Source organism: Stegostoma tigrinum, chromosome 16, assembly GCF_030684315.1.
Source record: "Stegostoma tigrinum isolate sSteTig4 chromosome 16, sSteTig4.hap1, whole genome shotgun sequence".
Classification (NCBI taxonomy): Eukaryota; Metazoa; Chordata; class Chondrichthyes; order Orectolobiformes; family Stegostomatidae; genus Stegostoma; species Stegostoma tigrinum.
Genome location: NC_081369.1, coordinates 17,957,799 through 18,246,156, shown reverse-complemented (window position 1 = coordinate 18,246,156; position 288,358 = coordinate 17,957,799). Strand labels below are relative to the sequence as shown.

The window sequence follows — 288,358 nt, the reverse complement described above, 5'->3', positions numbered from 1 at the left end:
CTTTAATTAGGGTGCGCATCGTCATATCCTCAGGTAAAGAATCCATTTCTTGTGTGTTGAAAATGTCTGCAGAAATAAAACCATAAACATAAATCATTTTCACCAGCCTGTGACCTGTATCAGAAAATTTGAAGATTCCTCATATCTTCTTGGAATTTAGAAGCATATTGGATTTTCACTAAAAACTCTGCATCAGCACTACTTCTATCAGATCACTTGCCTAATTTGCTGATCTGGAAACCATATTTTCAATCCTGTCATTTATTCATCATAAATGGACTGCACTATAAAAAGTAGCAAAAACACAAAACACAATCCATGTATAGACTGTTCTTTCAAGGCTTAAACTTGCTTAATTTTCAGATTATCCAGTTTGTCTTGATACCCACCAAAATAAAACTGAAATGCCTTTATTTTTGTCACTTAAAGGTATTTTGACACCTGATATTATTATGCCGGAGAAATATTTTAACTGACAAAAATAAGGCAAAGATACAAAAATCTAACTCAGCCTGTAAGATAGGTGAAAAAAAAACTGCTCGCACCTCCACTGCTCATCATTATCTAGTGAGTGCTGTTAGGAGTGCTCTTGGATGGGATTTACATCCTAATAATTCTACTGTAAGGTCATCATATTTGAAATTCTACCACCATTCTCGTTTCTTGCTCCAAACAAATAGGCAGTTAAATGAAGCAAAGTCAAGGAGCACTCATGAAATTGAACTTAAAGTTCCCTGATTGGAGAACAAAAGGTTTGATTTGAAGGGGCAGTATTTTAAACAAAATAAATCTGCAAATATACTGGTAAAAGAACACAATGTCTGAAAAAAAACATTCTAAACTGCCATAGTTTTTGAATATTTGAGAAACTAATTACTTTGCATTGAAATTACCTGCCCTCTGTAAACATGCCTGCAAACAGGAATTTTCTGTAATAACAGATCTGATCTTTAATGCAATACTGGCCAAAGAATAGGCAGCTAATTTCAAGTCATTTTCATGAAAATGTTACCATTTATCTCCTGCATAATTGGAGGAATGTCTGAAGTTTCTGTACAGTTATTTTGGAAGAGCAGCTAATTGTGATGGTAAACACTGCAGTCAATTTTTGTGAAGTAAAGATTAAAAAACACTTTGGCAGTAGTCAGTGCCCATTCACTGATTGGTCAAAGCCTGTTTTGTGGCATTAGTTCATTGAGTCAGAATCCAAAACGTGCAGTCAGCTCCTTGGGGTGTTTGTTTTGGTGCCCAAATTGTGTGTTGCAAACTGGAACACAGTGGGGAAAGTCAACCAGCTAAGATCTTTTGGCCAAAGTATAACAAGGGAATATTCAGTTGCCAGATCCCAAATTGACTCAAACTAAAAGTAAATAGGCTCCTGTATAAGTAGAAAACACCTTTGTTTTGCAACCCGCAGGGAAACTCTAAAGAATGTCAAATTCTGACGTATTGTGTCTCTTTTTTGCTCTGCGAACACTGCACAGAACTGTTTTTAGGGTCTTTTGTATGTACTTGTAGACTTTTTTCTAAATAAAGTACAATGTTGACATAAAAATTTGGTGCCAGAATCAGAGAATCACTAGGACACTATTACACAATAAATGCCCAGGTGAGAATTAGCTCAGTGGGCCCTGGGTATTATTCAGCGGCAAGATTACCAATTCACACTTTTTTACAAGATCACTACCACGGTTACACAGTTGGCTTTCAGCTCCGAGGTTAATTCCCTAATCACAGGTTTGGTGGTAACAAAGTGTGGAACGGGACGAACACAGCAGGCCTAGCAGCATCTTAGGGACACAAAAGCTGACATTTCGGGCCTAGACCCTTCATCAAAGTTTGCTTGGTGCGCAGGTTGACAAGGTCAATTCTCTCAGTCAGGGTACTGGTTATCAGGTTAGTTTACCCACTTTGGGAGTCATGACTTGGCTACTGGGTCAGTCCACAGGATCAGTGTCTGCCGAGCAGTGAGATAAAACAAAGAGCTGCGGGTGGGCGCTGGAGAAGCCATTGAGAGAAAACGGTTCCGAAGAAGGGTCACTGGACTCGAAATGTCAACTCTGTTTTCTCTCTCTCTCCACACGTGCTGTCAGATTCTGCTGAGTTTCTCCAGCAATTTCCATTGAGCAGTGGTTGCATCCTCCAGGCTCACCCCAGTAACCTATACTCTTACAGGCTGCACACGACATGAATAGCAATAGTAACATTCACACGGTGAACAGCCAAAGATAATCACCGTCACTGTTTCAGTTCAATGGCCCCGACTTTGTAATGCGGTGAGTTTCACTGGTAACGAAAAACACAACTGTCCTCAGGAGCTGCCATTCACCATATGGAGTCCGCTCAGCCATTCAATGAGATCACCACTGCTCGGATAAATAGCTTGGCCTGCTGTGTTCATCCAGCTCTACACCTTATTATCTCAACTCCACTTTCCTGCTTTTCCTCCAATAACGTGAGAAAAAGTCGAGCCTGAGTACAACATCGTATATTCCCGTCATTTTTCGGAAGTTTAGATTACTTTAACGACCTGCGCGTATTTGCAGGAAATTGAATAAAACGTTCAATCTGAACTCTCCGTAAATTAAGGGATTTTGAATCAGTTACAATCTAGCCCGTGTTTTTTTTTTAATTCACCTGCTCTGCGCTGTCAAATATAAACCGGGTATTAACGAGGCCCAGTAACGCCTGCTGATAACGGCCGAGCCCCGAACAACCGCCCGTCCCGCCTCAGCGTTCAACTACTTGTCGCGATAGCCTGCAACCGGAAGCACAAGGTCACGATACCATCTATTCCCGCAATGGCCATTGGAAAATGTAGTTCATTTCCTGAAGTTTCCGCCAGCGACCCAAATCATTTCTGCTCATCCAAGATTCTCTATCAGTGTTCAGGCCCATTTTCCCTTCAAGAGGCTATCAGTTGTCAATCAGAAGTTCTCTTCGCTCTTAGCGAAAGACACTGGTTGACTAACCGTTTTAGATACTTGGGAGCAGAATGGCAGAAGTGGCACAATTTAGAAACTTAACATACTGAGCTACGTCAGATTTTAATAAAGTTCTATAGCTTTTTATACGTGTGTCTTATGAATACACAATTGCCAAGTTAGTTGAAGAGCTGTTAGAACTCTGGGTTGATGTCACATTCTGTGTATTGCAGCAAAAAATGTTTTTTTTCCAAAAATATGCTTTTTTAATCAATTATAAGTACAGCACAAAACAGGTTTTAAGTCAGACATTTCAGAAAATACAAAAAAAATTTCTCATTTGTGAATTGCAATTTTAGGTGCCCTCACCCAAATGCAAAATTGGAACATTTACCAAATATGACAAGGAACTATTTACATACCTAATACAAGTCATGAGGGTTTCTATATGTTAACAGACCCTCAGGATAACATGGCAATAAAAGGCCTGAGACAGTGGCCTTTTCCCACAATGCTTTGGCAGCAGCTGCTTTAAGCTTTAGTGCATCACCCAGTAGTTAGGTTTTGAAATGTGCCAGTGCCACAATACTTGGTCGAGGACAACACTACACTGGAAGTTCAACAGGTTTCAGACAGGACAAAGTGCATCTTTCAACAAGTTGGTGGTCCTCCAGGTGCAGGTGATGTTTACCTCAGCTGTCCAGGGAACAGCCGCGAGAGGACAAATTCCTACATTACAGATCTGAAGTGGTAATTTGCTGCCTTGCAAGCAGTCAAATTATTATCATCCCTATGTAAGCACTCTAGCTGAGGACTACTTATCTGTTTAATACTCATTAATATTCACTAAATAATGCAATTAACTCATTCCATTGGAAAGGACTTATAGATTCTACCCATGACAAAGAACATGTTCTAACTATCGTCGCTGTTAAAAGAAATACTCTTCATATTGGGCCACTCCCTCACCTATTTCACACTACTTTAATTAATTTCCCAAAACTGCAGGATCTAGGATTGCTGGCTTTTGTTGGACATATTCCAGGAGGGATCAAGAGCTCTCACCTCGCAATGGTCCACTCAGTAAAACAATCCTTTCCTCCAATTCGTTACCTTTTTAATTAATAAATTAAAATGTTTAAAGAAAATGTGAAAATAATTCTTGCATCTGTGACATTTTCTTGCATGTTCCTTGAGCCAGTCTTGAGGAGATTAATCTTTATTTCCTGGAAACCTCAGGACAATGATGAAGGATTGACAACCCAATTTTAAAAATTATACTTTTATAAGGATTGAGATTGTTAAAAATGACCAATATGCTTTAATGTGGGTTTGACCAAATTCATTAAATTATACCTGCAACTCAATAAACTTCTTTCATTTTCTTTTAATAGGGCAACGCGGCAGCTCAGTGATTAGCACTGCTTCCTCTTAGTGCCAGACACCTGGGTTTGATACCATCCTCTGGCGACCATCTGTGTGGAGTTGGCAAGTTCTCCCTGGTGTCTGTATGGGTTTCCTCCAGGTGCTCTGGTTTTCTCCTAGAGTTGAAAGATGTGCAGGTTAGGTGGATCTGTCATGCTAAATTGCCTATAGTGTCCAGGGGTGTGTAGGTTAGGCGGACTAGCCATAAGAAATGCAAGGTTACAGGGATAAGTTAGGGAATTGGTCTGGTGGAATGCTCTTCAGTGTAGATTTGATGGGCCAAATGGTCTGCTTCCATGCTGTAGGGATTCTGTGATTCTAGGCATCCACACCTGGCAGAAGTACTGCTTCATCATTCAGGACATCAACCCAGAAGCTGGAACGACTTAATGAAGGTTATTTTCCAGGATGCACAATGGTATACCATATTCCAAGTGCAAAACATCATGTCAAGATGGATACCTCAGTGCCAGTTGATTGTCTTTTGTTGTTGCTGGGAAAATTAAAGTTCAGAAGTGTCATGATTTCAATTTATGTCCAATGCCTTTATCAACATGTTACATCAAGTCTTCTACATTGCCTTTGACTATATATAGAATGGAACAAACTAAGAGATGATGTAGTATGATGTGTGCGTACATCTGACCTTATACTCCCGGAAACCTAACTTACAGAATTCAGGGAACTTGAATGTACAACCTAGGATAATGAGTGAATAAAAACAGAATTGCTGAAGAAACTCAAAGAGTTAGCAGTACCACTGTGGAGAGAGATGGGGTTAACATTTCAAATCTGAAACCCTTCTACAGAACCTGAAAATGGAGTGCTGCATTCTGGAAGCTGCTGCATTCAGATGGGATATTATTCTGAGAACTCAACAATATGCACAGTGCTCTGTCCAATTTTTAACTTAGATTAATTGTGACTTATCCAGGCTGATAACACAATAGGAGTTGAGGCACAAGAGAGTTGGTGAAATGGTACATTTAGGATTGCTGGAATTATTTTATCTAGCGAGTTTTGAGAAGATTTGTAGCTCAGGTTGAGGTACTGGTGACGAAACGTCTGAAAACGAACCTTCCAGCTCAGCAAGCAAACCTACATCCAGATTATTTCATCTGTGTGGTAGAAGTTCAATGTTAAAGCCATTGGGCTGTCGGGTCCTGAGGCAGAATATGTGTTGCTCCTCTAGTTTGTGTGTGGTATCATTGTGACACCGGAGGTGGCCCAGGATGGACATGTCACCCAGGATTGGGAGGTGGAGTTAAAAGGCAGATAGGGGTAAGGAGGGAAAAAAACTCTTTGGTCGTGGGGTTGGATTGTAGGTGGCGGAAGTGGTGGAGAATGATATGTTGGATGCAGAGGTTGGTGCGGTGGTATTTGAAGACTAGGAGGACTTGTCTTTATTTTTGTTTGGGGGGGAAAGAGGGTTTTACGGCAGCAGTGTGGGAAATGCAAGAGATGTGGTTGAGGGCATTTTTAATCACAGGGAGGGGGGTGTGGTGTTGCAGTCCTGAGGACATCTGGGATGTCCAAGAGTGGAACGCTCCATCCTGGCAACAGATAAGGCGGAGGTGGAGGAATTAGGTGTAAGGGATCACATTCTTATATGGGGGGCATGGGTGAGAGGAGACCCCTATCTGCGTTTTGTAGAGACCGCTCACCCGCGACTCCCTCATCCCCTCCACACACTCTCCACTACACCAGCACCTTTTCCTGCAATCACATGAAGTGCTACACCTGCCCTACACCTCCTCTCTCATCTCCATCCAAGGCCGAAAGTGAGCTTTCCATATCAGACAGGAGTTCACTAGTACATCCTCCAGCCTGGTCTACTGTATTTGTTGCTCCTGCTCCACATCGGAGAGACCAAGCACAGACTTTCATGGAGCATCTGCGCTCTCTATATGTGATTATGGACAACACTTTCCAGTTGCTAACCATTTTCACTCCCCCTTCCACTCCCTTGATGACATATTCATCCTGGGCCTCTTCCAGTGCCACAATGACACCACACGCAAACTGGAGGAACAAAAGCTCATATTCCACCTCGGGAGCCTACAGCCCGACGGCCTGAACACAGACTTTACCAAGTTTAAAATCTCCCCAGCCCTGACCTCATCCCATGTCCAAACCTCCCTCTCATCCCGACCTCCATGTCCTGACACAACTGGCCCATCTTCTTTCCCACCCTTCCCACTGATCAATCCCAACTCCCCCACTTGCAACTACCTACCACCATCCCACCTATCATTCCCCAGCCCCATCCTTCCTCCCTCTATTTATTTCCCAGCTCCCTTCTCCCTCCCCAGTTCTGAAGAAGGGTCCCGAACTGAAATGTTGACTTTCCTACTCGTCTGATGCTGCCTTACCTGCTATGTTCCTCCAGCTCAACTGTGTTGACTCTGACTCCAGCATCAGCAGCTCTTGCTATCTCTGATCTTACAGTAACCCGAGCTTTATTTGATAGAGGCATGGAATACAACAGCAGGGGCAATTTGCTGAAATTATACAAGATACTTGTTCAACCCCTGATGAAGTAATTTTGCAGTTCTAGGTACCTACCTGTAGGAAGGGTGTGAATGCACATGAAGAAGAATGCAGAACATCATTACAAAAATGGTTCCAGGGAAGAGAAACTTCAGTTATGAGTACAGCTCGGAGAATTTGGGACTGTTGTCCTTGGAGGGAAGTAGGCCAAGCGGAGATCTAACTGAAGCTTTCAAAACCGCAAGTGTATGGATACAATAATTAGGAAGAAACTGTTTCCATTTGTAAAGGATCAAGAATGACAGGGCACAGAGTTAAAGTGATTTGCAAATGGGAAGTGAGGAAAAGACTTTTACTCAATGAGTGGAATGCACTGCATCAAAGTATATTAGAGCAGGTATAAGAAAAGCATTCAAGAGACAATTAGCTGATTATTTGAATAGAAACAATGTGAAGTGTATGGAAAAAAGTGAGAGAATGGCACAATGTCATAATGCTCATTTGAAAAGCAGGCATAGGCATAATGAGGAAAATCACTTCCTTCTGTGCTGCAGAATATCCGTGATAGGAAGATTAGACGAATGCACATACCCCCAACCTTGGAGGCGTATAAATGAAGCCAAGTATTGAGATTTTGCAGTTCCCTCATTTTAACCTTTTGTTTCCATCTTGTTGCAATGAGACAAAATTTGGCGATAAAAACAAAGGGCCCATTATGTCTGTTGGCATCTCAGTTAAAATAATTCCATTACAAAATGACTTATTTAAATCTCAAGGCAAATTTTAAATATTCAGTATCAATAATTGTAAAAACTGATTCTCCAGAATTAATTTTTGTGTAAATTAAAAATATTAAAACAATTACTGGTTCTGGTTTTAGCTTGAACAATACTGTCTGACAATGTGGAGCTAATGTTAAGCCGACTAAGCAACGACGTGCAAAATATTGTGATCAAATTGTGAATCCATGGGATGCTAGCCTGCTGGCAGTCCTGAATGGTTATCATGATCACAGTAAATAAATATTTCCACTTCTTTGACAGACTAGTATTAAATATATAGTATATACATAATTTGTCCTCAGAATAGGAGCAATGTTACATTTTTCACCTAGTCATAGTTGCCCTCAAAGCAACAAATGTATGGATCCAGACAGAACATGAGTGTTATTAGAATTCTTACAATAATGCAGCATTTTCATGATTATTTCATTTGGTGCCAGCCTATAAATTGTCACACTACCTATACTTAAATTCCAATGAGTTACAGTGAGATTTGAAATCAATGTGATATGCACTGTTAAAAAGTTCCATGCATACTCAGAATAGATTGTTTAAAATTATACTGCGGGATACTTGTCCTTCTACTAATAAAATAATTTTCAAACCCAAGGGCTCTGCACATCCTGTAAACAGCAGGTGGATGAACATACAGCCTCATGTTTATTCATCTTCTTTGTTATTTGTAAGAGACGGGAGTGTTTTCTTATAAAATAAAGAAGTTTTTTATCAGATGATGGCATACTTAAAAATTTAATTTTTTTTCAATTATGTTAATTTCAGGATGCACAATTATCTTCAACAACTATGCATTAACTTCATCTTCCATTGGCAAATCTACCATTTGAAGTTGGTGAGCTCAGTCGTTTGGATAACTGGTTTATCATGCATAGTGTTACCAACCACGTCAGTTTAATTCCTGCGTCAGCTTAGATCATGTGAAGGTTCCACCTTCCTGAACTGACCCTTTGACTGAGGCATGGTGACCCTCAGGTTAAACGCACCAATAGTTGTCTCTCTCTCTCTCTAATGAGAGTCTGGGACTGTGGCCACTTCACCTGATTTGTGATTTCAAATAAACCTATCGTGTGACTTCTGACTTTGTTCATCCAGTCCAACACCGGCTCACCCACATCATAGTCACTTTCACTGATATCACTTCTACTGTTGGCAGAAATTGACTTTTGTAACTTTATTGGCGGTGGATGAGTTCAACCACAATTTTCAAAATTTCAATCGGAAAAAAGCTTTGAGATAACACCTTAAATGTGATAAACATCATCAGTAAAACTAATTAAAAACCAAAAGAACTGTGGATGCTGTAAATCAGGAACAAACACAAAGTTGCTGGAAAAGCTCAGCAGGTTGGTAGCATCTGTGGAGGAAAAACACAAGAGTTAACTTTTCGGGTCCAGTGATTCTTTCAAAATGATCCAATTCTGAGGAAGGGTAATCGGAACCTAAACATTAACTCAACTTTTTCCTTAACAGATGCTGCCAGACCTGCTGAGCTTTTCCAGCAATTTTGTTTTTGTATCAGTAAAATTAATTTATTGATCAATTTTCAAACAGGATTGTCATGTACCTCCTGTGAACAAAATAGATAAAATATACGGTCTGGTTTACATCATTTATAAATGCAGTTTTTAGCTATTTCTGTGAACTTTGGTAGCAAGCTCTCGCTTATTTTCGTATAATAAAATGCTATTGCTTTGGGTGCAGAGTGACAGTAACACAAAAATGCGATGGTACGATGCAAAATATATAATAAAATGGAAACACTAAGTGGAATTTGTGAGTGTTGATTGCTGTAATAATAACTATATACAAATCAGCAGAAACGTGCGAAGATGTTTCAACGATGCATTCATTATTTTTGAAAGTTAATGCTCCTTTTTCGCAGCAGTTTCTTTGTTTGACCGGAAGTGGCTGTGTGTGTCGCGCTGCACCCTGGGAGATGTAGTTCCGCCGCGCGGCCTGCGCTTTGCAGCCAACTCGGTGTTTGGGGGGAAAATAAATAAACCCGGGGGGATTTGAGTGGGGAAGAGGGGGCATTGTGTGAACAGGAGAGTCCGGGGAGCCAGGCCTGCGATTAAAGAGGCCTCTCGGGCAGCGCTGGCCCTGGGGATCGTAGCGGCAGGATGCCCGGCTTCACCTGCTGCGTGCCCGGCTGCTACAACAACTCGCACCGGGACCGGGAGCTCCGCTTCTACACTTTCCCCAAGGATGAGGAGCAGCGCCGACTCTGGCTTCAGAACATCTCCCGCACCGGAGTGTCGGGCTGCTTCAGCACCTTCTACCCTACCACCGGACACCGGGTGTGCAGCGCCCACTTCCCCGGGGGCAGGAAGACCTACTCAGTCAAGGTCCCGACCATCTTCCCGCTCCGAGGGGTCAACGAGAGGAAGATCAGGCGCTCCCGCAAGAAGCTGCCGGCAGCCGCCGCCGGCCAGGAGGACGTCAAGCCCATCGACCTGTCCGGACCTTACTTCTTCTCGTCCTCGTCCTCCTCGTCCTCGCCTTCCCTCCCGGCCGCCGCCGCCGCTGTCCCTCGCCCCGAGGCTCCCGAGTGCCTAGATCACTCCTACTCACTCTCCTCCACCACCACCTCCGAGGAGCTGCTCAGGAAACTCAACGAGCAGAAGGACATTATCGCCCTGATGGAGGTGAAGATCAAGGAGATGAAAGGCACCATCCGGCAACTGAAGGTCAGCGAGGCCATCCTGCGGGAGGAGCTGAGGAATAAGGAGAAATTACTGTCCATGTCGGTCATCAGGAAGAAACATGGAATGTGACTGCCTGTTTTATAAATAATATATATATTATATATATTACACAAACATTTCGCAGCTACCGAACCCGAGGAAGAATAGAATTTAACAAAAAAAGACAAATACGAGGATCATGTGCCGTCATGGCACAGGATGTTAGGACTTTTCGTGTGATATTTCAGATGTGATAAAATAGTGTGAGACCACTTGCTTAATCTGTGTGTGTGTGTGTGCGCGCATCCCAAACGATATGCACCCCTAGTTACCGGGTGTTTCATACGACAGGTCAAATCCGAGGGACATTCTGCATGGATGCAGTACTAAAATTAACTTTAGGAAGTAGTGAAGCAACAAGGCACCACAAAAGGTCCAAATTCCACTCGAGCAACAGTGCATTCACAATCCAATGTATTCTGTGTTACGAATCAATGTTTTTGTTCCATTATAATGATGCTATAAATTTAGTAGTTCCCTATTATTTTGTATATTGCCCTCTACATTAAGTTACTGTACAACAATAACCATAAAAAGTATAATAAATCCTCTCATGGTTACACTTTGTAAATTGATTTAAAAGATTTTTACTTTTTTAGTGTTTTTAATACAATTGTGAGACTTTAAACACAAACAAACAAAGAGATAGAACAATACTTAAATACTCTCAAACAGTTATATTGGTTAGGCTGGTGTTGGCATTCTCTTCCTCAACCTCTCCAACTGACCTTCCTCATCTAAATCCCTCCTTTAAACATAGGTCTAAAAAACCTTTCAGTCACCCCTTCTAATACTTCCTTCTTTTGCTCTGTATCCATTTTTTACGTCACCTCTATAAAGCACTATAACTATAAAGTGAAAACTTTTCAGTCATTTACTGTTTGAAAAACACAATTCTAAATGAAATTTCACAGAAATACATTCCAAAAGTTAAACAGAATGCTGAATAAGTAATTTATCATGTAATCACTACAGAAAGTTCTTCACAATAATGTACTAAGTTTATTCAAACAGGTCAAATAATGCCAACGTTGCTTTCATCTCTCATACTGAAATAAACAACAATTTCATAAACCTACAAATAATTAAAATGGTTATCAGTTGTTGGCTAGATCTTAAATGATTCCCAAATATTACAACAGTACACTACTTAATCTGCATAGTGAACACCTTGCACCTTGAAGAATTACTGTAAAATTGCAAATAATTATTTCAATAACCTGACGCTATAAATAGCATTAACAGATATCTGCTGATGAACACAAATCATTACCCTTAATGAGAATTTGGATAACAAGATTGAAACAAAGTTCAAATAATTTTATCTTCCTGCCCCGGTAACTACATCAGACACAAAATATTGCTGGAGAGAAGGATTTTTTAAGTTATAATTTTCAAAGTTGCAGTGGTTTTCAGTAGAAATATTTACATCTTTGAATGCAAATTTTGGAAAGCACTGAAACATTCAGATGAAGGGTCTAGGCCCGAAACGTCAGCTTTTGTGCTCCTGAGATGCTGCTTGGCCTGCTGTGTTCATCCAGCCTCACATTTTATTATCTTGGAATTCTCCAGCATCTGCAGTTCCCATTATCTCTGAAACATTCAGAAAGTCAGTTCCAGAGAGGTTCTATTCATCAATGGCTAATTTTATTGTTCTCTTTCATCCTGTTGGCCAACTCATTTGGACTCATGGACTAGCTCATTTGTGATAGTGTTATTATTATTCAGAAAAAATGGCATCTATCTGACATATCAGAATCTGCTTTTTCTCTTTTCAAATGCAATCTTGAGCTACTGTGTATTCTGAGCATCTTCTGTTTTTATTTTAATGACTTAAAATACTGACTCCAGTGGCGGTAATTGTTAAGTGAGGAGTCTCACTTTGAAGGATTAATGATTGTGACATCATTACTGCAGCATTAGTCTGAAATAATCTGTAGCTGATTACCTGGATGTTTCATGGTGTGCCAAATGCCATGAGTATAACCATCACAATCAACTTTATTAACTTTTGACCTATATTGTTCTGCCTCTTAATTCTCAATGTATTCATCATTGGTTGTAAAATGCTTTGGGATGTCCAGAGCACTTTAAGGTGCTATGTAAATAAAAGTCATTTTTCTACCATGCCAGCAACAGTGATAAATTGAATATATATCATTTAAAATAAACAGTTGCTGCCAGTGAGTTCAATTTAAACTGACAGTGTCTCTAAAGCTAACTAATCACTTGCTGTAATTAAGTCCTGTTCAAATAAAACAAAGTCTCTATTTCACTGTTACCCCTCTTTGATTCTGGTTATAATACACAGTTTTTACAGCTCTCATTCTGTTTAGAGTTTACATTTTGATAACAACTAACATTCATTAAGTTCTGATAACATTCACAAAAGGATAAGAATACCAAATGATAGAGACACAAAGTCCATCAGCATGGAAACACTCCGTTTCCCCCAAACTGGTCCATGCCAACCAACATGTCTGTCCACGCTAACCCCATTTCCTGCACTTGGCCCATATCCTTCTACACCTTTTCTATCCATGTATTCATCCAAATGCCTTTTAAATGTTGTGAACATATCCGCCTCAACCACTTATGCTGGCAGCTCGTTCCACATGCACATCATCCTCTGTGTTAAAAAGTTGCCCCTCAGGTTCCCATATATTCTTTCCCTTTTACCTTAAACTGATGCCCTCCAGTCCTCAATTTCCCAATCCTGGGAAAAAGACTGAGAGTGTGTTCACCCTATCCATGTATCTCACAATCTTATACATTTCTATAAGATCATCCCTCAATCTCCTACACGCTAAATAAAAAAGTCGTCCCTTGTCCAACCTCTCCCTATAATTCAGTTCCTTCAGTACTGGCAGCATCCTTGTAAATTTATATATACATTTAAATAAATGATGATGACTAAGAGAAGAAACATATTTCTGTACTGGGAGCAGAACAACCTAGTAATTAACTACAAGTTAATTCTTCATAAGCATGCAGCAGCATTGTCACAAATATTGAGCTTTCACTGTCAAACATCACGTATCAACAGTATGAAACATGGTAATTATAAAGATTTCTCACCAATATGTGAAGTATAATATTAACATGGTGAATATGCAGGTTGGGATAAGATTTTTTTTAAGGTCCCCTTCTCCACTTGATGTGGTCACAATGACGAGGTAGCCTTTGGGTTAACTTTCACTATTCATTTCTGTAATAATAAAGACTCACTGAAGTAAAGTGGCCCACAGTTTGACAAAGCCAATACACACACTGAAATAATAAATTTTGAATCTTATTCAGGGTTTGAGTGACCAATTTAAAAGACTAAACCTTTCGGTGTCTTAATTTTGTAACTATTGTATTACTGTAATCACCTTTATTTTAATATAATCACGATTGATTATAAGGGTTACTTCAACATACAAACAAGGAACAAGAGTAGGCAATCAGTAGTAGTCTGCTCTGCCATTTAATGAGATTGTGGCTAATCTAATTTTAACCTCAAATGCACATTCCTGCAAACTCCTGACAATTATCACTGCTGAGGTTGTTGGCTTGTTGCTAACATCAACATGTTACCCAACATGGTGCCAAAACATCTGTACAATAACCAGCCAGCTTGGCGAGCAATCCAATAACCTCATCCACAACCCGAGCTACAAATCTTCACAAGAACCCCAGTTAATCATTGCTGCTTTGAAAAATCTTGAAAGATTTTGCATCTACAGCTTTTTGATAAAGGCAATTCTAAAGTTGACAAACTTTGCAGAGAGAAAAAAAATCCTCATCTCTGTTTTAAATGGATGAACCCTTGTTTTTAAATAATGACCCATTTTCTAGATTCTCCCACAACAGGAAACACTACTGCACATTCACCTGTTGAATCCCCTCAGAATCTTGCATACTTCTATTAAGCCACCTCTGACTCTTCTAAACTCCATAAGAATCCACAATCAGATCAACTACAACCTTATTGAATAGCAGAGCAGATGAATGAGGCCAAGAGATCTATTACTGTTTCTAATTGTAGCCTCATAATTAGTACCTTCATTCTTGATATCCTTTAAAGGAGAGTGTTGTCTAAGGCTGTGTTTATTGTGAATTCCATCGCTTGGTGCTGTAGTACCCATACATGTATAGGAGCATTGATTTGCAGTGCCAAAACAGCAGATGCCACAAACATCACTTGCATTTTCTGTTTAAAGTTATTTTCTGGGATTTGTGACCCACAAGTTTCCAAAATTGCATTGTCCTGCCGCTCACTCTACCTGACCAAAAACACCAATAATGGATCTGACAAATGAGTGACTGTCCATTGTCAGCACTCTCACTGTGCATGTTACAAATGCTGTTGGGCACTCCACCTGTGCAAAGCCATCTGCTGTGGCAGATGATGGTTGAGGGCAAGGCAGAAGAGCACTATTCCATCAGGGAATGGAAGCTCCACCTCACCTCCATCCCCCGTACCTGTCTCCTCCCACACCTCTACTCCTCTACCCCCATGATAGGTGTCACCTGCATGTGTGCAGGTGATGTTACAGAACCTGGAATATGGTGATATCAGCAACACATATACAGATGCAGTCATAGCCAGTTGATGTCACAACCGGTTTCTGAACATGCACAGGAGGCCACTTTGACTTTCAGAGTAATCACTCCAGCTGTATAATAGTGCCCCACAAGGCACATCTCAAAATAACAATGTGTGGAGCTGGATGAACACAGCAGGCCAAGCAGCATCTTAGGAGCACGCAAGGTGATGTTTCAGGCCTAGACCCTTCAAACCCTTTTCTGATGAAGGGTCTAGGCCCAAAACATCAACTTTTGTGCTCCTAAGATGCTGCTTGGCCTGCTGTGTTCATCCAGCTTCACACTTTGTTATCTTGGATTCTCCAGCATCTGCAGTTCCCATTATCTCTCTTACATCTCAAAATAAATTCTGCCCATCAGGATATAAAAGATTGTTCCTGGGAGGAGTGAGCCAGTTCTCTAAGAATTGTAAAGAGTTGTTAAGAGTTATGTGTTTGTTATCCGTGTTGAATGAGAATGTATTATGGACCCATTCATAGCTTGGGTCTAATGTCTCACAAATGACTGTCATTCAAATGCAGTGTAAGTAGCTGTTAATAAATACATAATCAACCTATTCACTGCTCTGTCTCAGCTGCCTGTGGGCATTCTACCTCACATAGTAGCAGTAGCCCAGACTAATGCAGTACTAGCAACAAGAATAGTGGCAACAAATCTACCCAAGATATCCTAGATGGTTCAAGCAGAAATCAATATGTACAAAAAAGGACAACCCCCCAGAATGCTGCTAGCTGAATGAAGGGTTAGCAGTTCTGCAGCCCTGTCCAGATGAGAACGCAGAGGCATCCTCAGGGGCATATATTCAAGGCGAAAATTCAAACTGTTGAGCAGGTAGGGCCCTCTGGCCACAATGTTTGGACTGCAAATGCAGCCTGAGTGACAGGGAAAGTACTTTGAGCTGGCAGCTTCCCTACATCAGGCAAAATGCCGCCAAGCCCTCGAGCTCATGGTTAGTTGGCACCTTAGATATATAATTTCAATATCCACCTCTGGTGAGCAGACAAAAAATTTTCCTAGTTGTGGTAATGTGTTGGGGAGCCATTCCTTCTCTTGTATTTTCTGACTCTGCCATTTCAGCCACATTAGGGCTGGAAAAATATCATACCATATAATGCCTGAGTATTGATAATAGTAGACACAGAGACTACTGAACAGAAACTGCTCACATTCACTGAATGCCTCATTCTGTTCAAACTTTCGCCTCCATCAAAATATTACTTGTCAGCCTTTATAAAGGCTGCTATGCAAGACCATCCATGTCAATGTTAAAACGTGTCAGAAACTTTCCTGAACAGTTATAAGAACTGTGACATATGGTATGGAGAGTGGATTAGTGTGACACTTCCCAAATGTTGGTAATCTGGGCCAAAGTTTGAAAACATAAATTTAATCTCTCTGTTGTAACACCACAGGCTGCAATTGCAATTCTAATTTCAGTCTGGTGCGAACGCTTCTAACGTGCAGCAATGCATGAACAAGAATTAGTCAATGTTCCGAGTTTCCAAATACTCAAATAAGAAATGCAAAATCGTCTCATGTGGGCAATCTCAAGAGTGGTTAGGATTAAGCAACTACGGCATAGCTCTAATTTAGCGGGAAGTTGCATTTTAAAAACACCCCGGCAAGCCTTCGACTTCCTGTGTAGCATTAAGTTCGTTCTGGGCGTGTCGAAGAAGCAGATACTCTTGCTTTGTTCCTAAAATTGAACAATAACCGTTAGACCGTGGATTCTGCACATGGAATTATGGAGCGGTATTGTCACTAAAAAAAATGCAATGCTGAATAACTGGGTATATTGTAGATTAAATAGATAGAACTTGGAGACCAGTACGGCTGGACAAATCAGTCATGTAGTGCCGTCGATTGAAAACCTGAAAGATTTTTCATTCAGAAGAAAGATGGTTGAGAGGAATCTTATAAAATGCTAATTGTAAATTACAATGACAGTATGATCGCGCGAAGAACGCTGTGGGTTGAGCACGAAAACCCCAAGGAAAAAAAAGTGTTTGTGCATATTTCCGGCAGTTCGAGAACACAGTAACTTTTCTGAGATGGTAGGAACTGCAGATGCTGGAGAATCTGAGATAACAAGGTGTAGAAATGGACGAACACAGCACGCCCAGCTCTACACCGTGTTACCACAATAACTTTTCCCACTCGTTGCGCAGCGACGCATAGAGAACCGGTTGGCTTAGAAACGGTGTGTGATTTATTTTTAAAATTGCGTTCTCTCCTTTATTCTAAATTAAGCTCAACAGAGGACTAGGAGTTCACCGTTCAGGCCTTGTAACCTATTCCACTATGCAATCAGATTAGAGGCGTTGAGCTGTACAGAATGGAAACAGACCCTCTTCAGTTCAAGAGATAGTAGGAACCTGCAGATGCCGGAGAATCTGACATAACACGGTGTAGAGCTGGATGAACACAGCAGGCCAGACAGCATCAGAGGAGCAGGAAAGCTGACCGTTTAGATTGGGACCCTTCTTCAGAAAATAGGGGAGGGAAACGGGATTCTGAAACAAATAGTGAAGCGAGGCGAATGGAAGATGAATGAAGGAGCAGATAGGTGGAGCGGAGGCGGGGATGGAGCCAGAAGAGGTGAGTGTAGGTGGGGAGTTAGAATGGGCGTGGGTCAGTCAAGGGAAGATGGACAGGTCAAGGAGGCAGGATGAGGTTGGTAGGTAGGAGGTGGGGGGTTGGGGACTGAAGTGAGAGGAGCTGATAGGTGGGAGAAAAGCTGGGCTGGTTTTGGAATGAGGTGGGGGGGCACAAGGGAAGAGAGATTTTGAAGCTTATGAAGTCCACATTGAGACCATTGGGCTGAAGGGTTCCCAAGCAAAATATGAGATGCTGTGCCTTCAACCTTCGGGTGGCCTCACTGAGGCACTGGCAGAGCCCAAGATGGACATGTTGTCCGAGGAGTGAGAGGGAGAACTGAATTGGTTCGCGACTGGGAGATGCAGTCATTTGTCGCAAACCGAGCGTAGATGTTCCACAAAGTGGTCTCCAAGCCTCCACTTGGAATCCCCAATGTAGAGGAGGCCACATTGGGAACAGCAGATACAACATACCACATTAGCAGATGTGCAGGTGAACATCTATTTGATGTAGAAGGTTTTCTTGGGGCCTGGGATGGGCATGGGAGGGGGGGGGTGGCAGAGGGGAGGTGTAGGGGCAGGTACAGAATTTCCTGCAGTTGCAGGGAAAAGTTTCCAGGGAGTGTGGAGTGCACAAGGGAGTCACGGAAAGATTGGTTCCTTGGGAAGGCAGATAAGAGTGGGAAGGGAATAACGTCCTTGGTAGTGGGGTCAGATTGCAGGTGGTGGAAGTTGCGGAGGATGATGTGTTGAATCCGGAAGTTGGTGGGGTGGTACATGAGGACAAGGGGGATTCTGTTTTTGTTGTTATTGCAGAGGGGGTTGTGAGGGATGAGTTGCGGGAAATGCGAGAGATGCGGTTGAGGGCATTTTCGATCACTGGAGGGGAAGTTGTGGTCCTGGAAAAATGGGGACATCTGGGAAGCCTGGGAGTGGAATGCCTCAACCCGGGAGCAGATGCGGCAGAGGCAAAGGAATTGGGAATAGGGGATGGCATTCTTGCAGGAAGTTGAGTGAGAGGAGGTGCATTCTAGGTAGCTGTGGGAGTCGGAAGGCTTGAAATGGATATCGGTTTCCCGGTGGACTTCACAAGCTTCAAAATCTTCCCACCCCTGACCTCATCCTAAAACTAGCCCAGCTCGTCCCCACCCCGACCTCATCCCAAAACTAGCCCAGCTCGTCCCCGCCTCCTTGACCTGTCCATCTTTTCTCCCACCAATCCTTTTATCTCACATCAACCCCCACCCCACCCTCACCTCCTACCTCCCAGCCTAATCCCTGCCTCCTTGACCTGTCTGTCTTCCCTTGTCTGACCAACCCCCATCCAAAACTCCCCACCTACACTCACCTTTCCTGGCTCCATCCCCACATCCTTGACTTGTCTGTCTCCTCTCCACTTATCTGCTCCTTTATCCACCTTCCATCCGCCTTCCCCTCTCTCTCTATTTATTTCAGAATCCCCTTCCCCTCCCCCATTTCTGGAAGAAGGGTCCAGACCTGAAACGTCAGCTTTCCTGCTCCTCTGATGCTGCTTGGCCTCCTGTGTTCATCCAGCTCTACACCTTGTTATCTCTTCAGTTCAACTCATCTGCGCCAACCAACTGATCTAGTGCCATTTGCCAACATTTGGCTCATACTCCTCTAAACCCTTCCTCTTCTTATACCCATCCACATGCCGTTTAAATGTTGTGATGGTACCAATCTCCACCACCTCCTCTGGCAGTTCATTTATTACACCCTCTGTGTAATAAAGTTACCCTTCAGGTCCCTTTCAAATCCTTGCCCTCTTACCTTAAAGGCATAGTTTTGAGTTTTGGACTCCTCTGCCTTGGGTAAAAGATCTTGTCTATTCACCCTATCCCAGCCCTTTACAATTTTATAAACCTCTATAAGGTCACTATTTGGAACTCAGTGAGCTATGAGCTCACCTATGAGCTGCTTCCCCCTTGAATGTGAATAAACTGCTTAGAACATGAACTCAGACTGCTCAGTGTCAGCTCTGATTTTTAATACTGTAGACTTAGTCCTTCAAAGTGATGGCTTGAAGAGCTGCTGTTGTGAACTCACCTGTTTGGCGTCATGTACCCAAATCCAATTTCTGTATTCTTAAAGTTGAAGTCAGAGACCAGCAACTTTGAGATTCATTCCATCTACGTAATTACTTGGTGCTGATACTTCCTGTCTCCCAAGTAAATGCTAAGGATCAGAAGATAATATGGGAGCTTATTTGACCTTTATAGTAGTTTGGGAGGTGCTGAGCTCATTATTAGACACTACATAAATGCCTGTCCTCTCCTTGCAGTCTTCCATAGCGGGACAGAATTCAGAGCCAGTAAATGTAAAATCTTTCAAGGGCAGTGGTAGAATGCACTCACACTGGTCAAATATTTTAAAGAGAGTTTCTATAAAGTGACTAGTGCATTTTCCAGTACCTCCTTCAGTTTCTCACTCACTCAGCTCTTCAGTCAGTTTTGAATCTGATTCCCAAGCTGCAGGAGCCCAGTACCACTTCCAGGCTGGTGCTCTAGCCTAACAAGGATCAAGCCTGTCTAAGAGGGGTAACAGTTAGCCTTAGCTGATGTTAGCTGCCAGGCCTCATTAGATCGCCAAGGCAACCCAAAAGTGGGCTGTCAAGTGATTACATGGCAATTGGAGAATGTTTCTGTGGAAGTGGGGGAGGTAATGATCACTGGCGTAATGTGAGGAGCATCAGGGATGGCCTTGAGGTGAGCAGAAGGTGGCCGACTGAGAAATGGGAAGCCTAAGAGTTTCTTTGTGGTGTCTCCTGGCCCTTGATGAATCTGGTCGAAAGTTAAAAACTCTTTACCGACTATTTTGCACCTTCTTTTGCCAAATTTGCAAGTTGTCGAGGTCAAAACATTGAATGTTTTCAAGAAGGTGGTAGACAAATTTTTTTAGAGCAAAAGGGGTCAAAGAATATGAGGAACAAGAGATTGAATTGGACGATGAGCTATGACCATATTCAATAGTCATGCTGGCTTGAAGTGCTGAATGGCCTACTATTGCTCCTATTATCAGTGTTGGCTTATTGGTTTGTGGTGCGGCTGTTACCTTTGGTGACTACATCTTAGATACGGAGGTGAAGCAATGAAATCAACTTTAACCCCACAAACACACATGACACAACCCATTAGGGGACACAATAGCCTAACAATTTTTAAAATTTAAAATGTATTTACTTTATTTTTCTCTCCCTCTTTAGCCTCCAACCACCACGTTACATAGAATAACATCCCCACATTGTGGAAACAGGTCACTTGGCGTGAGTCCACATGGACCCATCACCTACCCTATACGTGTAACCCTGCATTTCTCGTGGCTACTCCACCTAGCCTTCGCGCTCCTGGACACTGGGCAATTTACCACAGCCAATCCACCGAACCCGCACATCATTGGACTGTGGGAGAAAACCAAAGGATCCGGAGGAAACCCACGCAGACATTGGGAGAATGCACAAACTCTACATAGCCTGAGGCTAGAATCGAACCCGGGTCCTTGGTGCTGTGAGGCAGCAGTTACTAATCAATGAGCCACCATGCCACCCATTTATCACGTTCAGGTGACAGAATGGGCTGACACAGTTACCAATATAAGTGAAGAAGTGACAAAGGAAAGTTCCCTGGACTGACCTATCCCCTCCCTACCTCCTCACCACCTATCTTGTTTTCTCTCCATCTTCGGTCCGCCTCCCCCTCTCTCCCTATTTATTCCAGTTCCCTCTCCCCATCCCCCTCTCTGACGAAGGGTCTAGGCCCGAAACGTCAGCTTTTGTGCTCCTGAGATGCTGCTGGGCCTGCTGTGTTCATCCAGCTCCACACTTTGTTATCTTGGATTCTCCAGCATCTGCAGTTCCTATTATCAAGGAAAGTTATACTTTGTTTTAATTGTTGTGGGAAGCTGTGCAGTCTCCATGACTTAAAAACCCAAAAATTGGCATGTGTAGAATTGACCAGCAATTCATATATTACAGTAGCAACATGTCATGTTGTACTATGGTGTATATTACGTTTATGTATTTATTTTACAATGGTGACATTATATCATCCAACCAGTTTGTTTTAAAAACTCCATTGCATTACATCTTATTGCTTTATAAAAATGAATTTGGAGAGATTTATAAAACCAGGTTAGAAATAAGAAACATGTGTAGACCTAACTTTTCACAATGCAGGACAACTCAAAGACTTTCAGAGTCCTCCAGTGTAGTCATTGTTATAATGAATGGATCAACAACCAATTCGTGCACAGTAAGAATCTCAAAAGAGCAAAGGTATATGACAAGATAATCTATGTCTGCCTATCTTCAGTTACTCTTATCAGTAATCAGATAAACGTAAATGTTGATTTCATTGTTCATTTGTTATTTTGTTATAGTAGGACTCTCTAGAAACCTGCCACAGTTGTCCAAATTAAATGTGCTGGTATTCCAACTGCACCATTTCTCACTGTTTACTACTGTAAATTTGTTTTGGTGTAAAGCACAGACAGATCATGTTCGTCACATAGCACTTGAATGTTACTTATTTGCAAATCCTTTCTCTAGGATTTACAACAATAGATGTGATTCCTATATTGTGTTAGGTGAAATGTTTTGTATCCAATGAAATCTGTTTTCTCCGTCCAGCTGGTGCATTTTTCCATGTGACAAACCATATAGGTGGTGACCCTCTGCATATCCATTCTTTGATATTAATGCTGAAGTCATCATCTACCTAGGTTCGGCACAGTAACATTAATTTGTTCAGGAGGAGCTGCTCTTGATTCAGATTTTGTGAGCAAGTCACTAGTCAGATAATGAAGTAAGCAACATGTTACAGAGGCAGATGTCCCAAAGATAGGATTCCTCTAACACATCCAAATGTGGATTACAGGAGTCAGTATCAGGTAAGGCCTCACCTTAGGTGCAGTTACATCTGGACTGTAAGGCCTGTCATAAACATCTCTTCTTCATTTTGTTGACACAATGTATAGAGTCCACAGGATTGCATCAGTCCTTTACTCCTTGTATAGTGCTGTATTAATACAAACAGAAATAAAAGAAATGGAAACAAGAACTGAGTGGCAAATCTTTACACAAGTTGAGGCTGATGGAGGCAATCCTAGACAAACCAAAGATATGTGAATATACAATTGAGGGAAATGAATCCGACACAAAAACAAATTAATGTATTGTTCTCAAATAAATTACCTGGACCCTTAAAGGGACCTCCTATAACTGGTTAGCATGTCAAGGCAAACTTTAAAGATTGAGAACAGAATCATGGTAGTGTTAAAAAAAAACTCAGTGCAGGGTTATTATGGCATTATCTGAAAGAAATTAGGAATCCTGCACTGGTTGTTAACATAAGACAACAACTACACTGCTCAGAAACTCTAGTGAAGTACACCTTAGGCAATCTGCAATCTACTCCCGTTTCAGATTTTTCAATGGCCCATGGTGGAAAGTGACAGCTTTGAGGTAATACAGGATTTCACAAATGAGGGCCATATCATTTAATTCTTATGTAGCAAAGAAAATTAACATAATTAATGGCTCAAAATAATGGCATGAAAATGTAGGACACCAAATTAAGATTTTTTAAAATATGTAACAGGTTATTGCTGGTTTTACGTTTGATGAAGAGTACCTATTCTTAAAATGTCAAACTGTCGTTTCTCTTGAAATGCTGACTCACATGTGGTGCTTTTTCTCCCCCAGTGTTTCCTATTTTCTATTACTAGAATGGTTACAACACAAAGGGAGAATATTTGGCTATTGTGTCTCTGCAACAGTAACTCACTTGCCCTCAGTCTCCCACCCTGTTATGTAGCCTTACAAATTCTTCTCTTCTGATAATTATCAAATTCTCCTTTGAAAGTCAAGACTAAATTTTCTTTAACCATACACACAGATAATACATTCCAGACCCTAATCACAACCCACTTAAAATAACTTTTCCTCATGTTACATAGAAAAGTACAGTACAGGCCCTTCGGCCCACGATGTTGTGCCCTGGAATAATCCTAATCCAAAAATAAAATAAGCTAACCTACACTCCCCTCAATTCACTGCTGTCCATGTGCATGTCCAGCAGTTGCTTAAATGTCACTAATGACTCTGCTTCCACGACTTCCACTGGCAAAGTATTCCATGCGCTCACAACTCTCTGGGTGAAGAACCTCCCTCTGATGTCTCCTCTATACCTTTCTCCTAACACCTTAAAACTATGATCCCTCATGGCAGTCAATCCTGCCCTGGGGAAAAGTCTCTGGCTATCGACTCTATCCATGCCTCTCATTACCTTGTACACCTCGATCAGGTCACCTCTCTTCCTCCTTCTCTCCAGAGAGATAAGTCCAAGCTCAGTCAACCTCTCCTTGTAAGACAAGCCCTCCAGTCCAGGCAGCATCCTGGTAAACCTCCTTTGCACCCTCTCCAAAGCCTCCACATCTTTCCTATAATAGGGCAACCAGAACTGGACACAATAACTTTGCTTCCTTTGCTTCTTTTGACAATCACCTAAAATCAGTGCCCTTTGATTCTCAATCCTTCCACCAGTGGGAACAGTTTCTCCCCATTTTTGCTGTTCAGATCTCTCATGGTTTTGAACATCTTTATCAAATCTTTTCTCAATGTCTCTTCTCCAAGGAGAACAGGTACAGGTTCTCCAATCCATCAACATAATTGTAGTTCCTTACCCTGGAACCATTCTCATGACTAATTTCCGAACCATATCGAATGCTTTTACATCTTTCGTAAAATGTGTGCAGGAATTGACAAAACACTTGAGACCAATCCAGTATGTTATACCACTTCCTGCTTTTGCTCTTTGTGACTACACTAGAAGGCCCAGAAATCGAAATGTTCGCCCACGTCTTTCGCAAACTGCCTTGACATTTTCAGCAATTTTCAGATATATACCCCAGAGTTCTCTGCTCCAGCACTGTATTTAGAACTGCAACCTTTAATCATATTGTTTCTCCTTTCCTTTTCTACCAAAATGAATCATTTTGCAATTCTCTGCATTTCGTATTTCATCTGCCACTTGTCAGACTAGTCTTGGTGTCCCAGACTTAAATGAGTTGACAAAGAAACATCAGAAATAATTAGTGCCATGACATACACATTATTAGAAATGAGGTGGGTAAGAAAAAAAAGTAAAAAAAAAATCAGTCTCTGCATTGTTCAGAAATAGTGAATCAATGAATGTTGGGGCTGTTGCAGTGGAGGTTACCAGTAGCATTGACGTTGGTAGTTGATCTAGGTCCGAAATGTCAGCTTTCCTGCTCCTATGATGCTGCTTGGCCTGCTGTGTTCATCCAATCAGTCACTTACACAATCCTTCCTTTTACAAGTTGCTGGAGATGCTGTTCTTCTGATTTCTATTGACCAGGGCGTTTTTCATTGAAGCGTGAGAGGTTGAGAGATGACCTTATAAAAGTTTATAAAACCATGAGGGGTATAGATAGGGTTAATAGTAGTTGCTTTTTCCTAGCATGGGGGATTTGAAGACTCGGGGGCACATTTGTAAGGTGAGAGGAGAGAGATTTTTCTCTCTCCTACAATTGTGTGGGCCCGAAACGTCAGCTTTCCTGCTCCTAAGATGCTGCTTGGCCTGCTGTATTCATCCAGCTCTACACCTTGTTACCTCAGAGTGCATGGGGAAGGTCTGTTATCCATCACTGACAGCTCAATTGCTAGGTAGTTGAGGCAGAAACCCTCAATTCATTTAGAAGAAATTGGGAACTGCCCTGAACCACTGTAGCTTACAAGGGTATGGCCCAGGTGCTAGGAAGAGGGATTTAAACAAACCGCTAGTTTATTCAGCCAGCACAGACACAGTGAGGTGAATGGCCTCTTTTTGTGGTTCTAAGATCTAAATGGAACCATCAATCCCAAAAAACAACTTCCAGAAGTGGGTACTAAAGTCAAATATTTATCAGAACTGGCTCAGCTGTGGAGAAATAGAATTATTATAAGTAGAACAGAGCAGGCCACTAGAAAATAAAGCAAAAAAGGGTGGCATGGTGGCTCAGTGGTTAGCACTGCTGCCTCACAGTGCCAGGAACCCGGGTTCAATTCCACCCTCGGACGACTGTCTGTCTGGAGTTTGCAGGTTCTCCCTGTGTCTGCGTGGGTTTCCTCTGGGTAGTCCGGTTTCCTCCCACAGGTTATACAGGTTAGGTGGATTGGCTTGGACTTGTTGGACCGAAGGGCCTGTTTCAACACTGTAGGGATTCTATGATTCTATGAATTGGTTCAATGTACAGGAGGAGGAGCAGGAGATTAGACCCAGAGATTAGAAACATAAAATCCAAAAATAAAACGCAAGCAAATGTGGTATAAACTCAGACAGCGGCTCTGGTGGCACAGGTGGCAAATAGAGGCAACCTGCCCTATTACATCAGTGGACAGACACTGAAAAGATACCTCCTGATGGACTTACACGGCTAAAGCAAGGCTACTGGCACCACTATGCACCCTACTGTCATGTTTTAGGTTAAAGCAGACTGGATTGGAAATCAGGTAGAATGGATTAAGTGTCAATTTACACTAGCTATCTTATTTTGGAAAGGTTAGTCCTTTGCTAGTCATCAAAGTAGTGTTTCATAAGATGAGGATGCATTGTCCAAAAATATATTGGAGAAATTACAAAATGAAAAATCCCAATGTGGAAGATATTATTCTAGTGGCCAAAACATTAAAAATTTTCAAAATGGACATTGTGCTTTGAACTTTCCATCGCTGAGAGATGCCAGAAACAAAAACCTTTTGCTTTTGGTGACCTTTCTTATGCAAATGGTGATGGGATTTTTTGTTGCAGGAGAACTTATAATTTTTCTTTGACGAGAGGGAGGTAAATATTTCACTTTAACTTGGGAAGCTGAAAAGATCAGAAGAGTAGCAAAAAGTACCTTTGTGGCAAAATCATCTCTATCATTTTGTAGGGTCTGGCCTATGACCTCATAAGACCAGTGATGAATATATATTAATTAAGCAGTAATTGGGTGCAACCTGGGATTGTAAATATAGACAGCCAGCAATGAGTGTGGTTGAAGTTTGTGGCATGTTTGAATGAGAAATAAAGCTCTGACTAACATTTTTTCATTCATGAGACGTGGGCATCGCTAGCTCAACCAACATTTATCACCCATCCCTAATTGCCTGTGGACAATTAGTTAAGAGCCAATCAGACATTGCTGCAAACATGGAGTCACATGTAGGCCAGGATGGCAGATTTCCTCTCCTAAGGGCCACTAATGACCCAGATGAATTTTTACAACAATAAACAATAGGTACATGTTTGCCATTACACAAGCATTTTTATTGAATTCGAATTTAGCCATGTGCAAACATGAGATTCAAACCCATAACCCTAGAACGTTATCTTATCGTTCTGGATTTGTAGTGCTGTAACACTGTTACTCCCCTAAACAAACATCTGTGAGGAGTACATTGAAATTAATATTTTGGCTTGTCTTGTTTATCTTGGCAAAGATCATAACTAAAATTTGAATTTCTTCCTTCACTTCACAAAATGTACTTCTCTCAATATTATGTGATTTTGTTTACATTTTACACATTCCAGCTGACTATATAAGATATTGCATTTCTAAGTTAAAATGGATGTTGTGCATTATAGGTAATGTGAGCTATTTCCTGGATGTGTCTCTATCGTATCTGATGACACCACTTCCATACCAAGATTTCTGAAATATTTTTTCCTCAGCAGAACAACCCCCTTGATTGGGTCGTTGCCCTAGATCCATCCCATTTCTCCACACTTCTGCTAGCTCCCTACCACTTTCTTGCAGAAATAGGACTTGGATATTGTTTGTACTTAATTTTATATCACCAGCACCTGCATGTATCAGATAATTGCTTGGAGAAATATAGTTATATGCTGATGCATTGGCAGGTTTGCTGCAGTCATGTGACTCTACCTTCGCTGAAAGTGCATGTGTGTGCAATTGGTGAGAACCATTAAGCACACTTTACTTGTGTCATGGTGTTAGAGTGCTGCTTCTTAAAGTGTGTGCAAATTCAGAGCTGTAAGAAAACCAACTCCTGTGAAAAAGACAGAAAGCAATGTCTGGCTGAAAATATTTGCTGAAGGAAACAGCAAGGAAGAAGTAAAATAAAAATAGCCTATAACTTTGAATTACCAGCTGAGCCAAAATGGTGGAAAGTTATCCATTGCCTGCTGCTGTAGAAATGAAAGGAGCATTGGAATTTTTTTCAGTCACATTGGCGAAACAATGATATAGCCATGGAATTAATTTATCACATGAGCATAGAAGAGAAGCAACCTGCTATCAGTTCTGGGTAGAATGTTACAAGCTGCCTGAAAAATGGTTTGTGACTTTTAGAATTTATGAATGTAGGTGGACAGCATCAGCGAACATGAAGTGTCAGACACCAGTACGTAGTGCAACATCATGCGTTTCACAATCATGCGTGAAATAACTCCAACTGGTGCCCTGAACAAAAAGACCTCTGATGTAATGTTGTAACCATATATGACAGAATGATATTCATGCCTAGAGAACAAATCAAACTGAGAGTCCAATGCAATGCAAAGAATGATTATCTGGAGTTCCAGTTGTTAAACACTAAACAAAATCCACTTTTCTCAGCTGAGGGAACTCTAAAGCTTAGGTTTGATTTTTGACTTGATTTGATTTATTATTGTTACATGTTATGAGATACAGTGAAAGTTTTGTTTTGCATGCTAACCGGATAAATCATACCTTACATAAGTACATCAGGGTAATAGGACAGAATGCAGACTATTGTGTTACAGGTGCAGAGAAAGATCAACTCTTACATATGAGAGGTCTGGTCATAAGTTTGATAACAGTGGGGAAGACGCTGTTGTTAAATCTGTTAGTACATGTTTTCAAACTTTTGTATCCTCTGTCCGATGGAAGAGGGTGGAAGTGAGTATAACTGTGTTGGGAGGGGTATTTGATTATGTTGGTTTCTCGAGACAGCGGGAAGTGTAGACGGAGTCAATGGAAGGAAGGCTGTTCACAACTTTCTGTAATTTCTTGTGGTCACGGATAGGGCAGTTGTCCTTCCAAGCTGTGATGCATTTGGATGGGATGCATTCTTCGGTGCGTCGAAAACAATTGGTAAGAGTCACTGTGGACATGCCAAATTTCCTTAGACTTCAGAGGAAATAGAGGTGTGGAGTGCTTTCTTGACTGTAGCATTGATGTGTATGGACCAGGATAGATCGTTGGTGACATTTACTCCTAGGACCTTGAAGTTCTCAACCACCCCAACCTCAGCACCATTAATACATACAGGAACGTGTCGTCCATTCCACTTCCTGAAGTTGATGATCAGCTCCTTCGTTTTGCTGACATTGAGAGAGGCATTATTGTCTTCACACCATGCACTAAATTGTCTACCTCTTTCAGGTACTCGGTCTCATTGCTGGTTGAGATCTGACCCACTATGGTGGTGTCATTAGCAAATTTGTACATGGAATTAGAGCTGAATTTAGCCACACAGTCATGAGTGCATAAGGAGTATAATAAGGGGCTGAGCATGCAGGCTTGCAGGGCACAGGTATTGAGGATTATTGTGGAGGAGATGTTTTCACCTATCCTTAATGATTGTGGTCTGCGGGTCAGGAAGTTGCAGAGTGGGGCACAGAGTCCTAGGTCTCGGAATCTGGAAGAGTGCTGGCGTCCTAGGTGATGTGGACTGGAAGCCCTAATTTTCCTGAAAAGCTTTGCACTGTTCTGCAGTCCACTATGTCATTAATTACTGAACAGATCTGAGAAGATAACAAACATGATTTTACAGGTCTTGGATATCTTCCCAGCGAATACCATCCCCAAATGGATGACAGTGAGACTAACACAGCGTTTGCCTACGAGAATTCCAGCTGCTCTCAAATCCAGCCCAAGAAACAAGACAACTGGAAAAGAAAGCTCTTATAGACTGGATTAGCAGCATGGTAGAGGTGTAATAAACTTGGAGAACTCAGGATATGTGTAGATTTAATGAATCTCAAAAAAGCTTTGCACAATTTTCACTATCCTAAGTCAGACATCAAAGAAATTTTGCATCAACCTGCCAAGGCAATGGTCTTTACTTAATGCAAAGGATAGTTACTGGCAAATGAAGCTGGATGAAAGCAGTCTTCTTACTGCATTCTGGATGCTATTTGGTTGATAATACCATTTGGCATTTCTACTGCTCCAGAAGAACATCAATACAGACTGCTACACAGCTTGTCAGATGAACTCGAAACTGAACAAGGAAAAGATGCAATTGAAGATGCTTGAAGTCAAGTGCATAAAGTCATGTGCTATCAACAAAAGGATTTCCTTCACACGGAATCTGAAAAGGTAAAAGCTGTAATCAATACACAGCAACCAACAGAGGTGAAAACAGTAAAACAATTTGTTGGATTGGTGAATTGTTTAGTCAAGTTCTTGCCTAATTTATCAGAATATGAATCTCCATGCAAGCTCACTGCTAAGGATGTGCGGTGGTATGAGCAGAGTACAAGAAATAGCTTTCATTAAAATCAAATAACTTGTGATGACAACATTTGTGCTGAGGGGCTATGATGTCAATGATGAAGTCCCCAAGTAGAGAGATGCCAGCGAGACAGGCCTTGGAGATACCCTTATGCAGCCAGGACAACCAGCTGCATTTGCAACCTGGATGTAAAACGGAACAAAGGTACATCCAGAGCAAACGTGCCTATCTGTTCACTTTGATGGTGAGCATTCTACTTAATGCCTGTTTGCGAGGGACAAAGTACGAGTGGAATCAAACACACAAGCAACTTCAAAGCATATTCCTCTAAATGCTTTTATCTACTCCAAAATGTCATGAGGAATGTTAATTTGATTGCTGAAATATTATCTGAACATGACATACAGGATTGATATTGCGAAAGTGCTGTTGAGAGCAGAACTCCCTAGTAAAGTTGAGGATACTAAGCTAATGAATCAGATGAGATTTCACAACAGGGAGCCACAGCTCTGTGCGCTCTGGAAGTCACCAGTCTAGCAGATACATTGAATCTGAAAGGCAAGTAATTTTGCAACTAAAGGCAAGCAACTAATCAAACAAACCATGCAACACAGTGCAACTCTATGGCAATCCTTATGAAGAAATATATCCACTGATGGCATGGAAAACAGTCCAGTTCATATACTGGTGTCATTGCTACACCCGAACCAATTTTCTTATAGCAAAAATGGAACTAACTCAAGAAATAGTAACACTTGGGTACCAAAAATAAATAAATAGATGGAAATAAGTAAAACCAAATTTAGTTTTGATGAAATTATTAAGTCATTGTTGAAGCTGAGCAGCGGACAGCGAGTAAGAGTGCAAACATTCAAAAAAGGTCAACTATGTGGCAATTTGGAGCCTGTATAAGTAATTGTCATCTCAATCTTACTGATAAATGTAAACCAACATATATTGCATTCAACTAGTGAAATGTGTCTTCAATACAAGTGCTGGATCAGGAGGAAGTGATCTCACCATTGCACAGAATAGAGAATAATCTTCAGTCCCAAGTGGCTACTGTTCCCCAGAAATTGTAACATCTCCATAGGTGTAGAAATCAGAGGGACATCCATAGACAATGTGTGTACTTAATAATTAGGTGCACTGTGCAATTTAAAGACTATGTTTGGAACGCATATGCAGAGATTGACAAAAATGGAACTAACTAGAGTTAATACACTGTTTTGTTAAAGAATGATAATTTTCCTTGTGACCATTTGTAATGAGTGACATTTCTAATACAAATGATAATGCAGCAAATTTTGTGTGTTTGTCTATAAAAGAGGGGATATTTGGAAAAATGCAATTGTATCCTTTGTATACTGGCAGGTTTGCCAAAGGCATGTGACCTTTACCTCTGCTAGAAGTGCTTTTGGTGTGCAGTCTGTGGAAGCTATTAAATGCACATTGGTTGTAACAATCATGTTCCACTGTTTTTGCCAACTACATGAGAGCATCATCAAACATGTCCTCTTCTCCCTCCCCTAATTTTGGAAATAACTATTCCTTCTGAACCCGATTCATTCTTGTACTGAATTGGTCTCCACCTCCCTTGCATTTGCACATAAATATGGTTATTGGATTAGCGATCTGGACCAATCTAGAGAGTTCAAACTCAGCCACAACAAGAAGAAAGTTTTGAAATTTACAATTTCTGGAAACAATCTGGTTAAAATACCCTTTAGTTCATCAGTGATGAAGGAAATCTGCGACAGTCCTGTGTCAAAGTGATTAATCCACTTGTCCAAACCTTTGTTAGGTTACCACTCTACTCCCACTTTTCTGCACTATGATGAGTTCCAGATTTCTGGTCAGGTGTTCCAAACCCAGATAGGGTTGGGAGAGGTTGTCAGGATAAGCCAGCTTTGTAATCACCTAGGAGTTGTCTAGGATTTTCTGTCTAATATTTCCTGGGTGACTATATAGGTAAGTAACTTGATTTTGCCTGAAGTCTGTGATTCAAACTCAGAGGCTGACATTGTGTGTGTTTTCAGCTTTTTATATTTTTGTTCCTAAATACTGCTACAAATTATTGATGATGGTAAAAGCTCATCGGGGGATTTAAATTTTGGTAATCCATTCAATCAAGAGCCAATAGAGAAATAAGGTGCCTCCCACAACAAACTTCAGTGAAAAGGTTAATGTGATGTATACGTAGCTGTAATTGCACTTTGGATCATCCTCATCTTCCACTTCTGGAAGCGATAGTCACATCGTTCATGCCCTGTGGATTCAGTTGAGCACTATCTACTATCTTTGAGAGAGAGACCAAAGCCTGGGATCTGTGCTGCTTCATCGGCAATGAGGCGTTTGTTGTTATTCTGTCTGCATTCCTTTGATCTGTCTATTTGGATTGTGAATTGATACCAACTGCAAGAATACTGGCCGCAGCTTCCAATGGGTGCTGGTGCAAATTCAAGCTCTTCGTTGGTCATGTTTCTTTTCCAAGCTTTGCAATTAGGAAAGTTAGTACATCTCACAACTTGCCAATCTCTCACAAGGCACCTGGAATAAGTCTGACTGTAGTTCCACTTTCTGGCCACCAAGTGGCTCCACAGAAGTTTTCTTTTCCCTCCACAGGAAATTATTAGAAGTGGGAAAACCATAGAAATGATGTAGCACAGAAGGAGACCATTCAGCCTATCTTGTCTATACTGGCCCAAAGGCATCCCAGATGCCCCTTCTGGTCCCATCTTCTTGCACATTGACGAGTGCCCTACATCTTATAGCACTTAAGCTGCTGATCCAGGTACTTAAAGAGTCTAGGGTCTCTGTTTCTGCCACCAACTCAGGCAACGAATGAAATAATTTAACCCTTTTCAGATCTGATTCAATGACATTCTCTGTTGATACTTGAATAATTGCCTTTGACATCTGATCACACTGCTCTTACTTGTCCCTTATAATCTGGATGCCATAAGGATCTTTATTCAGATACTTCATATCCAATGTTAATCTACAGGGAAAGAAAAATACACCTGCTCTAATCCTCTGCCAGATAGTCTAGTCCAGGAGTAACTAATAACTATGAAAGGTTAGAGGTTGGGAATTCTGTGGTGGGTAACCAGCCTCTTGTCTCCCCAAAGTTTGTTCACCATTGAAGAGGCACAAGTCAGCAGAATGGTGGAATACTCTTCAATTGGCTGGATCACTGCAGCTCAACAACACTCAAGAAGCCCAACACCATTCAGGACAAAGCGGCCCCTTATTCGCACTCCATCCACCACTTTAAACATTAACTCCTTCCATGATTGCTGCACCATGGCTGCAGTGTGTACCATTTACAAGGTACACAGCAGCAATCCACCAATGCTCTTTTAACAGTATCTTCAAAGCTCTACAACCTAGAAGGACATGGAACACCACCACCCTGAAGTTCTCCTCAAAATCACATACCATCCTGATGTAGAACCATATCACTGTTCCATCACTGTCCCAGTGAAAAAATTCTGGAACTCCTTTCCAAATACACTGTGGGTGTACCCACACCATATGAACTGCAACGGCAAAACAGCACCCTCTAGAGGGCAATCAGAGATGGGAAATAAATTCTAACTTTGATGATGATACACAGTTCCCATAAACGAATAAAGAAAAAGAGTCCAGGAGATCACACTGACTTGCACAACATTGTTCAGTGAAAAGGTTAATGTGATGTATACGTAGCTGTAATTGCACTTTGGATCATCCTCATCTTCCACTTCTGGAAGTGATAGTCACATCGTTCATGCCCTGTGGATTCGGTTGAGCACTATCTACTATCTTTGAGAGAAAGACCAAAGCCTGGGATCTGTGCTGCTTCATCGGCAATGAGGCGTTTGTTGTTATTCTGTCTGCATTCCTTTGATCTGTCTATTAGTTAGCTAACAGGGGGTCGCAGAATTAAGGTAATTGACAAAAGAGCAAGAGACAGTCTGTGTGCTTTTACACAATGAGTTGTGATCTGGAGTACATTGCCTAAGAGTAGTGGTAGCAGATTCAATAAAAAAATTTAAAGCAAATTGGGTAAATATTTAAAAGAAAAAACATGAAACAGATGTGGGATGGGAATGGGCACAATCATGATTGACCTGATACAATGATCAAAATTGTTCATTGCAGCACTATTCTATGACACTTGGTACCCTTCTCTTGCACAACATGGTCTGTGCCCCAGCCAGGAACTGATCCTGGTCTATTTTGCAAATCAACATGATGCATGTTTGCTTGCGGCTAGCTTGAGAACACAGAAAAGGGCATGGAGAGAAGTTTGGTGTCAATGAAAGTCAAAGTGACGAAGAGGAGCTTCACTGGCTGAGATGAGTTGCACTTGGAATGTGTTGGAGAGAAATAAAGAAGACATTATGGAGAAGTCCAGCATAAGAGTGTTGTAATGTTTACATATTGGGGCAGGTGACGGTTGTGGTGCAGAAAGGGGATGCAGCAGGAGCAGTAAGATGGATTGTCTCTGCTTTGGTGGTGAATAAACCCCTGACCTCACTTGTTAAGATGAAGGGCATATAAGTGAGGGGTTTTGGAAAGCAGTCAGTAATAGAGAGAAAAGAAAAACTCAAAGATATCACAAAGATGTCTTTTCCATCAAGGGTAATCCTTAGATTGTGGTTGGCTTTGGCAAGGTAGAGCTGGTGCAGTTTTATACACGATGAAAAAGATCTATCTTCCCCCTTTCCGATTGTAGATGTTGGATATATTTTCTATATTAAAAGAACGAATTTGCAATTTTATCACAAAGTGCATGGAACAAAACTCATAGATCATGGTAAATTGACATAAACTACTGCAGAGAGATCAATGCATATCTACTTAAAACAAGTTTGTAGGTTTCCATTGTAATATTGTCACATTAACAGAAATATACTACAAGTGTCAATAATATTAAAGGCTTCAACATCACAGCATTATCATGGAGCAGAACGAGATTATTCTAGCCCATCGTGTCTGCGCTGGATTTCTGAGCATTCTAAATCGAATCTTCTACCTTTTCCCCACAACCCTGCAAATTGTAAATATTTAAATAATCATCTAATACGCACTTGAATGTCCTAATTGAAACCATCCACACCATACAGTCATAGACCTATACAATGTGGGAACAGTCTTCGGTCCAATTCATCCATGCCAACCAGATACCGAAATTAATCTAGTCCCTTTTGCCAGCATTTGGCCCATATCCATCTAAACCCTTCCATTCATGTACCATTGAGATGCCTTTTAAATGTTGTAACTGTACCCACCTCCATCATTTCCTCTGGAAGCTCTTTCCCTACATGCACCAGCCTCCGAGTGAAAAAATTGCCTCTTAGGTCCCTTTTAAAACTTTTCTCCTCTCACCTTAAACCTGTGCCCTCTAATTTTGGACTCCCCAACCCTAGGGAGAAGACCCTGGGTATTCACCCTATGCATACCCCTCATGATTTTTTAAACCTCTATAAGATCACCCCTCAGCCTTTGGCACTCCAGGGGAAACAGCCCCAGCCTATTCAGCCTCTCCCTCTCACTCAAGCCCTCTAACCCTGGGAACAATCTTGTAAATCTATTCTGAACCCTTTCAAGTTTCACAACATCCTCTCTATAGTAGGGAGACCACAATTACACGCAATATTCCAAAAGTGGCCTAACCAACGTCCTGTATAGATGCAACATGACCTCCCAACTCCTATGCTCAGTGCACTGACTAATAAAGACAAGCATACCAAATGCCTTCTTCATTACTGTGTCTACCTGAAACTCCACTTTCAAGGAACTATGAACCTGCACACCAAGTTTTCTTTGTTCAGCTACCCTCATCATGACCTTACCATGAAGTGTATAAGACCTGCCCTGATTTGCCTTTCCAAAATGCACCACCTCACATTTATCGAAATTAAACTCCATCCGCCACTCCCCAGTTCAGTAGCCCATCTGATCAAGGTCCTTTGTATTGAGAGGTAACCTTCTTCGCTGTCTATCACATCTCCAATTTTAGTGTCATTGACAAACTTACTAACCATACCTCCAGTGGTTCATATCCAAATCATTTTCTATCTGTGTAATTCCTAACTATTGCTGTCTGAAAAAAAGATCTTCCGCAACCTCACACTTGCTTCATTTTGCAAAACATTTTAAAACCATGCTCTCTATTTTCTCATCTACTTCCAATCAAGTAAAGTTTCTTCTAATCCACTCAAGAGACTCCTCATGATTTCGAGAGCTTTGATCAATCCTCAGCCTTCTTCTTTCTCAGGAAAATAGTCTCAACTTCTTCCAATCTTTTCTCATAACTGAAATATCTCATCCCTGGAACCATTTTCATAAAATTCTTTACACTCTTTCCAATGTATTCACTTTCGTCCCATAGTGTGATGCTCAGAACTGCACACAGTACTCCAGTTGAGATCTAATTAGTCTCATATAAAATCATAACCTCTCTCATATTCTATACACGTATTTATTCAGCCTAGGATCCTGTATGGTCTATTAACAGCTCTCTCTCTCTGTGACCATCTTTAGTAAGTTACATGCATATACGCCCAGATCTCTGGGCTCTGGCATAGCCTTTAGAACAATATCATTTGTTTTACACCAGATCTTCAATTTTTTTGTACCAAAGTGTATCAGCTCAAACTTCTTTGCATTGAACTTAATCTGCCAATCGTCCAGCCACTTCACCAATATGCCATTGCCCTTTTGAAGTTCTACACTGTTCACTCCACAATTTAGAAATTTCCAAGTTTTGTGTCGTTTGCAACCTTAGGCATTTATATATATCAGGCAAAGCAGAAGTCTCAATACTAACTCTTGGAGAGGTCCTTTTCAAGCCTTCTTCCAGCTTGAAAAAAAATCCATTAACAATTACTATGTTTCTTACCCCTCAGTTAATTTTGTAGACAAGTTGCTACTGTCTCTTTTGTTCTATAACCAATAAATTTCCTCTAGCCTGTTGTGTTGCGCCATATTGACAGCCTTTGGGAAATTCATGGATACCACATCAACAACACCTTTCTCTTTATCAACCTCTGTTACCTGTTTAATGACCCTTCCACCATTTGGTTGATGGTTGAGAATAGTGTTCTTCAGCAGTAATTGGCCAGCTTGGATTTGTCCTGCCTTTTTCTGCACAATACATTTGCAGATAATTTTTCATATTATTGGGTGTTGGTGTTGTGGCTATACTGGAATAGCTTGGCTACGGGCATTGCTAGTTTTGGAGAACAAGACTGCAGTACTATTGCCAGAAGGTTTTCAGGGCCTATAGCCTTCCATGTATCCAGTGTCTTCAGTTATTTCATGATACTACACGAAGTGATCAAATTGGTCGCATACAGGCATCTGTGATGTTGAAAATTTTAGGAGGAGGCCAAGATGGATCATTCACTTGACACTTCTGGCTGAAAATGGATGCAAATATTTAGCGATAGCAGGAACTGCAAATGCTGGAGAATCTGAGATAACAAGGTGTAGAGCTGGATGAATACAACATGCCAAGCAGCATCAAAATGATTTTCTGAAGAAGGGTCTAGGCCTGAAATGTCAGCCTTCCTGCTCCTCTGATGCTGCTTGGCCTGCTGTGTTCATCCAGCTCTACACCTTGTTGTTGCAAATACTCAGCCTTGTCTTTTGCATTAACATAATTAGATCCTTTATCATTTGAGGATTTGGATATTTGTACAACCTCATCATTTGTGATTGAACTCACCAAGTTGGATAAGTCAGTTCCACAGCAAGAACTTAATGTAGACTGAAAATGAGATGGTACAAATAGTTTAAAGCCCAAAACCATGAACCATGATGTTCTTCTGATGTTTATTGGGGAAATGATGACCTCATGGTATAATCGCTAGACCATTAATCCAGAGACCTGTAATGGTTTGGGGACCCGGGTTTGAATCCTGCCATGGCAAATAGTGGAGTCTGAATTCAACAGATATCTGGAATTAGATATCTAATGATGACGATGAAACTATTGCTAATTGTCAGAAAAATTCATCTGGTTCACCAGTATCCTTTAGAAAAGGAAACTGCTGTCCTTACCTGGCCTGGCCTATGTGTGACTCTTGACCCACAGCAATGTGGTTGAGACTTATCTGCCCTCTGGGCAATTAGGGATGACTTGAAAATAATAGACTGGCCAGAGACACTCAGATTTGGTGAATGAAAAAAAATTGAGTAGTCGTGAGAGAGGACCCGAGTTTGAAGGAACAAGATGTAGAAATAAGAAATGTAAGAGGTCACTTGTAGAGTAGTTTAAAAGTACACAACCAGTAGTTTGCAATTTAAATCTCAAGTAATTTTTTTCTGTGTAAACAACAAGCTATCATTTTATTTGAAATGCAACATCAGTGTACATTCAGTTCCAAGCATTGTTCATTGTCAACATTCGATTCTGCCCAGACATAGGGAAGAGGCCTGTTGCGATGTTTTGTGAATTAGGACAGTTCCAAGGTCACAAAAAAGTGGTTCAAAAGATTACAGAGACCAAACGTCAGTAAGTATGTGAAAGAGCGAGGGAAGACTTCCATTTGACATAGACTGAAACTGTGTAGTTGGTACTCAGTAATAAGTTAAAGACGGCTTGGGTAGTGCTTTACTTTTAGAATTCAAGCCAAGTTATAGGATTATTAGGCAGCTAATATCAATATTCAGGACAGGAGGGAAACAGGAACTAGGCAAGCTCGCTTAATAGCAGTCATTGGGAAATTGCTAGAATCAAATATTAAGCAGGTTATAGCAGGATTCTTAGAAAATCATGACATGGTCAGATGGTATCAACACGATTTGACAAAAGAAAAATAGTACATAATTTTCTGAGGTTTTCAAGAAGTAAAAATTAGGGTGATAAAGGGGAAATCTATTGCTGTGGTACACTTGGATTTAGCAGAGAAAAGAGATTGGTTACCAGCCAGGAAGGAATAAATGGATAGCTCTTTGGTTGGCAAGATGTAACTAGTGGAGTACCTCAAGGATAAAATCTGGGACTTGAACTATTTGCAAACAACAATCAAACATAGGAACCAAATGTATGGTAGAGTCACAGAGTCATACAGCATGGAAGCTAAACCTTCGGTCCAACTAGTCCACATCAACCATGTTCCCAAACCAAACCTTTCTTATTCGTGTACTTATTCAAGTCTTTTTAAAATGTTGTAACTGTATCTGTATCCACCACTTCCTCTGTCAGTTCATTCCACATATGAACCACACCCTGCATAAAAAGGTTGCCCTTCATGTCCTTTTAAAATTTTTCTCCTCTCATCTTAAAGACACGCCCCCTAGTTTTGAACTTACCCAGCCTAGGGAAAAGACCCTTGATAGTCACCTCATATTTACACTCATGATTCTATAAACCACTGTAAGTTGACCCCTCAACCTCCCACATTCTAGTGAAAAAAGTCCCAATCTATTCATTCTCTCTTTATATCTCAAACCTTCCATTCCTGGAAACATCCTGATAAATCTTTACTGAACCCATCCAATTTAATAGTATCCTTTGTATAACAGGGTGACCAGAACTATACACAGTACTCCAGAAGAGGCCTCACAAATGTCTGGTACAACCTCAACATGACATCCCAATTCCTATTCTCAAAAGATCTGAGCAATGAAGGCAAGTGTGCTAAATGCTTTCTTAACCACTGTGGCTACATGTAATGTAAATTTCAAAGAATTACATACCTGAATCCCTTAGTCTTTCTGTTCCACACTACTCAGGGTTCTACCATTAATTGTATAAGTCCTGCCCTCGTTTGTTTTACCAAAATGCAACACTTCGCATTTATCCAATTAATCTGCAACAGCCACTCCTCAGCCCATTGACCCAATTGATCAAGATCTCTTTGCAATCTCAGATAACCTTCTATAACAATATAATATCAGGGAGATGGCTGTAGAATAAAATGCTCCAGCCAGAGTTCCTCTGCTCTGCCCATCTTTTTTCTTTCTTTTTCTTTTTTTCCCTCTCCTTCCTGCATTTTCTCGCTCCAACCAATGACTTTTCACACACCCAGAGGAGAATGGAGGAACTGGTGAGCCGAATAGGCGAGTACCGGGGTGGAGGCCACCGTGGGGAAGCAAGCCCTGGAGTGGAGGCTGGTGTGGGGAGGCAGTCCTGGGCTGGAGGCTTGTGCAAGGAACCAGTGCCAGAGTGGAGGAGCAGTTCTGGAGTGGAAGCTGGTGCAGGGAAGCAGTCCTCAGTGGAGGCCACCAAGGGGAAAGCAGTCCTGGAGTAAACCTACCTCAGAGCAGCTGAGAGACTGTGTGGAGCGGACTGCAGGCGTGGAACGGAGCAGAGTGAGGATGTTTGTTGGAGTGGGGTCTGGCATGGGTGGTCAGACCATGTGTGGAAGCTCCTGTGCTGAGTTACTGCAGTGTAATGTTTATTTGTAATGTGATTATCTGACTGTAATGACTATCCTTTTAACTATGTCGTATTTGTAACTATAGTATGCATTACTGTAAAGTAATGCAACAACTTTTATTTAATTCCTCTTTTTGTATCCAAGATTTGTACCAAGGTACTTTGTATTTAAGATGTACTTGTGAGCATGTGACAACAAAGGATATCCTATTCTATTCATTGTCCAAGGTACCACCAATTTTGGTATAATCTGTAAACTTTCTAACCATGTCTTTTAAATTCTAATCCAAATTGTTTATTTAAATGATAAACAAAAATGGACTGAGTATTCATCCCTGTGGGACACTGCTGGTGACCAGGCCTCCAGATTGAAAAGCAACCCTCTACCATCACCCTCTGTCTCTGACCATTGAGCCGATATGTTGATGACATCAAGGAGGCAAGAAAGTGAGTTGTCAAAAGGAGTGGAAAACCTGTTAAAGGATATGGAAAGATTAAGTGAATGGGAAGAAAAATTGGCAGATGGTTGTAATGTGAGGAAATGTGACGTGATCCATGTTCTGTGTCATGGTCAGTCTGCATTAAGAGGGATTTGTTCATTACGTGTTCATATTTACTCCATAACAACATGTGAACTGGTAAATCTCATAATCCACCTTACCATGATCACTTGAAGCGTGATACTCTGCTGAAAGGATGCTACTCTGTTGTAACTTGTAACTCTGTTGTTATATTAGTCCAAACATTTGTGGGCCTGAGTAATGTAATGTTTGTGCATAATAATTAATTGTTATCAAAATAAGTAAGATTCATCAATACCCCAATATCCACACCCAGTTTCTGACATTACAGAGACAATATTGGCATTACCACATCAGTAAAACACCGTGTTGGAGGCAACCAGTGATGTCATGTCACGTTGGTGGTAAATATTTGGAAACTAATTGAAGACTAATAAACAGCACCTTTGGACAACATAGTATTTGGACAAAAGGATGTCAGTTTACCCTTAAGCAGCAGCAGAGGTTTCTAAGAGTATAGATGGCTGTGCAGATCTGAAAATAGGGCATAACCGACAAGAAAACTTGAGCTATTTTCTTCATGATTAAAATCTAATTTAGATCACCATAAAATAAATCTCTAAGATGACCTTAATTTAATGAAAACTACAAAAAGTGGTGGTGTACACTCAAGCTGCAGAGCACTGCAGTAAAATGCAGAAAGGGAGAATGCTAGAATGCTCTGTTCCTGATAAATAATACAGAAATAACAGCATGTGGAGCTGGATAAACACAGCAGGCCAAGCAGCATCTTAGGAGCACAAAAGCTGACGTTTCGGGCCTAGACCCGTCATCTGTTAACAGCAGTTGCAAAATAATAGTTATTAAGGAAGAAGAACATGAATACTACTGCATCCACTACCCTATTGAATGCAAACTAGCATTGTCAACTTTGGCAAGAAGAATAGCAAAGCATATCCTATTCCAGTGAAGATTGCAGAAATTGGGGAGAAATTTGTGTGCCCTGGTACATGAATCATAAAATGTTAGTTTACATGGACAGCAAGTGATTCAGAGCGCAAATGGAATGCAAATTGGCTTATTGCAAGGTGAATGGAATATAAAGGTAGAGAAATTTAACTGCAGTTGTATGGGCCTGATCACATAAAGAATACAGTGCATAACTTTGGTCTCCTTATTTGAGAAAGGATATAAGTTCATTAGAAGAAGTCCAGAAAAGGTCCACTAGTCTCATTGCTGAGATGAAAAGATTATCTTTTGAATAAGAATTGAACAGTTTGGGCCTTTATCCATGCAGTTTAGATGGTTGAAAGGTGATATTACAGATACACACAAGATTCTGTGGGGACTTGATAGAGTGGATACAAGGAGAATATTTTTCTTTGTGGAAGAGACTGGAAATAAGGGACAGAGTTTGAGAATAAGAGATTCTTGGAATTCTGTTCAACAGAAAAACAGTGAAAGCAAGTTAGATTTTTAATCGCAAGGGAGTCATGAGTTTTGAGGAATTGCTGAGATGATTGAGTTGAGTTGAGATTGTGCTACATGATTTGGGAGCACATCCTAATGGCACCAGTTGTACCAAGACACTGCCACCTCTGGATTTCATCTGTGCCCATGGCAAGGGGTGTGTTTGTCTGAAGTTTTGTCTGATTTTAATCCATTCCAAGTGGAGACACACCTCAGTTAGATTCTCAACACATTGGACAGAATGCTCAGGTCACATTGAACCTTTATTTGAATTTTCTCGGATAAAATTGGAAGCATAAATCAACATAACACAGTAAAAGTGCTGTTCAACATAAAGCTGCAGTAGTGAACAGTATCAAATATCGCCTTAATTGCTGAAATGAAAATGCATGTGAAAATCTGAGATTTGAAAAAAGTGAATTCACAAGATGTCAATCAATATTGATGACTACGCTCATATTGCTCATTGGTAATTGCCCAGAGAATAGTTCAGAGTGTTTTCCCGTCGGTGATATGTAGATCAAACCCAGTAAGGATTGCAATTTCCCTCCCTAAAGGACATTAGCAAACCAGATGGGTTTTTCCTGACAAGCAACAATGGTTTCGTGGTCATCACTGGACTCTAGATTTTTAATGAAGTCAAATTCCATCATATGACACAGCAGGATTCAAACACAGGTGCCTAGAACATTACATTGGTCTCCGGATTAACAACCTAGCAATAACACTGCTAGGTTACCATATCCCCCAGTCTGGAAAATATCAAATAAATTGAAGAATTCTTTGTGTTTATTTTGCAGCAGTTTTATGTAAAAAAACCACATACTTAATTGATTTGTGGATTTCATCTACTCCTACATTCTCATTATGTTATGATTTGTATATTTACTTAAATACATCCTGCACAAGGCCATTTCTATTTTAACATAATTCTGCCATCAATCAGTACTTGAGAAGGAAACATGAGGTGAAATTATGTAAAGTTTGTAAAGGCAGTTAATTGGAATTCCATTTCTTCTGGTATTTTCAATTGGTATTTTAAAAATTAATTGGCTTTTACAAAAGTTAATCACAAATACATCTCATTCAATTGGCACCAAAAATAAAGTGCATACTTCAGCTTATCAATGTACGCTATAATCAACAGCCCCTTCCGGTTGCAAACCATTTTAACTCACCCTCCCACTCCCTTGGTGAAATTTCCATCCTGACCCTCCTCCAATGTCACAATGATGCCACATGCAAACTGGAGGAACAACATCTCATATTCCACGCAGGAGCCAACAGCCCGTTGGCCTAAATGTAGAATTCACCAGTTTCAAAATCTCCCCACCCCAGGCCTCATCCCATGTCCAACCTTCCCTTTCATCCCCACCTATTCCCCCACCCTTCCCACTGACCAATCTCCACTACCCCTTACCTGCATCCACCTATCACCATCCCATTTATCTTCCCCTAGCCCCACCTCCCCATTTATTTCTGAGCTCCTGTCGCCCTCCCCAGTCCTGATGAAGAGTGTAAACCTGAAATGTCGACTTTCCTGCTCCTCTGATGCTGCTGGGCCTGTAGTGTTCCTCCAGCTTCACACTATATTCACTCTGACTCCAGTACCTGCAGTTCTTGCTATCTCCAGCTATCTTGCCATATTTGACTGCAGTACAATACTCAGTACCAGTGTAATGCCAGCTACATTTGCTATACATCCCAACATCTGGTGGATTGTATCAAACAACATGTCCCACCAACATATTCTGAGGAAGGGTCACAGGACCCGAAACGTTAACTCTGTTTTCTTCCCCACGGATGCTGCCAGACCTGCTGAGCTTTTCCAGCAACTTTGTTTTTAAACCTGTCCCACCAACTATGTGCAACAGGCAGAATACTGGCCATACTCAACCAATCTCTGCTTGCAAAGCTCAGAGCATCTATTTCGAATTAGACATGAAGCCATGATTTGACAGCATGTACTGAAGAATTCTGAGTATGCTAAAAATTACACCAAGAACCAATTTAAAATCATCAGTCAGGCTTACAAAGTGGTTCACCCACCTCACTTCAAAGCTACATGTACTCCCGCTCAGGGGCCTTTGTCTTCTGCAGCACACATGAACATATCCAAGCACTGCAACCTTTCGAATGTAGGATACAATAGTTCCTTAGTCCCTTCTCTGTAGCAATGCCTCAATCAATTAGAATTGATGTGCCAGTGAGTCAGCACCCTTATAAGGAATAAATGATTGTTTTCTTTGGCATTCTTGTTCTGTCCTAATGACTGCAAAGTGAAAAACTTCCATGCATATCTCTTAATTTAGTAATCTGAAAATAGAATAGTGACCTAACTGTCCTCCACATTGCCGATTTCTTCGTCTAGTCAGAAGTCCTCATTGTTTGTCCTGTTTAAAAACTGACTGCTGTCAAATCTATGGCTGAACCTAATTCTGTTTCACCTCCTCTATTTTTATCTTTCTCAGTTCAGGCTTGCTTTACTCCATCCACTTTTTGGAACAAACAATTTAGCCATATAGTATTTAGCAATTACTGAATTAATTTTTATCCCTTATTATTTTCAATGTTTGCAGAAGTCAGCTTTAGCTCAAGTATTTAATCATTATGCATTTGGTTACTTTTTAATGAAAGTTTAAAAACATATTCAAAGTAATTATTTTCCAAAATCTTTTCTGCAGAAAAATGAACAAAAATAATCATGAACTGCGACATGGATGCTTGGAAGAGGTACTGTAGTAACCACAGAATATACTCTATGTGAACTTGAATGCCAATGATAAAGAGTGGCTCAGTAACAAGAGCTCTCAGAGTCCTGAAGGACACACAATTGACAGATGTACCACACAGCAGGTGAAAAAGAGAATAATCATGGGACAAAAACCTAATTAGTGATACAGTATCCATCAATGCTCTCAATGCCTTAAGAGAGAGGTGGGCACTGCTGGATACAGTGCTTTATTTCCTCCTCCATTTTGATTTAGTTTCCACATCCTCCCCTTCTCCCCACTTTTCGATGTTAGTGTTTCCCTTAACAAGCTTGGCTTGCAAATACCCAATTACGGGTGTTTTCCTGGTGGTGGAAAAGAAAGGAAAAACCTGATTCATCTTGTTCTCACCAATCTACCTGTTACAGATGCATGTGTTTGTGACAATAGCGACATGGGAGTGACCATGGCATCGTCCTTGTGGAGACAAAGTCTCGTCTTCACATTATGTGATTGGTATGACAATAATGCTGCATGGGATGGATTAAAACTAATTGTGAGTGATCCAGCAGCTACAAACTGGCACCATGGGGCATCATTAGAAACAGAATTGTATCTAACCACAATCTGTAACCTAATACTTGGCCCAGACTCATATTTAAGAGAGGAGCCAAAACTTGATTCAACATGCGGTGTGGAAGATTTACAAAGTCAGTATAAAAATGAAGTGCCTACACAGAACAATAACACGAGTGCCATGTTATACTGAATCTTTTGAAATCATCTTCCATCAAGAGAATTGATTTTATGACATATTCAGCATCCCCTGAAGATTACAGCATCACACATCCCATGCTTTAGCCAATTCGACAATCTCAAAAAATGACTGAACAAACTGAATACAGTAAAACTATGGGCCCTGACAACATCATAGTTGAAATTTTGGAGATTGTGCCCCTCCAAGTTGTTCTAATGCAAACACAAAACAGGTATACGGCTGAGAAGTGAGTGCCCTACTGAAAATTTAATGCTTAAAGAATACGTATTTATGAAATAGAATGTTAATGGTAAATTATAGTTTTTTTTATATGGTTAATAGAGAGGGTGCCCAGGCACAAGGGTTATGATGGCAATGTGTTATGATGGGGATGTACAATGGGTGCATTTGAAGGTGTGAAAGGATCAAATGGTTCCCTTTTCTCAGAGCAAAGTAAACAAAACAAAGCTGTGTCTGTGTGTAAATGTGTGTTTGGGGGAGACAGGAGTAGAATGTATGAAAAGATTCAGACAAGGTTATGCTCTGAAGTTGCGGAGTCTGTAAAGTACCTAAGTGGAAAATTAAATGCTGCTCCTCAAGCTTGCATTGTGCTTCACAGAAACACTGTAGCAGGCCCAGGACAGTAATATTAGCCTGGGGACAAGATAGTTTACTGAAGTGGCAAGCAATTGGTAGAGTGGAGTCATTCCTACAGCCAGAATGGAAGTATACTGCAAATGTTCTCTTAGTCTGCATTTGGTCTTGTCAATGTAAAGGAGACCACATTGTGAGCAGCTAATACACTTATAACAATGTAGACTACTGTAAGTAATACAGTGCTTTGCCTGGAAATTCTCTTTGGGATCTTGGATGGTAAGGAAGGAGGAGGTCAATGGGCAAGTGTTACATGCTCCGCGATGGCATGAGAAGGTGCCATGGGGGAGTGAAGAAGTATTAGGAATGATGGTGGAATGCATCAGGATATCGCAGAAGGAATGGTCCCTGTAGAATGGTCACAGTGGAGGGGAGAGGAAGCTGTATTTGGTGGTAATATCCTGCAAGAGGTGGTATAAGTGGTAGAATTTAATCCTTTGAAACCTAAACTCTTGCAACAACAACTTCCAAACCTCTACATTCCAATTAGAAGAACAGCAGTGCATGTGACCAATATCATCACCATGTCTAAGTTCCTCTTGGAGTAATACAGCAAATTGTTATTTCATAATTTCTTGATTGCCACTGGTTCAAAATCCTGAAAATCCGACCCCAACAGCAATGTTGGTGTCGCGATGCTAGATGGACTTTCTCAAGGGATTTTTTGGATAGGCAATGTCATAGCAGTGACACCCATATTCCATGAACAAACAAAATAATGCGAAATGTTGTATTTAAATTTCCTTTCCTTGACAACCTTTTGACACGGCAATTTCCTTTCTTCATTTCTGTGTGAACTGATATTGTTAACAGTTCCCTCTTTTCATGAACCACCTCTTTTCCCTCATATCTGCCATCAACTCCTCTTCAAAACAATCTTATCCTTAACTGTTCTGCACTCACTAAATACTGCTTCATCTCCAACCTCCCTTTACTATCCAAGGTGCTTGACTTCATTTTCACCTCCCAAATCTGCCATCTTTCCATTCTTAATTTCCGACAGTTAGGTTTCCACCTGTCCACATTACTAAATAGTTCAGAAAGAAGTCATACATTACATACAATATAACTGTGACTGCCATAACTATTCCTTGTCATCTTTCCTGACCTGTCTGCAGCTTTTGACATTGTTGAACATGGCATCTTCCTCTAGCATCACCTGACTACTGTCAAGCTTTGCAGGACTGGCCTTGCCTGGTTACATTCCGATTTAACTAATCATAGCCAGGAAATCATTGATAATAGCTTGTCTTTTGCTTCCTTACAGTTTTAAAAGTATCAAAATGATGTATTTTCGGCTACCTTTGACTTCCCATTTACCTGCAATTTCTCAGTGACATGTACGCTGATGCCCAGCTTCACCTCACTACCACCTCTCACAAGGTGTCACCATCTCTGATTTTCACTTTGCTTGTATGAGATTCAGTGCTGGATGTGCAGAAATTCTTCTCTGGCAAAATACCAGTTGGACTGAAGAGTTGTTATCGGATCCTCACCAAAAAAGAACTATGTCGTGTACCCGGGATTCCGTTCCTTGCCCTGGCAACTGTTCAAGGCTGAATCAAATTGTTTGGTATGGTGTTCACCTGATGAGCACCCAGAGCACATATCCATCATCAGCAACATGACCTTTTCCATCTTTGTCACTTTATGAATCCATCTGTCGTTATTGCTGGAACCTAGATTGATAGATCACATCTGGATTTGTTTTGATTTTAATGAAATCATCTCTTGCTGAAACATGTGTGTGCAATGCTGTTGATTTTGCTTCATCAATAAAATGGAAATGTATTAGTAAAGGTAAAATAGAATAATCCAAGTGATCTACTTAGAATACAAATTCATATAAGCACAGATTTTAAGGTAAAGTATAATCCCATTAAATCTAAAACTCCTTTATTAATTGAAAAGAAACAAAACAGCTTTTGTTTAGAACCCAAAATAGATCACTGGTACAGCTGCCAAAACACACAACTCATCATTCTCACACCAGTGTCCCTGTATCTAGCACCTTGGTAGGTTCAGGTCATTTGTGATTTCACCTTTTAGATTGGTACTGCAACTGTCTTCTTCCTGGAGTTATCGTACACCTGAGCTTGGTTATACTCAGCTTTAAGTAACCACTTGGGGTTTTGTCTGGGGCTAACACCAACTCTCAACTCTAAGGCAACGTAGTTTACTCTATATTCTCTCCTCAGGAGCACTATTCTAATCAGTCATCTTATTTCAAGAGCTTCACAGGATTGCCCCACTCAAAAATCAAAAGTCTCTCTCAGTTGGACATTTCCTTTAGCCAGTATCTATGGCCATACGCATCAGAAGATGTCTGATCATGGAAGCTAAGCAGGCTGAGTTTCATACTTGGCTGGCAGGCCGCCTGGGAATGCTAGATGCAGTAAACTTTCTCTTTATGACATTTTCATGACCAGATGGCTCCCGCTAAGAAAGGTGGGGAGAAAGAGAAGGGCTGTTCTATTATCAACAAGATGATTATGAGGGAATATACAATAAATATCCACAAGCATGTCAAAGGATTGGGTTGGAAGAGATATACTTCTCTGAAGATCCATAAATTTGTAGTGAAGGAAATGAGTACTCCCAGTTTCCTGAGAGATACTTGTGTGATCAAGGCTATTTGTACTAAAGGCATAATGCTTTTATTCAGAAAACACAATGAAAATGAGGACTCCCCTAACAAACTCCATAGATTGGTAACCCTTGTTCCTGGCATATCATACAATGATAGCAAAGAATCAAATTTGATTAAAATTAAACTGCAAATGCTTTGTTTAAAAGAAACTGTAAAAAGTAAGACATTTCCTTTAAGCTTAAAAGAAGTTCCTGAACTGATTAACAAAATTTGAAATCCCATTATTTACCAGGCTGGATAGCAAAAGAATCTACAATTAAAGTCCATTACTGGTGCTCAATATCCATTAATTTTAAGGCCAGGCTTCAAAAACAGTTTTAAAGAACACACCCTGGCTATAAAAATACTTACAAGTTAATAATTAACTTTAGCCACACAAAAGTTTAGACCAGTTATTGATTCAAAAACCAGAAACCCAAACTCCAAAATGTACATCACAGACCCTCTCCCTCCTTCCTCAATGCTCACTAGCCTTCATTGCCACCTCGATGTCATGTGGATTTTCAAATTCTGATTCTTGTGTTCAATCCTCTGTGTTTTGTCTCTCAATTTCTGGAACCTTGTACAATTGTTTAAGATCTGTGTTCCTCCAGTTCTTGTGGATTTCCAATTTTATGGGGTGCACCATTGGCAGTCATTCCGCGTGTGTTGGCTCCCTGGTGCCAGGGTCAAGGATGTGCCAGAGATGGCACAGAATGTTCGCAAATGGCAGAATGACCAGCAGGTGATCATTGTACGCGTTGGTATCAATAACATAGGGAAAGAAGGGATGAGGTTCTAAGGAGAGAATAAAGGAAATTAAGCAGAAGGTTAAAAAGTAGGGCTTTGAAGGTAGTAATATCTGTATGACTCCTGGTGCCACATGCTAGTGATAGTAGAAATAGGTGGATAGAGCTAAAGAATGTATGGCTGAGGATTTGGCACAGGGATTTACATTTTTGAATCATTGGAATCTCTTCTGGGATAGGCGCAACCTTTTTAAGGAGGAGAGGTTGCACTCCAACTAGGAGGGGACTGATATACTGGTGGGGAGATTTGCTAGTGCTGTTCAGGAGGCTTTAAATGGGGGTGGGGGGGGGTGAAGAGGAGGAGGAGGAGGAGGAGGAGAAGGCCCAAAGAGATTTTGAGAAAAGAGACAAATTTGAGGTTGGTACAGTTGAAAAGAGGAGTACATCAAATTGTCAAGGCAAGGCAGATAATGAGATACAACTGAGAAATTAAACTACATTTATTTCAATGCAAGAGGCCTGACAGGTAAGGCAGATGAACTCCTGATGTGGTCGGGAACATGGGACTGGGATATCATAGCTTGTACAAAAACATCGTTCAGGGCAGGGTATGACTTGCAGCTCAATGTTCAGGGTATAGATGCTATAGGAAGGATAGAAAGGGGAGGATCAAGAGAGAAGGGTGAGTGGCGTTTTGGTTAGGGTTAAATCTATGTCTGTACTTAGGGAGGATATTTCTGGGAGAACATCCAGTGAATTTATTTGTGTGGAACGGAGAAATAAGAAAGGGATGATCATCTTATTAGGATTGTATTACAGCTCCCCCAACTGTCAGCAGGAAATTGAGAAGCAAATTTGTCAGGAGATCTCAGATATCTATAAGAATTAGAGTTGTAATGAAATTGGATTTTAACTTTCCATTGATTGGGAGTGCCGTAGTGTTAAGGGCTTGGTTGGAGAGGAATTTAGGTGTGTACAAGAAAATTTTCTGATTCAGTATGTGGATGTACCTACTGGAGAAGCAGCAAAACTTGGCAGGGCAAGTGACTTAGGTGTCAGTGTGGGAACACATTGTGGCCAGTGATCATAATTCTATTAGTTTTAAAATAGTTTTGGAAAAGGATAGACCTGATCTAAAAGTTGGAATTGTCCGTTGGAAAGTGGGGGCAACTCGGTGGAAAAGAAACTGGGCCGGTTGTATCAGTTCAAGAAAGCAGAGATGAGAGAGAGGGTTGGACATGGCATATGGCTGGGGATGGGGAGATTTTGAAACCGGTGAATTCTACGTTCAGACCATCGGGCTGTCGACTCCCAAAGAGGAATATGAGGTGTTTTTGCTCCTCCAGTTTGCGTGTGGCACCTTTGTGGCACTGGAAGAGGCCCAGGTGGACATGTCGTCAAGGGAGTGGGAGACAGCATTATAAAATGTTTAGCAACTGGAAGGTGTTGTTGATCATAACGTACAGAGCTCCGCGAATCAGTCACCAAGTCTGCGTTTGGTCTCACTGTTGCAGAGGAGGCCACATTGGGAGCAATGGATACAGTAGACCAGGTTGGAGGATGTACTGATGAACCTCTGTTAGATAGGGAAGTTTATTTCGGGCATTGGATGGAGGTGAGGGGGAGGCGTAGGTGCGAGTGTGACACCTCCTGTGGTTGCAGGGAAAGGTGGCAGGTGCAGTGAGGTTGGTGAGGAGTGTGGAGCAGATGAGGGAGTCGCAGAGTGAGCGGTCCCCATAAAAGACAGATAAAGGTGGGGGCGGAAATATCTCCTTGGTGATGTGGTTGGATTATAGGTGGTAGAAGTGGCAGATGATGTCCTGGATGCCAAGGTTGGTGGGGTGGTATGTGAGGACCGGGGGACTTTGTCCTTATTTTTGTTGGGGTTGGGGGTTTCAGGGGAGAAGCGCGGGAAATGCAGGAGATGCAGTTGAGAGCATTTTGGATCAACGGAGGCAGGAAGTTGCAGACATTGAAGTAGGAGGAGATCTACGATATCTGGGAGTTGTAATGAAATTGGAGTACAATGCTCCATCCTGGGAGCTGATGGGGTGGAGATGGAAGAATTGGGAGTAAGGGATTGTATTCTTGCAGGAGGATGGGTGAGAGAAGGTGCAATCAAGGTAGCTATGAGACCTGGTGGGTTTGAAACAGATGTCAATGCTGAGATGGTTACCAGAGTTGGAGGTGGAGAGGTCCAAGAAGGGGAAGCAGGTATCGGAGATGATCCAGGTTTATTTGCGATTGGGGTGAAAGGTGTTGGTAAAGTTAATGAACTGTTCAAGCTCCTCATGGGAGCATTAGGCAGCACAGATACAGTCATCAGGGTAGCGGAGGAAGAGGTGAGGGATAGTGCTAGTCTAGTAGTGGAAGAAGGACTGTTCTATTAGTGTAGCAGCAGAAGAGGGACTATTTTGCCCTAGTATTTACTGTGGAGTAGGATATGGAGGATAGAGAAATTAGGGAAATAGATAGTGATATCTTGAAAAGTGTCTAAATTACAGAGGAGGAAACATTGGATGTCTTAAAATGCGTAAAGGGTGAAGAAAACCCTAGGACCTCATCGGATGTGTCCCAACTCTTTGTGGGAAGCCAGACAAGCAACTGCTGGCTCCTTGCTGAGAACATGAACAGCCATGGCTAAGGTGCTAGAAGGCTGCAGGGTGCCTAATGTGATGTCATTATTTCAGATAAGTGGTAAGGAAAAGCCAGGGAATTGTAGGCCAGTAAGCCTGACGTAAAGGGTGGGTAGGTTGTTGGAGGGGATTTTAAGAGACAGGATTTACATGTACTTGGAAAGGCAACATGTGATTAGGAATATTCAACATAGCTTTGTGTGTGGGAAATTGTCTCACTAATTAGTTTTTCAAAGTGACAAAGAAGATTGATGAACATAGAGCAGTGGACATTGTCTATATAGACTTCAGCAACATGTTCAACAAGGTTTCACATGGTAGGCTGGTTAGCAAGGTTAGACCACATGGAATCTAGGGACAGCTAGCCGTTTAGATACAAAATTGGCTCAAAGGTTGGAGCTAGATGGTGGTGGTGATGGAGGGTTGGTTTTTAAGACTGGAGACCTGTGATCAGCGACATGCTGCAATGACCAGTGCTGGATCCACTGCTTTTGTCATTTATAACTGATTTGCACATGAGCATGACAAGTATGGTTATTATGTTTGCAGATGACATCAAAATTGGTGGTATAGTTGACAGTGAAAAAGGCTATCACAGACTACAACAGGGCCTTGGTCAAATGGGTGGAGGAGTGGCAGATGCAGTTTAATTTAGGTAAATATGAGGTGCTGCGTTTTGGAATTGAAATTCAGGACAGGACTAACACACTTAATGGTAGAGCCCTGGGGGTTTTTGCCGAACAAAGAGACCTTGGGCTGCACTTTCATTGATCCTTGGAAGTGGAATCACAGCTAAAGGAGGTAGTGAAGGAAGTTTTTGGTATGCTTGCCATTATAGGTCAGTACATTCAGTATAGAAATTGGGATGTCATGTAGCGGCTACACAGGACATTGCTTAGGCCACTTTAGAATACTGCATGTAATTCTGGTCTCCCTACTATAGGAAAGATGTGATGAAACTTGAGTGTTTCCAAGGATATTGCCAGGGTTGGAGGGCTTGAGCTATAAAGAGAGGCTGCATAGGCTGGGGCTACTTTTCCTGATGCATCGGAGGCTGAGGGTGATCTTATAGAAGGGGATGGATAGACTGAATAGCAAAGATCTTTTTCCAAGGTGGGGGTAGTCCAAAACTAGAAGGCATAGCTTTAAGATGAGAAGGCAAAGATTTAAAAAGGACCTAAAGGGCACTTTTTCCACACAGACCATGGTGCATGTATGGAACAAGCTGCCAGAGGTGGTGATGGAAGCTGTTGCAATTACAACATTTAAAAGGCATCTGGATAGGTATAGGACTCAGAGGTGTTTAAGAGGGATATAGGCCAAATGGGACTAGATTAATTTAAGATAGCTAGTCGGCACGGACAAGTTGCACTGACAGGTCTGCTTCTGAACTGTATAACACTGTTACTCTATGCGTTCAGCTCTTTAAGCCCTGAACTATTGAACTAACCTCAATAATACCACTCTCTTCTCCTTTAAGATATCCCTTAAGGCCTAGTTCTTTGGAAGAAAACTTTGGTCACCTGCCCAAATATTTTCTTCTTCTTCGGTTCATTGAAGCATGTTTACTTGATAGCACTTGTCAAAGCACTTTGGGATGTTTATCTTCATCATTGGGAATAACTTCAGTCATTCTGAGGTTTAAGAAAGGCTCTATATAAATTTCAATCTTTTCATATTGAAGACCTTATGTCCCACTTTAGTATTTTTTGGTCGATATAACCATTCAACACAGAGGCAAAGGTTTTCATATGGACCAAAACTGCACTGACATTATTTATCATTCATATATACTTATTTGACACTACAGCAACACAATACATTTAATTTTTAAAAACAGTTTCCAGTATGACTTTCTTCCTATGTCTCCTAAATAAGTTGACTTATACTGAGTTGCAGATGCCCATTATTCTCCTCCATTTTCTCCATATATAAAATATATAAAAACCACATTCAAAATTAGCGACTTGCCATTTCTGTATGATTCAAGCAGCAGTTTGCTATTGAAACATAACAGACTTCATTAAAATTGAAATCACTGAGGGCATTTTTCGGAGAAGATTGGACTGAGGGACTTTACAAAAACCCTCAAATCTTACATACGCAACTCGGACGTTCACTGGGTTACCAGGATGAGCTGCACTGAATTTAAAGTACATAAAACGGAACAGCTTTCATTTGCTTTTAAGGCTATTCGATTGAAACTGATGAAAATAACTCGGCACAGATTCTTTAACGAAGTGAAAATAAAAAGATACCGGAAATTTAAGATTCAAATGTCCTCTACAATACATACAAAGGCATCAAATATTTAGCTGCTATGCCATACAGGCCTGTAACTATCCCCAGTTTGTATTTACTAGGTTATGAATTGTTGAGCACGGTGAAATTCAAAGGGATCGATTGGGACAAAAGCTTAAAAACAAGGTTGACTCTACATGCTTCCAAATATTTATTTCTTGAACGTAAAAGGTTAAAATCAAGTCTACTCCCAACTTAACACTTACACCATCCAAATCTATCCCCCACTTTCTTACAAACGCTCCCACATACGTGCACTTGTATTGCACTGTAGATATTGTAGTTCCTTCACTCACCCAGTCTCGACTCTGAGGTTTTGACAGGACTACAGATACCGTGGTGCAGTGCGCTGCGTCCCGCCACGAGCATGCGTCCTCCCGCAGCGGCCCCTTTGGTTCCACCTACTTCCCCTCCCCCCAACGCAGGGGCTGGGAGGGGCCTGGAGCCGTTGGTCGCCATACTGCGATCAGCCGGAGTTTGGGGCGCTTTGGGGGTAAGTGTTTGTTCCCCCTCCCTTCTTTTCGATAATTCGCCGAAGCGTTCTGATGGTCAGGATCTGAAATGGCGGCGAAGCGGGGGAGGGTCCGGAATGAGAGTCGTGCAGGCGGATTTATTGGGTGCGCTGCGCACATGACAATGCGGTGTGAGGCGGCCGCTGTGTCGACTCGAACGGATGGAGGGGGGCTTTGGGCCTGGCTTGATTAAGGGGCGGGTGCTGTAAATGGAAGAAAAAGGCAGATATCTTTAGGCTAAATGATGGCGGCATGCACCTTGGTCGGGAGTCTATGCGCAGTGATCTCTCCCCGGGATCCAGGTGCGAGAAAGACAGGCGGGCCACCAGTAACAGGCTGCCGGCGGTAATGACGCTGCGCTTTTCGCTATTAAGTTTGAATTTCTTTTGAAAGAACCGGACGAACGTGAGGGAACGGCCTCTTGCGCCTTCCCTGTGGTTTGTCGGATGGAGAAAGTGACTTAGGAGTTATCCCCGTTCAAACCTGGGCTCATCTCAGCTCTCAATTTAAATTCCCCCACCCTTTCCCTTATTGCAATGCTGCCCTCTTACTCGTCCTGTTTAAGGGAATGATTTAGACAATCTTACCTCTGTTTGACGATCGAAGACTAGACTCTCCGATTTTTCAGTCTCATCGCCAATCGCTATCTCGCTCAATTCCCCCTCCCCACCCCGCGGTTCGTTTGTTTAAAACCAATTATTTAATGCTGAAATAAATGAATAAGATTCTGCTGATTTTTATTAGAACTTTTATTTTCCTTTTAGCGTGATCACATCACTGCAAGAAGCCTGCCGTTCATACTCCCGTGGGCTGTTGCTGAATTTTCACTTTCCCATCTGTAATTCGTTTTATTTTAAAGTACAATGCATTGAATGTACTCTAATGCTTAGGGGTTTTCTTGCGCACTTTGTTTTTCCAGTTATCGACAATTCACCCGAAGTCTACAGTAAACTTGGATAAGTGAAGTATGTTTAAATATCTGTAGTTGTAGCTTCCTCTTGATCTTCGGAAGTTCTACGCCGCTCAGTATAATGTGACTTTTTTCAGGGTTGGTTGCCTGACGTTGCTTATTAGAAGACAACTGTCGAGACAAGAAATAGTTAATGGCGAAGAACAATAATTTATCCATTTTGATCTTATTCTGTAAATGATTCCTTGATGATTTTTCTAAAAAAAATGACTATTTGACCTTTTTTTCCTCTACTCAGAACTAAAAGTTAAATGAGGGCATTATCAGTGAATTTAATTAATTAGATTTACATTTTATTTCAGGTAGTATTTGCCTATTACCACCTATCAGCTACTTTCTGACTAGTAATATTCGTAATTTCCTCTGGAATTCTTTGACTTTTGTCATATGTTTTCCTTTTACCAGTTTCACTACTTTACCATTTTGCTCTAGTATCTAGCTAGACTGTAAAATTTGTAACCGGTAGGTTAATTATTACTTTTGGGCTTTGGTTTAATTTGGTATAGGCAAATGTGTAAGCATGAGATTTCAGAAGGATGAAAAAGGATGCTTGCAAGATCAGAAGTTAGAGTTATGAAATGGGAAGGAATAGATGGACTGTTTCAAATTTGAAGCTGCGTTTGGAGCATATGCACATAAATGTGTGTAGTGATGCTCTGAGGAAATTTGTCTTGGTTCCAGATTTTTTGTGATAATGTTAGGTGAATAAATCCTTTTGGATGGATTCAGCATTTAGAGATAATAGCATTTCCCTGTTCACTATCATGACTGACATTTGTTGCCTATCTTTAATTGACCTGTGGTGATGGAACTGTTTGAGTTGGAGTTCACATTAAGCTGCTGGAGTGCTGTATCGGTGGGATCTGTGAATGAGAGACTACCCTCACTCAGGGATTCTCTGATTCTAGTCCAAGATGGTGGCAGAGTAGGATGCTCAGCTGGAGCTTCTGTGCCCCGCCTGTTCTTTTTCTTTCTTTTCTTTTTTCAAGCTTCTAACAACTTTCTCAGGTGAATGGAGGTGCAATTCCTGAACCGGAGGGCGGCGCGGGAAGACGGATCCCGATTGGAGGCTGTTGTGGGGTGGGAGATGTAGCCTTGAGTTTTAAAACTTGGTGTGGTCAGGCGACTTTGCCCAGTGTGGTTTGGAGGCCAAGTGCTGGCATGGACTTGGGTGAAAAGGACTGTAATACAAGTTAACAAAGTGTGGAGCTGGATGAACCCAGCAGGCCAAACAGCATCTCAGGAGTAAAAAAGCTGACATTTTGGGCCTAGACCCTTCATCAGATGGGCCTTCTGATGAAGGATCTAGGCCTGAAACGTCAGCTTTTGTAATCCTGAGATGCTGTTTAGCCTGCTGTGTTCATCCAGCTCCACACTTCGTTATCTCGGATTCTCCAGCATCTGCAGTTCCCATTATCACTAATACAAATCCTTTTTTATTTCTTTGTTTTATTCTTATGTGGACTTTTATTTATTCTTTCAGTTTTGTACTAAATACTTAAGTATCTGGACCTAGGTATCTTGTACCTAAGACGCATCATAAGTTGTGACATTTCAAACTTTCATTGTGTTCCTTTTGAGTGCACGTGACACTAAAGGTGATTCTGATTGTAATTGCTTTCAAAATGGGTGAATCACAAATGAGTCACTGTCTGGGCCTGTACGTCGGTAATCCACATGACTCTGAGAGTGGAGTTTTAGGGCCCTTAATCTTCCTGACATTTGAGAAAGATAGGGATAGAATATAAAGTGGGGAGGATAACGACAGAATAAATCCAATATGCTAATTTAGCTCTGGAGGTGGATGATGCATTTGAGCAGGCAAAAGGCTTTTAATAGTTTAAAGCTGAGGAACTTTGCTGTATATAATGTAGGCCTTCAAATGGTGGAAATCAAATTTATTGAGGAAAGTTTACGCAATGAAAAGGTTACTGAAGGCTTGTTAGAATAGTGTCTATTGGAAGAAGTTGGAATCAATTATTACACAAGTAATTGTGCATTTCAGAGAAAAATAATCAAGCAGAGTCAGCATGGCTGCATGATTATGTCAGACTAATTGAGACGTTTCTCAAAAAAACTCAATCAGTGGATAAAGGGGAAACCAGTAGATATATTGCATTTGGATTTTTAGGAAGCCAATCAACCCTTGAGGTTAAGACGTAAGATGAGAGCCATTGGTGTTGGAGGTAGAAAATCTGTGGGTGGAGATTGGATAATGGGCAGAAAACAGCTAGTGGGGATAAAGGAATCTTTCACAGGTTAGCAACTTGTGACCAATGGGTTCCAAATGGATTAGTGCTGGGACCATGACTATATTTACAAGATATAAAAATGATTTGAAGGAAAGAAGCAAACTTACTCTGGCCAAATTTGCAGATTGCACAAAAATAGATGGTAAGGCAAGTTATGAGAGGGGCACAGTTTACAGAGAGATTGGTAGGTTAATTTGAGAAATTAAGTATTTTGTGGGCAAATGTGAAGTTCACTTTGGAAGGGACAACAAAGGAATAGGGTATTATTTAATTGCAGAACGCAACAATACAAAGGGACTTGTGTTACTTGTGCATGAAACAGAAAGATAGCACAGGTGCAGCAGATAAATAGGAAGGGTAATGGTATGTTGGCCCTTCTTTCAACAGTGTTTGGAGTATGAGAGTAGGGAGTCTTGCTGTAACTAGTACATGGTGCTGGTGAGACCATATGTGGAGTACTGTCAGCAGTTTTGGTCCAATTATTTAAGGAACATGTTTTCATGGGAAACAGTGAAGGTTCACTCGGATGATCCCTGAGTATGGAGGAATTGTCTTATGAGCAAAGGCTAAACAGTTTGGACTCTATTCACTAGAGTTTAGAAGAATGAGAGGTGATCTCATTGAAACTTGGGATTCTTACGTGGCTTGACAAGACGTTTCACATGGCAGTATCTAGGATCAAAGGGGTACCAATTTAACAATCAGATGAGGAATTTGTGCTCTGAGGATTGACACTTTGGAACCCTTTGCAATAGAGTTGTGTGGGCAGAGGCTGTATATTTCAGGTTTAAATAGGTTTTTGAGGGTATTAGGGGTAACTCTAAGGAAGATGGAGATGAGGCTTGTTAGATCAGCTGTGATCCTATTGAATGGTGGCAGAGGTTCAAGGGACTGAGCAATGTACTTCTGTTCCTATTTCAAGTCCAGTATCCTTGAAGTTTCTATTTTTGTTTTGCATGAAATTGGACTTGGGGCTATCTTTTGCAATAGGCAAAACACTGGGTACCAATAAAAGGAATAGGATTAAAATTTGGTGCTTCCTGAGCAATTATGTTGTTAAATCACAAACTGATCCTCCTTTTAGTTCAAAAACAGAAGTTGTTGGAAAAGCTCATCAGGTTTGGCAGCATTTGTTTTTAAAAAAAATCAGAATTAATGTTTGGTGACCCTTCCTCAGTACTCCTTTTTCTTGTTTATAATTACTGTATAGTATATAACTGATACATGTAGTTTTCTATTAGTATACACTATCTGGTGTTTGCTTGTTCTGTCATTGTTTCAGCTTGTCAAAAATTTTTAGAGTGCAAGAGTGTCACCTTGCATGCATGTGTTGTGCTTCTGTCTGTCACCTGTGCCTTTGCAGGTAAAACGTTTACCTGAACTGGAAAGTAATGAATGTAGTGCCATGCCAGATATGCAAGCAGAGTCTAGGCTTTACACTCAATCTAAAAGGAGTATTTTTCAAGCAAGCATGAGAGCTTGGAATACTGTCTGCAAAACTGGTAAATTGAATAGAGCATTCAGCAAACTTAACTGATAAGTAACAGCTGATAAGTAACAGTTAATAATCAATGTATAAGCTTGACAGGATAAAGCAGAAAAGTGAACCTCTGTGGCCTGGCTGCTTCCTTTATTCGTCATCTTCTGGCTCTACAACTGTCCTTCGCAAATTCTGGCATGTCTTTTTTTTTAAAAATAACTCCACTGATGTCTGCAGTTCCACTCCCTGGATCCTCACTCAACTCCGGAACTCTGTTCATTAGCCTCACCTCCTCTTGTCTACTACTGTCTTCAAATACCACACAATTGAATTTTTTGCCACTTGTTCTGTTATTTGGCTTCTTGTCAGGTTCTGTGAGGTAATGTAGTTCAGACTGGGACCTGGAGCGTTCCTGTGGTCCATAAAGTATTGGAATGCAAGGCTATAATGGAATGAGGCCATCACATGCAGTATAAAGTCAGTTGACTGTCACTTTGGAGTGAAGCATGAAGTGACAGACTGCAGTAAGAAGCAAATGTGCATCTTGCTGATCTTGAAGTAAACTGAAGTAATTGGTGTAGGGTCAAGCAGGTTAGAGAATTAAAATGTGGCGTAGATAGCAGTCTCCTAGACCTGATGAAATACATGCCAGGGCACTAAAAGAGGTGATGGGGGAAATAGCATAATTATTTACCAAAATTCACTGGACTCTGGGAACGTTCCCGCAGATTGGAAAACAGCCGATGTGACGCCACTGTTTAAAAAAGGAAGTAGACAAAAAGCAGGTAACTGCAGGCCAATTAGCTTAATTCTGGTGGTTGAGAAAATGCTTGAATCTATCATTAAGGAAAAAAAATGCAAGACATCTGGATATAAATTCTCCCATTGGGAACACCCAGCATAGGTTCATGGAGGGTAGGTTATGTTTAACTAATTTGGTGGAATTCCTTGAGGACGTTACTTGCACGGTGCACAATGTGGAACCTGTGAATGTGGTTTATCTGGATTTTTGAGAAGACATTTGACAAGGCTGCTACGTAAGATAAAGTTGCATGGTATTACAGGTAATGTATTGGCATGGATAGAGGATTGGTTGAACCGTAGAAAACAGGGGTAAATGGTGTGCCTCAGGGATCACTGTTGGGACTACAATTGTTTACAATTTACGTAGATGATTTCGAGTTGGGGACTAAGTGTGGTGTGTCAAAATTTGCAGATGACATTAAGGTGAGTGGTAGAGCAATGTGTGCAGAAGACACTGTACAGACGGATACTGATAGTCTAAGTGAGTGGGCAAAGGTCTGGCAGATGGAGTACAATGCTGATAAATGTGAGGTCATCCATGTTGGTAGGAATAACAGCAAAATGGGCTACATTTTACATGGTAAGAAATTGCAGCACGCTGCTCTGCAAAGGGACTTGGGAGTCCTTGTGCATGAATCACTGAAGGTGGGATTGCAGGTTCAGCAGGTGATTAAAAATGCAAATGGAATTTTGTCTGCCATTACCAGAAGGATGAAGTTTAAAAACAGGGAGGCTATGCTGCAGCTGTATAGGGTCCTGGTGAGGCCTGGAGTACTGTGTGCAGTTTTGGTCTCCTTACTTGAGAAGGTATATACTAACACTGGAGGGGGTGCAGGGGAGATTCGCTCAGTTGATTCCGGAGTTGAGAGGGTTGGATTATGAGGAGACTGAGAAGGCTGGGATTTTACTCATTGAAATGCAGAAGAATGAGGGGATATCTTTTAGAAACATATTATGAAGGGAATAGATAAAGTGGAGGCATGGAAGTTGTTTTTGCTAGCAGGTGAAACTGGGACTAGGGGCATTACCTCAAAATAAGGGGAAGCGGATGTAGAACTGAGGTCAGAAGGAACTTCTTCACCCAAAGGGTTGAGAGTCTGTGGAATACCCTACCCAGTGAAGCAGTTGAAGCTACCTCACTGAATGTGTTTAGGGCAATGCAAGATAAAGTTTTGACCAGTAAACAAATTAAGGGTTATCGTGCACAGCCGGGTAAGATCATTGGCCCTGGGGAAAGAGGGAACTGTTGCTTTGAGATTGGATTCATATCTTTGAAAAAAACACAAGCATTCTGCAAAAAGTTGAGGGACCCTGTTGATGAAGCATGATATAAGGAAAGTAGTGGGAGGGATCTTGACTCAAGATCAGCAAGTCAAATTTATATGGGTGTAGATTAGGAGTAACAGCACTCAGTAATGTTGGGAATAATTTGTAAACCCCCTCAATAGTGTTGAACAAAGGTATTTGGAGCTTGCAACAAAGGCATACCCATGGAAAAATCAACTTGGCAAAGATGATCTTAATGAATTTGCACAATTCCTTTGTGACTTTCCTGGAGAAATAATTTATGGAACCAAGTAAGGATAAAGTTTTTTGGAATACTTCACAATCCAATTTGGATCACTCTGTGCATCTGAATATCTATATTAGTTATTATAACATATAATGTAAATTGGTGATCAAATATTGAGTCTTTCAAGCATCCCCCCCTCCCTACATAACTCCCATACTAAGCAGCATTATATTTCTGAAGCTTATGTGAGGTGGCACTTCAGGTCTTAGAGCTAGTGTACAATTTGGATGTGTTGAGTGAAATACAGCTGGCATTGGAAGCAGCATTATTGAACAGATTTCATTCACATTGTCAGGTTAGGTATTATAGCGATATAACAATGAAGGTTGCATCTAGACTCGTCCATTGGACTAGTGATTCTGTTTCACTGCTGTGCTGTCATGTCCAGGAAACAACATGTAGAGAATTGTTAGTAATTGACGCAGAAAAGTAGAACAGCAAACCTATTTACGGATTGTATATTTCTTTCGACTAACATGCCAGCTTCGTGATTTCTTAGCTCTTGGGTAATAAACTCCATGTTTGTAGGGGATCTGAAAATGAATGTGCTTTTAATATTTATTTGGGCGCAATTTTTTTACATAAAGCATTTCAACCCAGTTTAGAAAAGAGACTGTGTAAATACTCAGCTGATCTGATAACATCAATGGAGTGAGAAACAGCAAGTTATTGTTCCAAGTATATATCTTGACATCTGTTTAATCATAATTGTTCCGTCACCTTGATTTGCTTTTTTTATATTGTTGTTAATGAGGTTCTTAGTTCATCTTGGGTACCATACAATGGAAAACTGTTTTACATTCTTCCTTGAGTCTATTCCTGTGAGAACACTCTTCATAATAGAAGAGTCAACACAGGAACAGGCTTGTTTCTCTGGCACACCATGTTTGTACCAGCCATGATACTATTCTAAAGTAATCCCACCTGCCTGCACCTCGTCCATATCCCTATATTCTCTGCTTTTTCATGTGTCTGTCAAAATGTCTCCTATCCCTCGCACCTTAAACCAATGCTCCCTAGTATTTGCCAATTTCGCTCTGGAAATGAGACCCTGGCTATTCCCATCATATTTTATATACTTCTACCAGGTTGCCCCTCGGCCTCCACTCAAGCACAAACTGTCCAAGTTTGTCCAGCCTCTTCTGGTGAATGCACTCCAGTCTGGGCAACATTCTTGTATACCCTTTATGTACCGTCTCCAAAGTCTCCATGTTTTTCCTTTGGCATGGTGCCTGGCACTCCAAATGTAGCCTGACCAAAGTCCTATCTGGTTGTCCACTTTTACACTTAATGAAGGTGAGCCTAATATATACCTTCTTTATCCACTTGGGTTGCAGCTTTTAGGGAGCTGTGGATTTGGACGACAAGAACTCTATCAATGTATCTAAAGGGTCTGGCTGTTTATGGTCTCCTTGTCCCTTGTGTTAGATCTCTCAAAATGCATCACACCAGTCTTGTCTGGATTTAACTCCATCTGCCATTTCTCCGCCCAGCTTTCCAGCTGACCCGTATTCTGCACCCTTTGATAACCTTTCTCACTGCTAACAATTCCTCCAATTTCATGTCATCTGCATGCCATCAACTTAGTCATGAGACCACCTACGTTTTCATCCAAATCTTTAAATATAAACACAAATGATAGAGATCCCAGCACTGATAGAACATCACTAGTCACAGACCTCCAGTCAGAAAGGTACACCTTCACAACTATTGTCTGTCTTCTGTGATGAAGCCAGTTTTGTATCCAACTTGCCAAATCATCATGGATTCCATACAATTTGATCTTCTGGACAAAACTGCCATGAGGCAGACCTTGTCCAAGGCCTTGAAGTCCATGTTGATATTGTCCACTGCCTCGCCCTCATTAATTATCTTTGGCACTTGCTCAAACAACGCAATCAAATTTGAGACAAGACTGCTCCTGATTAAAACCATGTTGACTATCCCTAATAACTTTATTCTTCTCCAAATGCAAGTAAATCCTGTCCTTACAAATCTTCTCAAACACTTTCTTACTACAGATGTGAGGCTCACTGGCCCATAGTTTTCAGGATTATCCCTATCCCCTTCTTAAACAAAAGAACAACATTGGCTATTCTCCTGCGATAGGCTTAGGGTCACCCAGTATTTTTCCCTGCAACTGCAGGAAGTGCTACACCTCCCTCTCACCCTCATCCCAGGCCCCAAGAAGATTTTCCACATCAAGCAGATGTTCATCTGCACGTCTAATGTGGTATACTGTATCTGCTGTTCCCAGTGTGGCAGTCTCTACATCGTGGAAACCAAGTGGAGGTTTGGGGACGGCTTTGTGGAACACCTGTGCTCGGTTCACAACAAACAACTGCACCTACTCGTGAACCATTTCAACTCTCCCTCCCACTCCTTAGATGACGTGTCCATCCTGGGCCTCCTGCAGAGCCACAACGATGCCACCTGAAGGTTGCAGGAATAGCACCTCGTATTTCGCTTGGGAACTCTGCAGCCCAATGGTATCAATGTAGACTTCACAATCTTCAAAATCTCCCCTCCCCCTACTGCATCCCAAAACCATCCCAGCCTGTCCCGGCCTCCCTAGCATGTCCTTCTTCCCACCTCAAGCCCAAGCCCCACCCCCATCTCTGACCTACCAGCCTCATCCTGCCCCCTTGACCTGTCCATATTCCTTGGACTGACCTAGCCCCTCCTTAACTCTCCACCTACTCGCACCTTTACTGGCTCCATCCCCGCCTCTCTGACCTGTCTGTCTCGTCTCTACCTACCTTCTCCTTTATCCGTGCTCTATCCGCCTCTCCTCCCCCTCCCCCCCACTTATTTTAGAATCCCCTTCCCCTCCCCCATTTCTAAAGAAGAGTTGAGGCCCGAAATGTCAGCTTTCTTGCTCCAGTGATGCTAGTTGGCCTGCTGTGTTCATCCAGCTCTACACCTTGTTACCATGGCTATTCTGCATTTTCTGGCACCTAGCCTTTGACTAAAGAAGACACAAAGGTCTAGCAAGGCGTTGGCAACGTCCTCCCGTGCCTTCGGTATCTTGGGATAGATCCCATCCAGCCTGAGGAACTTATCTACCTTTTTAATGTTTTTCAAGACGGCTGACCCCTCTGCTGCCTCAGTGTTGGTGTGTCCTAGAGAATCATCAAACCTCTCAAACTTACCATCATCCATGTCTTTCACCTTAATGAGCGCCAGTGTGAATGTTTCATTAAGGACCTCACTGACTTCAGCTGGCTGCACACAAATTTCCTTCTTTGTCCTTGAGTGGACCTACTCTTTCCTAAGTTACACTCTTTTGCTCCTTATGTATGAATAAAATGCCTCGGGATTCTGCTTAATCCTACTTGTCAAGGACATTTCCTGGCCCTTGTAGCCCTCTTTTTTTAACAAACAAAAAAAGTTTTTTCACCCTTCCTTTGTACTCCTCAAAGGCTTTGTTTGATTTCTGTGTCTCAAACTTTTATATATGCTTCCTTTTTAACCAATCTTGCGATCTTTTGTCATCCAAGGTTTCTAAATCTTGCCATCCTTGTCTTTCGTCCTCACAGGAATGTGCTGGCCCTGAACTTTGGTCAATAAGGAGTGGTAATTAGGGGAGGTGATGGCTAGTGGTATTTGCTGGACTGTAATCCAGAAACCCAGAAAGCGAGCATTCCAGGGACATGGGTTCGAATCCTTCCTTGGCAGGTGGAATTTGAATGCAGTATCTGGAATTAAGAATCTGATGATGAATGTGAATCCTTTTTTGATTGTCAGAACCCATCTGGTTCACTACTGTCTTTGAGGCAAGGAAGCTGCCACCCTTAGCTGGTCTGGCTGACATGACTCCAAACCCAGAATCATGTGCTTGATCCTGAACTTCCCTTGGGGCAATTAGGGATAAGCAATAAAGCCAGTGATGCTCTCATTATCTTAATGAATAAAGAAGTAAAATTGGAAGAACTGTGGATGCTGTAAATCTAGTTCTGAGGAAAGATCACTCCATCTGAAACACCAACTGTGATTTCTCTTCAGATGCTGCCAAACCAGTTCAGGTTTTCCAGCAATTTCTGTTCAATTTTCTCAGGTCCTGACCTATACCATCGCCCCCCCCCCCACTTTTGCACGTACGGAATTATGAGCACTTTCCAAAGTGAAACATTCCACTGAAACTTCGGTCACCTGGCCAGGCTCATTCCCCAATACAAGGTCCAATATGATCCCTTCCCTAGTTGGATTATCTTGTGTTGTTTTAAGAATCACTTAACAAATTCTGCCTGATGGCATGATGCTAGTCCACAAATATTGGGGAAATTAAAATCACCCACTACCCCAACCCTGTACGTATTTTGCATCTTTCCATGATCTACTTACAAACCTGTTCCTCTAATTCTTGTTGACTATTGGGAGACCTATTGTATCAGCCCACCATGTTCGGTGATCTAGCCCTCCAGTTTCTTGATTTAGCCCCTCCACATACTTACTGTGGCTCCCATCACCCTGCCACACTAGTTTAAGCCCTCTGAGGGGCACTAGCAAACCTTCTTATGATATAATTTTTGCTCCTCCAGTTTAGGTACATAGAACATAGAACATTACAGCGCAGAACAGGCCCTTTGGCCCTCGTTGCGCCGACCTGTGAACTAATCTAAGCCCATTCCCCTGCACTATCCCATCATCATCCATGTGCTTATCCAAGGGCTGTTTAAATGCCCCTAATGTGGCTGAGTTAACTACATGGGCAGGCAGGGTGTCCATGCCCTTACCACTCTGAGTAAAGAACCTGCCTCTGACATCTGTCTTAAATCTCCCACCCCTCAATTTGTAGCTATGCCCTCTCGTCATTATCCTCGGAAAAAGACTCTCACTGTCCACCCTATCTAATCCTCTGATCGTCTTGTATGTCTCTATTAAATCCCCCTTAGTCTCCTTCTCTTCATTGAGAACAGACCCAAGTCCCTCGGCCTTTCTTCATAAGGCCTTCACTCCAGACCAGGGAATATCCTGGTAAATCTCCTCTGCACCTTTTCCAATGCTTCCACATCCTTCCTGTAATGGGGCGACCAGAACTGCACGCAATATTCCAAGTGAGGCCGCACTAGCGTTTTGTACAGTTGCAGCATGACATCACTGCTCTGGAACTCAATCCCTCCACCAATAAAACCTAACACACCATAAGCCTTCTTAACAGCCCTATCAACCTGGGTGGCAACTTTCAGGGATTGATGTACGTGGACACCAAGATTCCTCTGCACATCCACACTATCAAGAATCTTTCAATTGACCCAGTATTCTACCTTCCTATTATTCTTCCCAAAGTGAATCACCTCATATTTATCTGCATTGAACTCGATTTGCCATCTTTCAGCCCAATTCTGCAGCCCTCCTTCTCGTACAGGTCCCATCTGCCCTAGAAGAGATTTGAATGATCCACAAACCTGCTAGCTTGATGTCTGTAGTTGATAACTTTCAAAAAGGTAGGATAACTCAACCCTTACACCAGCTGCTTAACCACACATTCAACTGTATTATCTTTCTATTTATGGCCTCACTAGCATGTGGCACAGGGAGTAATCCTGCAGTAGTATCCAAATTAGTATACCTGTTGTGGAGAGGAATTGCCCCAAGGCACTGTCCGCCCATACTTGGTAGTTTTTGTAGTGGTCTTCCAAGTCTCTTCTGTCTGTGTTGCTTTTAGTGGTATGACCAACTTGCTAAACATGTTATTCAATGTTCTCATGTCTCATGGAAGCTCCGTGCTGAGTCCACCTGCAACTCAGGCATTCCATGTTGTAAATTGGGAGCTGCACATGAATACATCCTACATACATAATCGCTGAAAGTGACCTGATTTTCCACATATTGCAGGAGGAGCATTCCAAGGGTTGAGTTATCCTGCCTTTTTGAAAGTTATCAACTACAGACAATAATCTAGCAACCAATTGCACAACCTTGCCCACTTCTCCCCAGATTTCTCCTCTTGCTGTCTATTCCTAACAAACTAAGATGACAAAAGTAAATGCTCTATCTCTTGCTTGATGATACTCTGTCAGTAGACATGGTTCCCAAGCAGCCAACCCTCTTTCTCAATTTGAGTCATGAAATCCACCTCTGGATTCACTCTGCTTCCATCACCACCAATCTGACTGTCCTCTGCTACCGCTCTGACCCTGTTCCTCGGGTATTTATCTGGTAGCTTCTGCTACTCTTCACTCCCAAATTTGCTCTGTGTTGTGGTTCTGCTGCTCTGAATCACTCCACACCTCAGGTATTTATCAGTATTCATTCTTTACTGTTTTATCCATTCTTGCCTTTTTAATAGTCTAATTTGCCTGTCCGGTTTTATTCGCATTTTTTCTTTAATTCATTGGAGCTCTTGGTATTTGCTGCTTTGTTTTTCATTTCTGTTTTGATTTTCATAAACTGATGTTTGGATTAGCTAGTATTTAAAAGATATTTTTGATCAGTGTAAGAATTTTCTCCATGCATTTGTTGACTATATTGAACTCCCGACAGCTTCTGGTCAGTCAGGATTAGGGGTTAGAGTTCACTTGACAAAAACTGTTCAAAACACAGTCAATACTTCTGGTAAATGGATCTTGACAGAACTGATCAAGGCCGTATCTGGAGTATGAGATCAACCTGCTATGTACTGCAGGCATCCTATCGTTTGAAAGAAAATGATAACATTTCTGAAGAAGGAGTCACTGGACCTGAAGCATTAACTCTGATTTCTCTCCACAAATGCTGCCAGACCTGCTGAGATTATCTGGCAGTTTCTGTTTTTGTAATGACATAATTCTGTTTTCTAATTATTTGCATTTTGCACGAACGAGGAGGCATTGACAGGTCTCAATGCTGGCACATCTTGTCCATCTCAATGTTCTTCAATTGTGTCTTCCTCCTTCAAAATTCATTTGCTATTCAAAGCTTTTGATGGTTTGTCTGGACAAGTTACTCTGACATGGTGAGCTGATTGCAAAATGTAACTAACTATTTATTTGTTGAAACTTTGGAATCCATTATCTACCGCAGGTATGATGAGAAAAGTTGGAAATCTTCCATTGTGTTACTTAGAACATATAGAACATAGAACGTTACAGCACAGTACAGGCCCTTTGGCCCTTGATGTTGCGCTGACTTGTGAAAACAATCTGAAGCCCATTTAACCTACACTATGCCATTATCATCCATATGTTTATCCAGTGACCATTTAAATGCCCTTTAAAGTTGGCAAGTCTACTGTTGCAGGCAGGGCATTCCATGCCATTACTGTCTGAGTAAAGAATCTACTTCTGACATCTGTCCTACTTGTTCAAATGATGCTTGATTGGTAACCACTTGTAATTTGTGAGTATTCCTATGTTTGCCTTATTAAGTTCTGGAGTCCTGCAGTTGATACCTTTGCTCATTGTTTCACCCTGAATGCTTTGGCAACCCTTGTACTTGAAGCCTGAGCACTTGTAACTTGAATTAATTCGGTCATGTAAAAATAGTTTTTATTGTGAAATGTAAAAAAAAGTTTAAATCAAAGTGCGATATTTTCAAATTTCTTGGTATGGGTTGCTAGATGAGGGGCGAGGAGAAAAGACTGAAGGGACAAGTGCCCTGGACTTATAATTTTGAGGGAATAAGTGGTGCAAAATCCATGTATATGTTGGATCTTGCATAACGTGTGTTAATGGCTTTGGTAAATTTGCTCACCCATTGCAAAACTTTGAAGCTGCACTTTTGAGCATAGTTTAATTGCAGTTTCCTTATGACTTATTGATTCTATTCCATCTGTTTGTAGCTTTGCATGGAGGTGCGTCTGGACCACACTTCTGAGGTTCCCAGAGCAATGAATGATTAGCTCCCAAAAAAAAACAGCAGCAGAGAATGGCTGGGAACTGAAAGTAGTTGCAGAAGGGTCTGGAGCAGGACTTTGGGGATGGAAATATATCAGGTCAACAGCATTGCAGCCTAATTTACATGGTGTTGCATCAAGAATTTATGTATTTGAATTACGTGGAAATTAGAACATTGCGTAGGCCAAATGACCCAAGCAGTCTGCTGTTCCCTTGCAATCCTAATCTTCTGCTTTTTATGTTTTAAATACCTTTTTCCTTCAGTCACTAACTTTATCTGTTTGTTCAATTTTGACTTTGTGTCAGCTACAGTTTACTACCTCTGTGTGTACCCCAACTATTGCTCATTCTTTTAGAAGAAAGTTCAATGTATCCTATGCATTGGAGTGCTGTTAATGCATTGTAAACATGAACCCCAATCTTATGGTTTTTGATGTCACCTATGCTTCTATTATTCTTTTCAAAACTAATGTATAACTCCCATCTGGGTGGATTCCATCTGATATTTTGCCATTTCATCCTATGCAGCTGTTTTTGATCCTCAAATTACTTTGTGATGCCTTTTATTATTTCTGAATTTAAACAATCCTTTTAACTTGCATCTAAATCATTATTCACAGAAATGATTTCTGAGCCCTAAACTTCTGTTACCTGTTTTTAATCCACTTTGAGAGACTGCCTGTACATTCTACTTTCTTTTGTATCCTAACCAGCTTCACCCCACCCCCACCCAAACAAAAAGGAGCCTGAGGCTTTGAACATTATGATCCTATGTGAGCTAGTGCTGATCCATGTGTAGATATGTTTTGAGTGTGATGTAAATCTGCTGAGAAGAATTGGAAATAATGAAGACTAATTCTGTTTTCCCTATCCTAAAAAGTGTCTGCAAATCTTTTGAATAAAATCAAGAATTCAACTGAGTCTTCCTTGTGCACGTCTGGATCTAACTTGTAGGGATGTGTTTTAATTGAAGCAGATTTCACTTTACTAAAAATAAAACTCAAACTTTTTTTCCAGGTGAATTTCCATGTAATACCACTTGCTACTTCAACATTCTTTTACTGTTAGCAATGGCTCAGTGGTAGCGTTCTCCACCTTTTGAGTTAGGAAGTTGAGTTACGTTAACACTCGAGATTTGAGCAGAAATATCTTGGCTTACAATACAATGTAGTATAGACAATGCTTTACTGTTTAATGTGCAGTAAGTTGTGATGTTGAATTTGAGGTCCTTTCTGCCATCTCGAGTTCATATAAATTGTCCAGCACAGTTTTGAAGCTGAGTTGTGGAGTTATTCTGGTAAGGACATGCTTACCCTTCAGTCATCAAACTAAAATATCTGGCCAGTATTGTTTTATTGTTAGAGCTTACGGCGCAATGGATGTCATGGGTGGAGGGAAAGACTGGGATGGCAGATGGCCATTGTCAGCACGCTTCTCTAAGATGATCCTTTAACCTTGACAGGAACTGCTGTTCCCTTATCTTTGCTCTCCAGGACGTTTTGCTTGCAGGATGCACAGAATGCTTGGGTTACAGTTGTAACGTCTGACTTATTGGTTCAGGGCAACAGCTTGCAGCAGTTGATGAGAGGAAGTAAACTTGCTTTGGTCAGACTTGTATTTTCACTGCAGCTAAGTACATCTCCTTCATTACTGGAAATTCAGCTGCTTCTGCCAGTGCCCACAAACTGTTCAGCTGCCTGGGATCCAATCCATCCTTGGCAGACAAAAGGCTTTTGAACAGCCTTTGAAGTTCTGAAGAACTTTCTCTAAGCAGATGCTGTTAGACTTCCCAGCAATTTGTTTTCGCATCTTAATGTTCCCTTCTGAGACATGGTGTCAAATACTTGTTAATGCTTGTGCATAAATACGATGGACTAGATTTAAAACACCACACTACTACAATATCAATCTAATTATTGCTGAGCCAATCGTTCCACAGATTTTCCAGTGAGGATGTCCTCCCCTTATGTCTGCATGTGTTGTAGATAAATAATACCATTCAATGTTTATCAATTAGTAAGCAATTTTATTACCACAGTATCCTGCAATCAACTGGATGGAAGGAGCAAACTTTTTTCAGGAAAAAACTCTTGGTTTCCTCAACTTTTTCAAATTTTTCTTTTCTAGGGATTATATTTTTGATTTCAAATCTTTTTATTTTTCTCATACACAGTGAACATTTTCAAATCCCTCATTTTAAAATGAGGTGATTCAGCAGTGCACAGGTGTCCATTATTAAATTAAGCATCATCAATAGTTAAGCAATATACTATACAAATGCTCTTCCAAGTTTTTAAACCCTATTCGTAATATACCTTTGAAGACACTTTTTCAGTTACCTGAAGTTCTCAGCTAATCTATACTGTATGCACCAGTGCTTTCCAAAGTATTTTTCTGGGAGCTCACTTTAACACATCACTCCATTTGCATGTATTTTTATGCGTTCCCTCTGCAAATTAAATACTGGAATTATATCTCTTTTCTGATTTGTTCCTGGGGCCTTGTTGGTTACAAAAATGAAATTGGCACCAGCTGTCTGGGAGTGGTGGTTCACTCACCCATACATTTCAATGCAAAGTCTTCGCAATTTTAACTTGTGGGATTTTCAGTTCCTCTTCAGGTTTGCTTGTCTGATCTACAGATATGTTTGTTTATAGGTCTGCCGTTGAAGGTGCTGATTTTTAAAAGTTCTTTTAAAAAGCACATGGGTCGGTGGGTCAAGCAAAACAGAGGGCAGTCTGGCGAAAAGAATCGTAGCTAGTGGTTCAATGTATCAAAAACCCCGGCGTATTTCCAGTTGTTAGTCCCTTGAATTTGTTTTTTTAAAAATAAGGAAGCATAGTAACAAAAAATCAATGTGATTAATAATAGTATACTGAATCTTTGCTCTAATCTCGTTTCAGTGCCTGTGGCTGAGTTGTCAGAATGGGTGACAAGCCTCTCTGGGAGCAGATTGGAAGTGGCTTTGTTCATCATTACTATCAAGTTTTTGATGCAGACAGGAGCCAACTAGGATCATTATATGTAAGTATGAAAAATGTCATGCCTCATTTTCTATGATTTCTTTAATGTGACTTTTTAAAAATGGAATCTTCTCAACATTTTTGCATTGATGTTTGGAAAATGTGTTAAAATCATAGAATCCCTACAGTGCAGAGAGAGGCCATTTTGCCCATTGCACAACCCACTTCGGACCCAGCCCCCTACCCTATCCTCATAACTCTGCATTTACCGTGCCTAATCCACCTGGATGCTATGGGCAATTCGGCATGGCCAATCCACCTAACCTGCACGTCTTTTGATTGTGGGAGGAAACTGGAGCGCCTTGTAGAAACCCACTTACACATAGGGAGAACGTGCAAACTTCACAGTCACTCGTAGCTGAAATTGATCTCAGGTCTCTGGCACTGAGGTGGCAGTGCTAACCAGAGAGTTACCTTGCCGCTATATTGTTCCATCATTATGAATTAATGCTGCACTATTCGATTTAATTGTAATTTACTTTTAAGTCAACCCTCATTCTAAAGAAAATATTCTCATTGTTACTTTGACACTCTTGCTGTACTGTTTCTGTAAGATGTAACAATGTGTTTCTGATTTGGAAGATATAGCAGGAGCGAGTTTTGAGAAGATTTGTAGCTCAGGTTGTGGTTCTGGATGTGAGTTTGCTCGCTGAGCTGGAAGGTTAGTTTTCAGATGTTTCGTCACCATTCTAGGTAACATCATCAGTGAGCCTCCGAAGCGCTGGTGTTATGTCCCACTTTCTATTTATCTGGTTAGATGTGTTGGTGGTGTCACTTCCTGCTCTTTTCCTCAGGGGATGGTAGATTGATTTGGAGGCAATGTGTTTGTTGATGGAGTTCCAGTTGGAATGCCATGCTTCTAGGAATTCTCGTGCGTGTCTCTGTTTGGCTTGTGGGACAACACCTCCATCCTAGGACAAGCCAAACAGAGACACGCACGAGAATTCCTAGAAGCATGGCATTCCAACTGGAACTCCATCAACAAACACATTGCCTCCAAATCAATCTACCATCCCCTGAGGAAAAAGACCAATGCATGAAATGGGGACATAACACCAGCGCTTCGTCGGAGGCTCACTGATGTTACCTAGAATGGTGACGAAACGTCTGAAAACTAACCTTCCAGCTCAGCGAGCAAACTCACATCCAGATATAGCAGTCCACTGTTTTGATTCTAAGGTAAAGTGTGAAGCTGGATGAACACAGCAGGCCAAGCAGCATCTCGGGAGCACACAGGCTGATGTTTTGGGCCTAGACCCTTCTTCAGAGAGGGGGATGGGGAGAGGGCTCTGAAATAAATAGGGAGGTGGGGGGGAGGCGGACCAAAGATGGATAGGGGAGGAGAGGTGGGGAAGGGATAGGTCAGTCCGGGGAGGATGGACAGGTCAAGGAGGCGGGATCAGGTTAGTAGGTAGGAAATGGAGGTGCGGCTTCAGGTGGGAGGAAGGGATAGGTGAGAGGAAGAACAGGTTAGGGAGGCGGGGGACGAGCTGGGCTGGTTTTCGATGCACTGGGGGAGGCGACGAGCTGGGCTGGTTTTGGGAGGCATCCCATAACCAGCCCAGCTTGTCCCCGCCTTCCTGACCTGTTCTTCCTCTCACCTATCCCCTCCTCCCACCTCAAGCCACAACCTTCATTTCCTACCTACTAACCTCATCCCACCTCCTTGATCTGCCCGTTCTCCCTGGACTGACATATATCCCCTCCCCACCTATACACTCCTCTCCACCTATCTTCTCCTCTATCCATCTTTGGTCCACCTCCCCATCCCCCTCTGATGAAGGGTCTAGGCCTGAAACGCCAGCTTTTGTGCTCCCAAGATGCTGCTTGGCCTGCTATGTTCATCCAGCTTCACACTTTATCTTGGATTCTCCAGCATCTGCAGTTCCCATGATCGCTTCTCTTGATTCTAAGCAGTTTAGTGCAAAATATTTTGAATTATACAATAAGCCATGTAATTTGTGAAGATTTATTGCTAAAATTGCCAAATAAGTATAATTGAGCAATTTGATCTAAGGAGTAGATTGTACCTTTGAAACTAAGTTATTTTGCTTAGGCAGGAAACGTCACTGTGGCAGTTGGACCCTTGAATTTATACAGTTCGGGTTAAAGTGAACAATATATTTTATTCAGTGTTTGGTCTAGGAATATTGTGTTGACTGTTGAGTGACAAGTGAAATATCCACTTTCTAAGTTCACTACCTCTTTCCAAAAAGAGATGGTTTAACCACCGATTATCCATATATTTATCTCGGCTGCAAGCACCATTTTTTTATTCCCATCTGTTTCCATGTATTCGTAATTCAAAATTGAATCGAGTTGGAGATTCATTAAATGAGGTGCAAAGTGATGAATTACAGTATATATTTGAAACAGCCGATGTGGGTGAATTTATTATAGTACAGCCATATACTTGTTTGTCTCTGCCATTTATATAAACATGATTCTTGCATCGTCTACATAATGGTATGTTTGATAAGTTTTGAAATACCATCATATGACTAGAACAGTGAGAATCTAACTTGATGCCAAAACCCCTCTGCTTAAACTAGAATACTCTTCTGAGGTTTCCAGATAGGTGCCTGGTGGCTCAGTGGTTAGCACTACTGCCTCAAGCACTAGGGACCCACACTCGATTTAAGCCTCTGATGATTCTGTGTGGAGTTTACCCATTGTGTTCTGTGTGGATTTTTCTCCAGCTGCGGGGATAGAGTGGGGGTTTTGGTCTGGATCTGTGCGGGATGCTGTTTGAAGGGTCACTGGAACCCAGTGGGTCAAATGGTCTCTTTACACACTGTACGGATTCTTTAATTACTTGATTCTATTTTCAGGAATATAGAAAGCAAGTGTTTCAGACCTCCTCAAATTTTGGATGCTTCTAATGTTCTGGAAAGTTTTTTTTAGTTCTGAGAACAACTGTTTGAGGGAGAAAGAATTCATGAAGTTGTTTTCATGCGTGGATTTTTGTTTCAGATTGATGCATCGTGCTTGAGTTGGGAAGGACAGCAGTTTCAAGGTAAAACTGCTATTGTGGATAAAATAACAGTAAGTATTTTGGAGGGGGTGTTGGGGAAAAGCTCTGTTCAGCAATGTCCTGTTTGAATGATCTTCATTTGGACAATTGTAACTTGGAATTCAAATACATAGAAATGTTCACTTGTGCTTCAGATTAGTCCATACTAAACCACACTTTTCTTTATATACTTGTGTGGCTTCTATGATGATTAAAAATGGATTGCCACCTGGATTAGAAAATGATTAGTTTTTTCCTGTTGAATTTTACTGCAAAATTTCAGTCAAGCAGTATGTGTTTCTCATTCTTAGTATCCAAGTGATGGGTGATTGCAGGCAATTGGTGTTCAACTGAACATGTTCGACCTCCTGGTTATCAGGATGACTCCTCAAATGCTCATGTGTGTATGTTGAGAACTTGATCATGTTTGTTTTCCAATCAGTTGCTTTTCTCTGTAGGCTTTTGTATGAAGAGGAGCTATCTAAAATTATTAGCTGTCTTTTTTAAATAGAGTTTTCCATCAGTAATCTTGGTTTAAATTTTTGAAGGTCACTGCTGTAGTTCAGTTTCTTCCAGGGTATTGCGATTTTATTTCTTTTCCAAAATTGTACTCTACTTGGAGCCAAGAAAAATCTGCCAGATTTCCCATGTCTGATTTTCTGTCAAATTAATCTGTTGTATTGTGGATGTCAGACAAGATCAAGATTGCTACTGATTACTCTGGCATAATAGTCTAATGGTGCCTGTTGTTGATAATCGTGTGTGATCATTGACCTCTTAGCCCGTAGAATGTATGTACGTATGTGTGGAACCCTTCCTTTTGAGAGAGAAAGTTATTGAGAAAATGACAATCAGGAAAAAAAAATCATCATTTGCAGTTGCAAGGCAACAAGCTGGAGTTATCCTACGTTGGTTCAACTTGCCCACACTTGTTTGAACCACAATTATATTGTGTGTCAGTGAGTGAAGCAAATAGCTTGTATCTGAGTGAACAGCGCAAACACCTTACCGGCTAGATTCAAGGATTGTGAAATCAATGGTGCAAAAACTGAGAAGTACATAGAACATAGAACATTACAGCACGTAAATTAGAATGCTTGAATTCAATGTGCCAGATTGGATGCAGAAGAAAAACAAAAGAAAATTGGATAGAGGTAAAAAGAAAGAGACAAAGGAAGAAAAATACAAATGAATTCACCTGTTTTAAAATCTTCAATTAAAATTGAAAGAGATGGAGTTACACATGTGATGTTTTAATATTCAGCTCTTGTGTTTTAACAACACAAAATGTTTTTGTGGACAGAAATGACAAGAGTTCAACTTTTGGCTTTGAACTTGAATGTACCATATTGATTTATTAACATCACATCATTCAGTACTAGGCCGGACAGCAGGATGCAACCAAAATATCTTAAGCATCAATTTTTGGATTTGTATAACCTTGCCTTCATCTGAATTTGATATTGCATTTACACAGTTGTCAGTGTCAAATGTTTTTTTAAGTTATAATTTGCTACGATGTTAATGGAAAGACAGTTAATAGGAGCAGGAGTAGGCCATTCAGTCCACTTGAGCCTGCTGTCATTCATTATGATCATGGCTGTTCATTCAACTTAATATCCTATTTCTGCTTTCTCTCTATACTCTTTGAACCCAAGAATTGTATCTAACTTCTCTTAATCTTAGAATGTTTTGGTCTTAGCTGCTGTCTGCTGTAGAGAACTCTACAGGTTTAGAATGATTTTCTTTCATCTCAGTCCTGAACAACCGAACTCCATTTCCTTCGACTGTAACCTCTGGTTCTGAGCGCCATGCTCGTTTGGAAACATACTTCTGGCATTTACCATGTCTAGTCCTGTTAGATTTTTATTGGTTTCTATGTAATCCCTCTTCAATCATCTAGACTCCAAACTAGAATATAGTTCTAAACAGTCTAAAATCTCTTCATATGTCAGTCCTGTCATTGCAGGAATCATTCTGGTAGAATTAGAAATTTGTTGACCTACAACATATTTGTATCCTTTGAGAACATCCATAGGTATACCACCTCTGCCTGGACTATTACATCTCGTGGCAACAAAGAACAGGCTGGTTCTTTAGGGCATTACTGATCCTGATCATTGAAAGTATATGTCACAATGTTGCCTTAATATTGGATATTTGGAATTTGAGGAAGCTTCATTCATTTGTGGTCTGTAGTATACAGTAGTGTCCATGATATAAAGAACAAACGACAAACTTTATACAGAATTGTACGTGTAAGTTTTTAGCATGGACCCAGCTTACAGGCAAGCTTTAGGACATGAAACCAACTGGTTTTCAGCAAAATCAGTGATTGTCAGATTTGAGTTTTTCACTGCCCTAGGATGGATTTTGGGTATTTCTTGTTCAGATTGCACGTTAATGTTTATTCAGCTCAAAAACATTGAGTCTGTATGTTCTTGCATATCATATTAGCCTTTGTTAAGGTTCATTTGACATATTCAAGAGAAAATTGAGGGATGAAAGGACTTCATTCAAATGAATCTCGAAGCAAGGGTGCGAGTGAGATGCAGTGCAAGAATTGAGATTTGCCAGGCTAGCCCATTAAGAGTTTGTTTGATTAGCATCTTAGTTGACTAATCCTGATTATAAAGAACTCAAATAAGATCAGGGGTTGTCTTCTGGCTTCATGTCAAACCGGAGCAAAGTTAGAAGACACTTTGCAGGTTTTGGAATTCAAGTCAGTCATTTGAGTAAGTGTTCATCTTGAACTGAAATTGAAAAGCAAATTTGTAATGAGATCTCAGTTACCGGTAAAAATAATAGGGTTGTAATGGCCGGGAGGTTTTTAACTTAAAGATAGACTGGGATTGCCCCACTGTTAAGGCCTTGGGTGGAGTGAAATTTTAAGCGCATATAAGAAAATATTCTTATTCAGTACGTGGATGTACCTACTAGAGAAGGAGTGTAACTTGGCTTTCTTTTGGGAAATAAGGCAGGGTAAGTGACTGAGGTGTCAGTGGGACAGCACTTTGCGACCAGTGATCATAGTTCTTTCAGTTTTAAAATAATTAAAGAAAAGAATAGACCTGATCTAAAAGGTCAAGTTCTAAATTGAAGTAAGGCTGGTTTTTGATGGTATTGGACAAGAACTATCAACAGTTGATTGGGTGTGGATATTTGCAGGTAAAGGGACACCTGGAAAGTATGCAGCCTTCAAACTGAGGTAACGAGAGTCCAAAGACAGTATGTTACTGTTGGGGAGAAAGGCAAAAGTGATAGATGTAGGCAATGCTGGGTGACTAGAGAAATTGAGACTCTCCAAGAAAAGAAGGAAGCATGCTATGTTAAAAACAGCAAGGATCAAGTGAATCCTGAGAAGAGTATAAGGGTAATAGGAGTACACCCATGGGGGAAATCGGGAGGGCAAAAAGGAGATGTGAGACAGCATTGATGGATAAGGTTAAGGAGGATCCAGATAGATTCTACAAATACATTAAGGACAACAGAGTAACTAGGGAGAGAATAGGGCCTCTTAAAGATCAGCAAGGCTGCCTGTTTGTGGAACTGAGGAGATAGGTGAGATACTAAATGTGTGTTTTGCAGAGATAATGGGAACTGCAGATGCTGGAGAATTCGAGGTAACAAAACGTGGGGCTGGATGAACACAGCAGGCCAAGCAGCAGCTTAGGAGCACAAAAGCTGACATTTCGGGCCTAGACCCTGCTTCATTTTCTGATGAAGGGTCTAGGCTCGAAACGTCAGTTTTTGTGCTCCTGAGATGCTGCTTGGCCTGCTGTGTTCATCCAGCCCCACGCTTTGTTATCTGTGTGTTTTGTATCAGTGTTTGCTGTGGAGAAGGATTTAAAAGCTAGAGAACTTGGGGAAATAAATAACGATCTCTTGAAAAAATGTCTATACCACAGAGGAGGAAGTGTTGGACATCTTAAAATGCATAGAGATGGATAAATGCCCAGAATTTGGTCAGATGTACCCTCGAACACTGGGAAGCTAGGGAAGTGATTGCCAGGCCCCTTGTTGAGATATTTGTATCATCAATAACCACTGAACTGCTAGAAGACTGGAGGTTAGCTAATGTGGTGGCATTATGTGAAAAAGGTGATAAGGAAAAGCCAAGGAACTATGGAGCAGTGATGCCTGACATTAGTGCTGGGGGAGTTGTTAAAGGGAATTCTTGAGGAACGGGGTTTACATACTTGGAAAGGCAAAGACTGCTTAGGGATAGTTAGCATAGCTTTGTGCAAAGAAATTGTGTTTCACTAACTTTGTGAAGTGATGATGAAGGTTGAACATAGAGCAGTGGACGTTGTTTGTGTAGACTTCAGTAATGTGTTCAACATGGTTCCTCATGGTAGGATGGTTAGCAAGGTTAGATTACTTGGAATCCATGGAGAGCTAGCTATTTGGATGTAAAATTGGCCAGAGGTAGGAGCTAGAGGGTGGTAGTGGCTGGCTGGCTTTCAGACTAGAGGCCAGTACCAGCGATGTGCTGGAAGAATTGGTGCTGGGTCTGTTGTCTTTTTTGTAATTTATCTAAATGATTTGGATGTGAACATTGTAAGGATTGTTAGTAAGTTTGCAGGTTACACCACCAATTTTGGTTTCATGAACAGCGAGGAAGGTTAGCTCTGAGTACAACTGGACCTTGATCAGGTGGGCAGATGGGCCAAGGAGTGGCAGATGGAGTTTAATTTGGATGAATGAGGTGCTGCATTTTGGGAGGGCAAATCGGGGCAAGACTTTTTTACATTTAGTGGTAAGGTCTTGGAGTGTTGCCGAACAGAGACCTTTGACTCGGGTTCTTGAAAGCAGAGTTGCAGGTAGACAGGATAGTGAAGCAGGAGTTTAGTATGCTAGCCCTTATTGGTCGGTGCATTGAATGTAGGAATTGGGAGGCCGTGATGTGGTTGCACAGGAGATTTAGTTAGGCCACATTTGGATTACTGCATGTAATTCTGGCCTTTCTGCTATAGGAAAGGTGTTGTGAAACTTGAAAGGATTCAGGAAAGATTAACACGGATGTTGCAGGGTTGGAGGTTTTGAGGCTGAGGGAGAGGCTGAATAGGCTGGGGCTATTTCCCCCAGAGTGTCAGAGGCTGAGGGGTGACCTTGAGGCTTTTAAGATCATGAGGGGCAGAGTGAATAATCGGGTCTTTTCCCTGGGGTAGGGGAGTCCAAAACTAGAAGGCATAGTTGTAAGGTGAGAGTGGAAAGATTTAAAGAGACCTAGGAGCAGTTTTTTTCATGCGGAGGACTGTCCATGTATGGAACGAGGTGGCAGAGGAAATGGTGGAAGCTAGTACAAGTAGGACATTTTAAAAGGCATCTGTTTGGGTCTATGAATAGGAAGGGTTTAAAAGGATAGGGGCCAAATGAAACTAGATTAATTTAGGATAACTGGTTGGCATGGACATGTTTGTTGGAAAGGTCTGTTTTCATGCTGTACATCTGACCGTAAGACTATAAACGGATATACTGTGCTTTCTTTTTCTATTACATCACTTTGAAATAGGTTAAAATTCTGAAAAAAATTGTAAACAATTTTTGTTTGTTCAGTCTCTCATTTTCATGTTATGAAAGTTCATAAATTTGACCCCTGTCCTGTGTTAGACTTTGTGCTTATGTTCAGGTGTAAAGCGCAATTACTGGATTGGTAGTACAAGAATACTTGTTTATGCTGAATTTCGATAACTAGCACTTGAAATTAGTAATAGAAATTTTTTCTTGAGGGGAAGAGTTTCTATGTGCAAATTATCATTATTTGCTTAAAAAGAATGTTTTGACATATTACAAAAATACTGTGTGATCCATATTGAGTTAATGCCTTTTTCTCTGTACCATCCTCCATTGGCTTGTTCTGTTGATATCAGATACATTTCAATGAAGTAGAAGTGAGTGTAACGTGGTAACGGGAGACCCGCTGAGCACTCTGATAACCCCCAACTTGATGTGCATCAAATGACATATCAACTTTCATTTTTGTCTGTTTGATCAAGTATCTCTTGCTAGCTGTACAGCAAAACCTTGAACAAAAGTAAAATTTAATACAAAATTTCAAGTTGACCTTGACGTGCACATTTAAGAAAGAATAAATGGAAAGTTTAGTGTTCAGCTCTGAAAGTGACCTTCTTCATCACCTGAGGCTTCAAAGACCATACACAAGCATTTCTCTCCTGTCTGCAACCACCACTCGTAAAAATAAGCAAGCTGTCAATATTGATCTTAATTGAAGCCGTGGATTAAATGAGTAGGTGGAGTTGCTGCTGGCCAAAGCAAAATGTTATCATGTTGCACTTCCTTTCCTTGTATTTACAAGGCTGGTAACCCTGAATCGAAAGTCAGCCACTTAAGTTTTAAAAATGAATGAAATTTGGCATATCATTTTAATAAATATTCAAGGCAATGTAGGCTTTCCAGGGCTAGGAGAAAGTGCAGAATACCTACCGTAACATTGATGTAATGGATGAAGAATGGTCCTCTGATTTTATTTTTTTGGGTTTGCCGAAACCTTAATCTTTTTTTAAGACTACAGTTTCCTTCGGTATGATCAGCTTTTGAGCAGAAATGTTCTTGTCTTTAGGTTGCCTAGAATGCATTAGTTACATCCTGAAACAGAAGAGAGAACCTTTTAATATGGGAGATCCTTTTTAATTGAACATTAAAAGCGCAGGCATTTATAAGTAAAGTTATGCTTGAATTTAAGAATGGTGACAGTATAACATTCTACGAAAACATTCTACAAAATTTGGGATCACCTGCAATCTGAAGTATATTTTTCCTGTTTATTCACCACATAGTACTGAGGCTTTCTTAAACAGCAATTGCCTGAAAACATTTGAAACTTCACAATATAATGGCTAGCAAATGATACGTTAAACACGTGATTGTTTCAGAAAATAAACTTTCAATGTATTCAGATGGTACTGTTTTATTAAAAAAAAGCTTGTTAGAAGCGAGCAATATCCAAGCACTTTTTTTTGTTTGTCTTAAACTGTCGACAAAATGTAATGCATTGCTGTTCTGAATTATGATGAATTGCTTGCATTTGAAACACCAGTCCAGTTGAAAATAATACTGATGTTGGTTCAGTGAATGCTATGAATGAGTGAGTTTTATCCAAGAATAAAATATTAGTGTTGTTCTTTTCATTGAGTTTGTCTTTTTAAACACAGGGCCTTCCATTTCGAAAAATACAACACAGCATAACTGCACAAGACCACCAGCCTACCCCAGACAGTTGCATCCTGAGTATGGTAGTGGGCCAACTTCAGGTAAGTGTTTCTGTTTGTGGTCTTGAATTTTATTCACATCTCTTAAACTGAGCTGATCTTGACTAAACTTATTTGTTCTGCTGTATATATTTTCCTATTATGCAAGCAGAATGGTGTCTAATTTATTTTAAATAAATTACATTCATATGTATGGATGCACAGTTAGAAATCCACCCAAAATAGCAGAAAATACATGGGAAGTAGGAATAGAAATATGCTGCCTTGGCCCACAGAGTCTCCTTTGCCATTCAATTAGATGACTGATCACCTACCTTAACCCTATTTTCCAGCACTGATCCCTTGATGTCTTTAATATTTGCAAGCTGTCAAACTGTCTTGAATATACTTGGCTGAACCTCCACAACCCTTTAGGTAGAGAATTCCATAATTTACCACCCTCTGAAGAAATTCCTCCTCCTCCACTGTCCGAAATGATGGCATCTTAATTTGAGACTTCTATACTGGCTGTAGACTCCTGACCAACACCTGTGCCTCTCAAAGGTCAGAGGAAGTGTCTTTCCTGCATCTACCATATTGAGCCCTGTAAGAAGATAAAGTTAGCTGTAAGAGCCCAGGAGTGATGCTTCATTGCAATTTTTTTTCTAAGCTAATGAATGTGAGCCCCAATCTCAGTCTCTCCTGATGGGACAATTCCACCATCGCAGGAATCTGTCAGGTAAATTTTTGTTACACTCGTGGTATGTGTATTCTTCATTAGCTAATGAGACAAAAACAATGCACAATGCTCCACTCTCCCAGGGTGCAGTCTCATCCAATCTCATAAAACTGAATCCAGATTTTTAAAAATTCCTTTGCTCAAATCCCCTTGTAAAAAAAAGTATAATTAAAACTTGCATCCCATCTTGAGTTAAATTACTTAAAAACTAATGGTAATTGATTACCTATTCGTTGATTGAACATTTTTTAAAGCAGTTTTATAGATCTTTCTTTGGGTTCTTGAACCCTGATGGACACCCCTGCCATTGCCATTTAGGAACACACTCTCCCTTTTTCACATCAGGGAAATATGAGCAGAATTATGACATTATGTATTTGAACATTTAATTCACCAGTAAGTTTCTGATGAACTTGCAGAAGTTGAATGTTGCAACTTTTGTTATAGCTGGCTTTCATGTGACAAAGGACAAATGGAAATAGTTCGTGTAAAATTAACTAGTTATGCACCGTAATTAGTTCTGTAGGTATACTGGGGGGAGAAAAAGTAACTGAAAGAGTTGCTGACTTTCTGGTTGTGCAATGGAATTGTCGCTGAACCTGTACTGACACAATGTTATGGTGGTAGAAGTAGTTATAGGAGCAGACATAGGCTATTCGGCCCCATGAGTCTGCTCTGCCATTTAGTGAGAACATGGATGACCTGATGATCTTCAAATCCATCATCCTGCCTTTTCCCCATATCTCTTGATTCCCTTAGTGATTACAGATCTGTCTATCAATCTTGAGTTTTCTCAATGACCTAGTTTCTGCAGCCTTCTGTGGTAAGAATTCCATGTTCACTGCCATCTGAGAGAATAAAAATTTTCCTCATCAGTGTCGTAAACAGGTAACCCCTAACTCTAGGACCAGTAAGCATAACCTCGGTCTCGTTGCTGGGAGTGTACTCTGGGTCTCTATCAACCCCAGAGAAATAGTAAATTTCAGTCAAGTGTAAAAGTGAGAGGGTAGTAATGAAGGATTTCACTTTCCCCAAAAGCAGTAGTCATTATGTGAAAGGCTTTGAGGGAGCAGAGGTCTTAAAACATGTCAGGAGATCTGTGTAAGTCAGAATGTAGAAGTCCTTCCAAGAGAGGTCCTGGTGGCGCCCCAGGACTTAGTTTTAAGTAATGAAGCTGGGCAAATGATTGTACTGTCACTGGGGAAGGGGAGAGATTTTACACCGATTTGTTGCATTAAAGGCTATTATAGAATCGGACCAGGATGGGCCTGAAATCCCAAGTTTTCAATTTGAACTTACTAATAAGAGACATGATTTGGCCAGAGTTGACAGGGAGCAGATATTTTCAGTAAGCCTATCTCCAAACTGTGGGGTGTATTCAGAAAGGAAATGTGGAAAGGCCAGCGTCTCCCAATAAAGAAATCAGTGGGACTTCTTTCTTGTGCAGCATTCGCAAGATTTGGATAAACAGCATTGAATTAAGAGGAAAAGGGAGGCCTGTGGCAAATACTGAGAGCTCAAAACAGCAGACTCCTGAGAGGAGTATGGAATGTGCAAAATAGAACTTAAAAGGGAAAGTGGGAGAGCTAAAAGCTGGTATGAAAGGATTCTGGCTGGTAAAATAAAGCAAAATCTGAAGTTATTTTACAGCTACATTGGGCCAAAAGAGTGAGGAGGGAAAGAGTAGGGCATGTTAAGGGCCAAATTGATAATTTGTTGAGCCAAAGAATGGGGGTTGGATTCTAAGCAAAACACTTCTGGTTGGTCTTCTCTAGTGAGAAGAACAGTATGGGTATAGAAATCAGGGAGATGCTCTATGATACAGTTAAAGAAATAAGCACAATGGACAGAAGGTTCTGCATGGTCTGGCAGGCTTAAAATTAGATATATCTCTCAGCCTAGACATACTGTTTTTCAAGCTGTTTAGTGAGACAACGGAGGAAAGAGTGGGGCACTTGAAAAAGTTTTCAGTTCCTCTGAAGAAAGTCACAGGAGAGGTGCTGGAGGACCGGACGTCACCCAGTGTGATAACATTAGTCAAGAAGGACGCAAGGGACAAACCAGGAAACTGCAGGCTGGTCAGTCTAAATTGTTAGGGAAACTATGGAAGCAATCCTGTGGGACAGAATTCATGTGCATTTGGAGAAGTGTGGATTAATCCAGAACAGTTAGTATGGTTTTGTTAAGGGGTGGTCATGTCCAACTGCTTGAAAGAATTATTTTGAAGAAGTAATCAAATGTCGCTGAGGGCAATGCTTTTGAAGTTATTTGAACTTCAGCAAGGCTTTTGATAAGGTCGTGCAAGTGATCATGATAGCACAGATGAGAGCCCATGGAATCTCAGGAAATAAGGCTAATTGTTTGCACAAGTGGCTGAGTGGCAGGAATCTGAGGCAATGGTTGGGTGTTTTTATGACTAGAAATCTGTGTTCAGTGGATATCTGCAGGGATCGGTGTTGGGCTCTTGCTGTTTGTGGTATATTACAAATGATTTGGTTTGAATGTAGGAGTATTTATCACTAAGTTTGTTGAAATGAGAAACATAGGTGGATGGTAAATAGTGAGGATGGTAGACTTTGACTCCAAGAGAATACAGATGGGCTGGACATATCAGCTGATCAGTGGCAAATGGAATTTGGTCCAGATGTCAGGGAATGCACTTGGGCAGGTCAAACAAGGCAGTGAAATATATGATAAATGGTAGGCCCCTGGGAAGCACTAATGATTGGAGGGACTGTGAATGTGCACCTTGTCCCTTAAGATGTCAGGACAGGTGGATAAAGTGTTTGAGAAACCATGTGATAGGCTTGTCTTTATTAGCTGAGGCATGGATTTTAAGAGTAGGCAGCTGGAACTGTGTAAAATGTTTGTTAGGCGACAGAGTATTGTGTGCAGTTCTGCAATCTGTGATTTAGGAGGGGTGTGATAGCACTGGAGACAGTGCAGAGCAGATTTACCAAGATGTTCCCTGGGTTGGAAAGCTCATTTAGAAGAGAGATTGGTCAGACTAGGATTGTACTCCTTAAAGCAGAGGCGACTGGAAGGGATTCAGATGTATAAAACTGGCACAGGGCAGACAGGAAATTTTTTTCTTGATGAAGTGATCAGTGACTGGGGACTTAAATATAAGATAAGGGACAGAAGGTTTCAAGGAGATAGGAGTTAAAAACCTTTACACCCTGTGGGTGGTGAGAATCTAGAACTCACTGCCTGTAAGAGTGGTAGGGGCAGCAAACCTCATTACATTTCAGAAGTGGAACTGAGTTGAAGACCCAAAAAAGAAATTAATCCAGCTTGTTCAAGTATGGATGTTTGATATCCTGCAAATGTTGTTTTAACTGGCACCTTATGAACGGATGTTCTTGATAAACTGGCAAAAGTTATACACCTGAAATAGGGGAGGTTTACTGTATTATGATGGCAGAGTAGTCAATTGTGGGTGCAAGTGAGAAGATCTCTGAGGTTTATTTAAGGCAAATTTGTATTATTATTTGAGATTTATGCTGCACGTAAAATAGTGTGTATACCCTGTGCATTATGTTAGTGTGTTTCTACATTGGACCTCTTCAATCGGAATATTTGATCAACTGGCACACTTGATTCCCCATAGGTTCCAGTTGTTGAACTTGTTGCTACATTTAACATTTTATAGTAGTCTGTCAGTTAATGGAACTGAGCATTTCTGTTTTCTCCAAAATGACTCAACTTGATATCCTACAAACCTGCAAGTAGAAATGACTGGAACAAGAAGAGCAACATGTAATTAGAGGACTGCAGCACCCAGTCTGGGGGTGGGGGGGGAACTGTCTTAGCGAGTGAATTTTGCATGTTGAAGAAATCAGTTGAGGGAGTGCATTTGAGAGGTAGTTGTAATTTTTAAGTATCAGAACTGGAATGGAATGATTTAACTTGAGGTGAGTGAAAACTTAGTGTCATCTTACCTGACCATGATGAGCAGTTTTCATTTAATTAGTTGTTTAATGATAGATATTGTAAGTTTAGATGCAAGATCACTGACATATAATTTAATCTCAAATACATGTTCAATATTTAAGTTGTACAGTTAGCAACAACTGAATCACTCAAGGGTTTAATTGAGAAGTTTCTGGTTTCAGTTGGTAAATTCTGCTTAATGTAATACTTTTAATAGCACGTGAAAATTATTTTTGTTACTTAAACTTTGATTTCACTTATGTAACTGCGGTGTCACTCAAGGTGAGCTCACAGTTCCATGTTGAAAATGTTCTTGATTGTACCATAAGTGTTTATGCCAAGTGAAGTATTTGCGCTCTGTTTTTGTCATATTTTCTGATCTGGTTAGTGGAGCACTTTGATGTAGAAAGAATGGAATCAAAATGGCTTGGTTGATTCTGAAATAGTTTTATTTTGCTATTTCCTGTGGCTAAAATTTCAAACCAGGCTGTTCAGTTCTTTTGAGTCACTTTTGTAATAACAGTTACTGTGTTTGTTTTGCTTTGTTTTGAAATTGTGTGTAGTTACCTTGATTTTTTTTTTAAACGGCATGGTCTTCTGGCCAGGCACGCTGACTTGATCTCAGTTGATACATAATCTTAGAAATTTCAGAACAGAGACATTTTGATGCCTCCTTTTTTGTTTACTGGTGCAATCTCAGAGCCACGTTTTCTTCTTTCCCTGTATACTTTCACATTCTTTCATTTTTCAAGAATGCATTGTAATGCAATTCCAACATCTCATATGTTCATGGTAAACCATTCACGCTTAAGCTATTGTGAGATAAAAGTTGTGATTTGCCTCTTGTAAATAATACAAGTTGATTTTTTTCCCCCGATGGTTAACTTCTGACCAGTAGAAACCTCTTATTATTTAGCCCCTCAAACATTTCTAATTCACGTAAATCACATGAGACTTCTGTCAGACTCTTTAAAGCTTTGAATTGTGAAACAAGGCCGAGCATTTTGACTTTTCTTTAAGTCTATAGTCTTTCATTCAGAGTGTCATTAGAATGAGTCTTCCGTGGCAGGCATATTTTTTAATAGCATGCCTAGAACTGCTTGCAGTGTTACCAATTCTGTGGTTTAACCATGCTATTTTGCACAAATTGAATTATATTCATTTGTTTCCATGTTTACTGTAGCTAAATAGAAAACTGAATTTTTTCTGGTTTTTTTGCGTACGTTCCCCATTTTAAATGATCATTTCATCTCTGCATCTTGCATCCTGTTACGAATTTGCGAACATTAGATAATGTTGTTTTACTGACCTGAAATTTTACACCTGAACACATAAAATTTTATTCTGAACTTTACCGTTTCTGAATTTATGCTGCTTGTAAACATTGAGAAAAATTACTTGGTTTTTTTTTCAGTTACAGCAGCTGGAATTGGCGAAGGTAGCAAATTGTCTAGGGCTGGTCCAACAATCCAGATTCATTCTTGACTGCCTGTCAGATTATTATTGTATGCACATGATATCCATAGATCAATTTCTGCCAGTTTAGTGTGCATATGTTGGCTGAAGTTTACTAGATTTAGGTCGTACGGACTTCAGAAACCATAATTTTTCATATAGTTAAACTGAACACTTGCAGGCTTAACACTTATTTGTTTCTGCTTTGGATTATTATTGGTACTTGGTAATCTATTTTATTGCTTTAGAGGATAGAATCATTAAACCTTTAGTCTTCAGGGAATTTTCTCAGATGGTTGGTTTTTAAAAATGCAGGAATATGAAATCACTTTCTGTAACAACCTGTTATTTCATCTTTTGTTCAGGCAGATGACGATCAAGTTATAGGCTTCCAACAAACATTTTTGTTGAAATGTCTTAGTGATACCTGGGTGTGCACCAATGAGGTCTTCAGGCTAGCACTTCACAACTTTTAATAAACAATCATCTTTCTCTTCTCCTGTCTTTCCTCCTCCCCAGTAAGCATTACATTTTGCAGTTTTGCATGTGTGTGATCTTTGCAGGAATTTGCTTGATGCTGGTGTGGGCTTTGTTTGTCTTGTCTTGATCTTTAATAGTTTTATTGGAGCTAGTAAAATGCAAAGCATAGTGTAAATTTTCAAACTTTTCGATCTGTATATTTTCATTTGAATACCAACACATCAAAGCAATTCTGTCCAGTTCAACTAACTTGCAAGTGTTTGTTCGATGCTTGTTAACTATTAATTGCTAATTAGTGTGTCATTCATTTTGCATTAATCTAAATCCTTGATCTGTTGCAGGTATGTTACATTTTAGTTTGTGGATGGTGGGAGAATTTTGCAGGCATGCAGTAATTTGATCTGTATTGTCTGAGCCCGATTGTGACTATTCTAAATTCAAATAAGCTTGTTAAATGGTTTGCTATTTGCAACATGTCAAGTATTGCCTACAGTGTTCTGGAGTTTCCTTTTTGGACACAACCTGGAGATGTGCCCTTTTTAATGTCAAGTGGCATCCAAACATTCTCTCAATTGCAGTGGAATATACTCCAAAGCTTTAAAATTGCATAGATCAGCATTGCTAGCTGCACATCGGTATAGATTCACAGGTTGTGGCTGTTTCTGGAAAGCTCCATATTTTTCTACATCGATCCCGAATTATCTCGGCGCTGGAGGTGAAACACTGCAGTTTAGATGGTGATTGTATGCCCTCGGTGCTGAAATGTGCACAGTGTTTAGGAGTTTGACTAGGTGTGATTAAGGAACAATGACTGACATAGGATGGTGAAAGATTTGGGATGGAAATTTGGAGGTGTTCTCATGCACCTGTTCCTCTACCTCCAAGGAAGTAGTGGGCATCGGTTGGGAGGTTTTGAATGAGTTGTAAGGTATGTTGTAGGTGGTATGCACTTTACCACGAGGACACCAAGGGCTGTAGCAAGTGAATATTTAAGCTGCGCATGGAGTGCCTATCAAGCACACTACTAATGTTAGCCTTTGGAGTGGTGTTAAAGCTGCACTCATCTGGGCAAGTCTAAGGTATTCCAGAATATTCCTGGTTTTTGTGTGGATAATGGAATGGCTTTGGGCAATTAGGGGAGTCATTTGTATATTATTGATTCTGTCTGCTTTTGCAGCCTGGATATTTACAGTTGAGTTTCTAGATAATGGTAACACACTTCAGCATGTTGATGGGGCCATGATGGTGACGACATTACATGTCAAGGGGAGGTGGCTAGATTCGCTCTATGTAGTCAAATGCTTAAAATGAAACATCACAACCCATTGAACTGTCAATTATGCACAATAGTCACATATTCGTAAGAACCTGTAATTGGAAGCTTCTTAATTTTTAATGCGATGTGGCCAGATTGTTGTTACAAGCATTTCATTCTGCCCACAATTCCACTATCTTTGAAACCATATAGTTAGTTTTACGAATTGATGACTGTGAATTTGAGCAAGCGTGTGGAGGAGATGCTGGGATGATACAGAAAAGTCATTCTTGAAATAACCTTCTAGCCTTTCTGAAGTAGAATGTTATGTCATCCATGGAACTGTTTGCGGGGGCGGGGGCGCAGTTCAGTGCGTGGAAGTGGGAGTAACTTGAAAGCACTTTTTCAATATTCTATTTGATTTATATTGTCCAGCAATTTGTAGTGCCTACTGCTGTTTAGCATGATGGCAATGACTTTCTGGGAATACTGTAATAGCATTGACTTCAGGGGTAAGTGGTCAAATGTATATCAGAACTGTCAGGTACTCAAAGACCATTTGTTTTTCTTCAGTTATCTCCCTTAGATTCTCAATTATCTGGAGTAGAGTTGCCATGGAACCAACTGTTCTTCAGTTACATAGTAGTTTCTCATTGGAGCCTTGGTGATTGACCTTTGTGATGGCGAGCAGAATTCAGCCTTTTCCACCTGTTTGTAAGATAAATTGCATGATAAAATGAGGGTCCTCATTGACCCAAGATGGCTAAAACCATTTGCAGAATTCCTGCTGCCTCAAGTCAAAAAAACCATACGGATTAGGAGTCTGAACTTGGAGCAGCTTGTGGTACAACCCACTAGGGAACAGGCAATACTGGATTTAGTGTTATGCAGTGAGGCAGACTTGATAAGGGACTGAAGGTAAAGGAATCCTTAAGAGGCAGTGATCATAAGATGATAGAAATTACTCTGCAATTTGAGTGGGAGAAGATAGAATCAGAGGTTACAGTATTAAAGCTGAATAAAGGTTACTACAGAGGTATGAAGGACGAGCTGGGCAGAATTGACTGGAAGAAGAGCCTAGCAATGGTAGGATTTTGTGGGACTATTTCAGCAGATGCAGCAAAACTTCATCCTAGGAAAAAGAATCATGGTAGAGGGAGCAGGAGGCAACCATGGCTGACTAAGGAAGTTAGGGATAGCATAAAAGCAAAAGAAAAGCATATAATGTGGTGAAGGGCCGTGGGAAACCGGAGGACTGGAAAGCTTAGAAATACCAACAGAGAACAACAAACAAAGTAAATAAGGAGAGAGAAGATTAAATGAGGCGAAGCTGGCCAGTAATATAAATGAAGACTGTAAGAGTTTCTTAAGATATGTCAGTGGCAAAAGTGGACATTGGACCACTGAAACTGACAGTGGAGAGATAGTAGTGGGGAACAAGGAAATGGCTGAGGAACTGAATAATTACTTCGCATCAATCTTTGCAGTGGAAGACACGAGTAATCTACCAAAAATTCAAGAGTCAGGGGGCAGAGCTGAGTATGGTGGCCATCACCAAGGAAAAGGTGCCAGTAAAACTGATTGGCCTGAAGGTGGACAAATCACCTGGACCAGTTGGACTACACCCCAGAGTGCTAAAGAAAATAGCTGAAGAGATAGTGGAAGCGTTAGTGGTGATCTTTCAGGAATCCCTAGAATCAGGGAGGATTCCAGAGGACTGGAAAATTGCTAACGTGACATCCCTGTTTAAAAAGGGAGGAAGGCAAATGTTGAAAAATTACAGGCCAATTAGCCTAAACTTAGCCGTGGGCAAGATTTTGGAATCCATTGTAAAGGATGAGATTTCTGAATATTTGGAACTGTGTAGTGAAATAGGGCAAAGTCAGCATTCGTCAGTGGGAGGTCGTGCCTGACAAATCTAGAATTCTTTTGAGGAAGTAATGAGCAGGGTAGACCAAGGAGAGCCAATGGATATTATCTACCTGGACTTCAAGAAGGCCGTTGATTAGGTGCCATATGGGAGGATACTGCATAAGATAAGGGCCCATGGTAGGTGGAGAGACAGGTGGTATTGAGGAGGTGGCGAGGCTGCAGAAGGACTTGGACAGGTTAGGACAGTGGGCAAAAAAGTGGCAGATGGACTACAACTTTAAGTCTGAGGCCATGTAAGAAGAGCAAAAGGATGGACTATTTTCTAAATGAGAAAATTCAGAAGTCTGAAGTGCGGAGAAATTTGGGAGTTATAGTCCAGGATTCTCTCAAGGTAAACTTGCAGGTTGAATCGGTAGTCAGGAAGGCAAATGCAATGTTGGCATTTATTTTGAAAGGACTTGAATATGAAAGCAGGAATGTACTACTGAGGCTTTTTAAGGTGCTGGTTAGGCCATGTTTGAAGTATTGTGTGCAGTTTTGGGCCCCGTATCTTGGGAAGGATATACTGGCCCTGGAGTAGGTTCAAAGGAGGTTCATGAGAATAGTCCCAGGAATGGAAAGCTTAACATTTGAGGAACATTTTGAGGACTCTGGGACTATACTCACTGGAGTTTAGAAGGTTGAGGGAGGATCTAATTGAAACCTTCAAAATACTTAATGGCCTGGACAAAGTGGATGTTGGGAAGATGCTTCCATTGGTACGAGAGTCTAGGACCCAAAGGCACAGCCTCAGTAAAGGGAAGATCTCTTAGAACAGAGATAAGGAGAAACGTCTTCAGCCAGGGAGTGGTGAATCATGGAATTCACTGCCACAGAAGGATGTGGAGGCCAGGTCATTGAGTACATTTAAGACTGAGATAGAGAGGTTCTTGATTATCTGGGGATCACAGATTATGGGGAGAAAGCAGAAGAATGGGGTTGAGGAACTTATCAGCCATGATTGAATGGCAGAGAAGACTTGATGGGCTGAATGGCCTAATTTCTGCTCCTATGTTTTGTTTTATGAACCAGCTGAAATTGTTAAGCAATCATACTATTGATGTTCTGACTTTTGAGGACATGGGTAGGCTAAGGGGAAGCATTTGGAAATGCAGAACAGCTTATTCAAGCAGGATTGCTGAGTTTTGAGACTTGTTGGTCAGCTGATCCAGTCTGGCTCTATTTCAAAGAATTGTTTTAAAAACAGTGCTAATAGTTCTCTTGATAATATTTGAAGTGGTGAATCATCAGAATATGGTAATGGTATAACACTTGTGATTTCTCATTCTGAAATTAGGGAATTTGTAGTGCAAATAATAAGCTGTGGTTGTTGTGCTTGGGGTTTCCACTCTTTCCTGACATCTTAAAGTAAAAGAAAATTAGAACGGAGCACAAGACATTTTTAGAAGCTATTTAACATGGAGCTAGCCAACACACTGGAGAGAGGCTGCCTGAGATAGAGGAACATTGCTTTATTCCTTATGATTCATTTCTAATATATTGAACAGAGTCCTACCATTTCTGTGTCCTCCAGATTGTCATTCTGAACTAATCCCATTCTGAACTGCTCCCCTCTGCCTGCACATGTCCGTGTTCCTCTGTTCCCTTCCTGTTCATGAGTCTGTTTAAATGCTTCTTAAAGATTACTGTGGTATCTGATTCTACCACCTCCCCCGGCAGCATGTTCCGGGCCCTTATTACCCTCTGTACTTAGACTCTTGGTTAGAAATAATTTATTGACAGATGATTTGGTTTTCAGTAGTAATGTGAAGTTCTCTTCTTGTGTAGAATGTGTTGAGCGCTGGTATTTCGGAGGGATTGAATGCTATTGATCCACCAATCCTGTCTCCTAGAACATAGAACAGTACAGCACAGAACAGGCCCTTCAGCCCACAATGTTATGCCGACCATTGATTCTCATGTATGCACCCTCAAATTTCTGCGACCATATACATGTCCAGCAGTCTCTTAAATGACCCCAATGACCTTGCTTCCACAACTGCTGGCAACGCATTCCATGCTCTCTCAACTCTCTGCGTAAAGAACCTGCCTCTGACATCCCCTCTATACTTTCCACCAATCAGCTTAAAACTATGACCCCTCGTGTTAGCCATTTCTGCCCTGGGAAATAGTCTCTGGCTATCAACTCTATCTATGCCTCTCATTATCTTGTATACCTCAATTAGGTTCCCTCTCCTCCTCCTTTTCTCCAATGAAAAGAGACCGAGCTCAGTCAACCTCTCTTCATAAGATAAGCCCTCCAGTCCAGGCAGCATCCTGGTAAACCTCCTCTGAACCCTCTCCAAAACATCCACATCTTTCCTATAATAGGGCGCCCAGAACTGGACGCAGTATTCCAAGTGCGGTCTAACCAAAGTTTTTTTTAAAGAGCTGCAACAAGATCTCACGACTCTTAAACTCAATCCCTCTGTTAATGAAAGCCAAAACACCATATGCTTTCTTAACAACCCTGTCCACTTGGGTGGCCATTTTAAGGGATCTATGTATCTGCACACCAAGATCCCTCTGTTCCTCCACGCTGCCAAGAAAGAAAGGATTCTGAGGGATAAGATTTATGACCATCTGGAAGAGCATGGCTTGATCAAATACAGTCAACACGGCTTTGTGAGGGGTAGGTCATGCCTTACAAACCTTATCGAGTTTTTTGAGGATGTGACTAGAAAAGTTGATGAGGGTCGAGCTGTGGATGTGGTGTATAAGGACTTCAGTAAGGCATTTGATAAGGTTCCCCATGGTAGGCTCATTCAGAAGGTCAGGAGGAATGGGATACAGGGGAACTTAGCTGCTTGGATACAGAATTGGCTGGCCAACAGAAGACAGCGAGTGGTAGTAGAAGGAAAATATTCTGCCTGGAAGTCAGTGGTGAGTGGGGTTCCACAGGGCTCTGTCCTTGGGCCTCTACTGTTTGTAATTTTTATTAATGACTTGGACGAGGGGATTGAAGGATGGGTCAGCAAGTTTGCAGACGACACAAAGGTCGGAGGTGTCGTTGACAGTGTAGAGGGCTTTTGTAGGCTGCAGCGGGACATTGACAGGATGCAGAGATGGGCTGAGAGGTGGCAGATGGAGTTCAACCTGGCTAAATGCGAGGTGATGCATTTTGGAAGGTCGAATTTGAAAGCTGAGTACAGAATTAAGGATAGGATTCTTCTGTAGAATATATCCTTTTTTACTCTGTTTTTATTGGGGGATGTTACTCTTTAAAGTGCCTAGTATGCATCTGGGCAGCGATGTTCTCCTGGTGTCCAGGTCAATATTTTCCATCTGTCAAAATGATTTTTAATAAAACATACTGATTGTGCCAATGTGGGACCACTTTATGGGTAAGTTTTCCTGTGTTTCAAAAGCTCATCTGCTATGCAAGTACCTTGGCCCTGTTTTAAACCTTTGGGTGCTCTTTCAGGGCTAGGTTATGGAGAAATCTTCTGAGTGTTGTGCTACTTTAAAACTCAGCCCTCCGCCCTCTTCTGAGGTAGAGTCATTGAAAATGCTTAAGTTGTTAGGGTAATTGAGAGTTTATCAGGGGTAGGTGGGAATGTCGAATTCAAAACTCAATCAGATCACACGTAGTCTTACTGAATGCAGAGCAGGCTCGAGGGTCCATATAGTCCAGTTCCCCTAAGAGTGTATTTTTTTTTTGTCATGTAACCAGAATGCCATATAAATAAAGTGAAAGTTCTAGGAAGATCTTAAGTCCATGCACTCGTGGCAGTGAAAAGAAGCACCAGAAAGGCATTTGATGACTTGTCTTAGGATTTAAATTTTGACATCCAATCCTTGGAAATTTGATAAGATTTGCTACAATTGGCACAACAGAAAAAACAAAAAATTGGCCCCATTATGAAAGGAAGTGCACATCAGAGGGAGAGAGAAAAGTAATGAAATGTGAGGCTGGATGAACACAGCAGGCCCAGCAGCATCTCAGGAGCACAAAAGCTGACGTTTCGGGCCTAGACCCTTCATCAGAGAGTGGGATGGGGTGAGGGTTCTGGAATAAATAGGGAGAGAGGGGGAGGCGGACCGAAGATGGAGTCCAAAGAAGATAGGGAGGGGATAGGTCAGTCCAGGGAAGACGGATAGGTCAAGGAGGTGGGATGAGGTTAGTAGGTTGGAGATGGAGGTGCGGCTTGGGGTGGGAGGAAGGGATGGGTGAGAGGAAGGACAGGTTGGACTAGTTTTGGGATGCAGTGGGTGGAGGGGAAGAGCTTGGCTGGTTGTGTGGTGCAGTGGGGGGAGGGGACGAACTGGGCTGGTTTTGGGATGCGGTGGGGGAAGGGGAGATTTTGAAGCTGGTGAAGTCCACATTGATACCATTGGGCTGCAGGGTTCCCAAGTGGAATATGAGTTGCTGTTCCTGCAACCTTTGGGTGGCATGTGTGGCACTGCAGAAGGCCCATGATGGACATATCATCTAAAGAATGGGAGGGGGAGTGGAAATGGTTTGCGACTGGGAGGTGCATTTGTTTATTGCGAGCCGAGCGGAGGTGTTCTGCGAAGCTGTCCCCAAGCCTCCGCTTGGTTTCCTCAATGTAGAGGACACCACACCGGGTGCAGTGGATACAGTATACCACATTGGCAGATGTGCAGGTGAACCTCTGCTTAATGTGGAAAGTCATCTTGGGGCCTGGGATAGGGGTGAGGGAGGTGGTGTGGGGGCAAGTGTAGCATATCCTGCGGTTGCAGGGGAAGGTGCCGGGTGTGGTGGGGTTGGAGGGCAGTGTGGAGCGAACAAGGGAGTTACGGAGAGAGTGGTCTCTCCGGAAAGCAGACAGGGGTGGTGATGGAAAAATGTCTTGGGTGGTGGGGTCGGATTGTAGATGGCGGAAGTGTCGGAGGATGAAGTGTTGTATCCGGAGGTTGGTGGGGTGGTGTGTGAGAACGAGGGGGATCCTCTTTGGGCGGTCGTGGCGGGGGTGGGGTGTGAGGGATGTGTTGCCGGAAATGCGGTTAAGGGTGTTCTTGACCACTGGGGGGGAAGTTGCGGTCCTTGAAGAACGTGGACATCTGGGATGTGTGGGAGTGGAATGCCTCATCGTGGGAGCAGATGTGGCGGAGGAATTGGGAATAGGGGATGGAATTTTTGCAGGAGGGTGGGTGGGAGGATGTGTATTCTAGGTAGCTGGCTTGAAATGGACATCAGTTACAAGCTGGTTGCCTGAGATGGAGACAGAGGTCCAGGAAGGTGAGGGATGTGCTGAAGATGGCCCAGGTGAACTGAAGTTGGGGTGGAAGGTGTTGGTGAAGTGGATGAACTGTTTGAGCTCCTCTGGGGAGCAAGAGGCGGTGCCGATACAGTCATCAATGTAACGGAGGAAGAGTTGGGGTTTGGGGCCTGTGTAGGTGTGGAAGAGGGACTGAGAAAAGTGCTGGGGGAGGAAATACTGACCTGTAAGTGGTCCAAAACTCTCAACAGCATCTGCTGCAGCATTGTCATATTTGCAGCAGATCTTTATGGATAGGTATTGGTTCAGCAGTCACCTCCATACCCATTGGCACCAAATCAAACACCCAAATACTGAACGTGGTCATTTTTGTTGGAATCATGAAGGACAACCATGAAAGCAATCAAGACTGTATTTTGAGTTTGGATATGAATATGTGCATAACTTAGGTCTGTTTTGTTAAATTCTTGGTTGAATATTATTCGTATATTAGTCGTATGATTGTTTGAACAACATTTGATGGGAATATGTGAGTTTTAGTTTTGTCTTCCAAGCGTTCAGTAAAATAGTTGAGTATTTGAAATATCCTGCTCAGTCTGCTGAAATTTTGTGGCAGATTGGCTCAGTGATGTTACATTCACTACTTGATCTGAAATGTACAGATTCAAACTTGTTAAACTGTGGTTTATTCCTTCCAAAGAAGGAGAATTGGTTCACTGCATCTGCTCAGTTAACTGAGGAATGTCTTGCAAGAATGCCAGTGGCTCAAGAACTGGTTTTTATAAATGCAGTTTGCCATGTATAATTTTACACTGTTGTTTGACCAGACACAATTGGAGACTGACAAACAATTTTGGCTGACCTCAGTCAGTTTCATTGTTGAAGCAGCCAGTTAAGTACTGGGGACAATTGTAAAACAAGTTTTAATACCTTTTACTAAAAAGCTATTATAAGATAACTAAAACAACTGAAATGTGCTGTATTAAAACAGGTCATGGGATGCATTTACTTTGTGAAAAATCACTTTGTTTTTTGTGGTTCTGATGTTATTGTTGAGCTGACTGTTTATAAGGATACTGTGTGCATAATACTGAAGGGAACAGCATATTGCTAAATTTCTGTGATCTGATGTATTTTCAGGTTTAACGGTAAACCTGTTAAAAGCTTTGGCAAAATTTTGTTTTGATACATCAGAAGCTGACTGAAGATTCATGTCCCAAGTACTCCAGCATAGCTTCACAGTAATGGTAAAGAATTTTGAGGCATCATCAATACCAAATTGAAATGAGAATTAAGTGAGTTGCTTGCAGATTGAGTTTGTCAAACAACTAACTAAAAAAAATAGATTATAGGCCTTGAAGCCACCATGCCCTTCAGTTGAACTGAAAATCTACAAACGTGTAAACTCTCAGCATAGACCCTGAATTAATGTATTACTACTTGACATAACTTGAAGATGAGAAATGCACTGTTGCTTTTGGACTTAATTAAATAATTAACGTTTAGATTTTGACACTTCTTAAAGTGCTTAAGGAATAAGAGGAGGTTATTTGAGTCCATGTGGTTCTGAGTGCAACATTCTTGTCAGATTGTTCTCTTGCAGTGGCCCTGCAAGTCTATTTTCCTCAAATGCACATTGAATTTCCTTTTTGAAATTATTTATCACCCGCATTACAGACTGCTGCATAAAGGAAGATCAATAACTTGTGAATAGCCAAAAAAATTGATTTCTTCTCTGTTAAAAAGAAGTCGAGCAGTTTCTTATTTAGTGAGATGTTATATTACAATTAGGTTTAAAATGCAAAATGTTGTAATCTGTGTACATTTCAAAAAATCAGGACAGGGAACTTTTTTAAAACAATGCAGCATCAACATGGACAATCATTATAGGCTGTCAGTAGCACAGTGGATGTTTCTGCATTCAAGGATTTCAGTGACTCACCTTCTCTGGAGTATTTGGGAATCGTCAATAAAGCCTGGCCCAACCAGTGATGCCAGCATCTCTAGGAGAGGGGCTTCACTGCATCTTAAGCCACCAAAGAACACACAACTTGGCTGAAACCTGCAAGTGTATAAAATAATTTGTGTACTTTAAAAACAGTGTATTATTGTGTGATCAATAATACAGATGTTTAGTTATACACTAGATGTTGCTATTTTGCTTTATTGTTGTGCAGTTTTTACTGATGTCAAGGGTGATATTAATTTTCAAGACACAAATATTGTTTATGGAATGTGACCATCACTGGCAATGCTAATGATGTTGCCCATCCCTAACTGATTTCAAAATGGTGAGTTAAAATGGATCCCCACTAGAAATACTTGCCAAGCACTGCCATGGTCCTTTGCTTCACTTTGCATGTGTATGATCCAGCGTGGTCTCTTAGACTTCATCCTGTATTATACGTTCCAACTGTTTTGAATGCTGAATTCTTGATAATTTAAACCTTAAGCATATTGCTGAAAACTGATACTTTTTACCCACTTGAAGTCCAATAGTTCTACGTATTTTGAAGTGCCTGAAAATATTTGCATTCAGGACAAAGGCAAAAAAGGTTTTCAAACTTAGCAGACTTGGCTGATTTGTTTTTTGGTTTGGGACCTCCTTGTCTTTGACCACTTTAATTCTCTCTTTATTTAAACCTCATTAATATGCAGTTTCCTATCAAATCTCCTTTGCTTCAGGATGAACATCCCAGCTTCTCCAGCTTCCCCTTGTCAAAATCCCTCATCCCCAGAGCCAGTCTGGTAAATCTCCCCTGCACACACTCTTGAGTACCCTTGGATTATTCTGAAAATGTGGTGACCAAAATGGAGGGCAATATCATAGGTGTGCTCCAATCAGAACTTTGTAAAGTGTTGACATGCCTTCTCTGTTATACTCGAGGCATCTATCCTCTCTTGATCCATTCTGTCAAATTGCATCATCCAAACAGGTGCTTCTCGCGATTAAACTGCATCGACCATTTGTTTGCCCATTGTAAATCTGTTGCGATTTGTATCGCCCTCATCTTTTGCCACACTTTCAAGTGAGATAGCATTGACAAATTTTGAACATTGATATAGATTTTCAAATATATACAAAATGTACATTTGATTCTATGTACTTGTTTTAAAAAAAATGACCATCCTTCAGTTTGAAAAACAGGCATTTGTCATAAATTACTATTTCATGTTCTTAAACCAATTATTTTATTGGTTTCAATTTTATTAACCTTAGATTTAAGAAAATGGTTTCTTAAAATCCATACAGATAGGATCTAGGGCATTTGTTTCATTACCCTTGTGACTTTATTTAAAAAATTCAATTTACTGTCAAGTATAAGCTGACATTTACAAATCCTTGCTAACTTTCCTTAGTTAGCCTGAACCCCTCCAAGTGCCTCAGCATGTCCAAGTTTCTAAAAATACCTACCATTTAATGTTAAACTGACTGGCCTGCAGGAATGACCATACATTTTTGCTTACCAAGTGTTGCATTTGCCATTTGCCAATCCTCTGGCAACTCCTAACATCGAAACCAGGATCAGGAGTAGGCCATTCAGCCTTTGAGTTTGCTCTGCTATTTAATAGAATTTGGGCCTAGGGAGGATTGGCACATTATGGGAGGGTTGCTTTCTGTGTCTCACCCCAGTGCTTTGAGCAATCTTGGATGCAAGCTCCCCAGACTGAGCAACTTACCCAATATAAGCATAGCCAACCTTTCTGTAAATTTTCACCACATCCGTTATCTTCACCATCTCGACAAGCCTGCAGATATTTTGTCAGCATCATCTTCTTTACTTTGTAAACAGATACAAAGTTCTCATTACATATGAGTGCCTTGCACCTGGTAGGGATACCAATTATTCAAATAGGTGAAGTTGCTTAAAAAAAATAAATCTGCAGACCATCATTCTAGTGAGGTCAATGTGAGGGTTCTTAAGTTTTAGTCTGGAGACTACAATAATCGCATCTGGAATGTCTGCCAGTAGCAGAAGTTGAGGTATTGTCCAAAGAAGATGGCTTTTCAGGAGTCCAGGCTGCTTTTCTCACTAACATTGTCCGAAGTGACTTCATTGTGATAACGTTAAGATTGATAACCTTGTGAACTTTTGAGCATGATGATATCTTTGCCTTTTGAGTAGCAAAATGTTTTACCAGGCCAACTGGAAAGACCATTTTTGTCACCAACAGTTCTAGCTGCTCACAATGCAAATGCAAGTACAAAAGAATAAAGGAAATGTTTGTTTTTTAGATCCTTAAACTTTTATTTTGTTTCTTTTCAGGCTGATGAAGACCCAGTCATGGGATTTCACCAGATATTTCTACTGAAAAATATCAACGACGCTTGGGTCTGCACCAATGATGTCTTCAGGCTAGCACTGCATAACTATGGCTGAGACCTCTGCCTCAAGCACTTCCCTACATCAACTCTTTTAATCTGCTATTAATCACGATAACTAGATTCCAAATATCATACACAAGTATGTACACAACAGTAAAATCTGCAACCTGCATAGTATTGAATCAGTTTGCTTGAATTTAGCTATTTGTGCATGATGTTTGGAATTTGTTACTTTAGCTGACATGGGCAAGACAGTACTCCAGTGTGTGTTGTACCAGCATGCCTTAGAAGATAAGTCATCCTACACGTTTCTTCTCTTCTACCCCCCCACCCACCCCACCAACCCCTGCTATGTACTGGTAAGTTGCTATAGCAATCCAAAGAATTGAAATAAATAAGAACAACTACCTGTCCAACTATGATCTGTTCAAAACTTTTGTTGACTCATGATACAATAAACCATGTACTTTTCTTAAGATGGAAATTGTTTCATTTGGTTTTCTAGCAGGTTTAAAGGTGTTTATTTTATGAAAAATGTATCTGACCGCATAATCCAATTGAAGGATAAAACTGCTTGTTGAGATTTTGTGCTGGTGCAGAGCTTCAGTCACTATTGAAGGATGGTCATAACATAATCAACTCAGACATAGCTATTTGGGCTCTGCCTTCCATATGATGATCTAACTTTGTTTGTTTTATGGAAGGATGTTCTTGTCTCCTGAGACTATAAAAGAATAAAATGGTAAAATAATGACTGACTGACATTTTGTTGCTGTGATATACAGTATTCAACATGTGTAAGTGTTGAATTGATTTTAAAACTACAAATTTACTTGACATCTGTATTGGAACTTAAGTCATATTGCTTAAACTTGGAAAATTTGGAAGGTACAGTAAAGTCAGCCAATACTTAGAACAATATGTTGTAACTGGTAAAAGTGTTTTACATTACACTTTAATTTGATCTTTCTCTGTGCTTCTAACCAAGTGATTTCCATCAGCTTGAAGAGTGAAGTAGTTTTAAATAGGCTTTTCTGTGGCTGCTACTGACAGTGCTGCCCTGTGGCCAGTTGCCATTTGAGTTAGAAGTGGATAAAGAATATCAGTTTTTCGTCCCTGGAAATGTTCACGATCGTGGATTCTAATGCAGTGTTTCCCTAGCAGCTAAGCTTATGACCACAAGGTTGTAAAACTTGTGCTGTCTCTTTTCAAATACAGCTTTATCTATTTGATGATTGAAATAAGTCCAAGTAATCTGTCACCTATTAAAGGAAAATAGAGTCCATTCATTCATATTAAACTACACAACTCAATACCAGAGCTGAAGATTATAATGCAAAAAAAGTCATGCAATAAGCATTTGTAAACAAAACAAAAGTTAGCATTTATCTTGAATTATGTGAATGTTACTGGTGCAGTTGTCTCAAGAATGTTGGATATTTTTATCCTAATATTAGGTAAGCGTAAGCTGTGTGTAGATTTTGGATTTTCCTTTTCTTGAATAATGTTGCATGCAGAAAATACAGTTCCATTATGACCTAGACACTCTGGCATCTCACCCAAGTTGCGTTGTCAGCAGCCCAACCTGATACTACACCCATCTAAATTCTAGAAATAGTTGATTTTGAAAAATAGTAAATGAATAGCTATAAGGAATGGGATTTTTCCATTCTGTGTCATACCATGATTTGAACCTGCAATTTTTTTAGGTCTGTATGTTCCAACATGATGGTTTTTCTTCTCATTACAATATTTATAAAAGGAACCTTGACACTGGATTCATTTACATTATGGATTATCTGTGAACTGCATTTGAGAGATCACATGCACAGGTCTGCATTTATGTAACTTGCGAAATTTCAGATCAAAATATGAGCTTGTGATCTCTGAGAATATTTTCCTTTTAAAAGCAGGAATGCAGATTTGGTGAGGTCAACAATGTCCTTCTGCGAACTTGAAGGATTAATTCTAATAATAAATTTGAAGTATTTTGACACCATTCCTTTAAGTTCAGTTATCTGGAAATAAAGTAGCAGTTTTAATCGATAACTGCTAGCACAATGATTAGTGTTAAATCTTGACTTAGTGGCCTAGTTACTTTAGATAATTAATATGAAAATTGCAGATTGTTCCCACAGTTTGAATATTCTTGTGCAATTTGGTCATGCTGGCAGACATAACTGTGAAGTATTAAGCCTCTTTGTTGCAGTAAGAAGTGAACATTTGACTGCTGAACTTGCAGGCAATGGTACAACATAGATTAGAAAATGCAGATGCATTAACCAAATATATAATTCAAAGCAATGTGCTGAGTTAGAATTTTTTGATTTGAATCTGATATTACAGAATGAAGTATGTAGGGGACTGTCCCAAATATGATTCTAATTTTAGATATCCAGAAGTATCTAGTACTTTGTGGACAATGATTTAATGTCATTTAGTTTCCATAAGTTGTTTTGGATTTCCCAATTGCATGTAAAATTTCTAAAATATGAATAAAGTAAGTTGATTCTAATTTGATAGCTTCCAGTTCATTTGTTTTATTCCAACTGAAGATAATGGCTATCATTGTTGAAAACTCTATTCTGTGCCTTTCCCTTGGTTGAATCAATTTGGGCATATGTTACAATGAATGTGTAAACTGAAATTAGCTTGTTGAGTACTGAGGAGTGTTTGTTGGGAAGCAGAACAAATTCGGTTAGAATTTTGTATCTCAATTTTGTGGAAACTGACTTTTTTAAAAGACACATGAAGTGTGCAATTTTGTCATAATTTATCAAGGAGCAGTTTCTTTGGCAAGATCATTTAGTAGCTTAGTTACATTTTTTAACTGTTCTTAAATGGTCAAAAACATGGTACATTGCACATGTTCATTTAAGCATTGCATTTATCTTTAAGTATTCACAGTAGTGACATGGTTAATTCCCTGGGTAGGATAGTGTCTGATGTAAATGTCAAAGAATATGAGCACACTACAGGAGATAAAAAATTCGCCTTCATATAAAACCAGCAATGATCTCATTACTCCAAAAAGATTCTGATGTAGTCCATGTTTTTCTGATTGGAGATTATTTTCCCATTTGTATTCAAGTGAATGGTTGTATTTGTTTTACATTGATTTGGCTGTTTCATACCTGTCTTGTTTCAGTGAGGTGGTCATGGCTGTTTTTAACATGGATCAGAACCAAAGTGACACTGGCTAGTGGGGAAGTTTTATTTTCACCAGTTTGAAAGGAACAGTATCAGTTTCTTGTAAGGAGGCTTTGTATTTGACAATTTAACTGAGAATTTCCCCACAATTAAGATTGACAGACTTGAGTAACCCACTGAAGATTTTGAGCGTGGCTGCAATGCAGTGCAGTGCTGGGCCACCTATTTTTTTAATGTTGGCTGATGCTGATTGTTGGTTGCTTAACCATTGGTGCTACTATATCAATATTTGTAACATAGCCTATGCAGTTTGAGATGAGTTGTAAAATCCACTTGTGAATGCTTGTGAATATGAATACACTTAGTGAGTCAAGAACTATAAGACATCATTGAAATGTGCTGATTTCTAATTTGGCTATGGAGGAGTTCCAGCCAGGAGAAAGAAAACAAGATTTTACCCAGGTTTTCACTCAACACATTCTTTCATGTAATCTTAGTTTCCTTTCTGATTTTTGTCATTGTTGTACTTACCCTCAAATATTTTTGTAAATTTATGAAACCTCTTTATAGCATAGCTCTTAATTACTTAAGGTTTTTGTCAACATTACTGCAATGAAGCATAAACTGACAGTTTACGTGCAATTATTTAAACCAGTCCCTGATCAAATTATAATTTTGAGGATACATTTATGGAATTGTAACCACAAATTTTCAAAACCTGCAACACATGAAGCTTGGCATCTATTTACATCAAAAGTGTATGTTTTGGAGTTGCTTAAAATTATTACGAGAATAACTGTTTGGAAAAAGACATCAAAAGCAGATGTATGCAAAAGATTGGGTAGTTGGGTGAATTCGTTGATAATTGTCTTTCATATGGATGTGACTCAACGCTGCCTTTAGCAGGATTCTTGGCAACTGCAAAGCACCATGTGCAGCTTACACCTATTGTACTGTGAATTTGTATCAAAGGACTTGTGTTCAGAAATTATTTAAACATGTTACTTTGTGCCATTACTAAGGATATGTTGTTTTGCCTTAGATATTTTGCTGTTTGAGAAAAATCAGCTGATTTAAATTTTTTTGAGACAACCATTTAATCTTTATTATTTTGCTGTATGGTGTAGGTTGACAGGAGCACAACTTTGAAGTACTCAAACAGTCCAAACGTAACTAAAAATCTTGGGCTGTCTGTTCCTGTTGTGATTCTTTTTGTATGCAGAATCTAACATCTGACGACCTGTTTTAGGAAAGTGAAAGCTCTGCTTTCAGTAAGAATTGGTACTCATTTATAATATTGCAGTGTAAAATCATTGTTTTGTTGCTTTCTAAAATAAACTTGATCAAATATCTTTCCCATTGTACTTAATGTTATTGCTTCATCCAAAAGTATTTATCATAGGTTGTTTAATTTTAGAGCCTGGTGTGTTGAATATTCACAGCACTTAAAAGATTTCTAATTCATTAGTTTGTACTTGTAGGATATTTTTAATTCTGTCATCGTCCATACTTTTCACTTTCCAAAATATTCTATTGTTTGTCACAATTAAGCTGCTGTGTAAAACTAGTGATAAAAGTATGCCATGATGTCATTTTAATCATAGCATGTATATTTGATTTATATTTTAAAGGGGGGGGGGCGGCGTGGAGAAAACCTGCCTACTTCTGTTCCAAGTGAGATTTTATAAGCAGTTATGTTTCAAATTATCACTTGTAATACAAGATCAAATGGAGCTTGACCTAATCTGCCCTGTGCAAACCTAATATGATTTAGTCATAGTGGGACTCTCATTGCCAGCTTTCATATCTGAGCACAAAGAGAAGAGTATCTGGCCTTGATGTGGGTGGGTGTATTTACTCTCGGATTTACTAATGCTGAAATCATGAACTGAGTGAGTAAAGGAACCCTGGACAAAGACAAAAGCAGTTACTACGGTGAACAGCTGGCAAAGTGGCTGTTTTCCGTTAGCCATTGGGTGTGCACTCCTCTTCTGGCTGAAAGGTTGGGGCCTGGAGAAATCAAAGAACACTGAAAAGTTTGTCTGGTATGGCCAGGAGAAGTTGCTGGAGTGGGCCTTGCTGCTCGAAGTTAGTTTGAGGAACCTCAGAACTAACTTGATGCTGAATGTTAGAACTCAGGAAAATCGAGGAAATTAGCCTGTTGGAATTTGGGAATAAGTTTGTTGATTCCTTTCAATGTGCAGAAGGAGCAGTGTGACATAAAAAAATGTCATGAGGTTTTCAGTCATGTTGAAGGGTTCAAGGGTATTGTGGATATTAATTGCTTGTGAAGTAATAGGAACAAAATTGGGCCATTTAGTCCCTTGAGCCTGCCCTATCACTAAATATGCCCATGGCTGGTCAAAAGCTTCATTGCCTCTTAATATTTAGTAATGTTTAGTCAATATTGATTTGAGTTCATTGCAGTAAATGTCTTTAAAATGTGAAATCTTGTGAATTGTAATTTTTTTCACATTATTTTACGTCAGTTTACCTGACTCTCTCTGTCTGTCTGGGCTGATCTTAATAAAGTTATGCACCATATCACTTTGGAAGAAAGAATAAAAATGTAAAGTATTGTTTAAATGAACTCTGCAGAATTCAAGGTGAAAAGGATTGGGTTGTGCACAAGTCTCAAGTGTTACTTGGCAGATTACAGCAAGGAGTTTATGTTCAAACGAAAAAGAAACACTGTTGGAGAAACTGAACAAGTCTAGCAATATCTAGGAGAGAAAGTAGAGATAATGTTTTGAGTTCACTGATCTTCCTCCAGACTTCAGGTTAATGGAATGTTTTCTTCTTTATTGTGAGAGGAATTGAACATAAAAGCTCATGCTCGGGCCTATTTCCCCTAACTTCTATGTTCTTAGAAACATCTGATTACATTTGCATGTATAAAATCATATTTGGAAAGCAAAGGAACAAAAAGGTGGGGAAATTTGTAAAACAAATATATCCATTATTTGATCATGTTGCAAACATTTTCTTGCTTCATCTGGTCCAATTTATTTTTGTTCTTCATGTGTCTACACTTCAAACAATACTGCTTGAGCATCACTTGGGGAGCTCGAACAGCTCATCCACTTCACCAACACCAACACCTTCCACCCCAACCTCAAATTCACCTGGGCCATCTCCAACACATCCCTCACCTTCCTGGACCCCTCTGTCTCCATCTCAGGTAACCAGCTTGTAACTGATGTCCATTTCAAGCCCACCGACTCTTACAGCTACCTAGAATACACCTCCTCCCATCCATCCTCCTGCAAAAATACCATCCCCTATTTCCAATTCCTTCACCTCCGCCGCATCTGCTCCCAGGATGAGGCATTCCGCTCCCGCACATCCCAGATGTCCACGTTCTTCAAGGACCGCAACTCTTCCTCCCCCCCACCACCCAGTGGTCGAGAACGCCCTTGACCGCGTCTCCTGCAACACATCCTTCACACCCCGCCCCCGCAACAACCGCCCTAAGAGGATCGCCCTTGTCCTCAGATACCACCCCATCAACCTCCAGATACAACGCATCATGCTCCAACACTTCCGCCATCTACAATCTGACCCCACCGGTCAAGACATCTTTCTATCCCCACCCTTGTCTGCCTTCCGGAGAGACCACACTTTCCGCGACTCCCTTGTCCGCTCCACACTCCCCTCCAACCCCACCACACCCGGCACCTTCCCCTGCAACCACAGGAAGTGCTACACTTGCCCCCACACCACCTCGCTCACCCCTATCCCAGGCCCCAAGATGACTTTCCACATTAAGCAGATGTTCACCTGCACATCTGCCAATGTGATATACTTTATCCACTCTACCCGGTGTGGTGTCCTCTACATTTGGGGAAACCAAGCGGAGGCTTGGGGACCGCTTTGCAGAACACCTCCGCTCGGTTTGCAATAAACAACTGCACCTCCCAGTCGCGAACCATTTCAACTCCCCCTCGCACTCCTCAGACGACATGTTCATCCTCAGCCTCCAGCAGTGTCACAAAGACGCCACCCAAACGCTGCAGGAACAGCAACTCATATTCCGCTTGGGAACCCTGCAGCCCAATGGTATCAATGTGGACTTCATAAGCTTCAAAATCTCCCCTTTTCCCCACTGCATCCCAAAACTAGCCCAGCTTGTCCCCACCTCCCTTACCTGTTCTTCCTCTCACCTATCCCCTCCTCCCACCTCAAGCCGCACCTCCATTCCCTACCTACTAACCTCATCCCGCCGCCTCGACCTGTCCGTCCTTCCTGGACTGACCTATCGCCTTCCTACCTCCCCACCTATACTCTCCTCTCCACCTATCTTCTTTTCTCTCCATCTTCAGTCCGCCTCCCCCTCCCTATTTATTTCTGAACCCTCACCCCATCCCCCTCTCTGAAGGGTCTAGGCCCGAAACGTCAGCTTTTGTGCTCCTGAGATGCTGCTTGGCCTGCTGTTTTCATCCAGCTTCACACTTGGTTATCTTGGATGAGGGGAGGATCCTGAGATGACAACGGCTAGAGAAATAAAACAAGTAGAGGACTCCAAAACATGCAGCCAGCATTACCTAGAGGAGTGGAGAGATTGTGGGAAATCCTGGATACCAGTATGATAGAGCAAGTACATCTGGAGTAAGTGTTTACAGCAAAAGTTGCTCTGACCTAGATATTTGAGCTGCAGGCCAAATTACAATCACAGCAACACTGGAAGGGGAAAGATTACCTGAACATTTTAATCTAGGAGATCATCTTTTATGATGGATCTCCTCATTTGGTCACTGCTCAGGTGAAGGGAGGTAAGAGAACCTAGAGATCAGCTTCAGCTTTTCTAATTATCTAACATGTTTTGTGTGTTAAGAGACCATACAGTGGAGCTGGAGGAACATAGCAGGCCAAGCAGTATCAGAGGAACAGGGAAGTTGATGTTTTGGTTTGGGACCCCTCTTAAGAAAACTTTCTCCTTGATCGCACCCTGAAATGTCAACTTTCTTGCTCTTCTGCTGCCTGCCTGTTACGTTCCTCCAGTTCCACTGTTGGGAGTGACTCCAGCATCTGCAGTTCTTGCTGAGGTATTTTCAGCTTGTTCAAATGACTGAAGTCTGCAGGATGGAGGAACTAACAGATGGCATATTACCCTGGTACAGGAAGCCATTAAGGTAAAGGAACCAAAAAGGAATGTTGTGGTGGCAGCGGGCAATATAGTGAAGGGTATTACTGTTTGCTCCAGAGAAGAAAATCAAAGATACAGAGAGCTCTCTTGACTGCCTGGTGTGAGGGTTTAGGCCATCTGCTCAGGGCTTTTTAAAAAAAACCTCCAGTGGAAAGGGAAAGTTGCAGTCATCATGGTCTATGTAGGTACTAACACAAGTAGGATGAGGAAAAGTGTTCATCTCATTTTCAAAGTGAGGAAAAGTGAAAATTGTCATGAGCTGGACACCAAATTCAGCAGAACCTTGCGGGTAATAATATGATTAGAGAAATGAATATACTCGATCAAATACCGCATCAAAGTTATCATGGAAAACAAAAGCTCATGGTGTAGGAGATAGAGTAATGGTGTGGATAGAAGATTTGGCTGGCAATGGAAGGCATAAATGGCTTACTTTTTCAGGTTGACAAGGTGTAATGAGTGGTGTGCCACGAGTTCAGTACTGAGATCTCAACTGGTCAGTTTATATAAATAAGACAAAGAAAGTAGGTAATCAAATTTACTAATGACACATTTAGGTAAGTAAATTTTGGACAGGACATAAGGCCATAAAAAGATCATAGAATCACAGGATCCCTACTGTGTGGAAACAGGCCATTCAGCCCAACAGGTCCATACTGCCCCTCTGAACAGCATTCCACCCTGACTGCATTCCCCTACCCTGCATTTCCCCATGTTTTACCCATGTAACCTTAACATCTTCGGACTGTGGGAGGAAACCAGAGTACCCGGAGGAGACCCACACAGACATGGAGAGAATGTGCAAACTCCACACAGTCACCTGAGGGTGGAATTGAACCCATGTTCCTGATGCTGTGAGGCAGCAGTGCTAACCACTGAGTTACAGACATAGATCGATTTAAGTGAGTCAGCAAAGATTTGCCAGTTAGAGTAGAATATGAGAAATTGTGTATTTGTCCATTTTGACAAGAATTTTAAAAATAGTTCCACATTGTGACAGACTGCAGAGATCTGAGATTTTAAAGAAACTGTGTCCTCATCCATGAAGGCTAGTATGTAAGTGCAGCAAATAATTTGGAAAGTTAACAATGTTATTATTTATTGTAAGGGGTATTGAATACCAAAACATGGAAATTATGCTTCAGTTACAATGGGGCTGACATTATTGCTGCTGCTTCCTGCTTTCATCTGGAATTGGAAAAATTTGTTGGTTTTACTTGTAATTTCAATTATTTTTCCTTCACCTGATTCATCTCTTCCCTTTCGTTGACTTCTGTTTCCTCTTTGGGGATAGGCTCTCCACTGATACGTATTACAAGCTCACTAACTCCCATAGTCAGCTCAATTGCACTTCCGAACACCCTACTTTGTGGAACGAATTCTGTCTTTCAGTTTCTTAGTCTGTTGTGCTGTGGTGGTTCCACCTTCCACCTGGGTGCTTCTAATACCTTTTTCCTCAACTAGGGTTTCCACACCACTGTTATCAGGGCCTCTGTGCTGTGTCTGATCCAATTTTAATGCTTGTCCTCGCTTTGCGCTCTTGCCATATCAAATAGGATGCCACTAACAAACTCTTTCCTCCCCCCCCCCCCCCCCCCCCCATGTCACATTGTACAGGAACCATTCCCTTTGTGATTCCCTGATATTCTGCTACATCTCACTCACCCCTGAGCACCTTTCCAGGCCATTGCAGAACCTGTCCATTCATCACCACCTTCCTCACTATCCATGGCCCCATACACAGTTTCTGGGTAAAGCAACATTTTACAGCTACATTCACTTGTAGTACAGAATTTGTTCCTTCCAATGCAGTGTTTGTTACATTGAGAGTAAACACAGACTAGATGTTCACTTTGACCACAATTAGCAACTTATTTATCTTGACCTGGACCTCCTCACCATTGGTTCCCTTTATTCCATCCTCAACTCTGTCAAAAGTATAAAAACCACCATTGTCCAACCTCAAGGAAAATTGTGTTGGAATCAAAACACTAACTCTCTTTTTCTCTTCACAGGTGCAGCCACACTCGAGTTTGTCCAGCATTGTTGTATTTGTTTCAAACTAGTTGAACTTTGTCTGAACTGCCTGTAAATCCAGTATATCTACCTTTTTAAATATGATAACCAAAACTGTTCACAGTGTCCTCAATACCTGACATTGAGGAAGGACGGGGAACTAGGGAAAAACAGTGGGGTGGTTCTGTTAGGGGTGGCTTTGTTTTGAGAAGCCAGGATGAAAATATTATTTGGGTAGAGATGAGAAAAGATAACAGCAAAAAGTCACTTGTACAAGTGTCCTAAATGCCCTGAACAGTGACTGCAAGTAGGATAGAATATGAAGGAAGAAATAATGGGAGCTTGTTAGCATAGTACAAGAAAAATCATGAGACATTTCAATGTATGTAGAGTGGATTAATTACTTGGGGCAAAGGTAGTCTGGTTGAGTAATTTGTAGAAACTTTTTTTGTTTGGGATAATTCCTTAGAACTGCATGTTCTGGGTACGTGAGGCCAAGCTATACTGAACCTCTTAATGCAGGACAAGATATGATCAAAGAATTGATTTCCTCTGGAGGTTGATTAATGTAAACCATTACTTGTGAAAAATGGAGGTAGGGGAAAATGGAATTATAAAATGATTTAGCCTGGTATTGCTAGTAGAGTGAATGCTGGAGTCTATTTTAAAATATTTAATAGCTGAGCATTTGGAAGGCAGTGACAGAATTGGAAATGTCAAGATGGATTCATGAAAGAGGAGTCATGCTTGACAAATTTCCTGAAATGTTTCAATGATGTAACTCACAGACATGATGAGGGGAAGCCAGTGGATGTGGTTTACTTAAACTCCAGGACCCCTTTGATAAGGTCCCACCATAAATTAGCATGTGAAACTAAAACTCATAGGTCTGGGTAGTGTACTCACATAGGCAATTCATTGGCAGACGAGCAACAGTGGGAATAAATGTTTTTTTGTGTGACCGGTAAGGATTAATGGGATATTAATGGTGAGAAAATAAATTTAATATCTCCAGCTTGCAGACAAAAAGCTGGGTTCAAGGGTGAGCTGTGAGGAGAATGCAGGGATGTTGCAAAATGATTTAGATCAATTGAGTCAGTGGGCAAATTACAACAAGATCATCAAATATAGGAGCAGAATTAGACCATTCAGCCCATTGGGTTTGCTGCACCATCCAATCACTGAGTTCTTCAACCCCGTTCTGCTGCCTCCACCCAATAACATTTGATCCTGTTACTAATAAAGAACCAGTCTACCTTTGTCATGCATTGCAGATGTGTAGATAAATGAGAAATTACCCACTTGGAAAGCAGATTATTACCAAATTGTGTGATTAGTTTGGAGAAAACAGAAGTGCGTCAAGGCATCGGCATCCTCGTACACCAGTTGCTGACCTTAAGCGTATGGATGCATCAGGCAGTGAAGAATGCAAGCGATATGTTGGCCTTCGTTTCAAGAGGATTTGAGTACAGGTCAGAGGTGTCTTGCTACAATTGTACAGGGCCTTGGTGAGGCCACACCTGGAATATTGTGTGCAGCTTTGGCCTTCCTATCTGAGGAAGGCTATTCTGGGACCAAAGTTTACCAGACTAATTCCTGGGATGGTAGTATGAAGAGAGACTGAATCAGATAGGACTAAAATTCACTGGAGTTTCGAAGAATGGGGGAGATCTAATGGAAATTTATTAAATTCTAACAGTGCTAGACAGGGTAAATGCAGGAAAGACGATCCTGATGATTCTGGAGTCCAGAATCGGAATTCATAGTTCAAGGATACAGGATAGGCCATTTAGCAATTGAGATGAGAAATTTCCTCTTTATTCAGATTGTGAAGCCTGTGGAGTTCTCTGCCATCGAAAGTGATTGAGTCCAAACAATGACTGTTTTAAAGATGAGTTAACATCATCTCCAAGGGATCAAAGGCTGTGGATAGAAAATGGGAACAGGATACCATGTAGGATCGTATTGAATGGCAGGGCAGGCTTGAAGAGCTGAATGTCCTACTGTCCTTCTTTTCAAAATTACTTTGCGACTTGCTGTTTATGTTGCCAGTGACATGTTTTGGAACAAAACCATCATACTTAACTAAGAATAAGTGATTATGTTAACTGGAGAGTTCATTTATCACAGGCAAAACAGAAACCAATAGAAATGACTTTAATTTGGTATAATGTAAGGTTTGATCAGTTACAGAAACAATTATATTTTTCAGTTAACAATGGAGCCTATATTCTGTAATTAATTGGTACAATTGTACTTTTTAAAAATTTAAGTGAAATTACAATACTCTACAAATTATTAAGGTGTACAAGTGGTACATATTTCAACTGACTTGAATGAGAAATTGTAGGATTGTACTCTATTCTAAATTTGTGCCTAGGTACCATTTCAGAAAATTTCCAAGCCATCATCTGTTGACTATTCTGTTATTTCTGAAAGAAATCTCCATGAATTGACTTCAACTAAAGCTCTTTTACTCCCAAAGGCCAAGTATCAGAAAAATTACTCTATTAATAATCATGTGGGCACTACTTATGTAGCAGTTTTTTTTAGAAAAATGAGGTTTGTTCAGCAAGGGATTGCAAGTTCTAATTATCAACTTAATCAAATGGCCACCGTGGCACTTTGGAAAATTTTCAAGTTTTATTGTTTGGTGCAACCAATGCTTCCTCAAATGTGATAGTGATACTTTGATTTTTTTTAGTATGTAAGTGTGAACTACTTCAGTAATCTTTTACCATATTAGAATGCAAGAAGATTCACGAATTAAAAAAAACTTGTCTGAACTGCTACGTTGTAGTGAACTTCTTTTAAAATTTCTTCTACAATCCTACAACTATTCAGTGCTGCTCACTTTCTTGTTAGCATGACCTTTGGGAATTGGTGTATATCACATACAAAGCAAATACAATCTCAGTCATACCAATGGTGTTGTACCATCCCATGTCAGCAGGTGATGCCTTCAAAACTTGAAAAGTGTTGAATATGTCACATTCTTATTATGATATACAAAATGCAAACATTGTTTGCACCTAACAATTTTCTGATCCAGAAGCATTTGGCCTTTGTGGTGAATTATCAGCTTTGGGTGTTGACATCCCACAGGATTTTGAGCAATAATGCCAGCCCACTTTCCACACTGGAACTCAAGATTTGAACATGAGGAAAGAGGTGTGGGCAGTGTTGGAAATTGATGTTCCTTTTAAAATTTTATTCCCGTATCTTATGTAACATGTAGAATGGTGTTTCATTTAACAGCAGTAATTAGCCTTCCCCGAGCATAAATGTCTTGTCAGTATAGACAAAGTAAAGCTCTCAATAATTACCAGCATCACCAAGAGCATGATGTTCCATTGAAAAGGTGCCAAACATTGGCCGTTTCCTTTTTTATTGCTGCAGTATTTGGGAGAATAACTACTAGCCTTCAGAAGAAGTCACTGGACTCAACGTTTAACTCTCTGCTTTGTCTCCGTAGATGCTGCCAGATTTGCTGAGTTTTTCCAGCAATTTGCTTTTGTAACCTTCAGGTGAAGGTAGGCAAGGAGAAATGGCTATCTTGCTGTCACAAACAGTAGTTTTGTACTCAGTGGCTGAAAGAATGCAGCATTGATTACCAGCCCCAAAAATACGGTATATTAACAGGAGGTGGAAGGTTTAGACAGGGTCCAGATGTAGAAGCCACCGCACCTTCAGAAAAGACCTGGAGTTCCCCCTATTGTCAATCTTGAGGGAAAGAAAAACTTTTACCATTCAAAGAGGGGGAATCAAAGGTTATGAACCATTGGAGTTAAATGCTCCTCCATCCCAAATGTAGGGTTTCACTTCTCTCCATTTTGCTTTAGGATTGCTATGTTATTTATGAAAAGGGAAATACAGAAAATATTGAAACAAACCACTGAGTTACAAACAAAACGTGAGATCGACAGGAAAACAAGAGTGTAATATGTGCTTTGAGAGAAATATTTCAACAAATTGTTGCCTGTCTGAAAATTAGCTAATAAGAAGCAGTAATAGCTGCAGTCTCTCCTGCCGCAGGAAAAGAAATGTGATCTTGATACTGAAATAACAAGGTGTAGAGCTGGATGAACACAGCAGGCCAAGCAGCAGCAGAGGAGCAGGATGGCTGACGTTTCGGGCCCAGACCCCCCTCCATTTTCTGAAGAAGTGTCCAGGCCCGAAACATCAGCCTTCCTGCTCCTCTGATGCTGCTTGGCCTGCTGTGTTCATCCAGCTCTACACCTTGTTAACTCAGATTCTCCAGCATCTGCAGTTCCTGCTGTCTCTGATCTGGATATTTGTCACAACAGCGTTTTCTCTGATTTCTGGCTTTCTTCAGAAGGTGTAGTTGAAAGCAAGTTAGTCTCTGTTCTGCCTATCTTACGTAGTGAAACAAGCTGTTGTGTGGTCACAAAAGCCATGGCAAAAACTGAGGTACAGGATTCTAAACAGAAGCTGTTTTAGAATTTCATACTGAGTTGAAGATTATTTCTAATAGACCCTCTGAGCTACATGCTCTCAGTCCTTTTTAAAAAGAAAATAACTGAACTGGGACCCTAAAGGTCACTTCAACGAACTAGGATGACATAAGGAGGGTACGAGAGGAAGAGAATTTGATATTCACAGTAATATCAAATAGTCCTCAAAGTCCCAGTGCATTTATTTTGAGGCTTAATGGCAGTTACTGGAAGATCCAGTCAGTGGATGGAGATGAGGGTGAAAACTGTGTTTAAGAACATCTTGCTGAAAGGGTTACAGTTATTAGGGCATAGCATGTGGGTCGTTTACAACAGTAAAGAGTGGGTTAGGATGAGGAAGTGAGGTGATCTGTTATGCTCACAGCCTGGGGCAAGTTATGTTAAAACTTCACTTGAACACCAGCAAAGGCTATTGGAACAATGACTAAGGACTCCTTGCCCACTCGGACTGCTGTGCCACCTAACGACTCTGTTCAAAGAAGGGGTATCCAAATTTGCTGTTTTCTCTGCATCCATTATTACCATAGTTAACAGGAAAGAAAAGAGCCTGACAATGGAAGCAAGAGATAACAAAGTGTGAAGCTGGATGAACACAGCAGGCCATGCAGCATCTGAGGAGCACAAAAGCTGACGTTTCGGGGCTAGACCCTTCGTCAGAAATGGGGGATGGGGAGAGGGTTCTGAAATAAATAGGGAGGGGGGGAGGCAGATCGAAGGCTGGAGAGGAGACAGACAAGTTAAAGGGGCGGCGATGGACCCTGTAGAGGGGAGTATCGGTGGGGAGGTAGGGAGAGGAATAGGTCAGTCTGGGGAGGATGGACAGGTCAAGGGGGCGGTATGAGATTAGGAGGTGCGGAATGGAGGTGCAGCTTGAGGTGGGAGGAGGGGATAGGTGAGAGGAAGAAGAGGTTAGGGAGGCGGGGACGAGCTGGGCTGGTTTTGGGATACAGTGGGGCAAGGGGAGATTTTGAAGCTTGAAGTCCACATTGATAACATTGGGCTGCAGGGTTCCCAAGCGGAATATGAGTTGCTGTTGCTGTTCCTGCAACCTTCGGGTGGCATCATTGTGGCACTGCAGGAGGCCCAGGATGACATCCCATCTAAGGAATGAGACGGGGAGTTGAAATGGTTTGCAACAAACAACTGCACCTCCCAGTTAACTGACGGTTAAAACATTTAGTCAGAGAGGAGAATGAAAAGCTGGAAGTTACTGTACACATTCATAGGAATAACATAGAGAAAGGATTAAAGCCTTAGAGTAAAAATAACAATTGAGGGAGAAGCTTTTAAAAAGCAGAACCTTAAAGGTAATAATTGCTCATTTAACTCCCAATGTCTTGTTCTAATGAGAATAGGAATAAAAAGATAGGGCAGATAAATCAATGGCTGAAGAGATGGTGCAATGTGCAAGGATTCAGATTTTTTGGTTCATTAGGATCTTCTGGGGCAGAAAAGAGCTGTTCAGAAGGGATGGGTTTCACCTGAACCAGAAAGGGACAAATATCTGGGTGGGGAGATTTGCAACTTTTATCTTGGTGTCCTGTAAGTTGGTAGAGAGGGCATGTGTGGGTATCCTAAGTAGCAGTAAATACAGAAAGATGTGAGGATGGTTCTAAAACAGTAGAGAAATTCAGCTAGAAAAAGAAGACGAAAGCAAGTCGGAGATTGAAGTAACTGAGGAATTAAACTGCATTGAAATCACTAAGGGGCTTTACAGGTAAGGCGAATAAACTTGGCACGTATGGGAATGTGGAACTGGGCTTTCATAGCGATTATAGAAATTTTGGCTGTGGAAAACGTAGAGATAGTAGGAACTGCTGATGCTGGAGAATCTGAGATAACAAGGTGTAGAGGTGGATGAACACAGCAGGCCAAGCAGCATCAGAGGAGCAGGAAAGCTGCCGTTCCAGGCCCAGTGGAAAAGATAGGGCAGGCAGCTCAATGTTGCAGGTTTTAGATGCTGTACGGAGGATAGAAAGGGAGCTGAGAAGAGGGGAGTACTGTTTTTGATTCATTATCAAATCCCTATAATGCAGGGCAAGGCCATTTGGCACATCGAGTCCACACCGATTCTTCCCTTACATGTCCTGTGTCCAATCCACCGAACCTGCACATCATTGGATGGTGGTAGGAAACCAGAGCACCTGGAGGAACCCCACACAGACAGCGGGAGAATGTTCAGACTACACACAGGTTGTTGTCTGAGAGTGGAATTAAACTTGGGTCCTGGTGCTGTGAGATAGCCAAGTAACTAAAAGGATTGATGAAGGCAGAGCAGTAGTTGTTCTTGACATGGACTTTAGTGAAGCCTTTGACAAGATTGTGCAGGGTAGACTAATTAGTAACGCTAGATTACTTGGGATTCAGGGTGAACTTGCCAATTGGATACAAAATTGGCTTTATAGTAGGAAACAGAGGGTGCTGGTAGCGGGTTGTTTATCCGATTGAAGGCCTGTGACCAGCAGCGTTCTGCAGGGATCAGTGCTGGGTTCTTTTTTGTTTGTCACTTATACAAATGATTTGGATGAGAATATAGGAGGCATGGTTAGTAATTTTGAAGGTTATCTCAGATTACAACGAGATCTTGATAGATGGTAGGGCCTTGATTAGAGTTGTGGAACAGAAACACCTAGGGGATTCAGGTATGTAATTCTTTGAAATTTGCATCACACAGACAGGGTGGTTAAGGTGTTTTAGCATGCTTGTTTTCGTTGCTCAGACCGTTTGAGTATAGGAGTTGAGATGTCACGTTGAGGTTGTACAGGCTGTTGGTGAAGCCTCTTCTGGAGGACAGTGCGCAGTTCTGGTCACCCTGCGAGAGGAAGGATACTATTAAATTGGAGAGGATTCAGAAAAGATTTTACCAGGATGTTGCTGGTATGCTGAGGATGTTGAGTTCTAAAAATGGGCTGGAGCATAGGAGGTTGAGGAGTGACCTTATGCAGGTTTATAAAATCACGAGAGGCATAGATAAGGTGAAGAGCAAGGGTATCTTCCCCAGAGTCCAGTAATTCAAAACTAGGGGGCATATTTTCAAAGTGAGGAGGAAGCTTTTTGAAAAAGGGACATAACGGCAACATTTTCATGGGGAGTTGGTTGTGTGTGGAAGAACTGCCAGAGGAAGTGGCGGATCCAGGCATAGTTGCAACATTTTAAAGATATTTGGATAAGTAATGAATAGGAAAGATTTGGAGGGATTTGGCCAAATGCAGGCAAGTGGGACTCGCTTAGTTTGGGAACATGGTGTGGACTAATTGGACTGAAGGCTCTATTTCCATGCTATGTGATTCTGTGGCAGTTATGTCATTATTTCAATAGAGGCCCAGTAACATTGAACTATCTCAGGACAGTGTGGGAGAAAGTGAATTCCTCCAGAGACTGTCTGGTACAAGAGCACAGTGGAAATTTGCTTATCCCTCTGCCTCATCACTGCATTGCAGTGAGATGAAGCTGGTCTACAATGTCACCAGGATATACCAAGGACAGAGATTGAAAGGGTGAGCCAGAGAGTCTCCAGCACCGTCTCAAACATGCATGAGTCCTTTCTTGAATGAAATTAAAGATGTCGTCGCTGGTGTGCATTCATAGACAGATTCCATGATTTAAAGTGCAAGCAAACCTTACATTCAGGTGAAGTTGTTGCTAAGACAAGGGGGTGATCTGAAAGAATCAGAGACTAAGAAAGCATTTATTTAATGAAGAATTTAAAAAGTGAATTTCTGTGCAGAATTATGAGCTTTACTTTGAAATTTTAATTTCAAGCAAAGCTTCCTGTGCTCTGAACAACTACAATTTGTTACCAAAGCTCCAAAAAAGCTGAAATTTGACAGACATGCAATTCAGAATTTGCAAATTGTTTTAAGGAGAAAAATGGTAAACAAAAGAGATGAGAAATATCTAATCTGTATTCTTGTCTTTCTTTTTTTTTGAAATTGACTGGATTATTTGGGCAAAGTCAAGGAAAAGACAATTTGAAATTCCTGGGAAGTCCTTTATCTCACTTTATTTACTCATTCATGGAATAAGGGTGTCACTGACCAGGCAGCATTTATTGCCCATCTCTAACTGCCAGAGGGCAATTCGGAGTCAGCCACGTTGCTGTGGGTCTGGAGTCACATGTATGCCAGAGCAGACTTGTTTTAAATTAAAATATTTTAACGGAAGTTGCCTGGATGTTGTTAAGTTTTTTTTTAGAAAGAAAAGGAATGATTGTTTGTGAAGAAATAAATTTATCACAAAACCTATTATCCAACAGCTGAGGCTGGTCATAAATTTGAATTTTTCACAGTTTTTGGAATCCCTATAAAATAAGAAAGTTTAGCAAGTTACTTTTGAGATTTTTTTTGAACACAAAGAACAACAATAAATAGTATTTAGTAATGCCTTGAACCACGCGGCCATGTTTCATTGGTTTTAAAGATGTTATGAAAACATTTTCTTTTAAACAGGACAAATAATGTTTTTCGAGAGCTCCTGAATCAGGGAAAATCAGGCAAGCAAGGGACTGCACACTTAGAATTAAACTATAATGACAGGCGTTGTTAAATCACATGAAAAGAAAGTAGAGGTGATTAATTAATTGATATTGAAATTAACTGGGAGCTTTCACTTGGAAATATGTGTGCCCTTGACCATGACCTTTTGTAAAAGACAACTTAAGTGAATGCTTTAGTCACTAAAACACTGGGACCAAACAGGGAGGAGATACAAGCACTCCTACACCACTTTCGATTTTTGAATATCACTTGAAAGTCAAGCATGTGTGGCATGACGTTAGGATGACTATAAAGGTGCTGAACTGATTTTTAGATCCGAAGTAACTAACATGAGGGGATCATGGTGAAAATGCCCTGCAGACTGGGTTTCAGAGTTTTCAGTTATTTGACACAATGCTTATTGTGGCCTGAAGAACAAGAAAACATCAAATTGCCAGTATACTGACTCATAATCCAATGGGAAACTGAAATAGTGGTTGATAAGTGAGTAAAATTTAAAATGAAAAGAATATTCAGTGAGGCATTTAAAAGTTACAGGGAGAAATATATAATGAGAATTACCTACAAGATGAAAACAGACGAAGGGAGGTCTAGACAATCTTCTACGTTTATGCATGATATGTTGGTGTAATGTTAGGATAGCTGGTCAAAGGTCCTGGGAATCATTGAAGGTATCCTATGTAGAACCAGGGAGAAGAAGGACAAGTCAAACAACTTGATGTATGGAAACAAGAAAGCAAATAACATGGACTATAAAACCAGAACAAACCGGTACCAACAAATGGAGAAAGGGTCAGTAAATAGCCTAATCATCACCTATATGCAAAAACAATTATACAATGATGTGAGCTATGAAACACTACTGCACTTTGCTTAGAAGGGGGAGAAGCTTACTTGTGTCATTATGACATAAGAAATCCAAGTAAGCCAGTCTGTGACTTCATTCTGGATCCAGTATCATCTGTTTATGACACAAATGTTCAGAAATGAGAACAATGCATGGTATTTTCAGTCAGCATAATGTCTGGAGAATGCGATGTGGGGAAGAATGTTGGTCCATTTGGAGTCCTAGCTTCTGCTTTCAACCCACTGATACAACTATGAGGGAAAATCATTTCTTGAACCCTGTATCAATGTTTACATCACGGATAGTAATATGGTAGCTGCACTGATATGGCAGTGCTGAGGTATACCTTTTCTATACAGTGGTAGTGAGAGTACCAAAGTTGTCACGATTCTTTTATCTAAGTCTATTGCATATTAACCACTTGAGATACATTTGGCTGTCTGCATGTTGTGGGAGCTTCATACTTAAATTAACATACACTATACTGGGCAGTGGAAGCAGTCACCAATGCACCCTCGGACTCTATGTAACAAAACAAAACCTTCTTTACTCAAATAAAAAATAGAAGTTACTGGAAAACTTAAGATTTGGCTGCATTTGTGCAGAGAGAAACAGGGTTAATGTTTCGTGTCTGGTATGATTCTTCTCGCTTTGATTCAGGCTTGAATATTAGCTAAGTTCACACACTTGCCATTCAATGAGCTGTTAGGCCAGGTCACACTCTGTGTCACTCAGTCTGCTCCATCTTTTAACCAAGGCTGGGAAGTGAGAACTTCCAGCTTTAGAACAACGCCTGTTTGCTGATAGCTGTGTTTGTGCTGAGGAGAAACTCGGACCTCTGACTTGATCAGGTGTTAGGAAACTCTCATCCCAGATCGGGATCTAGATGTTGCCTAGTCTGCAGTTAATCCATTGCATTCTCACTGAAGTCATGGCAGGATCGTGCAAAAAGGTCTGCGAATTTTCTATTCAATTGATAATTATTTTCTGTAATTTTAAGTTATTGGTTTAGGATAATACCAAACCAACGGTAAGTATCTGGAACAGGAACAGAAATTGCTGGAGAAAATTGCAAAATCTGGCCATGTCTGTGGAGGGAAAACAGAATAATCCTTTTTCAGAATTGATAGCATCTGGTGAAAAGTTACTCCGTTTTCTTACTCAACCAAGGATTTCCCACCCCTGTGGTTGACAGTGCCCTTAGCCAAGTCAGACCTATCACCTGCACTTCTGCCAACCCCCTTCTCTTCCTTCCCACATCAACAATACGGTCCCCCAATCTCTACTTTCCATCTCACTGGCCTCTGCATCCAAAGCACAATGAGCAGACATTTCTACCAGCTACAGCAGGTTGGCACTATGAGATATACCTTCTCTTGCCCTCCCCTCCCCTCCCTTGTCAGCTTTCCCTGGGACCGTTCCCTCTGGGACACCCTGCTCTCTCCTCCTTCTCCAATTCCAACACCTTCTCATGAAATCACAGAACTTGCAACGCTTGTCTGTTTACCTACAATTTCCTCACTCTTCTAGGTCCTTGACACCCCTTCCAGGTGAAGCAGCAATTTATCGGCACTTCACTCAATCTAGTCGACTGTATTCACTGTTCACAATGCAGTCCCCACTACATGGGGGAGACGAAATACAAGCAAGGTGACCGCTTTGTAGAACACCACCTCATCGGAGGCTCACTGATGATGTTACCTAGAATGGTGACGAAACGTCTGAAAACTAACCTTCCAGCTCAGCGAGCAACTCACAGCCAGAACCTCAACCTGAGCTACAAATCTTCTCAAAACTCACTATCACCTATGTTCTGTCTGTAAAAAATGACCATAAGCTTCCTGTTACCTCTCAATTCAACACATGCTAACCTTCTTTTTCAGCTGCTGCCGTTCTCTAGCAAGGCTCAGCAAAAGGTAGACGAACAGCATCTCATTTTCCATGTGTGACTTTGCAGCCTTCAGGACTCATATATATATAAAGTTCAATAATTTTAGAACCTAAACAACTCCATCCTTATCTTTCAGCATAGCCAACTTATTTTTACACACGCATAGTCTCTGTTATCAACTATTTAGCTTTTTTTCTTCCCTGGCTGACTGTCAACAATCTACTTATACCTCTCTCTGGGATCTTTCTCTACCTTCCTGATTACCTTGAATTTATCCACATGTCTTGTTGTACCATCTTTTATAATAGACGGAAGCATTTTCCCAACGATAAATAATGTTAATTGGCCTGTAATTTCCAGTTTCCTGCTTCCCTTCCTTTTTTGACGAATGGAGTTAGACTACTTATTTTTCAATCTAAAGAAACCTTCCCTGAATCAAATCAGTTTTGGGAAATTAAAACCAATGCATCAATTGTTTCATGGGCTACTTCTTTTTGCTTTGTTAACTTTTTAAAAATATCTGAAGAAACTTTTTCAATCTGTTTATATATTTTGGTTAAATTTCCTTAAAGATCTATTTCCTTCCTTCTTATTGATGTTTTCAGATTTAAATTGTTCTGCACTAGACAGGAAATAAAATCCGAAAAAAACTGCGGATGCTGGAAATCTGAAAGAAAAAGAGAAATTGCTGGAAAAGCTCAGCAGGTCTGGCAGCATCTGTGGCGAGAAATCAACAGTTAACGTTTTGGTTTCAGTGACCTTTCCTCAGAACTGTTCAAAACAGCAACTTCTGTTTTTGTTATATTGTCCTGCATTGTCTTCCGACTTGAGAGCATATTGAACCGTCCCAAAAGCATGACACATTCTCAACTCAAAGCTGCCACTAGTCTCTGCTTTCTGCCTCCAAATGTTTGGTCCTGCATTTCTGGAGGTCCATCCCTTAACCTAAATTAGCATTCCATTTCACACCGTATGATCTTTTTTTCTCTGCAACATGTTTCCCTTTTCTTCGTGAAACTTACATATGCATCCATTGGTACATCATCATATCAGGCGTGAATGAACCTTGTTATTCATTTAGGAGTACAAAGTTATTTGGTGACGGGGTGCATCGTATCGCTCCAGGACGGTCCGTTGGGCTGGGGTTCGGCAGTCAGAGGGAGAGTTTGTGATTACACCGGAAGAGACCTGTTTGTCCGTGGCACCGCCGACTGTTTGGCGGGGTGGCTGCGTGCGCATCCCTCTGGTTTTCGGGCCGCTGCCGTCGCCACTCAGCCAGGCGTCTAAGATGGATATTGAGAATGCTACACAGCACCTGCGGGATATGCTAAAGCTGGACCGGGTCTCCGGTAAGTATAGAGCCCGGGCCGCTTTGTTTAAAGGCTGCGTGAAGCCCTGGAAGCGGCTGACTTACTGGGGCTGGGCGGGTGTTACCCGGGAATCCTGGAGGTTGGGTGGAGTGAATCGCTTTAATCCGGAGTCCAGGCCTTGTTTACTGGGACCTCCACCGTAGATTGGCTGTCCCCTGAGGCACTGCTTTTTCCCTTCGCGGGGCTTAGTTACTCGAAGATGGTTCTCTCAGAATCGGGGACCTGCTACCGGCCCGTTGTCCGTGTGGTGGGGTTAGCTGCTCGAATGTAGTGCTTCCAGAGGGTGGTGTCTTTGCTGATGCCAGATATTGACCGAAAAGAACTATATGACCTGCGGATGCTGGAGATATGAAACAATAAACGAAATTGCTGGAGAAATTCAATACGTCTGGCAGTGTCTGTGCAGAGAAAGCAGAGTTAACGTTTTGGGTGTAGTGACCCTCCTTCGGAACCAATTTGTTTTTGTTGTTCAATATGTTTCACTGGTCAGCCAGTCGACTTTCAATTTCGTTTCCTGGAATAACACTGTTTATCACAGTCTAACGTGCAGGCAGAAATTTCTTACCGGATTGCTTCGACAGCTTGTAAATAAGTTCAGATGTGGATGCACCGACAGTCAACGTATGTTGGCTTTATTCTTAAAAGAGCCAAGAAAGTAGTAGTGTTGATAATTTGGCCTACTTGATCATAACCTGCATCTAGACTTTTTAATTTGAATTGATGCTGTAAATTATCATCTGAATCCCCTTCCTGTTCAATTATAATGGTAGAAAGTTTTGCTTAGTTCAGTTTAACACGTGTTGTTAAACTAATACAGACTTATGTTGACAGACCCTCTTGAGTGTTATCTTCTGATATTCTCATGCTTCATCAAGTTTAATTTTGACCTTTGTTGAAAATGGTTATAATCACTGATGGTTTGCTTAATATTTGCAAGCTTGCAATCTTTTTCATTTTATATAACGTGTTATGGACAGGAAAATGAGCCTGTCAGTCTAAGCCAGTTTACATTGTACGTTATGAAATTAACGCCTTCTCTGGAAAGGAACTTTTTTAAACTTTTGCGGTAAAAAGAACTTCAATGTTTCAAGACTACTGAGCATACTAACCCTATAGGTGTACGTTGCGTTGTGATATACATCATGGCTTTCAAGGTTCAAGGATAAAAACCTTCACTGTTTGTTTCAAAAGGCTGAGGGGTGACCTTAGAGGTTTATAATGTTATGAGGGGCATGGAAGGGGTGAATAGTCAAGGTCTTTTCCCCAGTGTGGGGAATCCAAAACTAGAGGGCATAGGTTAAAGGTGAGGAGGGAAAGATTTGAAAGGGACCTGAGGGGCCACCTTTTCATGCGAAGGCTGGTGCATGTATGGAATGAGCTGTCAGAGGAAATGGTGGAGGCTGGTATGCTTACAAAATTTAAAAGGTACCTGGATGTGTATATGAATAGGAAGGGTTTAGAGGGATGTGGGCCAAATGCTGGCAAATGGGACTAGATTTATTTAGGATATCTGATTGGCATGGATGAGTTGGACTGAAGGGTCTGTTTGCAACAAGGTTTCCATGCTGTACAGCTCTATGATGCTATAATAATGGGTCTTGCATGCCGGCCAGTTTGGTATTGACAGGAACGTCAAGTACGTGAACATCTCTCACCCTGGAGTGTTGTCAAATTCTATGTTTTGAGGTTTGACAAGCTGCAAATTTATTACAGCACCATTCTAACACTCCTGCATAAGTGTTTGTTTGTAGATTAACCACATGCATAAGTCCAGTTACAAATACATTGAAGGTAAAACCAGGGCTTGTATTTCTAACCTATCTGTCCTTTCCTGATAGAGTAGAATATGTTAGGCTGTTGGGTCTGTTGTATCATGTTTCGTTCTGCAGCAGTACATGCATACTGGTGGGTGAAAATATTGTTAGTTTAAAATGTTGCTTGTCTGTAACATAACTGGATGATCTTGTCGTTGTCACATTACTGTTCGTAGGATTTTGCTGAGCACATACTGGCCACTGTGTTTCTTGTATAGCAGCAATGACCACATTTTTTTCCTCTGCTGAGTGTAAATGACTGCTCTGAGCCTCTGCCTTCATGAGATAAGTCACCATCTTTTCCAGAACAAGTGCTCTCTTTTGGGTAATATTCCACAATCAAGGGATGAATTTTCCAACGTTTCACTGAAGGAATCTAGCCACATTAAGATGCTAAAAGGCTCGAAGCGTCATTTTCCAATAAACGAGGGCTGTATATTTGTTTAACTTCAGAAAGTCGACCTGTTAATCTCTGTAATATGGATGATTGTGGGCATCTGAATGAAACAAGTTACCTCATCATAATACATTAAGACTAATTCATGATGGGATTGTTCCACTGCTAATGTCATAAAGCTTTCCACAGGATAAAACACTGATGAATGAGTTTTTCCAACAGTTAGGAGAGCCACCATGGTGTAATATTTGGTAGTGTTTTTTGTGCTGATTGAACTAAACTACAGTAAACTTTTTGTCGACGCAGTTGACCAACTTCAAGCTATTAGAAATAACCCTATAATCGCAACTCAAAGTAGTCTTGAAAAGAGACATCTCAAGCCCCTCATCTTACAACTCAACTATTTTCTTAGAAATCCAAGATAGAATAATCTTACCAGGTTTCTTTATTTGGGGACTTAAAAGGGACAGAGTTGCTTGCTTGGTATACTGTGACTATACATAAGAAATTAGTTGATAACTTGGTAAAAACAGTCTAAATGTTGTCAGCTGTTGAGGTAAATGAAGGGGTTTGAGTGAATCTCTAAGAAATTGTGAATTTTATGCTCAGCTCTTTAATTAACTTCTATATTCTTAAGGATTTATGTTGTGTCTCAAGTCTTCTGTATTGCTAACTTTTAAGTCCCAGTGTCTCTTCGCTGGAGAGTTGCATTATTGAAGAAAAATTCCTGGATCCTAGCAATATATTGGATATTATAAATTTCCTGAAACTTACTTGGAGAATGGTAATAATCTAAGTTTGTTTCATTCCTTAGGCAAGACTTAAGCCAGATCTTCAGACCCATTCCATGTCTTATTCCATTTGGCTTTCTTAATCTTAAATTGAGTGAGATGATTAGGGAAAAATCCTGGATCCAGATGGTCTCATTAAGGAGCTAGAATTATAACCTACCAGGTCTCTTCACTTGGTCAAACAATCAATCTCACTGTGGCAGCATTACCTTCCAGAATGTTGCAGATGTGGTCTGTCCTATCCAATATGTTAGGCCACTCAAATCCTGAGTCGGATGGAAATTTGACTTGCAGGTGACAATATCTTCCGTATAAAAGCCCTCCCATGTAACTGCATGCTCCAGTCAGCGTTTGTAATGTTCAACTCTGTTGTTCTAACACTTTGTCCTTGGATGAAAATATCATCCTCTTTCAGATTTCTTCTCTTTAATGTCTTCCAACCCAGCAAACGTCATGATTCCTTGGCTAAGGTCTGCTCTTAGCGTTAGCAAAATCAGTTTTCATCTTAGAGATAGTAGGAACTGCAGATGCTGGAGAACTGATGTAACAAGGTGTAGAGCTGGACGAAAGCAGCAGGCCAAGCAGCATCAAAGGAGCAGGAAAGCTGATGTTTCGGGCCTAGACCCTCCTTCAGAAATGGGGGAGGGGAAGGGGGTCTGAAATAAATAGGGAGAGAGTGGGAGGCGGATAGAAGATGGATAGAGGAGAAGATAGGTGGAGACAGACCAGTCAAAGAAGCGGAGATGGAGTAAAGATGAGTGTAGGTGGGGAGTTAGGGAGGATGCATAGGTCAAGGACGTGGGATGAGGTCAGTAGGTAGGAGATTGGGGTGGGGCCACCTCACGTCCCACCCCCATTTCCTACCAACTAACCTCATCCCGCCCCCTTGACCTGTCCGTCCTCCCTGGACTGACCTATCCCCTCTTACCACCCCACTACACTTATTTGCGTTTCCAATGTCTAATGAATGTTTCATTCTACCTTTCTAACCCTGATATTGGATGAGGGCAGCTATAATAAATGATATTTCATGACTGAATTATTCTCCCAGTCTTTGATCTCTAGCACTGTCCTGCTGTTTTCATGCCAAGTGAAATTATCCTAATTTGGATTGACTCTTACCTGCTTTGTAATTCAGGGATTGCTTATTTGCAGCAATGACATCTGTCTCTGCCCCATGCTGCACCTCTGGAGTTTCATTAAATTACTCTGCTTTTTACTCTTCGCAATTTACATCCTTCCCCCTAACATCATTATCCCCTTCCATGTGTATACTCTTGCCCCACCCAACTTAACACACTGTAATTGTTTCTGTTATTGGATTGCTTGCTCACTATCTGATTCGCCTTAAATGAACCACAGTTTTGTTCAGCTGAACAGTCAGGTTGTTGGAATTGTCTTCAGTCCTCCTGCAAATTCTATACCTTAGCTGCCAATTTCATTGTAGAACTAATTGATGTTCCTCTTCTTAAAATGTCAATTTTTATTTGACAAAGTGTTGCCATGGCTATGCTTTTATAGTTTGTAATACGTGAATTTTCAAAACTGTTAATACTTTCATACTTAGTTCCATGCTGTAACTGTAGCAGTCTTAATTCAAGGCAAGTTTGCCATTTTTTAAGAAATTGCAGCTTTCCTTACTTTGTGGCACAGATTTTTAAAAAATTTAATGTAATTCCTTCTGTTATAGAGTCAACAGTTGACAACCAAAAGAAATCTGCATCATACAATGGTGAATTGAATGGTTTGCTGGTTCCAGATCCCATTGCAGCTGGAGATGGGCCCGTTCTCAGAGAATCAAACAGTACAAATTTGGACAAACTGAACCTACAGCAAAATCAGGAAATGTATGAGTTGTGCTACTTATTAAAAAAACATATTTTTTGAGTATGATTTTCTGTTTGGAAGAAGTATCTTTTTAAATTAACATGCTTTAGATTAGAGTCATAGTCATAGAGTTGCACAGCACGGAAACAGACCCTTTGGTCCAATCAGGCTATGCCGAGCATAATATCAAACTAAACTATTCCCACCTGCTTGCTGTTGGCTGTATCCCTCCAAAACTTTATGTACTCATGCGAATGTCTTCCTCAGAAATTTCATTCCATAGGTGAAGCACTCTCTGTGCAAAAAATTTGCCTCTTGCATCTTTTTAAAATCTTTATCCTCTTTTAAAAATGTGTGCCCTAGTCTTGAAATCCTCCATCCTAAGGAAAATACAACTACCATGAACTCTATCTATACCCCTCATTATTTTTTAAACTTCTCTAAGCTCGCTTGTCAACCTCCTGTGCTCCAGTGAAAAAACCCCTAGCCCATCCAGCCTTTTTTTTCCAATTGCATCTTCTGTTCTTGCTTCAAAAAATGAGAGAGAAAACCCTGCTAGTGGGATGCGCTGAAGACCTTTTTTCACTTTTACTGGTGACTCCTTGGGTACACGAGTGCGTTGTGTGGGTTTTGATTCCAGCACTTTGCCACTTCCTATTCAGGAAAGATATTGCCCTTTCAGTGATCTATTAATCACGTGAGATAGCTAGTCTTAAATCCAAATAAAAATTCTGCCAATCTGTGGAGAATTTTCTTAATGTGTAATTCAATGCACTGTGCCAGTGAGCAACATGCTAGCTTTTAAACGATACTGGCCTGCACTGATATTTTGATTGTCTTTCTCCAGATACCTAACAGGTGATGACAGTTCAAATTGTATTATAACTGCCAAAGAAGTGGAAATAGTGGCAAGCAACGATTCTAGCATCAGTAACAAGGCCAGGGGTAGCAACAAGGTAAAAAAAAAACTAAAAATTTCTAAGTAAATGTTATTCATTAGGCCTGTGCTTGGCTTATGTTAGTACTTGTTTTCTGTTCTGAAATTGTATGCTTGCATTTGGAGTTGATATCAATTTTTCACTTCAGAAAAGCATTTTTACTTGCCCTGGATGCTGATGCCTGGGAACAAGCAGGCAATGTCACCAAGATGAGGTGTGAGAGTTTTAAGACATGCTCACTCAGAGCAAACTGTGCACATAACTGCTACAATGAGGGAATTTCGTGTTGGTGAAAAACTGGTGCAAGAGTTGATGAAGCAATCTTCTCTAAAGCGTGCTCAAGATCAAATATGCCATGAGAAAAAGAACTAGCCACTGACCTGGTCCCTAGAAGCATGTATTCTTATAGGTCCTCAAATTGTCAGAATGGTTTCATCATCACTGCAAATGCAATATGTTTGCACTTAAGTGGGTCAAATCAAATCCTGAATCCAGCAAAGATTTTACAGCAGCACCATGTTGCTGTAGAGCCTAGTGTTGCAACAGAAGACCAAGATTTTTGATGCCCCCAGTAAGCCTCAACACTAAATTTACAAATTTCGGTGATCCTTCATGCAGACAGTGGCAAAATAACACATACCCATTAATTCGTATCAGCAATGTGGATTAAATGCCCATCTACTGGGCTGTGGAGTGGAAAGGTTTGAAAATATTTCTTGTACAATATTCTGGACATAACAAGATATGGCAGGTAGCAGAATGATTAAGATGTTAGTTATAAAAATGTCCATAAAACCATACTAAAAATGGAGGAATTTCATGTGCATGTCTGAGACAGCTGTTGGATGGATGTAGATGGAGTGAAGTTGTGGAATTGATGGTGTGTAGAGCAGGTGTTCAGTGGACTATGCAAAAGATGTAGTTATAAGTGTGAGATGAGTTCAGATCCTATATTGCCAATAAAACCAAGGGGGAGCCGTGAAGAATAACATACAAATTGCAGATGTACAAGGTATCAAACATTGATTGTTTAATCTTTGGAGGTGTTCCTTGGTAAGCCATTGAAGGGACGTGTTTATGGTGAGTCGAATAAATCTAGGTACCCAAGGTAGGAGTATTGACCATCATTGGGAGTTGTGAACTTTGAGACCTCAACAGCACCTGTTGATCTGGATTGCCGCCTGGGAGGTGAATTTTTTTTCTTGCATTTGCTACCCTAATGGATCACTCTTTCTAGTGTCATGATTGGCTGTTCAGTTGTGCTAATTGGGGGCTTCCTTCGACATGCATGGAATGGAGAAGGCAGTTTATGCAGTGTGGTGAATGGCAGGATCTTGGATCTTTGACAAGGCAGCATTGTGTGCGAATGCATAAGTCTTATTCCAAAGTACCATCATTTGTCTGGAACGGGTTGTCAGAGGTAGTGTAGAAGCGAGCACAGTTTTATCATTTCTGAAACATTTAAACAGGTACATGGTTTGGGTAGATATGGAGGGATATGGACCAAATGCGGGCAAATGGGACTAATTTAATTGTGAAAACTGGACAGCGTGGGCAAGTTGGTCTGAAGAACCTGTTTCCATGCTGTAGACCTCTAGAAGGATTTTTTGAGGCATCAAAGATCATTTATATGCTATGATATATAATCTTCTGAAGTAAGAAGAATGGAATGAAATGTCTTTTTCACAAATGCTATCACTTGCCATCAATTCAAGTCCCAAACGCTCATAGCCTGGTGTAATGTTTGTATTTTGGTATCTTCAATGTAATCATCCACTAAAGCAATATTAATTTTACCTCCATTCAGCACAGCCTGGATATCGTTCAATATTTGTATTATTCTATGTAGCCTGAGAGCAAATAATAAAGCAAATTGAAGTCAAACATTAAAATGCTTATCTTGATGTCTGATCACAATTTGAATGATACATCTGCAGAGATGGAGAATAGTGCTTTATGGTATTGCATGCCATTGTTAATTGCAGTTCCACTGTGACCACTCCTGCATGAAAATTGCCCTGTTTGTGTTGCACCTTAAACTGGAGAATCTGCTATAGGAAAGTGCTTCATTAATGAATTACAATCAACTTGGAAGAAGTGTTGATTTGAATCCTAAGGCAGTTTGGTGTAGAAATAGATATGTAACTTTTTTATTTATTAAGATATTTTTGTTTGCTCAATGTTGTTTAATTAGTGTCTTTATGTTCAATCTGAATTTTAGGGAGACGTGCTCATGCAAATAAAGTATCTAAATCAACATTTGAATGACACAATTTTTAAGTTTACTTAAATTATTGACCAAAAACAAGAATTTGGTCAAATTGCAATACAGTACTGTGAATTGAATCTCTCTTCCAGGTGTAGGTTTTTTGCCTCCGCTTTTGTTGAAGGCACAGTGTTCGTTAGATCAATGATCGAAGAGATGGACCAGTATTGAGTTTTGTGATGATGGGTAAAAATAGGACAAGAAACATTGGAGTTCTGGCAAGTTGACATTGAACAGTATTAAGTTTGGAAGGTTGTTATAACAGACTGACTAAACTAGCATTCCATTTTTTAGGTAAAAATACAACCTGTGGCAAAGTATGAATGGGAGCAGAAGTACTACTACGGCAACCTCATAGCAGTGTCAAATCAGTATCTGGCGTATGTCATCAGAGGTGAGAATGATCATATCTAGCAGATGAACAATGCCCAATTTCTGAAACTGCAGGTCTCACACTCTGTATTTCAGTGGGAATATTTGGGACTGAAGAGATCTGAAGTTCCTTTGGAGCAAAGAAGAGCACTGGTACCCCATGCTGCAGTTTTAACAACTTTTGAATATTAGAGTAACAACGAGAAAGATCCTAAAGTGCCTGTCTGTTAGTATTTTTTGAATCCACGTATGGTTTTAGTTATGGATTAATTTAAAGCAATTTGCTTAGTACATTGACTTTTAAATTTAATGACAATGCAAAGTGAATTTTTTAGGACATTCACTATTACTTCAAAGATGGTATATGTTTGAAGAACTTTGATTTATACATTTACGTGGAAACTAAACATTTTTATTTTCCTCTGCCCAGGGCCTAATGGTGTTGGCATGGTACGTGTGTTGAGTGTTGGAATGGCTGAACGAACTTTGCTGAAAGGATTTACTGAGGGAGTTGCTGACTTGGGTTTTGCACATCTCAATTCCAATCAACTAGCATGCGTTGATGAAGCAGGCAACCTATTTGTCTGGCAACTGAATGAAGAAAGTGGGAAAATACAGTATCCTTGTATAGACAGTGAAAGTCTTAATTTAAAATTTAGATAAAACATTGATCTGCTATATGTTGTTCAAAAGTTGATTATTATAATTGTCTTGTAAACATAGAACATAGAACAGTACAGCACAGAACAGGCCCTTCAGCCCACAATGTTGTGCCGACCATTGATCCTCATGTATGCACCCTCAAATTTCTGTGACCATATGCATGTCCAGCAGTCTCTTAAATGACCCCAATGACCTTGCTTCCACAACTGCTGCTGGCAACGCGTTCCATGCTCTCTCAACTCTCTGTGTAAAGAACCCGCCTCTGACATCCCCTCTATACTTTCCACCAACCAGCTTAAAACTATGACCCCTCGTGCTGGCCATTTCTGCCCTGGGAAATAGTCTCTGGCTATCAACTCTATCATTGCCTCTCATTATCTTGTATACCTCAATTAGGTCTCCTCTCCTCCTCCTTTTCTCCAATGAAAAGAGACCAAGCTCAGTCAACCTCTCTTCATAAGATAAGCCCTCCAGTCCAGGCAGCATCCTGGTAAACCTCCTCTGAACCCTCTCCAAAGCACCCACATCTTTCCTATAATACGGCGACCAGAACTGGACGCAGTATTCCAAGTGCGGTCTAACCAAAGCTTTATAGAGCTGCAACAAGATCTCACGACTCTTAAACTCAATCCCCCTGTTAATGAAAGCCAAAACACCATATGCTTTCTTAACAACCCTGTCCACTTGGGTGGCCATTTTAAGGGATCTATGTATCTGCACACCAAGATCCCTCTGTTCCTCCACACTGCCAAGAATCTTATCCTTAATCCTGTACTCAGCTTTCAAATTCGACCTTCCAAAATGCATCACCTCGCATTTATCCAGGTTGAACTCCATCTGTCACCTCTCAGCCCATCTCTGCATCCTGTCAATGTCCCACTGCAGCCTACAACAGCCCTCTATACTGTCAACGACACCTCCGACCTTTGTGTCGTCTGCAAACTTGCTGACCCATCCTTCAATCCCCTCATCCAAGTCATTAATAAAAATTACAAACATAATAAATTGCGGGTAGATAAGTTTAGGAGAAGGATTCAGTGACAGCTCGGAAGCTCCATTATTGCATATGGAATATATTCCAATTCATGATCAAATGTGTGAAGATATGATTGAATTGTTCTATTTGAGAACAGATACCTGAACACACGCTAGTGAAGACAGTTGGCATGAACTTGTGTCTCAAGGCCATGGAGAGTGTTAATGGACTTAAGTACATTTGATACAGCCTCCATGGATTTTAGCAAGGAGTATGAGACGGTGCATCACACATTAAGTTATGAGATTAATGAAACAAAATTACAACAAGCATATTATAAAAGCCCTAGCAATAAACTCAGGCAATGATTTAAAGTCTTGTGCAAACTATATTGGTGCTGGGCCCACTGCATTTCATCATTTATATAAATGATTTAGATGTGAACAGAGGAGTTATGATTAGTAAGTTTGTAGATTGCACCAAAATTGGAGGTGTAGTGGGCAATGAAGAAGGTTACCTCAGAGTATGATGGGATCTTGATCAGATGGGCCAATTGGCTGAGGAGTGACAGTTGGATTTTAATTTAGATAAATGTGAGGTGCTGCATTTTGAAAAGACAAATCAGGGCAGGACTTGTCCACTTTGTTGTAAGGTCATGGGGAGTGTTGCTGAACGATGAGACCTTGGAGCACAGGTTCATAGTTCCTTGAAAGTGGAGTCATAGGTGGATAGGGTAGTAAAGGTGGTGTTTGGTATGATTGCTTTTTTGGTCAGTGCAGAGAGTAGAGGAGTTGGGAGGTCATGTTGTGGCTGTACAAGACATTCATTACGCTGCTGTTGGAATACTGTGTGCAGTCTTTGTTTCCCTGCTATAGGAAGAAGATTGTGACGCTTGAAAGGGTTCAGAAAACATTTGCAAGGATGTTGCCAGGGTTGAAGGGTTTGAGCTGTGGGGGAGGCTGAATAGACTGGGAATATTTTCCCTGGAGCGTCTGGAGACTTGAGGGGTGACCTTATAGAGGTTAATGTAATCATGAGAGGTATGGATGGGTCAAAACAGACAAGGCCTTTTCCCCAGGGTGTGGGTTTTCAAAACTAGAGGACATAGGTTTAATTTGAGAGGGGAAAGATTTAAAAGGGACTTACGGGGCAGCTTTTTCCACACAGAGGGTGGTGCATATATTGAATGAGCTGCCATAGGAATTGAAGGGTGGTATAATCACAACATTTAAAAGGCATCTGGATGGGCAGATGAGAGGAAGGGTTTAGAGGGATATGGGCAAAATGCTGGCAAGGCCTTGATTATTTTAGGATCTCTGGTTGGCATTGGCGAGTTGGACTGAAGGGACTGTTTCCATGCTGTATGTCTCTATGACTCAATACATTTGGTGGTCAGGGTGGACGCAAAAACTTCTATTCTTTGACTTTTTGGTGTTCAAGCTTCTCTTTGTCTCTGTCGTTTGGTTTCTCATTTTCTCTGCCAGAAAGCCTTTTCTTGGGATGGCCTTTTCTATCCTGGCTGTTATCCATGTGGCATTTGTGCCCTGTCGTAGTTCATTTGGCAATGTGAAGAAACAATGGTAACCAGAAGGCAAAGTTGATTTCATCAAGCATTTAGGTAACTTGAAGTAACTTAGACTGTCTTAAGGTTTAGAAGGAACTGCTTGGAAGTTTGGTGGAAACAAATTCAACACGAACATTTAAAAGTGCATTGCGTATTTTGCTGAGAGAGAAAAATTGCAGGTAGCTTGGATTAATTAGTGACTTTTACTGGTGAGCAGACACAGGCCAAATGGTCCCTGTATGTATTGTATGTCTTGGTGAGTTTGGAATGTCTGTCTTCTGAAATTCCGACTTTTTTGGTTTGTTTTGTCTGGAATAAAAACTTGATATAGCCACTAGTTTAAGTAAACACAGGCTGTAATAAATAAAGCAGTTCCTATACTTAAACGTTCAGAGAAAAACTGATAGTGCACATCAAGAGACCTGAGGGAACACCTTTAAATGCAAACAGGAGAGTCATCTGGTGCCCTTTTATTCCTGAGGAAAATGATGAAAATGATGAAGGAAATCAAACGCTTGCTGTTTTACATGAAGATAGGGTAAGATACTTCGAAATTAGTAATATTAGGATTTTACTGGATCTTTTTGTAACTGGAGAAACTATTTACTCTCTCTGCACACTAACGGTTTTGAATCTGGAGCATAAATATCTTGGTTAATTGAGATGAAACAATAAGAATATTTTTTTTCTTTGCTGCTCTCTCTGTTCCAGATTGGTGTAATTTTTAGTAATTTGGGTTATCAGTTAACTGTTTACTCAGGAAGGAAATTTTTTAATGATGTTTAAATAGATAAGACTCAAATGAGTGATCTTGATATTCATGTTTCAGTATCTTGCCACATGATGTCTTTTTCCATTGAGTTGTTGGGAGTACTAAATTATTATTATTTGCATTTGTTGATTAATTTTCATTTCTTTGATGTTTTAAGTAATTTCTACTTATAACTTCATACAGGCTGAAGTTTGGGATCTGGATATTCTAAGGAACAGTAATAGTGTTTGGCCCATTGAAGCAACTGATATAAAAGAAGGCTTTATCATTGTGAAAGGGCACACAGCAGTAAGTATAGGTTTAATTGAAATCAACACCTAAATTAAACATGTGCTTTGTGTTCCTTGTTTAACGTTTTATGGTGCATGGTTTGAGTTTCTCCTGACCTTATTATGACTAATCACATTTGTCACATGCTTAGCAGTAGCAAATCTGCTGAGAAAAACAAGAAAAGGCTGGTGCACATGAATGGAGTACTTTTATTTGTATTTATTTTATATATTATCACATTTTGTTTTGAAAGATATCAAACATTGTTTTGCCAGGCTTGATAAATGACATTTCCTAGATGGTGTTGAATACTTTGGAACTAGTTAGAATCAAAGAAATCTCTGACTCCTTGCTCTTGGAATTGTTTTTCCTTGTAACAAAGACTATTTGCATGTATATATTCACTTTTAATAATATATTTAGTGCTGAGACATTTTTTGATTTTAACAGACACACATTTTCATAGAATTATTTCTTGGTATCGAAAGAATCAAATGTCTGATTGTCGGGCCTTTGTGTTGCACTGAAGTAGGGACAATAATACTCTTACATTCACTGGGGTGGCTGATTTGCCATTGCACTCCATACTGACATATCTCTGGTTATCAGAAGTCTGTCAATTTCAGGTTTTAAATCTAACAATCTAATTGATGCAGCTCTACTACTATTTGTGTATTATAAGCGATTAAAGGTTTGAATTTTTTTTAAGGTTGTCTTTGATAGTTTCTTAATTTACAAGGGAGTCAAAGGATATTGAGGATAGGTAGGAAAGTAGAGGCCACTGTCCGATCAGCCATAATCCCATCAAACGGCAAAGAATGGTCAAGGGACTGAATAGCTTTGTCCTGACTTTTATTTATATGTATGTATCCTCCCAATGTTGTTTATCTTTGTGTCGTTAACAATGATCTTTGTCTCAGTGGTTTTGAGCTTCCATATCGTACTAACTCTTGGAAATTGTAATGAATATCTGGTGAACCATTTCTAAATAGTGTTTTGTTTCAGCGGATCAGCGAAGGTGCATTATCTCCAGATGGAACAGTCCTCGCAACTGCGAGCCATGATGGTTATGTTAAGTTCTGGCAGATCTACATAGAAGGGCAAGATCAACCGAGGTACTGATGTATAATTTTGGCTAAAGTTTTACTTTTGAACAGATTCACCTCATATAAATTTGGTTTTTCAAAATAAAAAACAGTCCAGACAAACTGTTCTAAATAATTTTTTGGGCAGATTGCGCAAAAAGAAAGGTCCTCTGCTGGAATAAGTTTTTTGTTAATAAATCCATTGAGGTTTACCAGGGGATAATCACGTTTTTTGAACTAATTTTTTATATTTCTTATGCTTCTTAGAGTGTAAAATGCAAGTCAAATATGAGCAAAATTTGTCAGCGTGGTTATGACATGAAAAATATTTTGATCCTATTGATTGAAACGGTGCCTCAACTATTGAGGAAAATTACAAGCAGAGCATTGTTCAAAGTTATTTGACACTGGAAATCAGCTTATTTTCATTATTGAAGAAAGCTCAGCCTTCATTCCTTTGGTGTAATGTCTATACCTTAAGAAAATGTCTTTGAGTTTTGGTTAAAAAAGACAATTTTGTCAAACCTTTTTGCCTTGCAGTCAGCAGGGCAATTTTCAAGGATCCCAATTTAAGATGAAAAAGAATATACTCTGACAGGAGAGTTCTGATTGGTTGACAAATGGACTGTGAATGGTAGAAGTGTTCGATGGAGAATGCATCCACTAATGCCGATTCACAGTTAACTACCAGATTTTGTTTGTATTTAAACTAAGCATCAACTCTCATGGTCAGAGCGTGCCCTGCAAAATGAATTGGTGGATAGTTATTGTGATAACTCCTTTTAAGGACCTTGGGAAATCACCTAATTAATCCACCTGTGGAGCTTGTTGAGTATCGGTTTCCTTGGTAACTATCACCTGCCCAGCTGGAACTCATCACTTGAGTCCTTTGGGGGCTCTAATTGGCCTCTTGTGGCACAATGGTAGTATCTCTCCCCTTGGGCCAGGAGGGCTGGATTCGAGTCCCAACAGCTCCAAAGGTGTGTCATAACATATCAACAGTTGATGAGAAAAAAAAATGGAGATGCTGGTGGTACAGTGGTAGTGTGTGCCTCCCTTTGGACAAGGAAGTGTGGGTTCAAGCCCTACCTGCTCCAGAGGTGTGAAATAACATCTCTGAACAGGCTGATTTTAATAAAGCTGACCTGGTATAGGAAGAAATAACGCTGACAAGGGCTTGTGGGGTATGCAGTCTCTGGGCCTGGAGGCCTAATTCAAAGACTTAGCTGCTCCAGAACTAGCGAGTTTTGAGAAGATTTGTAGCTCAGGTTGAGGTTCTGGATGTAAGTTTGCTCACTCAGCTGGAAGGTTCGTTTTCAGACGTTTCGTCACCATTCTAGGTAACATCATCAGTGAGCCTCCGACGAAGCGCTGGTGTTATGTCCCACTTTCTATTTATCTGGTTAGGTTTCCTTAGGTTGGTGGTGTCATTTCCTGTGTTTGGTGATGTCATTTCCTGTTCTTTTTCTCCGAGGGTGGTAGATGGGCTCCAAATCATTGTGTTTGTTGATGGAGTTCCAGTTGGAATGCCATGCTTCTAGGAATTCTCGTGCTTGTTTCTGTTTGGCTTGTCCTAGGATGGATGTGTTGTCCCAATCAAAGTGATGATGTCCTTCCTCATCTGTATGTAAGGATACTAGTGATAGTGGGTCATGTCTTTTTGTGGCTAGTTGATGTTCATGTATCCTGGTAGCTAGCTTTCTGCCTGTTTGTCCAATGTAGTGTTTGTCACAGTTCTTGCAAGGTATTTTTTAAATGACGTTCGTTTTGCTTGTTGTCTGTATAGGGTCTTTTAAGTTCCCTAGCTGCTGTTTTAGTGTGTTGGTGGGTTTGTGGGCTACCATGATGCCAAGAGGCCTGAGTACTGAGGTCTGACTGCCAGACTACTCATTTAGAATCCAATTGCCAATCAATCCAACCATCTTCTCTCATGCATGAAAAATGGTTTTGTTCTTAAATTCATGCAAATTATCCTGGTGAGTAAATGACAAAAATCTTTGGCAAAGTGTCTTTTATTTTTTCGGAAATACTCAAGTTCTGCACTCCTGAACAACTCTTTAAATTTAAATTCTAGCAATCGTGCCTTAGATCTGAGCGCAGCATGGGTATCATTTTAAAAACAGTGGTTTCAGTTGTGAGATGAATGACCAAGACAAATTAAATCATTTAGCTCAAGTAGCATGCAATGTGTCCTGTCTACAGTTTTTAGTTCAAGTTTTGTCAAAATAGTAGCACTTGAAACTGTTTACCTGTCAGTTTTTTTTAAGTGTTTAAAAGAATATCTTGATAAACTATTGGAATAAATTGTGACATTTTGGTGTAGTTTGTCTAGACCTGGTGTAGCTTAATTCAGCATGAGATTGTGTCCACGTTTTTCCTGTGATTGTTGTATCTTCCTTTTGTACATAATTTACAATTGATCTCTACTTCACTCAACTTTCCAGATGAAGGTGGAAAATAAGCATTGCTTTTCATCTACATTGAGATTTGTGCCTGTTTATTGCTGCGGTTAGACTTCTGGTGGACAAAATTGCTGGGCTTTGAACAACAGTTGCAAAATGTTATCAGAGATAATGGGAACTGCAGATGCTGGAGAATCCAAGATAATAAAATGTGAGGCTGGATGAACACAGCAGGCCAAGCAGCATCCTGATGAAGGGTCTAGGCCCGAAACGTCAGCTTTTGTGCTCCTGAGATGGTGCTTGGCCTGCTGTGTTCATCCAGCCTCACATTTTATTATCTTAGTTGCAAAATGTTGTTGAATGAAATTGAATTTTGCTTGTTAAGAGTTTTCATTGTGACCTGATTTTAATTTTGCTACTTTACTAATGAATTGGATAGTATTTGATCAGCTATATTTTTCTTTTACACTTTCTTTAAGTAACTTACAATTATGCAGATTTGATTTCTCCACATTAGGTTCACACGTATTAGGTTTAAGATTTAAATGATTCCCTTATCAAGATTGGGTAACTAACTTGTCAGACTTATTTTAACAAAATAGAGTAATTTATCTTAGTGGGATTCACTTTTGCAACTCATGTTGGAAATGGCTCGATAGTGTAAATGTCATGTTTGCCTCTACCCAAAAATATAATGTGATGATGTGGGTTTTGTACTAAGATTATACCTACAAATAAGTACTTTCTTGAAGTTCTTTAACTAGAGCATTTTTTTTTGCTGCCAGTTTTTTTTTCACTAAAACATTTTAACGTAGAAAGTTATGGCTGAGCTTTGTGTTGACTGCACTTTACAAGCATTAGTTTGCTGGGATTTCTTTAGTGAGAGCTCATTTGCTAGATGTTGTGGCGATGCTGCAGTTTTCATTCCTGAATGCTGATCAGAAGTTGGGGTTCATTTTATGTTACTGCTGAATTGTGTTTAATACACATAATTCTAGTATGTATTGTATGTGACTGGAGAGAAACATGAAAATAACCTGTTAATCTCTCCTGTGCTTCAGAAGTATCCTGTCAATAAATTGATCTGGTCATATTTTGTGAAGTGCATCTCATGTTTAACTCGTGTCTTTTTATTTGTTATTTGGACCTTCTGCCAGATGTCTTCATGAATGGAAACCCCATGATGGCCGACCATTGTCATGCCTACTTTTTTGTGACAATCACAAAAAACAAGATCCAGAGTAAGTTAATAAATTTGTATGTATTGATGTCTGCTTGCCATTTGATAGATGCAGCAGCAATTCTGTACTACGTGCAAGTGTACAGAAATATGGTGCTGCATTATCTTAAAATTTCCTGTTCACATTTAATTCATATGATAGGTGGTTTCAAGAAAGTACAGCATTTTTAACTCATTTTGTTCATGCATAATGCTCAATTTAAAAGCAGTTCTTCTTGTTATTTGTGCTCTCACTTGTCATCCGAATGAGAGGAGGGAGTTGAAATCGTCCTGACCTCCCTTTTTTCTTCCAAACACCTGCCTGCAGACTAGTAATAGAGTTTTACTTTCGTGATTTAATAATGCCAGAACTAAGTGACTGTGGAAGAACTTAGAAGCAGTACTGCAAAGTTATTTTGGGATTTGTTTTTCTCTCTTCCCATTTACCCTTTCTAGGTCTCCGGACCACGTGCCATTTGAAACTGTCCACTAGGAAGTGTCCAAAAACAGGTTGGAGTGATTTTCTCCTCTTTGCCCCCGCTTCCCTGCAACCCTCCACTAAAGAAGTGTGTGGCTATTGCTCAGCTCCCTCCTATGACAACGTGGCAGAGATTGGGAGCTGCTTTGTGGGGAATCAAGGGTATGAACCCAGATCCTTTCATTCAGTGTTGGAGCTCCATTGAGCTGCCTCGCTTGGTATTTTATTAAGACTAATATTAAACCAGCTTGTTTCAAAAAGAGATAATGTATTGGTTTCATCAAAGGAACTATGGAAATGGACCACTATAAACAGTCCTACACAGTAGAGCTTATTTTCTTAAATAATTGCAAGATTATTTACAGATTTTATATCATGGAGGAAAGATCTGCAAAGTTTGAATATTTGCCTCATTAAAGTTAGCAAAAGTTATGCTAAAGTTTGAGCATTTACTTCAAATCTCACTGAAAGGACTTGTACTAATGTTCAACTTGGTAAATGTTCAAGCTGCTAGGAGTTTTGCTCGTGACAAGATGCATTAAAATTAGTCGCTTCATGGTGTTCAGAATATGAATATTTCAAAATATCAATAATTCAGCAATATCAACAAAATAACTCAGACTGTGACAACTACAAGACAGTTTAAAAGCTTGCTGTTAAATTACATGGCATTCAGTATAGATTACTGTTTTAAATCACGTATGAATGTGTGATTTAGAAGCAGCACCAGGCTCCTTGAGCCTCCAGTGTCAATCAAAAAATTCCTGACTGATCAGATTACGTCATATTCCTGCCTACCCCAAATAACCTTACGTGCCCTTACTATCTGCCTCTGTTTTAAAAATATTCAGACTCTGCACCCACTACCTTTTTGGAGCAAAAGCATTTCAAAGACTTTCAATCCACAATGAGAAATAAAGTTATTCCTCATCGCTGTTTTAAATGGGGGACCCCTTATTTTCAAACAGTGTCTGCTGTTTCACAAGGGGAAGCAATCTTTTTACATCCAACCTTTCAAGATTCCACAAGTTCTTGTATGTTTCACCTAAGTCACCTTACTTGCATATTGTGTTCTGTCTTTTCATGATATCTCCTCCTTAGTACTTCTTTAGAGTAATCTTAATGCAAAGAGCATCATTATCTTCTTAATGGTGTACTTTTAAATAGTCCTTGAGGTCTTCAGTGCTTTGTATGAATGAAAAAACTCAGATGAACCCCAAAAATGTTGTCTTTAAATGCTGTCCCAAATGCAGCAGTACTCATGTTTGCTTAAAATCTGAGCTCTACTTGTTGCCCCTTATTTGTAGTTAAAGGGTAATTATCTCTGGTCATTCTCTGAATTGCTGCAGAGTTTTTTAAAAAATATGCTTATCACACATGGGCATTGTTGGCTGGCCAACATGTATTGCCCATCCTTAGTTGCCCTTGAGAGGGTGATGGTGAGCTGCTGCCGTGATTGGCTGCAGCCTGTATGCTATAGGTTGACACGTACTGCCCTAGGGAGGAAACACCAGGATTTTGACTCAGCGGCAGTGAAGAAATGGTGGTATGTTTCCAAGTCAGGATGATGAGCGACTTGGTGGGGAACTTGCAGTTAGTGGTATTCCTATGTGTCTGCTGCCCTTGTTCTTCTAAATGGAAGTGGTCATGGATTTGGAAGGTCCTGCCTGGGGATCTTTGGTGAATTTCTGCAGTGCATCTTGTTTACAGCAGCAGTGTGTACAACTGAGCTTCAGTGGTAGAGAGAGTGGATGCTTGTGGATGTGATTCTATCAAGCTGGCTGCTTAGTCCTGAATGGTGTCAAGTTTCTTGTGTTGTTGGAGCTGCGCCCATCCAGGTGAGTGGAGACTATTCGTCACAGCCTTGACTTGTGCCTTATAGATGCTGGACAGTCTTAGATGAGTCAGGAGGTGAGTTACTTGTTGCAGAATTCCAAGTCTCTGACCTGTTGCAGCTGCTGTGTTTTTGTGGTATGTTGAATTGAGTTTTGGGTCAGTGGTAATCCCAGAATGTTGATTGTTGGGAATTAAGTGATGGCAACACCATTGAATTTCAAGGGGTGATGATTTATTTGTCTTTTGTTGGAGATGATCATTGTTGGCATTTGTGTGGTGTGAATAAAAATGTTGAAAATTTTTCAGGATCTTGTTTCCTTCTCCAAAACTAAGTTTGACGTGCTGTAGCATTCACCCCTGTGAAGAGTATCGCTTTGCAGTGTTGAATGCTGTAATTGGCACCCAGAGATGTGAAGCACTTGTATAACCCCAAATATGCAAAATGATTGTCCGGCTGAAGAATACCTAAATTTTCACAATGCACAAGTAAGATACTTGAAGAACATCAATGAATGAGTTCCAGCAATCTCGAGAGGAGATTTTTTTTTGTTGAGATGGTGCCTTGAGAAGTTATTTTTTGCTAATTTTCTTTTCCTTTCCCTCTAAGTTTTAAAATTTTATTGCCTAACTTCCTTCATACAAATCAAAACTGTTAGCGAAAACTAAAATCTAGCAAAACCAACCTAAGTGAATTACTTTTTTTTAAATGAAACTCAGTGCCTCAAGGTATCTTAGCCTTGACCACTGGGCTATAACATTGCATGGCTTTACTTTAGCATGAAGCTAGGAAGACCAGAAGTTGTGTTTGTGATGCAGTTAGCTTCTAGTGAAAGTTGATTAAGAAGAACAAAAAACAACAATGTGACCTGTGAATTGAAATAATTTTATAAAATATCACAAATAGCCTTGTTTCAATAAGTATTTAGTTAGTTTTGAGGTTATGAGAGTGATCCTGTTGGGTGCTATGTAAGTGTAAATTTCTTCTTTGATGCATATTAACTCTGATTTGATCTTCTGTTAATTATTTATTTTTATCTCTGCTCTGTAGTGTCCCTTTCTGGCGTTTCCTGATCACTGGAGCAGATCAGAATAGAGAGCTGAAGATGTGGTGTACTGTGTCATGGACTTGTTTACAGACCATCAGGTGCAGAAACCAATATAACAGCTTAAATATAATGTTTTTTTTCATTCTGAACTCGTAACTCCTCCGTTTTTAAGCTACATTAAGATTAAGATGCCACTTGTGTTAAAGTGGAGAGTTTGCAATACATCATGATGTCAATGCATTGAAGCGTTTATTTCACGTAAAAAAAAAAGTTCTGATATTATTTTCCTGCTTTGCTCCTTGGCATAAGTTTTGCTTGCTGTAGCTACTGTCCATCTGATTAGAGAGAAGTTCCATTTTGCAGTGTCGGATGCTGTAATTGGCACCCGGAGTCATTAAACACTTGGTGGGCAGCCCGTGTTCAAGGTTCTCCTCCACTTCTTGCCTCTTTTGTCCCTGTGGCTTTGACTATACTTCCTAGTCATAGTCATGCAGCATGTAAACAGACCCATCGATTCAACAAGTCTATCCCGACCATAATCTGAAATTAAAATAATCACACCTGCTTGCGCTTGGCCCATATCCCTTCAAAACTTTCTTATTCATATACATATCCAAATGTCTTTTTAAATGCTTTAACTGTACCCACATCCATCACTTCAGCTGGAAGTTCATTCCACACATGAACTGTCCTCTGTGTTTAAAAAAAAAAACTGCTCCTCAGATCTTCACTAGCCTTCTTCGCTGTCCACTGTACCACCAATTTTGGTGTCATCCACAAACTTACTAACCATGCCTTCTATATTCTCATCTAACTGATCGACCAAGAACCGATCTCTTTGGAACTCTGCTGGTAACAGTCCGATAGTCCAAACAATAACCCTCCACCATCACTCTGTATACTGCTGTTAGGCCAGTTTTGTATCCAACTGGCAAGCTTACCTTGATCTTGTGTGATCTAACGTTACTAATTAAACTACTGTGCGGAACCTTGTCAAAGGCTTTACTAAAGCCTGAGTACACAATACCTACCGCTCTCCCCTCATCAATCTTTTTGGTTATTTGCTCATAAAACTGTTATCAAATTTGAGAGACACTATTTCCCTCACACAAATCCATCCATAATCATACCTTGCCTCTCCAAATTTATGTAAATTCAATCTTTCAGCATCACCTCCAACAATGTACCCACCACCGAAGTCAAATTCACAGGTATATAGTTCCCAGATATCTCCTTGGATCCTTCCTTAAATAAACACACATTAGCCACTCTCCAGCATGGACACTTCACTCCTTGTTATAGATGATACAAATATTTTTGCTGGAGGCCCTACAGTTTCCTTCCTAACTTCCCATAATGTCCTGGGATATACTAGTTCAAGTGCTGAAGATTTATCCATCTTTGTTTTCTTAAACCTCTAACACTTCCTCTTCTGTGTTGTGAACTGTTTTCAAAATGTCAATATTTATTTCCCTGACTTCTTTAGCCCTCATTTCTTTCTCCACAGTAAAAATTGACACACAATATTATTCAGTATATCTTGCATCTCCCCAGGTTTAATTTTTTTGTATGTGTTAACTGATAGTAAATGGATTAGCCTTTGGCAATTCTGGGTTCAGAAACCCTTATCTAACATTGGTTTGACGTAATGTTCTCTTTTGCTTTATTTATTAGGTAAACCGCTCATAAAAACGTGTACATAAAAACTGAAGACTGGGAGCATTGGGTGCTAATCGAATGTTATATTCCTTAATTTCATCTTTACCTTTCCTATCCAAAGACATGCAAGTTAGGTGGATTAGCCATGCTAAATTGCCCATAGTGTTGAAGGATGTGCAGGCTAGATGGGTTAGCCATGGGGTTACACAGATAGGTTAGAGGTGGTGAATCTGGGTGGGATGCTGTTTGGAGGGTCATTGTGATGATGTTTGTTATAAGTTCACTTCTAGTGAATTGTATTGTACCTTTCTTGTATAAAGTTTAAGCAGTAGGACTTTTTCTTAAATTTTCTCCAATTGTGTTGAGTAGTGTGCTACCACTTTGGTAATTTGGGGTCTTCAGTTTGTTGATATTTCAAATAGAATAGGACCACTTTTATTGTATCATATTTACATTTCCTTTTTTTTATGTTAGATTTTTGCCTGACTCTTTTAATACCAACGTGTACCCAAGTCTGAAAGCCAGTCTGGATCTGTCTGCAGAATACCTCATCCTCAGTGATATACAGAGAAAAGTATGTGACTTCAAATCTCTTGCATTTCATTTCTAGTGCTAGTGAATTGCAATTACAAGAGAGATGGCCATTCCCCATCTCATATGGGGAAAGAATGAAAGGTGGAGAGCAAAAAAGAAAATATAAACAGATCAGATTTCCCGGGTGAAGTTAATGTCAGCCATGTTTTTGAGCTACTGTAGGTGATGTGATGTCAATACATTCACAGTTGAATATGCCAGGGTTTCCAGGATATGGAAGCTGTGACGGTGATGGAACAGTAATGTAGTTCCAAATCACTGGTGCTATTTGGAGATCAACTTGTAGGTGTATTTCCATGTATTTGTTGCCCCTTACTTGTAAGTGATAGAGGTTGTTGGGCTAGAAATTTCTGGCTGAGTTGCCACAAGGCATCTTGTAGATGGTACTGCACAAATGATGCTCTGTGCCAGTGATGAAGGCAGTCAGTGTTTAAAGTTTACCCACTGGGACCACAAAAATAGAAATGCGTACTGTTTGTAGTCAGGAATATATACTGACTATAAAAGCCAAAACAAGTACTGGTGAAATGATGGTACGTTTGGGTTTTATTTGCATGGTTTGTGATAGAACATAGAACAATACAGCGCAGAACAGGCCCTTCAGCCCTCGATGTTGCGCCAACCTGTGAACTAATCTAAGTCCCTCCCCCTACACTATCCCATCATTATCCATATGCTTATCCAAGGACTGCTTAAATGCCCCTCATGTGGCTGAGTTAACTACATGGGCAGGCAGGGTGTTCCCCGCCCTTACCACTCTCTGAGTAAAGAACCTGCCTGTGACATGTGTCTTAAATCTATCACACCTCACTTCGTAGCTATGCCCCCTTGTACAAGCTGAAGTCATCATCCTCGGAAAAAGTCTCTCATTGTCCACCCTATCTAATCCTCTGATCATCTTGTATGTCTCTATTAAATCCCCTCTTAGCCTCCTCCCCAATGAGAACAGACCCAAGTTCCTCAGCCTTTCTTCATAAGACCTTCGCTCCAGACCAGGCAACATCCTGGTAAATCTCCTCTGCACCTTTTCCAGTGCTTCCACATCCTTCCTGTAATGGGGCAACCAGACTGTTCGCAGTATTCCAAGTGAGGTCGCACTAGCGTTTTGTACAGTTGCAGCATAACATCACGACTCCGGAACTCAATCCCTCTACCAGTAAAACCTAAAACACCGTAATCCTTCTTAACAGCACTATCAACCTGGGTGGCAACTTTCAGGGATCTATGTACATGGACGTGAAGATCCCTCTGTACATCTACACTACCAAGAATCTTTCCATTGACCCAGTATTCTGCCTTCCTAGCATTCCTCCCAAAGTGAATCACCTCACATTTATCCGTATTAAACTCCATTTGCCACCTTTTGGCCCAATTCTGCAGTTTACCCAAGTCTCCCTGCAACCTGCAACATTCTTCCACACTGTGTCCACCAGTGATCTCATACTGAATGTTTCTATCAGTGGTAGTTCCATTGTGACAGTTTTTTTTTTACAGGCTAGATGTGAAATTATATTAATGCAATATAGTTTGAGATCTTTCCCTCCTTATGTCGAGTAGCATGTCTTTTGAGTAATTATTACATTATTATTCATTTTGTTAATAAATTTGAAGAACTTGTGAACATTTTTCCATAAGAATTAAGATGCTGAGCTTGATTGCCTCTGCATGCTCCATTGTTGTCATACGTCTAATTTTGGCTAACTACTCTTTCTTCTATGTACCCACATTCTGCTGAACACCCTTTTGAGCACCATTTCCTGTTTACTTAATCTCTTGCTCAAGATGTAAGTTCATCTTAACTCATTGGTCTCTGATATGGGGCCTGATTTTTATTTTTGAGGATTGGCAATTCCTTTTTTAGGGAGGAAGGGAGTTCATCATTTCATCCAGGTGTAATGGATCAGGCCAGACCACCTCAAAATATTTTAACAGCCTCGAGGCTAACTACTACTTATTTTAAAGGGAGATATGAAGTGAGTGTTCCAGGCAACTGGTCAAACCACTCGGCTTTAAGCAAAACAATTTATTTAAACACGACAGTTAAAACACAAACAAAAGAAAGTGGAATTTAAAATAACTGTTGGAAAGCTTAACCAAATACTTGATATAGTAACTTAACTAATAACTGTTCTAAAATAGTAACAAGCCATAAATGCACGCCCTTGCCAGAAAGGTAAATTCAAACACAGATTCTTACAGGTAGGATTCCAATCCAGGAGACAGCAGCAACTAGAGAGATTTGAGAGAAATTCAGTTTGGAATCATTTACTGAAGCTTGCAACCCTTCTGGTGCCCACACATTTTGTGACTGCTGCAGCTAAAACGATCTAGAGCCTGAACTGGGAGAACTGACCACTCCCCTTCCATTGTTGAACTGTTTTTAATAAAAAAAAACCTAGACCCCTAGACTCTTCAGCACCTCTGCCTTTACAATCGCTCTCCAAAACAAAAACCCAGGACAAAATAACTTTTTTAAAGTCACAGCATCGTCATACACGAGATTCCACTCAAACTTCCAGTATTGCAATTATTTCAAAGTACGCAACTGTCTGAAGAAGACAAAACACATTCCCTTTCCTGAGACGCTGCTTGCCCTGCTGTGTTCATCCAGCTTCACCCTTTATACAACAGTTCCCTGCTGTATTCTGAAACTTAAGGCTGTTGTCAAACTGTAGATTCATGAGGCAAGTGTGGTGTTGGGGTGCTGGGTGAATTGGGTGCCAGATGGATAGTGAAGGTGCAAGGAAGTAGGAAGTTGTGATGAGTAACAGCTGGTTAGGTTGTTGGGTCCCATTTGAGTTAGACGTAGTGTGCCTAGTTTAGGGTTTTAGGGTGCAAGGTGGCAAGGTAGATGATGCACTGTTTAGGGTGGATTAGGGAGGATGCGATAAATCTGGTCCAGTTGGAATGGTGTGTGAAAGTGGTCTGGAGGAGATGGAGTTTGAGGTATATAGGGCAAGTATGATTTTGTTTTAACACTTACTCAGGAGTTAGACAACAAATTTAATAATCTCAGCAGGTCTGGCTGCATCAGTGAAGAAGAAATCAGAGTTGATGTTTTGGGTCCAGTGACTGACCCTTCACAGCATCCGCAATTCTTTTGGTTTGAACTTGATAATCTAACTTTTCCTGCACAATTCTGTTATTTAACTGCATTGGAATCATCTGAAGCCTCGTATTTAAACGGAGACTCTCGGAGTGTTTCAGGCATATCAGAATTGCCTTCCAGAAAATTAATTTCCCTGTTAATTCCTTTGGATTTTGCTATGATTGGGATTCTGCAGAGTCTCCATGCATGACTCCAGTCTACACTGGCATTTTCTTTTGATAAGGTCCAGTGTGGAAGACTGGAAGCCTGTGTCCAGTGGGATTCTGAAGGGATCAGTGTTGCTGTTTGTGGTATATTCAAACAATTTAGACTTGAACTTCAGAGAGTTTATCAGTAAGTTTCTGGATAAATAAAAATTGATGGAGTGGTAGATAGTGAATAGGATAGACTTAGATTTTAGGAGGATATGGACAGCCTGGCTAGATGGTTTTGTTAGTGACTAAAGTAATTCAGTCCATATAAGTGTGAAGTAATGTACTTGGGCATGGCAAACAAGCTAAAGGAATGCATGATGAATGGTAGGATCCTGGGAAACACTGATATTGTTTCGGCCTCAGCTAGAATATTGTGTGCAGTTCTGGAATCCACATTATAGGAGGCATGTGATTACATTGGAAAGAATGCAGAGGAGATTATCCAGGATGTTGCCCGGACTGGAGAGTTTTAGTTGTGACGGTAGATTGGATAGAGCAGGGTGGTTTTCCCTGAGCAGAGGAGGCTGAGAGGGGAACACGATTGAGATGTGTAAAAATATGCGAAGATGAAGACAGGGTAGACAAGCGAAAAGTTTTCCTTTTGGTAGCCGGATTAGTAAACAGGTGGCATGGATTTAAGGTTAGGGACAGGAGGCTTCGAGGTAAGGAATTTTTATTTTAAAAACAAGGGTGAGGGGAATCTGAAACTCATTGCCTATAAGGATGTGAGAGGCAGAAACCCTCATAACATTTAAGAAGTATTTAGATGTTCACTTGTGGTGCCAAGGCATACAAGACGATAAGACAAGGGCTGGAAAATGGGATCAGAATAGTTAAGTGGTTCTTTTTGACCAGCGCAGACTAGATGGACTGAATGACCTTTTTCTAATCTGTAAACCTCAATGGCGATAACTGAATAACGGTTGTATGGCCAGTAGAAAATCTGGCCATTATCCTTAACCTGATCTGTCCTTCTGGCTTTTTAAATCTACTACCATTTTTCTGTGTTCCGGTTTCTCCAACTAAATGCTTTTCTTGGTATAACTCACCACTGCAGGAACCAGATCTTGTGTCCCCTATGGTCTGTAGCTTACAGTTTACTGTTAAAAGCTAGGTAAATACTTTGGTACTGTACAAGAAAAACTTTATCATCTCAAAATATCAGTAAAACTGAAGCTATCAGCTTTCTCCCTGACAAATAATATCTCATCCTGGCTGTTATTTCATTCACCACCTCTGCTTCCTCCTTGGCCTTCTGCATTGCATCTTGTATATTTTCAGAACTTGTTCAGAATTTCACTGTTGCCTTGCATGAAATCCTGCTCCCTTAGTGGCACTGTCCTTGCTGATCTCTGTTGTGTCCTTTGTGCTTCATCATTATTTAAATAATTCTGTATGGCTTTGGCTCTCTGCATCTATAGAATTTTCAGCCCTGCACACCAATAAGAGCCCACCATTCTTTGAACCCAGACTGCCTTTGTATTCTTTGCATCCCTGTTTTAATAGTCTTATTGTAACTCTGCATGAATTTGTCAGTTTCATGAACTGGTATTTTAAAATCTCTCTTCAGCAATCAATTTGACAGCATCCCTTACTTTCGTGTTATTTGACATTTTTCTTGCGTCTGAAGCTGCTTGGGATGTTTAAGGTACTATTTAAAAAAAGGCTGTGTTTTTTGGATAATTTTCCCTACTGCAAGAGTAACCGTATTGTTTTAAATTGAATTAACTATTGCACTGTTGCAGGTGTTGTATGTGATGGAGCTACATCAGAACCAGGATGAAGGTAAAGCCCATTTTGTCTCCATATCTGAGTTTTTGTTGACTCACCCAGTACTTAGCTTTGGCATCCAGGACGTCAGCAGATGTCGCCCAAGGCACACGGAGGTTCTATCAGCTGAGGAGGATAGTGACACTTTAAATGCAGGTCAGTAAAACAATTAATGGTACATTTGAAAATGTTATGCTTGTACTGTTCATTTTAAAGAGTGTATATTGTCTTGGTGCTTTATTTTATTCCTTCGTTCATGGGTTGAGGGCATTGCTGACTAGATCAGCATTTATTGATCAGAGGGCAGTTAAGAGTCAACCATGACTGTAGGTCTGGAGTCACATGTACACCAGATCAAGTAAGGATGGCAGATTTCTTCCCAAAAGAGCATTAGTAAACCAGATGGGGCTTTTCCTGAAAATGGTTGCATGGGTGTCATTAGACTGTGATTTCCAGGCTCATGTTGAATTCAAATTCCACCATCTGCCATGGCCAGATTTGAACCTGGGTCCCGAGTACATTACTTGGGTCTTTGGTTTAAAGTCCAGTGACAAATAACGACTAGGCTGTCACCTCTGTAATATCATAGTAAAGGAAGTAAGTGACCAGATACGTTTTGGGTTTGAGCACGTTTCACCATTGAGTTGTGATCTGTCTAGAATGTGTTCGAACGGTGATAAAACAGGCAGCCAGAAGGAACTTGGATGCTCTTCAGCCAGTTGTTCTGTTTCCACTAGTGTTAATGTTGCCTGCCCTTGGTCAGTCTTCATTACATAGGAGTTGATTATGTTCAGGGATTGCATTACTGAGAGCAAAAACAAGGACACTCGCTTTGTTCATGGTACATTCGTTTTCACTGAAGTTGCGAAGTCACTAAAGTTAACTTTTTATACATAAAACATGAAAGACTGATAATATTTTCGTGAAACTCTCGTCCCTCACCCAGTTCTGAATATATCTATATGTTCTCATACCAATATTATCTGCCCCTGCTGCTGTCGTGTTTACTATTTTATTTAAAATTAATTTATAATCTGAAATGTTGCCATTCATATCACAGTGTTAAATTCTTTGTCTCTGATAAGTTGCACATCTCGCCACATAACTGACCTTTTGCAGCGGTTAAGTTGTCTTCTGCCCCTTTTATTTCTGTAACCTAATGCTTCTTGACAATTGGCCAAATGGAAATGGAAATGCACAGCTTAGATAAATCTGAGAATATTTCAAAACCTTGTTTTAAAATTCGAGCAGTTTTAGTGGAGTTAGAGAAGTCATGTGGACCTTCATTTGTAATGCTTTCCTTCTGGTTTGTGGAGACTGGACTACATTTTTTGTACAAGCATCAAATCCTTGATAACTAAATAACATTTACTGACTCAATCCTGTGTAAAATTAGAATATCCAAGGGCACAGAAAGCAAGTAGGAGAGTGAAATTAGACTAGATTGTTTATGTATGGAAGAGTGAATGGCTAAATAGATTTTTTTGAAGTCTTTAATATTCAACAGTTCCAGTATCCTTGCTTCTGCGCTGTCTAATTGCAAAGGTGTTCTTTCATTTGTGTGCCATTTCTGATATATTTAACTTTTTCTTGTCAGAAGGAACTCCTGGCCTTGTTGAATCTTCAGTAGTACAGCTAAAACTATATTGTGTACATACCAAGTAAGTGACACGACTAAGGTTTCACTGAGCTTATTGGTGACTTTCTGACTATTTTATGTATTGTATTTCAGTCTCTTGTATTTCAGATAGATACATATGTTTATGATGAACACAAGATTATGTAATGTATTAATCACTCATAAAACCTAAAAAAGCTAACAGTGCCCTTGAAAAGATATGCAAAAAGTGTTACCCTTGAAGTGGCTTGGATGTTGGTTGTGTGCAGAAGTTATAATCTTGAATAGATTTTCGTTTACAGTTTTACATGTAATTGACTACTGCTTCCCAGCCCATTAGAGTTCTTGCTTACACTGTGAGAAATACGTTAATACTTAAGTATAATCAGTGCTCCTCACCTTTAGCTGACCAGTAATTGTCCCTTGCCTGTGTTGTTCCTGATTTGGGACTTCAGTCGAATGCTGCAAAATGAATGTTTTATCTCATTATTAGAAATGATTTTTGATTATGTTACTGTTGAAATGAAGCTAAAATAGTTAAATAGCTCTGATGAAGGGTCTAGGCTCGAAATGTCAGCTTTTGTGCTCCTGAGATGCTGCTTGGCCTGCTGTGTTCATCCAGCTCCACACTTTGTTATCTAAAATAGTTAAAACCCTTCCTGAATATATAGTGTTCAGAAATAAATAATTTCTTTCAAGGAAAGATAAATTCAGCAGTTTTACACTTTTAAGTATGTAATTGTAACAGCTATTTTGATGGGTGTAGTGTCCCTTCACTTTGATTTGCAGGTTATTTTCAAGGTTTATTGTATTTTCCACTTTTGCCCTAAATACACTTCCTTATACTGAAACATGACACTTGAGGACCCCTCTTCAATAGCCATTCCTAATAATCTGAATTAAAATACAAAGACTCTTCTTTCTCAGTGATAAATATGTGAAATCATCAGTTGGGGAGATCAATGGGAGGAATAATTAAGGCTGTTCAAAATATGTGTCAGTGATTAGAGATATAAGAACAGAAAGGCTGTGCTTCAGTACGGAATTGCGATGTGCAAAAGGATTTGGTTGCACTTGTGTATGAGTCAAAGTTAGAATACAGGTACAGCACATAATCAAGAAGCTTAATGAATTGCTATCCTTTTGCTGTGAGGAATTGAACATAAAAGTAAGGCTGTTTCTGATACATGGCATTGTGAGACCACATCTTGAGTACCCTGTGCAGTTTTGGTCGTCTTATTTAAAGAAGGATGTGAAGGCATTGAAATCGAGAGAGAGATGGTGACGTAGTGGTAATTTCACTAGGCTGAAGGCACGAAGGTCTAGTATAATTCTCTGGGGGAGGGTTTCAAATCCCACTGCCGCAACTGGTGTATTTAAATTTATGCTTACATTGGTATTTCCTTCCTTCTGCGCTAGAAAAGTTTTGGTTCACATTCTTCCCTGAGTGGAGGTGTGTAGAGAAAGGTTGTTTTAAAATGCATGTACGTGTATTGGAGGAAGTTCTGAGGAAGTTAACTAAATTGACTGAAATGTGTGGGTGGTGTTGTGAGGCTGTGTTAGACAAACTGGGATTGCTTCCTTTTGATTTCGAAGAGCAATTGGTGCCTTGAACTGTATAACATCCTGAACGGTCTTGACAAGATGGATGTGGAAAACATGTTTCTCTTGTGGATGAATCCAGAACTTGGCACTGTTTTGAAATTCGGTGTTACCCTTTCTGGGCAGATTTTTTTCTGAGGGTTGTAAGTCTTCGGAACTCTGGCTGAAAATGCCGTCAAGTTACGTTGTTGAATACTTTTAAGGCAGATGTTGATAAATTATTGTTAGACAAGGGTATTGAATCAACAGGGGTAGTTGGAAATGTGGGCTATAAAACACATACATTGTCTTATTGAATGGTGGCACAAGAATGAGGGTCCGAATTGCCTCTTCCTGCTCCGTTTCCAATGTTCATATTGAACTAAAAGTCATTTTTTTGTTGGCTTCCTGGATTCAAATTTAAATGCATCTGTTTGTCAAGCTTCTTGTCATTAAATTAGGGATGCACTCTGTACTTAATCCTGTTCTCAGCTAGTGCCTGTCAATTGCACTTTATTGCAGAATTACAGAATAGTAATCAGACATGTAAATCCTTGTCTAGTTCTGATCAAGCTGAGCACCTTGGCTTCAGTTGTATTATCCAAGTGCCAAGCTGTGAAGTCTGGATGCATTTGCTGCCCTTTTCATTTTAGGTGGTAGACGTCATTGTTTTGGAAGGTGTTGTCACCTTGCTGTGTTACTTGAGTGCGTCCTCTAAGTAGTGCATGCTGTTACCACTATGTGTTGATGATAAAGGGAGTGAATGTTGATAGTGGGTAGATGGCTGCCTTGTCTTGGATGGCAAATTGAGTGTTTTTAGAAATGCACTGATCAAGGCAAATGGAGAGTATTCCAGTCACACTACTTACTTGTGCCTTGTATTTGGTGCATAGGTATTGGGACTACTAGGGGATACAAGAGGTGAGTTAGTCACCAAAGAATTCCTAGCCTCGGACCTGCAAGATTCAGATTCTGGTCCTGTTCGGTTTCTGGTCAGTGGCAACTGCCGAGATGTTCTACGTGAGATTCGAATAATGCCATTGAGCATCAAGGGCCTATGGTTAGATTTTTTTTTTTCTTGTTAGGGATCTTCATTGCCTGACACTTATGTAGCATGAATGTTACTTTGTCAGTTATGAGGACAAATTCTTGAGTATTGACCAGGCCTTGGTACATCTGAACACTGACTGCATCAGTATCTTTGGAGTTCTGAATATTGTGCGGTCATTGGCAAAAGAAACGGCTTTTGACCTTCTCTTCAAAGGAAGATCGTTGACACGCAGCTGAAGGTGGTTGCTTTGATAGCATATTCCCGAGGAAACCTGTTGTGATGTCCTAGGGCTGAGATGGTTGATCTGTGATAGTGGATAGTTTTCCGCTTTTTCACATTGACTCCATTTTTGCTTGAGTTCTTTGATGTCACAGTCAGTTGAATGCTGCCTAGATGTCAAGGGTGATCAGTCCCACCTCAACTCTGGAGGTTAGCTCCTTTGTGCTTGTTTGGACCAAAGCTATAATGAGGTCAAAATTTGCACGGCCCTGCTGGAACCGAAGTTGAGGGTCAGTGATTAGGTTATTTGTTTGCATGTGCTGCTTGATAGCACTGTTGATGACTCTTTCACCAGCAAACTATGGTTGACTGAAGAACCATAATTGACAGGGTTGGATTTGTGCTGCTTTTGAGCGCAAATTTCTGTTTTGTCCGGGTGATGCCAACACTTGCAGTTTCTCCTGTCTTCAGCAGTTTCTTGCTGTCATGTGGACAATGTTCCGTATAAGCTGTGTGAATAAGCAGGCACTCCAAGGTTTTGTGCTTGCCATTCCCAGAAGTTGCTGCCGTGCATGAACGTTAGAGATCCATGCTAAAGTTAGGGAGAACGTAGCATGTGGAGTGATTCAATTTGGTCTATGGCTGGTCTCTGTAATGCTGGGTATACTTGGAGGAGGTCAAGACGAGTAATCCACAAGCACATCTGATTGAATATAGATGCAAGTATTTCAGCCTCCCTTTTGCGCTTATAAATTCAGGTTTCCCCATTGTTGAAGGCAGGGATATTTATGGAAATTACACCTCTTTGTTGTTTTATTACTCATCGTTGTTCATCTAGCAAGGCCCCAGAGTTAGATCTGATCCCTTGTTTGAGGAATTGCTTTGCATTCTTTATTGCATGCTGTTACACTGTTTGGCATGCAAGCAGTCCTTTCTAATTTCACTGTGTTGAAACCTCTATCTTAGGTGTGCCTTGTGCTGCTGCTAGCGTGCCCTCCTGCATTTTTCATTGAACCAGGGTTGATTTTCCAGCTTAAAAACAATGCAGAGTAGGTGATATGTAAAGCCTTGACGTTACACATTGCGGTTCAGTACAATTCTGTTGCTGCTGATGGCTCACAGTTTCTTATAGATGTCCAGTTAGGAATTGCTAGATCTGTTTGAAATCCGCAGCCCAACTGAGGTATCCTTAATGTGAAAACTGGGCCTTTTCTGCACAACGACTATGTGGTGGTGACTCCGACCGATACTATATCATCTCTGGCAGGTAGATTGGTGTGGATAAGGTCAAATGGTTTTTCCCTCCTTGTCAGCTCCCTCAACCCCTGCTGCAGACGTAGTCTGTTGGCCCTGTTCTTTATGGGGTGATAGTTAATAATCACAAGAAGTTTCCTTGCCCATGTTTGACCTAATACCAAGAGACCTCATGGGGTCTTGAATTAATGTTAAGGATTCCCAAGGCAACTTCCTGTCTGCTACTGTGTCTCCAGTTCTAGAACATTCTTCCAGTCCAGTATGTCTTTACCTAGTAGTCATACCCAAATGTGCTGATGGTGTTTGCAACGTTGTCTGTAAGATACGATTTTTGATTATGACTGTCATACTGTTGCTTGATTAGTCTGTGGGCTTTTCTAATTCTGGGACAAGCTGCCAGATGTTGGTAAGAAAAGCTTTACAGTGTTGAAAGGGTTGTGTTTGCCTTTTCCAATGCATAGGTTGATGCCGGTTGATTTGTGGTTTGATACAACTGAGTGGCCCTCAAATCTCTCAGACAATTAGAAGTGCACACTTTGTGGGCCAGGAGTCATGTGTAGGTCAGAGAAGGAAAGGATGGCTGATTTCCTTCCCTGAGGACATTAATGAATAAGATGAGATTTTATGGCAGTCGACACTAGTTGTGTGGACATGATTAGGTTAGCTTTTAATTCCAAATGTTTTTCTCGAATTTAGTTATGTCCTCTAGTGGGATTTCTCAATGGTCCCAGAGCACGAGCTTGGAATTTCCACTGTGCAACTGCTTCCCTACAATTATAGGTGTTGTACTTAGTACTCCAGATGTGATCCCATTGAAGCCCTGTAAGCTGTAATAAAAGCTGTTTACTTGTTTATTTTTATATTAATTTGTGGGACTTGGGTCTCACTGTCTGGCCAACATTTATTGCCCTTCCCTAGCCATCCTTGTACTGAATGGCTTGCTAGGCCATTTCGGAGAGCAGTGGAGAGTCAGCCACATTGCTGTGGGTTTGGAGTCACATGTAGGCCAGACGAGGCGAGGATGGCAGATTTCCTTCCCTGAAGGACATGAGTGAGTTAGATGGGTGATGATTGGCACTGGTTTCATGATCTTCAGTAGGTTCTTAACTCCAGGTAGTTCCTAATTGAATTCAAATTCCACAATTTGCCATGGTGGGATTCAAACCCAGGCCTCCATAATATTAGCTGAGTTTCTGGATTAGTAGTTTAGTGATACTACATTCTGTTCTACCAGATGCCATTTTATTAGTCTGTTGAGAATGAATTATATTTAATTAGTGATTATGCTACAATGCAATTCAACATGCAACCTCTTGAATGCTTCTAATTTCCTGATCACCTCTTAGACTCACTCACTGTTACAGGTTTGGATATTTAAGGGAATCTCCTGTATTCTTGCACTTCAGTGTTGAATGTCCTTGTGTTTTTATTTCTGCCAAAAATTGCATTGAGTAAAATAGTCCCATAAAGTGCTAAAATGCTCAAATGATTATGGATGCAGATTAATCTCCTCTGAAATATGGGCACATCTGTTTTTTTATCAAGATGGGTGATAAGGCCTTAAGACAGAAGCAGAGAATGCAACTTCATTCTAGTTACGTACAAATTGGTATGAACTTGTGTTTTGTCCTCTTTAATCTTGGATTGCTGGTACCATTCCACTTAAATACTTTATCGCTGAAAATCAGTGTGAATGTTAACTGTTGTTGTTTGATAAGGTCACTTGACGTGATGTGTCAGGCTTTGCTATTAAGATAGTTCGAGAAGATATAATACTGTTTTTTCCATCTCTGGACCAAGCCAATTCTCACAGACTATGAAACAAGATTATTGCAGTCACCTTTTGTTGCACAGCTGGATTTCTGAAAATTGCACTGCAAAAACGGTGTTTTCATTATTACTTTGAAATAATAGTCTTGTTAACAGCTTGAGAATCACCATTCAGGCTATTTCATGTTTGGATTGTTGTCTTTGTCCTTTATCCTTTTAAGGAGTCAGTCATAACGTTTTTCATTGCGGCAGAGGAATTGTAAATTTCATTTCATTTAGATTAAATAGAATGTTGTCTCTTCTGTTGAATTGACTATGCAGTGTGACTTGGGGGCGCCATTTCAGGCATAAAATTGAGAACTACAATTGTTTCTTTAATCTTCAAAGCATGTTTTGAATATTGTTTTGTTTCAGAACGCTCCAGGATGTGCAGATTTATTTCCAACCACATCAGAATACAGAAGAACCTGTTTTAATGTCATCTGCTGCCTCCCATGAAGATTTCAGTAAGTTTTACGTTCAGCTTCTTCCTTCAAATTTCATCAGGGTGCCATGTAAAACTATGTATCTACTTAGTTTATGCTGCAATTTTGTCTTTTTACCTTTGCTGAATGCGGTTTTTAAGAACTTCCTTTAGCATGGGGTGTAACATGCAATATCTCACTGTCTTTCAAATAAGTCTGTTATTTGATTTGGTTTTACAGTATCAATGTCAAAATTGTGTAAATTCATTTAACAACAAGTTTAAACATGAAAGTGGACTGCAAATATTATCTAATTGAGCAGATTGTGTCTTACTTTCTGTTTAAAACAGTTGAATTATTGTCTATGTAATTTATCCTGTTCTCAATTTCAGGCTTGCCTATTTTTCCAAAACATTTTTTGAGTTGTTTGAAATCTAGTATATCTGTTTGATACAAAAAAATGTATTTTTTAAATTTGCTTTTTACATACCTCTTTCACCAAACTTGCAATGATCTGTTCTAAACCTGTTAACTTTCACATTAGCCATGTGTTGTGCCCTAAAATATCAACTTGTTTTTGTTACCTTGGAGTTTACTTTTGGACAATCTCCTGCCTTTTGTATATGGTTAAGAAAGTGATCATATATGGGAGATGTGTGTTCTGTAAGAGGCTTGTGTGTAAGGCTTCACTGTCACCATCAATGATGAAATATGATTCTTCAGTTGAGTTTATTAGTTGGGATGGAAATTATTGGAATTAATTATACTGGATGTTTAATTTTGCTTTTGAAGCTTTTGCAGATCGTTTAACAGATATAAGTGTTGAAGGGCCAGCGTCAGAAAAGGGATCTAGCAGAGGTTCTCAGCATGATTTGCGGCGTATAGTGGATCTTCCAGCTCCTACAGACTTTCTCTCTGTCTCCAATGATGTGAAACCAAAGCTAATGACTCCAGATGCTTTCATGACTCCTAGCACTTCACTACAACAGGTGAGTGTTGATTAATATTTTTATCTGAAGATTCTCTGATGAAATTTTGCTTTTTGTCAGTGAAGAATGTCTACTGAGGGATTTACAGATGGCGGCAAGGGCATTACGGAAGTATTAAATTTGTAATTTGCATCTTCCTTACAAAAGACGAGAATGCTGCTCAGGGCATGGTGACAGAAGAAGAAAGCCTTTCGTTAGAAGAGATCAAAATTAGTAAGGATGAAACCTTGGATAGATTGTCGGCAATTAAAGTTAACAAGGCATGCCGACTGGATGAAAAGCATCTAAGGATTTTGAAGGAAGCGAGGTTTGAAATTGTGGAGACGCTGGCCTCAATATCCCAGCCTTCCCTTGGGGGAAGTGCCAGAAAACTGCAGAATTACCAACATTACAGTCTTGTCCATAAAAGGTTGTAAGGATAATTCCAGCAATTACAGACTAGTTAATTTAGCTTGAGTAATGGGGAAAGTTTTGGAAACAGTTATGCACAACAGACCCAGTAGTCTCATGGAAAAGAGATTGATTAGGAAGAGTCAGCATGGATTTCTAAAGGGGAAATCACATTTATCTAACTTGGGGATTTTGAAGAGGTAACAGAAAGGATTGACAGGGATAACGCTTCTGGAAATTCACGTATTCATAAGGCATTTCGTCAGGCACTCCACAACACACTTGTGAGGAAGGTTTAGGTCATGGTACAGAAGGGGCAGCAGCAACATAGGTGCAAAATTGGTTGAGTGATAAAACAGGGAGCGATGATCAATGGATGCTTTGCTGTCTTGAGAAAGTTGCCCAGTGATCGCTATCTGGGACCCTTCCTTTTCCTGATATATAATAATAATCTGGATCTTGGTGTGCAGGAGGCAGTTACCAAGTTTGCAGAAAACACTAAACCTGGAAGAACTGTCAATTGTGAGAAAGATAGTGTTGAACTGCAAAAGATTATCGAGACGTTGGTGGAGTTAGTGGATAGGTGGCAGTTGCGGTACAATGCAGAGCAGTGTGGGGTGATGCACTTTGGTTGGAAGAACACTCACAGATAATATAAAATATTAAAGGAGATGCAGGAGCAGGGGGATCTGGGTGCATATCTGCATTGATCTTTTGAAGCTGGCAGGACAGGTGGAGGGAGCAGTAAATAAAAGCACGCAGTGTTATTAACAGCTTTATTAATAGGGGAATAGGATATAAAAGCAAGGAGTTGACAGTGATCTTGAAATTGTGCAAGATACTTGTTAGACCTCACCTGGAGTTGTGTGCAGTTGTGGGTGCCAAGTCACAGGGATGATGTGAATAAATTGCAGTGAGTGCAGAAGTGATCCCAAGTATGAGAAACTTAAGCTGAGAGGATAGATTGAAGATGTTGAATCAGAGTCATACAGCTTGGAAACAGACTCTTCGGTCCAACCTGTCCATGCCGACCAAGTTTCCCAATATAAACTGTTCCACTTGTCTGCATTTGGCCCAGATCCCTCCAACCGTTACTATTCATATTCCTATCCAAATGTCTTTTAAACACTGTAACTATATCTGCATCCACCACTTCCTTTGGCAGTTCATTCCATATATGAACCACCCTCTGTATGAAGAAATTGCCTGTCAGGTCCCTTTTAAATCTTTCTCCTCTCCTCAAAAATATGCTCCCTGGTTTTGAACTTTCCCATTTAAGGGAAAAGACCTTTGCTAATCACCTTATCTATGCCCCTCATGATTTTGTCAAACTGTATAAGGTCACCCCTCAACCACCTTTGCCCTAGGAAAAAAGTCTCAGCCTATGCAGCTTCTCCTTATAACTCAAACCCTCCAGACCCAGCAGCATCTTGTAAATCGTGTCTGAACCCAAACCAATTTAATAATATCCGTCCAAAAGCAGAGGAACAAGAACCATACACAATATTCCAGAGGAGGCCCCACCAACATTCTGTACAACCTCAGCATGACATCCAGGCAATCAATGAAGGCAAGTGTGCTAAATACCTTCTTAATTATCCTGTCTACTTGAAATGCAACTTTCAAAGGACTATGTACCTGAACCCCTAGGTCACTTTGTTCGACAGCACTATCCAGGACCCTACCGTTAATTGTATAAATCATGATCAGTAATGTCACTACTGCTGAATTCCTCATTGCCCTATCCTTGACCAGTTATACCAACAGTTTGAATAATAAAGCAAGTCTGACATGTACTATCACATGCTAATTTTCCTCTGAAGTTGTATCTTATGATTTAGACATCTATTGTTGGATCAACCTCTTGCAATTTTCCTGTTGGGAATGTGTTCACCACAGGAGCCGCAGTATTTCTAGAGGAAAGCCTATTGTCAATTTCTCAGGATAACTAGGGACAGGCAATGCCAGTGTTTTTCAGAACAAATTAAAACTAAATCATCCAGCAGGAAGCCTTCCTATATCTACTCTGAAATCAAAAAAGATTCAGCTCTGTTGTGCAAACTTACATTTGGAATGGGCAGGTTGTCTTATGAGGAAGGTTGTGTTCTCTGAGTTTAGAAAAATAAGATGTGATTTGATTAGAAATTTAAAATCCTGCACAGTCTTGACAAGATAGATGTAGAAAGGCTGTTTCCTCTAATGGGGAAATATAGGTTTAAAGTCACAATTTTTTTTTCTTAGGGCTGAGTGTCTTTGAAACACTTTTCTTGTGAAGGTAATGATTGAATATTTCTAAGATAGAAACAAGTAGATTCTTGTTAAACCAGGTATTGAAAGGTTAGCAGGTTGGATGGAAATTTAGATTTGAGATTGCAATCAGATCAGCTGTGGTCTTATGGAAAAGTGGAGCGAGCTTGAGGGGTGAATTGCCTACTCTCTCTCCTAATTGTATTTTTGTTAAAGGTAGTTAATACCCCAGAGAATTAATTTGCATCAAAAGATGAGCTCTGCCCATCAGAATTTAAAGGACTGTTTCTTGGAGGACCACACCAACATTGTGGGCCGTGACCGACAATTAGGATCTTTTCTCCCTGGGGAGAAGGAAACTGAGAGGAGATTGAAGTTTTCGAAATCATGAGCGGCTGTACAGAGTAGATGGGGTGAAGATATTTCCACTTGTAAAAGGAACAATAACGTGAGGGCATAGATTCAAAGTGACGTGCAAAAACGAAGCAAAAGTCATTGGAGGCTGCACTGATGATGTTACCCAGCAGGTTAATGAAATGTCTGCGGAACAACGAACCAGCTAGGTGAGTCCACCAACGACAACATCCACAACCCGAGCTACAAATCCACTCTAAAACCTTAGAAGCAATGGTATTGTGAGAAACAGCGAAGAGCAAGGGTGTGGAATGCACTGCTTGGAAATGTGTCAAAGGCAGGTTCAGTTGGGGCATTCACGAGGGCATTGGATGTTTTTTTTTCCAGACAGTAATGGTATGTAGGGATAAGGCAGAGATGGGCACTAGATAGCTGAGCCAGTGCAGTTGCAGTGTTCCAGATAGCCTCGTTCTGCCTTTGTAGTGATTCTGAATGTGTCATTCTTAGCTCTAGCTGTAAACTTCCCAGCTTGGCAGTATTAGGAGGATGAACACCTTGAGTCGTTACGTTAGAACCTCACTTTGAAAGGAGCTCATTGCACCTTCACCCCAACTCCGGAAATGTGTATGTGTTATCCCCCTCCAGTGAACTTAGCAGTCTTGTATTGGTAACCTTAAACAGTTACAATGAGTGACACTCCTGTTTGAAAATTATTGACTGTTCTGTGCTGTGGAGCAGCATTCATTCGAGTGTGGGTTGGAGTTGCCAAATCCATTTTACTGTGGAGGTTTATATCACCAGAAGGAGCTAACTTTCTGTCTGGCTCCCAGAAATGGAAGAATGACATGTTAACCCAGACTGTCTTGTTGCTGAGAAAGGGACTGCTGGTAAAGTCTTTCAGTCAAAGTTCCTTTGTGCTGGAACATTTAGTGTTTAAAGTACATCATCTATAGTCACTACCAGTCAGACCTTTGAGAATGCTTGTATTTGCATGCTGTTGAGTTTTGACCTCCGGCAACATGTTGCGGTCCAGGTTCTAATGTGCTGAATGTCAAGCTACTACTAAATCAACTCAGAAGCAAACCGGTCAGTTCACAAAGTGTTTCCGTTTACTGTGGCTTAGCTGACTGTACCTGTCCTCTGGGTGTTGTGCAGGTTTGACTGAATATTTTGTTGTGGACAGATCTCTGTATCACCCGGAAGCAGTGTAAGCACTTTGACTGCAGTGACTGGTTTGAGTAGCAGCTCCGCTAATGAGACTGGTTCATCAAGGTAGGCAACTGTATTACTTACTCAAAAGTGTAAGTGTGAATTTAAGAGTATATGTAATTCTGCTGAATTTTGTTTTAATTCTGTATCTTTTTCAATTTCCATGTTAAATGCTGAGGAGGATTTGAACTGTCAGTCTGTCTTTCTTTTGCGATTATTGACAATGGTTATATGGTCAGCTTTTCTTCCAAACTTCTATTGAATTCAAGTTTCACCATCTGCTGAGTGGGATTCAAGCTCATGTCCCCAGAACATTCAACTTGGATTCTATATTACTAGCCCTGAGACATTACAACTATGCTATCACCTGTCCATTAATAAATATAGCTTCCAGTATATGCAAATGTGCAAATACGCTTCCAATCTGACTGGCAATCCTAAATTGGTTGTCATCATAACTTGTTGCACACTCAGCCTTATCTAGCAAATGTCCAATTATAGAGGCAGATGTACTGCTGAACATTGTTGCAAGTTTTGCTAACACAGTTGGATGGATGCCATCATTACCTTGCTTGTTGCGAACAGCCATGGCGAGAAACTGTTTGATATGAACTTTGGACATATACCTACGTAACTGGCATTGCACTGGTACTGAAATTCACCTACAGATCATTTACACATTTATGTGATAGCACATCTTTTTGGCTTGGCGACAATATCTGTCACGGTGTGAACACCATTTATTTCTTACACAGTTGTGGGGCTGATGATAATCTGAGTTGAGTTTCCTTATTACTGTACTTAGAACTGAGTACTAATGTATAGCTTTTTTATATCAGAGAATGAAGGAATTTTGAGGTGACTTAATAGGAGTTTTCAAAATAATGAATGGGTTTGATGAAATTGATCCTGAATTTCAGATTGGGTTAAAAAATTAGACACAATTTTAAGAATTGAGTAAAACACTTGAAATCATCAGTGCTGTAGTAGATACTGTTGAAGCAAATAATACCTGTTCTAAGAGACAACTGTAGATATTTTTGCGTTAAGTGGAGAATATCAGGGCTAATAAAACAACGCCAACTTTGGATGATGATGGACATTAAAATAGAAATATTGGTCCAAATGTTTCTTCTTCTCGGTCATGTTATTTTTGTTAATGGCCAAATTTTACAGTGTAAAGCTATTCAGTCGGATATGTCAACACTGAGTATGGAATTGTTATCAGTTGTGATATTCAGTGGCACTTGACCACGCAAAAAACTACTCACCAATGCTTAATTTGGATTCTAGCAAGATCACTCAGTTCCAGATTTTGTTGTAGTGCATATCCAAGATGGACTAAAGAACTGAATTCCAAAGATAAGAGTCATAGAAGTAGACAGCGTGTAAACAGGCCCATTGGCCCAAATTGTCCATGCTGACCAGGTTTCCTAAACTAAATTAGTCCTATTTGTCTGCATTTGGCCCATATCTGTCTTAAGCCTTTCCTTTCTGTGTACCTGTCCAAATGTCTGTTAAATGTTTAATTGTACCTGTCTCCACCATTTCCTCTGGCAGCTTGTTACGCATATGCATTACCCTCTGTGTGAGAAAGTTGTCCCTCAGGTCTCTTGTTAAATCTTTCCCCTCTTGTGGTAAAACTGTTCCCTCTAGTTTTGGACTTTGCTACCCTGGGGAAAAAGACCATGGCAGTTCACGTTATCGATGCCCCTCATGATTTTATAAACCTCCATAAGGTCACCCCTCAGCCTCCTATGCTCTAGGGAAAAAGTACTAGCCTATCAAGCCTCCTTATAATTCAAACCTTCCAGTCTCTGTAACATTCTTGTAAATCTTTTTTGCACCCATACCAATTTAATAACCTTCTTCCTGTAGCAGTGACCAGAATTGTGTGCAGTACTCCAAATGTTGCCGAACCAATGTCTTGTAGTACTATAATATGACATTCTGTACTCAGTGATCTGACCGATGAAGGCAAGTGTGCTAAACACTGTCTTCACCACGTTGCCTACCTATGATACGACTTACAAGGAACTATGCACCTGGACCCCAGGTTTCTCTATTTGACAACATTCCCCAAAGCCCTACCAGTAACTTTGTAAGTCCTATACTGTTTGTCTTATCAAAATGCTACACCTCACGTTTATCTGAATTACATTCCCATCAGCCATTCCTTAGCCCAAAGGCCCAGTAGATCAAGATCCCATTGTACGCTTGGATAATCTTCTTCACTGTCCACTCTACCACCACTTTTGGTGTCAGCTGCGAACATTCCAACCATTCTTCCAAAATTCTCATCCAAATCTTTTACATACTTGATGATCATCAGTAGACCCAGCAGTGATCCTTGCGGCGCATTGTTGGCCACAGGCCTCGGTCTGGATGCTAAGGAACTCGGGGAAGTAGATCCTCAAACCTCTGACTTCTTTTGTCAAACCAGTTTTGTATCAGTTTGCTTAGTTCTCCCTCGATCCCATGTGACCTAAACTACTAACCAGTTGACAATGCAGTACCTTGTTGAAGGCCTTGCTTAAGTCCACATAGACACTAATGTCAAATAATGCCCACAGCCATCTTGGTCATTCCTTCAAAAACTGAATCAAATTTGAGAGAATTTCCCACAAAGAAAGCCAAGCTGACTATCCCTAATCAATCTTTGCCTTTTTAAATGCATGCAGATCCTGTCTCTCAGAATCCTCTCAAACAACTTACCACCACTGTTGTTAGGCTCACTGGTCTGTAGCTCCTTGACTTTTTCTTGCAGCTTTCCTTAAATAATAGCACAACATTAGCCAACGTCCAGTCTACAACACCTCACCCGTGGTTGTCAATGATACAGCTGCCTCTGCTGGGGAGAGATAGTAGGAACTGCCGATGCTGGAGAATCTGAGATAACACGGTATGAGGCTGGATGAACATAGCAGGCCAAGCAGCATCAGAAGAGCAGGAAAGCTTGACGTTTCGGGTCGGGACCCTTCTTGGAACTCAGGGAAGTTATTAGTGAGGTCTTGAAAAGAGTCCACAGAGGTGGTGATGCTGGAGGTTTTAAAGCAAAGCTAGATAAGTCCCTTCTTCCCTGATGCTGCTTGGCCTGTTTCTGCTGGGGCCCTGCAATTTCTTCTGTACCTTCCGGCAATGTAATGGGATACACTTGATCAGGTTGTGGGACTTATCTAGCTTTGCTTTAAAACCTCCAGCATCACCACCTCTGTGGACTCTTTTCAAGACCTCACTAATAACTTCCCTGAGTTCCTTAGCTTCCATGTCTTTCTCCAGTGCTATAATGAACGTAGTAGCCTATATCACGGTGGTCATCTTGACAGGCCATGAGGCTATTCAACACGGTCCACTTTGTGCATTCTGAATGTAGCTTATTAGGCCCTGCATAACTGCATTTAAAGAGACCTGGACATGGTATCTATAGCTATAGCGGAGCTAGATGCTCATAGAGGAAAACATCATTCCATTCACTGTAATAACTACTCAATGACTGCTGCAAGGAACGTCACAGTGCAAATAATTGATGCAGGAGCTGTTTTACAGTTTACTTTTGTCCCTGCTTCCTAAGCGCGCCTCTCATCTCCAAGTACATGATAAATATTGTGATCCTGTACCCATAGCAGAACATCATAAATATGAAATTTCCTTGGTCCTCTGTCATTGTTGTTAGGCAGCTGTATGGTAGCTTGATATTGCAATGTAACAGCATTAGGAGGTAGAGTATTTAACCCCTTTGCCATTGAATTAGTTAAGGCTGATGTGCTTGACTCTGCTTTGTTCCATTTGCTTCAGTATCCTTGCATGATTTAAAAAAAAATCTATCAATCTCCATTTTGATTTCATAATTAAAAACAAAAGTGCTGTCAGGACACTACCTAAGGCAACAATTATTTAAATTATACACACAAAGAGCTAAATGAGTAATAACAGTATATGAATGAGGGACTGCACTTGAAATTATGCATCACTTGACTAGTGTGATATTGTGTGGTCTTAAATCACTCATCATAGTGTTAGAAGTGCAGACATTTGCTGATTAAACATGCTGTTCAATCCATTTGAAACTCTTTGAAGTGGTCTGTTCAACTTCCAGGGTTTGGGCTTGCAAGTGGTAAATAAAATTGGTATAACACAAGTGTAGTCAATGACCGCTTCCAGTGAAAGAATCAAACCTTCTCCCTTTGACATTCAGTGAGATTACCATCAATGAGTCTCCTATCATTATTGTATCAGAGTTTATCATTGACCATGAAACTTAACTGGACCAAGTATGTCAGTATTGTGGCATGATTTGACATAGTGGTAGTGCAAGGCCTAAGATTAGGTCCTACCATCTTCTCTGAAATGCATCATAACATGTCCAAACAGGTTGAGAAAAAAAATCTACAAATATTGTGGTGACAAAGAAAGATCAGAGGCTGGGAATTTTGACAACTGACAACTTATCCTCCAAATATTGTCCATCATTCATTCACTTTCTTAATCAGTCATTTGTTCTGTTACTGGGGTACAGTGCCAGAAGTGTGTACCATTCACAAGGTACAATGCAGCAATTTGCGAAAGCTCATCTTGACAGCACATTTCAAACCCATGACCTCTACCACCCAGAAAGACTGGTGCAGCAGAACATACAGGAATGCACCACCTGTGCATGCTCCCCTGAGTTACAGTTTCGTGATTGGGAACCGTGTGGTTGTTCTTCCACTGTTGCTGAGTCAAAAGCTTGGAACTCCCCATATGACATAGTTTGGAAATACTTGTATTACATCAACTACAGTGGTTCATGACGGTGACTCACCACAGCTACCTTGAGTGTAGTTAGGATAAGCATTTCTTATGATTCATTTATGGGATGTGGGTATTCCTGCCTGGCCAACTCGTATTCCTTCATCTTAACTCCCACTGCCTTCATTTCCTCCTTGTTGTGCATCTTGTCCACTTGGATGCCTGATTTCCTAAGACCAGATCCAGCAGTGTCCTCCTGAGTACAACTGGAAATGTAATCTTGCAGAAAACTCCCCTGCACACTTTAGCAGAAGTTTCTCCCCTTCCATACCCTATTCTCAACCTTTTGTTTTCCTCCAGTCTACTCTAGGGTAATTAAAATCACCAACTGTCAAAACACTACTCATCCTGCAGATTTTTGTAATCTGCCTAGAGATGCTGTCTTCTACATCCTCCCCACTTTCTGGAGGCCTATTACAAATACCTAACAAGATTACTGCTCCATTCCCGTTTTTCTCACCTCTAAATATATAGATTTTAATTCAGGAACAATATTTCATTCAAGGGCAATAATACTCTTTGAGAAAGACTGTTACACTTCTTCTCTTGCCCACCCTGTTTCTGCTAAAAGCCTTTTAACCTGAGATATTCATTCCTGTGCTGACTTGAACCGTGTTTCTGTCAGTGCTTCTATTGTCATATCCCTCAGACCAATTTATGCTTCTCGATACTTTGTGTATTTACATGTGCACAATTTAATCCTGCCCTTGTCTTAGCAATGGAAGGTGATCATTGTCAATACTGAAGCCTTCCCTCATCATCTTTGCCCTACTCACTATCTTTTGTCTTTTACACTTTCTGGTACTTCCAAAACTTGGCCCATTTGTCAACCCACCTCAACTGTCCATAAAACCATTCTGCTCTGCCCTGCCCTGCCCCGCCCCCAACGCCTACACACCACCCTCTCAACTAGGAGATTAGTTCTGTTTTTGCTCAGTTGAAGCCTGTCTCTTCAGAACAGCTTTCTTTTTTCCCGAAAATGATTTGTGTCTCAAAATTCTAAACTCCTTCTTTCGACACCACCCCTCAAGCCACACATTTACCTCCCTGATCTGTCTTCGTCTAAATGATGAAGCCTGTGCCACAAGTAATATTACTGAGATTGCTACCTTAGAGGTCCTGCATTTCAACCTACTTCCCAGCCCCTGAAATTGATCCTGCAAGACCTCCAAGCTGTTCCTCCCTATGTTGTTGGTTTCCACGTGAACCACCACCATTGATTGTTCATCCTCCCTTTCAAGATGTTTATCCACTTGTTGTGTTATGTCCTAAACCTTTGCACCAGGGAGACAACAGACTCAACAGGCCTCGTGATCTCAGCTGCAAACTAGACTGTCTATCCCTTAAACTACTGAGTCACGCACTGCTACTACCTTGCTAATTTGCCTATCAGCTTCTCTCTCTCTCTCTCTCGCTTCCCAGAGTAGCCTCAGGCACTATGATAGTGTGGTTTTTCCCTCAAGTTATCCATCACTGACTCAGTCATATTGCTCACTAAACAGGCACCTAAAATTTCATACTGTTAGACAGCTTCAAGAAGTCCTGGGTTTTCTGGACCTCCGTCATCTTTTCTTTCGGCAAATGGTCAATCACTCACCTACCATCTCTGTACTCCTTGCCTGCCTCTCGTACTGTAGAGTGACCACTCTTTGGTGTGACTCATCGAGAAGCCTCACTCCTCTTTGTGTGGCCTGTAGTCAGGAGAGTCACTGCTCCAAATCAGCCACATGTTGTTGAAAGACTCTCGCTCTTCATGCAGATGTGACTGTTCTGGATGTCTTGTGAACCCCAAACCACCTATATCTTATGTGCCTCACACGTCACAAGCTTTCCCAGAGCCCCTGCTATCTTTACTGGTTAAGCTGATGCATGCTGCTGATGGCTGCAAACGACTTTCTAACGGCCTCACTGTCTTGTGGTTTGAGGAGGAATCGACTAGTACATTTTCAATATCCATTTGAAAATCCATCTACGTTATATCTAATCCCAACAGGTTTTTCTAAATTTTTTTTTCATGAGATGTGGGTCTCATCGACATGGTTAGGATTCATTGCTCATCCCTGACATCCACTTAATTGAATGGCTTCCCAGGCTATTTCACAGGCTGTTAAGAGTCAACCACATTGCTGTGTATCTGGAATCGCATGTAGGTCAGACCAGTAAGACTGACTGATTTTCATCCCTAAAAGATATTTGTGAAGCAGATGGATTCTACAACTATTGATGATTGTTCTCATGGTACCGATGTTGAGAGCAGTTTTATATTCCAGATTATTAGTTGAATTTAAATTACTTTGCTCCTTTTGTGGAATTATGGTGGATTTTGAATCAGTGTTCCCAGAGTATTAGTCTGGGCCTCGAGGTTAGTAATCCAGTGACATCACAGTATGCAACCATCTCACTGATATTTAAATATATGACATCATTGATTGCAAGATTATGCATGCCATGGTTCCTTAGATTTACTGCTTATTTAAAGTTGTCAAGATGTTAACAATACTTCTAAATTTTCAGTCAGTGATTATAATATGCAGAGTCAAGAGACTTAGTAGAAGGAAGGGTGCAAATGTGCACTGAGATAATTTAAAATGTATTTGTTAGAGATCTACTTGAGAGGTTGGTGAAACATTATTATCAGTTGCTTTCTGGAGGAGAAAAATATTTTGGCTACTTCAGACTGCTGGTAGAAATGAATTTGTACCTTGCAAACCTGACTTCTCTAGATAAGTCTTTGTATGGGTGCTGCAGTTCTTTATCTTAGTTTCCATCTGTTTAGAGGGCAACTTCTCTTTTATATTTGAATACATAAACCATTGCAAGTGAATGTTTGCATTTTTCCTTTTTATGAAATATCCATACAATTTTGCATTAGCTCATAAATTATATTCACAATTTGTGCTGTATTCCGATCTAATGTGTTTTTCAATTTCTTTAGTGTGGCATATTTGCTTGACCTGATCGCTTTAAGATTGCTGTATGGTAGTGCACATATGCATCTTTATGGTGGTATTTTATACGCATAACCTTTTTATTGAACAGTGGGGTATGTTCAGATTCCTATGCAGCGGTTCTTTTGCACAGTTTAGAGGGAATGTTGTTTCGATCTGTTGTTCAAAGTTAAATGTTGTACCATTTTTCAATAAATTGTTACTGTTTGTATTAACAACAATTTATAAGCCAAGAATAAATACTAACTGCAAATAATTGAAAATGTTATGCCAGTGAGAGGCCCTGGCCCTGAAAAGCACATGTTGCATACCTGCAGTCCTCACTTCAAGTTCTGGTTCTGTCCTCATGACTGGAATCAAGGTTAAAGCTGGAGTTAGGTTCCTTTGGGTATTTGCTTGCCTGGAAAAACCAACGTGCAAGTTGAAAGTCTATTATCTGTGTACAGAACTTGCAAACTAAAATGTTAGTAATTATCTAAGAAATTCAGTGCAGCATACAATATTTTGGGAAACTTTTCACTCATCTGTATTTTTAGATTGATAGACCCTGTGTGCTAATAAAAGTTGTTTGCAGCAGACCTGAGACTCTACTACTGCGCTAACTAATGCCGTCCATGAGATGGAGCCGTTTAGTGCCAGTTCAGAACAGAAACCAAGGGAATGGAGTACTTGAAAACTGATCTCAGGTCTCTGATCTAAAGGTTCACTAAGAACTCGCGATGTAGTGCCAGCTGATATCATTATGACTCTAGCACATGATGACACGCAACAATGTTAAAATAGAAATTATGTAATTTGAAGTAAAGGGCAGTTAAAGTAAATTTATATTCAAAACAAAATTACATTAATTGGCAACATGGTAATAGCTGTGAAAAATTGAATTTCATCTTTGTGATGATTCTAGATGTTTTTAATATTTTTCCCATGTTTGATGTTTTGTCTTTACCTGAATGCCACTTATGTCCCAATTGTTCTTCCACTCTGAAAAATTAAAAACATGAAGGTTATTTCTGTTTGTTACTTCCTGGTTTACTGTCCGAGAAAATTCTGCAATGTGATTAGCAGCTTAGCCTCCTTGATAATGTCACTGGCTAGCCACCAGTGATTTCCTAAACCCAATTGTGATGTGCTATGGAATTAACAAATTCTGCAGATTTGTCTTGGATACGTTTGTGTGTAGTATTCTTTGAGATCAGTAATGAGAACTATATTTTCTGCCCTGGCAGTTAAATTTGCGCCTTTGAATTATTTCAGGCACAGTGGAACTAAGATTTTTTCGTGCTTTTACTTTTCTTGATTTAAACTTGCAGTTAACAAAGAAACAAATCGTTTCACTGGAAGTTTTAATTCTCAGAAATTTTCTTTTGGACCCAAGCTTACAAGGCATTGGTCAAAGTCTGATATTGTAAAGATTTTCTTGTAATTGTGCACATTTTAAAATTAGAACTTTCTAATGTAAATGATTTGAAATATGTTAACAAGACTCTGGAATTTGCTTTGGCAGTTAGACTGTCAGAGCCGAGAATCTGTCATACTAATTTAGCTGTTTATCCACTTTCATTTTAGACCTGCTGAAGAATTGTCTCTAAGCCCAAAGGTCACTTTGGAGAATGTCAGCCTCAGTAATAATACAAGCAGTTCTGTCCAAGCTAGTCCCAGAAACAACTCTGTGCCACTTATCCCAGGGCTGTCTGAACAGCTATCTACAAAACCTCTTCAGGTATGCTCATTACTGCAAAAGCTCTTTTTTTAAAGGAAAAACGTTATTCCTCTTTATTGACCCTCATAGAAGTAAAACCTTTTTTTGGCTATTGAGGTGTGGGGTGTGCAAATGTTGTAAAGCAGAACTTGGAACTCAAACTGCCATACAGATACTATAGCAAGAGTAAAAAGGTAAGAAAGTATATAGTGGAAAATTGCATAACAGTGGAAAATTAAATCTTGCATTATCAGGGTAGTTTCCATGGTGACGGCAATATGTTTCTGTCTGAACATTATGCTAATAGAAGCAAATGTTAAGATTCTTGACTTAATGCACTGAAATATCATTGTTGAACTAAAAGGGCAGTGTGGACTAAAGTGGTCAACTCGTAATTTACACCCATCACTATACTTGTAGTTGCACAAATCCTCAGGAAATTCTGTTTTTCTCTAATTCTCACCCACCTGTTTCTTTCACTCCATTACTGACAGCCTAGCCTTCAGCCATTGAAGCTCAAACCTAGCAATTTCCTGTCTAAATATTAATTTTTCTTAGCTTTCCTGTCTCCTTTTAGATTGTCCTTTAACTCTTCCGCTTTGACTTTAGCTACTTTTTCTGAAATTATCTGTTGCATCGCTGTAGATGTGTGCTGTTGTGCAAATTGTTGCTGTTACATTTTCCTTTGTGGTAATCTCTTAACATTTAGTACTATCGGCTTTCTAGATGAATTTGTTTGGGACAAATCCTTGTCTAATTCATTCTGTACAGGAAGAAAAAGTGTCCATGACTGTATTTTGGTATTTTACTGAGGGCGCATCTTTGCTGTCATTATTGCAGAAAACTGACTGCAACTTAGTTTTTTGAAGAAGTAAGGTAGATGATTGATGGAAGAGCAATGCATGTGATCTATATGGACTTCAGTAATGTGTGCGACAAGGTTCCTCATAGTAGACTTGTTAGCAAGGTTAAATCATGTGGAATACGGGGAGAATTAGCTATCTGGATGCAGAACTGCGTCAAAGGTAGAAGACAGGGTGGCGGAGGGTTGCTTTTCAGACTAGACATGTGTGACCAGTGGTGTGCCACAGGGGTTGGTGCCTGGATCCACTGCTTTTTGTCATTTATATAAATGATTTGGATGTGAAAGTGGGAGGTATGGCTGGTAAATTTGCAGGTGACACCAAAATCGAAGCTGTAGTGGACTGTAAAGAACGTTACCGCAGACTACAAAGGGATCTTGGTCAGATGGGCTATTGGACTGAGGAGTGGCAGATGGAGTTTAATTTAGATAAATGTGAGGTGCTGTATTTTGGAAAGGCAAGTCATGGCTGAACTTGTACACTTTGTGGTAAGGTCCTAGAGAATGTCACTGAACAAAGAGTCCTTGGAGTACAGGTTCATAGTTCCTTGAAAGTGGAATCATAGTTAGATGGGGTAGTGAAGGCAGCATTTGGTATGCTTGCCTTTATTGGTCAGTGCATTGAATGTAGGAGTTGGGAGATCATGTTGCAGCTGTACAGGACATTGGTTAGGCCACTGTTGGAATACTCTGTACAATTGTGGTCTCCCTCCTATAGGGAGGATGCTGTGAAACTTGAAAGGGTTCAGAAAAGATTTACACGGATGTTGCCAGGGTGGGAGGGTTTGAACTATACAGAGAGGCTGAATAGCCCTGTGCTTGTTTCCCAAGAGTGTCGAAGGCTGAGGGCTGACATAGTAGAGGCTTATTAAGTCATGAGGAGCATGGATAGGGTAAATAGACAAGGTCTTTTCTTTGGGGTGAGCGAGTCGAAAAGTAGAGACATTGGTTTAAAGTGAGACGGGAAAACATAAAAGGGATCTAAGGGACACCTTTTTCACACAGGATGGTGTGTGTATGGGATGAGTTGCCAGAGGAAGCGGTGGAGGCTGGTACGGTTACAACATTTAAAAGGCATCTGGGTGGATAAATAAATAGGAAGGATTTACAGGGATAGGGGCTAAATGCTGGCAGATGGGACTACGTTAATCTAGGATATCTGGTTGGCATTGATGAGTTGGACTGAAAGGTCTGGTTTCGTGTTGTACATCTCTATGATTCCTCAGTGCAGAGTTAAATGTGGAAATTTTGATATTTCTGGCATTGATGCCTTTCTCTATGGGGGATGCACTGATGTATATATCATATCCATAACAATCACATAATCCCAAAGATGCACAAACAGGCCAATTGACTCATCAGGTTTGTGCCAATCCTCCAAAGAGCATCCACCTAATCTGTCTATCTTTTGTTGTCTTGTTAGCTGGTATAATACGGACTGCAACATTTTGTGTTCCATTCTTCATGTAAAGATTGAGGAATCTAAACCTCATTTAGATTAGGTGTAAGTTTGTGTTGAACAACCTATCCAATCCTGAAAAAGAAATTTTGGAAGCTTAGCATTTCATTGTTTTCACTTAATGACAATTCTGTACAATTTTTAAAAGGATTTCAACTTCTACAATAATTCCATATTTATCTTTTTGCTTTTGTCTCTAAAAGATTAAAAGGTGAAGGATAACTGGAAGCAACTGGCATGTTGTTTTCTGTTTTGCTGTCTATGAAAATTTGTGAACCCAACTGGTTGTTCAGCTTGCATAACGATTTCACTGTTCCTGGATGCCAAGGATCAGATATTACAAAGTTGTCTTACTCTTAACAGAGCAATGATGCCACACAGCCTGCTGAATCTTTGTGGGCATCATTCTTTGCAGTCAGAAGCTTGTGCTGACCCTTCACAGCTGATCAAAATCTAGAACATTTTACCTTCGGCCTTGAGTTTCCCAGCTGTTCAAACATAGTAAAACACTTTGAAATGTATTGATTTATGTAAGGAAAGTTGGCACCAAGCCCATTTGTGTACAAAAGCATCAACCTGAATAGTTTTTCGTGGCATTAGTTGAAGGGAAATGTTATCCAGGATATTGGAAAGCATTCCTTGATCAATGAACAGTGCCATGTCATTGTTCATTTGAATGACAGATGATCACTCATTTTAATATATAATCTGAATAATGATGACTTTTAATAGTGCTACATTCCTTTGCTTATGGCCCAGAAGTATCAAATTAGGTTACGCATTGAAGTTTTGAGGTAGAATTTAAACTTGCAGCTTGGTTAGAAGCAAGGTTTCACAACCAAATTCAGTCTAAGTAGAACTGGATAACATTGAACTCGGATTTGTTTTTTTTATTGGTATTTAATTTGAATGTAACAGATATTTTACCCCCTTCTATCAGGTTACTGGTGCTAACTCTTCGCTTCCTTTGGAGCTTCAGTCTGTGGATCCTCTCTGTGTGCCTCAGAGTTCCCCAACACGGGAACGTTCCCCTGATGTTATCTCCTCGGCCTCCACAGCATTGTCGCAGGACATTCCTGAAATTGCCTCAGAGACCCTCCAACGTGCATTTTCAGGCTCTGTATTATCCACTGAGGTCCTGGAACCTACACATCATATGGATAGCATGGCTTCAGCGGCCTCTGCATTGCACCTGTTATCCCCAAGAAGTAGACCTAACTCGGAACATAGTCATCACTCTCTAGACATGCCTCAGCTAGAGGTAGAGCGGCTGAGTACTCCATCACTCTTAGAAACTGTCTTGTCTCAGGAGAATACAGCAGCAGCAGAAAATGTTGTTAGCCAACCTTGGCCAGCAGCGCCTGACATCACCCGAGAAACCCGTAATAGCATCAATGAGAGGTATGATCAAATATTTTTGTCTTATGCGTAAATCAATTAACATGTTAGCTATTTAAAATAAGCCATCTGATCAAGTTTGCATCCAGACTTGTTTCTCTGCTTCACTTGCTTCTGCAATTTTGCTGTTTTAATGGTTTATGCTAAGGAGCGTTTCTCAGATGGGACTTGAAAAGTATTTTTTTTGGCTGTCTGCAAGTCAAGTTTTAAAATCTAATTTAGCTATGCCTGACCAATATTCATTTTTAAGGCATTCAGTGGGGGCAAGTGTTGGCTGCTGCTTTTTGCTAAGTTTGTATTTTTTTTTTGCAAACTAAACTGGATTGGGAGATAGTCATCTGAGATAAGGCAAATGTAATCCCCTTCGCTTAGCACTGTAAAGGAAAAATTGAGAGTAATACGTATCATTACAAATTCTGAAAGATGATGAACATCGGCTGCAAAAAAGACATTATCTTGCCTGGGAGACTTCACATTCCATTACAAGTAGAAGGAAAATATTCTGCCTGGAAGTCAGTGGTGAGTGGAGTTCCACAGGGCTCTGTCCTTGGGCCTCTACTGTTTGTAATTTTTATTAATGACTTGGACGAGGGGATTGAAGGATGGGTCAGCAAGTTTGCAGACGACAAAGGTCGGAGGTGTCGTTGACAGTGTAGAGGGCTGTTGTAGGCTGCAGCGGGACATTGACAGGATGCAGAGATGGGCTGAGAGGTGGCAGATGGAGTTCAACCTGGATAAATGCGAGGTGATGCATTTTGGAAGGTCGAATTTGAAAGCTGAGTACAGGATTAAGGATAGGATTCTTGGCAGCGTGGAGGAACAGAGGGATCTTGGTGTGCAGATACATAGATCCCTTAAAATGGCCACCCAAGTGGACAGGGTTGTTAAGAAAGCATATGGTGTTTTGGCTTTCATTAACAGGGGGATTGAGTTTAAGAGTCATGAGATCTTGTTGCAGCTCTATAAAACTTTGGTTAGACCGCACTTGGAATACTGCGTCCAGTTCTGGTCGCCCTATTATAGGAAAGATGTGGATGCTTTGGAGAGGGTTCAGAGGAGGTTTACCAGGATGCTGCCTGGACTGGAGGGCTTATCTTATGAAGAGAGGTTGACTGAGCTCGGTCTCTTTTCATTGGAGAAAAGGAGGAGGAGAGGGGACCTAATTGAGGTATACAAGATAATGAGAGGCATAGATAGAGTTGATAGCCAGAGACTATTTCCCAGGGCAGAAATGGCTAGCACGAGGGGTCATAGTTTCAAGCTGGTTGGTGGAAAGTATAGAGGGGATGTCAGAGGCAGGTTCTTTACGCAGAGAGTTGTGAGAGCATGGAATGCGTTGCCAGCAGCAGTTGTGGAAGCAAGGTCATTGGGGTCATTTAAGAGACTGCTGGACATGTATATGGTCACAGAAATTTGAGGGTGCATACATGAGGATCAATGGTCGGCACAACATTGTGGGCTGAAGGGCCTGTTCTGTGCTGTACTGTTCTATGTTCTATGTTCTATAACTAGCAAATATGAAGTTATTCACTTTGTTCATAGGAATAGAGAGATTGAAACTTACAAATGTTCATGTCCAGTGAGACTTGAGTGTGCTTGATAAGAAATGCAAAATGTTAGCATGCAAGCATAGCAAACAATTGGATAGGCAAGGGGCATATTTGCCTTTATTGCAGAGAAATTGAGGTACAGGAATAAAGAGTAGTTGTTAGAGTCTGATGAGAAACATCTGGAACAGTATGCAGATTAGTTCCCAGATTTAAGGAAGAATATATATAGATTGGAGGTATTGTAGCGATGGTTCATTAAATTTGTGCCTTGAATGAGCTGATTTTCCTGTGATGTGTGATTGTCTAAATTTGGGTTTTTCTTCTTTAGTGTTTAGAAAACTGAGAAGCGATCTCATTGGAAAGATGCTGACAGATTGTGCACTGGGAATCTAAATATGGGACCTTATGATAAGAGACTGATCATTAGCACTGAGATAAGAAATTGCTACATGTAACGGCTTGTGAGTCTTAGGAATTTTCTACATCAACATGAATTGTATATTGACAATACAGGTTAGGAGTAGGGTTTTTGGCCCCTTAAGTCTGTACTACCATTTAAGATCTTTTTGCCTCAACTCTGCTTTGCTGTCTACCCCTTTACCCTTGCATTCCATCTGAAATATGTTCATTGTTCTCTGTGGAAGGGAATTTCACAAACCAAAGACCCCGTCAACCAAAAAGTAGAAACCCAATTTGTTCAACCATTCCTTATAAGATAGCCCATTCATCCCGGGAAGTACTGAATGAACCTGTTCTGCAGTGTTTCCAAAGCTGTTGTAGCACTTCTCAAACAAGGAGATCAAACTTTTGCATATGCTTTGGATTTGGTCACACCAGCACCCTACACAATTGCAGCAAAGCTTCCCTATGTCCTTAGCTAGAAACCTTGTTTCATTTGTCTTCTTAATCACGTGCTTTACCTGCATGCACATAAAATACAAAATTTTCGTAAGAGCACTCTGACCTGACTGTACTTCAGAGTGCTGCAGTCTTCCTCCATTTAAACAATATATGCCTCTTCTGTTCTTACCCTAGCAGGTGATTTTATATTGTCCTGTATTTCTTGTTTGCTAATTATTTTCCCACTCACTTAACCCATCTTAAATCCCTTTGTAAACTCTTTGTCCTGTTCATGATTTTATTAACTATTTCTGTATCACCTGCAAATGTGGCAACCATATATTTGGTTGCATCGTCGAAGTCATTTACAAGGATTATAAATAATTTAGGTCCCACCTTCGATCCTGTGGCATTCCATTGGTTAGAAGTTCCCAGTCTGAAAATAACAACTGTTCTGTTGGCTTCCTGTAGTTAACCAGTCCTCAAGCCATATTAATATAGTAGCCCCTTCATACATGAGCTCTTTTTGCATAGTAATGTCTGATGGGGCATCTAATTAAACACCACCTAAAAATCAAAGTGCACCACATCTCCAGTTTTTGTTTATCCACATTATTTGTTGTTTCCTCCAAGAACTCTTAAATATGTCAAATATGATTTTCCTCTCTCAAAGCAGTGTTAATTCTACATAATTAGGGTTTCTGTATCTTTGTATAACTTCCCTTAATACATTGTAGCATTTTCCCTATGGACAGATGTTCAGCTTACAGACTTGTACTAGTGCAAAGGAAGATGGTAATGGGTGTTGGAGGTCAGGGAAGCAGCGAGGTGGCTTAGTGGTTAGCATTGCTGTCTCTAAGCGACATGGATCAGGGTTCACTTCCATTCTCAGGTAATGTCTTGTGGAATTTGCATGTTCTTCCTGTGTCTGCATGGGTTTCTCCCGAGTGTTCTGGTTTCCTGCAGAGTCCAAAGATGCACAGATTGGGTACATTGACCATGTTAAATTGCCCTGGCCTGTCCAGTAATTTATAGGTAAGGTGGATTAGCCATGGGAAATGCGGGGTTACAGAGATAAGGTGCAGATGTGCTGAGTCTGGGCCTGTGTGGGATGCTGTTCAGAGGGTTAGCTCAGAATCGATGGGCCAAATGTCCTCTTTCCACACTGTAGGGATTCTCAGATTCTATGAATCATCTCGGCCTCGGATATCACTGCAGAAGTTCTTCACGATTGTGTCCAAGGTCCAACCACCTTCAGCTTCTCCTCAATGATCTTCTCTTCATCATAGGGTCGGAAGTGATGATGTTTGCTGATGATTGTACAATGTTTGGCACCATTTGCTGTACATCACATACTGAGCAGTCTGTGTCCAGAAACAATGATACCTGATTAACATGCAGATTTGGACTGCTGAGTGGCAGGTAACATTGGTGACACATAATGACCATCTCCAGCAAGAGACTCTAGCCATTGCCTTTGATGTTCAGTGGTTTTACAGTCAATGACTCCCTTATTATGAATATCAGGGGGTTACCATTGACCAGAAACAAAATTGTATCAGCCATGTTGCACCATCAGCTGTTGCAACAGCAGGTCAAAGGCTAGAAATTCTGTACCGTGTCATTCATCTCCCCTATCTTTGGTGCTTCACCATCGTGTACAAAATGCAAGTTAGGAGTGCCCACTGCAGCGTCAGTATAACACACAATCTTGAAATAACAAAATATATCAGTCCCAGGCCTAGGTCACTCCTTTTACTCTCCTCCTTTTAGCATGGCATACATGTTCTTAAGATCTCCTTACAGGCAGAAAAATCTAGCTTTTGTGCATTATCATATGAATGTAGTATGTTGATTGTAACTGACAATGATTGGATTGAATGTGAAAGTTGTTAGAAACTGAAGTTTTGGCCTTGGCCACCATTCACTAAATGGTTTGTCTTTCAGTAAACTTTCAGTTTGAACGTCGTATATTTCACAAATAGAATGTGAAATTGCATCTCCTGTTTGATAAGGATGTGGCAGAAGTGCATTTCAGCGTTTATTCTAGTTCATGATTTAGGTGTGCAAAATCTAAACTAAGTGAAATAATTGTTCCAAACAAAAGTTATTACCTTTCCAGCAAAGAAAATAAACTGGTGAAATTGTGTAATGGAAGAATATATTCTAATATTAAGGTAAATTATTCAAGCGCATTCAAAATAAAATACATGCTGTTTAAGGTTTTCACGGGGTTGAATTCTATAATTTCGTTGAATGATCTGAACTGTTGCCTTTGGAGGACTGTTTGCTTTTAATTGCTGAAAAATTGCTCTTGCAGAAGTTTGTTTACTGTTGTTTTGCCTTTAAGTTCCAGAGAAGATATGCAGGAGAAGCATAAAAACTCCACCTTTCACAGGCATCCATACCAGTTGCACCAGCATGATAGCCAAGATGCGAGTGCTGAACAGAGGTAACGCATAATCCCTGTTGAGAATCTGTGAAAACATTGTGACCTACTAACATATCGAATAAAATCCATAATTTGTATTCCATGAAGAACTAGTTTAAGTACCAGACTTAGTTGTCAGTCAATCATGCCACATTTAATAAGTAGTGTTTCGGAGTGGTGGGAGAATTTGCACTGAGGAGCAGTAGCTATTGCTTGACCAGGAAAGTAAATAAATAACAGTGTGAGGAAATAAGCTCAAAGAAATTTAATTAACTTAGTAGAATCTCAGTGGAAAAGGTATATTCCATCTTACTTCAAAATATATTATTGACTGCCAATAGGAAAAACAGAAAAGCTATTAAAATGGAATGGTTGTGCTTCTGGTTTAAAAATATGGTTAAAATAATGGGAAGCAGGAATAAAACATGGTGCATTTCCTTGAAATTCACACTGTCTATTTTCTTTATTATTGCAGTGACCATGATGATGAAGTAGCAAGTCTTGCTTCCACATCATGTAGCTTTGGTTCAAAGTCTGCTTCTCATAGACTTCCAGTTAAAGATTGGAAATCAAAGTCATCTCCTCGATCCTCACCCAAACTGAGAAGAAAGAGTAAAAAGGATGATGGGTAAGAATTTTTCTATTTACCCAATTATGAATCTATGCAGCAAGACCTGGAAAACGTTGAGGTTTGGGCTCATAAGTTGGCAGGTAACATTCCTAATACGAGTGCTCGGCAATGGCCATCATTCTGTGACATTCAATTGTATTATCATGACTATGTCTTCCCACTATCAACATCCTGGGTATTACCATTGACCAGAAACTGAACTGGACCAGCCCACAGAAGACCATCATTTTATTTAAAAAGTGGTTAATTTAAATCGAAGAGGGTTGGGTGAGGAAATCGGAGGATAAAATAGAAAGAAGGAAGAGGGTTTGGAAAGGAAATTGGTCAAGGAAAGAGGTATTGAGACATACAGTGGCTGCAAGAGATGACTGGAGGTTTTGCAGTTTGTAACTCATCACTTGCATCTGTAATGCTTGTCCGTCAGGGCTCACGTGAGCAATGTGATTGGATTGTGTCATAGATGAGCCCATCAATGCACCTTCGCTAGCATCTCCCAGAGTCGGGGCCTCAATTGCCTAGGAGGACAAATGAGTAGATGTGTGAGAATGCCACACCGACCACACATCTGAAAAGCCATCTAAACTGACGTGGAACTAAAGTGCTGCTGGATCAAAATCCAGAAACTTATTCCCTAAAAATGTCAATGTGTGTGCTGCACTGGTTCAAGAAGGTGTGTCATCACCATGGTAATTCAAGAAGAATAAATACTAGCCTAACTAGCAATGGCCATGTCCCACAAAAGAGCCTTAAGAAAATGTCGTTACAAGCAGCATAAGATAAACTTATTGCTGTGCTTAATACTTACTAACATTCTAATAGTTATTGCCAAAATGTAAAGTGTATTCTCATGACAAATCGCATCCAATAACCTACCCTTAACCTCTAATGCCAAAAGTTAAAAATCACAATTTATGGTTTATCAAAGAGCATTTAGTAAAAGCAAAATACTGTGGATGCTGGAAATCTGAAGCAAACATAGAGAAGGCTAGGTAAACTTAGCAGGTCAGGCGGTATCTGTAGAGACAGAAACAGCTCATGTTTCAACTCTGGTATGGCTGCTCTTCAAAGTAGATTAAGTATAGTGAGTTTGCAAATAAATCATGATATTCCAGACATTGTGAGATGGAGACAATGCACAGATAAATTGGTCACAACACAGCAACATGAATAACTTCAACCATGCAGATTTACTTTCATTGCTTCCACCATTGATAGCATACCTCTAACACTGATATTGAATTATTAGAGTGCACTCTCACTCGTGTTCGTGGCCAATAATTTATTTTGAAGAATGATCACTTTTGTAATGCAGAGAAACATACCAGCCATTGTGCACCATATCCCACAAGCAGTGAAAAGATAAAATATAATCTGTTTACTGGTGTTAGATGAGGGATAAATATTGATCAAGATGGTGTAAGTACTCCCCATGTTGTCCTTGAATATTGTCATGAAATCTTCTGCATCACCTGAAATGAAAGATGAGCCAATGTTTAATCTGAAAAATGAAAGCCCAGACAGTGCAGCACATCTTCAGTTCTGCACCAAAATGTGAACCTAAATTATGTGTGCAATTTCTGATTGGGGCACTTCAGCTGAATTATAGAATCCCTAGAGTGCGAAAGCAGGCCATTCATTTCTCTGGGCTGTGAGAAGAAACCAGTGCACCTGCAGGAAACCCATTCAGACACAGGGAAAACATCTGTGTGGAGTTTGCACAGTTGCCCAAGGGTGGAATTGAACCTGGGTCCATGGTGCTGTGAGGCAGCAGTGCTAACCACTGAGCCACTGTGCCACCCTAAACTCTTGAGTCTGAGTCAATGGCTCACAAAAGTTACCAACAGTTGTTAGTGCCTTTTCCACTGTTTAATATAGAATGCCATACTATGTAAACATGAACTAGTCCTGGGTCAGAATGACCCTCAATTATGTATTTCTATTCATTATAGTGCTTTCCTAGGAAATATGATTTTTAAATATTGTAGCAAAATGTTGAAATTACCTAATGATTTACGTGGCCTGTTTTTGTTAAAAAGGGGAAAATTGCATTTCATTTTGTGACTCACCGGCTGAGTCACATAGCCAGATTGTTTCATTGTTCTGGGAGCCAATCTCAGCTGGTGTGCACATTTGGTACTAAACTGGTCTCAATGCTTCCCTTTCCTGACTAATGTCCATGGAACCCTGTTGTAAAATAGATAACTGAAGATGTTGGTTGGGAATAGGATCAAATTGACTGTTTGATGTTGACTGTTCAAAATCGCACTCAAACTTTCCATGTTGAACTTAGGCTACCGGTTGATGGCACATTTTGGATTAAGTGTCTCTTATAAGGATTTGAGCTAATAAGTTTTAAAACATTTCAAATGTAATGTAATCGTGTTTTTGTTTGTTTGCTTTGTTCAGGGAGACAACACAGTCCCCACGGTTAGAGCAACAGGTTAGTACATGAAGAAGTTTCTAATATGTATAGTTTCCATCTAATTGGTATTTTTGCACTTAATGAATATCCAATAACTTTTAAAGTAAGCAAAATGTAAATTCATTGCTTAAAAAAGTTGGATTAAATTAGTTTTGAGTTCAGCAGCTACGAATTAGGAATTTAAAACCTTTGGAATTATTAAATCTGGTTTTGTCAAGCATTTGTTCACAGGAGTAGCTGTGATTTCAGGAGTTCACTTGACCTGATGAAAATTTGTAGTTTGGCAGCTTTTAGGAATGAAGGATTTACACCTGACAATTCAATATTTAGTTCAAACTGAAATATTAACAAATCTTGGTTTGAGCGTACAAATTAACAGCCTCTGTATTCTGCTTTGCCATTCAGCAAGATCCCGGCTGATCTAACTGCCGACCTCAAATCTGCATTCTTGTCTACCCCTGATAACGGTTGATTTTTCTGTAGTCGATCTCTCTGTGTCTACCTTACATGATCCTGTTTCCATTCTTTCTGGGGGATGAGAGTTTCAAACATTTGTGTCACCTAGAGAAACAAATACCTCCTTATTTCCATCTTAAATGGGAGACATCATTTTAAATATTTTTCTGTAGTCCTTCCACAAGGATACAAGCCCAACCTTACAAATTCTTTTCAGATTCTTACTATTTCAGGAAAATCATCTTTCGACTAACTACATTCTGCAAACTTGGCTGCTGCCATCTAAATCAACCACTATTTTAATAACTAGAATATAAGGGACTGATTGATTATAAATCTGAAATTTGCGACTGGTGCCAGAATGTAGTTAATCGAATACCTTGCAATGGGAATTTAAAGAAAAAAATAAATGATATTATTAGTTTTTTTCAGTTGATGTTTGTGTTGGATTATAAAATAGAGATCTTAAGATGACTGGGCTTTTTACCTTTGCTGAGAGGGAGAAGTAATTTTACACATTGGCCGAAGAAGTTAGATATTCTGATGTCTATTATATATCAGTTGAGATGTCACCGTTCTGTTGTACTCCCAATGAGCTTTCCAACATGATGTAGCCTGATGGATGGATGAATGACATGACCCGAGTTGTTATAGTGAATCGCAGGCCAAAGTATTTCCACACAGGAACAACACGAAGTATAATAAACTACATTACCTCCTTTTCACACATTTTAAATGTTGCTAAAAGATGACAAGAATTTTAAGCTAAAAACCCAAAGAACTCCAGATGCTGGAAAACAGAAGCAAGAAAAGAAATTGCTGGAAACACCTAGCAGGACTAGCAGCATTTGTGGAGTGAAAGTAGAGTCGATATTTTGGATCCTGTGACCTTGAAGGATTTTAAGAAGTCACGGAATCTGAAACATTAACTCTGCTTTCTCTCTGCAGGTGCTGCCAGACTTGCTGATATTTTTTCCAGCAATTTCGTCTTGCACTCAGAAGCTTCATCCTGTCTCCTTTTAGCAATGTTCTAAGTTCTGTGCCAGCAGGTCATTAAATTTTAAACAAATTTAAGCACTATGAATTTGATGTAAATTGTCTGTAGTCTGAACCGTTCTTACTATCTCCAATTTGCACAATTTCTCATCCAGAAAGAATAGGGACCCCACTACTTTCCTTCTTACTTTACAGAAGAGTCTTCGGATTTGCTTCTCTGTTTGAGACGAACTGATAGCTCATTAGCTGATCCGCATGGCTACTGACTAGAGCCTTTGACGGAGTTTAATTATTGTTCTTTGTGTAGCCCTACTGAACCCTGCCTTCATACCAAATAATTGCACCTGAAGAAGAGCACTTCAGTATCTCCTTTACATAAATAGCATATAATTCAATCCATGTCTAATTTAATCCTTCTTTCAAAAATGAGTCCCCTCTTAAGATTTTTTTTTGTTCCGTCAGCAGCAGTTCAACACAGACCAGGAAGAGTTACTGTCTCTGTTACGGAGCCAACAGAGAGAGCTTTGTGAATTGCGACAGAGCCAATTGGAGCTAATGCAGAGGCTCACAGATCATATGGATGCAGTGCAGGGTTCCATCATGGGTCATGTGGAACGGATTATGGTCACGCAACAAGAACAAGAACGTATCCTTTTGTCCTACCTAGTGGTGCACAGTTCTTTAGCTTAACAAAATGAGTATTATTTGCCCTCTTTGAAAGAGAGGCTTTTAAAACGTAAACACATTTAATAACATTCCAGTTATTTATGTGTGATATAATGAATGCCTTAACATAGTGTAAAATAAAGTCTTCAATTAAATGATGCCATCCAACGAAAACAGTGTATTGCCAACCGTAATAGATTGAGTCCTCTCCACAAGAATGATTTATATCACAAAATCACTGGGCTAAATGTTAACAAATCAAATAGATTAAGGTTTTTCAGTGAAAGGAGGACTCTCAGGATTCAGAGTTTTCTAATACTCTTAATCGTGTTACGTCAGTCATTCTTTGGAAAAACATTTCCCCAGTAATGATTTTACAAGCTTAATTCTCTGTTGGGAATGCTGGTCCTAGATTGTATTAAAGGTTTGATCTCCTGAACTAAAGAGTTGAATTCACAAGTGAGTTGAGAGTGTCTGCTTTGACGTCAAGGAGGATGTAACTACAATACCAAGGAGCCGTAATAAAATTAGAGATCACAGTGGAAGCTCTTTACTGGCTGGAGTCTTATCCATCACCTGAGGAGAGTGGCTTGCATTGTTGGAGACCACTTCTTTCAGCTGGAGGGCATTATGGCAGTTGTTGCCTGAGGCCCATCCACTTCCAGCTGCTTTATCTTCCTTTTATTCATGGAACTCAATTGGGATGTTTGTTGAAGTTTGAGCAATGTTTTGTCCCTTTTGCAACTCCTTAATTAATGAAGGATTTATTGTCCACACTATTTGTGTTTGTGCTGATAGTTGGCAAATAGCTGTTTTACATAAACACTATCATGTCATGGCCACCTCTAATAAGACAATCCGTTATTTCCGTTTCAGTAGAACCACCATTGTTGAATCCCTACCATCAATATTCTTAGTGAAAATAAAGGCAGAAGTGATATAGGGTGGGATAAAAATAGATGAAGCCAAGGTACTTAATTTGACAGACGCAAAGTAGAAAAGTCACTCATTCCAGATGGCTTGTGTTGTAGGTTGCAAAGGGGAGTAAGGATGGCAGTTGAGAGAATGCAGCTTGGGCTTCCTTAGATGTCAGTGTGGTTTCAGAGGATTATGAGATGACTTATGTTACATTCCTCTTCAGGAATAAACCCAGCAATTACAAATCAATGATGGAAACTCTTAAGAACTTTTATCCAGGACAAAACTAATTGGCACATATAAAACGTATGGACTAATAAATAAATCTCAGATTGGATTGCTTCATGGCAAGAAAGGTAGATTGTATTTGCGCATAATTGATTGAATTTTTGAAGTAATGGAAAAGGATAGATTTTTATTGTATTTGATTTTGTATTTATGTCGGAAGGTATTTGGACGAAGTCAAAACAAAATTAAAACTACAGTGGTTAATAACACTGTGGCAGCATCAATGTGAAATTTTCTGAGGAGCAGAAAGTAGATACCTCTGGTTACCTGTGGGACTGGAGTAAATAATATGCTGTCGTTTCCCTGTGGGGTGCAGTATTTTTTAAAAATATACATTAATGATCTGAAATTGTGTGTACAGGGCATGACTTCAGAGTTGTAGATTATGTCCAGCTTGTAAGGACTATGGTAACAGACTGCATGAATATGCAGAAAGACTAGTAAAATAGGTAAATGGTTAACGTGAAGCTTCAATGTAGAAAACTGTGAAGTGACATGTATTGGTGGAAAGATTGAGGAGAGACAGTATGGACTAAATGATATAGTGCCCTTCTAAAATGGTGGTGTGGGGATGCAAGACCAAAGTGACCATGGATATTTGTGCGTGCATCTTTGAAGGTGGCAGACAAGTTGAGAAGACTGTTCAGAAAAGTATTTTTAAAGATCCCAAAGCATTGAAGTTACATTATATCTTGAAAAAAAAACATGGTTATGCTTCACTTGGAGTGCTATATTCGATTCTGAACATCGGACTTGAGAAAAATATGCCAAATCTTTTGCAAAGATGAGATTGTGCCAAGGATGAGGTACTGCTAAGGGGAGAGACAGGACAAGCATCCCTTTTGCTTGCAGAAGAGATGATTTATTGGAGAGTTGTTAGAAGTGTTCAGTATCATAAAGGATTTTGCTAGAATAAATAAGGAGGAACACGTTTTCACTGGTGGAGGACATAGATTTAAGGCAGTTAGGAAAATGACCAGAGGTAACATTTTTCATTATTAATTCAATCAAGCTTGTTCACAGATTTCATTATTCATGTGTACAATGTTTGGAATGAATTCAAGCTGGAATTGCAGTCTTTCTTGGGTGACTACTCACATAAAAACTGTTTCCCCTGGTATTCTAAATGGGCATACCTTGATCATAAAGTGGATTGTTTTCATGTCTGTTTTTCAAGTAGCACAGTTAGGTGCATCTTTAGATTCCTTTACTCAGCACAAGTCTTTTCTAGAGCTCAGTGACCACAGCAATGCTGTCAGACTAGAATCTTCCAATTTAACTATTTCTCAAATGTTTTGAAGTATTATTTTGTAATTCCTCATTCTTAAATACTTGACCTTCATTTGCCTTCCTCTATTTTTCAGTTTGCGGCTTTTAATACCTAACTCTTTACCTGCATGCTGCTTTTATTCTTGATTTCTACTCTTTCAAGCCAGTAGGACCCTGTATTGTGGACTTTAATCCATGAAACGCAACAAATTTGTTTCCCCATTGCTTTTATATTCAACAAATTTCACATAAATGTCGGTTACCTGTCTGGATGTTAAGGTAATGCTCTGATACAAAAGATGGTCTGTCACTAATTTGAGATGTAATTTGAAATGGTTTACCTTAACAATCCTCTAGAGAGGAGAATGGATAGGATTTTGGCAGAAGGGCATGAAAGAAGTGGGCAGTTTCAAGAACAACTGTCTCACCAGCTGTCTCAAAATTTGGCAAATTCTATCAGTAATCGTATAGAGAAGACTGTTCGAGACGAAATGAAGAAAACTTTACCACAATGTGAGTGAGGACTTGGAGGAGCATTGCTGATTATTGAATCATTAAAATTGTCCACCAGAAAAAAAAATTTTGCACATAATTTCAATGTGTTTCGATTCTGCACTTTATTTGCGTGACACATTAAATGACCAACAAAAAAAGTCAACACTCAAAATTCAATTTAAAAAAGATTCTTGTGACGGTTGTTCTAGTGTAAGCAGAGGTTAAATGGGCCCATTCGGCAATTCATGAAATGTATATTGTGCAGAAATCTGAAAATTTTTGTATTCGTCCATTGGATGTGGAATTGTTGGATGGTCCAGCATTCATTGCAAAAATTTATGACACGGAAATCCATTTTATATGGATGTATTCACCTGTAACAATAGTTTGATGTTGGATACTCAGAAACCTGAGTTGAAAATTGTCCATATTACAGAGGAGGTGGTGCTGAATGTCTTAAAATGCATAAATGTGGATGAATCCCTCAGACACAATCAGGGGTACCCTTGAACTCAGGTACTGGGAAATGTTTGCTGGAGCCCTTTTTGAGATATTTGTATGATCAATAGCTGTAGATGAGGTGCCAGAAAACTGGAGGTTGGCTAACATGGTGCCACTATTTCAGAAAGATGGTAAGGAAAAGCTAGGGAACTCTAGAGGGTGAACATGGCATCAGTGGTGGGAAAGTTGTTGGAAGGAATCCTGAGGAACATGATTTATATGTATTTGGAAAGGCAAGGATTGATTAGGCACAGTCAACATGGCTTTGTGTGTGGGAAATCATGTCTCACTAACATGATTGAGTTTTCTAAAGAAGTAACGAAGAGGATTGATGAGAGCAGAGCGGTGGACATGATCAATGCTGACTTCACGAAGGCATTCGACAAGGTTCGTCGTGGTAGACTTGTTAGCCAGGTTACATCGCATGGAATACGTGGAGAATTAGCCATTTGGATATAGCACTGGCTCGAAGGTAGGAAACACAGGATGCTGGTGGAGAGTTGCTTTCCAGTGTGCCGCAAAGACCGATGCTGTGTCCGAGATAATTTGAACTGCAGATGCTGGAGAATCCTAGATAACAAAGTTTGGAGCTGGATGAACACAGCAGGCCAAGCAGCATCTTAGGACCACAAAAGCTTATGTTTCGGGCCCAGACCCTTCTTCAGAAAAGGAGGATGGGGAGAGGATTCTGAAATAAGTAAGGAGAGAGGATCAAAGATGGATAGAGGAAGAGAGAGGTGGTATGGCTGTGGTACGTGATTTGCTTCAGGACATGGTCGAGCAGTTTCAACACATAAGAGACTACAAGAAAGTTGCAGTGGGAGAGAGATCCCCTGAGGTTTGTCCGGAGGGAGGAGGATAATCTCTTCGGCCTTGAAACTGCTCGATTGTGCTGAGCCCACTGCCTTTTGTCATTTATAGAAATGATATGGATGTGAAAATTGGAGGTATGGTTGCTGAGTTTTCAGATGATACCAAAATTGGATATGTGGTGTCGGCAAAAAAGGTTACCTCGAGTGCAGAAGTATCAGATGGACAGGTGTTGCATTTTGGAATGGCAACTCAGGACAGAGCTTATGCACTTAATGGTAAGGTCTTGGGATGTGTTGCTGAACAAAGAGACCTTGGAGTGTAGGTTTCTAGTTCCTTGTAAGTAGAGTCCCAGGTAGACAGGATAGTGAAGAAGGCATTTTGGAGAGGCTGAATAGGCTGTGGCTATTTTCCCTGGAGCATCGGAAGCTGATGGCTGACCTTGCAGAGGTTTATTAAATCATAAGGGGTGTGGATAGGGTTATGTGACCATGCCTTTTGGTGGGGGGAGTCCAAAACTAGAGAGCATAGCTTTAAGGCGATAGGGGAAAGATTTTAAAAGGACCGAAGGGGCTACCTTCCTCATGCAGAGGATGGTGCATCTATGGAATGAGATGCCAGAGGAACTGGGGTGGAGGCTGGTACAATAATGATATTTAAAATCTTCTGAGTGGGTATATGAATAGGGAGGGTTATGAGTAATATGGGCCAAATGCTGACAGGAGGGACTAGATTAATTTAGGATACCTGGTCAGCATGGACAAGTTAAACTGAAGGGTCTGCTTCCCTGTTGTACAGCTGTATCAGGAGGCAACAGAACAAGTCATATTTTAAATCACTATATGCAATTTAGTATCAGCTGTTCACCTGTGTCAGTAAATAAGCAGCTCAGTTGTTATATACTTCATTTTGAGTTTCAAGATACTGCAAGGAGTTTGGATCAAAGGTTTTAAAAGTCTTTAGAGGCTTAATATTTTTTGTTTTGTTTTCTAGTCATAGTGTACATGCAGAGGGTATAATGTTAATTGTAATGGGTTTCTCCCTCAAAAATGCTGAATTCCTGTCAATGACATTGACCAGTACTTTTCTATAGAAATGTCTGAGGACTGACATTCTTGATCAATATCCACCATATGTTAAAGCAGGTTTGGTGAGAAAGTTACTATGACATCAACAACGGTTTTTGAGATCTTGGATAAGATTGACACTGGCTCAAGTTGCTTTTTGACACATTTCATGGAGGAAAATTTGGCATTCATCCTTCATCGAATAATTTACAGAATTTAATGACAACATTGTTAAAGACATTCTGAAACTGCTGTTTTTGTGAACAATTGTACAAGCAATCAGTGTCAGCAAATTTATTACGGGCTGTTGCTCTAGTGTAAGTGGAGAGCAATCGTATCCTGTTAGCAATTTGTGAAGAATATTTTAGGGGGAATCTACTTCTGTAAAAAATTGGCACCCAAATGTTCAAAATACTTGAAAATAGAGAACATAGAATTATAAGGAAAGGAACGCGCCCTTCAGCCCATGATGTTGTGCCATGCATAACGCCAAATGAAACTAATCCCTTCTGCCTGCCCTTGGTCCAAATCCCTCCATTTCTTGCATACTCATGTGCTTATCTAAAAGTCCCTTGAATGCCCTTACCATATCAGCCTCCAGTACCAGCCCGGCAGTGCGTTCCAGACTCCTACCACTCTGGGTTTTTAAAAAAACTTGCCTCTCATGTCTCTAAATTTTGAGCTTACTTTGAACTAGTTTACCTATTTAAAGATACGCAATTGGATGTAACTTGAGGCTAACTTTTTTTTAGCTAGTGCCTAAGCATCCCACCTTTTGACACAAATGCAGATTTGTATTCATGTTTTTTTTTCCGAAAAGTAATTCATTTGTTTCTCATTGAGTGGACCACCCTGTTAATTGCAGGAGCATGCATATGTGATCATCAGGCATTTGAGGACATTAAGTAACAACAGAATCAGAAGTTACATTATTGTGACAAATATAAGTTCACATACCTGATTGCTGAATTAGAAGACTTCCTTGATCAAATTTTGGAATGGCTTGCCTACCACTGTTTGCCACATAAACAGGAGGTATATGGTTCAATTTACTATATGTATCTGGTTATGAAACACTCAATTGTATATTACAGGATGAACTCCGATGTGCCAGTGTTTTTTGTGTTAAGGTTTTGCCATTTAATGTTTGCGGTGGTTTTGCAGTGCTGGCCACAATGAAACAAAAGCTTCATATACCTGACTGCAACCCAATGTTGTGAGAAGATGGGGAGAAAGAAGAAAGAGATCTGCATAGGGAATTACACTCTTTATTTACAAATCCACTGAAATTTAAGTGAGGGTTTCCTTTATTGGAAACAGAACTGTGGGCTTATCATGTCTTACTAATCATGAAATATTGTTGGTGGAAATCCGTGTTTCTGAATGGAAAAGGTTTTGTAATGCACATTTGAATAATTATTAACATAAGATTCTTCAACCTCCTTTGAAAGGTATTTCCAAAAGTTTGGAACCAGTGCCGGGTCAGTTGAATAACCATATTGCAACCAAGCTTGCAGCAATTGAAGGAATATTAAAAGAGAATATAACAAAAATGGTGAAATCAAAGGTAAAGTTTTTGAACTTCAAAATGTTCTTAAACACAACACATTGTGTAAAAAATGAAATTGATAATCTGAGTGTTTGTAGTATTTGTACAATCTGTTCACATGTTTCACCTGTTGATCTCATTCCTTGCATTATCCCCAGTTACATTTACTTCCCTCGTTTTCTTTGTGATCCCTGCTCCGGCGACCAGTTCCTTCCGGCATATGGGTTTATCAAGTCATTGACTTCTCCATGGCTGTTGTCAATGCCAACATGAACTAGGGATCTACTTTTATAAAATACTGAGTGTGCTGGAAATCTGAAGTATAGACAGCATTCACAAGCTCAGATCTGTCAGCATCTGTGGAGAAAGAAATAGAATTAATGTTTTGAGTCTGGCATTGACTGGTAATGGTTTGCTGGTGTAGAGATATGATTCTCGCTTTAAGGAATGTAGATCGCAGGCATGTAAGAGGTCCCGAGTTCAATTCCAGGACGAGCTCTGACTGCAGGTTTTTGGTTTATAAGGGTCAGTGGTTAGCACTGCTATCTTACAGCGCCAGGGTCCCTGGTTCAGTTCTACCCTCGGGTGACTGTCTGTGTGGAGTTTGCACGTCCTCCCCGTGTCTGCGTGGGTTTCCTCCTGGTGCTCTGATTTCGTCCCACAGTCCAAAGATGTGCAGGCTAAATTGCCCATCGTGTTCAAGGATGTGTAGATTAGATGGCTCGTAGGGGGATGTGTCTGGGTAGAATGGTCCGTGTGTCATTTTTGATTGGCCATTTTTCGTTGATGCAGCCCTATAATCCATTTCAGGAGCTGCCAACAATCCGCTGCTGAATTCCTATCTTTCATAATGCTTGAATCCATGTTTATTGTTGACTGTGTTTTTGATTCTGTTGTCTTGTTGTTCTGTTTGCAGGGCAGTTTTTGTTGAATTGGACAATTGATGACCTTTGTCAGATTACACTTAACTGAGCAATTAATTCAACTTTAATAATGTGAAGTCTGAATTTGAATGTTGCGTTGAGACATTTGTATTCATATTGCAGGTGTAAGATCTTTATAAATGCAAAGCCGTGTCCTCACTTTATTATTAAACTTCTTAATTACTTCTCCATTTAACCACTGAGCTTAAAGCTATAAATAGTATTCCTGTTGACAGGTAATATTTGTCACCAATCCAAAACTTGCTAGATGTATTGAGCCAAAAGACTGTAGATGTTGTAAAGTTCAGTTTCAGTTCGTTATTGGGTTCATGCTGTATCTATTTCTATTTCTTCAAAGTTTCGTTATTTGCATCATTCCCTGAGTGAAGCCCTGCTTTCCATCTCTTATTGAGTGTTTCTAACTGGTCTCATTTCTTCTCCTGGGTACAGAGGAATGGATGAGGTATAGTTGTGCTTGAGGAAGGAGGTGATTGTTATGTGGGTTGTCAAAGAGTGTGGTGGGCAAAGTATTTATCCTCTAATTTTGCTTTGTGTGGACTGGATTAACAGCCACATCTTCAATTGCTAAAATGGCATTTTGGAACCCTGGAACACTAGTAATGTTGAATATTTGAGAATTTATTACTACTTGAAAATGGTGTGAGAGTAATTGTTTCTACCACTTGAGACTAGCAAACCTAATGAATTAACTTGTTTCTTTTTGTCATTACATGCAGAACACTGCAGAGAGTATTGGAAGAGCTGCAGCGGATGCTTTGCAAGGGCCGATACAATCAAGTTACAGAGAGTCATTTCAGAGTATAGTTGTACCTGTGTTTGAAAAAGCCTGTCAGTCAATGTTTCAGCAAATAAATGACAGCTTCAAGCAGGGGACACAAGAATGTAGGTGTTGTTTCGATTATTACAGTCAGTTCTTTCCCTGTATTTTTCCCTAATTTCTTTAAATGGTTTTTCTGTATTTAAATAGGTTAAAGTACTAGGTGGTGTAGTTTGATTCACGCTGGTTCAACTATGGCATTGACTGTATAAGCTGATTTTTCTCAAGGTGGTATTTGGGAGAGCTGTGTGGAACCTGCAGTTGGTTCAACTTTGTAGCTAAGAGCACGGTAGTCCTCACATTTGTACAGCGAGGAAACATCCTTTCGGTCTAACTCATCCATGTCAACCAGATATCCTAAATTAATCTTGTCCTATTTGGGCCATATACCTCTAAACACTTGCTTTTCATATACCTGTTCAGATGCCTTTTCAATATTGTAATTGTACCAGCCTCCACTACTTCTTCTGGCAGCTCATTCCATACACTTGCCGTCCTCTCTATGAAAATGTTACCTCTTACGTCCCTTTTGAATCTTTCCCCTCCCACCATAAACCTATGCCCGCTAGTTTTGGATTCCCTTACCCTGGGGAAAAGATCTTGACTATTCACCCTATCCACACCCATCATGATTTTATAAACCTCTATAAGGTCACCCCTCAACCTCTGATGCTCCAGCCAAAATAGCCCCAGCCTACTCAGTCTCTCCCTGTAGCTCAAACTCTCCAACCCTGGCAACATCCTTGTTATTATTTTCTGCACCCTTTTAAGTTTTGCATCATTTTTCCTATGACAGGGAGACCAGAATTGAACACAGTGTACCAAAAGTGGCCTAACCAATGTACTGTACTGCTGCAACGTGATCTCCCAACTCCTGTACTCAATGCGTAGACCAATAAAAGCAAGCGTACCAAATGCCGCCTTCACTACCCTGCCCACCTGTAACCCCACTTTAAATGAAATATGAACCTGCACCCCAAGGTCTGTTTGTTCTGCAAACGGGACCCTACCATTAAGTATATCAGTGCTGCCCTGGTTTGCCTTACCAAAATGCTACACCTCATTTTATCAAATTAAACTCCAGCTTCTACTCCTTGATCCATTGACCCACCTGATCAAGGTCCCGTTGTACTCTGAGATAATCTACTGCGTGGTGTTGTGGGAGAGAAGGCCAATCAAAATTTTTGATCCTAGCTGCTGTCCAGTGAACTGCGCATGTATCTCGGCTTGCTTGCAATTAATTTCCTAATCAAAAACCACCACCCCACATAGTCCTGTATCTTAGTACAGATGTTTGTGCATGAAAAATTATAAAGCGTTTGGTTTCTTTGGGGAAGAAATCACAAAAGATTAAAAGAAAAGTATTAGTATTTTTGTAGATGAAAGCCAAAAATTGTATATTTCAGCCACCTTAGTGATGGGTCATGTTTTGTGATTTCTTCACTGTTGACTATTTTTGCTTGGATTGCATTGGCTGAGGTCTGTGCTTTAGTAAAAGGCTAACATGTTTTTCACTGTGCACGTATCTTGTAGAGTAAGCATGAATTATGCCGTTCAGTGAGCGACTCTGTAAAAGAAGTTTTACACAACAGCATTGGAAATTGTATTATGTTTTATGGGTTCTCAATTTTAACTTGCAGCAAGATTTATATGCAATGACTGTCGAGTTCACTGTTCTGATGACAATTATTGTGTATGTTTTCGGTTATTATCCTACTCTATTAGTTCAACTTACGTTTTAATTCACATATAAATCTGTTGATGTTTTGCATTTCACCCACACAGATATCCAGCAACTTGAGATTCACCTTCAGTCCAAGAAGACCCAAGAACAAGAAATCCGTGATCCTCTGCTTAGTCAGTTGCAGCAAATGATTGATCGTTTCCAGAGTGTCACTGATCATCTTGCTGTCACCATCACAAATGGCATGCGTTCAGAGGTGCAACATCAGCTTCATGTCATTGTCAGCAAGTGAGTAGCAAAATGCTGAATGTATGACATTTGTTTGTTGGTGTTATATTACGATATTAACAATATAAACTTGAATACCTGGAATTGCAGAGCGGTCTCACTGTGCATTCAGTCTGTTGATTCCAATCCACAAGAGCTATTTGCTCATCCTCCTTCTGCATCCTTTAACTCTGGCTCTGCAAATCGTGTATTTTTGAGCGATTATCTAATTCCTTCTTGAAAGCCACAATTGAATCTGCCTCCACCACCCTTCCAGGTACTACTACAGATTCTAACTGAAGGAATGTTTTATCATGTCATCTTTGGTTCTTTTGCTCATCGCTTTAAACCTGTTTCTTCTGGCATACATGGATCAATGTACTGCCTTTATAACTTGGACTGAGGCTTAATTAGGTGAAGCAAAATGAGAAGTAGTTGATCTTTGTTGCACAATGCTTTGTGAAGTTAGGTTTGGTAATGCTAATCAAGTTGCCAGGACTCTGACAATTGTAGGAAAAAGATTTTTACTGTTGCAGGAGGGAGTGTTTTGAGATTGGAGGTGTGATATTTCTGTGCAGAGCACAGTAAAGTTTTGAATCGTAACTCACTCTGGAAACCTGACCAGACCGAACAGGGCAGATTTTAAATTTGAAATAGATTGTCCACTGCGAGAAAAGTCACACTGATGTAACTTGAGTTTTCCTCAAATCTGTTTACACATTAGCTCCAAATCCGGGCCTTGGACCTGAGCCCATCACACTGTTTCAACTCTTGCTCTTAATTTTCATTTTTCTTGTTTGTTTTCTTCCAAGATGCCTCCCTTCCATCACTTGCCAACTTTTACATACCCACTTTAAGGTAATCTGACCACCCAATTCCCTACTTAACCTGTACCTGTTCGATATTCCTGGTCCTGCTACTGTCCACCACCGCTTTAGGCTTGACACCCTCTCCAGTCAACCTAGTATTCTTCTGTGTCCCTCTCAGCATCCTCAAGAGTTCTGTGAAGTATTTGCTATGGCTCATTACAAACAACAAGCCCAGTCCCACTTTCATGTTTACCTTCTCAGTTCTTTAGATGAGGGCTTACCTTGTTGATCTCCTTTCTGTCCAACTCATCTCTTATATTGCTTAGTCTTTCACTACCTGTCTGCTCATATTCCCCCAGAATGTCTTTTCACTTATGAACTAGGTCCTTATGATGCAAGAATTTATTGTGGATGATTGCATTGACCGCAGCCTGACATTTTTATCTTGGCCTTCTCCCTGGATATTATCTTCCTCTACTTGCTCCATCATGTGGCAGTTTGACAATTAACTCCAGTTTGCAGTTTGATCTGACCCCCTATCTACCTGACACTTTTTCCTTAATGGAGCATCTCACTATGCGATTCTCATCTTTCATTTAAAATCAGCATTTTCTTACATCCTCCCAAGCATGCTTTAAACAAAAATCTTCCTACCTAACTTTGTTCATTGCTTTCCTCCCTCAATTTCTGTCCTGATCAACTTCTCATCCTTAGTGATTTTAATTTTATTGTCGACTCGTCATGTTCTTTCTCCTCTGACTTCACTGCCTGTTATCCGTCCTAAAATTTTCCCTGCATGCAATCTCCTAAAATCAGAGTCATAGTCACTCGTTTGCCCATGTCTCAATGTCTTGCTGGTTCCAGTGTACCAGTCATTGCTTATCACTGCTTCTATAAATCCCCACCTACAACCCTATATTCCTTATCCAATCTCTGTATAAGCCCAGAAAAAGACGACTACAGTTCACATACAACTGCACTCTCAAAATCCCAACTGTTTGCCTTTGACCATCCTTTTTGTACAATGTTTGTGCATTTAATGAATTGTTCATCTGCACTTTCACCTCAACCTTTGTCCTTGTCATCAACAAAGTAATTTGCATGCATTCTAGCTTTTTCCGACCCAGTTCCTCATTTCTATTCCTGTAGGACCTAAGGGGAACAAGCTCAAAATAGTGGACGTGGTTCAGGCATTCAACATATGAAGTTACTCTTGATTTCTGTTCCCTGATAAAACTGCTCGCCATTCCGGGGTCATCCTGGAAGGGAAAGATACCTCTAGTTGCTCCTTGCTACTGCAATTTGCTAACTGAAACCCCTCTCCATTGCGACCGTCCCTCTCCTGTTTCACCAATATACCATGACCTCTTTGTCACTAAGAGCAAGACTTGATCAGCCGACTTTGCTGTGTGCCTCTTTTTTTTAACCAGCTTAGTGGGACAAACTTCCTGTGAAATATCCTGCTATTCTAACTCAGTTCTTGCATAGTCACTTATACATAGGATGTGGCCATTCACCCCATCAAGTTCATGCCAGCTGTTCATGGCAGAATCAAATTAATCCTGATTAATCCTGTAGCCTTAAAATTTATTTCCTTTTTTCCCCCGTCAAAATTCCTTTTGAAATTATTGATTGTTTCCATTTCCACCATCTTCGATGGGAAGCAAGTTGTGGATCATTACCATTCACTGCATTTTCTCTCCTGTCAGCTGTCATGCCTGCTCCAAGCTCTTCTGTCCCTGGTATCAACTATTTGTTTCCTTGACCCTGTTTTAATTGAAATGCTGATCATTGAACTGCTCTTTCTTTTTACCCCATGTTAGCTAATGCTGCTGTTTCTCATTGTGTTGTCCTTTAATTCTGTCATTATCACTCCTCAAAAAAATACCCATATTACCCATACAAACTGCTGTCCCGTCTCCAGCTTCCATTTCCTCTGCAAAATTCAAATATTCTCTTTTCTGGAATGCCTTAGTTTGATTGCTCTGATTCTGTTTTCTGCCTGAACATGGTTTTAAAATGACAGTTAGCAAAACCTGCAGCCTTTGACACTGTTGACCGTCTCATTCTTCTCTAACACCACTTGATTGTCATCCAGCTGGACAGTTCTGCATCCTTCTGGTTCCATTCTTATTTATTAAATTGTATTTGAAATATTGGATTCTCTTCCTGCACACACAGTTACCTCTGTTCTATTAAGGATTTATTCTTCACCAATCCTTTTTCTTATTTACATGCTCCATGTCATTGACCTTTTGAAAACTAATACTGTATGCTCTCAACAACCAACTTTACCTCTCTGCCACCTCTCTATTATCCAGATCAAATGCCACATAGGCTAAGTTTTCTGAGAAGACTGAAACCATTGTTTTTGGTGCCTGCTCCAAGTTTAACTTTCTTAGCTACAGACCATGTCCTCCTTGCTAACGACAGTAAAAAACTAAAATAAAACAAAGAACTACAGATGCTGGAAATCTGAACAAAAACAGAAATTGCTGGAGCAAGTCCGGTCTGGCGGCATCAATGGAAATAAAGTAGAATTAATATTTCAAGTCCAGTTACCCTTGTTCAGAGCGCATTGAAAGACTGTCTTATTCCAACCTTGGTGTCATATCTGAATTTGAGTCGATCTTTTGAATATTTACATGTACTGTCACTCAGACAATCTGTGTCCATCTCAGCTCATTTGCTGAAACCCTGATTTATCCATTAGTTATGTCTAGATTTAACCATTCCAATTCATTAATTTCCCTTATTTTATGTGCAGTAAACTTGAGAACCCACAAGCCTTTGAGATATCTGTGCTCCTTTAATTCTGGCCTTTGAGACATTACCAATTTCAATCGATCCCTGTATTAGTGACCAAAGCTTAACTCCCAAAGCCCTGAAGTTCTAAACATGTTAATTGACTTTCCTCGTTTAAAACCTGCCTCATTAATGCTTTTGGTCATCCAACCTAACATCCGTTTATATGGCTTGGTGCCAAAGTTTATTTTATTGTGCTCTGTTTGAAACATCTTGGGGCAGGTTATTGCAGATTTGTTACGTCCCATCATGCCTGCACTCACCAGCTCTTAAAATGTGCATTGGTACCTAGTGTCAATTTCCTGTTTTATCCCTATACTTGCGCATAATTTCTATTAAATAATTGTTCAGAGCCTTCTTGAATGCCTTAATTGAAACCACCTCCCCACATCCCAGGGAGTGCGTTCAATACCATAATGATTGGTTATGTGAAAAATGTTTCTTTTTCAAAACACCATTACTTCTTTTAAACATCACTTTAAGTCAATACCCTGTTGTTCTTGTTCCTTTTAAGAGCAGGAACAGATTTTCCCTTTCTACTCGAACAAGCCCACTTATGATTTTAAAAACCTCTATCAAATAGTACCCAGTACTCCAGCTGGTGTTGAACAAATATCTTCTGCAGTTCCCTGTGAAAAGTTGATATTGAATTTGCTTCTACTACACTTGCATGCATTCCAAATCACACTAACTTGCCCTTTTAAGAAGATTTCCTTGAGTCACTTCCTTTTTGCCGATCACTTTAAATCTATGTCCTTTGGTTACTTGCCGTTCCACCACTGGAAACCGTATATTTACTTTTTCTGTTTTTACTCTGTAGCCCAATTAATAAAGTTGGGAACATTGCTATCTGCATCTGTCCTGCCACCTTTGATAATCTGCCCACATATTCACTAAGTCCTTCTGCTCCTGCACCCCTTTTAGATTTGTGCCCCCTATTTTGTATTGTCTTTCAATGTCCTTCATACACCTCTCACTTCTGTGCATTGAATCTCATTTGCCATCTATCCACCCACTCTACCTAAATGTCTATCGGGGGCAGCTTTTTCACACAGAGGGTTGTGTATATATGGAACAAGCTGGCCAGAGGAAGTGATAGAGGTGAGTAGAATTAGTGTTTTAAAGCTATTTGAACAGTACATGGATAGGAAAGGTTTACAGGTATATAGTCCAAATTGAGGCAAATGGGACTAATTCAGTTTAGGAAGCCTGGTTGGTATGGACAAGTTAGGCCAAAGGGTCTGTTTCTGTACTGTATGATTCTGTCACTGTTCATTTAGAGTTCCACACAGCTTACAGTTCTTCCAAGTTTTGGTCGTTTTCAAACTTTGAAATTGCCCCTGCACAGCAAGTTTCAGATAATTAGTACATATCAGGAGACCTGGATGCCAATTGCATCGCTGTTGGCAGGCAGAAGGCCTTTGTGATTGACAACTGGTCATCATTCCACAGGCAAATTGCAACTAAACAACCCACTAGTTAAACAAGTAATATTATAAATAGAACTTATTGTAAGTGTTGGTAGCTTGCTTTTAAAAAGTGTGGAAATCCCTTCCATGATCCTTGATTTTTAAAACAGTCCTTTTTCTATTTCAGTCCACAACCAAAAATACATGAAAATAAGAGGATGTTGAATAGATTTCCTTAGTTGATACCAGTTCCATGAGCAGCTTGTGCTGCTTTCTTTAAAAATAAGTTAGCCAGAGGAGATTGATTTTCTATATGAGGTTGGTACAGTAAATAAACTGCTTCCCGTGGTGGAAGAGCTAGTAACCAAAGGATATAGATTTAAAGTGATTAGCAAATAAAACGTGATGCAAGGAAAATATAAAGCAAGTTAATGTGACTTGGAAAGCACTTTTTACAGGGAATCTTAGAAATACTTAAAGGAAACAAAAATTCAGATGGCTCTACCTTTTGAGTGTTTTATAAATATAAACTTGATGAATGTCTGACAGTTTAAAAGAATTGATATTAGGCAGCTTCTTTATGGGTGCTGGTCAGTTTTACATCCTGGGGCAAGTTGGAAATATATGCATAGGAACTTCTCCATTTGAGGTACCTATCTTAAGTAATTCACAGAAATGCCTTCAAGTAAAGAGATTAGTATCTTTATTCTACGTAGGCTTGTCTTGATGGTCTGTACTTGTATCCCAGTATTCTGTTTCACAGAAACGAAGTCAGATTCACATTAGTGTCCTTCCTCCTCTTACTTGGAGGTGCAGATCAAAGTTTTCTGTTTCTGTGCAGAACTGAAAATTGAGCACCACTAGGAGAAACAATATATGTGACCTGTAAACGGGTCAGAAAGACAATTTACAGAGCAGAAGACTGAGAAGTATTAATCCAAAGGGAACTGTGTTAGCTGCTTTTCTCCTCTGGAAGCAAATGATAACATCTTCTACATAAAATGGCATTACACCCTGACATTGTTGAGCAGAAATATACTAGCTATGTTCCACGTATAAGAATAAGTCATAAGGTGATTGGTGTTGAAATATTGCAACACTGTCAACCAAAGCTGCTTTTTCTCTCTTGAAGCAGGTTTAGAAATTGTCATTTTTTTAAATATCAATTGGAAGGCCATGCACTTTTATAATGTTTAACACAAAAGCTTGAAATTACTCATCTCTGGAAGGATTATACAGGGACGTTTAACTTTTTTTTGCACCTTATTAAAAAAGAAACTAAAAATGTTCATTTAAGAGCCACTTTGGAATCTCCCAGAGCACTTTTCAGCCAGTGAAGTACTTTTGAACTGAAGTTGCTATTTTACTTTTTTTAAAATATTTATTCATTTTGTGGGATGTAGGCATTCCTGCCTGGCCAACATTTATTGCCCTTCCTTAGTTGCCCTTGAGAAGGTGGTGGTGAGCTGCCTCCTTGAACTCCTGCAGCCCACCAGCTGTGGGTTGACCCACAATGCCTTTAGGGAGGGAATTCCAGAATTTCACGCAGCAACAGTAAAGGAATGGCAATATATTTCCAGGTTAGAATGGTGGGTGGCTTGGAAGGAGCATGAAGGTGATAGCGTTCCCATGTATCTGCTGCCCTCATCCTTCCAGATGGAAGTGGCCATGGGTTTGGATTGAGGATCCTTGGTGCATTTCTGCAGTGCATCTTGTAGATAGTACACACTGCTGCTACTGAGTGTAGGTTGTGGATGTAGTACCAATCAAGTGAGCTACTTTGTCATGCTTCTTGAGTACAGTGGGGAGTATTCCATACACCCCTGACTTGTGCCTTGTAGATGATGGACAGGCTTTGAGGAGTTAAGAGGCAAGTTATTCGCCACAGTATTCCGAGCCTCTGAGTTGCTCTTGTAGCCACAGTGTTTATATTTTGAGCCCATATTAGTTTCTGATCAATAACTCTCGGGATGTTGATATTGGGAGATTCAGTGATGGTAACACCATTGAACGTCAAGGGGCGGTGGTTAGATTGTCTGTTGTTGGTGATGTTCGTAGCCTGGTATTTGTATGGTGTGAACGCTTCTTGTCACTTGTCAGCCCAAACCTGGATATCATCCAGACCTTGTTGCATATGGACACGGACTGCCTCAGTGTCTGAGAAGTTACAAATGATGCTGAACATTGTGAATCATTGGCGAACCCTCCCACTTCTGACCTTATGATGGACGGAAGGTGGTTGATGCTATGGCTGAAAATGGTTGGGCCTATGACACTACCCTGAGTACCTTCTAGAGCTGAGATGATTGACCCCCAACAGCCACAACTATCTTCCTTTGTGTCTGAAGCGTTTGCCCCGATACCCATTGATTCCAGTTTTGTTAAGGCTCTGTGATGCCACACACTGTCAAATGAATCTTGATGTCAAGGGCTGTCACTCTCACCGCCCCTCTGGAATTCAGCTGTTTTGTCCATGTTTGAACCAAGGCTGTAATGAGATCAGGAGCTGAGTGCTCCTGGCAGAACCCAAACTGGGCGTGACTGAGTGGGTTATTTCTGAGCAGGTGCTGCTGGATAACACTGTTGGTGACACCTTCCATCACTTTACTGATGATTGAGAGTAGGCTGGGGTGGTAATTTACCAGGTTGGGTTTGTTCTGTTTTTTATGTACAGGGCATACTTGGGCTATTTTCCACAGTGTGGGGTGGATGTCGGTGTTGTAACTGTAATGAAAGATCTTGGCTAGGGGAACGGCATGTTCTGGAGCACAAGTCTTCAGTACTATTGCCGGAATGATATCAGGGCCTGTAGCCATTGCAGTATCCAATGCCTCCACCCATTTCTTGTTATCACATGGAGTGAATCGAATTGGTTGGAGACTGATATCTGTAATTTGGGGACCACTGGAGGAGACTGAAATGAATAATTCACTCATCACTTCTGGCTGAAGGTTGCTACAAATGCTTCAGCCTTATCTTTTGGATTGATGTGCTGGGCTCTTCCATCATTGAGGATGGGGATATTTGTGGAACCTCCTCTTCCAGAGATTTGTTTAGCTGTCTATCATTTGCTTGTATTGTTTGACATGCAAGTAGTCCTGGCTTCACCAGATTGACACCTCATCTGCAGGTATCCCTTGTTGCTGCTCCTGGCATGCTCTCCTACAGATTTGTGTTAAGAGTACAGTTTTGCTGCTGTTGATCATCCACAGCACCTCATGGATGCCCAGTCTTGTTGTTAAATCTGTTCAAATTCTGTCTCATTTAGCACGGTGATGGTGCCACACGATATGATGGAGGGTATTATCAATGTAAAGGCGGGACTTCATCTCCAAAAGGACTGTGCAGTGGTTGCCCTTACTAATACTCTCATGGATGGATGCATCTGCAGCTGGCAGATTAGTAAGGATGAAGTCAGATATGCTTTTCCCTTTTGATGGTTCCCTCACCATCTGCTGCAGACCCAGTTTAGCAACGGTGTCTTTTGGGGCCTGACCAGTTTGATCAGTAGTTTTGCTGCTAAGCCAGTCTTGGTGGTGGACATTGGAATCCACTACCTTGAGTACATTTTGTACCCTTGCCATCCTCAGTGCTTCCTCCAGGTGTTGTTCAACATGGAGGTGTATTGGTTTATCAGCTGTGGGAGGACAATATGTGGTAATCAGCAGGAGGTTTCCTTACACATGTTTAACCTGAAGCCTTGACACTTCATGGGGTCTGGAAGCAATGTTGAGGACTCTCAGAGCAATCCCTCCTGACTGTTTACCACTGTGCTGCTACCTCTGCTGGGTCTATCCTGCCAGTGAGACAGAACATGTTCAGAGAGGGTGATGGTGGTGTCTGCAACATTATCTGTAAGGTATGATCCCATGAGTCAACTAACATGTTGCTTCACTAGACTGTGAGACAACCCTTCCAATTTTGACTAAACCCCAGGTGTTAGTGAGGACAACCTTGCAGGATCAACAGGGCTGTTTCTGCTGTTGTCTTGTCCAGTGCCTAGGTTGCTCTCTGGTGATCCATCTGGTTTCATTTGTTTAGACCTTGTAGTGATTGGCACAATTGAATGGCTTACTAGACCATTTCAGAGGACAGTTGAGAGTCACAAGTAGGCTAGATGAGGTGAGGATGGCAGATTTCCTTCCTTGAAGGACATTAGTGAACGAGGTGGGTTTATCCAACAACCGACAATGATTTCATGATCATCAGTAGATTGCCTTTCTTACTAGTTGTAACATTTATAGTGAAATCAGTTTAAAGTTTATTTTAAAAAATTAAGTGAAAGCAGTTATTTCTGTTGAAAATCTAGATTTTTGGTCTATGTATATGTTAGCTTTATGCATTATTTACATCATTCATTTTCCATATTTTTTTCATGCTAGACACTCTTGAAAAATTGATTTAATCTACAGTATACAAATTACAGCCTGTTGATTATTATATTGAACTAAGTTACGTGTACAATCATGTAAATTCTAGTTTAAAAATACTGCAGTGAGTAGTTTAATTTTATTATGTAAAGAAAGTATGTATGGAATAAAAAAATTATTTGAGCCATCATTCCTTTATTAACACATTCAATACAATTCACGGTTTTGCGCACTATTTAATCTCCTGAGGGAGCCAGTTTGCTGCTGGTCAAGTTTCGCAAAAGATAATCCTGAGATTATTTTTCCTGAGCATTTCAAATTGAGCGAAAAATCCATATCACTTCAAAATTCTAAAATACATTCAGTTCTGCAAGTTGCATTTCAGTTACTTTTCTGAGAGTGCTAGGAGATTTAAGGAAGTGGTTTGCATTCAGTGAAATTATTCTGCAAAATTTGCAAGCACATTGAACCTGTAAAATTTTAGGTCTTAAAGCAAAAACCTGCATGGATCGGAGATGGTAAAGAGTTATAATAATTTTACGAAACTCTTGCTCCACAGATCATAAAATGAACAGAATGCCTGTCCAGCCTACATGTTGTGAACCTAAATAGCCTTTCCTTGGATCATGATTAGTAAATTGGGAATTAATGTAGATGGCCTCGATTATCTAGTATGCCTTTTATCTTCGTTTTCTGTAGCCTGTTTCTTTGCTAAGTTAGCTGCTGCACCTTGCTGCTAGAAGAGTTTGCCTGGGGAGGTGATAGCCTAGAGGTATTATTGCTAGACTGTTAATCCAGAGAGCCAGTTAACATTCTGGGGTCCTGGGTTCAAATCTCGCCAAGGCAGATGATGGAATTTGAATTAAATAAAATATCTAGAATTTAAAATCTAATAATGACCATGAATCCATTGTCGATTGTTGGCAAAACCCATCTGGTTCACTAATGTCCTTTAGGGAAGGAAACAGCCATCCTTACCTGGTCTGGCCTACATGTGACTTTAGACCCACAGTAATGTGGTTGACTCTGAGCAATTAGGAATGGGCAATAAATAGAATATATGAACTAGGAACAGGAGTAGGCCGTTTGGCTCTTTGAGCCTGCTCCACTGTTCAATAAGATCATGGCTGATCTTTTCGTGGACTCAGATCACTTACCTGCGTTCTCACCATATCCCTTAATTCCTTTATTGTTCAAAAAAAAATCTACCTTAGCTTTAAAAACATTTACTGAAGCAGCGTTAACTACTTCACTGGTCAAGGAATTCCATAGATTAACAACTCTCCATGTGAAGAAGTTCCTTCTCAATTCAGTCTTAAATCTGCTCCCTCTAATCTTGAGTCTATGCCCTCTTGTCCGAGCTTCACCTGCCAATGGGAACATCCTCTCTACTGCTATCTTATCTATTACCTTCATAATTTTATATGTTTCTATGAGATCCCCCCTCCATCTTCTGAATTCCAATGAATATAATCCCAATCTACTCAATCTCTCCTCACAAGGCAACCCCTAAACTCAGGAATCAACCTAGTGAACCTCCTCTGCACTCCCTCCAGTGCCAGTACATTCTTCCTCAAGTGAGGAGACCCAAACTGCACACAGTGCTCCAGGTGTGGCCTCACCAGCACCTTGTACAGCTGCAATATAACCTCTCTGCTTTTAAGCTCAATCTCTTCAGCAATAAAGGCCAAATTCCATTTGCCTTCCTAATTACTTGTTGTACCTACAGACCAACCTTCTGTGATTCATGGACAAGGACACCCAGGTCCCTCTGCATAGCAGCATGCTGCAACTTTTTACCATTCAAGTAATAATCTCTTTTACTGTTACTCCTACCAAATGCTGCCTAGCCAGTGATGCCTTCATCTTGTTAATGAATAAAGGAAAATAAAAAGGCCCCAATTGATTTATCTGAGGTAGAACCACTACAGGTTCTGTGAAAGAATTTAAGAACACATTTACGATGTGTCAAAAAATTAAACTTTCTTCCACTGTCATTTTAAGATCAACTGAAAAGCATCATTAAAAACAGGGCAGTCTACATGGCATACCAAAAAGTACAAATTGAAATTTGATGCACTTTTTGACCATTCATGAAATATATTGTCGAGCAGGTTAAGTACTTCACGGGGACAGTGTGCTTATCAAGTGTATGCATAATATTTGAGTTTGGAGAATTGTTTGGAATATAGAGTTTAATTGATAATGGTTTGCCAAATTCATGTGTAATATCTAACAGCTTACAGGAATCAATTCTGACTCAAGTGCAGAGAATTGTGAAAGGCGAAGTTAGCCTCGCAATGAAGGAGCAACAAGCTGTTGTTACAACCAGTATCATGCAGGCCATGCGATCAGCTGCAGGGACACCCATTCCAACAACTCACATGGATTTCCAATCCCAGCAGGCCCACATCTTGCAGCTGTTGCAACAGGGACAACTTAACCAAGCCTTTCAACAGGTATGAACAGAAGGTTAATCAAAATCCAATGTTTAAAAAGTGGAGGGCATTGAGGGGTGAATGAGAGGGCCCTTCCTTTCTACATGTATGCAGGCTCTCTTCATCCCATACTCTTTCCTGGGCTGCCATTGCCCTGCCTATCCCAGGCCCTGGTCCACATCCCCCGAAACCACTTAGATGTGCATGCATGAATTAAAGCGGCACATCGCATGCATGTGCTGGTGTCAGCAAATGCAGCCAAATAGTAATGAAAGTATCGAGTAGCCTGTGCTGATTCAATTAAATGTTTATTGCATGTAAATACTCTAATTTACTTTTATTATTGGTTTAACCTTGAGACAGCATCTAATTTTTTAATTCTATTCTAAATTATCATACAGAATCAGGACTTAGCTATAGAAGATTAAGTTATTTTGAGTCACTTTTCTTTGTCAGTAGCAGTCTTTACTGTGTACTAAATGCATTTGTTCAATCCATTTTGTTAGTTTACTTGTACCTCCATAGTTTGTAAGGCTGATTATTGCAGAAGTTCTTTAAGACATATAATTTCCCTGCTTTTTTGAAAGTTTCAGTGATCAAATTCAATAATTCTGATTGAGATAAATTTTCCCCTTTTTGATGGTCATAAGTCGTGCGTCAGTATTTTTGTTTGAAATTATCTGTGGTCCTGAAGGATATTGCATAGTTTTAGGCTTTACATCAGTAATCGCGTATCTTTTCCAGTGACTGGTGTTGGTGATGACTTTAGTTCTATCGGCTCCTAAAGCTATGCAATATCCAGAAATGTGAAGCATGTGCAAAGTTCAGAAAGGGTTGTTCAGGATAATTCATTGGAGGTAAATGAATAATTGAAAGCATTTTTAATGTACTTGTTACATAAATTAACTTGTAGGCTTTCACAGAGCTTTAGTATCTGACTCAGTCATTTAAAAAACAACACAACCTATTGATACTTCTGCCTCAAAATTGAGGTAACCTAACTTTGATATTGCATCCATATGGATATTTATGGATGGATGCTTTCTTCTTTATTAAGTGACTATTAGAAAAGATATTTTGGATCTCCATAAGACGAATAGAATCGGGCATTTCCATTGTCTTGATCTGATTTGAAGACTGAACTAAGCTACGTCTTTTTGAAATGAATGACCATTTACTGTTTAATCAGAACATGTCGCTTGTTGTCTTTCCTACCTTTGCAATGACTCAGTAATATTGTTGTCCTAACCCTTAAGCTTGTAAATAACAATTCAACTTGCTGTACTTCACATTGCCTTTCCAATTTATTGTGGAAATAAACACAATGTCAGATTTTGTGAACTTGTGGTTATCCAAAGCTCTGCTGTCTGTGTCTTACCATTTACCAAGTCTTGATCACCTGTCATACCTGAGCTTTCAAGCCTACATTGGATTCTAATCATGCAAACTTCCCTTCCGTATGTTCAAGTTTCTTCAAGTCCTCACCCATCCCTGTTTCTGCTATATCCTCTAGCCGTAAATTTTCTTCTAAAGTCGTAGAATCCCTGCAGTTTTAAAAGAGGCCCTTTGGCCCATTGAGTTCTCTCTGGCCACCCAAAGAGCATCCCACCCAGACTCTGAACCCCACCCTATATCCATACTTGTGCATTTACTATAGCTAATCCACCTTACCTATACATGCCTGGACACTGGGCAATTTTTAGCATGGCCAAACCACCTAACCTGCACATCTTTGGACTGTGGGAGAAAACCTTCATGGACATGGGGAGAATGTCCACAGAGACTCTCGTCCAAGACTCGAATTGAACCGGGTCCCTGGTGCTGTGAGGCAGCTGTGCTAACTACTGAGCCACCCTCGCACCTCATCTGTGATGTCTGTGCTCTATCATTTCTGGTCTCTTATGTTTTTAATTGTTGCACCATTGGTGACCATGCCTTTAGCTGCCAGTTCATATCTCTGGAATTCCATCCCTAGATCTCCCTCCCTCTCAAACTGTTTCTTCTATGTTATTCTTTAAAGCACATCTTTTTGACCAAGTTTCTGGTCTCCTGCCATCGTATCTCCAAACATGGATCTGTGTCAAATTTTGTTCGTGCCTCTGTGAAGATTGTTTATACGTTTTACTGTGCTAAAGGGACAATATAAAATCCAGTTGGTGATTGCATTGGCTGTTTCCCTTTGGGTTTGTTACACTGACACTGTGAAGGCCCATGTATTTGTGACCTAAATCTGGTGTTTACAAAATATTCCAGTACAGAAGTAGACCATTCAGGCCAACAGGTTCATGTTGGTGTTTGTGCTGTGCACATGCCCCAAGGTCCAGCCATCAATGTAATGTTCTATTTATTTATTCCTGCATGTGCTCATCCAGTTTCACAAAAGATGAATCTATGCTAGTTATTTCAACTACTACTACAGGAGTGAATTTCATCATCTAACCACACTCCAGTTCAAGAATTTTCTCCCAAATTTCATGATTACTTTATTGGTGACTTTTATGTGATCGCTAGTTCTTGTCATGCTTATAAGTGGAACCACCTTGAAAACTTGTTTCCTGTATGGAATACTATATAATTGAGATCTTCTGGACTTTTTTCTCCTATTAAATATTTTGTTGAGAAACAGCTTATTTGGAATTGTGATGCAAGTTCATGTGATTACAAATGCTCCAAAAAAAAACAGACAATATACATTTAAATTGCTTACCTGCTTGACTTCTGTAAAGAATTTCATTACTGTGCAACTTCCCTATTGGTGGAAGGTTCATTAAGGCTGAATTATTGTGCTTGTATATGGAGTGCAGTTTGCAAAATGAAATGTTTAGCAGGAGAAGACTATCCCATTACACAGGATGTTACTTTTTGTGGAGTGAGCTTCCTCTATGAACCTAAATTTAAATAAATCTTATTGAAATAATGGATTATATATTGCTACCAATATGGTTTGTTCAATTTTACTGACCAAGTTCTAAGTAGTTTAAGATTTTGTAATGTGGAAAATCAGTGTTAAAGTCTGCTTTTCTTCAGTAGTTAATTCAAAACCATTTTTATAATTCAGATGGTAATTGTGGGTAAAGTGCAAAATTGATTTGATTTATTGTTATCACATGCACCTAAGTACTGTGAAAAGCTTTGTTTTGCGATCAGTACAGGCAGATTGGAGCATACTTAGTGCGATGCATACAAGGTTACAACTGCACAAGTCGGGCTCACAGCAAGATCAGTATTAGATTTGAAATTAGAGGTCCATTCAGCAGCCTAATAACAGAAGAAGCTGTTCTTGAACCTGTTGGTGTGCGTGTGTTCAAGCTTTTGTAGCTTCTGCCTGATAGATGAGAGTATTACCGGAGTGGGACGGATCTTTGATGTTGGCTTCCATGATGGCCTGGGCTGTGCACATAACTTTATATAGTTTCTTACAGTCCTGGGCAGAGCACTTGCTGTATAGCTGTGAAAACAACCAGATTAAGTTGGGGACATGGTGTTCTGTTGAATTGAGCTATTTTCAATTTGACAGACAAAATGCACATTGCTATCTTGGCTTTTTTGGGGGTGGGGGGGAGGATTTACTTTACTTTGCGTTTGGTCAGAGGCTGTTTTCGTAGTCATTCCACGGATCAAAGAAACCATGCAAGTAAAATTGGTGGAAGAACTTACACATTTGAAATTTATAATGTCTCAGTTCAAGGAAGGGATAAATTTCTTTATGAATTATCTGGGTCTTCTCAGAACACAAATAAGAGGCACAGAATCAATTTCAATACATTTTTCCAGTCCCCAGAGAGCTGAATTTGCCAAATCATTTTTGATGTCACATTTTCAAAATATTTTTACTGTAACTATTTTGTTTGAGTTTCTAAAATAAGTTCAGAAATAAAAAGGTTGCCAAGTATGACAGTACTTTTCTTTCCTGAAAACTATTCTAGTTCTTTTCTACAAATGATTTATTGTTAGTGTTGCTGTCTGATATAACAGGAATTGGAGGCGATTGACATTTTTAACCCATGGGTTAAATTTGCACCTTTTTGAAATGTGGATGTGCTTCTAAATATTTGTGAAAATGTTTTTTAATGATATCTTTTATTTCCACCTTTTCTGTTGTTGGCTGTCACCCAGTGCCATGGTAAATGAGTATTCTTTGTTTGTATGAGTTGACAAACTTTTCAATGGTATAAAGCGTCATAGTTGTTTGCATGTCCCATAGAAATTCTAGTAATGAGTTTTCCAAAATCTCTCCATTTAGTTTGCAACAAGTACTGAGTAAAATTAATGATTGTTGAATAACTACCTTAAGCTAATAACAGAGCATTAGTTTGAACAGCAAACATTTTGTTAATTCGGTTTGTAATAGATTGAGCTGTTAGCTGCCTTAATTAATATTTTTCTATCAACCAGGCTTTGACTGCAGCAGATCTCAATCTGGTACTTTATGTCTGCGAAACTGTGGATTCTCAACTTGTCTTTGGCCAGCATCCTTGTCCCCTGACCCAGCCAGTTTTGCTTTCACTTATTCAACAGCTTTCCACCGATCTCAATTCACGCACAGAACTAAAACTCAGGTAAGATGCAACTGAAAATTTAAAGCCTTTTGATGGCAATTGGAAAAGAAAGAACAGCTGGCATTTCTGAAACAGGGTGAAATAGCATAATGGTTATGATACTAAACAAATAAGCTAGAAGAGATATCTAATGATCTAGAATTCAAATGCCACCACAGCAGCGGTGGAATGAAAATCTTTTATCGATCATCATGATCACAAAACTACCTTTTGTTTTTATAAAAATAACTGGTCGCATTGATGCAAGGATCGAGAACCAGAGGGCACAGATTTAGTGTAACTGGTAAAGGACACACATTTTTACGCTTTCATTGAAAGTGATAGGAAAAATTGAGAGAGAGAGCAGGCAATGAAACTTGGTATTCTGAGTTTTAGACTGAGGGTCGTAACTTCATTGCTATTGTATTTTAACTTAATAAACTGAATAAAACACTGGCTTGGCTATGTCTAATTCTAGGAACCGAACTTTAGGGAAGGATGCAAAGTGATGAGTAAATAACAGATTAATGAGAGTGATTCCAGGGATGACAAATTTCAGTCATATGAATAGATTGGAAAAGGCATGACTATAATTTTTAAATAGAAGGTTGCGATGAGGCTTCACTTATTGCTTTCTCTCTCCATTTGTCCTGCTTTTTTCAGTAATTGATGTACACACACCTGAGTTCCTCCCCTTTGGAAATGCACACTACTTTAGTTCTGTGTTCTTTGTATCAAAATTACTTACTTGCATCTTGATGACCAATTCCATTAACTTGTCAATGTCCTTTTGAAGTTCTACACTATCCTTGTCACGTCTTAGAATACTTTGTCTTATGTGACACCTCCACACTTCTGTATCTGTAAAATCTTCCTTCCTGTCCTGTTTTTGACAACATCCCCTTGATAAATTATGAACTCTCTGCCTTAATTAGTTGGTAATGTTTTGGATTATTTATCACTTTGATCAGACCCTCAGCATGCAACTCCTGTACCTATTATGTTATTCTAGTCATTTAATTTGTCTCCAGCACTACCTTATTTTAATTTTTTTTTGCAATTATCTCTCTGCCTTATTTATTTGGATTATAGGTCATCCCTTCACTTGTTATTTAGCTGTTGACACTTTACTCACACTGTCTGACCCTCTTGATCACTTGCCGAAGCCTGTTATTCAGCCTGTCCACTCACACCATTTGTATGATCTTTTGATCTCTCTGCCTATAAAGCCTGTGCCTTTGTGCTTCCCTCTCACTTCACCTGATAAAGGGGCAATGCTGAGAAAGCTTGTGATTTCAAATACACCTGTTGGACTAGAACTTGGTGTTGTCTGACTTCTGACTTTGTCCACCCCAGTCCAGTGCCAGCACCCCCACATCTTTCCTTATCCACAAGTATACGTGCGATCCGAATACCAATCCTGTACAACTCCACCATCAAACTTCATTCAGTCTAAAAAACCAACCGTTCACCAATACTCTGGTTCTTGTCACTCTGCCAATTCTGTATCCATTTTGCTACTGTCCTTTTATTCCAATGTTTTGTGGCACTTCATCAAATATCTCTTGTATACACAACAACACTTTGTGTTGCCTCATCAAAAAACTAAAACAAATTAATTGTACACTGTTAATACTCCTGGCATCACCTCAATCTGAAGGAATTCACATGTGATTAAAGTTCCGACTTTTATTTCCAGTGTTATTAGGTTCTTTTTTCAAACCAGTTTGTAACATTTGCAATTCTCCAGTACTCATGATATCACCCCGAATCTGTGAAGATTGGAAAATGATGACCAGTGCATCTGTAGTTTCCATTCTTGCTTCCCTTAGTATCCTTGCATGTATCTCATCTCACGTGCATATCCTGTGATTTTTTTTTAAGAAGTGGGATCCTCCTTCATTGCTTTGTGGTACCTACTTCATGATAGGGATGCACAGTCTAAGCTGGCACTTGAGTAAAATGCCGCATTGTCAGGGGTACAATCATTCAGATAAGATGTTAAACTAAGGCACTATCCCTCTGTTCAGATGGATATAAAAATTCTAGGACAGCGTTTTAATAAGCGCAAAGAACTGTCCTGTGGTAAAGCCTAACGTGTGCCCCTCCTGCAATGTTATGAAAAACACACTATAGTTATCTATTTGTTCACTATTTGTTATTTATTTATGCCATTTTTTTACTCACATGACTGTAGACAAATTAATTGGCTGTGTCTGTACTTTTTGGATATTCTGAGATTATGAAATACAATATACAAATACAGGTTCCCTCCAGCTTTCTTTCAATCGCTGATTGTTGAATTTTGTAGCATTTTCTGTTTGAAAAATATTAGAAACACAATGTTATGTCTTTTCATATGTGTAAACTTTACAGTAACTAATCTCCAATTTAATTTCAGTTACCTGGAAGATGCAGTCATGAATCTAGATCACACAGATCCAGTTGCTAGGGATCACATGGGTTCTGTATTGAATCAAGTCAGACAGAAACTGTACCAGTTCAACCAGGCAGAACCTCACAATAATGTGAGCAAAAGGGCTCGGAGACTTATGATGATGCTTCAAGGACTAGTGACTCCACTGACTTAAACTGTACACTGTGGCCATTCCATGATCTGTAAGGAGTGTGCTATAATTATACGATTCATATAGCTGTATGTTCCTGATTAATCATTTTTTTTAAAAAAAAGCCAAATCCTAGGGCTTGTGTGTCTGCATCTGTGGTAAGAACATTATTTGGAACCACAGGTTTGAGCAGTAACCTGATATATAAGCTGCTTCCTATGTTTTTTCAACTTACAGCTTCCTTCTAATCTGGTTAGCCTATTTTGTATAAATATCTACTTGTACGTTCCCCAGGTTAAAAGTACCTATTTAAGTATATATTTAAAAAAAAACTTCCTCTCCCATGGTTACATTTGTGAAGCAGCTGAAGCTAAGTAACCAACACAATACTACAAATTGAAATTTGCATGGTAGCAAAAATGTATCAAACAATTTCCATAAACTCAGTTGAAGAGTAGGCTCATATTCTCCCTGCCCCTGTTCAATTCCTTGAGGCACTGAACAAATTCTCATTTGGAAATTCTGACCTCAAAGCTATGAAGTTAAATACAGCTATCAGAAGTTGAGTGAGTATTGAAAAATATATTCTCAGACTATTTCAAATTAGTGTTGGACTGTTACTTGAGGTTTCTATCATGTTAGTTTAAGAAAAATATCAACAGCGACAAGTTTGTTTATTGCATAATGTTTTCATTTATTTACGATTTTGTTGTATTTTACATTTTTGCTTCCTTTTTATCTTTAATATGGAAACTCTTGTTTTGGATAATGTTTCAAAACTGTTCAATAAAAAGTTTGGAAATTATCTGGATTGGTTTTTCCTTAAATCATTAGCACTGATCTACATTTATTTTTACCAATCCAATTGATAGGTAAACTATTGCCTTGTATATGATACTTTTGTAATTTTTTTGTTGATTTTATGATGTTTGAAAGTTTAGGAAAACTTATGTAGTCTTAATTTTACAACTGTAATGTTTAAAATAAATGCCATATTTCAAACAAAACTTGTGGATATATGTTAAAAAATTTTACAAGGGTAATATGAAAATTGGCATAATGATTATTTAAGCAGTCAGTTTAATGGTATTGTTTAGGTAGATCTGGCCATTTGCACAGCATTATATTACTTTCAATGCCTTATATCCTGATTAGTTCACTGTTCATTTTCAGTTCCTAAGAATGTAAATAACTGAACAAATACAACCTGAAAAATAAACTCTATGGAGATAATTTGCCAAATACGTAAACCTCTGCCGGTAAAATATTTAGTGCTTTGAAGGTGGTTCCGCTGCAGCAAAGTTAATCATTTAATTATTGCCAGTTAATTCCACACACTTAGAGAAATATTTGGATTGTAGTTAAAGTCTGAAATTGTTAGGAGTTGGTATAAAAGAAAACCCAGTGAATCCTGTATTCAGGATACAGACATTGTCACAATTTTGACATCCCAGTACCCACAGACAGTTGCAAAACTCTCCATAGCAGCTGGTGGAATTTAAACTCAGTTATTAAATTGGGGATATAAACTAGTTTCAATTAATGATGTCATGAAATTACCCTTTGATTACCATTAAAAACCCGTCTGGTTCATGAGCGTCCTTTATGGAAGGAAATCCTCCATCATTGAATTGTCTAGCCTACATGTGATTCCAGATCCTTAGTAAGGGGAGCCAATGGCCTAGTGGTGTTATCATTGGATTGTTAATCCAGAGACCCAGGTAATATTTCAGGGACCTGGGTTCAAATGCCATGGCAGATGGAATTTGAATTCAATAATCTGGACTTGAGTCTAATGACCATAAAATCATTGTGTATTGTCAGGGAAAACCCATCTGGTTCACTAAAGTCCTTTAGGGAAGGAAACTCATCCTTACTTGGTTCGGCCTGCATGTGACTCCAGAACCAAAACAATGTGGTTGACTGTGAACTGCTGTCTAGGATGAGCAATAAAAGCTGCCTACCCAGTGAAACCCTCATCCTGTGAATGGATATTAAAAAGGAATGTGGTTGGCCCTCAACTACCTGCTTAAATGACCTACCAAGTCATTCAGTTCAAGGGCAGTTTGGAGTCTGCAACAAATACTGACCTTGCCAGTGATGATTACAGCCCATAGACGAATCCTACCTTGGCAAACTTATTGTACAAGTTTCAGGAGATTAAAATATCCAAAACAGTACTGTAATGATTTTCTGAAATAAAATTAAGAATTATTCCACAATGTAAACAAATTGGCACTCAGTTGAGCACCAGAATCCAAGGCTGATGCAGAAAGTACGATGGTTTCCAAGTGACCTCCATCTTTTGTACTATATCTAAAGAACTAAGAAGAGAGTAAAGGCTGCTCGTTTTTACAGAATTTAGACAAGGGATTTGGCTCAGTGTACGATGTTTCTAAGGTCTGAAAGGACAAGAAAAGATGTAAAACATTGGATAGGTAATTCAAAGCTTGAGATTTAAAAGCCTGCAAATTGTGGAAGGAATGAAAAACATGCAGTGAATCTTTACTTGACAACAAACAATGTAGTTTAGTCCTTTCTAGGAGGATAATGCAGGCATGATCAAAAAGAATCAAAGAGCTGCCCAGAGAGATTTGCTGCAGTATTTCATTTTTGAAAATTTGCATATTTTGCCGATGTGATCAAAAGAAATGGTAGTGTGGATGCCATTTGGGAACTAATGCCAGATGGTGTTCTGCAGCAGACTGGCCAACATGAAGAATGCTGGAATATAGCTACTTGTTCTAAACACACTGTTCTTTGTCTTGACTGGTGATCTTGCATGAACTCCATATTCATACATAAAGATTTTGATTTTTTTCTGTTCTGTTTGTAATAGAATACCATTAAAAAGACTGCTACAGTTTACAGTAAAAAATGATTTTGTGCTGTTGTGCCATGCTTTTTGAGCAAGTCTGGAGATAAAAGGCTGATTTAATGCTGCTGTGTGACAGTGGTATCAGGCATCTGGCATGTTAAGTTAACTATCAGTTTAGGTTTTATGTTCAATCTTACCATATTTTCTGAATGGAACCTTTAAATTACTACCAGTGTGTATGCTTCAAAGATCTATTATGCATTTGCTAATAAATCATAACAATATTTCAGTCTATTTTGCAAATTGTAAACTCAGTCAGAAGGGATTCCAGCTTTAATTCTGCACAGTTGTGTGCACTGAGCTGAAACTGATTTGAATGTTAGAAAGCAGTTATTCGCAGGAAGTGTAACAATATGCAGAAATCTGTTCATGTGATAATGTTAGGAAACCTCTCCCCACCCAAACCTCTTCAGTATTTCCATTCAAGTAACTACAGCAGCCTCATATGGAGTTGTGTTTACATATGAGATAAGGGATGTTTAAAGCATATTGCCAGGAGTACAGTAACACTTGCATTAAGGTGCCAGTTCTATAGTAGATACAGTGAAATAAAACTGTATTGAACCATTAAGAAAAATAAATAGGTTGACCATGGAAAAAGTGAAGGTATAGAAACAGTAATGAGGAGGCATCTTTTTTGGTTTGGTTGATATTGGAAGATAAATTACTGGAAGTTGCCTTCCAAGGAGACAGTTGTTTTAAAATATGAAGTGCATTTGCCCAGGTGGAAGCTAAGGCAATTTGAAGACATTGCTCAAACTCTGTTAGTGTATAAGAAATGAGACTCGGTAGATAACACCAGTGTAAAGCCAGCACAGACATAAGGAACTGACTGGCCTCCTTGCTATGCTGTTATGATATTTGTATAAGTTGTGGGTGACTTCTGTTAAATTCTAAAGCAATAGCATCCAGTTGAAAAGTATGGGTGACATGGTAAACTAATGCAACAAATACTTCAGTAGTTTCTATTCATTTGGAGGTGTTAATTGGATCATTATCCAATATTGTTTATAATTTGTGAATATATTGTCTCTAATGATTTGTAGCAGTCAGCTTACGAGGTGAATACTTTCATGAAAATAAATATTTGATGCTATGCATCCCATAATAAGTGTATAATGATTGTAGAGTCATACAGGACAGAAACAGATCAGTCAGTCCGCTAGTCTGTGCAGAACATAATCCCAAACTAAACCAGTTCCACCTGCCTGCTCCTGGCCCAAACTGGCCCAATATCCCTCCAAACCGTTCCTATTCACACATCCATTCAATACCTTTTAAACGTTGCAATTGTACCTGCATCTACCACTTTCTCAGGAAGTTCATTCCACACACGAATCACGCTCTGTATTAAAAAAAACTTGCATCATGTCTTTTCTAAATCTCTCCTCTCACTTTAAATTCCCCATCTAAAGGAAAAGACGGTGACCATCAACATTCTCGATACCTCTCATTATTTTATAAACTTCAAACAGCTCACCTCTCAACCTCCAACCCTCCAGTGAAAAAAGTCCCAGCCTATCCAGCCTTTCTTTATAACTGAAACTAAGTTTCGGAGCCATGAGGTCATGTTGCAGCTGTACAAAACTCTGGTGCGGCCTCACTTGGAGTATTGTGAATAGTCCTGGTTGCCGTATTATAGGCAGGATGTGGAAGCATTGGAAAGGGTGCAAAGGAGATTTACCAGGATGTTGCCTGGTATGAAGGAAAGGTCTTATGAGGAAAGGCTGAGGGACTTGAGGCTGTTTTCATTAGAAAGAAGGTTAAGAGGTGACAATAGAGATGTACAAGATGATCAGAGGATTTGATAGGGTGGACAGTGAGAGCCTTTTTCCTCGGATGGTGATGGCTCACATGAGGGGACATAGCTTTAAACTGAGGGGTGATAGATATAAGACAGAAGTCACAAGTAGGTTCTTTACTCAGAGAGTAGTAAGGGTGTGGAATGCCCTGCCTAAAACAGTAGTAGACTCACCAACTTTAAGGGCATTTAAATGGTCATTGGATAAACATAAGGATGATAATGGAATAGTGTAGGTTAGATGGGTTTCACAGGTCGATGCAACATCGAGGGCCGAGGGGCCCGTACTGCGCTGTTATTGTTCTATGAAACCTTCCATTATCTGGCAACATCCTGGTAAATCTGTTCTGACCTTTACCAGCTTGATAATATCCTTCCTATAGCTGGGTGACCAGAACACAGCTAATTTTCTTAAAGCAAGTATTATCTGAATTAATCTTTGCTGAGGATGTGCATTACTTGCTCAACTATTTACTGATGCACAGCAATTAAAATGTGTGAGATACCATTTTGCCCAACTGGCTCTTTGAAATGGTATCAAATTAACTCACTCCCCTGCTCTTTCACCACCACTCTAACTTCACATTACAATTCACTGCTTTCCTAAGATTGCTTCTGGTTCTTTGCCAATGATCTTAAATGATCTGGTTCCTTACCCTTTCAACACCAGTAACAGATCAATCAATGAGAAACTACCAAAATCATTTGTGATTTTGTGTGTATCAAATCTCTTAATATGCATTTCTCTAAGAGCATTTTCAATCTTTACATGTAACTCAATTCCCTGATTCCTGCTAGCATTCTGGTTCTTTTTTCTGTACCCTTATGTGGCCTTGACATCCTTCCTAATATGTGGTTTTCTGAAACTATGCCCGTAATAGTTAAATCTCGGACTTAGATTGTCTGCTCTTCTGCATCAAACACTGACCGCTGGAAACGTTTATTGCATATGCCCCTCCAGTCTGGTTAAACAATCATTTCTCACTACTATTTACTTATCTACAGTGTCATGATCTGTTTTTAAACCCATGGACTTTACCTTTCCTATAAATCTTTTTGAAAGTCCGCATACAGAACATCAACTGCAATAGTAGCACCCATATTATTCTAATAATAGAGAGAAGGAAAAGTATTTCACATGCTACTACTAAAGAGCCTCACACTGCATGCCTAATTGCTTCACGTGTGGAATTAACAGACAATTCGCCTAATATTCTCAGTATCAGTATCTGTGTAAAGAAGTGGCAGGTTATGAATTTTTGGGTAGACTGTCATTGAAACAAACTTCCGTTGGAATTCTGAGAAACTTACCAATGTTTCGCCTAATGCTAAATTCCAAAACTCTAGATTTTCTACCCTTCCCCAGTAAAGATTCCTGTCCTCTTATCTCCCACCCTTTCTGCCTCGCTCCTTCCTTAGCCTTTGCCCCCACCCCCGACATTTCTGGAGACAGTAAACTGTAAGTGCATTGCATTGAGTAATGAGATGTTAGTAGCAAGGCCCTGTCTGGTCTAAAGTGGACATAAATGGATCCATTTCACTACTTGAAAAACAGAACAGTGAAGTTACTTATTGGTCACAACCAAGAATAACATTTGCAGCACACAAGTGCTAGGAAATCATCATCTCCCACAGGAAGGATTCCAATCAGCAATGACATTAAATGGCATTTCCATCATTGAATTCCCCCCCCCCCCCCCCCCCACTATCAAATCCTGGGGAGTTACTATCAACCGGAGACTCAACTGTATCACTATATAAATACTATGGTTACAACAGTCGGCAGTGCCTTGAAATTTTGTGACCAAATAATTCATGTTGTGGTTCCTCAAAGCCTGACCACCATCTACACAGCCTGTCAATAATGTGATGGAATAGGCAAGATTCATAGAGGTTGACACCATACAGGACAAAGCACCCCACAAACATCTTTAGTATTTACTCACTTTACCATTGACGTGCAGTGGTAATGTTCATCATTAACAAGATGCATTGCATTAGATCTCCAAACCCATGACCTCTACCAACTAGAAGAACACGTGCAGCAGATGCAAGAGAGAAACACCGCTTGCAAGTTCTTCATGCCATCTTTTTGAAGGCAGTTAGGAATGGGCAATAATTAAGTCTAAAACTGCTATAGAGCTTGAAGGCTTTACTGTCTGTCCCTACAGAGAGGCAGTGGCCTAGTGATATTATCACTGGAATGTTAATCTAGAGACTGGATAACATTCCAGTGGACCCAGGCTCGAATCCCACCATGGCAAATGGTGGAATTTAAATCCAATAAAATATTTGGAATTGGAATCTAATGATGACCATGAATCCATTGCTGATTGTTGGAAAAACCCATCTGGTTCACTACTGTCCTTTACGGAAAGAAGCTGCCATCCTTACCTGGTCTGGCCTACATGTGACTCCAGACCCACAGCAATGCGGTTGACTCTGAACTGCCCTCTGGGCAATTAGGTATGGGCAATAAATGATGCCTGGTCAGTAACGCCCTCATCCCGTGAACGAATAAGGGATGTAGCCAAAGGGAATGATTACCAGTTGAAATAAGGATAGTTCCAAGGGAGATTTGGAAAATGCTAGTTAGAAGTGTAAAAAATATGTATCAACAACCAGTCTGCAGTCAGTTTAAATGGCCTGAACTGCCGTGTTGTTCCGGGGTGGGTTGGGGCTATTAGTGAGATGCAGGAAAACAGAGCAGGACTGCTCCTTCCTGGATCAGCGACTTGGAGAGCTCCCTGCTGCTTCCGGCCCAGCGCAGCGACCCCTGTCCACGCTCATAGGCAAGGTTTAATGGTGAAATTTAATCCAAAGCACTTCTTAAAAAACAACAGTAATAAAGCAACCGGTTAATTATCACTATTAATGTGAGATATTCGCTGCCACCACTGCTCCCCATAAGAAAGCAGAGAACAGCAGCCGCTTTCAGAGAAAGGTAAGACCCTCCGCTCACTTTTCGTAACCAGCTCGGTCAAAGCGCTGCTACAAAGTTGTAAATGCAGCCCAGAGGTAAACCGTGAGCCAGGCGAGTCACATTAAATCCCTCTACAGGGCGGATTTCACATCGGCAGCCCGAAATCACTCGGAAATGAATCTCTAATCCGCAGGCCGGGCGATATTACGTGAAAGGTCCCGTCCCTGGAGAGCTCAGTGCAGAGCCTGCTGGCAGGAGGCGTGGTTCTGGCTCATCCCTCCTTCCAATCCGAGCCCTTGGAAGCTTTCAGGGGATTATTTTTAAATTATTTAACGTGGCATTTGGCTTCTAGCAAGTTAGCACTAAACGGATAAATCTACTGCTGCAGCTGCCATGGGCTCTCGCCTCGGTTCGGTTTATGTTTTGTTGTCGCTACTTGTTTTGCTGGGTAAGTCGAGGAGATCGCTAGAGCTCACTGTGAAGGTGTAAACTGTGTGAAAGAAGTTCCAAATCGTCACTGGAACTTTGAAAGGCACCGGTAGGAAAAAGTGTTGAGCATTGAACTGAAAGAGATGTTTTGTTGGAGAGTTGATTGAAAGGATAGAAAGTGAAGACGATGTGACTGAAAGTGGCCACAGGTCCTCACTCAGGTCAAATGATGACAAGATTCACCCGTAGCTCTCGTTAACTCTGCTTTCTGTTCACAGATAGTGCTAGACTTGCTGAGTTTTTCCTGGCTTTTTTTTGTTTCTGATTTCCAGCATCCTCAGTTCTTTGTCTTTTTCTCAGTCGCCTGAAGTTCTGTTCGTTTGAGTTGCCGAGAGACTGACGGGGTCTCGCCAGCCTCTTCCTGAGAGGGTATCAGGGCCCGCTCCCACCTTAAATACTCCAGGCAGATTTCTGTCAGATTGTTACTGCGGCAGTAGTGTACACAATGGTGTAGATTTGTACAGTGGCACAGTCAATGGCTGAGCAAAGCTGTTTGAAAGTGTTTAAAACCTTGAAAGTTTCACGCTTTCAAAGCCCCCTCAGACCGAAAGACTTCATTATTTAAAAAGATATCTGGGAGCCCCGAAACGTGTCTATGACAAGAAAAACTTATTTCCTTTAATAGCCGGGGCAGCAGAGAGTGAAACGAAAGCTTTTTGCTTTACTTGTTAGAGATAATGGGAACTGCAGATGCTGGAGATTCCAAGATAATAAAATGTGAGGCTGGATGAACACAGCAGGCCAAGCAGCATCTCAGGAGCACAAAAGCTGACGTTTCGGGCCTAGACTGATGAAGGGTCTAGGCCCGAAACGTCAGCTTTTGTGCTCCTGAGATGCTGCTTGGCCTGCTGTGTTCATCCAGCCTCACATTTTATTATCTTGCTTTACTTGTTACTCTGGTTAAATCTGAAACATTTAAATAAATGCTTCGAGCAAGCGGGGTTGCTCCCCCCCAGCATGTGCCCCAACCTCCACCGAACAGAGAGCGGTTAGCCTGCAAGGATGTGAACTGAGGGCTCTAGATCGCAAGCAGATATCTGTGGTCTGAATTTGCAAATAAAGCGCTATGTCTTGCCAAATAATTGGCTTGCTGTATAAATATGCACGAAACAGCCCGTGCTGTACATGATATTATCTATTGGTTATCACATACTGTTTGTGCCAACGTGGTCACATATTTACTGGGCAATGCTGGAGATCTCTCCATGGTTCTGAAAAACTCATGCATTCGCCTGACTAAACGCTGCGGAGTGCAGTTCCAGTGACATTAGTAGCCTAGCGCTCAGTCGGTGCGACTGTGCAGCAGTATGAACTCGTTAAATCAGTGTGTCCCAGTTCCAACGCTCTATCTGGTTTCAGCATCCAAATCTTGTTCAGCAGCTCCAAAATCTGTAATCCTCAGCAAGCCCCAAAGATTTCCCTGCTGCTGAATTTAGCAAGAGTGCTCCCAGACCATTCTGCAAGCAATGTCTGGCCATAGCAAAGGAGGATCGGTCTATAGCTACTTGCAGAGCTCCAGGCGCCCCTGTTCTTAAACACCGGTCAGGATACCACAAAAAGGGCTTTCAATACCAAAACTGGCATTTGAACTTAGCAATAACTGGACTCATAACTCAGGCAATGAGGCGGCCTACTGCCCACCCACTGTGGAGCTCCTTGGAGTGTTAATCTAACATTGTTCTCTTTGAAATAACAATGTAGCAGAAACATATTAATTTTTGATAAAATTCCTTAGTTTTTTTGTTATGAGAAAAAACCTGCATAGCAAAACTTCCTGCTTTGAACTCTATTTTCTAATATGACATTAGTAACTCTCTTCTGTCAATATTTATATTATGAAATGATCTATCTATATCTTACATTCAATTTTGCTGTCATCTGTCACGGTGTATCGTAGGCTGTCGTCACTAGGTGGCTGTATGGAGTAACATTCTCAGGTCCCGAACACTTACTATCTTGTGTCTTAAATATGTTTCCAATTATTAACTCATTATGGTCAACATCCATAGTTTCCTTGGAGATTGGATTTCTTGTAAATGGCTTAGAATAGTCAGGTGATTGTTTCCGATCATCGCAGGCCCTATGCGCCAAAGGGCCTTTTTCTGTGCTGTAGACCTCGATGATTCTAGGCCATTTTTTCCTCCTGATTGTGTGTTATTTGTCTCAGGTTAAGATCTCTGCATATAATCACACTGCAGATTTTTGAATGTTAATGGAAAATGTTTGAAACCTGACAACAGTTAATTGTTGTAGAATTTGAAATTACTGGTTGTTTAATAAAAACTCGTTCAAAGCTGCAGAGATGCTATACTGTGAATTGTGTGCTGTATTAGGGAGATTTTGAGGGTATGCTTAACAGTGAAGAATTGGCATTAGAGACACTTGTGGAAAGTAGTACAAATTGCACACTGCTCTCTGATTTCCCACATTATTAGAATCAAATGTGTTGAAAGAAATGAGAGTTCTAAGGGTTGTTTTCGAGGATATTGAAGAATGGAACAGCTAAATCTTCAACTAGGAAGACAATGCTCAATGTAACATGTTGCAATGATAGATTGTGTGAAATTTTATGTAAATTCAATGAACATACAAGAATGTTAACTTTTCTGAGTTTATCATAAAAATGTATTTCATCTTTTTCCATCATTAGGACCTTATATAATACTAAGAAAATACTTCCAAGTGTGCACTACACCTGAGAATCAATGACATGCCAACTGCCTCAGCACTCTCTTCAAGAATGGCATTAAGGTTTCAATAGAATTTCAGGGCATTAGATTTATTCGCTGTATAAAAATCAATTCATTCTCAAGCACTGGATTTCAAATTATTTTCAAAACTGTAAATTGATCACACGTTCACCTCTAGCGAGTTTTGAGAGGATTTGTAGCTCAGATTGAGGTTCTGGATGTGAGTTTGCTTGCTGAGCTGGAAGGTTGGTTTTCAGATGTTTCGTCACCATTCTAGGTAACATCATCAGTGAGCCTCCGACGAAGCGCTGGTGTTATGTCCTGCTTTCTATTTATCTGGTTAGGTTTCCTTGGGTTGGTGATGTCATTTCCTGTTCTTTTTCTTAGGGGATGGTAGATTGGCTCCAAATCAATGTGTTTGTTGATGGAGTTCCGGTTGGAATGCCATGCTTCTAGGAATTCTCGTGCATGTCTCTGTTTGGCTTGTCCTAGGATGGAGGTGTTGTCCCACAAGCCAAACAGAGACATGCACGAGAATTCCTAGAAGCATGGCATTCCAACCGGAACTCCATCAACAAACACATTGATTTGGAGCCAATCTACCATCCCCTGAGAAAAAGAACAGGAAATGACATCACCAACCCAAGGAAACCTAACCAGATAAATAGAAAGCAGGACATAACACCAGCGCTTCGTCGGAGGCTCACTGATGATGTTACCTAGAATGGTGACGAAACATCTGAAAACTAACCTTTCAGCTCAGCGAGCAAACTCACATCCAGAACATTCACCTCTATTTATTAATTCTGTCATTATCACTCCGGTTAGGTTGAGTTAATCTGTAGGTCAAATGAATCTATAGCTTTCTTACATTTGGTGAACTTTGTGGTAGTTCTGCTTATTTTATCATGTACAGAGGGATCCCTCAAGTAGTGCTCCTGTCTCAATCTATTTCTCACATTCATCAATGTTACTGGTGATGTTTTCTTGCAAAATGTGTTATCCTTTGCAGAAGTATTATCTCAGTGTTATTGGCCCCCTCTTCCTCATCTGGAAACAGTCCCTTGGTGACATCATATGCACACCTGGGATCAATGGTCACATATTTCCTCTACCATTCCTCCACTTCTCTTAACCTCTCTATGGCAGGCTGTTAGCAGGCTGCCTAACATCTAGCATTTGTTAAGCATAATTTGCCACTCACACCAGGAGATCTGCTACCATGTCATGTCATCTTATTGTGCTATCCACAGTTCCACTGTAATTTGTCTGTAATGACTTTGTGAGATCTGTCCTCCAACTAAACCTAGCCATAAAATTGACCAACTAATTGGGAAGACTGGTCATTGCTTTCTATTCCCAACCTTGCACCCTCGTCACGGATATCACTTACCTCTGCAGCTCCCTTCTTAGGTTGCATTAGATTGTTTGCAACCTCAGCTATAGCCCGCTAATCCCCATCCCAAATTCTGGACCGTCTGGCTGACCTCTTCACCTGACAGTCAGCTTCAGTCACCTTTGCACCCCCTTGCCCAGGTCTCACTGCATAAAGGCCTCAACCTCCTCTCTTTTCTCACTGCCTTAAAGTCTCTCCCTAAAAATCAACCTCTTTGGGGATTCTGATTACTCTACCTCCTCCCTCTTCCTTTGGCTCAGCCCCTGTTTCTTCTTGTATCATTGTGAAGTACCTTGGGATTTTTCCTTTATTAAAGGCATTAAGTGAATGAAGCTGTTGTTTATTGCTGATATCTCTCAATGTAACTTGTTGTCACACATGTTGTGCCAAACATCTGCTCCATCCCCTTCCTCCACTAAAAAAAATCAAACTGGTTAATGCTCAAGCTGTTATCTGGTGCATATTCTGGGCCAGGTGTGCACCTTTCATAGTTTCCAGTATACCCCTATCATGCTATTGGAATAAGCTAAACCACTCATTGATGCATGACAGTATTAATGCATGTAATTCAGCTAATAAAAAAGAATAATACATCATTAAATGTCAGTGTGGCTCAGTGAAGAAACTTCCCCCTCAGCTAAAAGATAATGAGTTCAAGTCTTAGATCAGGGATATCAGTACAACACCGAAAGGGTGCTGCAGTGTTTCAGGGTCAATCTTTTGGAGGAGATATTTAGCCTTGGTTTCCTGCTACCCTTTCAGATAGATTTAAAAGACCCTTGAGCATTATTTGAGGATAAGTGGTGTTTTCCCTTGTTTCCTGGCTAGAATTCATCCCTCAAGTCACTTAAGCAAATGGTCTGGTCTCTTATTTCATTACTGTTTATGGACCTTGCTGTGAACAATTTGTTTCTGTGTTCCCTCACAGAACAAAAGTGATTACAATTCAAAAATGCTTATTTGACTTTGAAATGTTGCGAGAGATGTTCTATAATTGCATTTTCCTTTTTTTTCTTTATTTACAGAAATCATTTCTGATCTGACACAAAATTAACGAATGAGTCCTTCATGGCCACTGCCAAAGTCACTAAAAACAAGAGTGAACTGCACAAGCTCTTGACAAAACAAAAAAACACAATAAATCATGTGATTTCTTAATCCAAGGTATTATGAACATGAAGATAAGGTGAGGAAGCTTTTGGCTTCTGAACAGAGGCATCTAGCAAACAGCTATCACCTTGGTCTGACTGCCAGATGCATTTCTGCAATCAGAATAATCACTCATTAGCCAAATAATGGCAGTTCAAAGAGATTTATGTGTATTTAATAAGTTAGGATAGTGAAAGTCAGACTGCTTTCATTTAGTTAGGAAACTTTGTGGACAGTAGGTTGGTGGAAAATTGCCCTGACTTTATTAGAAATTTAAAAGATCTGGATAGGTCCCAGCGTCAAAATGATCAATGTTGATGCTAAAGGTTAATTAACCTCAGAATCTACCCAACGAACCACTGTTGCTATACGCAATACGGCAATTTACCCAAGACTCCAACAGCACCTTAGTTCCCATAACATCAATCATCTAGAATGACAGGGACAGCAGAGTCAGGGGAACACCACCACCGTAAACTCCCATGCAAGCCACGTATCATCCTGACTATCAGAATTCCTTCACTGTTGCTAGGTCAAACTCTTGGAAATCCCTCGCTGAGGGCACTGTGAGTGTCCCCACACTCCAAGGACTGCAACAGTTCAAGAGGGCAGTTCACCGTCACCTTCTCACTGGACTACTAATCCAGAAACTCAGCCAATGTTGGGGGATCAGGGTTCAAATCCCACCAGGGCAGATGGTGGAATTTGAATTCAACAAAAAAACAATCTGGAATTAAGAATTAAGACTGATGACCGTGAAATCATTCTTGATGATCTGGTTCACTAATATCCTTCAGGGAAGGAAATTGCCATCCTCACCTGGTCTGGTCTATATGTGACTCAAGACCTTCAGGTTAAACATGGCCAAGGAAACCTCCTTCTGATTACCATGTACCGTCTTCCCTCAGCTGATGAATCAGTACTCCTCCATATTGAACAACACTGGGAGGAAGCATCGACAACGTCAAGGGAACAAAATGTACTCTGGGTGAGGATTTCAAGGTGCACCTTTAACAGTGGCTCAGCAGTAGTACTACTGATCGAGCAGGTCAGGTTCTAAAAGACACCGTTGCTAAACTGGGTCTGCAGCAGATGATGAGGGAACCAACAAAAGGGAAAAACATCTGGCCTCATCCTTACTAATCTGCCAGCTGCAGATGCATCTGTCCATGACAGTATTAGTAAGAGCAACCAAAGCACAGTCCTTTTGGAGATGAAGTCCTGCCTTTACATTGATAATACCCTTCATCATATCGTGTGGCACCGTCACCGTGCTAAATGGGACAGATTTTGAACAAATTTAACAACTCAAGACTGGGCATCTATGAGGTGCTGTAAACCATCAACACCAGCAGAGCTGTACTCAGCACAATCTGTAACCTCATAGCCTAGCATATTCCCCACTCAAGCAATTGCCATCAAGCCAGGGGATCAATCCTTGTTCAATGGGGAGTGCAGGAGAGCATGCCATGAGCAGCAGCAACGGATAGCTGCAGATGAGATGTCAACCTGGTGAAGCCAGGACTACTTGCATGTCAAACAACACAAGCAGCAAGCGATAGACAGAGCTAAGTGATCCCACAACCAATGGATCAAATCTAAATTCTGCAGCCCTGCCACATCCAGTCATGAACGGTGGTAGACAATTATACAGCTCCATAATTAAACAGTTCCATAAATATCCCCATCCTCAATGATGGAAGAACCCAACACATCAGTGCAAAAGATAAGGCTGAAGCATTCACAACAATATTCAGCCAGAAGTGCTGAGTGGATGATCTATCTCAGCCTCTTCTAGTGCTTCCCAGCATTACAGCTACCAGTCGTCAACTAATTTCAATTCACTCCATGTGATAACAAGAAATGGGTGGAGGCATTGGATACTGCAATGGCTACAGGCCCTGATATCATTCCGGCAATAGTACTGAAGACTTGTGCTCCAGAACATGCCGCTCCCCTAGCCAAGATCTTTCATTACAGTTACAACACCGACATCCACCCCACACTGTGGAAAATAGCCCAAGTATGCCCTGTACATAAAAAACAGAACAAACCCAACCTGGTAAATTACCACCCCAGCCTACTCCGAATCATCAGTAAAGTGATGGAAGGTGTCACCAACAGTGTTATCCAGCAGCACCTGCTCAGAAATAACCCACTCAGTCACGCCCAGTTTGGGTTCTGCCAGGAGCACTCAGCTCCTGATCTCATATCAGCCTTGGTTCAAACATGGACAAAAGAGCTGAATTCCAGAGGGGCGGTGAGAGTGACAGCCCTTGACATCAAGGCTGCATTCGACCGAGTGTGGCATCAAGGAGTCCTTGCGAAACTGGAATCAATGGGTATCGGGGGGAAACAGTCTGCTGGTTGGAGTTGTACCTGACACATAGGAAGATGGTTGTGGTTGTTGGAGGTCAGTCATCCCAGGTCCAGGACATCTCTGCAGGAATTCCTCAGGGTAGTGTCCTAGGCCCAACCAACTTCAACTGCTTCATCAGTGACCTTCCCTCCATCATAAGGCCAGAGGTGGGGACGTTTGGTGATGATTGCATAATGTTCAGCACCACTTGCAACTCCTCAGCAGTTTGTGTCCATGTGTAGCAAGATCTGGACAATATCCAGGTTTGGGCTGACAAGTGGCAAGTAACATTTGCACCATACAAATGGCAGGCTACAACCGTCACTAACAGGTCACAATCTAACCACCACCCCTTGGCATTCAACAGTATTACCATCACTGAATCTTCTACAATCAATATCCTGGGGGTTATTATTGACCAGAAGCTCAACTGGACTCACCACATAGACACAGTGGCTGCAAGAGCAGCTTGTGGCTTTAGTGATTAACTCACCTCCTGACTCCCCAAAGCCTGTCCACCATCTACAAGGCACAAGTCAGCAGTGTGACAGAATACTCCTCACTTGCATGGATAGGTGCAGTTCCAACAACTCGAGAAGCTTGATACCATCCAGGTCAAAGCAGCCTGCTTGATTGGCACTACATCCACAAGCATTAACTCTCTCCACTACTGATGCTTAGTAGCAGCAGTGTGTACGATCTACAAGATGCACTGCAGAAATGCACCAAGGATCCTCAATAGCACCTTCCAAACCCACAGCTACTTCCATCTGGAAGGATAAGGGAAGCAGATATGTGGGAACACCACCTCCTTGAAGTTCCCCTCCAACCTAATCATCTTCCTTATTTGGAATTATACGTTCCTGGGTCTATATCCTGGAATTTCCTCCCTAATGGCAGTGTGGGTCAACCCACAGTAGGTGCACTGCAATGGTTTGAGAAGGCATCTCACCACCACCTTCCCAAGGACAACTAAGGACAGGCAATAAATGCAGGCCCCCCCTGCGGTGCCCACACCCCACGAATGAATAAGAAAACAGCGGGGATGGGCAATAAATACTGGCTTATTCATTTTTGTTTACATTATTGCTGAATGTAATGAAGCCTATGATTGAGCTGAGAAATCCACAGTCATAAGGGTTTGAAGAGAAACTGGAGTCTCACAACTAAGAGGTAATGGAAGGATACCAATGAAATTTCATACCTTGGAAAATAGGTTGAATAATGAGAAGGAACCAAAGTGAATTTCAGAAATCTGTGAAGACCTTTTTTTAGTCCTAGGACAAGTGACTTAACCTTTGAGAGGTGCCAGTGACTTTCAGATGTAATCAAAGTGAAAAGGGAAAGCTTAAGATGAGATTTTCAGTGTAAAGCATAACTGGTTATGTTTTATGTTTATCAGTTTGAAGTACCAGCATTCACCTATGAGAGTGTTTCATTCGTTCCACAAAAACAAAGACTGGGCCTATGAATTGAAGAATGCTACCATGATGTTCAAATGAGAAACTGGGTGTGATTCAAGGATTTCAGTTTGTTAATAGCTGTGGACAACACATTGTGCAGTGTCCAGCCTATCAAGTCCTTCCAGGATCATAGATGTTCCAATAAAATCATCTCATCTCATCATTCTAAACTTTCTGCAAGGATTTCCACCAAATGAAGTAAAAGATAAGCAGTGTTTTAAAATCACAGAAGAAAGTCAAGTTGCACCTGTTTTTATGAAGTGTCAGTCATTCACACTCCAAAGAGTCACTCACAGTTCGGGGATCAAATCTATACTGTTGGCTTTATTTTATACTAAAATCAATACAGCATCATACCTAACAAACTGAGCTGACACCCCACCCCTTTCTACAACAGTTCAATGCTTCAAATGTTCTTCAAAATATTTCATACCTACTCATCAAAAAAATTGAGTTTATTAGCCTGAAATAACTCACTGAGGTTTCAGTTGAGCAGCTGGCTGACTGAAAATAACTTCATAAATTAATACCATAAATTATTCCTGTAGACTACCAAACTGTGTTTCTAAACTGAGTGCTATGCACTTAATCCTGACTCTCCAATAGGCACTAAATGCAGCTTATTCTTAGGAATGTGGGATTAGTGGAATTTAACTTAATTTTATTATTTACAGGACACCTGGATCACATCAAAAACCTAAGATCTCCGCAAATACAAAGATTGCGCTTACAAATCGAAGAATGTTTTCTCAATGCTCGAATGAAAAACTGGGTGTGATTTGGAGATTTGCAGTTAGTTGTTATTTCACTCAAGGGCAATTTTTTAGATTCCAATGATGTACACACACCTGAAAATCACAACGTCATATGAAGCAGACTAAAGATAATATAAAATATGCTGTTAAGTGTCCCGAAGTGACAAGATGGGATTGAAAAGGAATTGCTTAGAAAATACAGGGGACAGACGCCTATCCCAATTGTTGGCTTATTCTTGTACCTCGGAGATCTGGTCACCTTATGCTTCAACACAGTCCTCCAGAATCCCAGGAGATAGGTGGACCCAATCTTTCTTTCCAGGACCACAAAATCCATATAAAAGTTATGCTTGTGGCATTTAAGACATGTCCAACTCTCTTTTCTGGCTTGGGTTCATAGGTGTTCAACACTTGTCCTTACACCTGCTCATATCATGATGCAGGACCAGGCTTTGAGATGGATTTGTGGGAAAAGAAGGGAGGTTTGATGCAGAGATTGGATTCTGGCCCAGACAGACATTCAGGAGAAGCAGTCAACTTGACAGTTGGATAGGATCATTGCCAAAGTTCCTGGTTAAAGATTGCTGGTAGTACACATACCTAGAATTAGATATCAGGTGCCTCAAGATGGTTGGCATGGCAATGCCCTGAATAAATCTTTCCACCAGGCTGAAAGAAAAATCATTACAGTTGACGAGGACATTTCTAAAAACAAACGCTGTTGAAAATAAACAGCAAAATCTTTTCTCCTTTGGAGTTTATTCGATTATTCAAGTCTGAGTTCCAAATTATAGCCCTGGTAACCCTTCTCATTGAAGGTCAAGCAAATGCTAATCCTGCTGGTCAGAGCTAATTCTGCTCTCAAAGTGGGGACTTGAAGAGAATAAGGGCTAGAACATTATTGTCCTATTTCCAACCCACACTCTCTGAGAGTGAGTTTGCAGAGTAACCTTCATAGATTGATTTGACCTCTCTTGGATTTTCAGGATGGTAGTATAAAGCTGATTGTTGCTCCTTGTATAGATACTTCCTAAATCGGATCACCTCATCCTTTGTATCTGCAGTTTCAGGTAACACTGATTTAATTTACTGTGACCTCTCATCAGGCTATAGGATATACACTCAAATAAGCTGTAAAGGGAAGTAAAAGGCATTTCTGCCCCCACTCAACCCTGTAAATATTTACATATGGTTAAATTCCATGCATCAAATATGTAGAATTATTTTGCTGCTTTAATTGAATATATTCAAAAATCTTGAAGGATGCTGCATTAAATTTTATCCATTGCAAACAATACTAAGAAAATATGTAAAATTTTCTCTTCATATTTCTTGATTCTCCAAAAGTTACTGTCTTGAGCCAGAATATGATGTTATGGGCTTGTCAGTCAATTCTGTCAAGGTTAGACAGAAAATGGCAGTGGACCATTCAAACAGGAGGCATGGCACAGTTGAATCTGCCAGATATTCCTGCCATTCCTAACTCAGGCTTTTTGGTGCCCATTGCACTGTTCCAGTTGAGAGTAGTTAGATCAGTACAGACATGATATCCACCTGACAGTTTTCAGATTTCATGAAAATGACTCAAAAACAATCAGTGATTGAGGGAAAACATGAAGAACAGAAAAATGTTCCTGTAGGAGAGGTGATCATAGATATGTAAAGTAGCAATTTATAATGCAATGGATTAGCAAAAGAGAACAGTCCATTGTGAATGCCAGCAGAGCCTTGTTTTTTTGTGTGAATCCCAAACAAGATCTTCATTTGACTTTTTTCTCAGTAAACTTCTTACTTTGGCAGGTTGAATCTGTACGGATTATAGTAACATCAGACCCATGAGTGTTGTATAGCTATCTTGGAAATTTTCTAGGATCAATGAATAATTTGATCATGAAACATTTTTGTTGTCACTTGGGTCTTATTATTAGTTCATTATCACAGCAACGCTTCCTGTGAAGCAAAGCTTTTTACAAAGATATGAAGCAGGCCGGTAGTACTTGTTGTGAATACTGTTATTGGGCTTTTTGCCCTTTATAAATATCTAACTGTGCCACTACTGCATTATTAAAAGATGTTAACTGTGTGCCATTTCAAATATTCAGTAATGCAGTACACGAGTTTGTAGTTCTTCTTACCTGAAACTTGAAAATAAACAACTGAAGACAAAAGTGTGTGCAATGAATATAAATCAGCTGGCCAGCTTTGCTTCAAGCTTTCACTTACATCAGTCATAATTAATACAGTAACCTCATCAACAACTCAAAACTCAACTGGTAATATTGACTTCACAATAGTGACAGTCAGCAGGAACACGGCCAACATACAAGAAATCATCCCCGTGTACATGTAACGGATTATCAAGAATAGGATTGAGATTGTGGTGAAAAGCACTTTCTTAATTGCCAATGTTCACTAGGGATTTATTTGAGTAATTCGGGAATTGAAGTAAACAGCAGTTGTTGCACGCAATGTTTAGTCCTGCTGCTCCCTCCCTGTAAAGCACAGCACGCAACTGGGACATTTGAGCTAAGCAACCTGTCGTTATATTATTTAGTTCTTTCTTGCATGTTTTGAAATATATTGTATCTTTTTAACTGAAATATATCTGTGACATTGGGTTATTGCAAATGTTCAACACGTGTACAGTACAAAATGGAGGCTGCGAGATTGCTAAAAGCTGATCTTACTGAATTTACTGCTTTAGGTGGGATTGGCATGCCTCAGAGTAGCGGGTGGCAGCAGGCTTGCGCGGATGTCTCCCGAGCTGAGCCGTGTTAGTAGAATAGGGAGAAGGAGAAAATAATCATTTTGGTTCTGAATGGTCATATGCACCCCCTAGTGGTGATGCATGGGCGGCATTCAAACAGAACTGAGCCTTATTGATGATTAGCCCAATCTCCTGCCGGTGGGAAATGGGCTTTTTTTAAACATTGAATTTTAAATAGCTTTAAAAGAAAGAAAAACAACTTCCTAGTACCTTAATGGGCCGCAGTACTACCTGGAAGAGAGCTCAGGCATACAGTTCAGAAGATAATGACCCTTGGCCACACTCAGCTAGAAAGCAGTGGGATACTATCATTCATCTTGGCTTCCAATCGTTAGTGAGCTGGATGTACGGAACAATCACACAAGGTTTTCATTTAGAGACTCATGTTGGAAAGTACATCTATGTGAATATCTAGTGGGTGTTGATGATCCCCATTGTTAAATAAAGGGCTGAGAAATGGTTAATTGGGCAAAGTACCAAACAGGTGGTTGTGGAATCACAAGTCTCTGTGTTAAAAATAAAACTTCAATATCATTGGTGAACCTTTATGTATATTTTCTTTAAAATTGATCATTTTGTTGGTTAAGTTGGTGGTTGAGGAATTTAGGAGGGTGAACACGAGCCTAAAGGTGCATATTGTCCCCGATACATTGCAGTAAACTCTTTCACATTGCTTTGAAACATATGGGATAGTAACATCATTGACACAGCATGTCACACTGTGTCATTTTCAACAGAAGTATTCATTACAAAATTGATCTTGACTTTCAGCATTGACTCTAATCATCCCTTCACATAGAAAAGAAAACAGAATGCCATGAGCTGTTTAAGGCAATGAAATTCAAACTAATCTATGTATTAGTCTGTAAACATCAGGGTGCCTTTCGCTGTCACTTCAAAAAGATGGTGTCAGTTACTGAAATGAAAGCCGGTTATCATTGGAGAAAGGCTTACTACATATAATAAGGATAGAAGTATGGAAAACATACGCTAAGAATAAGAAAAAAAAATAGGAGAACTACTTAATATAGAATTCCATAAACATTCTATTTATGGTGCATGACTGCAAATAGTTTGAAATCTGATTAACTTGGAGAACCTCAGAATCCCTTCTTGGAATTTTTGGGTTCACCAATCCCATTTTGGTATTTTACATCTTAGCAATTACCATGCAGGTTCAATTAATCCATTTGAAACCTGTGACTGAAACACATTCTAACCCAGAGCACATGGCCAATGTGGACATATACTAGATCATCAATAATGTTGTCATCTTGCACCTTTTGTGAGCCACATCCTTCAGTAAAGGTTTTCTGACAAGAAGTAGATGATGGAACCCCCTCCAAATGTACATCCATGGATTTCTCTCAGCCCCTTTGCCCTAGGGATCCCCATGTGTAAACACCATCTGGTTCATGGCAACTCTTGTATCAGTGACCAAGAATCCAGAACCAGGATTTATTCTCTAACACCTGTTGGTATAGTCAGCAACAAGATTAGAGATTTAAACTAAGGGAAATGTTGGTAATGTCCATTTACTAGATCAAACATACAACCGTGAATAAAGATTTGAGTCTGGGGGAAAACAGCAAGAGGAAGTCCAGAATTTGGAGGAGGAGAATAAAGGAGCATTTAGTAAACATGATATTTTTGGCAGAATGGCAGGCAACCCTTTCATGATACAAAGTGGTCTCAAGGAGCCCCAGCAAAACTGGAATCAATGGATATCATGGGGCAAACTCTCCAATGGGTGGAGTCAGGGGGTGATGGTTGTGGTCACTGGAGGTCAGTCGTCTCATCTCTGGGACATCTCTGCAGCAATTCTTCAGGGTAGTGTCATAGGCCCAACCATTTTCAGCTACTTCATCAATAACATTCTTTCCATCATAAAGTCAGAAGTGGGGCTGTTGGCCAATGATTGCACAATGTTCAGTGCCATTCATGACTCCTCAGATGTTGAAACAGTCCATGTCCAAATGAACAAGCTCTGGACAATATCTAGGTTTGGGTTGACAAGTGGCAACTAACATTCACGCCACACAAATGCCAGGCAATGACTGTCTCCAATAAGAGACAATCTAACCACTGCTCCTTATCATTCAATGTTGTTACCATCACTGAATCTTCTACTATCAACAGCCGGGGGCTAACATTGACCAGAAACTCAATTAGACTGGCCGTGTAAATACAGCAGCTACAAGAGCCGGTCAGAGACTAGGAATACTATGATGACTAACTCACCTCCTGACTCCCAAAGCCTCTTCCACAATCTACAAGCCACAAGTCAGGACTGTGACAGAATCCTCCCCACTTGCATAGATGGGTGCAGTTCCAACAACTCTCAGGAAGCTGACACCATCCAGGATAAACTGCCCACTTGACTGGCACCACATCCACAAGCATCCACTAAATCTACCGCTGGCGTTCAGTATACACTGCTGCCATCTACAAGATGCACTGCAAAAATTCACCAAAGACCACTTCCATCTAGAAGGACAATGGCAGCAGATACATGGAAATAACACCACCTTGACTTGGCAATATATCGCTGTTCCTTCACTGTCGCTGGGTCATACTCCTCGTATTCCCCTAAGGGCATTCTGAGTCTACCTACAGCACACAGACTGCAGCTGGTTAAGGAGGCAGCTCACCATCACCTTCTCGAAGGCAACTAGAGATGGGCAATAAATGTTGGTCAGCAGGTTTGGCAGCATCTATAGGAAGAAATCAGAATTAACATTTCAAGTCTGGTGGGGCTTCATCAGAACCCTTTCATGATCACCCTCTTCCTCATTACTTTGATGTTTGTGCCAATATTTTAGAAAGATTCATTGCTTTCATTTGACTCATTCATCATTTCCTTTCCCTTTTATAATAAATTGCTGTATGTTTTATTGTGCTTGAAGGAATGTTTTTGATTTTTTTTTGAATATTGGTTTGAGTATTATTTAATTTGATGGCGTGCAATGTTTTATGTATATCTTTTGATTAAAATGTAATATTTTAAATGGAATTTATTATACCCTAGCAGCTTCCCATTAAACGGTGTACACTATTTAATAATTGACAATTATTAATTTTGGACAGTTTATAACAATATAAGTCAATTTAAGGATATGGGCTTGGTCAACCAATCACCTTTTCTCAGTGTACTCTGTTTTTTCTGCTTTCTAATGTTCTTACATGGTTTATCTAAAACACAACATTGCTCTTATGCATTGCTCAACACGACAATACTGAAACTTTTTAGTGACAACGTGCATATGACCGTTGTTTATTTCTGGTCACATGATTAGCTAAATTACATTTAGTGTGAGATCAGATAACAGAGTAAGAGCTTCAGAATATCTGTGTTCTTTTACAAAGTAGCCTTTCAATCAAATGCACTAATTGAAACAGTGGGAGCATAAAAGTGCTTAGCAGAATTAGTTTAGATAAGGGAAGCATTGTTTGCTGCTAAGACATGGCTTCCTGTTTAGCTCAATTTCAGCATAATGCAAGTTACATAAATGATTAAAGACTTGAAGATACAAACTTAAATCTGTCTTTCATATGGAAGGAAACAATTTGTACACATTAAAGTGTAAATCAAACCTGCCTTATTATGCATTATTAGACCATCGCTTAGTTAGTTTATATCTCCATAGCCAACAGCACATCTTTCATTGTTTACTGCAGCACATCATTCTCTGCTGATGGGTTGAGGAAGTGGGGGGTGGGTGAGGGTTGGATGAGGTAACCTTTTCACTATTATCAGATGTGAGTATTCTGCTGTATGTGAACTCTATATTTAAAGAGCAGAACTCTTGTCTCTTGCTTGTGGGAATAGACAGAGTGGCGCATGAGCCCATAGCCCAAGAGCCTTGGATGATAACAGTCAGTGAAAGTTGATTTCAGTCTGATACAAATTGAAAAAAAGATCCTGCAAGATGTATTTTTGTTTCCAAAGTAGTATTGATAACTGGATTCATATCAGCAGAATGAGTGAAAAAAGGAATGTAGGAATATAGGAACTCATAAGACTGCACTCACAATAATTGATAATTCTCAATCATTCACTCCTTTAAATACCTAATTAATTATCCTGAATTTCTTTTAGCCTTCCTGGCCAGCCCATTTCAAATGTTTCTCACTCCCTGCATAAAATATTTAAGTTTTCTCCCTTTTCTGTTCCAAGCTTGAGCCATATCTCCTATTTCTAGAGAGTTTGTGGCATTCTCCAACAAATTATAACAGCTCAATTGTCTGTTCTTCTGTGGCCTTCTCTTGTCAAGTGTGACCATACCCATGCTTTGTACAAGTTTAACAGCATCTCAGGGGATTTGTCCTTCATCCTCACAAATTTCACCAACCAACTGAATTTCCTCATTGCTGGCACACACTACTATTGGTTTTTGTAAGCTATCCACTTACTGCCAGAGGTTTCTCTTTTTGGTTACCTGAAGACAATTTGTTTCTGTTCCCATAGTCTGTTTTGCCTCTCCACTTGCAGTACCCTTAATCTGATCATTTGAAATTTCTTTGGCTATTCATTAGCCACATTCTACTGTTTATTCTGTGCAGGTGAGTGCAAAAGCAATATTTAAAGGGAAAAGGGTAGGATTGGAGAATCCTTCATTCTGCCTGGTCATAGTCCATTTCCTATCAAACACCATTTAAAAGAACTGATTGCCTAGTCATTGCCTCACTGTTCCATGTGGGAGCTCGTTGCAGCAAATGATTGTCATGACTCCTACATTACAGCACTTCTAAAAAACGTAAATGGCTATAAAGGACTCAGGGAGACAATTTGAAGGTGCCCTATAAATGCTGGGCTTTCTTTTATTTAATTGGCTTTGCAATAGGCAATGTGGTTTCTTTTATTTCAGTTTTCAGCTTTCCAGCTGAGTTACACGCCTCAACTCCTCAGGGATTATACTTGGTAGATTCTCTTTAATCTTTGGTAAGCAAAATGAACAATGACTAGCTCAGCCAAATGTTCATTCATTTTGAAGGCAACTGCTTGGCCCTAAAGTATCCTGTACTGTGATGAGCAAACCATTGCCATGTCAAGCCAATGGGAATGTTCCTCATGCACTTACTTAAAATATGAGATGGTAATGAGCTGTAGGCCAATTTGAATGCAGCCAGAATGATGTTGGCTCCATGACTTGTATTTGATCAGTTTTGCTTTTAAAAAGAGTAACAGTAATTTGCTGCCAGTCTCTCAAAAATGTTTACACTGAGTTGTCACCAGTGTTGGTGAGAGCTGCCTCAGGATCAGGAATGTTGAAGCTAAAGAAAAACAAGAGACCCATTTTACACATCAAACCCATTTTACAACTCAAGTTCATAACCAATCTGCGACTTAATTCCAAGACTCTGTTGTTGGCATATGCTACTTTATAGATATTTTCCTACTACCTGTTTTTATACAACTGAATTCAGCCCACCTGACTCAGAGATATGGACATTACCACTGCATCACATACGCACTTTATACACTTAATTAACAAAAGCAAATACATTTCAGATATAAAATGAACAATTGGTCTAGAGTCAAGTCACATTTGTGGAAGAAATTTCTAAACTTTTACGACCCTGTGTTGAAATGTTTACTCTTCTGATTTCACTGTAAATGTAGTTTCAATTGATAAACAATGCCTCCCTGTTCTAGACTTCCTCACCAGCAGAAGTAGTTTCCAACAAAACCAATCTATTACACTGCATACCTTAATATTTTAATCAAATTATCCCATACCATTATAAATTCCAGGGAATGTACAGCGTGTGTAATCTCTCCTCATAATTTATTCTGTTCAGTCAAAGAATCAGTCTGGCAAAACTACTTCACACTCTATCCAAGTCATTATGTGCTTTCCAAGATGTGGTGTCCAGGACTGCTCGTAGCACCATCTTAGCTCTTAGCTCAGTTAGCCCTTGTGTTACTGTTCGAATGCAACTAGACACATGTTAATGCAAATTACCAGTACCTTAGAACCCCTAATGCCTCAATTCTGGTCAGTTCTGCCCCTGTCCATGTTTCATTTCTAACTGCACAGACTGCACCTCTTGAATTAAAATTATATATTCAACTTGCCTGTGCCTGCGTGATAACATGAAATACATAGCTGTTTTGCTCGCTTGGGTATTATAGTGACTACTCCACTCACCCTGGTTGTACAATCTCACCATGAAGAAATCCTTTTTGCAGCGAATGCAACTTCTAGTTGGAACAATCTTGAAAAAACGTCCAAAAGGAATGTACTTGTTCCAGCAGAGAACATCAGTGATCGAAAGAAACCTTCACAGGCTAGATCATTTTTCAACTTCTTAAGCCTTATCACTTTGCTGAGGAGGGGCTCTCAACTGGATAGGAGCAAACCTAGAGCAAGGTAAATAAGGGAGAAAATTAGACAAAAACTCTTCTTTGAAGAACACAGTTTAAATCGCCTAATAATAATAATGACAGATGCATACAGGTCCTGTTTGTCCTCAAGGTACTGTTTATTATAGAAGGCTCATTCCAACGCTGCGATGTGTAATGATCTTCACTTTAACTTCCAGTTCTTCTCTTCAGTGAAGCTGGTGCGACTGGCATGAAATGTAATCACATATACAAAGGATTTGCTGAATGTTTGCTGAAGTTGGGAGACAGTCTGGCCAAAAATATTGAAGGGGAGGCCGAAGAGTTGAAGGAACTGGACACAGTTTGCCGGTGAGCTTGTAGTTATTTACAACAAGGAGGTCCTTTCTCCTGGCATTTTTAAGGACAGGGGTAGAAATCCCACATTTCCACAGGTGGTTTAACAGAAAAATGGGAGTAAACCATCTCAGGATGCTCCCTGGCCCTTCAGCAACAATAGAAACATATTCATATGGAAAGCCATGTCAAAAAACTGCTAAGCTATCATTCCAAGAACAAAAAAAGGATGCAGTTGCATCTGTATATCACTCCTTTCACCACAATAAGATGTTCCAAGTGCTTAATAGCTGGTGAAGCACTATGGAAGCGCAGTCACTTAGAAATTTACAAAATACTTCACAATTTGTGCACATCAAGCTCCCACCAACAGCAAAGTGACAATAACTAAATAATCTGTTCTTGTGTTTTTGATTTGGAATTAAATTTTAGCTCAGATTTTGGGAATAGCTGCCGATTTCTTCTTTGTAATAATGACATGAGATCGTTTAGATCCATCCAACAAGGCAGACGGCATGTTTGTTTAATGTCTCGTTTGAAATACAGTGGCCTGCAAAAGTGCTGCATACTTGTGCTACTGCACTGGAGCGTCAGCCTAAATTGTCAAGGTCAGCTTTCAGGGGTGGATTTGTAAACCCACAACCTTCTGACTCAGAGAGTAGAGGGCCATCACCCAAGGCTGACACCCAGAAGGGGGCGAATGAAGATGAGATCAATGGATCGTCGGGAGGGAAGAATTATGTTTTCACCTCGCTGCTGTCATGTAAACTTGGCATTTGGATCAACTGGTTTAGAAAGTACAATATGATTTACAATATATTTGTTAGACCTTAGCTGGATTATTTTGTACAGTTGTGGGTGCCACATTATAGGAAAGATGTGAATGCATTGGAGAGAGTGCAGAAATGATTCACAAGAATGGCTCCAGGAATGAGAAACTTCAGTCATATGCATAGATTGAAGAAACTGAAATTGTTCCTCTTGGAGAGAAGGCCGAGAGGAAATTTGACAGAGATTTTCAAAGTCATAAACAGGCTGGATAGAGTTGATGGGGAATAGCTGCTACCACTTCATGAAAGAAACAAGAACAGAGGGTGTAAACTTAAAAGAAGCAAGGGCGATGTGAGAAAAAAAAACTCTTTTCACACAGCAAGTAGTTAAGGTATGGAATGCCCCATCTGGAAATGTGGTGGAGGCAGGGTCAATTGAGAAATTCAAGAGGGCGTTGGATGATTATTTGGATAATAATGGTATTTAGTGAGATGGAGAAAAGGTAGTAGATTAGCACTAAGTAACAGAGCTAGTGCAGGCTGAATGTCCTCCTTCTGCCCAGCAACAATTCTGTGATATACTTTCACTAAAAATCAGTGGAAATTTTAATGGACAGCAATTTAACAATAGAGCATAGAACATTACAGCACAGCACAGGCCCTTCGGCCCTCGATGTTGTGCTGACCTCAAGTTTATATCGAGGCAGCAAAAGAAACATTTACAGCAGGGTGGCAGTCTTTTTGAGGGAAGAGAAAAAAGTGGTTTGGAATAAACCTTCATTGAACAGGGAAATAGCTATGTTAATTCCCTGCCAAGAAATTCCCTCAGTTGGTAATAATACAGATGTCCAGAGCTGTGTTATGCTCTTGACTAAGTTTTCATAATTTCCCAATTCAGCAGTTCCTGATTTCCATTTCGTGCCTTTCTCATAGAAATAGAACAAATCCATTTTGTTAATCATACAAGTACTTAAATGTTAAATTCCAAATTTCTAGCTTTTCTGTCTAGCTCTTACATTTGAAATAAATGCTGTATCTTTCTCTCATTTAATCATCTCAAATTGAGGATGTTTTGGGGGTGATGTTGTCCACCCACAAGCCTTTATGTAAAGACATTTCCTCTGGATTCACATTTAACTGACTTAGTTCCAATGTTGAGATGATATTCCAGATTCTCCTACTAGAGGGAAGAGATGTTCCCTGTTTATTCTGTTATTTCCCATCAAGCTCTCATTTCTAAGAAATATAATTCAAGCTGCTCTGTGTTTTTAAGCCACAGTGAAGGCAGAATTTTCCCAGGTGCTTATGAATTCTCAGCAGTGGGACAGGTAGGAGTCATTCAGACCACATTTGGGAGCAGGGAGACTGATTGAGCAATTTTCCCTAGTGTCCTTTTAATTGGGTGGTCTCTAGTCAGACACTTGGCAGGTTCAGACTGACCAGTAGGAAGATTTAAGCACTGTCGAGGCAGGTAGGAAAAAGTAAGGGGCATATCAACATGGACACACCACTGGATGTATAATTCTAAATGAGAATTTCATAGTCTAAGAGATGTAAGACCCTCTGGCAGAAATGTTTGGATTGAGGGCATGGCCTTTCCTCTCACCTCTTTCTTGATGGAATGGAACCTGCAGCGTCGCTAGGCCTCCCTCCAGGTGCAGGGAGGCTGCCTCTGTGGAATAGGACACAACCTGGGTCCTAATTGGGCTGAAAGTTTATAAATTGCCAGCCTGCTTGTATGCAGTGGCCCACCAATTCACTTCACAGATCAGCAGAGAAACCTCTCCAGTAGCGAAGATGCATCATGAAGCCAAACTGATGTGGATTCCCTGTCTTCCCCATTCACTTCCATCACCCACCTCAAAACCCATCACCAGAGACCTATGAAAATTCATCAATGTGTGCGTCACCATTTTGGCATAATGTTTATGGACCTTGTCAATATGGACAGAATGTCTTTTGCAGAGGAGGATGGTAAATATTTTGATACAGTGTGGGCCACCCCCAGACACAACAGGACTGTTTTTCAGTATCTCTGCCTGGGTTGAAGATGGGCTTGGGTTGCTAACTCCTCTGCTTCCATTGGTCCCTGACTGCTGCTGTATTGAGAAGTCCAGCTAGATTTGCTGCTGTTTTCAGCTAAGGAGAGGGGTGGGTCATGTAAAGCATGTAGCATCCTAACTCCAAATTGATGAAACATGCACCAACAAAAGTTTGTCCATTGGGTCCAGCTTTCCTGCTCCTCTGATGCTGCTTGGCCTGCTGTGTTCATCCAGCTCTACACCTTGTTATCTCAGACTCCAGTATTGGCAGTTCCTACTATCCCTTTGTCCATTTTTCGCATTTTGAACAGCAAGATAAAAATATTTAAATATATTTTAAACTTCTACATTAGTATGGCCAGAAAGAACAGGACTGAGTGTAACAGATGCCCACCCTCCTCTGTTCCAGAGTAATAGCCCCAAGCTGACTCAGACTGTCAGCAGGTTCCCCCATTCCTTGATATTGAGATGTCCCGAGCACTGGCAATAGCAGGTGGGCAGAACATTCATACAGATTGATATAAATTGTTAGTAAATATAATATTTTAACTTGATAACATTTAAATTTTATCTTTCAAAGTAATGGTTTTACATTTGATGGTACATTAACATGATGGAAATCCACTTTTACTGTTTTGATCCTGGTCACTCTCAGTTAAAGTTGTGAATTTGAGGAGCATGTACAGGGACAAAACAGTGTTACAGAGTTGTTGTTTAAAGGAGTTCAATAAATATCAGGCGGACAAATAAACCATGCTATAATTTAAACAACATGATAACAGAGAAGGCAATTGTGAGGCATCACTTTGCTAGTGTAGGAGATGAGTGCTGCAAAGCAGCAAAGTATACATTTAATCAAAATAATCAACATGTTGTTTTGCAGCTAAATTAAGCCTTGTATTCAAATCTATCATGTTCACAAGGTTAGATTTAAGATAGTATTAAAACCATTGGATCAACTTTAAAGTAGCAAAATATATACATGAAACTTAGTAAAGTATATTCAGATCAATTTTTGCCCTTATGTTTTCTACTATTGTTGACCAGCATTTAATAGTATGCATGGAAGTGCCGTAGGAAGGGACAGATTGTTAAAGCACTTTATATTAGGAGTTAATAACATACCATCCTGGAGGACAATTCTGTGTGACGTGTGGGATATTGATGTATCACACTGGAGGTTATGGATGTGAAACACTGGAGGATAAGTAAATTGTTTGCTCCAATGATCATACATAATGGGATGAATGGAAGAGCTGAATATTCTTTAAATGGAGAAAGACTGCTGAAAGCTGCAGCACAGAGGAATTTGTGGATCCTACGAGAATAGGAGGAGACCATATTGAAAATATAATCTTAATGAGCTTTACAGGGTAAATAAAGATCAGTTGTTTCTCTTTTGGGAGAGTCATGCACCGATGGCATAACTTCATTATTTAACAAAGAGATGCCGAGGATTGTATTTTTTTCTTAGAAGGTTGTGAATCGGTGGGAATTCAATACTGCAAAGGACTGCTGAGGCTGAATTATGAAATGTATTCAGGGCTGATATGGACAATTTTTAATCAATAAGGGTATCTAGGGATTTGTGAAACAGTAGGAAAGTTGAGGATTATCAAATCAGCCACAACCTCATTGAATGGTGGAGCAGATATGATGGATTGAATACTGTTGCTCCTATTTCTTATGGTCATAACGAGGTCTGACAGTAGAAGATATTGAGGTGTGTCACAATAGAGGATATTGAGGTACAGCAGGATTGTGGTGTGACATGATGACCAAAATCTTTCAGAATTAAAAGATTTACAAAGACATCAAAGATACGGAAACAAGTAACTGGATTAGGCTGGCTGCATTTGTAAATATTTCTGTGACTGAAACCATTTGTCAGTACAGCAGCCATTATCAATGTAATTCTATGATCCATTTTCATGCTACTTTGCTCTTTAAGGCTAGATATTATTTTCACTTTTTTTTAATGGGTTGGTTCTGCAGCCAGTGCATGTGCCTTTCACATTACCAATCATTTGCTTGTTTGAAAAGGCTAAACTAGTGTCTTTTCATCCACGAGAAACAGCAGGAGAATTTTTTAAAAATTCTTTACCCAATTAAGTGTTTAACTAGATCTGTGTTTAAAATACATTATAATCAATGTTATTTGATAATCCTATAAATAATCATCCTAAACTGACAGAGAAATAGAAATTGTGGCATTTCACTGCCAGCAACCTGACTCCCATGGTGATCAGGCTTCCCTGTGCAAAGAATCATTTAAAATTTGGAGACTGCTTTTGTTGGAAATTGTATGCTGCAACAGCATGACATTGACTATTGGACACACTGCAAATGCCAATTCCTCCTCGTATGACATCATGGGGCAAATCTGGGGACCCTAAACTGACCTTTGCTGTGACTGAGCTCCTTCCTGGAGATCTAAACGTGGAGGCAATAAGTTTGTAGGTTGTTAGCTGTAGATGAGACAAATCATTAAACTGTTGTAATCTTAAAAACAATTTAACTCTTCTCAATTTGGACTGGTAATGGAACAAGATTAAGCTGTAACTTAACATGCTCTCTTTACAAGCACAAAATATCTCATCTTGTTTGGAGGTCTCCTCTTGAGATTTCTCAAGGGCTATCTTTTAATTTTCAGGTATTACTTTTTGGTTTCAGAAGCTTTTTTTCCAATTCCCTCTGTACCATTTATTAGGTGCTGCAGCCGTGTAGTAACAATACCTGAGATAACAAGGTGTGGAGCTGGATGTACACAGCGGGCCAAGCAGCATCAGAGGAGCAGGAACGCTGACGTTTCGGGTTGAGACCCTTCTTCAGAAACATCAACTTTCCTGCTTCTCTGATGCTGCTTGGCCTGCTGTGTTCATCCAGCTCTATACCGTGTTATCTCAGATTCTCCAGCATTGGCAGTTCCTACTATCTTAGTAACAATACCTTCTGCTTTTATGTTCACATATAGGCTACTTGGATACTGAGAAATTTATTTAAAATCAACTTTAATCAATCCTTAATAATGATCAACTCTTCAAAAATTTAACGCTGCAACACAAATGGAAACTGTTGACTTCTTAAACATCACAATATTTGAATTCACACTAGGTCACAGTCCCAAGTAAACAGCAAAGCAATTCTTTTCAAAACAACTGACTCAGAATTCTACACATAAAGTGTCATTTCCCATCCAGATTGGTAGGTCTCAGCCAACCCATTTCCATTACATATTCAGAATAATAAATATTGCAACAGTGTTTATTACAACAAAACTTACTGCATTTTCCCCATATAGCAGCTCCTGAGCTTATGCAGTCTTGAAATATAGTTCACATTTGTTTTTTTGTGGGAGGGAGGGCGGTGGAAGTGATGGTGTGGTGGTAAATCCAGAGACCTGTGTAACTTTCTGGGGACCAAAGTTAAAATCCCACCACAGCAAATGGTAGAATTTGAATTTAATAAAAATAAATCCTGGAATTAAATCTTAACATGACCATGAAACCATTGTCATAAAATCCGAGCGGATCCATTTCACTCTATGTACCACTGATGCTCTGTAGCAGCAGCATGTACTATCTACCGAGATATGCTGCAAAGATTCAGCACGATTCTGTAGGCTACGCCTTCCAAACCCAAACTCAAGACCACCACTGTCTAGAAGGACAAGGGCATCAGATAAGTAGGAATGCCACCACTTTCAAATTCCCCTCCAAGGGGCTCACCACCTTGATTTGGAAATATATCACAGTTCCTTCAGTTTTGCTGGGTCAAAATCCTGGAACTTGTTCCCTAATGGCATTGTGTGCCTACCTATACCAAACAGACTGCAGAACTTCAGAAGATTACACACTGACACCAGCCTCTGCCCCTCTCCCATACCCTTGCAGACTTCACTCCCTTGCAGCCTTTGCCCCTCTCCGTCACCCTTACAGCTTTCCCCTCTCCCTCTCTCTCCCACTCTCCCACTTCCCTTTTGCAGCCTCCTTGTCTCCTGCAGCACCTCACCTCTCTTCTTTCAGCTCAACCCTCAGCCCTCCTCCAGCGACTCCCTCACTACCACCACTTCCTTCCCTTATATCTTGCTACTTCTCTAATCACAGGCTGTTTCTCTCCTGCATTCGTAGCTGGTAGAGTCACTAGTGTCAGCAACTGGCAAGGTAGAGATCCAACCTGTGATTGGAGGAGCCACTCGTCACTCATATTATCCATTCTCTTTACATTTCTCCGATTGGCTGCGTCCATGAATGAACTGATGCAGAAGATTTGGGGATTTTGAAGGCACATTTGCCTGGTGCCGCTTTTTTGAAACCTAACTCTTACTATGCAAGAATGGTATAAGTATTATATATATATATATATATATATATATATATATAAAACAGTATAAGCAATCTCATACTCATTCTCAATACTCATCCAGTAGCTCTTTCACCATGACTGAACTCTTCCTCCTGCCTCCTCTGCCAATGAATGAACCCAATCCCGATGATGTTTCACTCACTATTACTCCCCTTCACCATCGTTCCTGAGCATTCCATCGATTTCTCAGCTGCCGTGAATCATAGAAATGTCCCACAGGGCAGGTCTAATGCTGATTTCACCTTCTGCCCTATTGATGTTAATGGAAAGTGTAAAACTGATTTTCTAGTCAGTCCTGCTGGTTTTCTGCCAATTGGTCTGTTGGTTACCCTGCTTCTCAGTTCGAGTTTAGTATTTTGCTTCCTCATCAATAGTCAGAAGTGCCGAGTCTTGGAAGGTGGCGACTCAAACATTGGCATCAGCCCCTTTTGTCTGCATTCAACAATACCCACCAAAGTAGTTTGATGTCAGCTGTGCCTCAGTGCTAACAATCTTACCCACAAGTCTGACTCGAGTACAAAAATCACTAGTGCAGTATTAAGAGAAAGCTTTTTCTTAAATCAGGGAAAGTTCTGTCAATTACTGCTCCTGTGCTCTCAGATCTATTTTGGTGTCAAATCTGACAATGCCACAATTTAAAATTTTCAACTTGCTCCATGGACTGTACCCTCACTTTCTTGATAATCTCCCTCAGCTCTACATCTTTCCAATACCTGTCTGTCTAATTTCAGATGTTCCTTAAAGCCTACCTTTTTTGACTAAAGAGGGAGTCATTTTGTGCGGTCGCATTGCTGTGAAGCATCTTGAGGCACTTTACTGCATTAAATACATTATGTGAACACAGGCTATTGTTGTCGTAAGGATCCTATGAAATTGTTTTGAAAAACATAGAGGGAACCTTTCTAGAAAAAGATTACTCAGCAATTTATTTCATTGCTGTTTGTGGGTCCAAACAGCAAACACTGCTCTGCAGTATTTCTGACATTGCAACACTGACTAAATTTGAAAACACTTGATGACAGGTGTGAGATACCTGTGAATGTCATGAGGCTGTGAAAGGCACTACTGAAATGAAAGTATTTCTTTCACACAGTGAATGCTGCTTTCATCATTTTACCCTAGTGTCCCACCCTCTGGGTGTAAAAGAGCAGGGAGATCCCACAGTGATATCCCACAGCCATCCGCGGCTGCTACTTATGCATTGACCACTGTGATTCAGCAGAGGCCATCCACACGCATCCGAAGTTAGTTCTCATTATTATTGATGTTTTCATAGATCTAGTATCATCTTCCTCCATCCCTGTGGCTGTGGTTGGATTCAAGCTGATAGCTGTGCTTTCTAGCTGCAGATAACAAAAAAGCTTTTCTCCCCCTTCCTCTCATTCTACCCTCACTCTCCAACTGTAGTGTCCCTTCTATATATCTATCACCTCATAACCTTATAATAGTTCACAATCAAATTACTGGAGCAGTTCAGTCAGTGGGGAACTGGTAACAGCTGTTGCCCTTGCATCTATTTTAATGTGCTTCATTTCAAAATAAAGAAAATTTTTTTGAGATCTGCAGCTTTAAAACTCCTCATGGCAACTTCAAAAAATTCTACTTGGATTGGTAACTTTTGCAAGTCATCTCTGATGTCACCAGGTCTAAAATTGGGCTCCACAATGCTTCTGATTTCAATGTCACAAGAGGCAAGAAAGGATAAAAATGTAACCAAATGAGGGACCCTCACTCCTCGGTAGTGCTATTTAAAAGCCTTTCAATTAAGGTAATTTGGATGTCCTTCTAACACTTGGGCAATTACTGGAAGTCCTGTGTGTTGTGTTGCTGAAGCAGCTCATACAGCCTTTTCGGTCAGCAGGGAGTGGTGCTCAACCTTAGCAAGGAATCAATGGATTATTATGGTCACTGAGCAGAAAGCTTTTTCTCAGTCATGTGGGCTACAGTAGCAGTTCATGTTGGGCTGCAGCACCATGGGGAATTGCAGCATGAACAGCAGAAGGGAGAAGCTACATCTGGAGGAAGGAGGAGGGAAGTCTGTCAGCAGAAAGCTGCACTTACCAAAGGCTCTGATCACTTATTCTATCACTACCTCAGGCAGGAGCAGTGATTGAGGCAGTTATCCTTCACCAAGCAGTTGGTTACTGACCAGAGCCACCTCTTCTGACCAGACCTAAAGATGGGGAATCAGATGAGGATGGCCCTGTTGTTGGGCATTAAGGCCACTGTTGCCTTCAATTTGTACTCCTAAGGAAACATTGTTGATGTCATTGTCAATATCTCTCAGTTCAGTGGGAACTGCTGCATCCGGGAGATCTTTGAGGTCCTATATGTGAGGAGTGAGGGCTTAATTGTTAAAAAGAGTGAAGTAGGAAGAACAGGCATTGCTCAAATAGTTGTATTCTCAGTGGTGATGGGTGCTGCATCTCATGGGGGAGATGTATTAGAATCACAAGGCTTCCGCTCCCTGAATATGCAGCTGATGTGTGACCATGCACTGAGCATAACTATGGTGAATGCCTGTTATACTTATAATGCTTTTATCCTGTCCCACAATTATTCCCACAATTTGAGCTACATTGTCAGCAAAAAGTCACATTCTGGCTCAAGGGGTACCCACTGTACATGGGTTTCCTGAATTCCCCTTGCCACCTGACCATATGTGGACAGTGCACATACAGCTGCAGCAAGTCAGTGTTCTTGAACAGTGGCTCCACTGCCTGGGCCACTTCTCAGTACCCTCCAATACTCACAGCAGCCTGTCGTCAAACTCCGCCAAGCTCTCAGGAGAAAAATGGCTGTGAGCCAGAAGGAGAAGGTCACCGCCTCAGTATGGGTGATGGTGGTATCAGCTTGCAACCAGGCAACAGCAGGGACATTGCTGGAGTGGCAGTGGGGTAAGCTGGGAGAAGGCAGCAGGCTGTGCTCTGTGGAGCTACTCAGCAATCCTCAAACTGATTGAAGAACAGATTGCTGGACTTCTGTAATCCGGTGAAGCCCATTTTATGCAGGTGTCACAATAATGCTGGCAACAGTTTGGGCTTGTGTGGCAACATGCCTGGAATTCATAATATCAGCTAGAGCTTCCACTCAGACATTGGGTGTTTCAGCCTGTGATGGAATGGAAGCTGAGATTTCAGCCACCAGCCGCATTGTGTTTTGATCAGCAGCTGTCAACATGTAGTTGGTCACTACTTTCATTCTGGAAAAACTGGGCTCTAAAGCCTGCATGAAGCCACCAGCCAAAAGCAGAACGAGACTCCATCATGCTTCTTGACAGTGACAAGTAACTCTCTTGTAGACCTCACAATGCACCAAGCGTTTCTGTGTGTTTCTATTTGCTCTTTTCTGTATACCACTCGATCAAAGCCTCCAACTTAGTCCCATGCAGCAGACAATGTAGAATCCCTACAGTGTGGAAACAGGGTCTTCGGCCCAGCAAATCCGCACCAACCCTTGAAGCATCCCACCCAGACCCATACACCTATAATCCACCTAATCTACACACCCCTGAACACTATGGGCAATTTAGCATGGCCAATCCACCTAACCTGCACATCTCTGGACTGTGGGAGGAAACCGGAGCACCTGGAGGAAACCCATGCAGATGTGGGGAGAATGTGCAAACTCCGCACAGATAGTTGCCCGAGGCTGGAATTGAACCCTGGTCCCTGGTGCTGTGAGGCAACAGTGCTAACTACTGAGCCACCGTGCTGCCCATCTGCTACCTCACCCTCCTGTGTGCTATCCTTTCCCTCATCCTGGCTTGCTGCTCACTTACTACTTTACAGACTGGTCGGGTAGAATCTCTAGGCTATCAGAAAGCACGAGGACCATAGAAAAATGGATACAACTGAGGGAATTAAGGATGGAAACTGTAGAAGTAATGGCAATAATTTTTCAAACGATGGAGATTTGATAAAGTCCAATCATATTTAACCAACTTTATTGAGCTTTTTATCATGGGATAACAGAGATGAGGGTAATGTGGTTGATGTGATTAGTAAGGACCACCAAATGTCAATTGATAAAGTGCCACACAACAGGCTAGTCAGCAAAGCTGAAGATTGTAAAATAAAGGGGACTGTAGCATCACATCTTATCACATACTGTTCCCATATTTGCCAGACTACCAGCATCCCTTGCACTTATGCCCTCAGTAAAAGCACGTTGTGCTTCCAGACAATTCCTACCTGTCTGGAGCTACTCTGCATGGTCTTTGACATTATGCTTACATGAGCAACAGTTTGCATTACTAAAGTGGTTACCATGGAAAACATGAACTATAGTGTCACCCCATAATTGTAATACCAATGGATTCATACTCACTGATAATTATGTACTGCATTCAGAAACTCCACATACATTAAATGTTTGCTGGAGTCCCTCACCCCTCTGCATATTTCCTATTTTTTTTTCTCTCCCAATGAGTCATGCCTTCAACTAACAAGGCCTTAACTTTGGGATTCTATCCCTAACTTCTTTATCTTTCTGCACACCTTTACAAAATTCATGTCTTTGACCAAGCTTTTGTCACCAGTCTTTTAATGCCTCCTTATGTCACTTGGCATCCAATTTGGTCTGGTAACACTGTGAAGCACCTTATAACATTTTACTGTAGTAATGACCTTGTATAAATGTAAACAGTTGTTATGTAATTGAATATCTCTGAAGACATGACTGATAGTTTCCCATAGGCTGCTCAACTGACCTGACAATCTTCAAACCACATAAAATTGATTTTTCTTTTGTCTTGCACATAGGTTTTAAGAAAGTAAATAACTTTTACCTTCAAAGAACTTCAAAGACTCCACGCAACACATTAAGTAGAAAGTAGGTAAAAATAAAATACTGCAGATAGTGAAAATCTGAAATAAAATTAGAAAGTGCTGGAAAAACGCAGCAGGTCGAGCAATAGCTATGGAGAGAGATACAACAGTTATATTTTGAGTCAAATTGGACTCTTCTACATTAGGAAGTAGGTACCTGGTAATGTTGATGTTGATCAGTGCGACCTTATTTACTGGCTTTCATTGTTTGATGAGATCAGAAAGGAACTTTCCAGATTTCCACTTACTCTTCCTCTCCCTGCTAACATCTCCAACTCCATCTCAAATAGCCTGAATTATGGGCTGGTTTCATGCATCTCCTGGAATATTACTGTATTTGGGAAAATCATGTATTGTGCTGCCTGAGACAAAGTATGCTGGTTTGGAAAGGGCTGCAAAGAGTGCAACTGCAACTGAGGCACTTGGAGGACACAAGAATGACATTTCTCAATGGGTATTGGAAAGCACAAACATTCAAAGTGTATCACAGTACTTAAACATATTTCCAGCCATGAAAATCCCTCCATGATATGAAAATACAAGAGACATCTATGAAAGAGCAATGATGTGTTTCTTGGTCTGTAATGACAAACTGTATTCCAACTCTATGTTGTGCACTGCCAGGATGTGATGTCCTCATCATTGTGACTAGTGTAAATTAGTGCCAACAAGACAACTTAAAAGCATCAGTCAGGTCATTTGGCTAGGTGAAGAATCCCAATGAAACTTAATGGTGATGTTGTAACAGGTTCTTATTGTAGACATTTCTAATCAACCTGTTATTTACACATCTCTGGAGCAGATAGGACGTGAACTTGGGCTTCCTGGCCCAAAGGTGAGAATGTGACACATGAGCTCAACCTTCTTATTATAAATTTTTCCAGTCACTTGCGAAATTAGCTTATTATTTTCCAAACAGGTTTTTTTTCCTAGAACAAGAGTTTCCTCAATTTTAGGTCATTTGAAGGTAGAACCAAATGCAGAAGAATTCCATTTAAACCTCATGCAAAAAACTGAAATTAAATAATTACAAAACATCAGCATTGTATAATCCACAATATTATATCATAAGTTTTCAGAATGTAATAGTGTAATTTAATTTGCATTCATTTAAAAAGCGCCTTACTTTGTTTGTAGTACCCCCAAAGAATCTCTCGAAATGTTGTGGAATTCCTTAATCCAAAAAATGTTGAAAGCTACTGAATTATTTGCCACTGAACATTTTTTTTCTGAAGTGCATATGTTTCTCTTACACCTAAGTAAGCCAATTTAGTATGCACTTTTTTCTGTGCAGGTCCTGGGATGATTTTCATGCATGTGCAGACTCGGTTCTGGAAGGTTGCCCTGCAGACACTGCCTCTGTTTGGGAGTCCCTCAGGAAGGAGTCGAAAAAGTTACAGTTTGAAGGCAACTTGCATGAACTGTGCAGCTCAAGAGTGAGGCCATCTGGTACTATGGAAAACTCCGATAGAAGCGAATCAAACAGAGAGAGCCTGAGAGGTTCTGCCGGATCACTGTGGTATGGACTGACAACACTCATTCTGTCCATTGCTGTGTTGGTGGTCAACATGTAGATCTCCAGGTCAGCTCCCAGCATTAATTCCCTTCACCGGAGAGACAAGAATACCATTGATACAGACAAAATGTTTGGCTGTTTAAATGTCTTTGAATGTTGTCTCTCTCTGTCGGTTAAGGGTGGTTCTTTCTATAATTCTGTTCAAATTACATTAATTTAATGTACTTCTCATTCAAAGAATGTCACACAGCTTGAATGCATAGTTGATTCATTAGATAAAAATAAAAGTAGTCGCCCTGCTGGTTTGGTAGCTAATTGTGCTGTGCCTATAGACTAGGAAAGTTCAAGTCCTGGATTGGACTGATTTTGAATCTCTTAAATGAGGATATTTGAGCTACTGCTGTGCCAGGAAATACCAGCTGGGGTTCCTATCACTGGTTGCTGTTTAGGCATTATTGTACACATCAGACATCTTGTGAGGACAGGGTTTTCCCTGATGATAATACTCCAAGATTAACTAATTAATCCTAGACCTCCATTTGAACAGAACCAATGGAGACTGCAGAGCACTGCTGGTATCTGTGGAACAGAATCTTAGCAAGTTTCAGGCCCTCATGGAGGTGGGTGTAAGTATAGAAAATGTTATGACCAGTATGCAACTAAAACAGGTTAATGTAAAGGAATATACAGAAATAATAACTGTATGGGAATTCTTTGATGTGAACATATGCCTTGGAAGCAAATTACATGTGGTATGGAAATTGAACAAAAATGTAGCTTAGGGATGTTAATATCTATATTGTAAAAACTGACCTTTCACTCACATGCATTCCAGCTAATGCCACCTTGACGTCGTTGGTTATGCTCTTAACTCTCACCATAGGATTTATGATCATAATCTAGGCCGACACTTCAGGACTGAGTGAATTTATTCAAAGGGCAGAGAACATCAAACTGAAGTCCTATTAAATCATCAACTTCACCAATTTGATTGCTACCAATAAAAGTTATTTGGCCAAGGCACAAAATCACTTGCAGTGACTCTTTCTGCATCTCCTGATACATTATATATCTGTTCTCTGCAGCAGTAGCAGAAATCAAGTGATTGAAAGAAGTACAACTTGCACTTCTGGCATTTGAGCTGTAACAGCCCAAGCAACTATCAAGGTTATGTGACTTTTAGCATCTGTGGGCATGTCTGAATTTTCTCAAAACATATCCACTTCATTTAACAATATTTTCACACTGTTGTTTTATTTATTTTCTTTTAAACAAATAAACCAAATCTATTTCTTTTACATTGCGTTGCGTAATAGTAATAGTATTGCTCTGTGATATGATGGACAGGAACACAGGGATGATGGAGGAAACATTTCTTTAATCCTATATCATGTAGAATATTCTTTTTGAATTCTTTCTCAGGATGCAGGCATTGCCGAAAAGGCTTTTTTTTGTCCATTCTTAGTTGTTCTTGAGAAGCTTGAAGCAGAGTATCTTCCCAATCCCCTACAGTACATGTGGTGCTGTGAGAGATATCCCGACAGAACAACAAAATATCACCTAAGTATGAATATTAAGAAAGGCTTTGTATAGTGCCTTTCACAGTCATGTGATGTCCTAAAATGCTTTATGGCCAATAAAGTAATTTTGAAATGTGTTCATGGTTGTAACTAAGGACACCACAGTAACTAATTTATGCATAGCAAGCACCCACAAACAGAAATCTATTTTTGTAATGTTGGTTTCCTAATGACTTTCTCACGTAATTAATACATAGGACTGTAAAGATTTTAAGAAGTTAGTAGAGATATGAATATATCCCTCACTCTGCTTTCACTTGCTTTCATACATGGGTCACTAATGCCAAACACATGCATCAATAGAGATTTTCATTAAAATAAGAGAGCCCTAGATGAATACAGAACATTGATAAAATAGAGTTGCCTTCTTCAGCAAAAAAAGCTTACCACATGTGTCTGGTAGCCCTTGTCCAGATATTGTCAACAACATAGGGAAACAAATTTGTTACGCACCTAACTAAGAAAGCACTTGCATTTTTGCGTGTTTTTCAAATTGGAATTATTAATGTCACCCATAACCTGTCACTTACAAATATGTTCAGAGGTGAAATATTTTTAATTTGGCAATCAGCTGAGCAACATGTCCATAACTCTCAGGCTGCCACCTTAGCAGTGAGCATTGAGCTGACTAGTATTGCCCAATTGTGATATCTGAAATACAAACAAAGGGAGGGATGGTGAAGTGGGAGAAAGTCGGGAGGTGATGTGACTTACAGTGGGGGTGGTAGAAGAGGAGTGTGAAGGGAGATGGTCAGTGGAAGGGTACGTAGCAGTAGAAGAAGCAATGCAAGGGACGCAGAATTGTAAGGAAGGAGGAGGAGGAGTGAAAAACCTCAGAAGGGTCACCAAACGCGAAATGTTAACTCTGATTCTTTCTCCACAGATGCTGCCAGTCCTGCTGAGCTTTTCCAGCAACTTCTGTTTTTCCTCCTGATTTATACCATTCACAGTTCTTTCGGTTTTTATTTTGCTAGAAATTCTCAGCAGGTTAAGCAGCTCTTTGGAGAGAGAAATGAAATAATGTTTCAAGTCAAGTATCATTCTTCTTTAGAATTTAAGAAGTAAAGAAATATGGTAGATTTTATGCCATGGAAGGGGATAATGCTCTGGAATAGGTTAGAGGGCAGGAGAAAGTAAATGACAAAGATGTCATGGGACAAAAGAGGCAAAGCATTTGTTCGGTGCAAGTGTAAATGGCAGAATAATGAACAGCTCAGAAAACATCCGAAAACAGAACCATGAAAAACAAAATTCCAACTGGCACATGGCAAAAATAATTGAAATGGAGGACTGAGTTCACAGTCCGTGATTGTTGAACTCAATCTTGAGTCTGTAGGATGTAAAGATGAGGTACTGTCTTTTGGTTGTGCTGAACTTCACTGGATCACAGCAGCAGACCAAGGACAGAGATGTCAGCACAAGAGCAAGATGGTGAATTAAATGGAAGGTAACTGTAAGCTTGGAAGATTGTCAATGGTGATCCTTTGAATGTGAAGGCTGATGGTCTTCACAGGAAACAGGATATTGAAGAAGTGTCTCAGAGACAGTAAGAATTGCCAACGCCGGAGCCAGAGTTAACACAGTATGGAGCTGAAGGAACACAGCAGGCCAGGCAGCATCAGAGGAGCAGGTAAATTGATGTTTTGGGTCAGGACACCTCTTCAGAAATGGGAGAGGGGGAAGGATGCTCCAAAATAATTAGACAGAGGAGGGGTGGGGCTGGGAAAGGTAGGTGGGATGGTGATAGGTGGGTGCAGGTAGGCAGTGTGGGGATTGGTCGGTGATGTGAGAGAGGAGATAGACAGGTTGTGTCTGGTCAAGGAGATGAGGATGAGAGGGAGGATTGGTCATGGGATGAGGCCGGGGTGGGGAGATTTTGAAACTGGTAAAGTCCACATTGAGACCTCTGGGTTGTCGGCTCCCAAGGTGGAATATGAGGTGTTGCTCCTCCAGTTTCCAGGTGGCATCATTGTGACATCCTGAGCCTCCTCCATTTACTGATTTCTGCACCACTGAACATAATGCAAATTAAAAGAAACTGAAGAGGGGCAGAAAAGAGAGAGACAATGATAAAGGAGGAAAAAGAAAGGAGAGAGCTATTGCGAAGGGGAGAAGTCTGCATTGGTGAGATAATGAGAAACAGGTTTAGTGGATCTTGAAGGCCAACATTTTGAAGTTTTCAAAGCTCTCTCATGCTTGCTATGGGCTGTTCTGTTCTTGAAAAAGAATGTCAAAAGTGAGAATGACCTTTTGTTAACACGACATGCAGTAAATCCCAATTGTCAGCACATAGCCCATACTCGGGAGACCACAGACATCTTCAACGACCTGTTACATTAATTGAAAGAGAAAATGGATGTTAGAATCTAACTGAATGAACACTTCTCAGTGAAAGTCTTGGGTGTTAAAGAAACCCTACAGTTCACTGTACTGGGCACTGATGGTAAGCAATTAAAACAGGGAGCCTTTGGAAGTGATTGACCAGTTTAGTGCATTGTGTGCTCGGAGGAAATGTCTATGGCTCTTTTGTCTGACCTGATAACTTCTTTAAGTACTTCCTGTGTTTATTTGGACCCTAAGTTGCAGATCATGGTACTCAATGCATTGGCTGTGGAGAGTCTACAATCCCCCATTATGGGTTTCCCTCCTCTGCCCCATTTCTTCCAACAATAGTTCCACTGCAGGATCTGTGAAACTGGGAACATATTTCTCTCCTGTAGACTGGCCAGACATTTTATTCCCCTGATCTTTCTACAATTAAAACAATTAAAATGCCCATCACTTTAGCAGCTTTTGATCTGCACAACAGCTTGCTACTGCCTAGTGGGTGGGCAGCCTCTCAATGCCTGGAGCTTGTCTACTGTGCAAAGATACTAAGAATGGAATTTATTGTGTGATCAAAGCTCATGTTATTGGTCAGGCTGCTGTAGCCCAATTCAAACCAGACTTCACCTGAAAAGTTCCAAGATCACAAAACCTCACACCCCACACTCTCCTTACCCTACCCTCATGTCCACTCCCCTGCTGTTGCCTTTCCTTTCCATGTCAACCCATATCTATCACTGAGTCTCTAAAGAGTTAGTTTCTGCTGTTACAATACTAGTGATCATATGATTGACTTTAGTTTAAGAAGATATTTCAGTCAGGAATCCTACTTCTAGATGGTATCCAATGACCCTGCTTGAAGTGGTCACCCATTGTGCTGGTGAGGGTAGCCGGGAGAGGTGAAGTGTGGGTTAATGTGTATGCTTGCATCAAGGAAAACCAGGTTTGGTCTTGGCTATTATTTTTAGTAATTTATTCATGGGATGTGGGCCTTTCTGGTTAGGTCAGCATTTATTGCCCACCCTTAATTGCCTTGAGGGCAGTTTTGTGAGTCTGGAGTCCTGTAGGCCAGACCAGGTAAGGATGGCAGATTTCTTTCCCTAAAGGACATTAGTGAACCAGATGAACTTTTACAACAATTGTTGTATGATCACTATTAAGCCTGTTCTTTGTTCCAGAAGGTGCATATAGAAGGCAGTACCTACTGACTCTTGCAACTGCAAACAATTGTGCGTGCATGCTCATCTGGAAACCTGCATATGCATAGTTCCAGATCCTATGTCGTCAAACCATAAGCAAAAGCTGCATATGTGCAGAGAAAATGATCTTGTAACAGGGCACAGTGTGGGGGCAGGTTGGCATTTGTGTATGAGAACACAGGAATGACAAGTGAGGTACTCTGTCTCCCTCTGGTTCCCTGCATTCTTCTCTCTATTCATGGTTGCATCTATTAAATATGCATATTTGCAGAGTATATTAGCGTCGGTGGTATCAGCAGACACAACCTTTATTAAATTCAAATCTTGCCATCTGTCATGATAGAATTTGAACCCCTGTCCCCCAGAACTTTGGCCTCGAATTCTGGGTTGCTAGTCCAATGACATTACCGTTATGTCACTAGCTTTCCCGTTGTGCTGTGAAGACTCATCAATATTCATTGTCTGTGTTCACATATTGAATTTAGTTACCACTTGAGAAAAATGCTTGCAAACACCAGTGGAACTGCAGCACAGCAAGGAGGTAATACCTTTAGGAGAATGGCAAAAGGAGGCAAGAATATTGGCAGAATGGAGAAAACACACATTAAAGCAAATGAGCAAAATTAGACAAGGAGCATACAAGATGGGGAATTATATGCTCTGATTCTTATTTTAAAAACATACTGACCTGACCTTGCAAGTGAGATATTGGGACCTTTTATAGTGAGATCTTGCTGAATTTACAAGTGGGGCTTGTATAATTGGCATCCCACAGTTCCTCATCATACTTTCTGTTTATACCACATGTTCATTGGTGGTTTAAATAATAGATGCTAGTTATTTAAATATTAATCTTAAATATGATTTATATCAATAAGTAGAGTGGTTCTGGAAATGTCACTGCAAACATCAACTTAACACATTGCTGTTCATTCTTAATTGTAATGTTTTTTTCATGCAGTTTGAAAATATGCCTTGAAAGACCATAAGAACATACAGTAACAAGGTAAATCAAACTATTGGCTCTGAACTGGCCTAAAATCATTAGTAGGGACTTCATGATCGCGCAAAAAAATGACAGCAGAATTAGTGAAGGCAGCTAATAATTTCTTTCTGTTATTTGATGCTGTTGTGGTTTTGTGGGAAATATAATGCCCCATGCAGATTAATAGAATTTTCTGAGTTTACCAAGGAGTAGTTAGTCTCCTGCAAATTATGTTTCAGAAAAATTTCACTAAATTTTTCATTCACCTTGCAGTGAAAGAGTGAAATAGCACATTTCATTAAAATGAGATTATTTTTGCATACGCTTATAATTTACTGCTCATCCAGAACAGGGACTGGAGAGCATTGCAGACATGACCTATCAGGACTCTGTCTGAAACAAATGATCGTAAACCATTTTGGTCAGTTCCTGCAGCAGTGAAAAGTGAATTTTAAGTACAACTGCGTGGTGTGAAGTTACAGTCCATATTCCTAACAACTTTCAATTAATGTACAGAATTTTCCTCCAACATCTAGCCCATAATAGAACTTATAATTCTGTAATACTATCAGAATTCCTGTACACACTGGAAAGAAAATATTGCTGCACTTCCTCTGTACACGATAGTTGTTCTTCCAACAGGGGGCCCAACTTGTGAACAATGGGCTTCACATGTTTTTCAGTATATTTTATGAGCAATATATTACAAACAGTATTTATTAATAATATGCTACCACATTTACAATGTTTCTGGTAGTATCCAGAGAAATGTTAAAGGTGCACAGGATGTTTTGGTAAAAATGATTGATTAAGGGCAGCAGCCCTATTGCAAATCTGTTTTCTTCGTTCACCTGACAGCAAAATGAATTACAAAGCTATGTTTCTATTTAGCTGTGAACTGATTACAGCAGAAAGCTTAGTAGGAAATGACCTTATGAAATGCATTTGTGCTGTTACACAAATTGCTTCTTAACACTGTACAGGAATTTAGAATTTTTTTAATGAGCTTTTAGTTTCATTGTCCCCGTCTCCTCCAGTTCCAATTAACCAGATGAATGCTTTGAACACACCCATCCAGGGTTAACTGCCGGTAAAAATTAACAATGAAATCTTCCAATTAATAAACCATTCAGCACCAAGAGTTCAACATCATTCAGAAAGCAACTAATGCAGTCCACACAGCAGATAGTGGTCCAAATGGAACAACATCCATTTTGAAATGTATTTAATGTATGAAAGAAAAGAAAGCAACCCCTGGTTAGAACTGGTTGTCAGAGGAATTGGTAGTTTGTTCAATGGATATTCTGTTTTGCAATGTTTATTCTTCAAATTATTTTTTAGTTATCTGCAATGGGTTAAACTGCAGTGGTGCACCCTCAATCACTTAAGGAATGTCTATTTATTCAAGATAATAAAATGTGAGGCTGGATGAACACAGCAGGCCAAGCAGCATCTCAGGAGCACAAAAGCTGACGTTTCGGGCCTAGACCCTTCATCAGAGAGGGGGATGGGGGGAGGGAACTGGAATAAATAGGGAGAGAGGGGGAGGCGGACCGAAGATGGAGAGCAAAGAAGATAGGTGGAGAGGGTGTAGGTGGGGAGGTAGGGAGGGGATAGGTCAGTCCAGGGAAGACGGACAGGTCAAGGAGGTGGGATGAGGTTAGTAGGTAGCTGGGGGTGCGGCTGGGGGTGGGAGGAAGGGATGGGTGAGAGGAAGAACCGGTTAGGGAGGCAGAGACAGGTTGGACTGGTTTTGGGATGCAGTGGGTGGGGGGGAAGAGCTGGGCTGGTTGTGTGGTGCAGTGGGGGGAGGGGATGAACTGGGCTGGTTTAGGGATGCAGTGGGGGAAGGGGAGATTTTGAAACTGGTGAAGTCCACATTGATACCATATGGCTGCAGGGTTCCCAGGCGGAATATGAGTTGCTGTTCCTGCAACCTTCGGGTGGCATCATTGTGGCAGTGCAGGAGGCCCATGATGGACATGTCATCAAGAGAATGGGAGGGGGAGTGGAAATGGTTTGCGACTGGGAGGTGCAGTTGTTTGTTGCGAACTGAGCGGAGGTGTTCTGCAAAGCGGTCCCCAAGCCTCCGCTTGGTTTCCCCAATGTAGAGAAAGCCGCACCGGGTACAGTGGATGCAGTATACCACATTGGCAGATGTGCAGGTGAACCTCTGCTTAATGTGGAATGTCATCTTGGGGCCTGGGATGGGGGTGAGGGAGGAGGTGTGGGGACAAGTGTAGCATTTCCTGCGGTTGCAGGGGAAGGTGCCGGGTGTGGTGGGGTTGGAGGGCAGTGTGGAGCGAACAAGGGAGTCACGGAGAGAGTGGTCTCTCCGGAAAGCAGACAGGGGTGGGGATGGAAAAATGTCTTGGGTGGTGGGGTCGGATTGTAAATGGCGGAAGTGTCGGAGGATAATGCGTTGTATCCGGAGGTTGGTAGGGTGGTGTGTGAGAACGAGGGGGATCCTCTTGGGGCGGTTGTGGCGGGGGCGGGGTGTGAGGAATGTGTCGCGGGAAATGCGGGAGACGCGGTCAAGGGCGTTCTCAATCACCGTGGGGGGGAAGTTGCGGTCCTTAAAGAACTTGGACATCTGGGATGTGCGGGAGTGGAATGTCTTATCGTGGGAGCAGATGCGGCGGAGGCGGAGGAATTGGGAATAGGGGATGGAGTTTTTGCAGGAGGGTGGGTGGGAGGAGGTGTATTCTAGGTAGCTGTGGGAGTCGGTGGGCTTGAAATGGACATCAGTTACAAGCTGGTTGCCTGAGATGGAGACTGAGAGGTCCAGGAAGGTGAGGGATGTGCTGGAGATGGAGATATTTATTCAAAGTGTTTTATGGCCAGTAGCATTATAACCCTGATTATTTTAGCTATGTTGCCAATAAACACAACTGACTCACTGCTTGTATGGGATTGTGAAATCACTTACCCATACTCATTTGAGACCTTCTTGCTTTGTCGCTCAGATTGATTATATCCTGCAGATTTTTGTGGCTTTTTTTTATAACATTACTGTGAGGAAAGGTGCCAATGAAAAAGAAAATAATTTGCACTGACATGATAAATGAGTCAAAAGGCTTCTTAATCTGTACTGGTGGGACTGGTTAGTCCCAGAGCAGGAAATACTGTCAGCAGGATCTCACTCATTCTTCATGGTAGTGTCATCAACTCCAAGGAAAAAGTGAAAAGAAAATTGACAGTCAACTTTGACCTAAAAAGAATCAATGTTATTGTTGACTGCAGTTGGAATTGAGGAGGGCAGTGTGTCAGATTACATAGAAACAGAATTTCTCAATTAGTTGAACACTGCATATATCATAAGAAAAATCAAAACATATCAAAATGGTACATTTTCATGTGTATTTTTAATAGGGGAGTGGTTTTGGATTGATTTGATTTTAATCTGGCTACACAAGGCAAAATTGCACCTATGTCTAGATTCTGATTCTGAGGGGATATCTGAAGAAGGCATAATGACCTAGTCAAGAATCATTGCCGAAGTTCATGTGTCCCAATAGATAGGGGGCAGATAAGTTGTGGAGATAAAATTAGATTTATCAGCAATTAAACATAAACACTACAATAATATGCCTATAGTGATGCCTTTTATGTGTGTGTTTTTAAATTCACTCAGGATCATTCAGAGGTCAACAAAATAATAGAAATCCTGTTGTCTACTGTAAGAATGTGACATGATGAAATACAGTGCTGTCAAGTCAAGCATTTTATATTCAGATTCTACCATTTTGTATATAAGTAAAGATTTTTTTGGCTATTTGATGCCCACATGCATTCAGGTACTAAGAAATATTTTCCAATTAAATATATTTGCAATATAATAATTAGTTATGAATAATAAACGTCAGAACAAATTATAAAATAAAACAACAATTTTTCTGGAAATGTCTAAAGTACTGAAAATCTAATTAGGTGCAGTTAATGATAATTTTATTATTGAGTAGCATGTGCTGTAATTGTAATTAATATTTTCTTGTATTTTGACATTTTGAATTGCATCTACTCTGTAAACATAAGATGTTTGTACATTTTTAGAATAAACTCAATTATGTAAGAACTCATGTGTTGTCTTTTGTAGTAATTGAGAGTCTGCCATATTTCTGTTTTTTCTCCTTTGATTCCACTTAGCAAATGTTCTGCCCTCAATTCTCCAGTCCATTATGCTTTCCTTTTTGCGTTGTCATGTTAAAAGCTCATAAAGAATGTGTAAATGTTGGGATTGGTTCAAATGAGTGTCCCTTCCAGAGTCAGTATATTCATTGTTGTTGTAAAGACTAAATTAAAAAAAAATTCTTCCCCACTTTACTTTCCAAAAGCCACCAGTTTTATAGGTTAATAATGTGGTACACAGCATCATGGATTGCTTAGAGATAGTAAGAACTGTCGTCGCTGGAATCAGAAAAAGCACAGTGTTGAGCTGGAGGAACACAGCAGGCCAGGCAGCATTAGAGCAGCAGGAAAGTTGACGTCTCAGCTCAGGACCCTTCTTCAGAAATGGAGGAGGGGGAATGGAGCTGAGAAATAAGTAGAGAGAGGAGGGGTGGGGCTGGGGAAGGTAGGTGGGATGGTGATAGGTGAATGCAGGTAGGCAGTAGTTGGGATTGGTCAATGAGGTGGGAGGAGCGGATAAGTGGGAGAGAAGATGGACAGTTTGTGTCAGGTCAAGGAGGTGGGGATGAGAGGGAGGGTTGATCATGGGATGAGGCCAGGGGTGGGGAGATTTTCTTGTCTTGTATGGATTACCAGCACTGAGCTCACCTTGTACCTTAACGTGAAATTAGTTAATTTATATTATTGGGTTGGGAGCATTCAGGATTAGGGAGAGAGTATTTGGGGATTTTTGACACCTTGTATTTGCTTTATAAGTAATTGTCCTGGGAGGCAATTGGCAAGTTGCAAAATGCACACTGACTCTTTAAAATACTTTGAAGCTGCTACTGAAGTACTACTGTCCAGTGGAAAGCCACACAAAAGTATTGGGGATGGAGATAGAGAATTGGTTTAACGCTGTCTTAGTTTTACGTAACTCTAGTAACAGGTGAGTGATTTCTTGCCCCTAAGAAATTCCAAGGGAAAGGAAAATCTCAGACCCGCATTATATACCGGTTTTTACCACCTCTGGACATTACAAAGTATACTGCATACAAGAATGTACTTTTGAAGTGTTCTCACAATTGTAATGGAGGAAACACTGGAACTAATTTGAGCATAGAATCTCCCACAAATAGCAAAGTGAAAACAATCAAATAATCTGTTTTAGTGCTGTTAGTTGAGAATAACTATTAGCTAGGTCATTGGAGGGAACTCTCTGGCTATTCTACAAAATAATGCCAAGCAATCTCTTTTGGCCACTCAACAGGACAGATATGGCCTGAGTTTAATGTCTTGCTGAAAGATAAGCAATCCTGGAATTCTGTGTAACAATGTTGTTTTCCAGTACAGGTTTTCCACTGTGTGTTCATTGACTAGGATTTTACAGTCCTCTGGAAATGGGCTGGAAAAATTACAACAGAAAGCATTGGAAGGGAAGCCTGACATTGCATTGTCACAGGATATTCTGAAAGATCGGAACCACCTTGGATTGACCACCTGCTGAATGGATGTGGTGTGTCAATCAAGATCCTTTACTGGCCTGTCAGTGGCTATTTTATGTCTTGCTGCCAGTTTGCCAGTGCTGCAATGGCACCCCATCATATAGTCAGTTTGTAAGGAATAAAACAGTGACCCACCAGTGGCTTCCCGGAGGAAGAGGGGCCTTCCTTTCTGGATGCACCATAGCTGTCAATGGATCCAACACTGTCCTCTGGAGGGTTAACCCCTCTGACTATCAGGGCATTAACATGGAGGAAGCTTCTTTTTTACCCTGCAACCTCAGTAGCAGCCTCCTCTATGGGTATCATTGCTAAGCTTTGATTGGCCACTGTCCTCAATAGACTTATAACTTCAGGTACCATTAGAAAAGTGGCTTTGATACTCTTGCTTCAAAATGGCAAATATAAAGGATGGTCTGAGGCATATCCTGTCTACCGTCAGCAATTTGCAGGACCATTCTCCATGTGACATCCTGGTCTATTCCTCCATCATACTTAACACTTCTTTGAACGTCAATGGAACCTTCTCATGCAATTGCACAAAGTGTAACATTTATCAATTCACCTTCTCACTCTTCCTTGTCCAAGACCCCAAACATACCTTGCAGGTGAAGCAATGTTTTACTTGTACTTCTTTCAATCTAGTCTACTGTATTCATTGCTCACAATTCAATCTTCTTTACAGGTATTTCTTCATAGTATGATAGTTGCATTCTTGTGTGACCTTGTGTTATAGAAAATCGCTGCAAAAGGTTTTTGTTATCCAAACAGTGTCCACTATTCTTCAATCGCCTTACAACCAATTCGTGTTAATGAAACACGCATAATAGCAGAACTACCTGTATATTGATGAGATGCATACTGGGTTACTGTCTTATGGAACACCTCTGCTATCCATAGGAATGACCCTGATGTTCCATTTGCTTGCAATTTCAATTAACCATCTTGCTTCCATGCTAATATTCTGTCCTGGGTCTACTACAGTGTTCCAATAAAGCTCAATTTGTTAATGACAAAAGTTTGTACTGCTGGGTTTATGAAAGGCAATGTAAACATGTTAAATAAATTAGCTTTGTTTTGATTCAGAACAGAGAACTAAGAATTCAGTTCAATTTTCCTTTTAGCAGAAGAAAGAAGTTTTTCAGTCTGTTTACAGGAACTAGTCACCTTAGCAGAAGTCTGCCCAGCCTTTCGAGTTCCCAAAACACAAGTATCTTCCTAGAAGTCTTCAAGCTGTGAGAACAGATCAATTTTAGACCTCCAGACTTGGAAAGGCATTGTAATAAGGATATAGTATTTCTCTAAGCACTCCATCAAACCACTTGAGAAGCTTAGAAGCCCTGTTAAAAACTTCTCATTGCCTTTTGTAAGGCAAGTTTCTGTTTTTGACCATTTTCTCCCATCTGTAGAGTCAAAAGCTTGGCCAAAGAAGGAGCTTTTGCAGAACATCCTAAAGGATTACAGAAGGGTAGCAGTCTGGAGAGGTTGAGCAAGGGGATTCCAGATGTTACAGCCTCAGCAACTGGCAGCATCAGAAATAGTGATGATAATGGGAACTGCAGATGCTGGAGAATCCAAGATAATAAAATGTGAGGCTGGATGAACACAGCAGGCCCAGCAGCATCTCAGGAGCACAAAAGCTGACGTTTCGGGCCTAGACCCTTCATCAGAGAGGGGGATGGGGTGAGGGTTCTGGAATAAATAGGGAGAGAGGGGGAGGCGGACCGAAGATGGAGAGAAAAGAAGATAGGTGGAGAGGAGAGTATAGGTGGGGAGGTAGGGAGGGGATAGGTCAGTCCAGGGAAGACGGACAGGTCAAGGAGGTGGGATGAGGTTAGTAGGTAGGAGATGGAGGTGCGGCTTGGGGTGGGAGGAAGGGATGGGTGAGAGGTCTATAGGTCAGTCCAGGGAAGACGGACAGGTCAAAGAGTCTATAGGTCAGTCCAGGGAAGACGGACAGGTCAAGACGTTCTATCGGTCAGCCCAGGGAAGATGGACAGGTCAAGGAGCTGAGTTCTCTATTGTCACAATATTTTGTCTGTGCTGGGAGTACCCAAACTAAGACACAGATCTTTAACTGTAGACCATCCAGTACACATTTGTTGTTAAATGTTTATCATTTTCTTTTATGATTTTGTTAATGGTAATCAAAAAGCTGGTAAGCATTATAGGAACTAAGGCCACTAATCTGGTTCATGCAAGTTACTGATGGACACAATATTTATAGGAATGCCACAATGTCAGGTGTCAATGTCCAACCACTGCAGATTAATAGAAGGTATTTCTAACTCCTAGTTCAAAAATATACAATGCAGATCAAGCACGCCTGACCCACACTTAGCATCATCGTCTAATGTATAATTAGCACAACATAGTTTATTATTATAGAGGGCAAGACTTTTAAAAATGAATTACGGTGTTCAGTGATCCAGAACAGAATGGAAATGAATGATTTCAGGTTCTGTTTACCGTAGCAGAGTCTTATTAGCTGATCCTCTCTGCAAATGTGTGTAAAGGCAGCCGTGGAAATAAGGCAGCTGGTGGATGTGAAATATTAATGGCTTGAGACTGCTGGCGGCAATGGAAGAATCAGGGAGAAAAATCAGTACAAATCTGCATAGCTATTTGAAAAGAAACAAACCAGAGTTTAAGGAATGAATTATGTAAAATAAGTTTCTCATTGAACTGTAAGCTTTCAAATGAATTAAGGGATGACATCAGATATAAATAATAATGGCGAGAGAACTGCAATATTTTACTAAAGAAACTCCACAAAGGATCAGAGTCCTTTAATGGAAATGCATGGGGTCGCTGCTAAACTGTATTACTGGAACTATAACCAGTAGATAGATTGCTGGAGTGCTGGGAGAGTATTGCTTGCCCCTTTGAGGACTGTGATCCACAGTCATGATGGTAGCAGTCTCAGTATGTGTGGCAGCAGTAATGAATTTCATGATCTCATGATTTTAATGCAAGAGACAGCGAAGAGTCTTCCCCTAATCTAGAAGCACACACAAATGCTTGTTTCTAATTTCAAAGGGTGTGCAACGTTTTGCAAATTTATGTCCCACACTTCCATGAAGCTGTCTGAAGATACACATTCTTACTAGGCAAGAAATCGTAAGATAAGAGGTACAGGGAATGTGCAATCAGGAGCAATATTTATATAGCATCTACACAGCGAACCTAAGATACCTCAGGGGATAGGTTCAAACCGACATTGACACCATGCCACATAAGCACGGTGACCAAAACTTAATCAGAGACTTAGGTTTAAAGGATCATCTTGGAAGAGGAGAGAAAGGTGGAATGGGGGAGGGTTTTGTGAAAAAATTCCTGAGTTTAGGGTACTGGTGACTGAAGTCATGCCTAAGTATTGCAACAATTAAAATCAGGCTTGCTCAAGAGGCCGGAATTGAAGGAATGCAAATGGCTTGGAGCTTTGTGAGGCTGGATAAGAAGGCTGCTGAGGAATTTAAAAGCTAGATGAGATTTTAAAAATTGAGGAATTATTAATAAATGTCAGTCAGTACAGGGTGATGAATTAATGGAAATTAATGAGTACTAGGATTTAGACAGCAGGATCAATTAGCTGTAGTAATAAAAAGCACCAATCTTATAGCATAAAGAAGCTACAAATAAAATACAGACAGCATTCTCCCTCTAAACTGCACAGGAATGCATGCCATGTGATAATCCAAAACATGCTACACAGTGTAACAATCAAGTCATCCACAAAATATTCAGGCAATATTAATGGGTAGTGCACAACTGTGTCAATAAAGGAAAAGAGAGAAGGCCTTGTTTCCAAGTATATTTGGAAAACCATTTTGAGTGTTATCTAGATTTTGGCACCATACTGAGTGAACAAAGAACAGTACAGCAAAAGAACAGTCATTTGGCCAACCAAGACTGCGCAAGATGCCTTTCTAAACTAAAAACCCATTGCCTCTACATGGTCCTTATTCATCTATTCCCTGCCTATTCATATGTCTGTCAAGATGCCTGTTTAATGTTGCTATTGTATCTGCCGCCACCACCATCTCCTCTGGCAGCACATTCCAGGCACTCACACGTTCTGTGTAAAAAACTTACTTCTCACATCACCTTTAAATTTATCCCCTTTTTACCTCAAACCTCTGTCTCCCATAATTGACATTTGGGAAAAACACTCCAACTATCCATTCTATCCATGCATCTCATAATTTTGTAAACTTCACAAAGTTACTCCTCGTTCTTCAATGTTCAAGTGAAAACAAACCATGTTCATCCAATTGCTCCTCAGAGCTGATACTCTCCAAACCAAGCAACATCCTGGTAAACCATTTCTGTAGCCTCTCCAAAGCCCCCAAATCCTTCTGATAGTGTGATGACCAGAACTGTATACATTATTCCAAATGTGACCTAACTAAAATATATACAGCTGCAACGAGGCCTGCCAATTTTTACACTCTTTGCCCTGATCAGTGTTGGCCACCCTATCCATTTGTGTTGCCACTTCCAGGGAACTGTGGACCTGAACTAATAGACCCCTCTGTATGTTGATGCTACAAAGGACTCTGCTATTTACTGTACATTTCCCTCCTGCATTAGACCTTCCAAAGTGCATCACCTCACATTTGGGCGGCATAGTGGCTCAGTGGTTAGCACTGCAGCCTCACAGCACCAGGGACCCAGGTTCAATTCCAGCCTCAGGTGACAGTCTGTGCAGAGTTTGCACATTCTCCCCGTGTCTGCGTGGGTTTCCACGGGTGCTCCAGTTTCCTCCCACAGTCCAAAGATGTGCAGGCTAGGTGGATTGGCCGTGCCAAATTGCCCGCAGTGTTCAGGGGGGTGTGGATTATAGGAGGATGGGTCTGAGTGGGATGCTGCAAGGGGCGGAGGGACTTGTTGGGCGGAAGGGTCTGTTTCCACACTGTAGGGAATCTAATCTAAAGCCATTCTGCCATTGCTCTGCCCAAATCTCCAGCCTAACCATATCCTGCTGTATCCTTTGGCAATTCTTCTCACTTTCTGCAGCTCCCCCAATCTGTCATCCAAATGTCAGATTTCCATGTACTTATCGGTGAACTTGTAATTTAATTAAAACATACATCTTGAAATAAGCCTGGCTGCGTTTTGAAGTGCTTTCAAATGAACATACTTTATGATTACTTAATTAACATATATGAAAGCTGTTTCATGAAACAGCTTTTCTTGCAGTGCCATTGGCCACAATCGTTCTTGATATTTTTCCAAGCAGTTACAATTAGATGAAAAGAAAGCTGCAAAATAGCTTCATAATGAGAGCCAACTGAACCATATCTTGGATGGTGACTTGATACAGATGCTATTGGCATAAATGTCCTTTATGCAAATGATTTTTTTATGAATCAGGCTTAGAAGTTCTTTATTTTTTCAGCATCAGCATCATCTAAAATTTCACATCTTCAAACAGTTGCTTATTCCAAGGTATCTAAATCAAACTAAAAGCAAAACAATCATTTGCTGCTTATCCTACGTGATTGATCTTTTCTGCAAGTTGGTTTGAATGCATCCGACATAGGATCAAACAATTTCACTCAAAACCTGTCTCTTGGAGAAAGTGAGATAACATGCTGGATGAACACAGCAGGCCAAGCAGCATCAGAGGAGCAGAAAGGTTCACGTTTCGGGCCTACATCCTTCTTCAGAAATGGAGAAAGTATTTCATCAGCATTAGTATATCATCATCACCTTTTGTCTCATTTATTTACATTTATTCATACATGTAGTCTACATTTGATAGGTTTTCTCTTGCTTTGAATTCAATTTCATCAAAACTTTCTTGCATTTCTTTGAAGAAGTAAGACAGAACAGCTGGGGGAAACATGGTGAGATATCCTGAGTAAGTGAAAAGGAAGCTCAGAGCAATTGAGGGAATATGCTGCATACAACAATGGGAATGGCAGACCATGAACTTTAATGGTTGGTGTGTGCATTGGCAGAATTAGAGTGAATATGAGGTAGTAGAGAGAAGATGGTGGCATTTAAGCTTGTGGAGTGCAGAAGACAAATTAGTGAAGGTGCAGAGATAATGGGAACTGCAGATGCTGGAGATTCCAAGATAATAAAATGTGAGGCTGGATGAACACAGCAGGCCAAGCAGCATCTCAGGAGCACAAAAGCTGACGTTTCGGGCCTAGACCCTTCATCAGAGAGGGGGATGGGGGGAGGGAACTGGAATAAATAGGGAGAGAGGGGGAGGCGGACCGAAGATGGAGAGTAAAGAAGATAGGTGGAGAGGGTGTAGGTGGGGAGGTAGGGAGGGGATAGGTCAGTCCAGGGAAGACGGACAGGTCAAGGAGGTGGGATGAGGTTAGTAGGTAGCTGGGGGTGCGGCTTGGGGTGGGAGGAAGGGATGGGTGAGAGGAAGAACCGGTTAGGGAGGCAGAGACAGGTTGGACTGGTTTTGGGATGCAGTGGGTGGGGGGGAAGAGCTGGGCTGGTTGTGTGGTGCAGTGGGGGGAGGGGATGAACTGGGCTGGTTTAGGGATGCAGTGGGGGAAGGGGAGATTTTGAAACTGGTGAAGTCCACATTGATACCATATGGCTGCAGGGTTCCCAGGCGGAATATGAGTTGCTGTTCCTGCAACCTTCGGGTGGCATCATTGTGGCAGTGCAGGAGGCCCATGATGGACATGTCATCAAGAGAATGGGAGGGGGAGTGGAAATGGTTTGCAACTGGGAGGTGCAGTTGTTTGTTACGAACTGAGCGGAGGTGTTCTGCAAAGCGGTCCCCAAGCCTCCGCTTGGTTTCCCCAATGTAGAGGAAGCCGCACCGGGTACAGTGGATGCAGTATACCACATTGGCAGATGTGCAGGTGAACCTCTGCTTAATGTGGAATGTCATCTTGGGGCCTGGGAGGGGGGTGAGGGAGGAGGTGTGGGGACAAGTGTAGCATTTCCTGCGGTTGCAGGGGAAGGTGCCGGGTATGGTGGGGTTGGAGACCCTCCTGCAAAAATTCCATCCCCTATTCCCAATTCCTCCGCCTCCGCCGCATCTGCTCCCACGATAAGACATTCCACTCCCGCACATCCCAGATGTCCAAGTTCTTTAAGGACCGCAACTTTCCCCCCACGGTGATTGAGAACGCCCTTGACCGCGTCTCCCGCATCTCCCGCGACACATCCCTCACACCCCGCCCCCGCCACAACCGCCCCAAGAGGATCCCCCTCGTTCTCACACACCACCCTACCAACCTCCGGATACAACGCATTATCCTCCGACACTTCCGCCATTTACAATCCGACCCCACCACCCAAGACATTTTTCCATCCCCTCCCCTGTCTGCTTTCCGGAGAGACCACTCTCTCCGTGACTCCCTTGTTCGCTCCACACTGCCCTCCAACCCCACCATACCCGGCACCTTCCCCTGCAACCGCAGGAAATGCTACACTTGTCCCCACACCTCCTCCCTCACCCCCATCCCAGGCCCCAAGATGACATTCCACATTAAGCAGAGGTTCACCTGCACATCTGCCAATGTGGTATACTGCATCCACTGTACCCGGTGCGGCTTCCTCTATATTGGGGAAACCAAGCGGAGGCTTGGGGACCGCTTTGCAGAACACCTCCGCTCAGTTCGTAACAAACAACTGCACCTCCCAGTTGCAAACCATTTCCACTCCCCCTCCCATTCTCTTGATGACATGTCCATCATGGGCCTCCTGCACTGCCACAATGATGCCACCCGAAGGTTGCAGGAACAGCAACTCATATTCCGCCTGGGAACCCTGCAGCCATATGGTATCAATGTGGACTTCACCAGTTTCAAAATCTCCCCTTCCCCCACTGCATCCCTAAACCAGCCCAGTTCATCCCCTCCCCCCACTGCACCACACAACCAGCCCAGCTCTTCCCCCCCACCCACTGCATCCCAAAACCAGTCCAACCTGTCTCTGCCTCCCTAACCGGTTCTTCCTCTCACCCATCCCTTCCTCCCACCCCAAGCCGCACCCCCAGCTACCTACTAACCTCATCCCACCTCCTTGACCTGTCCGTCTTCCCTGGACTGACCTATCCCCTCCCTACCTCCCCACCTACACCCTCTCCACCTATCTTCTTTACTCTCCATCTTCGGTCCGCCTCCCCCTCTCTCCCTATTTATTCCAGTTCCCTCCCCCCATCCCCCTCTCTGATGAAGGGTCTAGGCCCGAAACGTCAGCTTTTGTGCTCCTGAGATGCTGCTTGGCCTGCTGTGTTCATCCAGCCTCACATTTTATTATCTTAGTGAAGGTGCAGTCAGGTAATTTGCGTTTCTCTGTTAGCTCCCTTATCACCTTATCAGGAGGTGATGATGTTCAGGATTCAGCTAGCTTGGTCAGTACCTGTTGAAGAGCATTGAAGCCTCCCAGCTAGAGTACAATCTTTAACCTGTGTGCCCTCAGTATTCAGGAAGAGCACTGATTCATCAGCTGATTCTTTGCCCAATTTTCATCTGATTTCACGAGGGTATATGGAATCAGAAGTTATTGCTATGGACTTTCAGGGTAACTCCTTCCTGTCACAATACCACTTTACCATCACCTCTCATAGATCTATCTTACTGATGGTGCAGGACACATGCAGGAATTGTGATGGTCGTGTCAGAGACAATGTAAGGTATAATTCCATGAATGTGACAATAACAGGTCTATGGGATAATACTCCATTTTGACACAAGTCTCTTGATGTTAATAAAGGAGACTTTGGAAGATGTTCCTTCTTGCAATGCTAAGATCGATGTCAGTTCTATTCTTTTTCAACAATTGTATGGCAGCTTGACACAAGTGAATGGTTTACTAAGCCACTTCAGATGTCACTAAGGAGTCACCACATTGGTGGGAGTTTGGAGTTACAAATAGCCCAGACTGGAAAAAGGTAGCAGATTTCATTCCCTAATGGGTGGCATTGAACCAAATAGAATTCTATAACAACCCAATAGTTCAGTGATCACAATTCCTTGGTATGTTTTGTACCATTATTAAAGCAGATCCATATGAAGTAATGACATAATGGTATTGGGATTGACATTTTATTCCAGAAATAATTATCCAAAAATAAATTTCTCAGCTGTCTCTAGTGGGATTCTGAACTCATGTCTCCAGATCATTAGCCCTAATTCTTGGATTACTTATTCAGTAACTACTATGTCATTATCCTGTAGAAATTAGGTCAATGTTTATGCAGTAGAACTTTCTATAATTCAGTATATGACCAGATTTATTGATTAGAGGAATATGTACCAACTTAAATTACAAAGGTTTATCCAGTGGGTGGCAACTCACTGCCTGAAAAACTGGTTGTCTCTAAAACTCTGAAAACAGTAAAGCAGCATTTAGGTTTTCACTTAAATTGCCATAGCCTCCAGGGCGGAGGACCAAAATCTGGAAAATGGAATCAGTGTTATCAGATGTTTGTTCATCAGCACGGACACAGTGGGTCAAATGTCCTCCTTCTGTGCTGTTAATGTCTTTGTGTCTCAGGTTTCACTGATAATCTTAAGGTAGTCAAAATCCAGCAGAAAATACAATATTGCATTGTATAATTTGCACACCTATTATTCTCTCTACCTATTAGCACATTGCTCATTCAGTTTAATTTCATCATTTTTTTTCAATCGTGTACAAGTTATTAACTATAGAAAGAAATCAAGATGTATCCTGCCTCAATGCCATTCCTGCTCAGTTGTTGTTCACAATAGAATGAGGCTATTTTTAAGTGTGTCAAGTCTCCTTCACTTCAGGATCCCAGGTGCAAACACAAATTTTCCCTGGGATGTTCTATCATTCACAATATATCAGTTGTATATACCATGGGAACACAAGAATAGGAGTAGGCCATTCAGTCCATTAAGCGTGCTCTGCCATTCAATTAGATCATGGCTGATCATTTACTTCAATGCCATTTTTCTAACTATCCTTATATCCTTTGCTGTCATTAGTGTCCAGAAATCTCTTGCTTTGTGTCCTGAACACTCTTAATGATTGAGCTTTCACAAGTTTTTGGAGTAGAGAAGTCCACCCTCTAGGTAAAGAAATTTCTCCTCATCTCAATCTTAAATGTCCTATCCGTCATCCTGAGACTATTTTCCCAGTTTTAGACTCAGCAGCTAGGGGAAACTTCTACAGCTCTCTGTCATGCCCTGTAAGAATTTTATAATATTGATTGAGATCACCTCTCATTCTTCAAAACTCAGGGGAATACAATCACCACATCCTCAATCTCTCCTCATAAGACAGTCCCACCATGTTTGGGGTTAATTTGGTGAATCTCCATTGCACTCTCTCCATTGCTCTCTCTCTCCTTCATTGATAAAGTGACAAAAATTGTCCACAAATGAGGTCACAGCAAGGCTCTGTGCAATTGAAACAAGACATATAGTCAGAGAGACGTACAGCACAGAAACAAACCCTTCAGTACGACTCGTCTGTGCCAACCAGAAGTTCTAACTTAACTGAGTCACACTTGCCAGCATTTGGCCCATATCCCTCTCAACCAATCCTATTCATGTACCTAGATAACAAAATGTGAGGCTGGATGAACACAGCAGGCCCAGCAGCATCTCAGGAGCACAAAAGCTGACGTTTCGGGCCTAGACCCTTCATCAGAGAGGGGGTTGGGGTGGGGGTTCTGGAATAAATAGGGAGAGAGGGGGAGGCGGACCGGAGATGGAGAGAAAAGAAGATAGGTGGAGAGGAGAGTATAGGTGGGGAGGTAGGGAGGGGATAGGTCAGTCCAGGAAAGACGGACAGGTCAAGGAAGTGGGATGAAGTTAGTAGGTAGGAGATGGAGGTGCAGCTTGGGGTGGGAGGAAGGGATGGGTGAGAGGAAGAATAGGTTAGGGAGGCAGAGACAGGTTGGACTGGTTTTGGGATGCGGTGGGTGGAGGGGAAGAGCTGGGCTGGATGTGTGGTGCAGTGGGGGGAGGGGACAAACTGGGCTGCTTTTGGGATGCGGTGGGGGAAGGGGAGATTTTGAAGCTGGTGAAGTCCACATTGATACCATTGGGCTGCAGAGTTCCCAAGCGGAATATGAGTTGCTGTTCCTGCAACCTTCGGGTGGCATCATTGTGGCACTGCAGGAGGCCCATGATGGACATGTCATCTAAAGAATGGGAGGGAGAGTGGAAATGGTTCATCCACCCACCGCATCCCAAAACCAGTCCAACCTGTCTCTGCCTCCCTAACCTGTTCTTCCTCTCACCCATCCCTTCCTCCCACCCCAAGCCGCACCAACCTCATCCCACCTCCTTGACCTGTCCGTCTTTCCTGGACTGACCTATCCCCTCCCTACCTCCCCACCTATACTCTCCTCTCCACCTATCTTCTTTTCTCTCCATCTTTGGTCCGCCTCCCCCTCTCTCCCTATTTATTCCAGAACTCCCACCCCATCCCCCTCTCTGATGAAGGGTCTATGCCCGAAACGTCAGCTTTTGTGCTCCTGAGATGCTGCTGGGCCTGCTGTGTTCATCCAGCCTCACATTTCGTTATCTTGGATTCTCCAGCATCTGCAGTTCCCATTATCACTATTCATGTACCTATCCTGATTCCTTTTAAATGTTGTAATTGTACTAGTCTCCACTACCACCTCTGGCAGCTCATTCTATATAAACACTAATCACTGTGTGAAAAGAATACCCCGTAGGACCCTTATAAACCTTTCCCCTCTCACCTTAAATCAATGTTGTCTCGTTTTGGACACCCTTATCCTGGGGAAAAATCCTTGGCTATTGACCCTATCCACTCCACTCTATCCATAAACCTCTATAAGGTCACCCCTCAACCTCTGATTCTCCAGGTAACATAGCATCAGCCTATTCAGCCTCTCCCTATAGCTGAAACCCTCCAACACTGGCAACATCCTCATAAATCTTTTCCGAACCTGTTCAAGTTTTACTCCATGTTTCTTGTAGCAAGGGGACCAGAACTAAATGCAGTATTCCAAAAGTGGACTCACCGATATCCTCTCTGATGAAGGGTCTAGGCCCGAAACGTCAGCTTTTGTGCTCCTGAGATGCTGCTTGGCCTGCTGTGTTCATCTAGCCTCACATTTTATTATCTTGGAATCTCCAGCATCTGCAGTTCCCATTATCACCGATATCCTGTACAGCTGCAACATGCCCTTCCAACTCCTATACTAAATGCACTGACCAATAAAGATGAGTGCACCAAATGCCTTCTTCACTACCTTGCCTACTTGCGACTCCACTTCCAAGAAACTATGGACCAACACCCCAAAGTCTTTTTGTTCAGCAACACACCCTAGGATATTACCTTTGAGTGCATAATTCTTGTCCTGATTTGTCTTACCAAAATGCAGCACCTCACATTTACCAAAACTAAACTGCATCTGCCACTGTTTGGCCAATTGCCCATCTGATCAAGGTTCTACTGTATTCTGAGATAATCTTCTTCACTGTCAACTACATCACTAATTTTCGTGTCATCCACATCACAGTGAAGAGTTCACGACTGTGTCTTTCTATAGGTATGTGCATGTCGTGGGTGGGGAGAGTTGTGTGATGCATACAGTTTAGACTGAATTTAACTCTGCATTTATGCTTGGATTATGCCTGTTCTTCCTGTATATGACTGTGACATCATCAAGAGAGTTTACCCTGCTGGGCGTGTTTGAAACATGAGATTTACAACTATGTTTAGTGTTTATTACTTAACTATATTATAGTCATGTATCTATAATTTTTTTATATCTCTATATAAATACAGACAAGTTATAAATTTATATTTATAAATGTATAAATACAATAAGTATGAGATCAAAAGCCTGGAATCTTTAGTCCTGTACTCAAATTCCCTTATAATGAAGGCCAACATACAACTTGCCTTCCGATTTATCAGTTTTCAGTCCGATTAATTTCTCCAGCACTCTTTTCTTACAAATACCAAGATCCTTAAATTTCTTCAAGTCCCAATAGATTTTTGCTTCCCAAGCATTTCTAGGAAATTATTTGTGCCTTCTTCTATGAAAACAGAACTAAGATTGTTATTTAGTTGCTTTTCCACTTCCTTGCTCTTCATTATCAATCCCCGATTTCAGACTCTAAGGGGCTTAAATTTGTCTTCACCGATCTTTTGCTTTTTATGTAATTATAGGTCTGCTTTCATGTTCATTGGATGTTTACTCTCATACTCGATTTTTTCTTCTCTTAATCAACCTCATGGTCCTCCTTTGCTGAATTCTGAACTACTCGTTTCTTCCCTTCTTAAACTGGACATATGTTTGCTACTTTCTAATACACAGGAACATTCCCACATCTATAGAAGTTTAAAGATAACCACACTACTGTCTTTCTTACTGTTTCCTTCAATATGCTGTGACAAAGCTTGCCTGGTCCAGGGGATGTATTAACATTGAATCCAGTTACTAACCTTTTTTTTCTATTTCCTCACACTTTCAGGAAATCCCTCGGTCACTTAATATTTCTGGAAGATTTTCCACATATCCTTCGGTGAAAACAGGTGTAAATTAACTGTTTAGTTTCCCTGACACTTCTCAATTCCCCACTATAAATTCTCCTGTTCTTACCTGTAATGAACCCATATTTATCCAAGGTAATCTTTTCCTTTACATATATTTGAAAAAGCTTTTACCATCCACTCTTATGTTTCTTGCTAGTTTGTGTTTATATGCTTTATTAAAGAGATGAAAGGTTTATTTTTCTGGATAACATAAAATATTTGGTATCGATATTATTGCTGAATTTGTATACGGAGTAATGAAAATCTGTATTTGACTTATCTATGCTATTTATCATATTGCATCTGAAGTGTGTTCCTTCCCCACCATTCTATTACCCTGGTTTAGAGTGTTACATAAAAATAATGTTTTCGAACAGAGTCCAAGTCCACACTTTAGTGAGAGGTGTATTTCAGTTAACCACGCTTTTTAAAAAAATAACTCACACCCCCCGATTCCCAGTTCCCCATAGATATTTTTGATCAGATATGTTATTAACACCTCTGGAAGAGGTGGAACTTGAACCCTGGCTTCCTAGCTCAGAGGTAGGAATACTACCACTGCACTACAAAAGCACTTCTCCTAGTTCCTGATATTTACACAATGGATTCACACCAAATTAACCCTTATCTAATATATCCATCATCTGCTCCCTCATTCTACCCAGTCTTGCACATCTATCTAGACTATATTAGGTAATAACACACAGATCATCAATAACATAATCATCTCTACAATCTGCTTTTTCAATCAGATCACGTTAGTTTATATGAATGTAAAGCTGTCAGCCGATTATTTTCCATAAGAAAGGTTCAAGCTGTTTCTTTGCAGAGCAGTAATACTCAAGGAGCTTGACAACATCCAAGCCAAAGCAGCCACCCGATTGGCACCACGTCCACAAGCATCCACTCCCACCACCACTGACACTCATTAGCAGCAGTGGGTACTATCTGCAAGGTGCAATGCAGAAATTCACCAAAGATCCTTAAACAGCAGCTTCCAAACTCACGACGACTTCTATCAAGAAGGCCAAGGGCAGCAAATACATGTGGACACCACCACCTACAAGTTTTCCTCCAAACCACTCACTATCCTGACTTGGAAATAAATCACAGTTCCTTTAGTGTCGCTGGGTCAAAATCCTGGAATTCCCTCCCTCAGGGTATTGTGGGTCAACCTACAATGTGTGGTCTACAACGATTCAAGAGGGCAGCTCACCATCACCTTCTGATGGCAATCTGGAATGGACAATAAATGCTGGCCAGCCAGTGATGTCCATGAGTGGATAACTATCGTTTGTCCTTGTAAAGACAGAAAAAACAGGAAGCCGTAGAGCTACTGTATATTCAAATATAATTAATATATTAATACAATAAATGTCAATGATTATCCATGTAAAAATGTTGGGATGCTTTCTTTCATGAATTGTCAAATAAAACATTTTTGACACTGCTGTGTATTTTTTTTTGTTGTGTTAAATAGTTAACCATTTCAGCATAACTTTAAAAAGATTTCAGTTCCTGGAATATTCTAGCAAATGTCCTTTCTTCGCTGGTTACTGAATGTCTTGATGTATTGATGCAAAACTTGCATTCCATTGGAGGAAGTGCACTTCTGGCATTTTGTATAATGCTAACTTTCAAATTACATAAAATGTGTTATTTTCAATCATGCCTAGATTAACGGAATTTTCATTAGAAAATATCAAATACTGAATGAACTACACTCTAACTGATTGTATAGCCTCAGGTTCTGTAGTTCACAGAATAGCTTCATATCAAGTAGATTAGTACTTAGGAGAGATCAGATGGGAGAAATGCAAAGCAGTGAGTGCAAATTCCATGTGTAAATGAACAAAGGGTAATAAATAAGGTTCACAGCTATAGGCATAAGTTGGCACATGGAACTATGATATTGTGCAAGAACAGAAATCCGCCTCAGAGAAGATAACAGTTGTGAACTAAATATTCTTGGCTAAAAGCTATTCAGGAAAAGTAGTAGTAGAAAGAAAGAAGGAACCATGACAGTATTGATCTCCAGAATGAACCTCAGGCAAAAATGTTGGGCACTATCATCATATTTAATGCTGCAGGTATTCCCTGTCTGTCATGTCCCAATCGCCTCAACCTCTGCTCTAGCTTTCTGCACAGCTCCACCAATACTTCTCTGGTTGAGAAGCAGTTTTCACAGATATTGATTCTCAGATATCTTGATGAAGCT

General features: G+C 40.5%; 6 protein-coding genes and 2 long non-coding RNA genes across 17 annotated transcripts in view; 6 read left to right on the top strand and 2 right to left on the bottom strand.

Moving 5' to 3' along the window:
• The window catches only part of cenpt (centromere protein T), a 56,253-nt gene extending 53,500 nt beyond the window's left edge, over window positions 1-2,753 (bottom strand). The window contains exons 1-2 of one of the 3 annotated variants that reach the window (XM_048546512.2): window positions 2,638-2,753; window positions 1-66 (exon numbers count right to left, since the gene is read on the bottom strand). The exon at window positions 1-66 is cut by the window's left edge and continues 52 nt beyond it. In XM_048546512.2, coding sequence (XP_048402469.2) covers window positions 1-46 — 46 coding nt within the window. In that variant the 5' untranslated portion in view covers window positions 47-66; window positions 2,638-2,753. Of the gene's footprint in view, window positions 67-2,236; window positions 2,578-2,637 lie in introns of those variants that run through there. The other 2 variants (XM_059651637.1, XM_048546513.2) reach the window with 2 other exon arrangements.
• Window positions 2,754-9,580: 6,827 nt separating this feature from the next.
• thap11 (THAP domain containing 11) lies at window positions 9,581-12,510 on the top strand. The gene has a single exon (XM_048546258.2). The coding sequence runs from the start codon at window positions 9,760-9,762 to the stop codon at window positions 10,411-10,413; it is 654 nt and encodes a 217-aa protein (XP_048402215.1). The 5' UTR covers window positions 9,581-9,759; the 3' UTR covers window positions 10,414-12,510.
• A 4,104-nt stretch (window positions 12,511-16,614) lies between these two features.
• LOC132210634 (uncharacterized) lies at window positions 16,615-22,645 on the top strand. Its single transcript, XR_009446778.1, has 2 exons — window positions 16,615-16,725; window positions 20,794-22,645. It is a non-coding gene; the product is annotated as an uncharacterized LOC132210634 (long non-coding RNA).
• A 26,347-nt stretch (window positions 22,646-48,992) lies between these two features.
• Window positions 48,993-53,227, top strand: LOC125459936 (large ribosomal subunit protein eL31-like). The gene is made up of 2 exons (XM_048546929.2): window positions 48,993-49,371; window positions 53,127-53,227. The coding sequence occupies exons 1-2, from the start codon at window positions 48,993-48,995 to the stop codon at window positions 53,225-53,227; spliced, it is 480 nt and encodes a 159-aa protein (XP_048402886.2).
• A 2,010-nt stretch (window positions 53,228-55,237) lies between these two features.
• Window positions 55,238-107,319, top strand: nutf2 (nuclear transport factor 2). 2 transcript variants are annotated; one of them, XM_048546259.2, is made up of 5 exons: window positions 55,238-55,371; window positions 73,190-73,310; window positions 76,283-76,354; window positions 83,498-83,596; window positions 102,758-107,319. In XM_048546259.2, exons 2-5 carry the CDS (start codon window positions 73,212-73,214, stop codon window positions 102,869-102,871), a joined length of 384 nt encoding a protein of 127 aa, XP_048402216.1. In that variant the 5' UTR covers window positions 55,238-55,371; window positions 73,190-73,211; the 3' UTR covers window positions 102,872-107,319. The 2 variants fall into 2 exon arrangements, with proteins under 2 accessions (XP_048402216.1, XP_048402217.1); XM_048546260.2 differs by lacking the exon at window positions 55,238-55,371 and adding an exon at window positions 55,591-55,735.
• On the bottom strand, window positions 56,197-125,980 carry LOC125459643 (uncharacterized). 3 transcript variants are annotated; one of them, XR_007249069.1, is made up of 5 exons: window positions 125,860-125,980; window positions 122,661-122,775; window positions 100,432-100,551; window positions 82,770-82,931; window positions 56,197-56,471 (listed from the first exon to the last, which is right to left on the bottom strand). It is a non-coding gene; the product is annotated as an uncharacterized LOC125459643 (long non-coding RNA). The 3 variants fall into 3 exon arrangements; XR_007249070.2 differs by lacking the exons at window positions 56,197-56,471; window positions 82,770-82,931 and adding an exon at window positions 91,609-92,103; XR_009446777.1 differs by lacking the exons at window positions 56,197-56,471; window positions 82,770-82,931 and adding an exon at window positions 91,609-92,103 and having other exon boundaries at window positions 122,665-122,775.
• A 65-nt stretch (window positions 125,981-126,045) lies between these two features.
• On the top strand, window positions 126,046-220,891 carry edc4 (enhancer of mRNA decapping 4). Of its 3 annotated transcripts, none has more exons than XM_059651633.1 (29): window positions 126,046-126,186; window positions 130,900-131,056; window positions 131,884-131,992; window positions 134,535-134,634; window positions 135,043-135,229; window positions 138,209-138,353; window positions 138,771-138,875; window positions 139,863-139,972; window positions 143,502-143,585; window positions 146,926-147,021; window positions 149,057-149,156; window positions 154,225-154,405; window positions 155,850-155,910; window positions 162,157-162,248; window positions 162,999-163,195; window positions 167,370-167,458; window positions 176,698-176,851; window positions 180,092-180,552; window positions 185,290-185,391; window positions 185,846-185,998; window positions 188,408-188,441; window positions 190,338-190,521; window positions 193,374-193,529; window positions 197,341-197,456; window positions 199,099-199,264; window positions 200,985-201,171; window positions 212,783-213,002; window positions 217,377-217,540; window positions 219,921-220,891. In XM_059651633.1, the coding sequence occupies exons 1-29, from the start codon at window positions 126,126-126,128 to the stop codon at window positions 220,108-220,110; spliced, it is 4,161 nt and encodes a 1,386-aa protein (XP_059507616.1). In that variant the 5' UTR covers window positions 126,046-126,125; the 3' UTR covers window positions 220,111-220,891. The 3 variants fall into 3 exon arrangements, with proteins under 3 accessions (XP_059507616.1, XP_059507615.1, XP_048402885.2); XM_059651632.1 differs by having other exon boundaries at window positions 155,847-155,910; window positions 190,341-190,521; XM_048546928.2 differs by having other exon boundaries at window positions 155,847-155,910.
• Window positions 220,892-228,045: 7,154 nt separating this feature from the next.
• On the top strand, window positions 228,046-270,978 carry nrn1la (neuritin 1-like a). Of its 3 annotated transcripts, XM_059651636.1 has the most exons (5): window positions 228,046-228,136; window positions 247,303-247,453; window positions 260,739-260,963; window positions 267,026-267,070; window positions 270,684-270,978. In XM_059651636.1, the coding sequence occupies exons 1-4, from the start codon at window positions 228,082-228,084 to the stop codon at window positions 267,051-267,053; spliced, it is 459 nt and encodes a 152-aa protein (XP_059507619.1). In that variant the 5' UTR covers window positions 228,046-228,081; the 3' UTR covers window positions 267,054-267,070; window positions 270,684-270,978. The 3 variants fall into 3 exon arrangements, with proteins under 3 accessions (XP_059507619.1, XP_059507618.1, XP_059507617.1); XM_059651635.1 differs by lacking the exon at window positions 270,684-270,978 and having other exon boundaries at window positions 267,026-268,450; XM_059651634.1 differs by lacking the exon at window positions 270,684-270,978 and having other exon boundaries at window positions 260,739-268,450.
• Window positions 270,979-288,358: the final 17,380 nt, after the last annotated feature.

Coding starts and splice junctions, on each gene's coding strand:
- thap11 (XM_048546258.2), top strand. CDS start 9,760: ATGCCCGGCTTCACCTGCTGCGTGCCCGGCTGCTACAACAACTCGCAC.
- LOC125459936 (XM_048546929.2), top strand. CDS start 48,993: ATGGCTCCCGCTAAGAAAGGTGGGGAGAAAGAGAAGGGCTGTTCTATT. Junction 49,372..53,126: donor TTTAAAAGAAACTGTAAAAA/GTAAGACATTTC, acceptor TTATGTTTGCAG/ATGACATCAAAATTGGTGGT.
- nutf2 (XM_048546259.2), top strand. CDS start 73,212: ATGGGTGACAAGCCTCTCTGGGAGCAGATTGGAAGTGGCTTTGTTCAT. Junction 73,311..76,282: donor GCCAACTAGGATCATTATAT/GTAAGTATGAAA, acceptor TTTTTGTTTCAG/ATTGATGCATCGTGCTTGAG. Junction 83,597..102,757: donor TGGTAGTGGGCCAACTTCAG/GTAAGTGTTTCT, acceptor GTTTCTTTTCAG/GCTGATGAAGACCCAGTCAT.
- edc4 (XM_048546928.2), top strand. CDS start 126,126: ATGGATATTGAGAATGCTACACAGCACCTGCGGGATATGCTAAAGCTG. Junction 176,852..180,091: donor TATCTACAAAACCTCTTCAG/GTATGCTCATTA, acceptor CCCTTCTATCAG/GTTACTGGTGCTAACTCTTC. Junction 180,553..185,289: donor CGTAATAGCATCAATGAGAG/GTATGATCAAAT, acceptor TTTGCCTTTAAG/TTCCAGAGAAGATATGCAGG.
- nrn1la (XM_059651634.1), top strand. CDS start 228,082: ATGGGCTCTCGCCTCGGTTCGGTTTATGTTTTGTTGTCGCTACTTGTT. Junction 228,137..247,302: donor GTCGCTACTTGTTTTGCTGG/GTAAGTCGAGGA, acceptor TTTAACTTCCAG/TTCTTCTCTTCAGTGAAGCT. Junction 247,454..260,738: donor GAACTGGACACAGTTTGCCG/GTGAGCTTGTAG, acceptor TTTTCTGTGCAG/GTCCTGGGATGATTTTCATG.